Source organism: Microcebus murinus, chromosome X, assembly GCF_040939455.1.
Source record: "Microcebus murinus isolate Inina chromosome X, M.murinus_Inina_mat1.0, whole genome shotgun sequence".
Taxonomy (NCBI): Eukaryota; Metazoa; Chordata; class Mammalia; order Primates; family Cheirogaleidae; genus Microcebus; species Microcebus murinus.
The window spans coordinates 95357553-95645910 of NC_134136.1; the positions used below are offsets into that span (position 1 = coordinate 95357553).

General features: G+C 37.9%; 2 protein-coding genes across 8 annotated transcripts; both read right to left on the minus strand.

Moving 5' to 3' along the window:
* Positions 1-5725: 5725 nt before the first annotated feature.
* On the minus strand, positions 5726-23068 carry EIF1AX (eukaryotic translation initiation factor 1A X-linked). Its single transcript, XM_012784640.3, has 7 exons — positions 22754-23068; positions 16912-16995; positions 15696-15799; positions 14475-14525; positions 12629-12710; positions 11174-11265; positions 5726-8432 (listed from the first exon to the last, which is right to left on the minus strand). Exons 1-7 carry the CDS (start codon positions 22767-22769, stop codon positions 8427-8429), a joined length of 435 nt encoding a protein of 144 aa, XP_012640094.1. The 5' UTR covers positions 22770-23068; the 3' UTR covers positions 5726-8426.
* A 6614-nt stretch (positions 23069-29682) lies between these two features.
* RPS6KA3 (ribosomal protein S6 kinase A3) lies at positions 29683-133593 on the minus strand. 7 transcript variants are annotated; one of them, XM_012784633.3, is made up of 24 exons: positions 133466-133553; positions 109097-109190; positions 108110-108146; positions 102335-102391; positions 81878-81994; positions 76930-77011; positions 67421-67501; positions 66703-66782; positions 66001-66107; positions 62747-62784; positions 62238-62380; positions 61552-61622; positions 53548-53636; positions 53297-53361; positions 53109-53211; positions 52335-52459; positions 50254-50379; positions 47108-47197; positions 45045-45203; positions 42212-42373; positions 40480-40556; positions 39845-39962; positions 35118-35258; positions 29683-34535 (listed from the first exon to the last, which is right to left on the minus strand). In XM_012784633.3, the coding sequence occupies exons 4-24, from the start codon at positions 102374-102376 to the stop codon at positions 34413-34415; spliced, it is 2139 nt and encodes a 712-aa protein (XP_012640087.1). In that variant the 5' UTR covers positions 102377-102391; positions 108110-108146; positions 109097-109190; positions 133466-133553; the 3' UTR covers positions 29683-34412. The 7 variants fall into 7 exon arrangements, with proteins under 7 accessions (XP_012640087.1, XP_012640089.1, XP_012640091.1 ...); XM_012784635.3 differs by having other exon boundaries at positions 108110-108210; XM_012784637.3 differs by lacking the exon at positions 108110-108146.
* Between the last annotated feature and the right edge of the window lie 154765 nt (positions 133594-288358).

A 288358-nucleotide genomic window follows, 5' to 3' on the forward strand; every position in this document is an offset into this window, starting at 1 on the left:
TTGATTTCCAGAGTTTCTTGTATTGTAGGTAATTCAGTGGGGGTTTAAATGTTGCAAATATTTCACCCTAGTAAACTAAGCTTTTCTAAGATTAGCAAATTTTAAAAATTGACAAAATTTATTAATATTTTTACTCCATTTATCATTTGCCATCATCCATTCTCCCCCCTTATATATATATATATATATATATATATATATATATTTTATTTATTTATTTATTTATTTTTTTTTTTGAGGCAGAGTCTTGCTCTGTCACCCTGGCTAGCATGCAGTGGTGACATTATAGCTCACTGCAACTTCTAATTCCTGGGCTCAAGTGATCCTCCTGCTTCAGCCTCCTGAGTATAGGCCTGCAGCACCACTGCCTGGCTAATTTTTTCTATTTTTAGTAGAGATGGGTTCTTGCTCAGGCTGGTCTCGAACTCCTGACCTCAAGTAATCCTCCCACCTCAGTCTCCCAGAGTGCTAAGATTACAGGTGTGAACCAACGCCCCTGGCCCTGTATTTTTCTCTATATTTTTTATCCTCGAATGTTTGAGGATAAGCTGCATACGAATACTTCCACGTGTATGTCCTGAGATTCTGAATATTCTTTTACAAAACAACACTAGAGTTACCAACTTCAGTAAATTTTAAAAGGATACAATAATTTTATCTAATTGGCTGCCAGTTTCTCCACTGCAGAGGTTCTGATTGTCTCCTGCAATAAGAAATCTGTGTGGAGGCACTTTGAGGTCATACAGATAACCTACTCTTCTCATCAAAACTTCTATTTTTTTTTTCCATTGGTTCAGTGATTTTATTAGAAATCACCTGGGGAATACAAAGAAATTCAAATTCCTGGGCTCCAATCCAAACCTAGAGCATCAGAATCTCTTACTTTTTAAATGAGAATTTTATTTATTTATTTATTTTATTTTAGCGTATGATGGGGGTACAAGTGTTGAGGTTACGTATATTGCCCATGCCCCTCCCCCCTCGAGTCAGAGTCTCAAGCGTGACCATCCCCCAAGCATTGCACATCTCACTCATTGTGTTTGTATATACTCATCCCCTCCTTCCCCCTCCCACCTGCCCGACACCTGATAAATGTTATTCCTTTATGTCCACTGAGGTGTGTTGATCCGTTAATACCAATTTGCTGGTGAGTCCATGTGGTGCTTGTTTTTCCATTCTTGAGATACTTCACTTAGTAGTATGGGTTCCAGCTCTATCCATGAAAATACAAGAAGTGCTATATCACCATTGTTTCTTAAAGCTGAATAGTACGCCATGGTATACATATGCCACATTTTATTAATCCACTCATGAATTGATGGGCACTTGGGTTGTTTCCACAGCTTTGCAATTGTGAATTGTGCTGCTATAAACATTCTAGTGCAGGTGTCTTTTTCATAAAGTGACTTTTGATCTTTTAGGTAGATGCCCAGTAGTGGAATTGCTGGATCAAATGGTAGATCCACTTGTATCACTTTGAGGTATCTCCATATTGCTTTCCACAGAGGTTGAACTAGTTTGCAGTCCCACCAGCAGTGTAGGAGTTTTCCTCTCTCTGCATCCATGCCAGCATTTGTTGTTTGGGAACTTTTTGATAAAGGCCATTCTCACTGGAGTTAAGTGATATCTCAAACTTCTCTCTAGATTTAGCATTCATTGATGGTTGTTGCTTGACTCAATCTTTTTCATGATGGTTACAAAATAAGATTTATCGATTTTTCATCTTATAGTTTAAGAGGTCTTATTTACTATATGTTTCCCTAACCACATGCTACTCCACATTTTCCTCTATGCTTACAGACCTACCTTTACTCTTAAGCAATTTTCTTCTGTGTATGTTGTGAGTTAGGGATCCAAATTCACTTTTCTCTGCAAAGTGTAGTTTTCTCAGCACCATCTATTTATCCTTTCCCCAATGACTTTTTTTTTTTTTTTTTTTTTTTGAGACAAGGTCTCACTCTGTTGCCCAGGTTAGAGTGCAGTGGCGTGATAACTCACTATAGCCTCAAACTTCTGGGTTCAAGCCATCCTCCCACCTCAGCCTCCTGAGTAGCTGGAACTACAGGTGCTGCCACCAAGCCTGGATAATTTTTTAAAAGTTTTGGTAGAAATGGGGTTTTGCTGTGTTGCTCAGGCTGGTCTCGACCTCTTGGCCTCAAATGATCCCCTCCTACCTCAGTCTCCCAAAGTGCTGGGATTACAGATGTGAGCCACTGCGCCCAAACCCCAATGAGTTTTGAAGCCACTTTCTAATTCCCACATGTATGTTGGCTTGATTATGAGCTCTCCGTTCTGAACATTTTGTCAGTCACTAGATCTATTATTTATTACTATGACTTATGGTAAAACTTAATATCTGATGAAGTTCTCTTTGTACTTTGTTTTTAGAATTGCTTTAGAAATTCAAAATTTCCATAAATCTATTTTAGAATGTTTTTCTAGTCCCCCACCCCAAAGTCTGCTATTAATATTAATTGAAATTATACTGAAGTCTGATTAATTTGGAGGAGAAATGACATTTTTGCCAGACCATCCATTAATATAATTTTAATTTTACCCCTTTTAAAAAAATGGCATTCAATAGTTTGCTGGGCTTTCTTCCCAGGAAAAATCTATAGTTACAATTGAATACAGAATCTTAAACCCTATTATGCCATTTAGTTGATTGTTAGTCTAGCATATTTCTCAAATTTTCTGGTCTTAGAAACCCATAAAGCAAGGGTCAGCAAACTATAACCCATGGGTCAAATAGAGTCCACTACCTACTTCTGTTAATAAAGTTTTATTGGAACATAGTCACACTCACTTCTGTGTTGCCTACAGCTGCTTTTGCACTACAATGGTAGAAGTGAGTAGTTGTAACAAGATATAAGATCCAAAACTCTTAATTTTTACTTGAAAGTGCAAATGTAGCACTTTCAAGTATGTGCCAACAAATACTGTCAATTTTAATTAAAATGGCAAGCTCATCTGTGAGTTACACCTATCAATATTGGCTTTATTAGAAAATTTAAAATTTTATTAATCCAATAAACCCAATGCATTAACATAACATACTTTTAATGAAAAGTAACCAAGACCCCCCAGCCCCCAAATTTGAGATGGCATTGTTCCACATTTTCGCAAATCTCATTATTGTCTGGCTTAACAGAAGACAGCCTCATATCTGTTTTTGTATTCATTGTGCTGTAATCTGTGGTTTTAGTTAAGTATACAAAGAAAATGTAGCCTCAGAGGTATGTAGCTGGAAAGGGAGCATTTTGAGTCTTTTCAGGTAACTGTGTATGTTCATCCAATCTGGACAAGTGGTAATCTCTTAAAAGTTAGTTGCACTATGGACTCTAATAAAATCAAATCAACAGACTTTTCATACTGTTACATTAAAATCCATTGGTCTGTTTTAAACTTTGAATGAACTTTGTAACTTCATACACTTGGAAAACATGGAAAATGTTGACAGAGCTAGGAAGATCTTCCATATGTTGACATATTTCTTTCTATAATATTAAAAAATTCATTAAAATCACTGATTTCTTCAGGAAAGTCTTTATTGTGAAGCTGTCAAGTTTATGATAGCAGATAGCAGTTTTCTAAAACTCTTTTTTGCTTGAAAGCACAAATTTTACCACTGGCAACAAATACTGTCAGTTATTTTCCTTGAAGTGACAGGCTCATTTCATTCATTTTTGCAAAAATGTTGAACACAGACCCAAGTTTGAAGAACCAGTTTGTCAGTTGTTCTTTAAAGTAAAAATGATGTTCAAAGAAAAACAGTACCCAGTTCATTTGCAACACAAATAATCACAAATGCTTTTCCTTGAGACAACTGTTGTACTTATGCATGCATAAGTGCTTTATGTGGTACTTCCCACTTTGTCACATAAAATATTCTTTTTTTTTAACACACCTTCCATGAGTTCTAATGTTCAATGTCACATAAAATATTAAAAAGATGTGGACTTAAAGGTTGGGATGCCCCCAATATGTGAGATTAATCTCATTAGATTAGTAAATTTTACTGTATCGTCAGGGAATTTTTTTTTTTTTTTTAAGAAGATAGGGTCTCACTGTTGCCCAGGCTGGAATGCAGTAGCTCTGTTGAAGCTCACTATAACCTTTAACTTCTGGGCTCAAGCAATCCTGTCTCAACCATCCAAATAGCTGGGACTACAGGTGCACACCACCATGCCCAGCTAATTAAAAAAGAAAAAAAAATTAAGAGATGGAGTCTTGCTATGCTGTATTTACTTCACTTATAGGTCTTTGCATAGAACAAAGTGAGGTCTGTTGAATGGGATTTTGCCAATTTGAAGTTATTCTGGACAACAGATTCACCATTAGAAAATGTCTTCTTCAGCACAGGTTTGTGAAAAATCTACTCGCTGAGAAAACGCAACCCTATATTTGGAGTATGACTAAATGGATTCATTCAGATCAACCAACCAAAACCAGAAAAATAAACACTGGATAAAGTGTTAGAGTATATCCTTTCCTTACACATCAAAATTAAGTTTAAAAAGAATACAATTTTAAGAATCACCATGAATAAAAGTTTAAATAGTTAAGTGTTATAAACAGTTTGAAAAGAATCAATTGTATACACTGTTGAAAGTTGTTTGATATTTTATTTTCTAATTGAAGTAGTTTGTACCTTTACATCATTCCAAATGATGGTAAAGGAAACCTCCAGATCAGTCAGTACTAATTAACTGTCATGAATCTATAGTAAAAGGACTCACTGAAGACTTAAGAATGAAATATTATCAGAGCTATCAATAATTATAAACTTTCTCTAAAGAAATATAAAGCAGTTGGTATTTTGTAAAACATCTTCAAGCAACCTAGAGACTTCTATCTTATATTCATCCAGTCTTATATTGAATCAAATGAGGTTGCTAACAATTTAAATACTGTGTCAACATGAATATACAAATATATATTCTACATGTTCCTTCTATCCTAAGAATCAAAGACTGTACAAAAAAGAAATGGTAAATGGAGAATATAGAAGACATGCATCTTCTATCTTACACAGTCCTGGACATCAAGTGAAAAGAAGCAGACACTGCTCTAAGTGCATTATATTTATAAACGTCTAAATTATCAATCTTGCCAACAACTCTGCAAGATAGGTACCGTTCTCATCACCCTCATCTTACAAGTGGGGCCCCTGAAGCCTAGGCAAGCTGGAGAAGGTGCCTATGGTTACCTGCAGGTAGAGGGCAGAGTAGGGACTAGGGTACAGGTCATCTGAACCCAGGGCCCATGCTCTTGCCTCTCCAGCACACTGCCTGGTAAGTACCTTGAGCTGGGGGGTGGGGGGAGGGGAGGGAGGACAAAGTCCAATACGCTGTCCAAATTGCTCAGTTCATTCTATACCTGAGAATCTAGTGTCTTTTCACACTTGTAAGACTTAATTCAGATTTTGTTCTTTTCTGAATAGGAGGAAAATAAGCAAGGATTGAAAAAAATGGTGGTTTAAGGTAAACCAAAAACAAAAAGCAGTGTGCAAAGGTACACAAGAGTGCAAATAGTATAAATGAAACTTACCCTTACTAAGCAGGTTAAACACTTCATACCAATACAAATCCTTTTCATCTTTATGACAGTCAGGTAACATAAAGAAACCTCACTTTCAATCTGCTACTTAAACTGTCAAGCCACACACAGTAAACACTGGCTGTTGTTAAATCTGTACACAATACAAATAAAGTACAAATCTAGCTAGGTATTTCAAAGCATGCTTTTACCTATTTTATTACTCAGAGTTACTCTGAAGCAGACACAGTTTGTACTATTTGCACAGTTTGACAGCAGTTTGTACCTACTAAAGATGTTATTGAACATCATAACTTAATATTTACGTAGGGTAGATGAAATTAAGTTAAATTACAATTCACAACTTTTGTAAGTTTTGTAAGCAACTATTTACAGCCACGATTCCATAGATGTGGTAAGTAAACCAATGGCCATTCCTCAATGAAATACAAGAATTTCCATCATGCATAGTTTACAGGCTCCTGAAGACGTAGTCTCTTTAGAGGCTGGGTGTTTAAAAAATAACAGTCAAACAAATCTTGGCAAATTTTTTACACAAATGCTTGGTTTTTTAGACACCTTAATAATACAACATATTTATACTCTAACTGGAAGTGGAACAAACACTGCATGAAAAATGCAACCCCATCAAATTCACTAGTAATAACTATTACACTCTCTTAACAGTAAGAACCATTATTCTTGGATTTCAAACATTTTATTTTGTTTCTGGGCATAGCTCATAGCATCGTATTATAGGAACCAAAGTGTATAACCAAGAAAACAACAAAAAATTTAAAAATCAAAAATACCTTCTTCAAGACCACTTCCATTCCTTATTTGAAATATAATCAATGAAACTACACAGTTTCCACATTAAATACAAATTAGTGAAACAATTCCTCCAAGTAGTGTTGTATATGAGCTACAACTTTACGCTATAATCATTATGATTTGAGATTTTTCCAGAAAGAACAGCACTAGATCAGGCTGTTACTATCTAGGCAAGGAAAAAACCTTGACTACCAGCAAATGCCTGAATTGGGGTCATAGTGGTAATTTTTAAAAACTTTTCAGACTAACCATATTTGTTAGAGGAGGTAAGCAGAAAAATATTTGAGTTGCACTATCCCTATCAGGAACTATATCACATATGGCAAGCTCAAACATTCTCAGTAAAATATCATAGAAGGATCCATCTATACTGTAAATTTATCAAAACACTTTATGTACAGAAGCCTAAATATCTCAGGAGGTTTAGATTACTGATGAAGACAATCATTAAGTCAATTCTTCAAGGCTGGTTTCTTAGGAGTATTAAAAACCGGCCTTTGGTCTCAGATGCATTCCACCAAGATAAGTATTCAGGGATGCCAGAGAGTAAGAAACCACCACCATAATTATGCACTCTTAATTTCTATTCTTCAACTTAATGTTTTATAGTACCTCAGGTTTTCAATCCAGAGTTAGCATACTTAGGGAAGGAACTTATAGTGAGAGCAGATTAGGGAAGATTTGCTTTTTTTCTCTCCTTGGAAGCCATGTGAAGGTTACCCCATGTATTACTTTTCATCACCAAAAAGTTCTCTGGAGACCAACAGAAAAAAAGTGTCACAAGCTATATGATGGCTATCATATTTTCAAGTTGCATGTGATTTCAATGTGGCTAGTGAGGTTAAACTAGTTCAGCCCTAATTTCATTAGAGTGAATAACTAAAAACAAAATAAGGGTAAATTTAGTTCCCAACACAAGGGGAAAAAAAAAACCTCTCCACATAATAAAATACATGCTTAACACAAAGTAAGGGTATAATATACTCTGCAGCATGACATTTTATTATATTTCTCAGCTATAGTTCTTCCATTCAGAAATTGGAGACCATCTTTTCATTAAGCTGTTATTCCCTCCTTTCCCCAGCTTAGGGATATGTTGAAAACAGCTTGATTTGTACAAGTTGTTATGAAATTAAATTTTCATTCATATATATTTTAAGAGTTCAAAATGCACTCAAAATTGTAGCTTACATGTATTTGACGTCTGAAAATAAAATAACACTTTTAACATAATTTTTCTGTTCTGTAAAAATATTCTACATACATGCATATGATCATAACAATCTTTTCATGTTTGGGAAATTTTTTCTGCACAGAAAAAAAGGTCAAGAATTGTATCAGTATTTCCAATGTTATGATAACTGGGTGCCACCTAGTGTTCAATTTCTGTAACTCCCAAGCTTACAAATTCAAAATTGCTATTAAAACCCAGGTTTTAAAAAGTACATTTTAGAAATGCTTTTTTGGATAAGTTTATGGTGGCAAAATGAGATCATGAAAAAAATGTACATGATATCAAAATTAGTATAAAAATAGCCACATGCTACTTAAATATGTAAAACAGACTTATCACTTTTGACTTCAAATGCAGATTTTTGCCTCCTTCGAATTTTATCAAAATCTCAAAGGAACATCTAGGTAACTGGAATATACACATAGATTCTGTACAGTCAACAGGCTAGTCAAAACTAGGGCTTAATCATAATTCATAATGAGTACAAGGCAAATGGTTTATTCAAAACATCCATTTACTTACTGGAAGTGGTCAAAGTAGGAAAGGCAGCAATGCATTTTTTTTTTCTTTTTTAAAATAGGTGCTGTGGTCTTCTACCCATAAGCTCCATTACATCAAAAGAACAAAGTGGGCTTAACATTTCAACATAATTCGGCATTATCAGTTTTTAAAGAACACAAATATCTTAGAAACAAATCAGTCTGCTTTAACAAATTGCATTCATGCTAATGAAATTTTAATCTTCTTTAAGGGTCTTGGCCGAAATCCAAACTGTAGGACGATCTTCGGAAAAATTGGAATGTAAAATGTTGAGTTCGATTTAGATCTGGAAGGTAAAAAGAACATCAGGCCAAAGGAAAAAAGAATTCTTATATTCCAACAGCCTACTACATATAAGGGAGACTTTCACCTCCTTAGGCTATCTGGGAAATAAATCCAATTTGAAGACCAAATTCCACATACCAGGTTTTTCTCAATCCCAGCCTGCTATTAGTAAATCTCTCCTGTAATATTAGTGTATCCTTTCTTCTTTTTGTGCTAGTGACAAGAGATTTCACGTTTTGTGGGTAGGAGCAGACATGGAGGAGCATGATCTCTTTAAGAACAGGATAAGTGTGATAATGACCTACTCCTCCTCTGAGTCAATCTTGTTATAGGAGTGATGGCTAGAACACCTATAAACCATATGGAGAAATGTCTTGGAAAAGTAGAGTTCTCAGGTGATAGAGACCAAACCCTTAAGAAATGTTCAAGGCCGGGCGCGGTGGCTCACGCCTGTAATCCTAACACTCTGGGAGGCCAAGGCGGGCAGACTGCTCAAGGTCAGGAGTTCAAAACCAGCCTGAGCAAGAGCAAGACCCCGTTTCTACTATAAATAGAAAAAAAATTAATTGGCCAACTAATATATATAGAAAAAATTAGCTGGGCATGGTGGTGCATGCCTGTAGTCCCAGCTACTCGGGAGGCTGAGGCAGCAGGAACTCCTTGAGCTCATGAGTTTGAGGTTGCTGTGAGCTAGGCTGACGCCATGGCACTCACTCTAGCCTGGGCAACAAAGTGAGACTCTGTCTCAAAAAAAAAAAAAAAAAAAAAAAAATGTTCAAGAGAGAACTCAAATTCCTTTAATGACCACTGTCTTTACCTTCTCTTTTTTCCAGCTGGCCAGCTGGGTCCAGTTCTGAGGAAGCATTGGCACAGATTCAGAACTTTTTTTCTGAGAAATCTTAACTATAAATCCTCAACCTATCATTTTGGTGTATGTGGCTTCATATTCATGCATGTTCTTTGGTTAAGTTCCTTAATTTTCTAAAGAGGGCTTCTACGCCAGCTCAGCTACCAAAATGTTTGGATGGGCTCTTAATTCCCCAAGTCAGGTGTCAGGTTCTTACCATAGAATAGAATTAATTCTATGGTCAAAGTATTTTAGTAGCAGTTTAGTTACAAGAATTCTCTTGGCTCAGGGTCTCCACAGAGAGGTACATTAAGAAAATAATAAAACTCAAATGCACACACACATTGTATGTATGTACATAAATTTTATTTAATTTATGGTGCATTTTAAATGGTTTGGAGATGCATGAAAATATAAAATGGACTGAAGGATGAGTAGAGGGATGGATGGATATGCGATAAATCAAGTACAGAAAAATGTTAATTGAAGAATCTCTGTGGTAAGCATAGGTTATGATGCCTAAATCAGATTTTTCCAAAACTGGCCCCCATACTTTTGAAAATCTCTAGTGATTCTATTGCACAATCTTGGGTCAGGAACAACTGTTCTTAAGTATTCTGAAATTCCATCTTTGAATGAAGTTAAACATTATTACCTTTTTTTAGAGACAGCATCTTGCTATGTTGGCCAGGCTGAAGTGCAGTGGCTATTCACAGGTGCGATCATCATGCACTACAGCCTTGAATTTCTGCCTCAGCCTCCAGAACAGCTAGGAAGGACTACAGGCACATGATACCATGCCCGGCTTATTATTATTTTGGATTTATATAGAAAGGTGGTCTCTGAACTACATTTTATGTAAAGGGAGTTGAAAAGAACAACCCAAACCAGATTTAAGAGTAACTTATGGGCCAGGCACGGTGGCTCATGCCTGTAATCCTAGCATTCTGGGAGGCCGAGGCGGGTGGATTGCTCAAGGTCAGGAGTTCAAAACCAGCCTGAGCAAGAGCAAGCCCCCGTGTCTCTACTATAAATAGAAAAAAAATTAATTGGCCAACTAAACATACACACACACACATATATATATATATAAATAAAATTAGCTGGGCATGGTGGTGTATGCCTGTAGTCCCAGCTACTTGGAAGGCTGAGGTAGGAGGACTCCTTGAGCCCAGAAGTTTGAGGTTGCTGTGAGCTAACCTGACGCCATGGCACTCTAGCCCAGGAAACAAAAGTGAGACTCTGTCTCAAAAAAAAAAAAAAAAAAAAAAAAAAAAAAGTAACTTATGATACCACCCCTATAAAATTACCTGTAATTCTACTAAACACATTTACATTACCAAAAGATTAAGTTTGAATTTCTTTCAAAAATAGTAACAGAAGTGCACTGAAGCATTTGTATGGGCATTATTGCTTTATTATCAGGAAAAACAATACATTTTCCTCAAAATAAACATATCAACTCCAAACCAAGAGTGCCAATGGCACATACCAAACAGATAAAATAATGTAATTGGCAACAGGCCTCCATCTTAACTAGGCTTTCAGTATATATTGTAATTCTAATGCTGGTTCAAACAAGATTTTTCTTTAAACATACTAATAGCTACCTCTTTAGACACTTTTAAACAAGTTTTAAGATTAGAGTGCCTAGTGTTCATACTGCCAAAGCAAACACTGATCTTTTCAGCAATATTGAAGAATTCTCAAAGTATAAACTGTTAGACTAGTTGTCTTCTAAATAATACTGAGTATAATTTAGTCTCAAAATATACCAAATATACCCTCATTTAAGTGTCCCACATTCTTAAAATTAAAGGAAGTTAGGGGGAAAGAGATTATTTCTCTGTGGACAGTAATGGAATAACCAGAAAATGCAAAGTGCGTCTACTTACGTCATCAATGTCTTCATCATCATCTCCTATGTCATCAAACTGAATTTCATCATCATCTCCAGGACCAAATGTATCGGTTTCATTGATTTTAGCTAAAGACACAATAACAAATATACTCATATAATAAAACCAAAATGTTATTAAAACGAGTAACTACCCACTAAAAGAAGTAGGTCTAATATCAAATGCTGAACTATAAAAGGAGACTTTCACAAGTCAACCTTGTAATTTAAGTTTCATTATAACAAAAGTCTTCCTAACTTCTATATAACAAACTTACTACTACTATACAGAACATTTAATACAACAAAATTCCCAGCAAGGTCACTGCTATGTCAAGAAGGAGAGTATCTGTGTTATAATTTTCTTTTGTTCACAAAGGTATTTTTAGTAAGGCAGGCTCTAATTACACTAATTCTGAAGCTATTTTAACTTCCAGGTATGCTTCCTTTGCACTTGCTTGCTTTTTTCTCGATTCTTTATTCTACTCAGGATTTATTTTTTTAAATACCAGATTTTACAAAGCACGGCAGTAGAATAAAAAACTGGAATTTCTTTTCATACAAACTTATTTGGATTTTTTTATATTTCAAATTATTGGTACATTCAAAGAGTAATTTTAATCTGTATAATTTTTGCTAACCGTGTCAAGTCACACTTGACATCCGAGTGCAAAGGGTTAAGCACATGCTAACAACTTATTTCCTTGAGATAATAATCATGGTTCACCATGAGATAGATTCATCAATCAGAAAGATTTGGTCAAATCATGCTTACCCCAAAGCAATAAAAGTGAACCAGGAAGTGTTAATTCTACTCATCCCTAGATATATTAGCATTTCCTAAATTAGAAATGCTTAAGTAAAATTAGGTTGTTATGCATAATAAAATACAACAGAGAAAAGAGCCAAAAATGAAAAATGTAGGCTTACAAAATAGTATGCAAAGTGTGTTTCCCCTTTGATGACATTATGAGGGACTTATTTTTGTTTTAGGTTTTCTGCATTAAGAATGCATTAGTGTTATATTTGGAGGGGGGAAATAAAGAATGTTTGTTTACTATGATACAAAGATAAGATGGACTGAAAACGAACTTTTTAATAAAAATCAGCGGCACCTAATTATTGTCATTGCTTTGTGTTTAATGCAGGCAAACATTTGCCAGTCTCTTGAGCAAGGCATTTTAAAATAAATATAACAAAATTGCCTCTTTGGCATTATGTAGAAGTCCAGGGCTTATAACTCCTCATCAAAAGTATATTTATTAGGAACAGAACTCCAGCAACTTCTTTCTTACAGTATCTAGTATAACTAAGTATAGTCAGGCATACTGAAAACTAATTGTGTAAGCACAAAGGCAAATGTGCAAAATCCACAAAATTCTGCCAACATCCCTTCACCTCAACACCAACAAATAACCTAAATACCATGTAACAGAAGTTAATAGAACATTACCATGCTCTGGAAGTTCGCCGTAGGCCTTCAGACTTCTAGCTTCGTCTGCGTTGTATTTTAAAATTACATCGGCTTTGTTATCCTTAAATAGAGACAAGTAAGTTTTAAAACTAATTATGCCAAAATATTCAGTTATTTCACAAATTATTTTCAAACTGAATAAAAAAGTCCACCCTCACTGTTTTGCTAGAAACTCTTCTTTTTTTAAATTTTAAAGTTTTCTCCTACCTCCTGAAAAACAACCTTGGGTTTAACCCAGTAAGAAGTATACATGCATGACTGAATAATGATTAACAAGCTTAGGAAACATATTTACAGATCTGCCTTTAATAAGAGAACTATGCAGACCCCATCTTTTAGATAGATTATTTACTATTACCCTTTGAACAGAGAAGTCTTTTGAAATACAAAAGTTCCCTGGGACCATAATTTGCAGGGTGATCAGACATGCGATTCAAAAACTGGGACAGGTATAATGACCTATGGAAATCAATACACCTTTTGATATATGTGTTTCTCAGGGTACGTATCAATCAGAATATCCTGTGCAATTTTTACATCTGCTGAAGATAGATTAGTAGATATGAAGTGAAGCCCAAGAATCTGTATTTTTAGAAGTTCTTTGGGTACTCTGATGCAAATGTCCCACTAGGAAATAATGACTTAGAATGTTTATATTTCCCCATTTGAAAAGAATCTGAGAGAAAATTGATTGCTTCAACTTCAAGGGCAGTGTGATTAAGACCAGTACTTCTTAAAACATAAAGTGTATAGATGCTTATGGGATCTTGTTAAAATGCATGTTCTGATTGAGGAGGCCTGGGGTGGAGTCCAAGAATCTGCCTTTCTGTAATAACATGCTCTCAGAAGACAATGCTGCTGCTGATTCCTGGACTACCCTGTAAGCGACAGGAGCATAGGAGAATCACAAGAGATTCCGAATGGTAAGAGCTGGTCACTTTACAACCAGGAAGTTACTGCTTTCAGACTGGTGTCCTTATCTGTCAAAAAGGAAATTATTCTTCCTTCTTCTGGAGTTACTGTTAAGATCTAAAGAAAATGGACATTAAAATGGTATGAATTTAAAAAAGGCTTTCTCAACCTTGGGCACTATTGATGATTCTGAACTAGATAATTATTTGTTAGATGATATCCTATGCATTGTAGGATGGCCTCTACGTGATACAGGAGAGCAGCACTACACCACTCCCCAAGTTGTGGCAACCAGAAATGTCTCTAGTCATTGCCAATGTCCCCTGGAAGGCAAAACTGCCCACAATTGAGAACCAATGATTTAGATTGAAGATTTTAATTCTTTATTCTGAAATACTTTTGAAAAATCAAAGTATATAATCCAGGCTATAAAAATATTGATAATGTCGCATAGGAATGAGTTCCAATAGGTGGAAAGCAAATGGATTTCACAAATCCACAATGAGCACATAATCAAGGTTAAGACTATGAAGGGTAACTAACATTTTTTTCACAAGTGCTCATTTAAATTTATCACACATACTTTTGTTGTGGCATGCATTTGTAATTACTTGTGTGCCTCTCTTATTTTCTCTACTACCAGGCTATATAAGCTTTTTGTAGGATGGGAGCTTGACTCACTCAGCTGTATCCCCTAGAATAATGGCTCCCAGGTTCTGATTTAAAGACCTATAAAATAAAGAGACCATTTAGCTTCATGAAAAGTTTGTATGTTGACTCCACAAACTGGCATCTGGGAACCATAATCCCTGGGGTATTAGCACAATGGCTAAGACAGACACAACTGGCTCTTAAGGAATGGCTCATCAAAGTAGAGCCGGTAAAGAATAAAATATTTAAATGTAATTTTTACCTGGTAGTCTCGGAGACCAACCAATATTATGTCTGAAGTATTTATCCAAACCTATAAAAGAGAAGTTTCCATATGTTATATTTAAAATAAAAATGAAAAATCAAGAAATTCCAGATTAACAGTTTAGAAATTAAGAGATTTGTGAACCACTCCAAGTGGCTAGTTATCTATTATCATATGAGAAGGCCTGTAATCCCAGAGTTTAGGGAGGCTGAGGCTGGAGGATCGCTGAAGGCCAGGAGTTCAAGACTAGCCCTGGCAACATAGCAAGACCACCCCCCCCATAAAAAAAAATGACCCAGGTGTGGTGGGCATGCACCTGTAGTCCTAGCTACTTGGGAGGCTGAGGCAGGAGGATCACTCAAGCCCAGGAATTCGAGGCTGCTGTGAGCTATGATCATGCCACTGCACTCTAGCCTGGGCAACAGAGTAAGATCCTGTCTCATATACATATATATATATATATATATATATATATTTTTAAAACATGAGAATAGAAAATTATGTTGTTTTATCTCTTTCCCTTTCTTCCCACCTTTCCACTCACGCACATGTTTACAGCTCCCCAAACCTCTTTAGTTTGGGAACCGAAGGATTAATATATCAAAACAAACAAACAAACAAACAAAAACCCACAAATGAGAGTTGAGACTTTAACCACCTTGATTAATAAATTTGCCTGAACACCTACTGTAATAGTGAATTAATCATTATTTTTCAAGGCAGTCCATTCATGATTATATTCAGAAAATGCAAATGAATACAATGCTTATTTAACAGAATTCATATTCAGATTTTCATAATACACCCTTTACAGTTATCCCCCCAACCCCTAAACCAGAATCCAAATAAGGAGTCCTTGAAACTAGAATAGTTTTTTTACTTTCATGACATTAACATCTTATTAAGAACCAGGCCATTTGTTTTGCAGAATGTCTTTCAACCTGGATTTGTTGATTGTTTCCTCAGGATTCAGATTCAGGTTAAGTATTTTGCATAGGAATACAACATAGGTGATACAAACGATTCCTTAAACAATACAATCTGTATAAAATTACCATTAAGAATCTTTGCTATTTGACTTATAGGTAAATCACTGTTTATCCAGGTAAATCTTTTGGGAATTTCTAAAAATGAAGTCCTTGGCCAATAAAAAAATGTAGAGGCATTTTCCCATCTTAATCAAGTTTATATTAAAATAAAATAAATCTCCATACCTACCTTTTTTCTCAATTTCCCTCTGATGTGACATAACCTCTTTACACCATCAAAACACATCGCCTCTAACCTTCCATTTCCTAACATTTTGATAACCTGAGCGTACTCTAGGGAGGAAAAAAGAAAAGGGTATGAAAAGGTTCAACTTTTAATATAAGTAACTTAAAGTCTACACAAAACTGAGAAGCAAAAACATACAGTTGTAGTGGTTTGGAGTAAACATATGCAGTAAAAGTATAAATAAATACAAGGGGGTGATAAGCACCAAACTAGTTAATGGCAGAGCACTCTAATGGCCACTGTACTCTAGCCTGGGCAACAGAGCGAGACCATCTCAAAAACAAAAGTGCTCAAAATTATTGGGACAACTGGGGAAATCTGAATATGAACTATATACCATATAACATTCATATTAAATTACCAGAGTATAGTAATTCTATTATAGTTATGTAAGAAAACATACCTGCTTGCAGGAGATACATGATAAAGTAGTAAGGGGAAAGTAGCATGATGTCTTTAATTAAATTTCAAATGGTCCCCAAGCCCCCCCAACAAATCTGTTTCTCTGTGTGTGTCTATACAGACAAAGGGTTTAATGGAATTCATTGTACTAATATTGCAACTTTTCCATATGTTTGAAATTATTCAAAATAAAACTAGGGGGAGAAAAAGCAAGTGATCCAGTCGTCAGAATTTATTTTTCTAGTATTATCTGGCTCTTAAAATCTTTATCAGTCTAATAACCGATCAATTGTTCAGTTTCATGTTATTCCAGTTTATGAAATCATATGCTAATGGCAATGAGAATGAAGAGGCCTATGTCAGCCTTGGATACATCCTTCAAACATCCGTGGTCTACTGAACACAGTGTGCAGCACCATTTATTATCAAAAATGGTCCACCAAGTCACAGAATTATCAACCATAGCTTCTGAGGCTTAAATCCCTTTGAATTGTACAATAACTCATTCTTAGTTATGAGTGCTCATACAAAACAGGGATATCTGTATGTTTAGAGAAAGGTGTACTGAGTAGACCAGGAAACGATTACCAAATGAAAGGCTCTGGAGAAGTATGGGGGATGAGAAATGGAGAAGAGTAAAAGTGTCATCAGATTTACTGCTCAGGATTATGAATAGGATCCTTTTTGAATTTAAGCCTGAAATCCCATATTTTAAAAAGTTGTTACTAACAAAAGCCTAACTTATGAAAACACTTACCTTGTCCATCTTCTTTGAATACCAGCTCTCTTTTCTCAGATTCATTTTCATTCTTACCTCTTCGTCTATTTTTACCTCCTTTACCTAATGGTTTTAAAAACAGAAAAGAAACGACATTAATCATCTGCCAAACAGTATGAAAAGAAGCTAAATTACTCATATTAAACTTGCAATCTCTGATCACAACTTTAACAGATTATTATTATCCCCCTACCCTTCTTGGAAGTCCCTTTTGGGATTTTTCTGATATATACAACCCCAGTGGCCATGCGATAGTGCCACCCATTTGCTTGTCACAATCACCCCATGAGGTAACAACGGTCATCTACTCACAGTTTACCAATGAGTTCACTGAAGCTCAGAGAAGTAACTCACTTAAAATTAGAGTCATTCAATCAGGGTGACCAGATTCACACCTACTATATGACCCCTTTTTGCTCACAGCCCCCACATTAGAGTACCTCCAAAGCATTTTGTTCACATTCCAGAACCTAAACTACATTGGGTCTTGATAAATTTTATAAAAATGCCCTGTTCCTCTCATAGTTGACACCTCATGAAAGGAGTATGAGTAGGAAATGACTGGAGTAAGAAAGGCAAAGTTGTATCTACTGGAACAGGACACATTGATTTTTGCGGTGGCAGAGGGAGTGGAGCAACCCTGGCAACCCCAAGAATTTGAATTTTATCTTATAAGCTGTAGCATACATTAAGCAAGGCATTCGAAGTTAAAAAGGTGCTAATAATCGCCTGAACTTGGGAGCTTTGAAGATATCCTTCAATAGGCAAATGGATGGATAAACTCTGGTACATCTATACAATGGAATGCTATTCAGTGATAAAAAGAAATGAGCTATTAAACACTGAAAAGACATGGAGGAACCTAAAATGCATATTGATAAGTGAAAGAAGCCAACCTGTGAAGGCTACATATATAGTATGATTCCAACTACATATGACATTCTAGAAAAGGTAAAACTATGGAGACAGGAAAAAAAAAAAATCACTGGTTGCCAGCAACTGGGAAGGAGGCAATGAGTATTTGGAGCACAGGGGATCTTCAGGGCAGTGAAACTATTCTGTATGATACTGTAATGGTGGATACGTATCACTATACATGTGTCAAAACCTATGCAATGTACAACATGAAGAGCTAACCCTAATGCAAACTATAGACTTTGGCTAATAATAATGCATCTATGTTGGCTCATCAATTGTAACAAATAGACCACCCCAATGCAAGTTGTTAATAATGAGGAAAACTGTGGGTAGGAGGAAAGAGAAGAGGGTATATGGGAACTCTCTGCTCATTTTTCTATAAACCAGAAACTGCTCTAAATAGTAAAGTCTATTTAAAAGCAAGGAATCCAATCAGCAAAATCCAATCCTACAATTCTGTAGCAATTCTATAAGACAATCTGGTTTCTTCAATATATTGTGAAGAAAATTTTAAAAACTAGACAGAAGAGGAACCTAAAGATTAAAGAGACTGAAAAGATCTATCAGTCAATTGCAACACACAAACTAACTCTGGATCCTGATTTGGTGAGGACGGTGCAAGATTAACCATAAATTGAGGGCTAGGAGATGGGTACACAGAGGTTCATTACACTAATCTACTTTTGTATATATTAAAAATTCTTCATAATGTAAGTTTTAAAATAAAAAAGCAAGAGAAGAAGAGTATAAAACTACCATTGGTGTAAAAAGGAAGTATGTTCATATTAGTTTATATATACACAAATTATCTCTGGAAGGACATATACAAAAAAGTCAGCAATGACTGCCTATGAGAAGAACTAGGTGACAATGGGACATATTGAGGAAAGAGATTTCACTTTTTATACTCTTTAAAATTTGAATCATGTGCATACATTTACTACTCAAAAATTTTAAATAAAAAATTCCTTTAATAAAAGGCAGAGGTGTAACATGAGCCTCCGAGTGGGAAACTGGTAAGAAGGTCACTGTTCTTATTATAGGTACAATGAAGCAGGCCTAGCCTAGAACTATCGAACACTGAAAAGACATGGAGGAACCTTAAATGCATATTGATAAGTGAAAGAAGCCAACCCGTAATAAAGGCTACATACATGCAAGAAAAGGAAGAAGATTCAATTACCTCTATACTCTTTCTACCATTCAAGAGTCTAGAATTCTAGACTAGAATTCTATCTCACAGATATCCCTAAAAATCCATAATTCTCCCCCTTCCCATCCCTGTTCTTCATACTTTAATTTCCCACCTTCTGTGCATCTACTTACTAATGAGATTTATTTTTTTTCCTCACCTATCACTTCTATGCTAGTAATTTTACATCTCAGTGCCAATAATTCAACTTTTATATCTAATGGCTCAGTACATCTCCAGTGAAGGGGCTACTGCCTGTCACCTCAAGCTAAATTCTATTCAAAACTCAATTTGCTTTCTTTTATTATAGAAAGCTAGTCCTTAATCAACACCCTTGTTTCTATATGACCCCAGTGACCATGGTCTTAACTACTATGTAATAATGCCAAGCATTTATTTACTTGTCACAATAACCCAATGAGGTAATAATAGTCATTTACTCCCAGTTTACCAATGAGTTTGCTGAAGCTTGGAGAAGTAACTCACTATTTCAGAGTCAGTGATCAGTGCAAACAGATTCACACCTAATCCTAGCCACCACATTAGGCTATATCTCCATAACCTCTTGCCCCCATTCCAGAACATAAACCACATTGGCAGCCATTTCTAAAAGGTGAGAGAAAGGCCATCAGTGGTAGTGTTACTCAGGGACTCATGGGAAGAGCTTGGGAGCAGGAAAAAGTTCACAGCCCAAATATAATCAAGAATGTGCACCTGGCCAATGCAAAGACAGACATGAAATTTCTTCAATCAAGTGACTTATTCTCTCCTGGGGCAGTCTCTGACTGCTCTGTGCTATTGTTAGGTGGGTCTCTACAATTTACTGACCCACCTAGAGTCCTTACAGTTCAGTATTTGAGGCATGTCTTAGGGCACACTGAAACTAATTTCCTAGGAAGAGAAAAGTATTTCAAGCTATTAATCATGCCAGATCTGCAAAACAGAGTGCAAGCTCTATTAGGGCAAGGATTATACCTGCTCTGTTTACTGAGTTATAAACCTGAGTTTGGCAAGGCTTCCAATTAATCAGTCAAGAGTAGTTCGTACATTCCTAAAGGAGTGGTGATTTTAAAATCATAGGTAACCTCTTCAAAGTGAGAACACTTAACTCCAAATGCCCTTCATGCATGAGCCACATGATGTCTTTTTTCCTGATTTGGGGATGGGTTTCTAATAACTTCTAGAGGATACAAGCTGTTAACAATCAGTCCAAAGCAAAAGTCAAAATAGTTCACAGAAATTTTTATCCTTACTTGTGTAACCATCACAAGACTACATCCACAGAGCTTCTGGATTTTTCAATGGGGGAGAAAAACCCCAGAAAAATAAACATGAGTTTATTTCTTTGAACCCCACCTCATAAGATTCAGGAGTCTTAAAAAATATTCTTCCTCTAAGTAAAATAACATATAACTAAGAGAATCAATTTGTTTTACACGTACAGGAATGATAAACACCAAACTCAGCACAGTGGTTGGTTACCTTCAGGAACAGAGGAAGAGAGCTAAAGGGGATTGGGAAGGAGAACACAGAGGGCTTTACTTCAATCTGTGTGGTAATTCTTAAATTCAGAGTAATGCATTCCCAGGGGTCCATTATATCATCTGTATTTTTTGTATGCCCCAAATTGCTACTTATTAAAAAAAATGATTCATTACTTGTGAACATACCAGAAGTAGCCATACCATGATCTTTCCCCTCTCTATTTTATTGTGATGTAAGGGAATGCTCTTTAAATTCTTTTTTTTTTTTTGAGCCAGAGTCTTACTCTGTTGCCCAGGCTAGAGTGCCGTGGCATAACTTAGCTCACAGCAACCTCAAACTCCTGGGCTCAAGCAATCCTACTGCCTCAGCCTCCCGAGTAGCTGGGACTACAGGCATGCGCCACCAGGCCCGGCTAATTTTTCTATATATATATTTTAGCTGCCCAATTAATTTCTTTCTATTTTTGGTAGAGACGGGATTTCGCTCTTGCTCAGGCTGGTTTCGAACTCCTGACCTTGAGTGATCCTCCCGCCTGGTCTCTCAGAGTGCTAGGATTACAGGCGTGAGCGCCCAGCCTAAATTCTCTTTTGAATGAATGAGACAAGTTCTGAGTGTACAATTAAAGATAAACATTCTAACTTTTTACCATGCTTTCTTTCAGAAAAGAAAAGGTAGCCTCTAAACTAAATCAAAATTCCTTCTCAAATTCCTTCTTTAAACCAATCAGAATGTTTTGGAGAAATTCCCAGGGGGGGACCTTTCTTAAGGCAAACATGAGGCTAGTGAACTAGATGTGATTTAGTGTAGAAGTCTTGTCCCCTTGAAACCAAAGGGGAACCTATTATTCACCTAAGGGTGGAGTCAACAGAAGTGAGGTGACTTAATACAACAAATATTTATTGAGCATCTACTAAGTGTCAAGTGGTAGCAATCCAATTTGATTAGGACAGATACTATTCCTGTCCTTTAGAGCTTACAGCCTAGTGAGGGAACTGAAAATATCATTACTAGAAATAAAGGTGAGAATAAGATACCTATTGAAGTAATCTAGTTACTAACTCAGAGGGAATAAAGAATTATAAGACTTTTAAAAGCTTTTATAATTCTATCTTTCCCAGTGTAAAAATCCTTGCTACTAAAAGGACCTGCAAGCTTGATTTCTGAGGGTAGCAAGGTGGAGTGCCCTGAGAGGACTGCACCACATTGAGCACATAACTTTGACCAAGTACCTGGAGGGATAAAGGGAGTAGTGACAGCTACAAAGAGGAAATGTGACAGAATCCCTGGAGCCAGCTGTTAAGAAGAGGGAACACAAGTGGGCCAGGGTCAGGGGAGAAGGTCCTCAGGATGAATAATCAAAGGAGGATTCTCGTGCCCTGTGAAATATGCTCCTCTCCTGTAGGAAATACAATGTTCTCCTTATTTCTACTTGCACAATTTCTTCGAGAAATTATAAGGACATCAAAAGTGACAGAAACTGTAAATCTGTCAAAAGGAGAATTTCTTTAGGAGTGTATTGCCTTTTTCATTTTGGAAATTCCACATAAATTTCTCCTCAAGTCTGATAATTTGAATGGAGGTAACTTTATTCCCATCACAATATGGGTATGATCTGAAGTAAAAGTAGAAAACTTGGCTAAATATGGAACAAGTCTTCTAGAAAAACAAATAAGCTAAACCATGAGAAGGGATGGAGAAGGGTCAATTTCTAGAGATGAGCCTTAAAAATGCATCAAGGGTTTGCCCACTGTTTACAAAGGACAGGGTAAGTGTCCATAAAGAAACCCATACAGGAGTACCTGGTGGTCATGAAAGCAGGCATCACCCTTCTAAAGTTCAGCACTGCTTTCAGAGTTTAACTCCTCAAGCCCGGGAAAGGGCAAAGAGGCCTATCTACGGAGCCCGGGCCGCCCCAGGGAAGGTCTCCCCACCTCTCCACCAAGCCGCGGTCAGTCTGGCGCGAATCAGGAGCAAAAGCCCACATTCTCCCGCAGGAGGCCCTACAAAAATGGCGTCGGCTCCACCCCAATGTGACCAAACTGGGAAACAGGAGTTAACTTCCCAGCTCCTCTCCCGGGCTCAGAATCGCGTGTGGGCCGCCAGCCACAAGCAGGCAGAGCGGGAAGGAGAAAAGGTCACTGCGGCGGGGGCGACCCGGAGGCCCCAGGCAGGTCCGGGGAGACTCGGCTGAACAGAGCCGTGGTCCCGGGGTCCGGGCGACATTACCTTTATTCTTGGGCATGGCGGAAACGGCGGCCTCGAGGAGTCTCTGATTTCTTTCTGGGAGGCGGTGGTGGTGGTGGTGGTGGTGGTGGTGGTGGTGGCGGCGGCGGCGGCGACTCCTCCGAGGGGTGACGCGAGGGAGCGCGCGGGACTAAGGTGGTACTGGAGGCCGCGTAGCGTGTTCAGGAGTCCCGCGACCGAGTTCTTCCGAGATGTGCCTGCGTCCACGTTCGGCAGCAGCAAATGGCGTCGCGGCTGCTTGCGTCACTGTTCCACGCCTCCCGCCGCCGGCTGGGCCCGCCCCTCCAAGCTCTAGGGCGCAGGCGTGACCGACAGACACCCCCCCCCCGCCCCCTCCGCCTCTCCACCTCCCGACCCCCTCACCCCCTATTGTTAGAGCCGAGGGTGACGCGTTCTGGGAGGGTTCGCGGCAAGCTGGAGAGCCCACGGGGGGCGGGGGAGGAGGCGGAGTCAGGGAGGGGATGGGCGGGGCCCTGTGTCGTCGTAAAGGGTGGATTGAGGTAGCGCCCGCTGCTGGCTATGCAGTGACCTCTGCTGCTTTGTAACAAACCCGTGTCTCCCGGTTTGACAAGTTACTGACTCATTAACCTCATTGTTGGCTCAGTTTTAACGCGGCCCTTTCACCCGCCCAGCCAGTTTGGGAGCCTTCCTGTCAACCATTTCCAAAGTATAATATTTGCATGCCACTCGTTATTACTTTCTAAATGTCTGTCGTCCCTACCTCACTGTAAACTTTACCAGGCAGAGACGTTTTTTGCTTACCATTTACCTACACTTAGAAGCTTGTCAGGCACATAGTAGGTGCTCAATATACACAAGAAGAAAGGAAGGGGCCGGGCGCGGTGGCTCACGCCAGTAATCCTAGCACTCTGGGAGGCCGAGGCGGGCGGATTGCTCGAGGTCAGGAGTTCGAAACCAGCCTGAGCAAGAGTGAGACCCCGTCTCTACTATAAATAGAAAGAAATTAATTGGCCAACTAATATATATAGAAAAAATTAGCCGGGCATGGTGGCACATGCCTGTAGTCCCAGCTACTCGGGAGGCTGAGGCAGCAGGATCGCTTGAGCCCAGGAGTTTGAGGTTGCTGTGAGCTAGGCTGATGCCATGGCACTCACTGTAGCCTGGGCAACAAAGTGAGACTCTGTCTCAAAAAAAAAAAAAAAGTGTTAATGGGCTGAATTGTATCACCCTAAAATTCACATGTTGAAGTTCTAACTCCAGGTACCTCAGAACGTGACTATTTGGAGATGGGGCCTTTAAAGAGGTGATTAAGTTGAAATGAGGGCATTAGGGTGGGTCCTAATCCAGTATGACTGGTGTCTTTATAAGATTAGGACATAGGCATAGAGGGAGAACGCCATGTGAACAAGAAGGTGGCCATCTATAAGCCAAGGAGAGAAGCCTCAGAAGAAATCAGCCCTGATGACACCTTGATGTCAGACTTCTAGCCTCTAGAACTGTGAGAAAATAAATGTATGTCGTTTAAGCCACTCAGTCTGTGGTACTTTGTTATGCCAGCCTTAATAAACCAATAGAGCTGTCTATGCTGGGCAAATAGGTTTATTTCTAAAGTAAACTTATTTTAATTAAATTCACCTTTCTGCAAACATCAGGGTTTTAACATCATCTCTCTAGGGAAATGGACATACTTCGATGATAGAGAAATAAAATATAGTCATGTAACACAGTGGTTCTCTATTGGGAACATTTGGCAATGTCTGGAGACATTTCGGGTTGTCACAACCTGGGGGGGGGGCAGTGATACTTGCATCTAGTGGGCAGATGCCAGGGATGCTGCTATACATCCTACAGTGCACAGTACAACCCACCTTCGCCCCCTCCCCCAGCAAGCTAAGGATTATGTAAACGTCAACGGAGCTGAGATTGACAAACCCAATGGTAGATGCAACTTTTCAGAGGGAAACTGAAAGATGATAAAGGACTCAGAGTTCAGGGTTTCTCTTTCCATTTGCAATATTTTGCAGTTTACACAACCAAGATGAAAGGAGGTCTTTATGAAATTTATTTAAATTTTGCTTCAAGGCCAAATGATTATGTACTTGGGCTTTGGAGTTAGACCTTGGTTCAAATCCAGACTCTATAGCAATTTATTACTCTATGATCTTGGACAAGTTATTTAATCTCTTAACAAAAAGCCTCATTTTTCTCATCTGTAAATTGGGTCTAGGAATAGTACTTAGATTATTGCAGGAATTAAATTGATATAATGCATTCAATGTTTGGCAATTGTGCCTAGTACATGATAAGCAATCGGTGAGACTCCAAGTGTTTGGAAGTCCAAATGTTTAAAAATGCAAAGTCTCTGTCAATTACCTAGTACAAAACCTCAACAGAGTAAAAAAAATCAGGCTTCATTTCTCTACTATGGGATGGTTCGACATCTGTCTGATCATCAGAATCTCCTGGAAGGAGGTAAGTCATGTGGACATCTGGAGGAAATGTGTATGAGGCAGAGAGAATAGCAAGGGCAAAGGCTGCGAGTGGAGTGTGCTTGCCATTTTCAAGAATAGCAAAGAGGCCAGTTTGGCTAGAATGCTTCAAGCCAGTGGAAGAGTGTGGGGAGATGAGATCAGTGTAGGGAGACCAGATCACTCATAATCTTTAGGTTTTAAACAGATCATTTTGGTTTCTGTGTGAAGAATAGACTGTAGGGTAAAAGGGGTAAAAACAGAGACCATGCAGGAGGCTACTGGAATAGTCCAAACAAAAGACAATGGTGGCTTAGACTAGGGTACAAGGTTTCTATTGGGATGGTGAGAATGTTCTAAGATCAGATTATGATAATAGTTACACAACTCTGTAAATACTACACTAAAAAACATTAAAAAGTTCACTTTAGGGGCCGGGCATGGTGGCCCACGCCTATAATCCTAGCACTCTGGGAGGCTGAGGTGGGCAGATTGTTTGAGCTCAGGAGTTTGAGACCAGACTGAGCAAGAGCGAGACCCCTGTCTCTACCAAAAATAGAAAAAATTAGCCGGGCATGGTGGCGCATGCCTGTAGTCCCAGCTACTCGGGAGGTTGAGGCAGAAGGATCGCTCGAGTCCAGGTGTTTGAGGTTGCTGTGAGCTAGGCTAACGCCACGGCACTGTAGCAGGGGCAACAGAGTGAGACTCTGTCTCTGAAAAAAAAAAAAGGACACTTTAAATGGGTGAACTTTGTGGCATATACATTATTTCTCAATAAAGCTGTTATAAAAAAAAGAAAGAAATAGGAGAATGGACCTGACCAAGGGGAAAAAAAATAAAAGAATTGACAAATGGTACTGAAGGTTTAGCTGAGCTTAGAAAACATAAGCCTGCAGTGGTATCGATTTGCATAACTTTATAGGGTTTCTTTCAACATATTCAGAGCCATACATACAGAATTAACCAAAATGATCCAGGATTGAAGTTTGTGCAGTGGGTGCAGTATAAAGGCAAAAATGTAAGGAAGTTCAGGGTGTTTTTGAGAGAGAAGTTCAGATGATCAACTATGCAGTTTGAGCCTCCTGTCTTGCATCTTTTCTTACATTTTAAGCTCCAGTCATACAAAAGTTTTAATTTTCTTGAATGCCTCTAACTCTAACTCTGTCTGAATCTCTCTGTACATTCTATTCTACCCTTCCCCCTTGCCCTTTTAGGTCTCATCTTAAATCATTCTTTCCTTACAAGGTCTGCCCTGATCCCTAGGAAACCCTGCTATATTTTCCTACAGCATCCTACACTTCCTTTACCTAGCTTTTCTCTCTCCTCTCCTCCCCTCTCCTCCCCTCCCCTCCCCTCCTCTCCCTTCCCCTCCCCTCCTCTCCTCTCCTCTCCCCTCCCCTCCCCTCTCCTCCCTTCTCCTCCCTTCTCCTCTCCTCTCCTCTCCTCTCCTCTCCTCTCCTCTCCTCTCCTCTCCTCTCCTCTCCTCTCCTCTCCTCTCCTCTCCTCTCCTCTCCTCCTCTCCTCCCCTCCTCTCCTTCTCTCCTCCTTTCCTTCCCTCCCCTCCCCTCCCCTCCTCCCTTCCTCCCGTCTCCTCTCCTTCCCTCCTCTCTTCCCCTCCCCTCCCCTCCTCCTTTCCTCCCCTCTCCTCTCCTTCCCTCTTCTCCTCTCCTCCCCTCCCATCCTCCCCTCCCCTCCCCTCTACTCCCCTCCTCCTCTCCTCCCCTCTCCTTCTCTCTCTCTCTCTCTCTTGAATTCTATCAATTCAGGGTACATTAACACAGAGCTGCAGTAGGCGTGACCATGGCAAATATTGCTGCTCTGCGTCAGCCTGAGGAGCAGGTTTTTCTCTAGATAATCATGGTAGGCAGAGTAATGAACCCCAAAGATGTCCAGGTCCGAATCCTTAGAATCTGTGAGTATGTTATCTCATGTAGCAAAAGGGAATTTAGGTTGCAGATGCAGTTAATGTTGCTATCAGTTGACCTTGAGATGGGGGAGATTATCCTACATTACCTGGGTGGGTAAAATCTAATCACACAGTCCTTAAAAGTGGGAGAAGAGGCAAAAGGGAGGGTTCATAGAGATACATTTGAAGAGGACTCAATCTACTTTTGCTGGTTTTGAAGATGGGGGCAGCCTTTAGAAACTGGAAAAGGCAAGGAAACAATTCTCCCCTAGAACCTTCAGAAAGGAATGCAGCCCTGCTAACATCTTGATTTTAGTCATGACCTGTATTGGACTTCTGATCTCCAGAACCGTAAGAAAATACATTTGCATTGTTTTAAGCCACTAAATTGTGGTAATTTGTTACAAAGATGGTAGAAAAATATAGCCAGCATTCCTACATTGCTACAGTAGAATTCAAAGTAGACCTTGAAGCTCACCATCTTATCTTGTATACCTATATTAATACAAGTGGATAGTCCCTAAACTAGCTGGTATGGGCTGAATTGTGTCCTCCCCAAATCCATATGTTGAAATCGCAATCCCTTGTACCCCAGAATTTCACAGTATTTGGAGATAAGGTCTTCAAAGAAATGATTGAATTAAAATGAGGCCATTAGAGTGAGGCTGTGATGCAATGACTGGTGTCCTTATAAAAAGAGGAACACCAGGGGTGCACATGCAAAGGACCAACCACAAGAGGCAGCAAGAGGGCAGCCAACTGTAAGCCAAAGAGAAAGGTCTCAGAAGAACCCAACCCTGTAGTCACCTTGACCTTGGACTTCCAGTCTCCAGAACTGTGAGAAAATATAAATTTCTGTTGTTTAAACCACCCAGTTCATGGTATTTCATAATATAAAACTACTTTAAAATTGTGAACTGGTAAAGAGGGCTAACTTCAGTTCAGGCCTATGGAACTCATCCCCTGTTTACTAGGAACCAGTGACCTCAATCAAATTTCCTCTCAAATGTGCTAATGATACTAGCAGAAAGAAAATGAAAAGTCATTATTTCTAAGATGCTTTTAGCAAGATATATGTGTTCTTTACAAATGGTTTATTGTAAAATGTGGAATTTGTGGATTTATGAGACATGTCTGGCTGGAAATGTCATTTATTTTTTTTTTATTTTATTTATTTTTATTTTTTAACCTGGGTCCTCTAGGCTATGGAAATGTCATTTAAATTGCATAATTAAGTATAAAAAGATGTTGCAAAACCAAATAACTGTTTGAACAGTCTCCATGTACAGTGCTCAGAGGGAAACTTGTCCTTTAATTCTGAATCCAAATGCACCATAATGAGAAAGAAAAAGGACAATTTTTTTGTATGATTTCATTTATATGGAATGTCCAGAATAGACAAATCTGTGAGAACATAAAATAGGCTAGTGGTTGCCTAGGGTTGGGGGGAGGACTGGAAGAATAGAAAATGACTGTTACTAGGTGTGAGGTGAAAAAGGATAATTTTGGAGCTGAGTTTGGTAGTTTTGGACCTCCCTAAGAAAAGAATGTTTCATCTGTGCCTTGTGATCACTTTATATCCTTCAGTTCATTATCAAGTTTGATACTGGATAAGATCTATGATTTATGCGACTTGACAAATCCTTTGGGTGAAACAAGACTATGCACAGAAAAAATATTTTGCACTTCGTAGTTCAGAAACATTTCTGAGCTGTGTGCAGTGGCTCATGCCTGTAATCCTAGCACACTGGGAGGTCAAAGCAAGAGGATCACTTGAGGCCAGGAGTTCAGGACCAGCCTGAGCAACATAGTGAGACCCCATCTGTACAAAAAAATGGAAAACTTAGCCAGGCATGGTGATGCACACCTGTAGTCCCAGCTACTTGGGAGGTTGAAGTGGGAGGATTGCTTGAGGTTGTTGTGAACCATCATGTCACCACTGCACTATAGCACAGATAACAGAGCTAGACCCTGTCTCAAAAAAGAAAATAATTCTGTTTTTTTAAAGTTCTGTTAATCAAATTTCGTAAATATACTTTAGCTAGATTATAAAAGATTAATTCTATAATCAAAATATTCTGATAAAAGGGACATACATGCATTTATTTGAAACTTTATTATATAAATTTTCATTTCTTTTAAAGATTACAAAACCTGTTCTATGACAGGAATACAAGCAATATTGTTCCAGGATTATTCATGGATACATCTGAAAGAGCTTAGATTACACATTAATAGTATGATTCGAAAACTTCCCAGATTAGACTCTTAAGTAAAACAATTTAAAGTATTCAGTGATATTTGATCCTTTACAAGCATTTCATAATTATGGCAGCAGTGCCAAGCATCTGATGCGATTTAACCAACAATAAAAGGTACAATATGTAAGAACTCATGATATGGTACCTTGGGCTTCTGGCATGCCTTACTAGAGAGAAACTAGTATAAAGTAAGATCATATATAACAGTAGAAAAATATTTGTGATTTTTTTCTTTTTTAAAAACTGTTTGTAGATACCCACCCCATTCCCACCCATGGCCAAAATGTAAAATAATTACATCCCTTAGGTATATACTTTCCCTTTTGTTTGGGGCAACAGTTAAGATAAACTAATCCACATATATAATTTTAAGAGTTAAAAACTCATCACCCATAATCATTAAGAATGCTAAGGAATGGCAATACCTTGAAGCTTTTTTTTTTAAATTAAAAAACAAAGCTTTAGATGGTAAACTACACTTACAAAAACATAAACCAAAATCCTTATCCTTATGCCCTTGCTTTGTATTTAAAAGTTCTATTTTAAATACTTGTTTTAAAGACTCAGTATACAGTTCATTCAGTACTATAGTGATAATATGAGTAAAGATGTTCACTTCCATTAGATATTGAACTAATCTACTTAGAGAGGACTATTATAGCGACTCTCTTCTCATATACGTTTACATATACTGTACTCATGATATGTGCTCTACAGAGGTTTTCTTGAGGTCTGCACCTCTGAACTTAAATCTCTAAATTTTCCTTTCCACTAATCTCTATTCAAAATGTCATATACTTTGCTAGTTGCTCTGGGAGAAGTCATGGACAATTAAACAGCTTATCATGCAGTTCAAGGTTATATGGCAAAATAATGAGGAAAGTGCCTTTAAGAGGTAGGAAGTAGGCTCTCATCCCAACCCTTGGTATGCCCTGTTATGAACAGTTAAAAGACTGGAATCAAAGTGGTAAATGTGAGACTGATAGTAATATCAGGCTTAAGAAAATTAAGTTGACTTAGTTACTAGAATTCTTTGAGAACACTCAGTCACATTGGAACCAGTTACAAGTCATTTGATCACACAGAATACAGCAGTGTCAAAAACACATAAAGCACACTGTAGACACAAATTCTTCTTGGCCATCCATATTTGGGTATTATCATTCTGTAGATTCTTCATTAAAAAAAGTGGTTAAGTGTGGCTCTGTAGAATACCACAGTCCCAAGAAAGTGAATTTCATTCCTTCATTAATTGGTCTCCACCAATGGTCACTTGGGGAGACCAGCAATATGTAAGCAACCTGGGGTTGAAAAGAGGACTATTTTCATTAACTGACATAAAAATACTAAGTCAACTTATCTGTGGATTAAATAAGGCTCAAAGTATATATCCAGTTTAAAGTTAGTCACATGGATTTGGGCCTTTCAGAGGGACAGAACTCTAGGACTAGATTGGAACCTCCTGGTTTAAGCACCAAGGTCAGCCATGGAATCCATAGTATTTGTTAATCAGAGAAAATAGACTCTTTCTGAACCTTTACATTCCTGAGCTATCTGTCCTAATGCCCTAAGTCTCAAATGTTCAATACCACATCGTAAGGTAGAATTTTCTCTGTAAAACACAGTAAAGCAAGTTGAAAAATTTTAGGTCATTTATAAAGGCCAGGAAATAGAGATCGTCAAAGCCACATTGAGATGTGTATTACTGGCCTTCATGGTGATTAAGCACATCTGTACCAAGGCCCCCAAATCTTGAATGTTTTTCTGCTAACTCTCATCCCAGGCTGGGCCTACCCCAGTCCTTTTCCTATCAAACACATTCTGCCTTCTCCTGAAGCCTTTGCACGGACCTGCTCTGTTCAAATCTTTCCTGGGCTGAGGGTGCAGGGCACAGCTAACTGGACAGCCCCACCTTCCATGATGTCCCCTGGCCCCAATAGCAGCCACTTCTTAAAACTAGATGGGAAATGATTGACCCAAACCCGCTCTTTGGAGCGCACTGCATGTGAAATATGGAAACTCCACCACACACACACACACACACACACACACACCACTCTCTCTCTCCAGACACTCACAAGTGACTTTTCCCACACACCAGCCTCACAGCATCTTGACTTTGTGCCTTGTTGAAATTATTACATTTTTGAACTTTTGGGGTTCCTTGTGAATAAATGCATCCATGTCAAATCTATTAAAGTCAAGGGTCTACTGTACTTAGAAGACATCTCCATAAACCAGAGGAGCTGAAATGATTTATAAAAAGCAAAAATAAAAAAGGGCAAAAAACTTACCTTAACATTGTCACTCGAAAGGGAAGATAACAAAACACATGGTAGTGTAATTCATACTTTCCAGTATGTGCTTGGCAATGTTAAATTCAATCTATCATTTTGGATATTACTTTGGATTATAAACTAAGAGGAGGCCTGATAGTTTAGTTCCTTCTTTCACAGTGAAGTATCTTTAAGACTGGATTGACACCTCTTACTTAGGAGAAGCCCCAGTAACTGGCAGCACTAACTGGTGAAAGGCAGAAGCCTTCAGAGGCCTCAATACCACAATTGTAGAGGCCTGGAAGAACTGGACTTTGAGAGGTTAATCCAGCACAAGTACTACATTTAGAGCACATTGTTGGTCAAGTTTGTCCACTGTATGTTGAAAGCAATGAGAACACCAGGACTACAGATGAAATTATGCTCATAACTGCTTTTTAGGTAGCATGCCTTCAGTTTTGTGAATATCTATCTTGCTCTTCTCCAACAAAACTGGCAGCTTGACTAGGCAAAGGCAGCAATTATTTTTGAAGGAAAGAAACTTGGCATTATATACAGTAGAGGACTGCCCCAAGAAATATGTAGTTTTTGAACTAAGCCACTAGTCAGGTGATAATATGAAGGAAAGGCAGCATGGTGTTATGAGAAAGAAAAAAAAAAAAACCCTACATGAGAAGTTAAGGATTCTAGACTTTGATTTGGGTCTTGAGTTCTTTACATGCAATATGAGAAAGCTGGACCAGGTAATTTATAAGGATTTATATATTTACTTCTCGTTCCAAAGACTATGATGGACAATATACCTAAGCAATACGGAGTAGCATCAGTGTCAAAAATCTGAAAATAAATATTTTTTTCCTGCTAAGAGTTACGTTACATTTTAAAAGTGACAAGAATTGGGGATGCCCATGCTTTGAAACACTGAACAGAGGAGGAAAAAAAGCTTTCTTTCCTGGCAATGGAAAGCAGTTTTTAATAGTATCCATATACTCAAGAACTTTAAAAAGCTTCCTCTATCTAGATCTTCGGATATCTCTTCTATATATTTTTCATTTAGAAGATAAATTTACATTTGATGTCTATGCAATCAACATTTTCTGTTACTTGGGCAAAAGGAATGTTATAGATTTCCCGTTTCTCTTTAATTGCATAGAGCAGAAATTAAAGAATGACATGTGACTTTCAAGACATTTAGATAAACCACACTCTCTTGGCTTCATACTCATAGGGGAAAATTTTTCTGGCAGGAAAAAAGATTTCTGATATAAATGGCTTAGTATATGACTAACAAAGATCTGTTTGGGCACATTCTTGATGAGGTAAGTTAAACCACTTTTTCCTTACTCATGTCTTTTATATTACATATTGACGTATGCTAGGTAGCTTGGCAAAGATATAGATAATAATGGGTACAGAAGTTTCTTTCATCAAATAAAATTGGGGAAACTACCAAATTAGATGTAGATAATGAATACTGCAATCTAAGCAGACCCAGTGTCCATTATGAAAACTGATCATTTCTGCAGTCAAAGGAAGTACTATATGGCTATAAATCATGAGGGATTCAGAAAACACTCAATGCTGAACGTTCACTTAGCCTACCTTAGCTATGATTTCAGGTTAGAACAGATATTGTTTGAGAAGAATGTTTTATTCCCTAGAACAAGAACTTTTAAATCCAATTTCATATAGAGGCCTGTGGCCTTTATTACATTCAAATTAGTGTTTAATATAGAATATCTATTTAAACATGAAATATCCAATAGGACTTCAACTACCTGTTGCTAAGTTTTCCTTCACCAATCTCTTTACCATGACTCTTAAAGGCCTTTGATGTATATTGGCAAAATCCCAAATGATATGCCAAATACTAAATATGGATGCTATGCAAGATTGAAAATGCAAGGACTACTTCCTTAATTCAGGAAAAAAGAACCCTAAGGAGTTGCAAAGTATATGGAGTAACTTCATAGGTGTATTCTTGATTTCACGCCATACACGTATCACTTTCTTTATCATAACAGCTCTCTAGGTTAGTCTGACAGAGCACCTGACTTTAAGAAACAAATGAACGATCCAGCGAAACAGACATGGGGAAAGATATGTACATTTTGAAAGAATTACATTCAACAGCTGTTCCACAATCTGGCCATTTTTAGGGCTGTCCAACAATACTGTTAATCCAAGTGAACTATTTAACCAGATTTAATAGTCAATTGATTAATAATAATAGATTCCAAGTTAAACAAGGCATGTATACATTAAAGAAAGCAGTACAGAAATGTACTGTATATGAACTGTTTACAAAAACATACAAAATGTTGGATGGCACAAGGGATACAGTGCTAATATAAACGGATTGTTTAAGCTAAGTGCTTAACATAAACTGTCCATCCCTATAACTAACAAAGAATATTTAAGGGACATGAAATATTTCCTATAAAAATAATGCTATATGGTGTAGAGTACTTTATTCAGTGTATTTTTAGGTGGTATTCATATGTTCATTATTTTTCTTGTTGATTCAGTGAATATATCTTCATCATGTTTCCATTTTCATTTCATCCGAAGCTCCAGGAAAATCTAACTTGCTAACAATCATTTAAAGCGAGAAGAGACGAAAGCAGGAGCAGCAGCAGGAGCAGCAGCATTATGGGTACCAGCTGGGACAGTGTGTGCTTGCAGGTGTCTCTCAGATATGTGCTACCTGTCACCAGAACTTGTGCTATCAGCTTACACCATGGTACCAAGTATCTCACTGAGGTCACTTCACAGGGCTGTAGAGGTGATTTTTTTAATACCTCTCCGCTGAGCAAGAGTAGAGCGGCCTACTGGTTCCAAAACTGGTGACTGATTACGGTTTAAAGCAGAATATGTAGCTGCCATGGCACCCTGAAAAAAGGAAAGAAAGGTGGTAACAAAAATGACAATGGATAGTAATCTGCACACAAATATGAAATGAAGGGTTTTTTTCAGATGCAAATGTTATAGATTTTATGAGGTTCACAATGAAAATCACCACCACACTGGTCAAACTCTCTGATTTAACTAAACTGGAGAGCTCAGTGTGGGAAGTTGAAATTATTCATGAGAGAGGTCAGGGATGGGCTCATTAAAAAGCAAGCAGTCCTCACTTTTCTCAGGATTATTCAACTTTTTTTTCCTTACACTTCTTTAACATGAGAGGCAGCAAGGCACACTCTTCAAGTTAGGACATCATAAGCTTATCTGTCCTTACTGATAGTGAATATCTTCTTATGCAGACTGAGAGAAATTTAAAAGTTGCTCTTAAACTAGTTTTATTACTGATATTTTGACATGTCTTGGTTTTTTCCTAACTCACTCACTCTAAGAGAACCCCACACCAGAACTGGATGCAGGCTGAAGGGGAAAGGTGCTGGGGGCACAGAGAGGGTTTCTTGGAGCCTCTCTTGGAGGATGTGCAGAAAATAGTGACTGAATGGGGCCACTCACCTTTACTAGATGCGGTGCATCCTGCCTGTTTAGTTGGTATTGCGGCAGTTGGTCCCAGTGGACAATCCAAGGATGTCTGAGCACAAGAGCAGCAGTCAGTCTCTGATGAGGGTCTACATGAAGCATCTTTGAGACCAGGTCCTGCCATGGGAAGAATAAAACAAGCTTAAACTTTTTTTTTTTTTTGCTTCTTGATAATGGCGAGCATTGGTCCTTAGCTTCCATGACACTTTTTTCCGGTAGCAGCCCTGTGGGCTCAAAGCAATTTGTCTACACGACAGTTTGGACCAAAAAAATACCCCAGTCTGTTTTTTCGCCCTTGAGTAATAGTAATTTCAGTGTATTACAAAGGGTCAATTTACCACATTTTATGTATCTTTAAGTACTGTGGCTCTTTTTTTCCTTTGGTATTCCAAGTTTCCTATACTTCTGTAGGTTTATTTTTAAGTAATGTTCAGGTTTTAAGATTTTTTTTGTGCTGCTGGGAAGATTGAAAAGCAGAACATAAATGTCCAACAATGGGAATTTAATTGGAGGGCTCTAAATGCCCCTGCAAAAGATTATAGAGTTCTTTTTATTTTTTTTTCTACTTCATAAGCAACTTATGGGCATTACTAAAAACTCAGAAAATACAGAGAAGTAATAGCACATGAAGAACACCCATAATTCCACTCTTCTAGAGACAATCACTGTTAATACTGTCTATCCAAACACCCTTCTTATGCATGGAATATAGATGCATACAATCGCTACAGGGTTTTACACTCTTCAAAATGATAACACAATTGTCATTTATTTTATTTTAAATTTTTAATTATTAATAGGGTACATAATAGTTGTATATATTTATGGGGCACAACTATCATTTATAAAAGCCATCAACCATTTGTGTAATTCTTCACTCGAAATTTATCTATGAATATGCATTAAAGGCCAGGCATTCTGCCAGGCATTGGATAGTTAGCAGTGAATACAACAGAAATTGAACTCTGGCCTCATGAAGCTTTCAGTCTAGTGAGGAAGAGAAAAAAAAAAAAGAATCAATCACAAAGCAAGTAAGCAGTTCTTTGACAGGATGAACAAATACTAGGTGCAGCTAGAGGAACATAACGAGACACCTGACCTGAACTGGGTGGGGTGGCTTAAAAGTGACTTCTTAAGAGGCATGTGAGACCTGATGGATAAGCAGGAGCTGGATTAGAGAAGAGAACAGGGAAACAGCATTTTACGTACAGTAGAAAGAAGAGAGTGCATGTGGAGGAAGACCTCAGGTGTGAGAGAAGATGTCACAGTTAAAGAACCGACAGGAATGCAACGTGGCTGCAGCATAAATTTATTGTCAAGGAGAATGCAGCAGCGGATAAAGTGGGAGAGGTGAGAAAGAACCAGACCAGAAAGGCCCTTGTAAGCCATATTAGCAAATGTGGACTTATTCTGAAGGCAATAAAGCATTTAACACATAAACTGCCATGTGAGTTAACTCATGCTAGTTTTGAGCCCAGGGCCTTGTGAAGCATATATAACTCTCATGTCTCTTCACTATGGGAGCTGCATGAACTATTTTTCAAGTTGCATATAACTCATGCACAGAAAACAATAAAAAATAACATTAGAAGGGATCGTTTTGTTTTCAAAGTTTTTATTCTATTTTAGTAATAAAACACCATGGCTCCAAGCGAAAAAAATCTTTTCTAGTGTGGCAGTCAATCTGTTAAAGTAAGGGAGTGATGTCAAGTAGAGAAATCACACCCACTAAGTGTAGAGGAAAAATGGATTTGTTGTCAAGCAGAGAAATCATATCCACTAAGTGTAGAGGAAAATGGATTTGTGGGGACAAGCCTGGAGACTCCAATTTACAGACTGGTGAAAGATGACAGTTTCGGGGAGGGGTATAAAAGAGTGAGAAATGCATGGAATTGAGGTATTCAGGAGAAAGAACTGACAGAATCTGGTGGTTGACTAGATATTGGGAATTGGGGTAATGTTGTTCCAAGCACTCCTCTGCTATTAGACATTTACAGTTTCTTACTTTTAGTTATCATTAACAGCTAAGAACATGAATGAGCTACTAAACAGAACTAGAAGTTAAAAAGCTAAAAAAATTAGGAAGCTCCCCTTTAAAATTCTGAAAATGGGCAAAAGTGCTTAAAATGCATAAAAGGTTGTAAAATTTCACAGGGCTATGACAAAACTCTATTATAATTTTAATAAAATCTGTGTGTTAACCAATGCACTTTTGGCCAAGTCACTTGGAACTACTTCTCCTTTTATAGTTATTCCTTTAATGGTGGTACTTCCCCCAACTCCTTCCCTGGCTCTCTTACCACTCTGCTCAGATAATCTCATTCATACTCATGACTTTAGCTACTATGGATGATAACAAGTCTTAACTTCAAGCTTCACCTCAGACTTCTCACCTAAATCCTATACCCATATAGCCAGTTGCCTAATGGACATACATCTCCTAATTATATCACTTAAGCATTTCAAATTTATAATGTCCAAATCTGTAACCATTGCTCCTTCCCAAACTACTTTTGTATTCTACATCTCTCTGAACGACACCATGCCATGCCCATTTGCCTGAAGTAGAAATAGGGACTGTATGCTTGATACCTGCTTCTCTCTCATTTCTTTTGTGTCTAATAAACCACTATGTTTATTCTGCCTCCTAAATTTATCTTCCACTTGGCTCAAATTCCATTACAACTGCTCTAGTTTAGGTTCTTATCATTCCTGACCTGAAATATTGCAAAACCTTACAAGTAATGTTCCTAATATTAGGTCAGTGAGGACTGAATGAAACAATGTAGGTAAAAGTGTTAGCACAGTCCTTGGCATGTAAATGTTCAGTAAATGGCAGCTACGGTCCTGTTCTTCTCAAAGCTACATTTGACATGTATGGCCCACATGGCCAATAATATTCACATGTGTAACTTGCTCTTTAGGGGACATACCCAGATTGATAGAGCTCTCCTTTCCATTTTGTGGCTAGCCCTGGTATTGCGTCATGCTTGTAATCACAAGTCTTAACTATACATATTAGCAAAAGTTGCTATTAATAACATGGAATTTATAAGACAGGCTGTGAGTTGGATGTAATTTTTTGTGCTCTATTTGCATCTCCATCCTCACTCATCCCTTTCTCACCAAAAAAAGCATATTGGGATGCAAGTGAATGAGAATAAAATTATAGAGATAATCTCAATTTGCGTTATTAAAAAACAAGTATTATATAAGCTGTGATACTTTATTATTAGTAACATTACTTAATATGCCTTATAACTGTTCATTACTAAGTTTATGGCAGACTCTATGGATGAGAATCACTGCTCCATGGAGTACACTTTAAAAAGGAAAGTCTGATCACTGAACTGCTTAATGTTTTAACAGTTCCACAATACCCAGAGTAAGCCCACAATCCTCAGCATGAGCTACAAAGCCTTTCACAATCTGGTTTCATCAGCTACCCTTTCCTGTGCACCCTGCACTAGTCACATGGAAGGACCCGCCTAGAGGCATTCTGCTACTCTCATGCTATCATCACCACCTATATACATGTGCTACTCGCTCAGCTTGGGATAAACTACATCCTTCTGCTCCCTAAATCTGCTTGGCAAACTCCTTCACTGCTTCTGGAAAGCTGTGAGGTTCCTGAGATCAGGAATTCTATGTTTGTCACATCTTTAATCTCTAGGGCCTTCGTGTATTAAGTGCTCAACAAGGGAAGTACAAAGAAAGCAGGTACCCAGAAAAATGAGTTATCTGGTTTAAGAAATTTTATTGTTAGAAAAAGGTAAAGACTAACATTTCATTCGAAATGCAGTTATAAAACCAAATATTATCTACACAGACATTAAACTGGTCAACTTAAGCTTCATGCTCTATGCCAATAGAATCTATATACATTTTTGACGTGTTCTATTTACTTATACAATCACTTCAACTAAGCTTCCACCCCTAAGAAAAATCAGTAAGCATTTTTACTAGTATGTATCTTCTTTCTATCCTTTATGTTTTTCTTATTTTGAAGTGGAAAACTGTACTTTTTTTAAAAAAAGAATTTTCTATGAATAAAGTGAAAGTAGAGCAGAGTTGGAAAGCAAGTCAGTGCTATTCAGGGGATGGCAGATCTTCCAGTGAGAAGGGCTCTTCAAATTGATTTCAAGCAGATGCTATAAAACTATGTCCCTGTTTATTGTGAAAAAGATAAGATCTCTTTCTTTATGACATAAGTCAAAAATAGAACATGGTGTAATTATTCTAGAGAATGAGGCTTTTGAAATCAGATATTTAGTTTGAAGCACCCACATGTATCTGGTATGTTACCATGGACAAGTTCATACTGAAATTCTGGGCCCTGGTTTCTTTCTGTGAAATGTAGATACTACCACCTATTTCATAGGGTATTAGGAGGATACATAAGCTAATTTAGGTAAAGTGCAGTGTGAGGCACACAACAGACAGACAAATCATGAAGACTATCACTATTATTATTCATCATGTTTGCCAGTAAGAAATAGCTTTAGATATAGATAGATAATAAGGCCAAACCAATGGCATCTGGGAAAGAAACAAAATAATTGGTCTATTTTCAAATTCAAGTTATTTGGTAACGTGACTTTGACATACTAATTTTTAAACAAAAGTTTCCGATACTATTTCTTCTCACTATGGATTATGAAAAATTATTTTTTCAAGAGCTAGTAATTGGAAGCCATTCTTACCTTTGCTGTGTCTGAAACAGAATTCCAGTAACCACCACTGAGTGAGAATTTTCCACTACCTATTCGTGCCAATATTTCCTCTGGTGTATCATCAGGACCATTTGCAAATGGAGTGTAACTAATTTATAAGAAAATTAAAATGTTAGTGAACAAAATTTCTTATTTAGTTGTTAATCTTTATATTTATTCACACTGTCCAAAAGTACTCCCAGTAATTTAGTATATGTAATGCTTTATTCAAATTTACCAAAGAAAAAAAAAATCAATAAAATGAAGCTCCATAAAGCACCGGGTCAAGGTTTCGGTTATAAAACATTAGACTTAATATACAATAATATAAATATTTTAAGATATGACACATGATAGAATAAAGTATTAAAAACTACTGTGTTTTTGTTATATGAGTATAAAAAAGGCATGGAAAAAATCAATTTAAGACTTCAAGACATTAATAACTATTACATTATAAAAAATTCAGTAATGATATAGCTATAAATGTGGAATACTGGATTGTATATATTAGACAGATATGAAAACATAGAAAGATATGACAACATATGGATTAAGAAAAATACCTAGATAATTTCAGCAAAATATTGACGAATAAATGCTTACAACATATGGTACATACTCACCCAGTAAGCATTGTATAGAGGAGGACACCAAGACTCCATATATCACAAGCAGCATCATAGCCTTGTCGCTTCAAAACCTAGAAAAAAGTGAAAAATTAGTATTACCACACCATTGTCTTTTATGCTTATTTTGATAGGCTGTGAACTGAACTCTATCTCTCAAATCAAATGCCTATAAGAAATACTTCGATAGAATATGAATAACAAATAAGTCAATATAGCTGAGCATGGAGACTCACTCCTGTAATCTAGCACTCTGGGAGGCTGAGGCGGGCGGATAGTTTGAGCTCAGGGGTTCAAGACCAGCCTGAGCAAGAGCGAGACCCTGTCTCTACTAAAAATATAAAAAATTAACTGGGCATGGTGGTGCATGCCTGTAGTCTCGGCTACTCAGAGGCTGGGACAGAAGGATTGCTTGAGCCCAGGAGTACGAGCTTGCCGTGAGCCAGGCTAATACCACGGCACTCTACCCCAGGCAACAGAGTGAGACTCTGTCTCTAAAAAAAAAATATTAATCTTATCCTAGAACATTCTACTACTAATTCACGTATATAAATATTTAATTTTGGTATTTAAATGAATATTTAGTGAGTATTGTAGGCAAACAGAGGAATATAAAACAAATGAAGTTTATTTTAATGAATTTATATTTTGCACAGGGCTACAGAAATGGTTACAAAAAAATGTTTGTTTGTTTTTTTTGAGACAGAGTCTCTGTTGTCCGGGCTAGAGTGCCGTGGCATCGGCCTACCGTGCCGCGGCATCGTCTTAGCTCACAGCAACCTCAAACTCCTGGGTTCAAGCAATCCTTCTGCCTCAGCCTCCCGAGTAGCTGGGACTACAGGCATGCGCCACTGTGCTCGGCTAATTTTTTCTATATATTTTTAGTTTGCCAATTAATTTATTTCTATTTTTAGTAGAGACAGGGTCTCGCTCTTGCTCAGGCTGGTTTCGAACTCCTGACCTTGAGTGATCCTCCCGCCTCAGCCTCTCAGAGTGCTAGGATTACAGGCGTGAGCCACCACGCCCGGCCTTGGAAAACAATATTTTTAAGAACAAACACAACCTAGCACAAATGATATAGTGCAAAATAGTACTTTTACATATCTAATTTGATTCGCTCAGGCATTTAACAATAACCAAGTAATATCAAATATGAGCTATGATAGATACAAAAAACCCCTAATTTCCTTAAAAAAATCAGAAGCTGGCAGGGGAAATAAACATAGAAATAGTTAACAATTCAACATAAGTATTGTAACAAAATTATGTCTGAAGTGCTATGGGTATAAAAATGAGGAGGCAATTTATTCTTGATATGGGGAGAGATGGAAGGATAGAGACTGGCTCGCTTATATTGGACCTATAAGTAAGAGTTTAGTAGGCAAAGGGAGGAGGTAGGGGAAGGCAGAGGACATTCAAAGGGCAGAGGCAAGAGAGCACAGCAGGCTTAGTGATAGGCAAGAAGTTCAGTGTGGCCAGAACTTAAAGTATGAAATACTAGAGAGATTGAAGGGCTTTTATGATATCTTGTGAAGTAATTTAGATTCTTCTCCTGTAGGCAATCAGATGTCATTGAAGCATTAAACAGGAAAATAAAGGGCAGGCATTTTATCCTAATTATTTGTTCAGTAAGTCTTCAATTAAATCATGTTATAAACTATTTTATATAAAATGTAGCAAATGAATTTTTAATCATACTGAAATGCTGCAAGTAAACTCTCACAATTACCTCTGGTGCAACAAAATTTGCAGTATAACAAGGAGTCATGAGAAGACCGTTTTCTGCTCTCAGCTGTTTTGCAAAGCCAAAATCACAAATTCGAATAGATTCTGGATTACCGGATTCATCCACATAAAGAATGTTGCTAGGTTTCAAGTCTCTGTGAACCACCTAATTGAAATACAAATTAAAGAGTTAACATTAACAATACATTTCCATTACCGAAAGTTCTTTATTCACAAACTGTCAGGCAATGCACTTAACAAGATGATGAGTGCTGACCTTAAGTTATCCCAACATTATAAAATGCTGGTAATGTAAAGTGTAATTCTCTAACATAGACCTGGAGTAAGGAGGAGGAGGAAGAAAGAATAGCATTTACCTTCCCCCTCTTTGTCCAATTGAGTAATAGGCTTAAGGAGAAATGCAAAGAGCAATAATCTCTCCCTCCACATTATCCACTCATCTAACAATATTTACTAAGTGCCTATCATGTGCCAGGGTATTATATAAGAAGGTGAAGATAGTGTGATGATCAAGATCCATTAGATCCTGGCCTTTCCATGCTAGGAGCTTACATAGTAGTTGGGGAGGCAGAGAATGGACAGATTGAGAGATGAGGCAAAACTAGGGAGGTCAATTTAAATAGTGTGGTCAGGGAGGATCTCTAAAGGAGGTAACATGTGATCCAAGAATGAAGAACAGAATGAAGAAGCCATAAGAACAGTGTGGGAAGGTCATTCTCAGTAGAGGGAACAGCATGTACAAGGCATACACACAACAAATATGAGTTGACAGACTCAATGGAAGACATGGCATTAAGGAATAAAAAGGAAAAATTAATTCCGGACTTTGTTTTAGGTGTTGCCTATTTGATATACAAGTGAAGATGTCAAACACACAAAAAGATACCTTTTTAAGAGAGTTTGATATTATTTTCCTCCTTTAATGATCTACTTGAATACAGCAGTCCCCCCTTATCTGTGGAGGATATGTTCCAAGATCCCCAGTGAATGCCTGAAACTGAGGATAGTATCGAATTCTACATACACTATGTTTTTTCCTATACATACCTATGGTTTAATTTATAAATTAGGTACAATAAGAGATTAACGAGGACTAATAGTAAATTAGAATAGTAAAAGATTCTAAGTCTATATTCCAATCAATCAAGTTATAGTTCCTAACATCCAGCACATTACTTTTCCATTATTTCTCCTAAAATAGTTTTCCAGACTATTTTAAGGACTAATTACTGATGAAGTATTGGGAAAAAAACATAGAAGACGACTGACTGCATAAATTCTTCAGTGAATACTGAGTTCTACTAATTTCAAGGTACAATATTAGGCAAATCTTGACAAGGCAGACAGTCAGGAAGCTCTAGAATGACCACATTTCTCTTTCTTCTTACCAAGTTGTGATTTGACAGAATTAATACATTCTATTTGTTGGCTTTTAGGGCAAAGACAAGCTGAGAAGAATGCACTGAAATTGAACTTCTTAAGATTACCTATCTTAAGAAGTAATCAAAACGTCATGTTGTATACCATAAATATATCTAATTTTTATTTGTCCACTAAAAGAAATTTTTAAAAAGAAGCAATGCTTCCTAATACTCTGGGAGGCAGAGGGGGGAGGATCACTCAAGGTCAGGAGTTCAAGACCAGCCTGAGCAAGAGTGAGACCCTGTCTCCATTAAAAATAGAAAGAAATTAGCTGGACAACTAAAACATATATAGAAAAAATTAGCCAAGCATGGTGGCACATGCCTATAGTCCCAGCTGCTCAGGAGGCTGAGGCAGGAGGATTGCTAGAAACCAGGAGGTTTGAGGTTGCTGTGAGCTAGGCTGATGCCATGTCACTCACTCTAGCCCGGGCAACAGAGTGAGACTCTGTCTATTTAAAAAAAAAAAAAAGCAACCTTTTACTTTTTTTCTGGCTTTCCATCCCTCTTTACCCCTCTGCTGTTCAACTTTCTTCCCTCTCACACCCCTCATTTTCTCCTTTCTCTCCTTTCCATCCCAGACTTCCCCTCTTTTAAAAATATTCTTTTGCTGTTTACTAAAAATCTGTTTGCAGGAAGAAATGAAGAAAGCATCTACCAGCCAGAAGCCAGGTGACTACTTGGCCTCATTTGTTTTAAGGATTTCCTTTTATATGTGAATACAGGATTCCCTGGTTCTGCTTCTAACTTGAAGTGGGCCTGGTTTTCAAGGGTACAAGGTGACGTAGCAGAAGTGATATTATGTTTTCCAGGTCAGAAGATCTCACTCACTTTTTTCTTGGAAAGCCTAAGAGTATAATATAAATAAGCTAGAATTTCAAGGTAGCACTTCAAGCTCAATGGGAAAAGTTTATGTAGGGGAGGATGGGTAAGATAATTAACACAATGACTGCCGCACTAGAAAAAAAATTTTTTTTCCTTGGGGCCATGGTGTTTTATTATGAAAATAGAATAAAAATTTCAAAAACAAGACGATCCCTTCTAATTTAATGAAAAATTTGTTATTTTTTATTGTTTTCTGTACATGAGATATATACAATGAAATCTATGTTTTTAGAATTAAATTGTCAATATTAATTGTAACAATAAAAACAAATCAACAATATTTTCATGAATCAACTGCAGGATTTTGCTTCACGAGGCCCTCGGCTCAAACTAGCGTGAGTTAATACAACTCACATAGCAGTGAATGTGTTAAGCTAATAGTAGTTATTCTTCATTACACGCATAAAGTAACTTTTACCTCTACCTTTGTAAGTTTAGCTTAAACATTGAGAAAGAAAAAGGAAAAAAGTATGCACACACACATATATATTAAATGTTAAAAAGACTTACCCCTTGTGCATGAAGATATTCAACAGTTTTGGTTATAGTGAACAGGACAGCACTGGCCTCTCGTTCAGAGAAAAACTTCTGTCTCAGAATTTTATCCAGCAATTCACCCCCTTTCATAAGTTCTGTTACTACATACACATATTTTCCATCATCATATACCTATAAAATTCAACATCAAAATGTAAAAACTTATTTGAAGCTTTATGTGTGTCCAAAACAAAGTTTAGCATATTAAAGAGAAATTAAAATTTATTTTATACTGATGAAAAATTTTACTTGTCACAACCAATGGAGGATATAAAATTTTCAATTTTATACATGGAAGAATATTAAAATAGGAATTGATGGGATTGAATATCAGAAAAATATCCAGTAATTTCCTTCTGTGATATTTAATTCAGAGCAATCGAAGTCATAGTATATGAAGGGGCATTGAACTTTTGCTCTTAGGATTTGTTCCTCTTCTTGATCTTTTTTTTACGTTCCTGTGATTTTCCTGGAATTTCTGCAATGGCAGAACTTCTGTATTTTATATACACAGAATGAATGAATTCTGGTTTTGATTAAATTCAAAGACAAGTTGTAGACAACAATTAAGTAGGAAGATTAAGGAGCAAAGAGAAATCCCATCCAAATACACAGAAGCATACCAGTGAACTCCTAATTTAGAAATAGAAAGCTCACTGATATTTTGGATTTGTACTCCAGGCAATCTCTAACTAAAATAATCTCTTTATTAAACTTCAGTCCTTTTTATTTCCCTCTCACCATAGAGTTACTAAAAACCTTTATTTAGTTCCATAAGAGGTACCAGGTACTGTACAGGTATGTGCCAGGGCCCCAAATATGGAAAGAACAAGGTACCTAGCCTCAAATTTTTTTACTGTAGAAGGGAGAAACAGGCATAAATAAGAGTAAAAAAAGTTTTGCACATGCTGTAATAAAAGTAGGGAAAATTTTAGAGACTTTGCAATTTGAAATGAAGGAAGCAGCAAAGATGTAAAAAAAAAATAGTGACAGCTTAGGGAGTTTCCAAGGCAAGGCTCAGAAAGTATTTTCTACACTTCCTTTGTCATTTTCTTGGTTGTATTCTTGGAGATTATGTTACTTAAAGAGTCACTTAAATTAAACAGCTTCACATTTTAATGTGACTAAGTTAACATTCTCCATCTAACAATTAATCTGAAGAAACTGGAGTTTTGACAACACCCAGATATGGCTTTTGCACCTATATGAGCATCCCTTGTGCATGAAGATATTCAACAGCAAGAGAGGACTTAATACTGCATAGGGAGTTCACATCCTTTGCCAATACTCTGCCATAGTAAAAGCTGGGAGAGACACAGGTAGCAGGGTATCATGAGAGCCCAGGGAAAGAATATCTCACTTATCCTTGGGGTGGTGACTGGCAAGGCAGGGCTGGCTTCCCGGAGGAAGTAGTGCCTTAGCAAAATATTAGATGTGTGGTAGTCAGGCAAAGAATAAGGGAAATGGTGTTTACAACCGAGGGAACCATAATTCAAAGAGCAGCATGAGAAAATGAGGCACACTCAAAAAATTGTACATACTAAAGCATGAAGCATAGGGTGTGTGAGGAAGCATGTGTGAAGAAGTAAGAAAACTACCACAGAGGTAGGCAGGGGCATAAGGGGCTGGGGAGTATGAATTGTAGGCAGGGAGGTTACATGGGTAGATACGGGCATTAGATCTCTCTGGCAGTAATGTGGAAAACAGTTTGAGGACTCTATGTAGTGTGAGACCAGTCAATCCTGAATATTAGTTAACAATAATATTAATACTGAACATTTGGGTAAATGTTCAAATAAATGCAGACACTAAAAGCAATAATGTCAAAAACACTTTTCTTCTTAAAGCAAAAGTAGAAAAATTAACTATTTAAACATTTTTCTTGAGAAATGAAATTATGCTATATACACTGTTCTCAAGTCTAACTTTCAAACTTACTATATTGAATTGTCTACCATATGATCTTTGAAAATACAGTATTCCAAATGTAAGTTAGACAACTGATTCAAATGATCCATGTTAAAGAATCTACTTACATCCTTTAGAGTAATAATGTTTGGATGCTGTCCATAACGAAGAAGAATTTCAATTTCTTCTGTTGGGTCTCTCTTGCTTTTATCAATAATCTAAAAGGCAGACATTTATCGTAAAATTTCATCAACTATACAGTTATAAACCTTAATTATTTACAGCTACAGATCTTAGGTATTACCATATGTATAATATATACTATATATACTGATAAGGTATTTATCAATCAGTTTTTTTTTCAAGTTTTTTTTTTTATTTCGGCATATTATGGGGGTACAGATTTTAAGGTTTCAATAAATGCCCATTTCCCCCCCTATCAATCAGTTTTATTCAACTACTTGGCCAGACTATTTAATTAGAGAGCCAGTCTTTTTTTTTTTTTTTCTGACACAGAGTCTTGCTCTGTTGCTAGGGCTAGAGTGTCATGGCATCAGCCTAGCTCACAGCAACCTCAAACTCCTGTGCTCAAGCGATCCTCATGCCTCAGCTTCCCCGGTAGCTGGGACTACAGACATATGCCACTATATCAGGCTAATTTTTTCTATTTTTAGTAGAGATGGGGGTCTCACTCTTGCTCAGGCTGGTCTTGATCTCCTGAGCTCAAGTGATCCTCCCACCTCGGCCTCCCAGAGTGCTAAGATTACAGATGTGAACCACTGCGCCCAGCCAGAGCCAGTCTTGATATAGATAGCAAGGCTGTAAATTCTAAGCCATGAGTCACATTCCCACCAGGTCTCTCCAATGTAAGTTTGTAGTAAGTTTAGGACTTATTAAAAATTCAAAAGCCTTGAGAAAAGATACCAAGAACACAGTTAACATATTTCCATCTGTGCATGTCTTAAACATTTGGGAACTCAGTCAACTTCTAACCCCTATCAATAGAGAAAATTAAGAGCTAAATGTATCTATAACACCACCACTGGCATCTGACTTCTTTTAATAAAATGCTTCAATGGAATATCCCATTAGTTGCAAGCTACTTACAAAAATTAATTACCAGTTAAGTAGAACGTGTTTATTTTGAAGCTAGGCAGAAAGCTACACAGAAAGCCACACTAAGAATTTTAGTTGGCTGGAATTAAGTTTAATTATTATAATAAAGCCCTTTAAAATACCAATGTAGCTTTCTAACCCTTTTATGTCAGCTGCTTCTTAAAGATAGTTCTCTTAATATTTAATCTGTTAAAGTAATATTATATTTAAAAGACAAATTTTGCTTTCAATTCATTCAAAAGGTGGTCTGAAACAAATTTGCTGGCCTTTGTATATTCAATTTTAAAACAACTTACTAATTAATGTATTGCAATAAATATCCAAACACTCTAGCAACCTAGGAAAGAGGTTAGAACTCTCAGTATGAGCTCAATCTTCTATCTGAAATGGATTTACAGTTGATCCTTTAACAACATGGGTTTGAACTGCACAGGTCCACTTATACATGGACTTTCTTCCACTTCTGCCATCTGTGAGATAGCAAGACCAATCCCTCCTCTCCCTCCTCCTCAGCCTACTCAATGTGAGGATGATGAGGCTGAAGACCTTTATGATGATTCAATTCCACTTAATGAACAGTAAATATATGTTCTCTCCCTTAAGATTTTCTTAATAACATTTTCTTTTCTCTACCTTACTTTATTGTAAGAATACAGTATAAAATACATATAACATACAAAATATGTGTTATGTTACCAGTAAGGTTTCTGGTCAACAGTAGGCTATTAGTAGTTGAGTGTTTGGGGAATCAAAACTTTATATGTGGATTTGACTGCATGGGGTCAAGTGCCCCTTGTTCAACAAGTTGACTGTAGTTGTAAAGCAGTTCTATATTTGGAGAACAGGAAAGACAAATATATAGGTGCTCACTGTAATCAACTGCAAATGATAGTGTGGAATTAGGCAAAAGGATAATTTAGAGGAGACGTATATGGAATAGACATGCCAATTCTAGAGATGATTTGGGACTAGTCTTCTGAAAACCAGAATACACTGGGAGGTGTTATTTTCGACAACATTGATCTGTTAATCTGAGCCCAGCTTATATTATATCTATACTTGTGCTTGTGGACTTGTGCTTGTGTTGAGATTGGTTTTATGATTATAATTTAAGTCACAAGAATCAACAAATAACCTTAGAGATATTCTCAAGGCTTTGGGCATACTGTTTCTGGTTCCTGTAATTCAAAGGGGGCTTCAGGACATTTCTGGGGTTTTTTGATGTGTTTATGGAGGCAAGATACATCCTTAAACTGCCCACCAAATACATTATTCCTTTTTTCTCCTTTTATGTAAGCAATTTGAAAATGTCTATGTATCCCAGATTTTAATAAGAGCAATGAATAGGAGAATAGCAAATTAAATTTATTGCCATGGTTCATCCTTGTATCTAACAGAAAGCCCTACAGACACTGATGACTTTTTAAAGCAATTACATCCAAGTATAGAATAGTGATAATACTTAATGCAATTCTCTCACTAGCTAAACAAGAGCTGCCCATATTTATTACCTAATTCTAAGGCTCAAGATAAGTTGAAACCTTTAGATGTTACTTGAATTGCCTGAGATTAGAGAGCATAGGTTTTTATTCCAAGAAGTGAAAAGGCAGGGACTTCAATATAGTATTTGTTTACTTATAACTGAAGGTTTGAAATTCAAACTTTATCACAGAGTGACGTGCCTTCTTTTTGGCTTAGGAAAGTCTTAGAATATCTGATGAAATTAAAACAGCTAATGGTAAATTTTTATGAGTTTTTGTTCTTTTATTGGTTCCCAGATCCTTTTAGATGTGAAGAAAGGTATGAACATTTTTTGCCAGAAAAAAGGTAAACATACAAATCTTGGCACACAATTTTAAGGAATTTCCTGACGTCCTGATCATAAAATGGGGACTTTCGAGAGTAAAAGGGGTGCTTTAAAAATCATGTGAAGTGCAAACTGGTACTGCCCTAGACAAACTGGATCTTACTTTGAACTCCCAGGGAAATCCATGGTTCTAGATTAAGATCTCTGAAGATAACTAGCCAGATATTTAAATTTACCTTAACTTTTTATAATTAAAGACATTTTTTTTACCAAAGAATGTAATTTTTATCTGGTACTCACATGCATGAATAAGAACTGTTCAAGCTGCATTTTAAATTTAAAAATATTTACCTTCACTGCAAACTCCATGTTTGTGGCTTTATGTATACATCTCTTGCAAACAGAGTAGGAGCCAACTCCAATATCTTCTTTTACTTCATATCCATCAGTAAACTGAATACTGTTCCTGTGCAACTGCTACAAACAAAATTATAAATTGATGAAGAGTTCTGTAATGCCTTTAGTGCATTTCATAATAGGGGAATCTGTTACTCAGCATGCATTGTTGATGTTAACTACAAATATAAATGAATATCAGCAAGAATAAAAATGAGTTTTTATAGCACCTATTCTTCTACAAGTACATATTTTAGAAGTGTTTGCAATAAAATGTGCAGTGAGAAATATGCCTTTCAAAAAAGCTTATGTTAACAATATGAACTGAATATGTATAACAGAAAAAGCAGAGCTATTTGCTAAAGAACCTATAACTTTGTGATTTAGCCCCATTCCACTCCCCAACCAGCTATAGGTTTTTGAAGCACCTTTGCAAATGAGGAGTAATTGGAAACCTCTGGTATAGAAGGAAAAGATTTAGGAGGATTTCAGTATTAGAACATCTGGATTCTTGTCTCAGATGCACTACTTACAGGCCATGTAACTTTGAGCCTGTGTTTTCTCAGCGGGTAATGGTGAAGATTAAATAAAAACAATGTATACATTGCAAGCATTATCTGTTATCATTTTGGACTTTTAGTAGCCATGCCCTCCTTTCTTCACCCTCAAGTCACAGCTTTATACAACTTCTGCTAAAGAAGCTGTTCAAGGGTTAGGGAGTAATAACATATGATAGATGATGAAGAGAAAATTACTGGTTCTATAAACAGGCTGAGGTAAGTTGTGTTGCCCCTGGGTATACTGATATGAGATCGCCATGCCTATGAGCTTGGAAGGGGTTAAAACTTGAATTCTGTTAGTAAGTTTGTAGTTTCTACGTTAAGCACAGAATTTATAGTTTAAAAACTTGCCATACATTCATGTGCTTGCATAGTAAAAGGGACAGTCTTTTTCAACACAAACTTTGTTTGAAAATCAGAGTTTAAATTGGCTTTCTAGAAAGTGGAAAGCAAGATGATTGACTCATGAAAAAAAACTTTAGAGCAAAAGCAACTTAATCATCAAGCAAATTCAAGCATTAATGATACCCTAAAAACAATTCACTGCTTCAAAAGATATATTTAGTTTCCTCTATAATTACAAATATGAATTAAATTTATCTTTCTATGATATTAGTATGAGAAGAAAGAAATCCAATGGTTTTTACTACTTGTGTTCCTCTAACAATATTTAATTTACCAGTCCAATCTCCTGTTACAAACATATACCCACACCCCCATAGAAACCTGCTTCTTCTATGGCTTTTACCTACTTTTTCTCCAACTCTGATGAGCAGACGGGATAAAGAGGTAGGGGGCACCCTAAGGCAGTACCCATAACCATTTCTTCCTAATGACGAAAGGGGCTCCAGAAGAACAAGAACACAAAACATGGAAAACTTAAGATTTGAGTTTATTTTTATTTCTTATATCTTTCTAAGGCAGAGGTTGCCACACTATGGCCTGTAAGCCAAACCTGTTTTTGTAAAAAGTATTACTGGACACAGCCATTTGTTTATGTATTATCTAAGGCTGCTTTTGTGTTGCAACAGCAGAGTTGAGTAATTGTGACAGAGATCATATAGCACATAAAGCCTCAAATATTCATTATCTGACTTTTTACAGAGAGTCTGCTAATTCTTGTTCTAAGGCATCAAGGAACCAGGAGACCTCATTTCATCATAGCTGACCTGAGAGAGGCAGGAGATGAAACAAACTAGGCATGATAAACATTTTGAGGCACAGGAAAGAAGAGAGACAAGACAGTGATGTTTGTCTCAACTCTCCTAGAATTCTACTTTCAAGTCACACAGGTATCCAGGATTTTGGTTCTTATAACCTTTTCAATGACATATGGAAGAAATTTCTAAGAGTAACATTAATGATATAAAATGTATTTTAAGCTGCTTCAAGTCAGTAGAAAAAAATCTAATTATTCCCATAATGAACTGTATCTTAAAACATTTCAAATTTAAAATTATTTAGACATCCACTCACCTGAACAATTGAATGTACACCAACTGTCTGCATAGCTTGGCTTTCATCATCTGAGGTAATAGCAACAAAACTAAACCCCCGAAAAAGCTGATGTGCATTAGCACTAGGTGGAATGCCAGGTGAATCTGAAAAGAATAAGAAATTACTAAGAAGATTCCTTTGAAAGGTAATTAAGGAATAAATGTTGACATTATGATTTTTCTCACTTATTCTGGAATTCTACTTCTCTAGTACTCAGTATATACCTCTTGGCTGTTTAGGCTACTTCAGTGAGTCACTGTATCAGATCTGTCCTGATCACTCACTGCCACCACAACTCTAACATCCTAGTCCCTCAGAGCTAGAAAATGGCTAATTCATTTGAAGAATACAATAAATCCATGAATTACTGGGATAATGGTATTTGAAATTAGCACTGTCCCAAAGAACTTCCCGGAATGATGGAAATTTTCTTTACCTGTGCTGTCTAGTATGATAGCACTAGCTACATACAACTACTGAGTATTTGAAATATGCCTCATGTGACTGAGAAACTAAATCTTTAATTTTAATTAATTAAAATTTCATTAGCCACACATGGGATAGTACAGCCCTAAGTGATAACCTAACAACGTTATGCCTCCTTGTTGGGAGGGAGATACAAGTCGAGCTATAGCAAATTCAGGAGATTAGAGGATAACATAAAGAGTTATCCTGAAAAAGATTTTCTGATTGAACAAGAAAAAGAATACACCCATTGTCTTATATATTTAGAGTTTCACATTTTCTCCTTACCTTTGGGAGTTTTTGCAGTAAACTCAGGATCAAAATAGAATGTATCTTCAGGCCTGCCAGTTGCAGGTTTAAAAGGTGGATGAATTTCTCTTCTATACAGTTTCTGGAGGACAAAAAAAAAAAAAAAAGACTTAGACATGGGTTAATTATAAAAGTATATTTCAAGTAAGTTTCCATTCTTTACTTACATTCCAGTCTATTGTTGAGAAAAATGAATGTCTTTTGATTTCTTCAACTCCATCTGGTCCTGCACCTATCAAAAATTGATTGATAATTTTATTTCAAGTGAAATGTATATATATTGTTTAGTCTTTGCTTTTAATACTTGTCAAAATATTTAATAATGCCACCACAAAAACAAATATCCACCCCCCCCAAAAAAAAACCAAACACCAACAAACACACACAAGAAGACAAATTAATTAAATTTTTTTTTTACCTAATCTGTTTGCAGGATTTCGTTTGAAAAGCATTCGTAAAAGACTCTGGGCTTCAGGACTCAAAAACTGTGGCATCCCAAGTTTGGCTCTAAACAATAAATCACATAATAATATTTTATTTTTTGGAGGCATCTGTACTTTTATTTTTAATTTTTTTTAATTAATTTTTTTTATTTTGGGATACTTGTAGATTCACATTCAGTTGTAAGACATAATAGAGATCCCCTATGCCATTTACCTAGTTTCCTCCCAATGGTAACATCTTGGTAAACTATAATACAATATCACAACAAGGATGTTGACATTGAGACAATCCACTGATCTCATTTAGATGGCTGTGGTTTTACTTGCACTTATTTGTGTGTTTAGTTCTATGCCATCTTATCACATGTATGGGCTCCTGCATGGATGTGCCAAAATTTGCATATCTATTAATCTGTTGAGGACATCTGGATTGTGTCTAGTTTCGGGCTATGGTGACCAAACTACTGTGAACATTCATGTATAGATTTTTGTGTGAATGCATAATTGAATTTTAGTCCATAATCTTCTAATGACCTTTTTTGTTTTTCAGAATTTTTCAAGAACACTAGTGTGAGAGTAAGATCCTCTGAATCTTAGTTCTGGCTCTGTTACTAAGAACTTTGAGACCTTGTGAAAGTCAACCCCTTTGGGACTGTTACCACTTTTTCATAAACAAGGGGATTGGATGCTAGACCAATGGCTCCCAAACTGTAACTTTGGAACCCTTTCTCAAAAGGAATTTAAGAAACTCAACATTTAAAACTGTTAAGAGAACATGTGCTTCACATGCTACTTTTTCCTTCCCATTCCCTTTAACTGCAGGGAAGGGGAATGGGTGGGAAAGAGGTTTGTGGAATATCAAAGACTCCGTGGCACACAGTCTGAAAACCACTGGCCTGGGTGAGCTTGAAGGTCTGTTTCAGCTCTAATATATAATTTTATTCTTTTTCCAAACCTACAAATTAAAGAAACCAGTGATCCTGTAAGTATGACAATAATAATAGAGCTGGGGAAAATGGCTAGCAGAGAAATTTCTATTTCAGAAATAGATCCATTTATTATTCAGTGAGTTGTTACTGAACTCCTATGTGCCAGACACTGCTAAGTGCTGAGGATATTGAGATAAAGATAGCTCCCCATGGTCAGTGGGGAAGATGGACATAGATATCCTAGTACATTAGGAGACAAATTCGGAAGGACATATGCAAAGAGTGCTAAGGGAACAGTAATTTAATCCCATCTAATTTAACATGGGGGATTGTGAAAGGCCTTAAATTCTATCTAAAGGCTAAATTATTTGGCCAGTGCTCCCTCAAATTTTACTGAATAACATTAATCACTCTAGATACTTAACAAGAACAATAAAAAATATTTCATGGCCAAATAAATTTGTAGAATGCTATCTACTTACTTTTTGGACACAGAATAAAATATACTGCATATAAAAGGCAGAGAAATCTAGAGTAAAGAAGTCAGTATTTTCTAAACATTTGTTTCCAGCACCTCTTTTTCAGAGAATATCTATAACATCTTGTACAATTAGGATTCTGTTGAACAAAACTGAAGAAATACTGCTATATTAAGTAACAGGGATGTAGCATAGGTCTTGAAACAGTGGACTAACATGACCAGATTTATTTTCCAGAAGGTAACTCCAAGGGTAGTAGACAATAATGTGGAGTGAAAGAGGTGGTAGGCATTCTATGTAGGAGCATGGCCCCAAAGTGTGCGTAAGACATCACCATGGCCTGAGCACTGTAAACAGTACAATTCAGAGTAAGGGCTGAACAGTGAAATAGTTCTGAGACAAAATTTGGGGAATACTTGGTTATGCAAGAGAGAGTGGAAGAAATCAAGAATGATTTCTAGGTTTCTGGCTTGGAAAGAGGGTACATGGAAATGCTGCTAATTGGAAATATAAGAAGAGGATAAGAACAACAAATAGAGATAAAGTTAGTCTAAAGTCTCATGTATGAGATATGTTTTGGGAGAGCCAGGCAGGTGAGTAAATGGAAATACAGGTCTAATGCCTGGTAAATTCATGTAAGAAAGAGTGATTTGGGAGTAATTAAAATGTTGAGTAGTTATAGGAAAGACTAAGATCAGTCAAGAAATTGAGTGTAGAGAGGAAGAAAAGCCTATCAGAGCTTTAAATGCTCTTCTAGGTAGAAGAGCATTTAAAAGGTTGTCAGAAAAAGAATAATTTGGGCATTAAAAATAATGAATGGAATTAGCTGAATCACACTGATTACCAAATCCCACGAGTTCTTTAAAGTAAAACAAGAAAAAGTAAATTTAAAACTAACATAAAAACTCAAGTCATTGGACACCGCCCCCACTGGAAGTAACTAGGGCTCTGACAATTGGAAACAATTAAGAAAAGAATTAAGTATTTATTCTGTCTTTCTTGGATGAGCCTTATTTCAAGTAATTGGCCCTAGTTGCTGAGGGAAAGTTCACTGTTTCAGAAAATAACAGCTAATAAATGAGGAAGGAATAATAGTAACAGAAAATCACCATTTTTGAATTCCTTATAAAATAATTTTTTCAAGTAATGATTATCAATGGATGAAACCATTAGATCAAAGCCTGACAGGGAATGTACAATGGAGAAATCAGCTGCAACCACTGAAACTTATCACTTAAAGTGGGGGAAACCAAGGCTCCTGGTATAATATAATAGGGAGCACACAGTACAAGCTACAAAATAATCTTGCCAAAAAAGTAGAGCCAAAAATTGAACGGGGAGCAAGTTAATAACACAAAGAAAATAAACAAGTTTCCACACTTCTAGGAAAAGAATAATTGTTATGTAACTATGGTAACAAGAGAAGCACCAGAATTGATCTTAAATCCTTTCAGTTGGTTTTAAATCCATTCAACTGGTCAATGACAACTTGCCTGGTGAATACTTTTGCAAACCAACCATTCAGTAACTGCTATTTGTCTCTGATAATTAGCCAAACAGGAATGGACTCAATCCAATAAACATACCTGAGTACCAAATGATCAACAGTCCCACCCAAATAATCACATTCATAATGATGTCAACCCCACTTATGAACCTGAAAACCTGCCAGTTGTTGAACTCCACCATTCCCCAAAACTCTGTGCAAGATCAGTGGTCTACTCTGATTAGACAGACTCTACTGAATCAGCATCTCTCTCCTTTACCATGGTAAGCAATAAAATCAACTTTATGCTTCCACCTGATCCAGATATTGAGAGGTGATCTCTTCCTTTGACAAGATAAATTCAGAAAGCAGAATTCTAGAAAACTGACCTGTTTTCTACAGGTAAATGGCAGGGGGAAAAACAGGGGTAGACTGGTCTAGATTAATAGAAGCTTAAGAAATACAAGCAAATGGAGTGTGTAGACTTGATTTGGATCCAACTGTAAAGACATAGTTTTAGAGAAAATCTGAAAAATTTGGCTAAGGATTGGTATTAGATGATACCTAAGCATTATTACTGGTTTTATTAGATGTGGTTATGTAAGAAAATATCCATATTTTTAGCAAGGCAAACTGAATTAAGTAGGTGAGAAATGACATGTCTGGAATGCTTAACGTGTTTCAGTAAAAAAGAAAAAGGAAAAAAGTGATAAACAAAGCAAATATGGCAAAATCTTGATGACTCTTAAATCTGGGTGATGGCAGTATGTGTCTTCATTGTATTATTCTATTTCTGAGAATTTAGATTTATAATTAAAAAAAAAAAAAAACAAGCCGGACGCGGTGGCTCACGCCTGTAATCCTAGCACTCTGGGAGGCTGAGGTGGGCGGATTGCTCGAGGTCAGGAGTTCGAAACCAGCCTGAGCAAGAGTGAGACCCCCGTCTCTACTATAAATAGAAAGAAATTAATTGGCCAACTAATATATATAGAAAAAATTAGCCGGGCATGGTGGCGCATGCCTGTAGTCCCAGCTACTCGGGAGGCTGAGGCAGGAGGATTGCTTGAGCCCAGGAGATTGAGGTTGCTGTGAGCTAGGCTGACGCCACGGCACTCACTCTAGCCTGGTCAAGAAGCAAGACTCTGTCTCAAAAAAAAAAAAAAAAAAAAAAAAGAAAAACAGGCAGAAAGAAATGGTCAAGCAAAAGAGACCAAAAGCGGAATGGCTAGAGAGGCAGAGTAGATGAGAGTAGGAAAAACTAAGGAGGGAGAGAATGGCCAACAATGTCAAATATTTCTCAGAGACCTTCCTTAGTTGTTCTACCTAAAACAGCTCCTTTCCCCTGCCCCTTCCCTCACACATTAAGGGGTCACTATTAGAACACAGTACCTTCATTTATTATCTGTATAGGTCCTGTTACTATGTGAATTTATTATATTTGTTTAAATATTAATTCCTTCTCTCTCCCACTAGAATGTAACCACTGTGAGACCACTGAAATTCTTCTAAGTCTTATTCACACTGCATCCCAAGTATGCATAGCAAGAACTTGATCATCCGTTAAATGAATTGTGTAAATGAATGGTAAGGAGTCACTTTTCTGACAACCTGCCACTGGTTTTAGCAACCAGAAGACTACAGATAACTATAATGAGAGCAGTTTCAGTAGAGTGGTGGGGATGAATGACAAACAGGCTGTGCAATAAAAGAAGCCAAAAAAGTAGTAACAGAAAGCATAGACTACTCTTTAAAGAGGCTTTGTGTTGAAAGGATGCAGGAAGATGGTGTAGTGACTTGAAAGGAAGGCCAGGTCAAAGAAAGGGTTTGGTTTTTTCAACACTGGAAGTGTTTGTTAGCTGAAAGGAAGGGACCAAAGTAGTTAAGCGATAAAGGTTCAGTAATGAAAGTTCAGTGAACATTCATTTATGTAGCACATATTTTAAAAACTTTATTGTGTAGAATAACATAAAATGCCAAAAAAAGCCCCAAACAAAAAGAAAACACTCAAAGTACACAGTTCAATGATTTACCACAAAGTGAACAGTCATCTAGCCAAGAAATATAACATTGCCAGAACTCCTCATTCAATGTAACCACTTTCCTTATTTTGCCTCGGGCTTTTACCATCTAAATATGGACCCTAAAAACTATGTTTTAGTTTTGCTTGCTTTGTAAACTTTATAAATAGAATCATACAGTATTTATTCTTTTGTGTCTGAACTTCCTTTTCTCAACATTCTTGTGAGATTTATCCAAGTTGTTGCATGTAACTGTGGTTTGTTCATTTTCTTCGCTGTATGGCATACTACGCCCATGGGCCAAAGGCCTCAGACTGTTTTTGTACAGCTCTTGAGTTAAGAACTGTTTTGTGTTTTTAGAGGATTGGAAAAAAAATACAAACAAAGATGATTATGTGACACAGACTGTGTGTGGCCTGCAAAGCCTAAAATATTTACCGATTAGCAAATCCAACAACTGCTGTATTTGACTGCATGAATATATCATAATTTATTAATCTATTCTACTGCTAACAATCCAGTTTCCACTTTTTGGCTATTACAAATAATACTGCTATGAACACCTTTGTAGTTTCTTGATGTGTGAGTATCTATTAAATAGATTCTTATAAATTGGGTACATGCCTAAAAGTGGGATAAGTAGATGGGTGTATACATATATTTGTCTTTAAAAGATAATGACAAAAACTGCCTTATAAAGTAGTTATACAAGCATTTATATTCCTTCCAGCTATGTATGAAAGTTGCCCCTGTTCCACATCATACCAACATTTTGTATTGTCAGTCTTTTTAATTTTAGCCATTCTGGTGAGCATACAGTGATAGCTCATTGTGGTTTTATTTATTTATTTATTTTGAGACAGAGTCTCGCTTTGTTGGCCAGGCTAGAGTGGGTGCCGTGGCACCAGCCTAGCTCACAGCAACCTCCAACTCCTGGGCTTAAGCAATCCTGCTGCCTCAGCCTCCTGAGTAGCTGGCACTACAGGCATGTGCCACCATGCCCAGCTAATTTTTTCTATATGTATTAGTTGGCCAATTAATGTCTTTCTATTTATAGTAGAGACGGGGTCTCGCTTTTGCTCAGGCTGGTTTCAAACTCCTGATCTGGAGCAATCCGCCCGCCTCTGCCTCCCAGAGTGCCAGAATTACAGGCATGAGCCACTGCCCCTGGCCTCATTGTGTTTTTAATTTGCATTTTCTGATTAATGAGGTTGAGCATCTTTTCATACATTTTTTGGCCATTGAATATCCTCTTGTGTGAGATCCCCAAGTCTCTCACCCATGTTTTTGTTGAGTTGACATTTTCTTATTGATTGATTGAAGTTCTAGACACAATGGAGATGATTTTTATGTACGATGTAAGATAGGGATTGTTTTATTTTTTCTATGCAAATATTCAACTTTTCATGCATGATTTATTAAGAAAAGGCTGTTCTGGCCAGGCACGGTGGCTCACTCTTGTAATGCCAGCACTCTGGTAGGCCAAGGTGGGAGGATTGCTCAAGGTCAGGAGTTCGAAACCAGCCTGAGCAAGAGCGAGACCCCGTCTCTACTATAAGTAGAAAGAAATTAATTGGCCAACTAATATATATAGAAAAAATTAGCCGGGAATGGTGGCGCATGCCTGTAGTCCCAGCTACTCGGGAGGCTGAGGCAGCAGGATCACTTGAGCCCAGGAGTTTGAGGTTGCTGTGAGCTAGGTTGATGCCAGGGCACTCACTCTAGCCTGGGCAACAAAGTGAGACTATCTCAAAAAAAAAAAAAAAAAAAAAAAAGAAAAGAAAAGGCTGTTCTTTCTCTACTGCTCTGCAATTCCCAATGGTTGTAAATTAGGTGTCCATATATGTGTAGGTCTGTTTCTGGGCTCTCTGTTCCATCGCACAGGTTTACTTTCCATACTTATTTCAGTGCTGTATTATCCTAATTACAATAAGACTTGATCCCTGGCAAAGCAAATCTTCCTATCTTGTTCTTCTTCAACAGTGTTTTAACTCTACTTGGTCTTTTGTATCATCATATTAGAATCAGTTTATCAAGTCCCACAAAAAAAAGTTGTTAGAATTTTTATTTGATTTGTATTGAAACTATAGTTTTGTCATCCAGTATGGTAGCCACTAGCTACATATGACTACTGAGCACTTGAAATGTGAGCAGTCCAAATTATAAGTGTAAAATACACAGTGAATTTCAAATGAGTATGAAAAAAATAATTTATAATATCTCATTAATCATGTTTTAACACTGGTTACATGTTGAAATAACATCTTGGATATATTTGGTTAAATATAGCCGGGCATGGTGGCGCATGCCTGTAGTCCCAGCTACTCGGGAGGCTGAGGCAGAAGGATCACTCAAGCCCAGGAGTTTGAGGTTGCTGTGAGCTAGGCTGACGCCACGGCACTCACTCTAGCCTGGACAACAAAGTGAGACTCTGTCTCAAAAAAAAAAATAAAATAAAATAAAAAATAAATTAAATAAAACATTATTACAATTAACTTTAATTGTTTCCCTTTACTTTTTAAATGTAGCTACTAGAAAACAAAATTATGTATGTGACTCACGTTATATTCCTATTGATTTATAGAACCAACATCTTTAAAATGCTGGGTCTGTATTATTGACTTTGTATCTGAACTGCTGTTTATTGACTTTGTACCCAAACTTTGCTAAACTCTAATTAATTCCAAGAATTTATATGATGACTGATTTTTCTATGGACACAGTCATGTGATCTAAATAATGATAATTTTATCTCTTCTTTTTAAATCTTATACTTTATCTTTTTTGCTTGCCTTACCATACTGGCTAGGACCTCCAGGACAATGTGGACAGAAGTAGAATAATGGGCATCCTTGTTAAATTTCAAATCTCAATGGTAAAGCTTTTAGTATTTCACCATTAACATGAAGATAATATGAGTACTCTAAATCCATGTAGCTTGTTCATATTAAAAAATGTAATACTGATGAATTTCTTATACTACAGTCAACACTCTAAAATCTCATTTTTTAGTTTGAAGCATATATTTTAAAATCTCAACAAAACATCTACATCAGGGAGTACTTACTTAAGAATCATAGTCATTGTTTCTTTTCGATCTTTTCCTTGGAAAGGTAGTGTACCAGTGAGCATCTCAAACTACAGAAAGGCAAAATAATCAGCAGTTTTAGCCAATAAGTATAAAATCTTAAGGCCAAAAGATTTAAAGAAGCACCATCTTAATTATAACCAAATCTTCTAAAATTGCTAGATAATAAAACAAGTGATTCATATTTCTACATATTTATTATAGAACTTCTTGATAAGTACTAAGACCACTGAGCTATATACTGCTATTGCAGAAATTAATCATATTTTATATGGCAATTTTAAAGTATAGATATTTGAACAATTTGACAGATATGCCAATTTCATAAGAACTTATTTTATTTTTTAGGGTCACTTACTAATAGATTTCTGAACCAGGTTCTCCCAAAGAATAAACATCATTAATGCTTTAGATTGTTATTATTAGCAGAAAATCAAAGGTAATATATTTTTGCCTTTCAAATTAGGATGAGATGGAAGCAACTAATGGATTCCATAGTTCTTCTACACTGCAAGTAATAGTTTTTCTTGGTTATTTATTACATATACTATAACATACAGAAAATAAATTTACCAGTTTCTCTCTTAGAACATTTATTTCTGATTCTCATTTAACAAACAAAATAATCTCTTTTGCCCCAAAAAAACCCCAAACCCAAACCTTACCATTAACACACCAAAAGACCACCAGTCAGCACTCTGAGTATGACCTCGACGATTAACTACTTCTGGAGCCATATATTCCACAGTTCCACAAAAAGAATATGCCTTCTTTTCATGGTCAATAGACTCTTTACTTAGGCCAAAATCTGCCAAAATAAATATTAAATTCATAAATATCCTACAGTAATTTGCACATGTAAATTTTAAATATCGAGTTCCAACGTTTATGTTAATTATTAAAAAACCTGAATACAAGTTTTTAACACAATTTATTACTTAATATGTGTACCATAATAAACCTTAAATGAAATGATATAGAGAAGAGAATATTTTATTTTATTTTTTATTTTATTTTATTTATTTATTTATTTATTTTTTTTACAGGAGGCACTGATGCTGATATTTTATTTTTTATTTTAGCGTATTATGGGGGTACAAGTGTTAAGGTTACATATATTGCCCATGCCCCCCTCCCCCCTGAGAAGAGAATATTTTAAAATGAGTATTTTTACCTGTTAACTTGATGTGACCTTCTTCGTCAAGAAGTATGCTGAAAGAAAATAAAATCAGAAAATCTTTTTAAACCACACAATAGAGATTTATAGAAGCTAAAACTGAAATTACTTCTTTAAGCATCAGATCACCACATTTATTCTAAAATATTAGATTGTGAATAAGAAGGCAAAGGTAAAGGAGGAAAAATTACGTTTTTGGATATACATTTATAACAACTCCCAAAGGCAATGCCTTAAACTTGTATTAATGAGCCAGGGGTGCTTTAAAACTATTAGGAAAAGAATCAAACAATCTATACTCTTTTAATCTGCTCTAACGCTTTTCCGCATAGGTGGCCTGACTAAACTCCCTGGCACTTGCATAACAGACAGAGGGTCCATATATTCAAGTCAAAAGCATTAAACTTACCATTCTCTTGGTCATTTTTAAAGTATCTGATTTAATCATTCTTTCCTAAATTTTTTCCTGACACGACCCACACAATCCTCTTCTCCTCAACACAGTACCTTCCCCATACTTCCTGTTTTTCACTGACCCATCCCCTCATTGTATACATCCCTCCAGTGTTTTCTCTCTTTCTAAGTAACTCTAAGCCCCTACAAGGTTTGACCTTATTCATCTTTATAGCTCAGTATCTGGCAGAGCACAGTATAGATAAGAAACGTTTGTTGAATGAATGAGGCCAGACTGCAAAGGGCCTACAAGGCATTCCAAGTAGTTAAGGCTTCTTCTCAAGGACAATAGAGACCATAAAAGGTGTACATGCATGGAAGGTAGAGATAATCAGATCTGCAACTTTAGAAAACAATTTAGAGAGAAAATAAAGGGCATTTAGTGAGTTTGCTGGGTCACGATAAAGAACAACTGGAGAATGACACTCAGGTTTCTGGCTTGAGCAGGTACTTGAGTGGAAAATAATGCCATTAAGGAGCTAGAGAAAAGAATGAGTACTAAGCTGTAGGCTAATAATTGTATTTCTGTACAGGTATTTTAGTATACTGACTTGAAAGGTCAAGTAATATACTGTTTCACTTATATTCAAAGCTATCTCATAACATAGGCATTTCCTTACTTTTAATTCTAACTAAAATATGTGCAAGTCAAATTTGTTATAATTAAATTTTACTATGACAAAAAGATCACCAACCTTCCTACTTTATCAATTCAAACATAATTACAACAAAGTTTACCACTGAGGGTAATTCAGTAGGGACATACTTTTCAAGTTTCTTTTATAATAAGGTCCTTGTTATGAAACAAATATTAATCTTGACTATGCTTGATTATGAAGCAGACTAACACATTTAGAGAACATAATGGGCATTGTTAGGTATGGTAGAAATCATTCCCCATTCTGTCTAATAAATAAAAGAAAGACAGTTCTAAAAGAAAAACAAACCTCAAGTCATTATTGGCAATTTTGAAAGCAAAAAAGAAAATCTAGGCAATAGGGCATTACTTATGCCTTCTATTGCAAATGTATTCTTTTAACATAACCATGCCCATACTTTGTCTTTGAAATAAAAAGTTGACTGCATCACTCTCTATAAATAAAGTTCTTTTTAAATTATTAATAATTATTTTAATCATATTTATTATAACAGAGTTCTAGCTTAAAAGAATCAATAAAACCACTAATGGTTGATAAAACATTTGGCCTAAAACTTTAAACTTCTCCCAAGTTCTGTGTGATGGTATTTACTTGGATCACTTACCCATTTATGGTAGTTCAATTTAATAGCATCATTTAGACACCTATGTGATCTCTAAGCAATCTTACCTACATTTGGTCTTATTCAAGCCTTGAGACAGGGCCCACGCTTTATATATACCTGTTTATGCTCATACAATAGTCTATAATAAATATATTCAATTAAATGGAATAAAACCTTAATACATTTTCTCTTATGAATATTTAATCTTATGTTACAGTAATTTTTTTCTTCTAAGGACTATATGCTTGAATATTTATTCTCACCAAGAATTATATTTTGTGTCATGATAGTTAAAAGTTGGGAAAATAAAGAGGAAAATGCAGTATTTGGGAAACAAAAGCAAAACCAAATGAAACATGCAAAAAACAAAATGTATGAAGAATAAACATAAAATGTAAACGTATGACAATTTATAAATGATCACTTAAGAGTTCCAGAGGAGCATTTTCCCTATTTCCTGTCTCAATATATAATTTAGATTTTGCATATAACATTTTAAAGTAATATTCAAAATTCTTGATAGGATGATGATTGCACAACTCTGCAAATCTACCAAAAATCAATGAATTGTATACTTTAAATGGATATTTTATATGGTATGTGAACTGCAACCCAATAAAGTTGTTTAAATATAGTCCTGCTAGAGCAAGGCTCTTGCTTATATCCTTAAAAAAAACCTCTTTCATATTCAGTGGTACAGAAACACTGACAAACTGAAACACAGAAATGGGTATAATTTAAATAATAGCTTCTTGATGACTGCTACTATAAAAGCTGTGGGAAATTTGCTCAACTCACACTTAAAATTTGAAAGTATGTGTAGAAAAATATTTTCAATAAATGATATTTGGGGGAGAGGGTTACTTCCATACCATCCTTCATATAAAAAAATTTCTAGATGGAGTTAAAAGTAAAAAATAGAAACCATAAAATTAAAATATCTGACTATGGGATTGGGAAAAATCTTTCTAAGAATAAACAGAAGAAATCATAAAAGAAAAAAGATTGGCAGATCTAAGGGAAAAAATGTATAGATTAAATAACATAAAGTTAAAAGACAGACTGAAAAATTATATTTGTAACATATGTCAAATGGTTAAAATTCGTAATTTGTAAAGTTCTTATCAATCACTGAGAAAAAATAACATCCTAAAAGAAAAAATGGTCCAGGTGTGGTGGCTCATGCGTATAATCCTAGCACTCTGAGAGGTTGAGGCAGGAGATTATATATATATATCAATAAATAAATAAATGAAAAATGAACAAAAGCCATGAACAGAAAATTCACACAAAAATACAAATTGCCAATAGATTTCAACCTTATTTAAAAAAATCAATGGATGCACATAAAAAGAATATAATTTTTTTTGTTAATTTAGATTTTAAAAGTATGAAAATACATAGTGTAAGCAGAGATGTGCAGCACAGGCCCTCTGATGTAATGCTGTGGGAGTTTTATGAAGTCATCTGATTTTTTTATAACCTACTAAATAATTATATTACAGTGTATTCAACTTAGTAGCATGATTTCTTACTTTTCTGGTTTTAAGTCTCTATAGATTATTCCCAGGCTATGTAGGTGGTCTAATGCAAGTGCAAGTTCAGCCAAGTAGAATTTGACATCTTCTTCTGTGAACATCACCTAAAATAGAACAATAATTTTTTTTCTTTATTTTGTCTGTGTTTTTTTAAAGTCCCACTCTAGAGTTTAAATAGTCAAAAAAATTATAAATATGCTAACTATACATAGCTTTATCCACAATTTGCTCATGAAAGGAATTTGCAAAATTATCTAATCAGTCAACCAAACACTTACTAAATACTAACTATGTACTGTGGGAGAAATAATCTTACATTTTGTTAAGAAACAACTATATTTAGGTTGTGCCACTGTTGTCTCACCACAGTAACATTTTAGAAATGAAAAATGATATTTAAAATGCATGCTGAATTTCCAATACTAATTGTTTAAAGATACCTTGTCAACATATTGCTGCTTCTGAAAAAGCTATAAAAGAAGCAGGGTTTAAGACAAATATAGTTTACTTGTCAATTTAAAGTCCTACTTTCAGAATAAATTCAAAACATTGGAAAAGAACTCTTTTTGGCTCAGATTCTTCACTGTAAGAGTCTTGTGCCACTAGAGAAAACATAATAAGCATAATACTGAACTATAACAAAGCTTTAGTTGAAACAGGATGCATATAAATAGATTAAAATAGAGATTAATTATATACCTCTTTGGATAAGCGTGTAAACAAATCTCCTCCCCTGAGAAAATCCAAAATAAGATACAACTTCCCTTCAGTTTGAAAAGCTGAATGAAGAAATGAAAATTTCCATTTAGTCCACTGTAATTTATTTTTTTAGGCTTACATTAGGTCATTCAGAAATGAATATTTTTAGCAAATTAATAATTATATCATAGATCTAAACTTATTTTAATTCAGAAGAAAACCACTGATTTCTCTTAGTTTTGATGTGAAAATGTTAAATGCATTTCTTATTCTGGAACCACTAGATTTTCTACAGGCAAAAGTCTCTCAGGAATATAATATAGTTCCAAACACACCTTTATCCACTGAGGAATAGTACACAGCTTTGGGAGAAAGAATGGTGATAACAGTTTTAGGACCCTGATTAGGGATCTTTCTTGCCTTTAGGTTGGGCTGATACAGATAGTATAAAATGCTGACACATTATTATTAATTATTATAATAAAAAGCAATAATTATCATTACCTGTTCCTATGGTTACCACTCAGAAACTACCTTTATAATGTTTAAAAAAAACCATAAGCTAAATGCATTAAAGTTTGTCTAAGAAGTAATGGTTTAATTTCTATGACTTGCTAAATACATATAAATATATATTTATATACATTAGTATAGCTGAATGCACTCAGAGAGTGGGGGATGAGTGATGGGATGAGGTGGGAGGTAGTTCACAACTTACCATAATGCAACTTGACAATAAAAGGATGATTAACTTCTACCAAGATATCACGTTCCATTTTTGTCCGAACACGGTCTCGAACTATAAAAGAGGGTACATATGCTACATTGCAATATCTTTCAAAGATAACCTTTAAAACAAATTCTGGTGCCCATGTTAAATAAAATTTTGCTTATGTATATGAAAATGTGAACTTTTAATTTATTGCTTTTGAATTTAAAAAATTAACAAATATATCTTTTACTACATTATATAACCAAAAGAAGTCATGTATATTTATTCAATCCATGTTTTAAAGTTGAAAAAAATTACTGAAAACACACTAGGTGTTGGCTTTAACATGCGTAAGTAGTTTAATGACAGTTTTGGAAAATGGCAAAGAAACAAGCAACTTTTAAAAACAAGGCATTCTAAAATACAAAAAACTGGAATAGGTTTCAACACTCCTATCAGCTCTATCAACTCAATTCAACGAACATTCATTAAGCATCTATAAAAACATAGCAGATGTGGTGAAGAATGGCTATCCCCCAAAAGGTCTATTTCAAGGGAAGGAAGAGAGGAAATATTGTATACAGCTGAAAGAGCAAAGGTTTTTTGGAGTTAGATCTGAATTAAGATCTGTGTAAATCTTGAGAGCAAGATACTTATTTAAGCTCTCTGAGCCTCAGTTACCTCTCAGCTATAAAACGGGGTTAATACCACTATACCTTTGAGAAGTGTGTGATCATTTGAGATAAGGCATATACTCAGAGCCTGGTATGTTAAGAGAAATTTGATTAAATGGTAGCTATCATTATTATATCCAAAAGTAGCACCATGAATATGATTAAAGAATAGAACAATTTATTACCAGCAATGAGTAGTACAGGAATTCAGAGAAGGGCAAGATGGGTTTTACTTGCATAGGAAAGCTAGAGGAAAGAGGTGGGGTTAGGGCACAAGCTTTAAGACTTTTCGAGTGGAATTTAGATGGATGGGAAGGATAGGGCCTAGAAGAGAAGAATCCAGGCATGGAGTATCAGTGCAATCAAAGATATGGAGGCATGAATGATGAACAGGAAGGAACCGAATCGGTGTGGAAACAGAGGTTTACTACTGGCGAGGTGAAGTAGGGAGGATCTAGATTCTTGACAAGTTGGAATGCCAGGATGAATTTATATTTGATCCTTTTGGCAAAGCTCTCTTTCTGCAACCAAACATTTCCTGAGCCAAGTCTATGTGCTGAGCACTAGGGATACAAATACAAATAAAATAATCTGCAAGAAGCTCATAATCTAGCGAGAATGACAGACACGTAAATGATTAGAGTACATTTCTGATAAGTACTCTCATTAAAGATTAAAATAGAAAGACTGTGTCAAGGATTAAAATAGAAAGAATGGGGTGTAATCCTAGCACTCTGGGAGGCCTAGGCAGAAGCATTGCTTGAGGCCAGGAGTTCGAGACCAGCCTGGGTAACAAAGTGAGATACCCCCACCCCCCCACCCCCACCAAAAAAGAGAAAAAAAATGGGAAATAGACTCTTTTTGAGGTGGTGAGAACAAGAAAGTTGAGTTGGTTTTATTTTCAATTTGAAGTGATCACAGATATTTAAAATATGGAAATAAGACTTCTGGGTAAAACAAAGCAGCTAAAAAATATCCTATTTTTCCCATTCTACTGGTTTTCCAACCCCAACTGGGAAATTTTAGTCCCATTCACTGAAAATGGGCAAATCAGGGATAGGAACTGATTGTTCTTGATGTCTATGCAGTTCTGTCTTTTAACTGACTTGTCCAGCTAGTATATCAAATTCAATATCAATTTCTGGTTTCATTATTTTGTCCTATCACTACAACTCTGGTGTCTTCCTCATAATATCAGACAGGGCCTTTCTATTTTTCCTGTGAATGAAGTTCATCACCAAGGCCTGCTGATAATTCTGTTCCTGTCTAGCCTAAATTTGTTCTTTTTCCATTGTTTTTGGATTAGTTCCTATTACCTTAAAGCTGGATTCCAAATTTCTACCTCTTTCAATAAGTATACAAAGCTTATCATTTAAAAATCACTCCTCTGCTCAGTAAGCAGCAAAAAATCCACCAATGTATTTATTATATACCCCTCTTCTATTATTCTACCACACTGAAAAGAACAATTATTTAGGAGTTAAGAACTATAGTTTAGTGGCTATGCTAATAACTAGATGAGTTACCTTGGTCAAATCATTTCATTGCTCAGGGAATTCCTATTTCCTTCTCTATAAAATGAGGGGCTAGAACAAGAATATTTTCATTTGCTTATGATTATCCTGTCAGATAGTTTTCTTTTCAACATTTTCTTACATATAATATTGATGAGACTCTGTTTTAGTATTTTCAACTACTGAGATTTTCCCACTAAAGAATTTCTTCATTTTGTCTGAGGTGGGACCTGTGTAATAATTCTAATTCTGGTTTCTTTTGCTTATGTCAAGACCCAGAAACAAATATAAACCCTCCTACAATCAGGAATTTTGATTAGTATATACTAGTTCAAAAGAAGACATGTTTTATATTGGTCAACTTCTAAACCCTAAAATAGAATTTGTTAATACTGACTCATGCTGGCAAAGCAACTGGATTCCTCTGAAATATTTTTTTAATATAGTAGTTACTAGATTTAAACCCTCCTTAACTTAAACATGAGTGTGAACAAGAAGAAATGCTGTTCATGTTTCTAGGACTATATATTAGGAAACTGTTTTTTTTTTTTTGGTTAGGTAATTTTATTTATTTTTGTTTTTTTTGGAATATAGAACTTTATTATTATTATTTTAATTGACAGATAAGCTCTATCCTTCTAAGTGAAGTATAGAAACGAGAATAGAAAAACAAGCATCACACGTACCGAGTCAAGTCTTGGTACTCACTGAGTACATGTACTCACCATTAAATTGGTACTAATTGATTAAGACTTATGTGCACATATGGAAGAGACTGTTTTAAGCAGTGATTTACAAAACCTTTTAGGCCAACAGACCACTTTAATAGGACAAAAGTTCCCATTAACTTGACCTAATGCCACTGACTTCTTTTTATTTTCATTTTTATTTATTTATTTTTTGAGACAGAGTCTTACTCTGTTGCCTGGGCTAGAGTGCCGTGGTGTCAGCCTAGCTCATAGCAACCTCAAATTCCTGGGCCCAAGTGATCCTCCTGCCTCAGCCTCCCAAGTAGCTGGGACTACAGGCATGCGCTACCATGCCCGGCTAATTTTTTCTATATACTTTTAGTTGGTCAATTAATTTATTTCTATTTTTAGTAGAGATAGGGTCTTGCTCAGGCTGATTTCGAACTCCTGACCTCAAGCGATCCACCTGCCTTGGCCTCCCAGAGTGCTAGGATTATAGGCGTGAGCCACCATGCCCGGCCTACTGACTTCTATCTGACCCTATTTATTGTAGTAATAGGAACTTTAAAATGGAAAGAGACTTCTTAAACATGGATGTTTTACTCTCTACTTTCTTCCAAAATCCCATCAAAATGACAATAATGGAAAAATTATGCATTAACTCACAAAGACAAGAAGCAACAGGAGAGGAAGCAATAGCAGAAGAAGATGGGTAAGTGGTAACTAACAAAGAAGACTAGAGAAAGCTAAATCTAAGCCTACAGAAAGGAAGCCAATGAGAAATAAGCAAATTCTTGCCCAGAATCCTTTCCAATCTGCTTTTTAGTATCTCACTATTAAAAGAGGAATAGATAGCAAAGGATCCCCAGGCATTTGAGAAAAGTAAAAACATAAAATTAAACAGAAAAAAGGAATAAAAAGAAACAAAGACAAGGTAAGAAACAGAACACAACAAAACAAAATTCAACCTTGTAATTTATATCCATTGAGAGACTAAAGATGGTATGTTACCCATGAAACAAGAACAAGAAGCTTTAAAAAGGGGCAGGAGAATGAATACATATCCTCAGCAAATGAACTATAAGGAAAAGACAAGAAATGGAGACAGAGCTCACAGATAAAAAGACTTAAAAAGACAGCAATCAATTGCAAATTATAGACCTGGTATGTTTGAACCCTGATTTAAACAAATTGCATGAAGAAAAATGAACTGTAACAGTAGGCACAAGTAGAAATTTGAACACTGACTGGATATCTATATGTTAATTTTTAGGTATAATAACAGAGATGTATTATTTCTTTTAGGAGTATTTACTTTTTAAAGGTATATACTAAAATATTTATGTAAGAAATTATACAATGTCTGGGATTTGCTTCAAAATATCAAAAGGGAAAGGAGGAGAATATAGATAAAAAAGGTCAACAGAGGCTGGGCACGATAACTCATGCCTGTAGTCCCAACACTTTGGAAAACCAAGGCAGAAGGATCATTTGAGCCCAGGAGTTCAAGACCAGATTGAGTAAAATAGCGAGACCCCATTTTTACAAAATCTTTTTTAAAAAATTGGCTGAGTGTGGTGGTATGCACCTGTAGTCCTAGCTACTCAGGAGGCTTAGGCAGGAGAATCACTTGAGGCCAGGAGTTTGAGGTTGCAGTGAGCTATGATTACGCCATTGTACCCCAGCCTGGGTGACAGAGTGACACCATGTCTCAAAAACAAAACAAAACAAACAAGAAGGTCAGCAGAACTGTTGGAAGATAGTTGATGAAATTTCACAGAAGACAGAACAAACATGGAAAATAGACAAAAATGGAAAATAGAAGGGGGATAAAAAAAGAGGAGGCCCAATATATTCAAAGAGTAGCAGTTACAAAATGAATAAATGACAAAAAGCTTTCCCAATGCTGAAATGCATTTCTGGGTTGAAAGAGACCACTTCATATCTGATATGATGAATTTTTAAAAACCCATACTAAAGAATACCACTGTATAAATTTGAGACTACCAGGGATGAAGAGTAGATTCTAAAGACTTCCAAAGAGGAAAAGCAGCTTACACACAAAGGACCGGGAGTCAGAATGGCAATAAACTTCATCATTGCAACACAGGAAACTAGAAGACAATGGAAGCAATGCCTTCAAATATCTGGGGGAAAATTATGTCTGATCTAGAATTTTACATCCAGCCAAATTATAAATTAAGTGAGGGGACAAAATAAAGGCATTTTCAGACATTCATGGTCACAAAAAAATACACCATCCATTAACCTTTTCGAAGGTAGCTACCAGAAGATATGTTCTACCCAAAACTATAAAGTAAACTGAAAAAAGAGTAGATACCAAATTTTGGAAAAGAGATGGGGTACAGCAAAGATGTGAAGGAAATGTGACTCCAGTAGATCATTTGGTTTAGCTAGGAACAATTTTTATAAAGCTGTAAAAATGAAAACATTACTGGGAAGACGTAAAAAGGGAAATTGTGTGTGGGTGGCAGTGTGAGAGAACTAAATCCTAATCTTCCATGTTAAGAAGCCAGTAGATTATGTCTTCAAATGAAAACAATCAAAGAACTGCAATATAAGAATAGTAAATATGAAGGCAAATGGCAGAACCAGCAGTAAAGAGTTGAAAGTCATTGTCTCTGAGGGTCAAGAATTCGGATAGGCAGGAGGGTGGGTAAAGCACTACTATCTTGCAGGATAATACTCTGTACAGATACTACTTTGATAAAAATAAAAATTACATTCAAAAACACATTTCAGGGGCCAGGCGCGGTGGCTCAAGCCTTTAATCCTAGCACTTTGGGAGGCTGAGGTGGGAGGATCACTTGAGGCCAGGAGTTCAAAACCAGCCCTGGCAAATATTGAGACCCCATCTCTACAAAAAATAAAAGAGTTATCTGGTGGTAGGGGTAGGGGGTGTGCATGCCTCTAGTCCCAGCTACTAGGGAGGCTAAGGCAGCAGGACTGCTTGAGCCCAGGAGTTGGAGGGTGAAGTGAGCTATGATGATGCCACTACACAACAGCCTGGGCAACAGAGTGAGACCCTGTCTCAAAAACAAAAACAACAAAAACAAAAAAGCCACATTCAGAATTATCCAGCAGCCTGCAATTCCAATAAAGTCAAATATTTTCACTTTTCTATGATTCCTCCCATAGCTTATATCTGTAAAATTTTACATAATTGTAGTGGCTCAATTTGTTATAATTTTTCACTTATGCATTTTCATTAAGTTCATTTTTGTAATTATATTTAAAATACTTCAGTTTAATAATATCCTATTAAGTGGTAAACCATAACTTTCTACACATTCCTCTACTTTTCAATGTGTATGTGATTTCCAAATTCTTGCTACTGTAAATGATGTTGCAATGAGAATTTTCAAGCATATGAATTCCTTTCCGAGGTTATTTCCTCAGGCCAATTTAGCAGCAATAATGGCTCTTTGTACTTATTGCAAAATTGCTTTCCAATTTATGCTGCCATCATATGAAATAACTCATTATTTAATATACATTTCTTTTATTTTCAGCAAAACTGCGCACTTCCCCAAAGATTATTTATCTCCTTGTGTAAACTTTATTCTAAAATCCTTTTAGGTGGAGGGTATAATGATATTTTTTATTAACTCTTAACTCCATCCTTCATCTTAAATTAGTTGAAATTCTATTGCAAGGAAAAGCTTTCCCTTCTCTCCCATTAATTAATTTATCAATTAACTCATGGATTCTTGTTTTATTCAATAGGCTGTAATCTATCACTATCATTCATTATTGCCATGTTCAAATTGTCCCAGATTTGGCCAGTAGTAGCCCTTTAATCAATTCCAATAAAGTCAAATATTTTCAACTTTAAATCAACTCCTTATATTAATATTTGAGACAAAAATTTTCCTATTTATACTATTTTTCATTGTATGAAACTTAAAAAAATTTTGTACTGTCAATTTGTTTGTCATTTGCTCAATATCTCTTCATAAGTTTCCTAGATGTGTTAAGTTGCAAAATTCAGTTAGGCTGTAGTTTGTTATGGTGTAGGGTTTAAGAAAAGACTCTAAAGTTTTCTAGGTTTCTCAGGGGTATTTAAAAACAATTTAAGAAATCATTATTTAATTTCCCATTGTTCTGTATACCTGCTTTGTCATACAGTGCAGCAGGTACTCAATATTTTTGTAACAAATATGTTAAAATGTAATATATATTTTATACTATTTTGTTCTACTGATTTCTATGCCTATATTATTCCCCCCAATAACACTCTGAATGATGCTGGTTTAAATAAGTTTTAGCACCGGACAGAGCTTGTTCCCTTCTCATTATTCTTCTTTTCCAAAATACTCTGGGTTCAGAAATGAAATACTGAATCATTTTTTTACATTTTAAGGAAAATGAAACTGGAATCTTAACTGATATTGAGCTAACTGGATGGCCAGAGGAGTACTGAGATTCTTTTCTGTTTTTTGTGTTTTTTTTTTGAGACAGGGTCTCGCTCTATTGTTCAGTCTTGGAGTACAGTGGCTCATCATACCTCACAGCAACCTCAAACTCTTGGGCTCAAGTGATCCTCCTGCCTCAGCCTCCCGAGTAGCTGGAACTACAGGCATGCGCCACCATGCCCGGCTAATTTTTTCTATATATATTAGCTGGCCAATTAATTTCTTTCTATTTATAGTAGAGATGGGGTCTCGCTCTTGCTCAGGCCGGTCTTGAATTCCTGGCCTCAAGCGATCCTCCCATTTTAGCCTCCCAAAGTACTAGGTGTAAGCCACCATGCCTGACCTGAGATTCTTAACACTTAGCCTTCTCTAATAGGACTTGGGTATTTATTTCCTTTCCTGATGACTTTTAGGTTTTTCAGAGTTTTGTAGTTTCCCTTACATATACTACACATAACATAAATCCTATCAAATACATAAAACAAACTACTTTTGTGAATGAAATGAGTTCTATTTATGCCATTTTGTAACATGGAATTCATGAGAATAAAGCTATAAAAGTAGTAATAGGCCAGGCACGGTGGCTCGTGCCTGTAGTCCCAGCACTTTGGGAGGCCAGGGAGGGAGGACTGCTTGAGCCCAGGAGTTTGAGATCAGCCTAGGCAACACTGTGAGACCCTGTCTCTAAAAAAATTTAAAAATTAGCCAGGTATGGTGGTGCAGGCCTATAGTTCCAGCTACTCAGAAGGCTGAGGTAGGAGGATAGCTTGAGCCCAGGAGTTGGAGGCTGCATAGAACTGAGATTGTGCCACTGCACTCCAGCCCAGGCAACAGAGCAAGACCCTGTCTCTAAAACAAAATAAGAAATAAAAAATAAGTCGGGGATAGCAGCTCACGCCTGTGATCCTAGTACTCTGGGAGGCTGAAGCAGGAGAATCACTTGAGCTCAGAAGTTCAAGACCAGCCTAAGCAAAAGTGAGGCCCTGTCTCTACAAAAACGTAGAAAAATTAGCTGGGCGTTGTGGTGCCTGTAGTCCCAGCAACTCAGGAGGCTGAGGCAGGAGGATCCCTTGAGCCTAGCAGTTAAGAGGTTGCAGCGAGCTACAATGATGCCACTGTACTCTACCTGGGGCCACAGAGTGAGACTCTCTCTCAAAGAAAAACAAAACAAACAAACAAACAAAAAACAAAGAGAGAAAGAGAGAGAGAGAGAAAGAGAGAGAGAAAGAGAGAGAGAGAGAGAGAGAGAGAGAAAGAAAGAAAGAAAGAAAGAAAGAAAGAAAGAAAGAAAGAAAGAAAGAAAGAAAGAAAGAAAAAGAAAAAATAAAAGCAGTCATATAAATATAAAGGTAGGGCACTGAGGATATAATTTAATTCTCTGGTCTTAGCAATAATCAGGTAAGTGGTAAAGCCATAGGGTAGAGACTGAATAGGAAAGAAAATACACTCAGGAAGGGAGCAAGAGAATGGAAACGAAGGACAGTGTTTATAAAGAGGTAAAATTGGGACGATGATAATATCTATGGTGGGTATCTAATTGAGAATAACATCAGAAATAATAAGTGATCATTGCAAATATTCCTTCCAGAATATTTAAAAAGCTTTATAAATTATATGTAAACTGAAGAGAAAAAAATTGACATCAGGAATCCATAAATAAAGTATCTAGAAGTTATACAGTAAAATAAGTGATACTGCTAAATTAAAGGAAGACTTAAGTATTTTAAAAATCTATATGTAATTTCTTCTAAATGACTTTTTGCCCATGAGAGCCAAATCCTATATTAGAGTTTTCAAAATCACAGGCTCAGAATAAAAATTTATTTGAGATCAGAAGTCAAGATGATAAAGTCCTTTAGAATAAAAGATATTTTACATCAAGTAAATCAGTTTTTCAAAATATTAAAATTACATTAATTTGAAGATGAATCAAACCTAGTTTTAATCTTATACAACTTCTACTTGCCTAAAGCCCAATATGAATTTATAATACTTCTTTTGTAACGTGGCAACTCCTGTTTTGACTAGTTGTATGATTCCTAGCCCAGTAGGAAAAATTCACAAAAAGTCAGTCTAAATTTAAAGCCAGTAACAGGAACTGATTCAGAATGTAAGTAACCAGCCTCAGCGTCCCATGAGCTCTATTGAGACCTTTCGGTTTGTTTAGACTACATGAACATTACAAACAGCAGCAGGACTTACCTTTCAGTGTGGCCTTCTTTAATACCTTCATGGCATAAAGCTGTCTAGCATCAGAGCCTGAGATTTTTTTAACTAAGAAAACCTGCATTTAAATAAGAGAAAATAAATGTTATAAAGTCTCACAAACTATACTTCTGTTCAAATAAGACTCCTGCTATAATACAGTTTATTATTATTACACAGATTCTCATACATTGCAGATCAAGTATTTCCCCTAAAATGTATCAGTTCTAAATATGAATTGTAAATAGCAGTTATAACTTGTGGTGTCAATATAAGTGGAATACATTTTTTCATTTTGTTGTTTGTCAATTCCCAAAGAGCATATAACATGTTAGGACAGAAAAAAAATCTTTAAACTACCTATGTAGGAATTAGATGGAGAAAAGCCCAGCATGTTTAAAGTATATAAGAAAGGTGGTGATGGCTCTGCTTCTCACAAAACAAAAATTCTTTTGAGCCCATCAAAACTGTTATACAGGGGTTCTTCCTGACCACAATTTCCTGTTGATAGTGATAAAGGATCTTTTCTGTATATGAAAAATGCACATACATCTCACTGCTTGGCAGAACAATTACATTCAAGAGGCCTATTCACAAATATTTAATGTGACCTAAGTCAGAACCCCACCTCCCCACCTTTTTACAATCAAATTATCACATATATCTAAATATGAAGAACACAATTCCCAAGTTTTTTATTGAGCATCTTGACTTTCTAAATATTTTTGGCCGATTTCATAATACAATGTGGGATTTGTGATAAATGAATAAAGTCAGCTCTAAATAACTCATGGTCATGCTATAACATGGCCAATACAAGACTATCAATAAATTTCTTGTACTCATTTTGACCATTAGGTTCATGATCTTTTCCACCAAACCTTTAAATAGACCTGCTAAATGGACCTGAATTTCAACTCTTCTTCCCTACCCATTCTTTCACATTAATAGTAATGTTCTTAAGCTGCCACAGGTGGGAAGAAACGAATCAATTACAATCAAGAATTAACTTTAGGATTAGCTCTCAATTACCTGAATTAGGACGTCATGCTATTAACACAAAATCAAAAACGATTCATTCCACTGATTCTAGGACAAGGCAGTTTCTCACTTTGAGAAATTGTAACAAGGCAATGGGCAATGAACCCAAATCAAGTGAAGAGCACCATGACTTGCAAAGAAACCCTGATGAAGAATGTGTTGCTCTCCTATAATCACTCCCTCCCCTCTTTTAGCATGCCCCACCCTTTAGCTCCTTTCAGCCAGTTATTGGGGAGCTAACCTAGGAAGAGAAAAGCATTCTTAAACAGGGTGGTTCTAAGGTGGAATGATGTTCAAATGTTAAAAGTAATCATAGATTATTAATATTTTTGAACAGGAATAAATTCTAATTAGGTGGAGATAATTAGGATTTATTTGATATTTATTCATTGTTAAGATTTCCTAATAAAACTTCTTTATTTTATTTTTCATTTTATTCAAGAAAAAACTTCCTTGGTGTATTCCAAATTTTCTTCAACTATTCTTTGAATGTACCTTCTTAACACTTTTCAGCATCTCTTAGTACTTTCACAAGCATTGTAATAGATTATCATGACAATTTTGGTAGGCAGGCCTACTAAGCAATGCTTATTTTATAGCTGTCTGAACCAAGGCTTAGAGTAATTAAATAATTTGCCCAGTGTCGCAGTGGAGGTATTGGAACAAGATCTGGGTCAGCCACCCAGTCCTATGCTTCTGCTCAGGGTGCTGCCACTGCTTCTTCTACAAGAGCATTTTTGACCTTTCTCACTCCCCCATGAAGCTATTCTAGGCTCTGACAGGTCATCCCTGTTTCCTTGGCTTACCCTGGCCTTTTAGGATGAGTAAGAAAGGAGATACCCTATTTTTAACGTTTGATATTTATAGTAAGGTATTTAAGTTACTTTTAAAGATGTAAAGGGAGAAGCATGCTAATTCCTAGGAACTTAAATATTGTGTTCCCTGAAAATCTAATGTATAAAAATAAACCCATCTATTTGAGTTTATTAAGTGGTATGATAATACAATTTAATACCAGATATTATACCACTTAATGACCTTATACCATTTAATTCTCACTACTATAGTGTTGGGACTATTACTCATGAATTCTTTCCAGAATTATATGCTAGGCACTGTGCTACTGGTTCAATGGTGAGACTGGCTACAAGGCATGGCCCTCATATTCATGGAACACACAGTCTAGTGGGGGAGATAGCCAATAAATAAATGAAAAACTGTAATTGTGCCAAGTGCCATGAAGATGAGGTATATAACGTTCTGAGAGGGCATAACCAGGGAACATGATCTGTGCTGGATGGCAGGGAAGGCTTCTTTGGGATCAAAGGCACAGAGGAGCTAGCCAGCTGAAGAAAGGGTGGAACAGAGTGTTTCAAGCAGAATGAATAGGATGGGGAAAGGCTTTCTAGTGAGATGAAACTTAAGGACTCTGAGGACCAAAAATAATGTGGCCAGAACACAAAGAGTGAAAAGTATGTAAACTGTTGGAGAGATAGCTAGGGGCCAGACTGAGGAGCTCCTCAGCCATTTTAAGACTCTGTCCTTATCATAAAATCTAAGGGAGGCTACTGAAGGATTAAAGAATTAGAGTAAAATATTAGTTCATGCTGGCTGTCATGTAAATAATGGATTGAGGCAAAAATACATTTGGGAAGACCCAGTTAGGAGACTCTTTCAATAGACCAGGTAGAAAGGTGGTGGCATGTTCTGGAGGGGTGGCAGTAGACAGACAGGCATGCTTTGAGAAATCTTTACTAAATTAACAGGACTTGGTGACAGATCAGATTGGCTGGGGCAGGAGTGGGACAGGGGATGGTAGGAACTAGAAAGATATGTCAAGAATGCCTCCAAGTTTCTGGCTTAACTGGATGCCATTCATAGTGTTAGAAAAAATGAAATAGGACAGATTTGAGGGGTAGGGGAAGATCATGAGTTTGGTCTCAGACATGTTGAGTTTAAAGTTCCTTTGAGACATGCAAATGAAAAAAAGTAAGCAGCTGTGCATAAAGAGTTCAGAGCTTGGAGGAGTAATCTAAGTTGAAGGCAGGTGCAGTGGCGCACACCTGTAATCCCAGCACTCTGGGAGGCCAAGGCAGGAGATCGCTCAAGGTCAGGCATTCAAACCAGCCTGAGTGAGATCCCGTCTCTAATAAAAAAAATTAGAAAGAAACTAGCTGCACAACTAAAAATATATAGAAAAAATTAGCCAGGCATGGTGGCGCATGCCTGTAGTCCCAGCTACTCTGGAGGCTGAGGCAGGAGGATTGCTTGAGCCCAGGAGTTTGAGGTTGCTGTGAGCTAGGCTGACACCACGGCACTCTAGCCCGGGCAACAGAGTGAGACTCTGTCTCAAAAAAAAAAAAAAAAAAAAAAAAAAAAACTAGGTTGGAGATATAAATCTGTTAGGTCAGCTGTATGTCAGTTACAATTAAGGCAGTGGGCATAGACAAAATCATTTAGTAGGGAGTATGTATAGAGGAGAAGGCAGCCTAGAATTGAAACCTGAAGAACTTCAGTATTTAATGACTAGCTAGAAGAGGGAAAATGGGGCTCTAAGAGGTTAAGTCACTTGCTCAAGCACACACAGTGAATAAATAGAAGGAAAAAAATTGCAACTATTATGCTCTGCTGGCTACTTAGGATTAAAAGCATACTTTTGGGTTTGAAAGAGGTTACCAACTATAACAAATTACCTATGTTAGCTAAGAATTTCTACATAGTCTCACTAAAATACACATGAGAGCTAAACTGATACTGTTTTGAAACTTGCAAAGCACGGTATCTTTAAATGTTTCCTTACACAGAGCTGGTAAGGAATCACTCCATTATGAACATCGAGTACAGTACCTGAATTTTCCTCTAGCCAAGAAATGGTCTAGATAGATCATGTAGTAGTAACTGTAATGCTGTATTTCTCAAAATGGAATACAGGAAGTGCCCCTGAGGTGTGCAGCAGGTGGACAAGGACTACTTGAAGAAAAGTGATAAAGATGTTACATCTTCTGGAGCAATTTTACTTGGTGGCTTGGGGAAACACTTTTGATTTTTTTTTTTTTTTTTTTTTGAGATAGGGTCTTGCTCTGTTGTCTAGGCTAGAGTGCAGTGGCATCATCATAGTTCACTGCAACCTCCTACACTTGGGCTCAAGGGATTCTCCTGCCTCAGCCTCCCAAGTTGCTGGGTCTACAGGCACTGGTGCCACCATGCTCAGATAATTTTTTGAAAATTTTTTGTAGACACAGGGTCTTGCTATGTTGTTCAGGCTGGTCTCAAACTCCTGGTCTCAAGCCATCCTCCTGCCTTGGCCTCCCAAAGTGCTAGGATTACAGTCGTAAACCACTGTGCCTGACCAGCCCCACTTTTTAATATTAAAAACAAACACAGATGTTATTGAAGAGAATGCAAACTTTGCATTCATTTTAAAGACAAGTCATGAGTCCAAAATTTTCATATTTGTAGCAGTAATTCCCAACCCTACTTCCTTGAGAGTACTTAACTTTATGTTAGTATTAGGGTACACTGGAAAGGAGGCTGAGATGTACTGTTATATTGTATTATAAGATCACCTTCCAATCCTTTACAAGGACTCAAAAAGAGGCCAGTGTATCAAGGGAATAGCTTGTGATTTTTTAACCATTTAAGAAGCACAACTAGAGAGGTCATGTGGTCTTAAAGATAAAATGATTATGAAGTGAATACTACCAATTTGTTAATACTAAAGTTTCCAATGTACTTTTGAATGACTTTATTCACTTTCCCACATTTACTGATAGAGAGAGGTGTAAAAACACAGAAAACACTGCTGATAGGGAGCATTTCACCAAACATTTCCATTTCCCCATATGTATGAAATACATATGAATTCCAGAAACAACTTTTAAAAAAGCACACATTCACGACTTACCTTTCCAAATGATCCCTGCCCTAATACTTTTAAAAGTTCAAACTGGGAAGGATCTGCCTTTTCATGTCCCTCCTTTACATGATGTGTGATTGCAATTTCTTTGATACTGCCTTCCTCCTGTTGAGGTAAATATAAGGGGAGAAAACAGAGTTAAAGCCATTTTCTCTCACTGAAAATGAAGCAATATTAATTTAGTGTAGGTTAGAAATCTTCAAATTAATATACAAAACCACCCTTTACTGACCCACCAAGTAAAACAAAAACACATGCCACACCAATATACTTTCAAGTTAAATGTCAGAGAGAGTACTATAACAGTCCATTACATAGGCCAATTTAACTTTTACATGACATTAGCACTAAGTATTTCAAAGTCTTCTTTCTCCCTATTGGAGACAATTAGAATAAATAGTTTTATTGTGGGGGGCAGAGGGTGTATAGAAGTCTGAAAATAACAGATCAGAGTAATCTGCTGTGCTCTGGCCTGTGGTTATACTAGGCAGAACCAGTGCTATATTTAAAAAAAAATGTTTATTGGGGAGAGGGGTTGAAAAATATTCCAGGGTAAATATGGAGATTTCTATCCTCAGTATGGTTGTTTAAAGTAAGTACACTGATGTTTTATCTGTTTGAAATATCTAAGAGTTACTTTCTGATTCTAGAATAACCTGGGATCTGAGAGAGGAGAAAGGAATAACTCTAAAACACAAAATCAGAAAAGACTTTTTTATTTTGTTTTGTTTTGTTTTAAGGCAGGGTCTCACTCTGTGGCCCAGGCTGGAGTGCAGTGGTGCCATCATAGCTCACTGTAGCCTCAAACTTCTGGGCTCAAGTGATCCTCCCACCTCAGCCTCTCAAACATCTGGGACCACAGGCATGTGCCACCATGCCTGGCTATTTTTAAACATTTTTTATAGAGCTGGGGTCTTGTTTTGTTGCACAGGCTGGTCTCAAACTCCTGGCCTCCAGTGATCCTCCCACCTCAGTCCCCCAAAGTGCTGGGATTACAGGAGTAAGCCACTATGCCAGGCCAAGAGAAGGATTTTTTTAAAAGATGGTGGACACTTCTGTATACTTGTGGGGAGGTGCTAGAACAAAGAGAAAATGTATGTAAATGTACACAGGATTTCAATTATTTATATTAAGATTGGTAGATTAAGCATACCTTATTTAAACAAGACTCATAATATGATAGCCAAAAACTACAACAATAAAACAAAAGCTAACAAAATCAGAAATATAAGCCTTTCAAATACAGACTACCATTTCTATTATATTTTGTTGACTATGTTATTTTTTTCCTAGGAGCATAATTACTATTAGAAGAATCTCAATGTGTTATATAAACATAAATAATTCATTATTTTTATTACTGCTGTATTTCATACAAATGTTTGAGCTCAATTAACACTTTCTGAGATACCTTTAGAATGCTGGCAACATAAGGAATGACAAAAATTTCTCAGAAAGATATATGAAGATCCCCTAATTTGGTATCTTTTAAAAATGAGTAGTAAAGGGGGGGGGGACCCAAAACTAAAAAATAAAAAACAAAAGCTCCCAGAACAAGATAAAAAAGAATCCAGGCCCATCATTTTACTTTCTAAGACACAGGCTGTAGTTTGTAGGTTATCCTACTACTGAGGCAGATGAATCATTTTGGATACTCTCTGAACTTTGGCAATAATAATAGAACAATCTCCTAATATTGGTTTAGTCCTTTATTTTGTAAAGGACTAAATCTCCTTTATTCTTACAACAATCCTGTGCAGTAGGTATCAGGGTAGAACCAAGCATTAGTTGACTCTAAGATGCTACTTCCTTCCTTCAAATAAAACCAAGGTACAAGGGCTTCAGACACCCTTGTCTCCATATGAGACCAAGGGCTCAGTTGATTAGAGCAGTGGACTTTGAATTTTTGGTAGCACATCCTTAGCAGTATAAAAAATCAGCATATACTCAATATTTGTATACTTACTGATTTATAAATTACATACATGTAAAGAAGTTATCCTCTTTCTTTTCTATACCCCAAAGTGCTGTCACTTTGTACTCTGAAGACTAATGGATTACAGACTTAAACTCATGGGGCCAAGTTCACAGGCTGGATTCCAGCATGTGTCAATTAGCGTCATATGAAGAAAACTATCTGTTCAAGAGCCTAACTGGAATCTAGCAGTCATGTATGCCCTTAAACCATGAAGCCATAAAGAACTATACTCCACAATGTTTTATATAATTTACCACTTTTATTTCTTGGGTAAGTGGGATGTAATTTATCAGGTTACAATATTTTTTTCACCTTATATTTCATAGCAAATACCTACAACAATTGCCTGACACAAGTAAAGATGCAACATGGGCACAGAACAATCACTGAATTATAAACATGTTGCATTTTATAAAATGCAGGCATACAGGATCAAGCCTTACTCTTACACAGTGTGAGCTACAATCAGGCCCTGGATCACAAAATAAATAGCACTTATTATACTCATCTTTTCCCCCCACTTTAAATTATTTATTTATTTATTTCAGGATATTATGGAGGTGCAAACATATAGATTACATGTTTTGACTTTGCCACACCCAAACCATGATTGGAAGCATGCCTTTTCCCCCCCTACAATGCTCTTATATTTTCCTGGATAGAAATTGAGCCCATCCTCTGAAGTGAGGTATCACAAGAATGGAAGAATAGGCTCCACATGTACTCGCCATCAAATTGGCACTAACTGATCAGCACTATAGTGCTCGCACAGTAGTAATATTCTTCAGAGATTGGGAGGTTGGGCGTGGGTAAACTCATAACAATTCTCATCTTTGATGACTACCCTTCCTTTACTCCTATGTCGATAAGTTACTAAAAAATGTAGTCTCTCTTTGATCCCTTGATTTAACAAACATATACTGAAACACCTACTATGTATCAAGCACGGTGCTGGGAATACCTTTCATTCTTTCTTTTTTTTCCAATTTATTTCTTTTCTTTTTTAAATTTCAGAATATTATGGGGGTACTATTTCCAATGGTATCATCTGGGTACATGTCTTCATCGCCTTTCATGTAGAAAACTGAAAACTAGCCTGTGTCCACTCTAATTCATCCTCTTGAAAAATTCATTTTCTGAAAGTATACAACTCCAGTTATATGACCAGGCTGTTCAAAAACTCCTCCGAGTTTCCCCATATTAAAGGCACTGCTTCACCTCAGCATTCAAGGCCCTCTACAAAATGGCCTTAACTTACTTTTCTGGCATCATCTCCCAACATTCCCTTACCCATAGCTTTGTGTCAGCCTGGGTTGTTTTCTGTTCCCTAAACTTTTTGTTTTTAAAATCAAAGTAACACATGCACATTGGTAACAAATAAGCAGTGGCAAAATAGCTTATGATAAAAATAAAGTCTCTTCTTAAGCCATGCCTAGACTGAAAAAAAAAATAGCTTTGCATTTACTTTCATACAATGTGTACTGACTTAAAAATAAGAAAGATGAGGAGCTCACTTACATTATGCCCTTCCCTTCCATCATCTTCTTCCCCACTGTTTGGTAATTATATTACTTTTATATAAACCTCATCTTCTCTCAGTTTTGGACAGAATCCTAAGTTCTCACTTTATAAAAGGAGGCTAATAGTGCCTATACATTCTTTCTCTCAAATTTCTCCCCACCTGCTACTAACTGTATTTTAAAATTTTTATTAAGGCTATTAATTTTAAGAAAATTAACATTCTCTCCTGCAACCACAACCAAATCCTTAATGCTTTCTTCATAGCCTGATCCCCAAATCGAAAGCCTACACAATAACATCCACATTATCATGACAATATATTGTTCAAATGTAGGCTTGGTAGTATATTAAATTTCCTTTTATATGAGTCTATAACAATGACTCCTGGGCTAATCCAAAGGGACTTTAAAAAACAACAACCATATTTCATCCAATGCTTAAATTCATGATAAACTCTACTTATTTTTTTCTTTTTATGAAACAGGGTCCTGCTTTCTTGCACTGGCTACAGTGCAGTGGTGTCATCATAGCTCACTGCAACCTGAAACTCCTGGGCTCAAGCAAACCTCCTGCCTCAGCCTCCCAAGTAGATGGGACTACAAGTGCATGCCAGCCCTGCCCAACTAATTTTTCTATTTTTAGTAAAGATGGGGTCTCACACTTGCTCAGGCTGGTCTCAAATTCCTGACGCAAAGCAATCCTCAGCCTCCCAAAGTGCTAGGATTACAGGCATGAGCCACTGTGCTCAGCTGATAAATTCTAGTTTGATTTCTATTTGGACCATGAATTTCTTACGCAGTTTTTTTATTTGTCCTGTTTCTAACAACCCTGTGCCCCCATTCTTGAGGAAAAGAAGAGTTTGACCATTATTCTTATTCTTTGCTTAGTCCTTAACAGTATTTTCCATTCTTTTGAGAGCTCCTTTTTATCCTAGAAACCTCTCTTACTCTCCCATCAGGATTGGTGGTTCTCTAGGCCTGCTGTACAGCTATCATATTGGAATAGCTCTTAATGCTTTTCTGGTTGAAATCACTATTTTCAGTTTCCTATGTCTCTCTCTTTCTTAGATTACTCTCTTGTAACTTCCTAAGAAAGGCGATGTGAAAGAAAACTTTCTGAACCTTGCATATCTGTAAATGTCTTTATTTTATCTTCCCATTTGTATAGGTTGGCTTGGTATCAAATTCTAGAATAAAAATAATCTTGCCTCAGAACTTTGACGCCGTTGGTCCATTACCTTCTAGCATCTGGTGCTGCCAATGAGATGGGTGATGCTAGCCTGCTCACACTTTTTGGCAGGTGACCTGGTTTGTCTTTCTGGAAGCTTTACCGCTTTTCTCTGTACTTGTATTTCTGAAATTCCACACTAGTAAGATAAATATGGGTCTTCTTTCCTTCAGAATGTAGATGTTTAGTGAACCTTTATAATCTAAAGACCCGAATTCTTTTTTCTATGGGGAATTTTAACATTTGTCTGATAATTTCCTTCCATCAGTTTTTCAGGGCTTCTCTTTTTGCAACTTCTCTACTGGTTGAATATTGTATGTCTGGGATTGAATCCTTTACTTTTTTTTTTCCTATTTTCTATCTCTACCTTCTGAGAGACTTCCTTGACTTTATCTTCCTACTCTCATATTGAATTGTTTTTTTCTGGAAAATCTTATTTTAAAATAAAACTTCAAGTGTTTATTTTCTTAATTTGTTTTTAAACAGCATCTTCCTCCACTCCCCATCCTCTCCCCCAAAATGAATGCAATCATTTCAAATGTCTTTGAGGATACAAACTAGAATTTTAAAAATATTTTTCTAAATTGGGGCTAAGAGAGTATAGAAAATTTTCTTGGGGGTGGAGAGAAAAGATCAATGCCTATGGCAAGTTTGACATTAGGCGAGTTCCCAAAACTTGCCACTGTTTTATCCTGAACATGTTTTTCTGTTCCAAGTTTAAGTTTTATGATAAATGTATAAGAAATACACTTATACTAATCACACCAGCAAACTATTTTCTACCTTCTTTTACATATATGAAAAGTTACAGTAGTATAATAGGCAGAGTATCTTTGGTTGATACCCCAATGTCTAGATTGTGCTTAATGTCACCAAGTCATAGGACCATGATGATTTTAGAAATGCATCTGAGGTTCAACTAGGACATAATACTAATGCTTGGGCTATCTTGGACAACGAATAGGAAAGCAACAATGTACTTTTCTAGCTTGTACCTAGAATCCAATGGATAGATGCAGAGAGGAATATCAAATTTCTGAAGGCACTGATAAGCCAAGAACAGACTGAGATGTGCATGTGACAAATATATCTTATGTCACTAAATCACCTGTTACTGAAATAAATCTGTCACACAAAAACATAAAACCAGTTCGACAGTTTGTAAAATTGTGTTTTTGCCTATAAGTACATGGTGAAACAGCTATAATTTCACTGAAAAACAATTTTATCAATAAAGTAGAGCATAGATATAAATTATATATAATTACTCTGTGAGGCTCACATATTTTTACAGTCTCTGGTATAACCATGCTTTATTTATTTATATTTTTTAAGAGACAGGGGTCTCACTATGTTGCCTAGGTTGGCCTTGAATTTCTAGGGTCAAGTTATTCTCCTACCTCAGCCTCCCAAGTAGCTGGGTTTACAGGCACATGCCACCATGCCCAGTTCCTCAGTTGTATTTCAGACAATACATGGATACCTGTATATTTGTTACCATAAAAACCTATTTTGTGCATTTAAAAAAGTTATAATAAATTTATTCATTCATCCATACATTCAAACATTTTTGAGTATCGAATACATGCTAGTCACTCTTCTAAATGCCTGAAATATACAATAAATCAAACAGACCAGAACCCCTGCCTTTTTGAGGAGACAACAAATAATAATAGGTAAATTAGTGTTCGAACATGATAAATACTATGAAGAAAAGATACTGAGTTGGGCAAGGGGATTGGAAGAGCAGACATGGAAAGGGGGGTTTTTCAATTTTCAAAAAAGGAGTCAGGGCAGGCTTTTTAAAGAAGGTGCTATTTGAGCAAAGACCTGAAGGAGGTGACGGAATCAACCATCTGGGGGAAAAGCATTCTCAGCAGAGGGATAAGCCAGTGCAAACACCAGCATGGGAGCATACCTAGAGACCAGCATTTGGATCAGAGAATGAGAAAGAAAGGTAGGGAAGAATGAGGTCAGAGAGGGAACTAAAACTCAGGTGGCTCTCCTGCTTTTGCTTTTTCCTGATTGCCTGGTCCCAATGAAAATGTTTCTTGATCTATGACATATTCTGTTAGGACCATTCCTTTTTGCTAAAAGGCAATTCAAATTATGGGCCAGGTATTGTGCTAGGTGTTAGAGATACTAAGAAAAGAAAATTTACATGGATTTCAAAGATTTATTATTAGATAAATACTTGTTGAGATATGACTCCCCAATAGACAAAACAAAGTCAGTTCAGTTAAAAATATATAATTTTAGTAATTCTGTAAAGAGTGTCATTTTAGACATTACAGAAGAGTGGCAGAAGAAAATTCATGGGCAGGTGGATCTTCTGGTCTTCCTCCAGTCACACAGAAAGCCACCCAGTTTGTTTCTCAAGATCAACAAAAGATCTTTAGTTTTATTCTTAAATGGTCTTTAAAGCCCACCCTTTAGTGGGAAAAAATTAACCTAATGTTTCCCTTTCAAGTTACAAGGGAAAAACATAATTTTGATCCTAAAATGTGAAAAGGATTAAAGAAAAGAAACTGAAATTAATGCTATTTGAGTTATAGGAAACTTAATATTGTAACATGTTAACATTAAGAAAACAAACTGGGTGATATTAACCGATTTTAAAGAATGATTCAACATTTGGCATTATGCCCTGCCTTGTATACATAATTTCCTTTTTCCTCCCCTCCCTTGAGTCAGGAAGTGTGTTCTTGAGGCATTTGTATTTTCTAAATTGTTTTGAATGCCAGAAAACATTATTGAAACTTGAAGTAAAATATTTAAATGTTCCTTGGTAAAAGTCAATAAATAAGTATCTTCTAACCATGGATGTGTAACTATTTTCGGCACAACATAAAAAAGACCTTACAAATGAAAAAAGGTATACTTCATTTACCCCTTAAATGAAATTCTAATTAATTAAAGTAACTCTTTATAGATACTTATGGTTCTATTTAAAAAGATATGTTAACTTTCTTTTTTTAGATGATCAAGATACATAAAAATTATTTGGCTGTGACAGAAAATTTGGCTGGTTATTCAAGCCATGGTGAGAAACCACATCTTAATTTATTCTAGATTACTATTTGACCATATCTAATTTATTTCATTTGCTAATGGAACGGTAAACATGCTTAGCATTTTTCATTGCACCGAATTCTTAAGTCAGCTTCTTACATCTATGTTTGAGAAAACAGCAATGCTGGTTCTCCAGACTAATATTCTCAATCACAGCCTCAAAGAGTACAGAGTTTTCTCCCAATCGGGAATCCTGATCAGCAAATTTAATTATTTTTAAAGAGCAGCAGGATAGCACAATTCTCATGGCAAGATATCAAGTTGATTTTGGCAGGATTTTAGATTAAATATAATGCAAATTATCATCCACTAAGCCCATTTTAACAGAGTAGTTCTTTGAAAATTGTGCCCACTCTAAGACAAAATTACTTGCTTAAAGTTACTTAAATATGGAGTTGCTTAAAAACTTTTAAGTTTTTACAAGAACCAATGTCAACAAAAATCTGATTTTAGTTCCTGACTGCTTAAAATAACATACTCTCTTACCCACCAAAATATTGCTTACATTATAGTAATCGTCTAAATATTAGTAAGTTTACAATTCTGTTCATGCCTGGTTTGACACTGAGAGTTCAAATCATTCGTTTTGTTATACAAATTTAAAAACACTAGCAAGATAAAAATTACTCAAGCACTAAAAAGCCAACATAAGACAAAATATACAGAGTTTAAATGTGTAATACACATAATTGGTTTACTTTTAGTAAATACAAGTATTATCCTTTAAAAGTTCTTAGCAAAACTGGTTTTGAATTTTGAAATGCTTCTTAAAAGAACATATAAAATGGAATAAGTAATTATTACAATTATAATTAGCTCCATCTAAAACATTTTATTCTTTAAAAGAAGTTGAACAAATCTTACCTGTATAGAGCGAACACGAAAAGACAAAAATTTAAACATGGCTAAGAAACCATGATGGTGATAGTAAAACTTAAGTTAGAAAGGAAAGACCAAGCCCCTGCAAAGTTTTCTCCTACCAGCTTTTCCGGCAATTAGAAAATTTCCTGTCAGGCGGGCCCTGAAAATGCTAGAAAAAGAGGCCGGGACAATTTTCCTGTGGTAAAAGAAAGGAGAAACCTGATGGCAAGGGCGCTAATGTAGCTGATAGGTAGGGAGGCCAGAACAGGAAACCAAAACAGATTTGCTGATAGCCAAATCCTGTTGAAATGTTCTTTTCTCCTAGTTCCCAGCTATCCAGACAATTTTCACAACCAGTGAAATGCGTGGTATTATTTTAGAATCCTGAGAAATGCCAGTATTTCTTAACTATATAATCCTTTAAAAGCGACTGAAATTAGTCACCACTATTAAAATAAGAAAAGTCGATGAACTGATGTACTTGTTTATATACACATTCATGCCATGGTCTCAAGATGATTTCAAGGTTATATATAGACATGTCGTGGATGTTCCCTGTGAATGAGGAAGAGTTTCATAACTATAGGTATAAAATGAAGACCATATGCAAGAAACTTTTTTATTGTGATGTAAGGACAAATTCTTCCCATCTTAAATGAAAGTAAATTATGTTTAAATCTATGTTGGTTGTAACATTAATTATCAACCAGGTTCAAGGCCCATAGCTAAAACTCACATTCCCAGTTGATAAAATCTAAATTAAAAAAAAGTTCAATCCTTGGGTTATTAGTGAGCAAAATGGAACAATTCAGAAGCCAACTTGGAAAAGGAGGGGTCAAGCTACCACGTAATCCCTTATTCCATTTCATCTTCTAGTACCTTATAGAGAAGTTCTTCTAAGATATTTTTGCTTTGAAATATTTTTTAAAGTATGCCAATATTTGGAACATAATCACTGTAATAGTGGGACTTAAATAAATAAAGCAACCAAAGGGCAACAGCTTCAAGAGCTGTAGGAAAATGCTCTACTTAACATACATTTCATCAATGTGGAGCCAACAAAAACCTCAAGTGTTAATCTACATAGCCTTTAAGAATTGAACAAAATTACTGAATTTTCAAAACCAGAAGAGATTCTAGAAAACACCAAGAACAATCAGCTCACTTTCTGGATGAAGAACTCTCATGCCTTCCAAAAAGGAATTACTTAAGTCTCCTTAGAATGCTCCAAAAGGGCAGCAAGGCTAAGAAAACCACCTAACACAGAACTGCAATATGAACATGAGGTGGCTCTTGAGACTATGTCAGGAAGAAGCAAACATCGTGCTTACTGCACAACCAATGAAATAGGAGTACCTCTGTAGAAAGCAGTTATCAGCTTTATTCAAATAATACTTTTGAACAGGAGCGACCAAATACCCTTTTTTAAACTTAAAAGATTAGTCTAAATTGGCTATCATTACTACTAGTGTTCAGGTTAATAATTCACATTTTGCTGTGTTACAATTTTTAATATTAGCACCGAGAAAATGAAGCATTATTTTTGACACCCAAATCGGAAATAAATCTCCCTGAGTTAAAACAGTGCAGTACTGCTGTATAAAAGACAAAGAGAGTGACAGAAAAGAATAAATGTGGCACTTTACATCAGATGGAGATGTTAGGACATATGGCTGTTTGGAGAATATAGACACCATAAAGGAGAGTGTTAATACAAATTTGAGAATAAAATTTAAAAAGTTCTTTACATCAAAAGGCACTACAAAGCTAAAAGCTATGTGATTGGAATTCCTTATAATCGCATTACAGATCTTCATTGAGCAACTGCTTTATTCAGGGGTTATCTATCTCCATACCAGAATGTGAGTTCTTAAAGTCCTTTGGTATACCTTTTATAATATTTATTACCATTTAAGCACATCCCATTGCTCCTACCAGATTTATCTGATACAGGCACGATACTTTGTTTAGTATTCCCATAGCAAATATCACATAGTAAAGAACTCAAATAATGTCTGCCTGAATAAGTATTGTATGCTGAAATCTGAAATGGATGCTACTTCCGTGGTTATGCACATTAAACTTGACACTGTTCGTATTTTTTTTCCACCTCTAACTTTAAAATTTCTTAAAAATTTATCTTACTGGCCGGGCGCTGTGGCTCACGCCTGTAATCCTAGCTCTTGGGAGGCCGAGGCGGGCGGATAGCTCAAGGTCAGGAGTTCAAAACCAGCCTGAGCAAGAGCGAGACCCCGTCTCTACTATAAATACAAAGAAATTAATTGGCCAACTGATATATATATAAAAAATTAGCCGGGCATGGTGGCGCATGCCTGTAGTCCCAGCTACTCGGGAGGCTGAGGCAGGAGGATCGCTTGAGCCCAGGAGTTTGAGGTTGCTGTGAGCTAGGCTGACGCCATGGCACTCACTCTAGCCTGGGCAACAAAGTAAGACTCTGTCTCAAAAAAAAAAAAAAAAAAAATTTATCTTACTAAATTTTCAGCTAATGTTTATTCATTTTTAATCTTATTGGTTTTATCATTCACCTTATTTTAAAAGTAATTTTTATTATAACAAGAATCCATGTCCATTATAGAAAGCTTAGATAATAACAAACAAAAAGGAAAAAAAGGAAAAAGAAAAAAAATTACTATTTTGGTGATTTCCTTTCCAGTCTTTTCCTATACAAACACACGTACACACTTGAACCATACTACACATATTATCACTTTTTCTGTAAAGGGGTAGACAGTAAATATTTTTGGCTTTGCAGGACATGTTGGTTTCTGTCAACTCTGCCAATGCAGTGGGAAAATGAACAGGTGAGGCTGTGTTCCAATAAAACTTCATTTACAAAAACAGGTAGCAGGCCCATGGGTATAGTTTGCTGACCCCTGTTCTCTGTCATTAAATAACCTTCAATGCGTTATTAATGACTGCCAAAAATTCTATTATACAAATTCCCAGGGGTTGCCGGGTATTTGATCTTTTATGCCACTGTGATGTTCCATCCTTTGCACACGTTCACTATTTTTTAGGAATACTTTATAGAAGTAGAATTGCATGGTCAAGAGTATGCAGCATTAAGGTTTTTGATCTTAACTTATTTGCCAAGCTGTCCTCCAGGAAGAACCTGAATAATAAGGAGGGAACCACATCAAGACCTCAGGCAGGGGCAAACTACAGCCAGGCCTGGCCAACCGAGGGCCAAATCCAGTCATGCCCATCTCTGTTTATATATTATCTCTGGCTGTTTTTGTCCTACAATGGCTACTGCTGAGTTGGGCAGTTGTAACAGAGACCATATGGCCCACAAAGCCTAAGATATTTATTTACAATCTGGCCCTTTATAAACAAAGTTTGCTGACCCATGGTCTAGAGCCCTCCAACAGAATGAGCAGCAAATGTAAAACCCCAGAGATAGGAATTAGTTTAACAAACTCAAGACACAAAGAAAAGATCATGGTGGCTAGAATGTGATGAACACCAAGGAAGGAGAAAAGAGATGGAGAGGTAGCATGGGGCCACATTAAGTAGGGCCTTACAGACTCAAGAAGTTTGAGTTTGGATTTTATTTCAAGTGCAGTGGGAAGCCAATCTTCCCCATTTTAGGCTAGGACATCATTACCCATCTCAAAAACCTGTAAGTCCTTTTAGGCTCTTTCCTTTCTCACGTAAATTCTTTCCCCGCATATTTAACTCCTCAACAAATTCTAATGATTTTATCTCCAAAATAAAAAATCTATTTCTATTTCCTCTACCACTCTCCATACAAAGCATCATCATCTACTGCCATCAAACTGGTTTTCCTGCTTCCAAATTTTCCCTGTCCAATCCTTTCTCTTCCCAGCAGCCAGAATAATCTTAAACAAATCAGACCAGGTAATAACCCTACCTCAAATTTTTCAATGGCTTCCTATCACAAAACAAAACCCAAACTTCTCATAGTCAATGGAGCTTAAAGTAAGCACTAATAAATTGTACCTTGATCCTGACTTGTGAATATACTCACTAAATCATTGAGATATGATGTGAATATTTGGTTTAAGACATATCTTTTTATGTTAAGGTCAGACTATTTTCTCTTTACTAAAAGAGGAATGAATGTTCGATTTTACAAAGTGTCTTCATTATCTATTAATACTGTCACTTAGTTTTTCCTCCTTTGACCTACTAGTTTGATAATTCAGATAATAGATGTCTTAATATTGACCAATGTTTTTATATCTGGGAAAAGCCATTGTTTTAATATAATTCTGTATTTAATTTGTAAATATTTTATTTAAGATTTTTGTATTAATATTCATAAACTAAATTGGCACATGGTTTCCTTTTCTGTGCCAACTTTCATTTTCAGGGTTATGTTAACTTTATAAAACAAACTAGAAGGCAATGCAGATTTTTTCTATGTTTCAGGATGACCACAGGAATGATCTATTTCTTGAAAGTTTTAAAGATTTCTCTTTTAATAAATCATTGGGAACAAAAAAGGAAATCACTGGAGCCTGTCACTATAGTGTGTGTGTGTGTGTGTGTGTGTGTGGTATTGCTTGCTTTTTAAGGAGCTAAATTTCTCTCATGGCTATTGGTATACTCAGTTTTTCTCTCCCTTCCCAAATAATTTGGATTTTCCTCAAAACCCACATATTTCAGTAAGACTTTCATATTAGTATATTGTTATATTTAATATTCTATTAATTTTTTGAAATTATACTTAAGGAAAATTTCAAGCATATCCAAAAGTAGACAGAATACTATAACAAACCCTCATGTGCCCATCACTCAGCTTTAATAATTTTCAGCTCACAGCCAATCTTGTTTCATATACACTTCCTCCCACTCCTGTAATTATTTTGAAGCAAGTCCCAGACATTGTATCATTTCATCTGTAAACATTTCAGTTGTTATGATGTTTTAATCTCCTTCCTATCTGTGGTTATATCCTGTTTTGCTTTCCTAATGTTGTACATTTGCTTTTGTTTTTTCCCCTATTTTATAATTCACTGATTTTGGAATTCATATATAATTCCTTCCTCTTGCTTTTTATAAGTTCACCTTGTAGTTCTTTTTTCTAGTTTCTTTCACTTAATTGTTTTATTTGAATACTCTCATTTATTAATAAAGTTTTCTTTCGAGTATAATGATTAGAATAATATTTAAGATACAACTATATTTTAGGCACTGTGCTTTACATAAAACACTCTTAATTAATTCTTACCACAATGAGGTAGGTACTGTTATTCACACTACAGATGAAGAGACTGAGGCTTAAAATTAAATAAGCTGTTGCCCAAGTTCTTATATCTTGGAAGTGGAAATGGTCATGATGTTGGTGGAAGCATAACCAGGCAATGTGGTCTGGGGAAGGAAAGTGCATATGAATGGCTGGTGGCTGACTTAGGTCAAAAATCAGGAGGTACTACACCTTTTGATAAGACCTCAGTATGGGGTCCATAGCAAGAGTTCCGAAAAACTTTCCTACACCACACATTACACTTATCTGGCAGAATCTCGATCAGGTTAAACTCATTTACCAGTCATTTTTATGACCCCACCATGACTGAACCCTCTTGGAAAGAAATCAACTCATATGGTAAAAACTTAAAACTAACATGTTCTTAATTGATTCCTTTGGATAGAATTTTGTGTGTATCATTCAATTTTTCAGACACTAAAGGGTTTACTTTCTAAAGATTTCCATTTAAGTGTAGGAGAATTATTTTTTTTTAGTACACATTCATCAATAGATAGTGTTGTAAAATGCTAAGATTTTAAATCAGAGGTGGAAAAGAAGTTTCATGAAGATGATCAACTTGAACCAAATGGTAGTAGCTTTACAGAATCTCCCATGGGTATACAGAGAAGGCCAGGGATGACAGCACCATTGCCCCAGGTCTGAATCTTGCACTAAGCAGCAATATATCCTAGGTGGTATCGCTCCTTTCCTTGTCCACACGTTTTTTTCCCCCTGCTTATTAGCTTTAAATTCTTTTTACTTAGTCATGCTTATTTAAAATAGTTAAATTAAAATACTCATTTAGGTAAAGAGGTTACAACTTTCCATATGCCAGTATTTTAGGTTGACTCAATCAACAATCATTTATACTTGAACATACCTCAATTAAGTCACTTTACTTTCTTTCCAAATATGAATGAGATCACTCAAACTGAAGAAATGGGTATTGTGATGAATAGATGAGAGCAGAGGAGAAGCAATTTTGGACCAGAGTCACCACATAAGGGAGGCAAGCCATGATAAAAAGGGGAATTGTCTTGTTTTTTTAAAGCTCTCAGGGGTAGAGGAAAGGGACATTAGTAAGTAAAAAAATAGCCCCGAAAGAGAGCCAAAAACGTAGCAAAGGGAAACTTTACATACTTGGAAATTTTGCCTGGTGTATACATACTGTATTTAATGCCACCATGCAGTGCTAATTATAAAGCTATTAATCTCAGAAATATTTTCCTAAGTGATATATACTTAAATCTACTATAGTATTCTTCCCCAATCTCTGAGTACTCAAATACACTCTCAGCCAATGAGAGTTAGAATGGCAGACAACACTCTACACAATTAGTCAATAAGCGCTATTGATGTACCATACCATAAATTTTCCCTTCCAATGAGCACTCAATTGTATTTTCCTGTGTTGAATGAGTAATTCACTGCCTATGGTCTACTCTGCTAGGGCTTCTCTTTCTGTAGTTTATTTTGTATTTGAACCACAGTGACTGCAAGAGGTATGCAAGTATGTGCTGGACTCATGGCTATGAGTATCATTTTGGGTTTCAAATGAAAATTTTTTGTAACCCTAACAATATTTGTACCTCCATAATATGATGAAATAAAAGAAAAAAAAGAAAATTTTAAGGCAGCTTTGTGTGAGAAATACACACACGGAGGAAATAATAGTGTTTTTTTACTTCATGTGAGTAAGGACAGGAATGGGGTAAATCTTTAGAAAGCCAGAAGAAAGGATAACAGCATTAAAATTCCAGAAGATGGAAGAGAAGCAGCTCTATTTATAAGATATGGGAGAGAGGCAGATAGCAGGGCAAAGAACAAAGGGAAGAGAGGAAAAGATGAGGTGTGAAGAAAGGAAAAATCTAGCCAGAACGAAATGGCTCTACCACAAATAGGTACCTAGGGGATTTGTTCCAGAGACATCACAGGACTAACTCAGTACATTAGGAAGGTCTGAATGAAGGCATTTTATGTTCAGGAGAAATTAGGCTCTCCTTTATGACTATCCTTTTAGTCAGACTGATTTAGCTACCTCCAACACACCTCACTTTTTCCCCACTTTGGCTTTTGTTTACACCATTTTCCCATGCGAAAGTGTTCACCCACATATTGACATTTAATTCTCAAAATCCCATACCTATTCTTCAAAAGTCAGGTTAAATTCCGTGCAAATTTTTATCTGATCACACCACTTACAACTATTTTATAATTTTAAATTTTTATCAAAAGTTAGAGGGTCAAAGAGTGCTGCAAAGCTTATAACGAAAAAGCAGCAGTATCCTGCACTCTTATACCCTTTTAGCTTTTTTCATTGTTCCCTTTGGTATATATCTCTATATGCTAAATAATAACCTTATTCTACTTTAATCTTGATTCATTAATATCAGATATTACCTCTAGATGTCTAATTATAGATGACTTGGCATACATGGCACAAATTTTAGTGAAACCAGTGTTTAATTTTTACAATTATTATGATTACGTAAACATTGTTCACTGTCGAGGTAAGGAATATACTCTAGTTACATTTCTTATGTACAACTTTTGTTTTTCCTTAAGATATGGGAGAGAGGCAGATAGCAAGGCAGTTTACAGTTGCTTTGTTTTTTAATTTGCTTTCTTTTCTTTGTATCTATGTCAAATTCTTCCCACTCTGCAACAGCCTCTTAAGTGAATTATCTTTTCTTTTTTTAAGAGTCCAAGCCTCACTTTGTCACCCAGGCTGGAGTGCGGTGCCACAATCATTATCTCACTGCAGCCTTAAACTCCTAGGCTCAAGTGATCCTCCTTCCATCTCAGCCTTCCAAGTAGCTAGGACTAAAGGCACGTGCCACCTGCTTAGCTACCTTTTTTTGGATAGAGACAGACAGAGTCTCACTATTTTGCTCTGTCTAGTCCCGAACTCCTGGCCTCAAGCAGTCCTCCCACCTCAGCCTCCCAAAGTGCTGGTATTATAGGCATAAGCCACCACATGTGGCCATGAATTTCCAATACTCAAACTTATTGAACAATTCATCACTTCTATTCTCCTACCCCCAGCACCTGTTCCTGGAGACAGCATTCCTGGAATTATCTGCCTGTCTACTTCAATCTGGATTGAGTACCCTCTAAGCCTACTAAATGAACTAGTCTTCTAAAGCTTCCTTTTTTTTTTTTTTCACTTTTCTTTTCGGTGGGTCACAGATGTTAGTAAAGCGTCCTTTATTCATCATAATGGGAAGGAACTTTCTTCATCATGCTTGTAGTGTTGGATCCTTTGTTTCCTGAATCTCATGTCTTTTTCTTAGTTAACCACCCTCTAGTGTTGGCAGAGCCCATTTTCCAGCAAATTCCTAAAATAAGTACATGTCTGAAAATATCTTGGTTGAAAATCATTTTCACTAAGCATTTTAGAGGCATTGCTCCCATCTTCAAACTTCCAATGTTGAACAGTTCTATATTACTCCTATGCCCAATCCTTTATATATGATTTTTAAAATCTCCAAAAGCTTTTAGGGCCTTCCCTTTATTGTTGGTATTTCGATATTTCATAAAAATTAGCCTTTTTGAGAGCAGGAGTTTTTTTTTTTCTTTCTCCCATTAAAAGACTTTCGGTGGGATTTTTTAAATCTGGAGACTCATGGTTCTCATTTTGGGAAAAAAATATTTTGAGTATTATAGTATTCTGCCTAATCTTAGATAATGATTATCAATATACTGCTATGAAAGAAAAAATGCTGTCAATTAAAATGTGTCACATCATCAATTATAACAAGCATTGCCATTTCAGAGATATTAAAATGTGAGAAAATATGTTTCTTATGTTCTTCCCTACTTTCTTTCATTTTCCCTATTGTTTCTTTCTGGAATTCCTATTAGTTAGATTGCTCTTCTTTCTTTTTCTCTCCTATTTTCCTTCTTTGTCTTATTGTTGTACTTTTTGAGAGTTTTCCTCAATTTTTGCTTGTAAATATTCTACTGAGATGCAAAACATTCCTATCACAGTTTTAACTTCTAAGAGTTTCTTCTTTATATGATTATTCTTTCTTTAATAACGACTTATTTTTGTTTTAGGGAATTAATTTTGTCTCAATACTCAGAAGACATTACTTTAACTTTCCTTTTTCCTTTTCCCTGAATTGTTTGTTTTTCTAAGATCTCATTCTTTCATGTTGATAGCCTTCCTCAAATGTCTGGTGTTATTTGGCTTTTCACAAATATTTAAGAACAAGGCCTTAAAAAGTGGCCTGGAAGTTCTGGGGCTTGTCAACTGGCAGCCTCTACACTGTAAGATCTCCCAAAGGTTAATATCTGACATTTAGTCAATCAAGGAAGCCCCACTCTACTGCCGGAAGGATACGTTCCTGGTGGGTAGAATGGGGCCATATCTCCATTCAGTAGCAGGTTTTCACTTGATCTCCCTGATTCCAGCCCAGTGCCTCACTCTACTTCCTACTGTGTCCAAGGTGCCCAAATCTAGAGCTTCTCTGGTTTTCTCTATGAAATACCTTCTGTCTCCAGAGGAGAACGGATCTAGAAGGTATTTATATCAACATTCAACAATTTCAGTTTTCAGTGGTAGCCCCATTTTTGAGTTCTTCTGAGGTTCTGGAGGCCATGAATAAGACTTTCTCCCCACAGCGACACTTCTCTAAAATCACTTAGGTTCTATTAATTTCCTCTTGCTACCACTCTTCCATCTGCTTTTCATATTTATATCTTATAGTTCAAATTACAGAAGTCTTCTGATTTCAAAGACCAAGTTTCTGTTTCTTATTCTCCTTGTTTTGGGTGATAATTTCCCAGAGAAGAGGACAAAAACAGCTTTATTTTGCCATTTTAAAACTGCAAGTTTTCCTTATATGCTTTTCTGTATCTAATAATGTAACAGAGTACTTGGCACCTAATAGATATCCATTAACTATTTGGTTAATGAATGACTAGATATGGTAAGAATACAGATTAAGCTGCTGTAAGAAAAAGGTCCCAAAATGCAATGACTCAAACAAAGTAAGTGCCTGTTTTTTTTTTTTTTTCTTATAGAGCAGTCTGTAGGTTAAAGGGGCAGTTTAGGGCAGGTGCAGTGGCTTGCACCTGTAGTCCCAGCACTTTAGGAGGCCAAGGTGGGAGGAATGCGCAAGGCCAGGAGTTTGAGACCAACATGGGTAACATGGTGAGACTCCGTTTCTACAAATAATAATAATAACAACAACAAAAAGACACAATAAAAAAAAAGGGTGAAGTTTAGGGTAAAGAGTTGCCACTAGACCATTAGGTCAGTAAGGGACCCAGGTTTCTTCTCTTGTTATATTCCACTTTCTCTGCTTCCTTGTTCTGATTAAAACTGGCTTATCATCACACTCTGCATTGTAGCTCACAGAAAAGGGGCCAATCAACCTGCAAGAAAGCCTACCAGTTGACAAGCTCCATATATACATCTATTATTTCACAGTTTCTGTGGGCCAGGAATCTGGGCCAACAACCATGTGAGCCTGGAAGCAGATCCTTCCCCAGCCAAGTTTCAGATGAGACTCTATCCCTGGCCAACACCTTGACTGCAGTCTGAGAGTGTTTCTGAATCAAAGGATGCAGCTAAGCTCTGCCCAGACTGCTGGCCCACTGAAACTGGAAGATAATAAATGTATGTAGTTTTAAGTCACTAAATTTGGGGGTAATTTGTAACATATCAAATAGATAACTAATACAACATTTCAACTTTCACTATATAAATTATTACTAGTTGACAAAACGAAAACTTAATTGTATATTAAAGGCAAATACAATTTAAAAGTATAAGGCTAATAAATATTTTGATAATCTTTAATACTTAAAGAAATATTAAATACTAGGCTTTTATCTGATACCTAGACCTAATTCATATAATCTAGAATGATGTACTCAAGCATCTCACCCACATTGATGGTAATATCTTAGTCCTGCACTTTTCCAACCTATCTCTAGAATGCAGTTTTTCTCCCAGATGTAAATGCTACTAATGCTGTGAGTAAGAGTAAGTACAAGCCATGTAACATCATGATGCAAAAATTAAATGCTTTAATTTTAGACTAGAGAGAATTAAAAAATTTGAAGGTTTTCCTTCCAAAGGAATTGTTACACAAATTAAAAAGGTAGCTGGTGGCAGGAAAAACATAATTAACACTGATCATTTTTACATTTGTTTACACGTAAATCTATATATTATAGACTAAAGAAATAAACTGCCTTGAATGGTTTAGGAGAGAGTAGGAATCTAGACCAAATCGGAAGGTAGCCCCAGGCACTAGGCCCCATGCCTGGGTCCTTGTACTAGCTAAAATTTAATTCATGCATTCATTTAATTAGCAAATACTTATTGAACACCAACTGGGTATTAGGCACGAGATATAAAACAAAAAAAACTTTCAACAACACAAAGCAATTTGTTTTGTCAATCTCTTAAAATCGGTCTTTAATGTGAAAGCATCAACCAGTCTAACATTATATAATGAGTACTTTGCTCAGTTTAAAAAAATAATTTCATGGTATCTGATTTATCTATACCCTTGTGATATAATATTCTACTTACAGTTTGTGGATTAATCTCCTCCTCTCCCATAGGTTCATCCATAATTTGCTGTCCATTCTGTGAAAAGCACAGCAAGTAGAAAATTACCAAAACAGACATCATATCAGTTAAATTTAATGAAGGCAGACCAAAAAAAAAAAATCATTGAGGAATATTTTCACCCCTAAAGGGCTCTAATGAAGTAGAACCACTATATAAGTATGCAGCTGCAAATCTGCAACAGGTTGTGCCTCAAAAGTTAATCTATAAGTTTATTATTTGAAACTATAAAAACATTTTTCCATGGAAACAATGTAATAAATGATGATTACCTTTCCAGGTGAGCCCTTGAGTTTAATAGTTAAATACATTACATATGGTCTTATTTAAGCCTTATCGAACATTATTTGCAACACTTTATATAACAAAACACATTCTAAATTCCAACTCCACTGATAATTAATCAGGGTAACTGATTAATTATTTTGGAGAAAATTAAGCTCAATCTCCACATCAAAATAAATTCCAAATGGGTTTAACATTTAAATGTCAAAAAGATACAATTATACAAGTATTAGATTATAGGTGAATAATAATACTCATGGGGTAAGGAGGGTTGAAATCATAAAAAAAGGACATTGGAATCCATAAAAGTTTAAAACCTTTTCTGCCAGACACAAAAAAGATAAAAGACAAACTGATTACAAAAAAAGAGCAACATATGACAAAGGGTTGATATCCTCAATACATAAAGAGCTTTGTTTTACAAACCTGTAAGAAAAAACGATGAACCTCAACAGAAATGAGCAATAAGGGAAAAAAGAGTTCAGCCTTAGTACTCATCAAAGAAATGCATTTAACCCAAAGATACCTTTTGCCTTTCAAATTGATAATGATTTATAAAAAACAAAAACAAACCAAAACAAACAAACAAACAAAAAAACACTCAGTGCTAATTGGGTATGAGGGAAAGAGCACTCTGGATACACTGCTGGAGAAAGTGTAAATCAGCACAACCTTTCAGAGGTAATTTGAGTCAGTGTTTAAGAATAAAAACACCACAATAAAATTTTGAAACGTCCCATCAATTCTACTTTTCTTAAAAAAATGGACAAGTGTACAAAGATGTACAGACAAGAAAGCTCACCGTAATTTTTTTCCCCAAAAAGAACTCCAAATTGGAAACCTATATTCCTAACAATAGAGAACTAGTTAAATATATTATTGTACATCCATATGATGCAATATTATACGGTCATTAAAAATGATGATAAAGATGTAAATTTATTGACATGGAAAGACAGTCACATGTAATAAGTGAAAAAGCAGTTTACAAAACAATATGGATTGTAATGATCCCATTTTAAATAAATATATACATGTTTCAATGTATATATTTGTATGGGAAAAACTCTGGAAGGATATACACCAAAATGTTAACAGTGGCTATCTCTGGGTGGTAGAATTTTAGACAATTTAAATTTTGTTTGTTTTTGCTTATTTGAATATTCTAATGTGTCTACAATGAATATGTATTATTTGTGTAATTTTTAAAAACAAACAAAAAACAGAAGTCAGGAACACATAGTGTCTTCTCTCACTCCTTCAATGGAACGAGGAGTAGCCCCTGACTACTTGTTAATTCAACAAGCGTACAAGGATCTCTAACCATCTTTGGAGCATTATCACCCCATACCCTACATGAGGAAGCTGTTCTGCATATGAACTCCTCTCTCTACTCTTCCTATCCCTATTTGCCATCCATCCATCCATTCATTCATTCATTCATTCATTCCATTCATGCTATGTTCTAGTAGGTACTGACCTGCAGATAAACGTTAATAAAACATGGCCCCCATTCTAGAAGGTCTACTGACGTTATACAAAGGGCACCTTTCAATTTCACCCACTCATAGAAGATGTTCCTAGATTAGGGGAGGCCTCGACAATACTACAAAAAGTATAGAACCAGTGCCAAAATGCAGGAAAAAGGGGGAGGCAGGTTTAAAATCTCTATTTTCCTAAGATATGTTCAGAGGTGATAATACTGCCCACTTCTTTGGTAAGTACACTCTAATTATCTCCATGATCCTTCTTTCTCCTAAAAGCTACAATCATTTATTCAACTGACTACTGGTTGTTTTTATCCAAATATCTCAAAAAAGCCTTAAACTAGTTCTTAAGAACACTGGCTTTGGAGTTAAGACATGGAGATTCAAATTCCTGCTCTTACACTACTAATTATGATGCCTTGGACAGGTTTTTTAACTATCTAAGCCTCAGTTTCATCATATGAAAAATGAGAATTAAGAAGTCTTATCTTCAGAAGGTTGTTGTGAAGACTAAATGAGATAAGTGATATAAAACTCTAAGCATAGTGCCTGGTACTTAGTAAACAATATTAGCTATTTTTATTATGTCCAAAATTCAATCACCTCACCTGTGGCTCACCAAGCTGCTCCCTCTCCTATATTTGCTATCTTAGTGAATGGCACCATTATTCATCTAGTAGCCCAAACTAGATTTTCTCAATCATTGTAAACAGGTATCTATCTATAACACAGATCTGCTCAATGAATCTCCATCAGTTAGTTTTGAGAACCCTTGGTCTAACTTGAGCTACACTTACATTTTCCATGGGAATAAAACTTAAGAACCATCTGCTCCTTGCAATTTCAATATATGCAAAAGAAGCATCACAATTTACAACTTACTTTCAAAGCAAACTGGTACAGTAGAAACAGTACTGAACTTGGAATTCATAGACCAGGGTAGAGCCTAAGTCTGCCGCTTTATGATATTGGATGATTCAGATTTTCTCTTAGCCTATTACTTTATCTGTTCAAAATGGAGATACCTGCCCTGTCTACCCAAAGGGTTATTATTAGGCTCAAAAGTAAGATAACTCATGAGAAAGCATTATATAAACTGTAAAGCGCTGTGCCAATGCAAAGCACTATTATTTAGGTGAGGTAGCTTCATGAGGATAAAATCATACTCCATAAAGTGCTTTTGATCTTGAAATAAAAACAGCTTAGGATTGGTAAGGGATCTTGAAAGTCTTCTGTTCCAACTACATATCATATGTGTCAATCCTTTCTACCTTGACCTCGCTTATACTTGAATACTATCAGGACAAGAATACTACCTCACCTGGCAGTCTACTATACTATCTCAGAAAAAGTACTGCCTCATATAAAATTCTTCATTATATAGTGATTTTCCTCAGCCACAAATTCTCTTGTCTGTACACTATCTGCAAAGTTACAGAAAATAAATCTACATCCCCTGACTATAAACCACCCTCAGTCTTATCTTTTCTAGAGAACTCAAGTTCCTTTAAACATTCCTTTAAGATAGATGAGACTCATCATCACCTTTTCTGAACACACTCCAATTTATCTTAAAGGTTGGTGCGTGGAATCGCATGCAATTAACATTCCAATCCTGATAACAACCAATGCAGAGTAAAGGGCACATGCATTATTTCTGGAATGGCCACAACACAATGCTGACTCATATAAATTTTCTGCTGATTAATCCTTGTCTTCTTTACGTACACTGCAACCAAGCCCTGCATCCTCTATCCTGTACCTGTTGTTACTCTTAGTCCCAAGAATAAGGCCTTATTTAAAATTTTTAATTCATCTTTTTCCAGCTCTGACCCATTGCTACTGTCTCTATACACTGGATTCCAAATCTGTCAATCAGCCGCTTCAGTATTTTCAGTTACATGCCATCTCAAATTTTATAATATACTTTCTTTTCTGAACTACCCACCCAGGTAATTAACAGTACAGTATATAATAACAAAGCAATCTAAGAAAAAAATTAAGTTAAACAATCTAAAAGGCATTTTATGCTGTAATTTTTGTAAAAATATCTACTTTTTTCTGAGTTTAACAAAGATTTAAAATTTAGAACTTAATTTTAAAAGCAAGAAAATATGAAAGCCAATGTTGTCCTACATACCGGTGAAACTTGACAAAGCTTTTTCTACCAAAAAAGCACCTTTATTTCAATGAATCTTTCGTATCATTTCATCAAAACAAGGATTCAAATATTATCTATTAAAAATGAGCATAAAGTTACTTTTATAGTTAAGAAGTTTCCCTTTTGAAACATGATCCTTGGTTTCATTAGAGTTTAGGCTACATGGATCATCAGTCTGACTCAATATTGTACTTTCTACAGTTCCTGAACTTCGAGTAATAGCACCTATTAAACAAGAAAATATATTTCTCTAATTTTAAGAAACAAATAGAAAAAAAAAAAACATGTGTTCTGAGGCTGGCCAGCATGTTTAAATCTCTGCTCTGTCATTTACTGGTATAGTTATTTGAAGTTGGGTAAGTTACTTAATATTTTGAGGCTCAGTTTCTTCATTTGTAAGATGCATATAATATCCACCCACAGGGATGTTATAATTAAAAGGATTCACCAAGAGACAGTAGATGCTCAGTTAATGCTACTTCTCTTGCCCTCTTTTGCCTCAATTGATTGTAATATTTACATTTCTACACATAACATCTAAAGATGTAATGCAATGAGGTAGTATAGGAGAGTGTTCAGATGTCTGTTTCACCACTTATTAACAACCAATTTCCTACCAAGCTGGGCAGAAAAGATCACTCATATGTGTACTATATTTTTATACAATATGGCTAAAGAATGAGTATGGACAAAAAGCAGTTTAAAAGTGAGGCAAATGTATTTATCCTCTCTCATTACACCATAATGCCTTCCAGCCAAAAAATTTTGGAGCTTGGCAGATTGTACACATGCAAATGTGATGTAAAATACTAGAAAAGGTTAGGAAATGCTAATCATGCTTTGTTAGTCTGAAATGTGTAAAAAGTCACAAATTAGAATAACCTACAATATGGGTCTCATCAGAGCAAATTAGATAAAGGAGACTGTTCCCTTGACTTTCAGCAGGAATTGTTTTCAAAACAAATTTCAATGTTGTTGTAAAAAAAAAAATCATCACTTAAGATCATCTTCCAGGCTTAAAGAGGAGGAACCATTCAAATAAGTATTTCTGAACCAAGGTTTCAGGACTACTAGAGTATTTTCCCAAGTATTTTAAGAAAAACTGAAATGTTAAAAATAAAAACATTTTATTAATTAAAAAATTTATTTTAAGCAACTCTATTAGACAGATTGTTTTGTTGTAATGGCATGTTACAACAATGTAAATTTCCAGGCTGTTTGATACCTCTGAAGAAAATATAAAATAAGTTAAAAAATACTTGGGAGTTCAGCAAGAAATCATGTATACACCAGTACACTAGGACTAAAAAATGATCTGTGATTGATAAAGTGCTCCCTTACACTTAGCAGGACATACCATCAATTATACTGACATTCTCCTACCTAGAAATGAAACGTACATATGGACATTAGGAGAAAAGAAGTCCTCATAGAAAATAACAGTCTGAAATAACAGGAAGGGAAGAGGAAAAAAAAGGGTTCAGAGCCCTAGTATATTAATATAGAGACCAAGGTTGTAGGAATAAGCAAGGACCACACTTTTTTTTTAACCACCCTCAAGTTTCCACAAGTATATCTGCCTTCCAAACTCTCTGATATCAGCAGTGGTTTTCCTGCTCAAAGCTTATGCAATAGGAATTCCATCATGAAGGTGCTGAGTATGAGGCATTAGAAACCTCTCTCAAATTTTGGTTAAGGTACCATCAAATTGTTCAGAATCCAAAGAATCTTCTATGCAATCACATTGAAACAATAAGAAACAAGCATTTTATATTCTTAATAAGGAATGTATATAATCCTTACCAATGTGACAGGATTAAGAATCAGCTCCTCATTTATCCTAAGGAAATATCAGAGATGTGCATAAAGACTTATGTACAGTGATATTCATCATACTCATTATACTGAAAAATAGAAAACAATCTAAATGACCAACAGGGGACTGGTTAAATAAATCATAATACATCTATTCATATGTAGGAATACTATGCAATGATTAAAATCAGGGCCTCAAAGAAAAATTAATGATGCAAAAAATATGCTTGCAATATATTAAATTAAAAAGGATACAAACTATATAGTATGACCCCAATTTTGTACCCCCCCAACATGTGTGCATGTAACTGGCAAAACATATATAAAATCTTATCAGTAGTTACCTGGGTCATAGGATTTTCTTCTTTGTACTGTGTTTTCAAAATTATATGCACTTATTATGTATTAGTTTTATAAAGAGAAAAACAATACATGTAATTAGAAAAATCAGTTTATTTCTAGTTAAGGTGTCTGCTTTCTAGCTACTAAAGGCCTGTTAGTACCCAATACTGTTCTATTTTCTAGATGAGGGTAAGAACATCCTCTGGTTATATCTACATTTTTAAGTTTAAGAGGACCCTTTTAGAAGCTTTTTTGCTGGTCCTGTGGTTGTGGCCTCAGGAAATAGCTAAGTCTTAGGCCTAAACCCAACTCATGTTTTTTGAAGTGTACCCCTAAGGGGAATCTTGCTTATGAAACAAGAATATGTTGAGATAAGAATAAAGAAATGAAAACACAGTAGCCAAAATTAAATCTGCATTGTGAATAGCAAGTATTAGAATTGACACTGCAGAAAACGGAATCCATGCCACAGAGGACAAACTTGAATAAATGAAAAAAAAAGGAAAGATTAAAAAACTATGGAAGACAGACATAGAAATAATCTATGAATAACAGATGTTCCTAAAGAAAAAAAACAGAGCAGTTTAATCAATAGAAAGTATAAGAAAAATTTCTAGTTCTGAAAAAAAATACCTGAGACTGGAGACTGAGAAGGTTCAACAGAGATCATCAACACCAAGACATGTCCTGGCAAATGTTTCTAAATTTCAAGGATAAAGATATAATCCTACAAGCATACAAGCAGAAAAAAATAGGTTATTTCAAAGGAACTAAAATCAGATTGACCTCAGATTTCTCCTCTGCAACAATAAAATGCCAGAAGACAATGAAGTAATGACTTACAGAGAGTTGAAAGGGAAAAGTTATAATCTAAGAATTTTATACCTCATTCTAGTTTTTCATGTACAAAGGTCATGCTTATGCTTAGATCTGCAAAGGCTTCTAAAATTTCACCATCCTAGTAGTATCTTTTTTTTTTTTAATAAATTGTTCAAAGGTACATCCTAGACCATCAAAAGAGAATTTAAAAAAAGAGATCAAGAATATTGAGGTAGGAAAGAATTGGTGAAATACACTGACATCAATTTAATATTGAGAAATAACTGAATAAAATAATCCCACTAAAGGAAAAAGGGTTAACAATGAAGAATAAATGATATAAGTATATAAATAATATAAAAGAAAAAATACTTTAGAAAGTTAAGATTTGTAACCCCAGGCTAAATTAATGTGAACTCAAAAGAGGTAATGGGAGAAGCAAAGATTCTAAATTCTGTCTTTCCTAAAAGGATATTTGAAAACCTCTATTTTTAATAATTATCTAATAAATATAAATATAAATTCTGGAATACTTTGAAAAACCATACAATAACCGAGAATAGATTTTTATTACAGTCCAAATGACTAAAGAAGATAATAACAGGCATAGGCTACTGATATTAATAGTACTTTATGCAGGCATCACATTCAACCCTAAGAACATGAAGCAGGTATAATTACCCCTATTTTACAGTTAAGGAAACCAAGGCTCAGTAAAGTTAATTAGTGAATGGCAGAAGCAGGATTCAAACCCAGGTCTTTCCAGCTCCATAATTCCTTCTTCTATATTTCACAACCTCCTCAAACAAAACAATCCATATGTTAGAAGAATAAAAACCCACAAGGAAAGAATAAAAAGTGTAAGATGACAAAAATCATTCCAAAAGTAATAATGTAAGAAATGTAAAGTTTGAACTGTCTCATCAAAAGGAAGTGACTTAGTAGATATTAGATGTTATTATAGAATTATTAAATACTAATGTTTTTATGAGTGATAAGGGTATGGCAGTTATGTGTTTTAAAAAGTCCACCTTTTAAGAAATATAAATGCAAATATTTATATCTGAATTGTCATATCTAGGATTAGCTTCAAAACAATCCACTGCATCTGGGGAGGGGAAGAGTGAATGCGTGTGTCGGAGAGAGGGATGGGAAGAGGAAGTAGAAATGAAACAAGATTGGTCATGAGTTGATGATTTTTGATGCTGGGTTAGAGGAATATGGTGGTTCATTATATTCTTTTTCACTCTGGTATGTGTTTAAAATGTTTGACTATAAAAACTTTTAAGAATCAGGTTATATTTTTAAAAAACTAAACAAACAACTATTTATTGCTTTAAAGAGAAACCCAAACCAAACAGATAAGTATAGAAAAGTATAAAGAAAGCAAGTGTTTGTAACATTGATGCCAAAAATAAAATGTAAGGCAAAAACAGTAAGCTGATTAAAAAGGTCATTTTATTTGGACAAAGATACAATTATTATTGAATACACATAATAATAATAATCACTGTCATTTACTGAATTCTTACTGCACACCAGACAAATGCTAAGCGCTATTAATCAGCTTTGATACTTCTAAATAACTTTGTGAGGTATTATCACCAATTAACAAATGAGAAAATTAAGCCAACATGGGTATGTCAATCTTTTTAAGCACTGTATCTCCAGCCCCTAGCAAAATGCCTGGCACACAGTATGGTTCTCAATACATACTTGTTGAATACATGAAAAAGTCTAATATACTGCCTAAAGCTAATAAGTAGAACCCAAATTCAAACTCAGATATAATTCTAAAACTCCTACTCTTTATCACATAAAAATCTTTTAATAATGGTATTTCATAGTAAAAGTGCAGGTGTTTATTTCCTTCTGTGTATGTTTCTCTATTTTTCATATTTTCTACAATTTGCATATGTTATTTTTTAAAACAAAAATATCATTAAAAATAGTAAATGTATAATAGTACTGAACATTTAATCACAGACTAAAATAACCACAAAACGCAAAAACAGATGCTTTGGAGACTATAATGTAAAATAAATCGAAACATAATGGATGGGGAAATTTTAGCACACTAATATCAACTAGTATAAGGAACAAAATTAGGACAAAGCATTTGAAATAATTTATATCAGAATGGGTAGATATTGAATTTTATAATGTAAAAAGAATATGAGTTTTTTTCAAGTATCTAAGAAAAATTATAAAAACCGACCATGTTCTAGGCCATAAAATAAATTTAAAAATTTTGAAAGCAGGAATCATACAGATCATGTTGTCTTATTACAATAAAAAATTGAATAAGGAAATAAACTAAGGCACTCAGAAATTAATAGTCTTCTAAATAACTACTGGGTCGAGGAAATAACAACTATCATTTATTCATTGTCTATTTTGTTCAAGCTGCAGTGTTAACTAGCTCTGTTACACATAATCTCCCATTTAGTCCCTTTTATCATTAAAACCATGAGGTATGTTATTATGTAGAGAAAAAGTTAGGCTGAGAGTTAATAACTTGTCCAAGATTGCAGAATTATGAAGTTTGCAGATGAGACAATTGAACCCAAGTCCGAATCTAAAGCTCCTATTACTTACACAGAAATATTAGAAGTCATGTATAGACATCTAGGTATGCTCATTTTTCTCTACCAATAAAATAAAATTTTGCAATAAAAGTGGAGAAAACTAGAGTTCCTTAGCATAACATGTTGTGAAAGTAGCCATTTGTTAAATAATACTAATCTAAGAAGGCTTATTTTTCTAACCTATCATAGATCTGATATAATATTTTGAATTATATAATTTCCTAAAATGGATTCCTTTAAATATATTCATTCTCAATAGGGCAATGAAAAATGGAAGAAAACATAAAATTAGACAAAGTAGAGAATATAAGGTAAACATGATTTGTCATTAAATTTATTTCTAAAAATCGGAATGACCTTGGAAAAGTGACCTTTTTTCTGGTATTTATCTGCAATCCATAAGAGTGTACAGAACTTTGGCCTGCAAGCCCCTAAGACTGTCTGAGTTGTGGTTTCTTCATCCATAACTCTCCCAGTTATGAGAGCTCTCCCAGCTTGAAAATTTTATAATCCGTTATAAAACTTTAAGGATTGAAGTTTTAGGTTAAGGTTATTTAAAATTTTGTGGGGTTTTACACCTCAGGAAATTACTGATTCTATATTTAAAGCTGTTTTTATGTTATTTCTAAGTATAATTTCTTCTCTCTCTTCTGCATTCAGAAGTTTTTTTCTATACCTAGCAGTGGTACATTTGTTTCCTAGTGTAAACAAAGACAATGTCAAAGAACTGATTGTACAAATGTTGTCACCTAAAAGAAAAATAATTAAAACAGAACAAATTATTGTTTTATGCAGATTAGGGAACTTCAAGCAATTTTATAATTTCCACAATCTAATCTTAATATTTTTATTTTACTAGAGAAAAAACTAACAGTGTTAAATTAACTTTTTTTTTTTTTTTTTTAAGAGACAGAGCTTGCTCTGTCACTCAGGCTACAGTACAGTGGTGTGATCATAGTTCACTGCAGTCTCCCACTCCTGGGCTCAAGTGATCCTCCCACTTCAGGCTCCCAAGTAGCTGAGACTACAGGTGTGCCATCATACCCAGCTAATTATTTAAATTTTTTGTAAAGATGGGGTCTTGCTATGTTGCCCAGGCTGGTCTTGAATTCCTGGCCTCAAGCTATCCAGCCTCAGCCTCCCAAAGTGCTGGGATTACAGGCGTGAGGCACTGCTCTTGGCTGTTAACTTTTAAATAAAAACTTCTGTATCTACTCCTAATCCTATTCCTGCCTCCCCAATACTTTTCAAACCTTACCTCTTAGTACACGATAAGAGTTTGTACTATTTCCAAACCTGCCTGATGATCAGAATCACCTAAGATTCCTATTAAAGATACATTACCTGGCCCTACCCCAGACTGAAACTGAATCACAATTTCCAGAAATCCCATGGTTCAGTATTTTATTTTTTAAATGAGTACCTTAGAGGTCTCCTGTGATGAGGCAAGTCTGGGAAATCACAGTGTAGTAAAAAGATCATGAGCTTTCAAGTCTGACATATCAAGTTTCAAAACCTGGCTTTGCCCTTTATTATAGGTGTGACTTCAGGCAAGTGACCTAACATGAACCTCAGTTTTCTAATCCATAAGATTTAAATACTAGTTATACTGAAGGTTGTGGTACAGTGTAGTATGCCCAGCCACACTGGGTGCTCCGTAAGTGTCAGCTTCTCTTTCCTCTTGCTCATTTTGTTAGGGGAAATGGCAAATACTAATATTTGAGGGGATTTTGAGGAGTTCCTAGAACTAATGAATCCATTTCTATTTCTAGGGCTAAAAATCTGAGTTCTTCATAATCCTTTAGTACATTATTTGGGCTAAGTCAGGAGTCTCAGGAACAAGTCTAGTGATTTATTCTGGTTTCCAGAGGCTTAATGAAGCCATCCTATCCAAAACATATACACCATTATGCTGGGCTTCAAAGTCCAAGCTTTTATATGTTGTGACTATGGCAAAATCACCTGAACCTGCTTTCTCATTTGTAAAAAAAAAAAAAGTGATGTTTAAATGTCTACTGAACTGAACCTAATATATATTATTGATAACGTAACTGTTAATTAACAATCACTTAAAATAATTAAACTTATACAAACATCCTTATGTACAAAAAGACAGAATTAATAGCTTTTAAGTAAGTGAAACAAGACAGACTTCCTCAAATACACAATAAATCAGAACCTGTTTAACAGACTTCCTGTTTGTGTAGTATCAACTAAATCTCAAAACAAAGTGTTTTAGACACATTTTAAGGTGAATTTAATTAGGAAGAAACAATCCAAACTACTCACTCTAATATATACATATATATTTAAAAGTCACCCTAGGTATAAACATAATCTAGAAGTAGAGCCAACAAGACTTATTTCTGAAAAGATAACCACAAATGTACTTTCTAATCAGAGCTCCATGATTAATTCCAGTTGTGTATTTATTTATTAAGTATAAATAGTATTAATAAGAACATTTTACTAAAAATAGTTTTAACTGTTCACATAAGCTAGAAAATAATTTAGAGAAACCTAAAGAAATTTAAGAAAACTAAAAATCTAGGAACATCAAAAGGAAAAGTTACCCTCAATTCTTAAAAAATAATAGGAAAAAAAAGCCCTCAAATCCTACTAAAAGTAATTCAAATTACATTAAAGAACCAAAGCTTTTCTCTCCTATTCTTTCAAATTATTCTTTAATAGAATTCAGTAATTTTCTTCATTTAGGTCCTGTCCTTTGCTTTTTATGTTTATTCCCAGACATTTAATATTTTTATTGCTATTTTGAATGAGATTTTTTTCCATTATAACTTCTAATTGGTTATGGCTGATGAATAAGAAAGCTATTTATTGATGTCTGAGTATATTTTGTTTACCACTTTACTAGACTATCATTAGGTCTAACAAACCTCTTTAGTCTATTTCCTTAGATTATCTAAGTAGATAATTATATCATATGATTAGTAATCTTTTATCTTTCCTTTGAATATTCTTTGATTTTCTTATCTAATTGCATTAGCAAGTTCTTTTAGAATTTAAAATAGAAGTGAAAATACCAGTCATAGTTTTAATGAGAATGCCTATAATATGTTCCCATCAAGCATGATGCTGGCTATTGGTGTGAGATGAGTTTTTAATATTAAGGACACACCCTTCTATTCCTATTAGTAAAATCATTAGGAATAAATTTTTAATAGAGAACAGACATTTAATTTTATACAATATTTTTTATTTAGAAATGACATACAGTCACAGGAAGTTGCAAAAATAATAGATAGATCCCAAACACCCTTAATCCAGTTTACTTCAGTGGTAACATCTTATATAACTTCCTGTCAAAGCCAGGAAATTGATACTGGTACAATGTACAGATTTTACTTAGATTTCATTGCTTTTATAGGCATTCATTTGTGTGTTCTATGTCATTTTATCACATGTGTATGTCCCTACATCCACCACCACAGAGAAGATACTAAACAGTTTATTTATCACGGCCAGGATACCTCATGTTGCCCCTTTAGAACACACCTCCCTTTTCCTAATTCCTCCCCTCTTCCTAATCCCTGGCAACCACTAATTTCTTCTCCATTTCTATAATTCTATCATTTTGAGAATGTTATATAAATTCAATCATACAGCATGTAACCTTTTTTCACTCAGCATAATTCTCCTGATATTCATCCAGGTTGCGTATATTGACAATTCATTCCTTTTTAGTTACTGAGAAGTATTCCATGATGTGGATGCGTCACAGATTGTTTAAACATTTACCCATTGAAGGACATTGGGTTTCTAAGTTTGGGATATTGCTTTTATGTGGACAGGAGTTTTCATTTCTCTGGGTTAAATGCCCAGGAGTACAACTGCTGGATCATATAATATGTGTAATATATTAAGAAATGGCCAAACTATTTTCCTGAGGGGCTGTATCATTTTATCACTTCGCCAGCAACGTATGAGAGATCATTTGTCTGCATCCTCACCAACATTTGGTCTTGCCACTATTTTTTATTTTGGCTGTTCTAATAGGTGTGTAGTGACAACTCATCATGGTTTTAATTTTCACTTCCCTGATAACTAACCATGTGGAGCATCTTTTCATATCTGTATTTGATATGCATATATTCTCTATAGTGAAGTGTCCATTTCTTTTGTCCATTTTCTAATCAGATTATCTGTCTTTGTTACTGTTAAGTTTTGAGAGTTATATATTATAGATACAAGTCCTGTCTCAGATAAACGTTTGCAAATATTCTCACTCAGGCTGTAGCCTGTCTTTTCATCCCCTTCATAGGGTCTTTTTCACAGAGAAAAAATTTTGAATTTTGATGAAGTTCAATTTATTTTTTTCCCCTTTCATGGAGTGTCTTTGGTATCAGGTCTACTCTTCACTTAGCCCACAGTCCCAAAGATTTTCTCCTATGTCTAAATTGTAAAAGTTTTCTAGTTGCCGATTTTACATTTAAATCCGTGACCCATTTTAAATTAATTTTTGTATAAAGTGTGAGGTTTGGGTTGAGGTTCATTGTCTGACCCATAGATGTGCAACTGCTCCGTGCACCATTGTTGAAAAAGCTATCTATCCATCCTCTATCACATTGCTTTTAACTTCGACAAAAATTAGTTGGCTGTACTTGTGTGGGTCTATTTCTGGGTTCTCTATTTTGTTCCATTGATCTATGTGTTTACCCCTTTGCCAATACTACAGTATTTTGATTACTGAAGCAATATAGTATCTTAAAATTGGGTGGAATAATTCCTCACATTTTATTTATTTTTTTTGTTTTAGATACTTTGCCTTTCCATATAACTTTTAGAATAAGCTTGTGTTAAACCTATAGATAAATTTGCGGAGAACTTACATCTTTATTATGTTGAGTCTTCCAACATGATACATCTCTCCATTTAGATCTTTATTTCTTTTGTTTGCATTTTTTAGCATACAAATTCTATACATGTTTTGTTAGATTTATACCCAAGTGTTTTTGAGCAATTATATAATAAATGAGACTGTTTGTTTCCACAAATTTATTGCTAGTATACAATTTATTTCTGTATTCTGATCTTGTATCTTACAACCTTGCTGAACTCATTAGTTCCAATTATTTGTAGATTCCATGGGATTTTCATTGGAGACCACATGTCGCCTGGAGAGGGACAGTTTTATTTCTTCCTTTTAAACGTGTATGCCTTTATTTCCCTTTCTCGCCTAGTACAGTTGTAAGAACTTTCAGGACTATGTTGAATAGCAGTGGTGAGAGTGGACATCTTTGCCTTGTTCCTGATCTTAAGAGGAAGGCATAGTCTTTCACCATTAAGTATGGATGTTAGCTGCGGGTTCTCTGTAACTGTTCTTTGTCAAGTTGAGAAAGTTCCCCTCTAGTCTTACTTTGCTGAGTTTTTATGAGGAATGTTTAATTTAGAAAAATACAATTTCTACATTAATGTGATTTTTCTTTTTTATCCTTTTAATATGTTGGACTACCTTGAATGATTTTTAAATAATGAAACAGTTTTACATGGAATAAACTCAACTTGGTCAGGGTATATAATTCTTCTTATCTGCTGCTAGATTTGTTTTGCTAATATTTTGTTGAGGATTCTCTGGCTATGTTCTTGAGGGATATTGGCCTGTAGCTTTCTGTACTATGTTTGGGTTTTGGTATCAGGGTGATACCAGCCTCATAAAATGAGCTGTGAAGTGTTCCCTCTCTCTTTATTTTCTGGAGAGATGATGCAGAATTCATATTATTTCTTTATTTCTGATGTTCCAAGTTTCCTTCTTTTATCATTTCCTTTCTGCTTGAAGAACTACCTTTAGCCATTTTTTTCAGGGTCTGCTATTGACAACTTCTCTTAGTTTTCCTGCATCTGAGACTGCTTTGATTCCACCTTCATTCTTGAAGGATAATTTCACTGGGCATGGAGTTCTGGGTTGACAGTTCTTTAGCACTTGTAAAATGGCATGCCATATCCTTTTGGCTTCCACAGATTCTGATGGGAAATCTGCTGTCATGTGAATTGTTCCCAATAGGTAATAGTTCATTTCTCTCCAGCTACTTTAAAGATTCTTTGTCTTTAATTTTCAAAAAAATTTAAACAATTTTTAATTGTCACAAAATATACATAAAATTCACTGAACTATTAAGCATACCGTTCAGTAGTGTTAAGTATATTCACATTTTTTGCAACCAACCTTCAAAACTTTTAGTCTTGTAAAATTAAAACTCTATGCCTATTAAACAATAACTCCCTACTTCCAAAACTTTTATTTTGATTTGTTTGGGAGTGGATTACTTTGGGTTTATCCTATTTGGGATTAAGTCAGCTTCTTGAACCTGCAGGATCATGTCTTTTGCAAAATTTCAGGAAATTTTAGCCATTATTTCTTCAGATCCACTTTCTCCTCCTTCTGGGACTCTGATAAGATAAATGTTACCTCTTGTTAATGTTTCTCAAGCCCTGTTCATTTTTTCCCCAGTCTATTTTTTCTCTGTTGTTCATATTGGGTCATTTCTTTTCCACCTTCAATGATTACTCTTTCCTGTCATTTCCATTTTTCTTTAGCCTATGTAGTAGGTATTTCAGATATTATGTCTTCTAGTTCTAAAATTTCTATTTGGTTCTTCTTTATACTTTGCTTTCCTAAGATTAATTTTTCATTTGTTTCAAGTGTGTTTGTGATTGCTCACCGAAGCATTTTTACAATGGCTATTTTAAAATTCTAGTCAGATAATTCCAATATCTGAATTATCACAGCTTTGGTGTTGTGTTAGTTGTCTTTTCTCATTTATGTTGTGAGTTTTCTGGTTCTTGGTATAAGTAATTTTTTTACTAATAGACATTTTGGAGATTATAAGACTCTAGATACTATTAAATCTTTTTTAGTAGTCCTCCTGTTGAGATGTAGTGTGAGGGCAAGCTGTGTGTGTATGTTCAGCTTCCTTCTGGGCCCCACCAATACCACCCAGGCAAAAGTAGAGCAATGACTCACACTGTTTTGTTGCAGATAGGTAGGATGGAAATTCAGCCACACTCTCAGTCCCAGCAAAAGTAGGGCACCAACCAGCATCCCGTCATTGCTTCTGAGTAGGGGTGTAAGCTCAAGCTGCCTGCTGGGCCCACTGATGACAGGGAGGGGGAAAGCAGAGGGTTGACTCATACTTCTTTGTTGCTGCACCAGACACCCAAAAGCTCAGCTCTCCAAAAGGACCCAGCTAGCAACAGGGGAGTAGAAAGGGGGAAGCAGAGTGCCAACTAGCCCTGACACCCATCACTTTCCAGATGAGGGTGAAGGCTCAGTTCTCCAATGGGCCCCACTGACATCATTAGAGATAAGCAGTGTTGAGAATCCCACCTCCAAAATCTTGCTCTGCCTTGTTGATGTCAGGTGAAGGTAGAGGTTTAGTGTGGATTAGTTCTGCCTCACACACCTTGTTGAGTCTCATTGCTTCTGGGTCGGGGTGGACGCTCAACTTGCTGCTAGATCTCACTGACACCACCCTGGTGAGAGCACAACCTCCTTCTGCACAGAGTGCAATGAGGGAAGATCAGCTCCCTGCATGGTCTGCCAAAACCACCCAGCAGGGGGAACCAAAGTGCTGCCTGCTTTTGCTAGGCAGGGAATGGGCAATTAGGTCCCTAGTCTCTCCAGCCAACACTACTGGGTTGGGGAGTCAGAGCACTGCTATTGGGTTCTTTGGGATGGGGTGGGGTTTTTCTGTTGGTGTTTGGCCAGAGTAGGAGGGGGGTACTGCCAAAAAGGTTTAGTCTTGTTTGGCTACTCATTTGCCAGTTATCTGGTTAAAGAGAACAAGTTTTTCTTGGAGCTCTTTTTGTCTGTGCCTGTTGGTGGTTTCAATTTGGAGGCTTTTATAGCACCCTGTCTAGGACATAGGGGAGGCAATAGGAAAACCCAGGGAACTCACTACTTGTGTTATTCTTTGAGTCCCAAAGTCTGCAGGCAGTCTGTCTTATTTTTCCACCTTTAGAGTGTTCTTGTGCTTGTTTGTTCTGTATGCGTAAGGTGTTTCAGTAGTAAGGGAGGACCTGTGAGGAATACGGTTCCCTCATCTTGGTAGAACCAGAAATATCCACCAAGTGATTAATTTTATGTTGAAAATAACATCTGGCTTTCTACATTATGGTTAAAAATGCACTATGGAAAACTGCTGTAACATTATAGATCATAATTTCCCCCTAAAATACAATTATATCTATTTCTATTATTCCTTACTAATTAAGCTTGTTTCATGCTATAAAACTGCCTGTTCACCCCAGTACTCTTAGACTGTAATATTTCAAAAGGAAAGAATTCCATTTAATTCATTTTCACCTAGTACTATACTATACTATACATACTCAAAAGAGCTGGGAGGAAAATATTACTTTAAAACTCATTTATGAGTTCTTCTATTAATCCAAGGAAAATCTCATTTTTTAACTTGCCTATGACATTTCCCTGAGTAACCCCCTTACTGATATCAGCATCCATTGTGATAATTATTCCTCTTAAATTATACTAATAGCCAGCAGGAACTTGGTGGAAAGGAGACAAATAGGGTTTTGCTTTGACTTCTTCAAATAAAACACCTTTATATTCCACTTTATTTGAGATGGAGTCTTGAAAAGAATTCATTTATCTGTTGACATTTAATTTCAGAGATTCTAGACCTTCTGTTTTGATTAACCTTCAATTAATTTCTGTACTTTTGTTTTAAATAAGAAACTATGGAATAGCATAACAAGGCTGAGGAGATTCTAAGGAAAAATGTCACTGCCTCAATCTTTGCTTTCTTTCTGTAACCTTCTATAACGAATATTTAACTTCGTATTGTGTTCCTCTAGGAATTCTGCTCTGAGAGAGGGGGTGCCCCAGGTGATGAGGTATCCAAAGGCACTTTCATAGAACCTAGGACTTTATTAACCCAGTAGGAAAACCGCTGTTCTAGGAAAAGCTTTATATTTATCACATCTAAAAATAAAGAAAATCTTTTAGAAGCACATATTAAAACTAAGTCTTCTGAGAAGTACATATATAAAATAAATAAGGAACTTCTATATCAATATTAGAACAAAACTCCATTTAAGTCCTCAAATCAGAAATAAAACAAACACAAGGCCGGGCGCGGTGGCTCACGCCTGTAATCCTAGCTCTTGGGAGGCCGAGGCGGGCGGATTGCTCAAGGTCAGGAGTTCGAAACCAGCCTGAGCAAAAGCGAGACCCCGTCTCTACTATAAATAGAAAGAAATTAATTGGCCAACTGATATATATATAAAAAATTAGCCGGGCATGGTGGCGCATGCCTGTAGTCCCAGCTACTTGGGAGGCTGAGGCAGGAGGATTGCTTGAGCCTAGGAGTTTGAGGTTGCTGTGAGCTAGGCTGACGCCACGGCACTCACTCTAGCCTGGACAACAAAGCGAGACTCTGTCTCAAAAAAATAAAAAAATAAAATAAAATAAAACAAACACAAGAATTATGTATATAAACAATAAGCACACGAAAAGATCCTTAAGATCTTTAGGGAAATGCAAATCAAAACCACAAAGAGATACCACGTCACACCCACTAGGATGGCTATAGTAAAAAAGACAATACATGTTGACAGAGATGTAGAGAAACTGGAACGCTCATACACTGCTGGTGGGAATGTAAAATAGTGCAGGCCAGTTGGAAAACAGTTTGGCAGTTCCTCAAAATGTTAAGTGTAGACTTACCATGACTCAGCAATTCCACTCATAGGTATATATTCAAGAGTATTGAAAACATATGTTCCTATAAAGACTTACTATATAATAAATGTTCATAGCAGCATTATTCATAATAGCCAAAAAGTAGAAACAACCCAAATGTCCATCAACTGATAAATGGATAAACAAAATGTGGTATATCAATACACTGGAATATTATTCAGCCATAAAAAATGAAGTACTGATATATGCTATAGCATGGATGAATCATGAAAACATTAGGTGAAAAATGCCAGACACAAAGGCCACATGCTGTAGAATTTCATTAACATGAAATGTCCAGAATAGGCAAATCTAGAGACAGAAAGCAGATTAGTGGTTGCCAGGGGAAGGAGGGAATTGGGAGTGACTGCTAATGAGTATGGAATTTCTTTCTGGGGTGATGAAAATGTTCTAGAATTAGATAGTGGTCATAGTTGCACAACTTTGTGAATATCTTTAAAAGTGAATTGTATGTTTTACAAGGGTGAATTTTATGTTATGTAAATACATGAATTTTAAAAAAGAATTAGGGCTGTTTAACCTAATAGTTTAAAAGTCTAGCGAAAAAACCTAATGATTGTATAACTTTTCTTTTAAATTTCCTTTTCTTATACTATGGCAAGATAATTAACTTTTTTGGGTAGAGAAAGATCCTGTTTTCTGGCATTTCGAGGAAGTCAAATATGTTTTTTTAAAAAGAGGATGCAAATATAAAGAGGTAATGATTAATAAACTGTAGTCAAAGAACAGAGCACATTCAACCTAGGGGTTTCTGTAAGGACAGCTGTTAAGTAATTTTCAGGCAGCCCTCCTTTTCCAAATACTGTAATTTTTGTTTCAAATATAAAACATTTTGTTTCATTTGCAAGACAGCTGTCTAAAAATCTCAAATTATTTTTCTATACAATGTTATAAATGCTGTTTCTCAGGCCAGCCTACAAAAGCCTATTTAACCCACTCTGTATCTGGAAAGTACTAACAATTTTACTAATTTTTGTAACTGTGCCTATTAACTTAACATTCCCACTATTATGAACAGCATTCCTAGTTCATGCCAGGATCATCTTCTCTGTAGTTCCCTTTGGTGAGAGGAGAGCTTCATTTAACGTAAGTGTGGGGTGGATACACACATATATACACACCCCTACATACATACATATATATGTGTGAAAGCACCTCTCCAGGTCATTATCCTCTACATTCCAACAAAAATAGCTACTCATGAAAACCACCTGGATTCTTTCTGTAGCAGATTTCGTCTAGACTGAGTCACTCACCTAAATGTTGTTCTGAATTCAAGCTGGGCAGTCTAATGGAAAGTCAAAGGAATTGCAATCTGGGAGACTTGGGTTTGAATCCTGACTCCTTCAGTTACTAGCTGTGCAACCATGAGTATGTTACTTAACCTCGCTAGGCTTCAGTTTCCTCAAGTGTAAGCTGAGGATAATTATGTCTACCTTATCCAAGCAGATATACACAGTGTCTAGTCAAAGGGGGCATTCAGTAAATGTAAGTTTCCATCGTCACTTGGGAAAGAAAGAACAGAGATCTTGACATACCACACCCCCACCCCCAACCATTTGTTTGTAGGCAGGACTGTTCTAAAGTTGTTTTTGTAAACTAAGGACTGTATTTTCCAAACTTATAAATTAAGGCTAAGGCAAGGCTGTACATTAGTTTACTTTGGATTTGAGTACTCTGACACAGTAAATAAGGAGCTGAAATTAGCAGAGGGTAGAGACAAAGTAATATTTGAAATTTTACGCATTGTGGCTCTTTCAGGATTTGTTCTTAAGATAGTTTTGATAAAATTAAAAAGTTATATTAACATGTTGTGGACAGCAAAATAAATTTTCCTGAAATGAAATGTGCTGTATACCCTAGCTCTGACTTTGTCAACATATAACCTGGGGCAGGCCTGCCTGAGTAAGTCTCAGTTTTCTTTTCTTTTCTAAATTTTTTTTTGTAGAGATAGGGTCTATGTTGCCCAGGCTGGTCTTGAACTCCTGGCCTCAAGTGATCCTTGTGCCTTGGCCTCACAAAACACTAGGATTACAGAAGTGAGCCACCATGCCCAGACTTTTTTTTTTTTTTTTTGAGACAGGGTCCCACTGTGTCACCCAGGGTGGATTATGATGGGGCAATCATAGCTCACTGCAGCCTCAAACTCCTGGACTCAATCTATCTTCCACCCTTGGCCTCCCAAAGTGCTGGGATGACAGGTGTGAACCACCTTGCCTGGCCTCAATTTCCTTACATAGATACAGTAGGGCTAAATTGTTCTCAGCTCTAAAATTCTATGCTAAAAATTTTTAAAAAGGCTTTCATGTTCTAAGATGTATTAGTCCACTTTTCCAGGTTTAATTAGCACAACATACTGAACATAATGCAACATTTAAAAAACATTACCATGCAATTTATTCATCCAATAGTATAAAAGATAATTATATATTTTTCTACCCTGAGACATTATTCTTATTGCTTATATCTCTATCCATAGCTCAGCCCACAAGAGGAAGCTTATAATTACATTTTTTGATATTTAAATTTCCCCCAGTGCTTCAGTGTTATCACCTGAAGGAGAAATGTCACTGTAAAACTAGTAAAGTCATAAAAGGAGTGGAATAGTGATTGGAGGGGTATGCATCACCTAGTAGGGTTTATCAAAATCTTCAGGGCAGGAGAGGGACAAAACAAACCTGATTAATAATAACAATTTGAAAAATAATATTAAATACATGTTCTTAGAAAAAGCTTTAGCCTACTAATTTCAAAATACAAATAATAGAAGGTAGAGTTGAAAAAACACTGGTGTAGAAAAAGCATTCAATTTGTACTAATCCTATAATCTAGAACTATATTGTTCAATATGGTAGCCGATAGCCATTGGTGACTATTAAATTAAAATTAAATAAAAAATTCAGTTCCTCAGTCACACTAGCCACATTTCAATAGGCACATGTGGTTAGTGGCTACTATACTGAATAGTGCTGATCTAGAAATTTTGTTTTTAGAGTAAATCTCTATTATTATTAATATATTATTTTCAGATAGATGCCTCTGTTAAATGTGAAGAACTGAATTAACATTCTATGTAGCTGAGGTTTTTACTATAGGTTTTACAGGATTTCTGAAGTGAAGATTTCTCTTGAACCATTGCACTTGAGATGCACTTCAATCTATTAATGTCAAAATGGTCTTTTGCTTTAGGCTATCATTTGACATCTGCTTCTAAAACATATCAAATGACTGAACCAAGTTTCCTATAACAAGCTTCGTGGGCCAAAGAATTAGAGCCGAGCTCACAGAAATCTAGATGACCAGGTCAGATTTAAAGATGAGATCGTCATCATAGGTAAGATTATAAAAATCAATTTATAGGGTAGACAAAACATAATTACCTTTTGAGGTATGTAAAAGACTATGGATACATTAGTTAAGATGGGGAAATTCAATTTAACTTATGCTATGGTTGTAATTCTACTTATACTGATAGGGGAGAAGAATGACAAGAAATCTAAAAATTCTTTTAAATTTATACCTAAGTGTAGGATATCTAATATTTAGAAAACCAGCACTATTTCATGAGAACAAAAAAGGACTCACAATGTGGAAACCTAACTCTGGGTGGGGCAGTAGGCTAGCTTTCCATATTATAGCTGCCCGTTCTTTAGTTCATTTCCATTCTACTTTCTTGCTGACATCTTCAAGAAAGGAAGGTAAATATGCAGAGCAGGTTATGCTAGTAATGGAGCCATTCTGTTATGGTATATAAAAACATAAAATCACCATTTATTATTAGGTAATATGCCCAGCAAATACCTCTGACTGTAGAGGTATTTGTGCATGATGGGCAGAGACAATAAAAAGGGTGAGGATGCTACTTTACATTATTCGATAAGCTATAATTTCATCAAAAAAGATGAAATAAAAGTACTCCCGAGTTAAAAATGGCTGCATCAAAATATTATTAAGCTAGCTATCTGCAAATTCTTATTATTAACCTAGTAACTGCAAATTAGAAGCAATTAATTAAAAAAGGAGAATGAGAGAGGTGGCCAGATTAACAGTAGCATGAAGTGGCACATAAGAGAATTTTTAAAATTATAAATATTAGGCATAAGTTACAGAGCAAGTCAATGTAGAGGCCATTTAGTAGGGGCAATTAGCTTCATATTAAGGTAGAATATGATCAACTTTCAGAACAATGAATCAAAGTAAGTTTAATTTTTAACTTTTATTTAAATTATATTTAAATTTTAGTTCACTATTAAGATGGAAAATTTTTGTACAATTTTGAAAGATTTCAATTCAAAATGAAACAAAAACTCAAGTTTAAATAAAAGGCTTTGATAGAATCAATTAAATATAACAGCTCATTTCCAGGCAATATTGAATCATGCTACTGTAGTTATGAGACTATCCAAAACTGTGTTCTGCAAAGCACCTTGTGTCCTTTGAGACTTCAATAGGTGGTTCATGAAAAAGGGGTTTTGATATCAAGTCTCAAAAGCTGTGGGCTATATCTGTTTTGCAGATTCATCATATACAACATCTTAAAAGTTCTAAGTTATTCAGTAAAGACACTGCTTAAATCTAGTTTAACTCCACATTTCCCAAACTTATTATGCCGTGCTCCCTTTTCTTTTCTTCTTCTTCTTCTTTTTTTTTTTTTTTGTTGTTGTTGTTGGATGGGGGATGATTGTTGGGGCACAGATACACCTTTTTTTAACATCACATCTCCAGAGACTTCTTGGTTTGAAAAATATCATATGTCCTATTTAGAGTTCCTTAAGTACTAACACCACGTAACAGACAAAATCCAAAGGATTACATTTCTAGATAGAAAACTCCGTTATTTATAGCATATTCAAATAACCAAAGCAAATGTATTTTACAGTAATGGGGAAGGAAGTGTGACATATTAATTTCTTTCCCTAAAATGAAATTAGAACTGATTGATCCTAAAATATAAAAAGGTGTGCACATTTTATTTTGTATGTTTTAGAAAAAAGGTAAAATTTTATCTATTGATGCTACATACTGACTTTAACCATTTCTTCAGAGAAACAGTACCTTTAAGAGGTTGACATACAGGAGACACTGTATTTCATCAATTATAAGATACAATCAAGTGTAAGATGCAGTATTATTTTATATATCATTAAAGAAAAAACTCACTGCTAATTAAACTATGACATGCCATGGATTGTGAGATGCCTTCCAATTTGAGCAATGTTAAATGAGAACAAAATTTCCTTTCTTCCATTTTCCACACATATTCTTCACAATGTTCTTTATTTATATTTCCCCTTTGGGGACAATATTGAGGAAGGAATAATACAAAAAGGACAAGATTCAAGAGATTTCTGTTCACCTTATCCTTACAATTATATTCAGATATTACAATGACTCTGTTTAAACAGATCAATCAGATAACTCATTTTTAATTGTTCTGCTGAATTCTAAAAAAATTATCACAGAGGAAAAACAAAGAACTTTCTTGGGCAGTTCTTTTTGAGAGATGATTCATTATAATCATTATTTATTAAACATTTAAACCATGTACTGAACCAAGTACTTTATATATATTACCATATCATTTAATCCTTACCACAATCCTATGAGGTAGATAATTTTTTCATCTCTAATTTACAGATTAGGATGTTGAAGCATAGAGACATTAAATAACTTGTATAAGCTTACAAAGTTATTAAGTGGCAGAGCCAGGATTCAAATACAGGTCTTTATGGTTCCAAAGCTTATGTTAACGATTTGCCATTAATCTAATTTATCCTACAAAGTTCCTTCTAAATATTAAGGAAAAGCAAAATTCAAATGCTTATTTACTAGTAACTAATGTATTTGCTTAAAATAGGCCAAATGATAGACAAATATCACATGTTCTTACTCATATGTGGGAAAGCTAAGAAAGTTGATCTCATGGAGGTAGAAAGTAAAATGATAGATACCAGAGGATAGGAAAGGCGGAGATGAAGAGCGGTTGGTTAATGGGTGTAAACATAGATAGAAGGAATAAGTTATAATGTTCAATAGCAGAGTAGGGTGACCACACTTAGTAACAAATTTCAAAATAGCTAGAATAGAGAACTTGAAATGTTCCCAACACATAGAAATGATAAATACTCTAGGTGATGGACACCCTCAAATACCCTGACTTGACCACTACACATTTTATGCATGTAACAAAACATCACATGTACTCCATTAATACGTACAAAGATTATGTATCAATAAAAAACTTAAAATTTTTTTTATGTGTTGAAGTTTATCCTTTACAGTTTGCTTAACCTAAGAGATGACCTCTTCCTAGGGGTCTGAACATTAGGGATTAATAAATACTGGCTTTCTAATTGTGCGGCTTGATAAAATTATCAAAAAATAAACAGACCAAATGTATTAAATGATTGTTCTGTGCCTCACGGATACATTTTATCCTGAATTTGTTTTATAAAATGTATATAGTATATTTGTGTTTGTTTTGTTAAATTTTGACACGTTTACTTAATGATTATGATTTACAATTGTTTTTTGTTTTAATGCTTTTTGGTACTGAATTTATAAACCAGAATATCTGAGATCTGATATTTGTTCCAGATTCATGATACAGGTCACTGTATTAACTCCAAAAGGACACACCCATGGGATAGAGTTACTTGCTTTTTTCTATTGTATCAATTGGGGATTAGGGTGTATAACATGTATTTGCATAATTGCATTCCAATGCTTCAAATTTGTTATCCACCAAGACACATAAACTGAGCACTATCACACTCATGTATTACCAGGGAGACCACCAACATGTCAGTCATTCATTATAATCTGAGCCACAAGCATCCATTCTGCACTGGGTGAACCAGGCCACTCTGACCTCACCCATCATTCACGGCCTGGCAGATCACATGTCCCTGAGCATGGAATTGTAGAGCAAATCTTGTTAATTATCACAATGGTATGATTTTTTTAGTGGATGATAATTTATTTATTTATTTTATTTTATTTTTTATTTTTTTTTTTTTTGAGACAGAGTCTCACTTTGTTGCCCAGGCTAGAGTGAGTGCCGTGGCGTCAGCCTGGCTCACAGCAACCTCAATCTCCGGGGCTCAGCGATCCTACTGCCTCAGCCTCCCGAGTAGCTGGGACTACAGGCATGCGCCACCATGCCTGGCTAATTTTTTGTATATATATATTTTTTAGTTGGTCAATTAATTTATTTCTATTTTTGGTAGAGACAGGGTCTCGCTCAGGCTGGTTTCGAACTCCTGACCTCGAGCAATCCGCCCGCCTCGGCCTTCCAAAGTGCTAGGATTACAGGCGTGAGCCACCGCGCCCGGCCTGGATGATAATTTAAAAAAAAAAAAAAACTTTAGGGCAATTCTTCTGCAATTCAGAATTCTAGATAAATGATCTGCTACATTTTTGATCATTCTATAACTTACTGAACATTGAGTCCTTGGTCAGAAGTGCACAGCCCAATTATGCCACCCTTCTTATATAAAAATAGGATATACACATTGTGATTTCCAGAAAAGTACTTAAAGAAAAGGCAAAGTCTGCCTATATTTGTTTCTTTAATTAGATAAAAGTTTATCTCTTTATTTTAAAATTTAAATGCACCCAGGAAGTTTCATATTTTGAATCTACCTGATCGGTACAGGATCAAGCTGCCAAAATAAAGCAAACTTTCCTAGATTTTAAAAAACTGACATCCTATATTATAATCACTGAAAACAATGAAGTGTTCAGTAATGTGTCACAGTTACTTGACAGTTGACATGTAACAATACCTGTCCTCTCCTCAGATCTTCACTTGAGGGAAAGAAAAAAACCTGAAAGGTGGTAAAAATGAAACAGGAAAAGGAAACTTAATAAAACATTTTTTTTTCAAAATCAATGATCATACTTTAATAGAACATTTTCCCTATAGATAAAATATAAGAAACCTATGTAATATAGATGTAGTAGAAATACTACAGAATTTATGTACTATAACATATATTATACTATAGAATATCATACAAACTTTGAGGTTAAAAATGGCTGCACATTCACTAAATTTGATCTCCAACACCAGGGTCTCTTATTCTATAATAAAATATTTATATAGTTAATATTTTTCAATGCATTATGGGTACTTGTTTAAAAGAAGTCAGGGTGGCTATTTTCATACAACACATTGTATAAAACACTGTATACATTATTGTACACAATACATTGTGACCATTTTTATATAACACATTTGTATAAAGCAAAAATAACCTCGACTTTATTATTTTAAAAGTCTACACTGTTCATATTTAAATTTACTACCAGTTATATCTACTCAACTGCAACTGAGAAAAAAGTGTCACTCTAGGTCAGGGTTATGATCCAGTAAATGCTGTCCCTGACAGCAATGGCAAGTAATTTGTAGAACAGAAGAGCCACAATTCCTTGCTATCCATCTCCTAAACAGTGAAATATTCAAAAGCATACTATCATCTTTAAATAACTCTTAAAAGGTTCTGAATTCACCCAGACCACTTAGGAAGTTATTTGTTTTTTATCTTGTACCAACCCTTACTTTGCTTACATAGTACTTCCTTTATAATCCTAAATTTGCTTCTTTAAACATTCAACCTAGTTCTAGCCTATCATGTTCTGACCCACGTTTGAGTTCAACCACAAGGGTTTTTTGTTTTGAGCACCATGAAAGTCGTGTGAGGTCTTAAAGCAGGAAGGTCTGTGTAAAAGAATAATTGAAAAAACTGCCTGTGTTTTTAGTGAGGCACTCAGGTCTTTTAAAATTGTTCCCTTTCCAGTGTAAGATTAAAATGTTAAAAAAGAGATAAGATTCATAATCATCCTATTCCTGACCCTCATGGTTCATTCAACAGACATTTATTGAGTTCATAATATGTAAGTGCCAGGCACTGTACTGAATGCTGAGGGGGGGGGGGAAGAGAGAGAGAGAGAGAGAGAGAGAGGAGAGAGAGGAGAGAGAGAGAGAGAGAGAGAGAGAGAGAGAGAGAGAGAGAGAGAGAGAGAGAGAGAGAGAGAGAGAGAGAGAGAGAGAGAGAGAGAGAGAGAGAGAGAGAGAGAGAGAGAGAGAGAGAGAAGTATCTGCTTTCAAGAGTTCATAGTCTACTAGGGATGAGACCATAAATGTAAATTCCTATAGGGACCAACCCTGAAATCCTTCAGCCTAGAGAAAAAAATTTTGATATATTAACTCAAGTAAATGACTTTTTAAAATAAAAGGATGTTACTCTGGTAAAATATAATTATTATCTGATAGGGGCCTACTGAGCAAGAAATAGCACAATAGTGAGTATAAATATTAGACCTCTGAGCGGAACTTCTCAACCTTCTCCTCATTGGCTTCAATATTGCCAAATTGTATCATAAGTAATTTACTTGAAACAGCTGAACAACCAAAGGAAAGGAACTATCTAAAGGCAATTTGTTAAAATCTAGTTTTAATAAATTTAGGCAACACTGGCTCTGTTCGACATACCTTATGCCAGAATAGCAAGAAAATTCTTTGAAAATGGCAAATTGTGGAATCCTATCTGCCAAGTTCTAGACAACATGATAGCAACTGAAATAACACAGCTTTACCAAATGAGACCTCTTATAATACTCTATTTGTTTCTGAAAAATACATGACCTCTAACTACTGGCTTATTTATTCATACTCTGAATTTTTCCACAAAAGATTTGAAGCAGCTACCGTAATACAAAGCAAAGCACATAAATTGTATCCACCTGGTTTTGAATTATAGCTCTGCCATTTACTATTTACAATCTTTGTGCCCTTAACTTCTGAGATTTGGTTTCCTAATCTGTAACAATGGGGACCATAACCCTACCCTGCTGGGTCATAGGAAGGGTAAAATGAAACAGCATGTAGCACAGAACCTGACACATAGTAGGTGCTAAATAAATACCAGTTTTCTGCCTTCCTTATCCAAATGTATTCTATATAGAAAAAGGATAAGGTGGAATTTTAAATGATATTTTTTCCTACATATTGATTATATGCCACGCAGAAAAGTGGACTGATCCTTAGTTGCAATTGTTAATGTTTGTATCTAAAAATCAGGCTCAAAGCAAATTCAATTTCTTTCCACAAGTTCAGCGCTTTGGGAACATTTTATTAACCTTTTAACTATATTATTTAATGTAAAAAAATCTCTTAAGGAAAAATATGAAAAGAGCCTCGTTGCATACTGCTTTTGACACTATCCAACCAAAGGATGATTAAACATTCTAAATCTGACTTCCTTATGAACGATTGATAGTATTAGACTGGATAACAATTTAAAATAAAATTCTTGTGATTCTGCCAGTCTCAAAAACATGATTTTCTTTCTTTTCCTTTCTCTCTTTCAACATATATCAATGTCTTTTCTATTGAAGAGCAGCATTTAGTTTAGGTTTTACAAGTATGATCCAAGTCACAAAATACTAAGCACCGATCGTAAGCACTATTACAACCCTGCTTGCGTTAAGAACAAGTAAACATTTTTATACAGCAGTGGAGGTGACTGGGAAAAAAATTGAAAAGCGATTTGAACTGATCCCCCTCCCCCTCCATTATACCCGAGAATGCAAGTGTCCCGCATCTCAGATCAAACCGAGCCTCGGCTTTACTGACGTAACCAGTAACCCTATCCACCTCGCACACTGCGGAGGCCGGCAGGGCAGCGGCTGCCGCCAAGTACACCACTCATCAGAGCCTGCCCCATTCCACCCCCGCGTTTCAGTCATGCTTTCCAGAAATGGGGTCACTCACTCAGTAACTATTACACACACGCAGCCCATCATCCTGTAACCCCCCAAAGTCCGCTGCGGGCATAGAAGACAGCAAAAAGTCAAGAAGGAAGAATCACAGACGCGCCACCATCAGGAATTGATTTTCTACTCCGGAGAGGAGCGCTGATACCCTGGAATAGGTCTTGTCTGGATTATTTTCGCAGACCCCGAGTTGGTTCTGGGACAGGGGCGGCTGCGAAAAGCTCGGTGCAGTGATGTGTCCGGGGAAATTCTGTTTGCCCTGTTTGGGTGTATTGTTTGGGTTTTGGGCACTCGGGTGGGTGTCTCAGGGACGGTCACCAGATCCTGGGCGAGAAAAACCAGAAAGCCCTTTACGGCAGCCGCTGATCTCCTTGAATATCACCCTCTCACCTCCATGGACAGGAAACTCAAGTTAAACTCGCAGGGACGGGGTCCTCGAGCTCAGCGACCTCAGGAACGAGAGGGTAGGGGGTGGAGGACCTCAGGCTTCCACTTTCTCCTTTGCAGCAGCAGAAACCGCTGCGGCAGGCAGATGGGGGGAGGCAACCCCGTCCTGCACCCCTTAACCAAAACCCCCACAGGTCGCCACCCCTGCCTCCGCGCGCCCATCTCCCCGCAGCACCCCCATCCCTCAGCCCGACTCGAGCGTCCCTGCTCCCGGGTGAAGCCAATCCATACCCCTCATTTAGCCTCCAAAGTCGCCAAGGTCCGGGGAAGCCCCCGACCCGGCAGGGCCAAACTTCCCAACTCCCCGCCGGCCCCCGCTCCGCCTCCCACTTTCCCCACGCAAAGTTGATTAAAATTGGCTTTTTGCAAAGCCCCAGCACCCACTCCAAACCCCACGCGCCACCACACCGGCAGCCCCCAAAGCGAGGGAGGGAGGTGAGGGTGCGGGTGGGAGGAACAGCCAGACGGGCAAACAGATCAACCCGAACACCCCAGACCGAAATCCTGAACCCGGGGGAGACGCGAGCGGGAGAAAAAGGGGCCCAGTGGTCAGCTCCGGGGAGGAGTGCGAGCCGGCGGGGGCGCGGGGAGGAGGCGCGCCCGCCCCGGCCGTCCTGCTACACTCACCTCAGCGCTGTCGGACGGGCTCTCCACAGCCATCTTCTGCCACGGGTCCGCCAGCTGCGCCAGCGGCATCTTCCCCCCCGGCCCGCCGCCTTCACCGCCTCCTCCCTCCCCGCCCGCCCCGCGGCCGGCCCCGCTCCGTCGCCGCCCGAGCCCCACGGCAGCTGCAGCAGCAGCAGCAGTGGCGACCGCCCGGGAGAAGGCTCGACGCCGACACCGACCGCCTGAACACCGCGCGCCTAGCCAGAGACACCCGCGCGCTCAGCGAGAGCCTCGCGCCGCTGCCGGGCACCGGGTCTCGCCCCTTTCTTCCTCTCCTCCTTCCGCCGCCCGGACCACGGCTCCGCCCCCACCCCCCCCCCGCCGGTTCCCGCGCCCGCTCCCAGCAGAACAGCGACCGCCGCGCGCTCCCCCACTTCCGCTCACAACATGGCGCCTAAGCGATACCTGTCTCTCAGAGCGAGGCACGGCCGCCGCCGCCACCGCCGCGCGCACCCAGGGGCCGGGCTAGCGGAAGGCACGCCCCCGGGCCGCCGCGCGCCGCTCCTCCCTCTTCCCACCCGTCTCCTTCTGCGCCCCGGCCTCGGCTGCTGGGCCTCGCCTACTTTCAGGAAGGGCGAGCCCAAGAGATCTGGGGGCGTCGGCGGGAGGCGGGGGGGGGGGGGGGGAGAAATGGGCAAGGCGGGAGGGGCGAAAGTCTGGGAATCTTTAACTGCCAAGGGTCCAAGCAGGTCGGAGGAGGCTCCTTGGGAATGGGAGAACAGTGGTCCCCGCCCAGCTGGGGAGGAAGATGTGCAAGGCGCTGGGGGCACAGTCCCGTGCCAAAGACCGAGGGAGGGGGCATGGAGTGTCTTTTTTGGCCTGTCTCCTCCAGGGATGAGTGTGGGCGCGCCTACTCTACGGGCACGTCCCCTAATGGCCCAAGAGTCTCCCTCTCCTGGGTCACACGCTGGGCATTCACCTGCCCCCCTCCTCCCCGACGAGGACATGGGAGGCTTAATGTCCGGGAGCCCCCTGGGGGATCGGCTACCGGTTTGATTCAGGGCTCTCCCAGTTGACGCTCTTGTGTTAAATTGTTGATATTTGGGATTCATCCGTCTTGCATGAGTTGCCCCTTCAATTCCCCTCCCCAAGTGCGCAGAGACCTCGGCCTTCAGACCTGACCCTCGAAACCCCCCAATCCTGCCACCTAACTCTTCAAGAAGGGGAAAACAGGGAGATTTCTTAAGGCTGCCCCTCTCAGCAGAGGTTGGGGAGTTATTAAAATATATCTTGTAGGCAGGAGCGCGGGATTCCTGCTCCTCTGTTGACTTTAAATAAGAGATTAGATTAAAAAATCAGGCTGGCCGTGGGCGGAGGAGGAGGAGGGAGGGAGGGGAGAGGTTCTGACTCCTCCTCTTGCCCAATATGGGGAAGCCCTGGGTTAAGGAAATCCAATACCCTGACGGAGATAGAGCCCTAGAGGACCAGGAGACCTTAGGGGGAAAAGGCCTGGGCGTCGGGAATGAGTCCCAGTAGGACTCTATCCCGCGTACACCGCGCCAGGTGCCGCTGCGCGCTCAGTGCGCCATGGCAAAAATGTGTAAAAAAGTCGCAGGGCTGAGTGGAAAGCTACTGCAGCCCCTGGCTAACCGCCCTGCAAGGGGAAGGAAAAAAGCAAAGGGAAATCTCCGTGCTGGCCTGTCCCTTCAGTCACTCAGGCCACGGCCCAGGCATCCCGGTCCTCCCACGCCCGGCGACCACAGCGCGTCCCCCGCTGCGCTCCCAATGCAAGCCTATTAACAACTTCCTTTCATTGTCTTGGGACTTAGACACCTGGAGAGCCCTCACCTGCCTCCCTAACGCAGGTGCGAGGATGAGATTAGAGCCCCACACCCAGCCGGCCAGGTCTGCCCGGGTGGCGCGAGGTTTCTCTCTGGGCCTGCGAGAGGCAGGTGTTGGGCTCTTTCTGCTGCCTTCGTCAGTGCTTCCTTTGGCACCGGCTTGAGGCCTGGAAACCTCGTGGCCATCTGGGGAAGCTCCAACTGTTTAGGGAGCCTGAGAAGTCGGCCGGAAATCCTTGCTGCGCGCCCTCTCCCGCAGCCTTGGACTCAGGGGGACAGCTCAGGTTGGGCAACATCTGGGCAGGCTCAGCGTGGTCTGGGGGAGGGGGCAGATGAGGCCACTTGGCTATTGCTTTTGTCACTTCCCTCAACACGCTTGATTCAGGTGCTGCAAATCCAACCTGGGCCCAAGCTCAGCTAATCTGGCAGTACCTTCTGTGTAATTCCTGATGCTAAAACGTGCTTGCAGAAGTTTGAAGATAAAGAGTTGTGTATTATTTTGCATTTACATACAAAACGTTTATCTTTCATTTACATTACAGAGTCACAATATCACTCCTTATAGCAAAAAGAAGTTCATCAATTTGGTTGGTTTAAGGTAATTTAGCCCTCCATGATCAATTATTCTTGTTAATTTTCTTGCTTTAGTAAAAGTATACATAGTTGAAGAGACAGTTATTATGTGTCTAACACTGTCCAGCGCTAATTACTCCACGCAAAGGATGAACCAACCTTTTAAAAATGAAACATTGTATGCCATTGTCAGTATCAACTTTTATTAATTTCTGTTTACCCTGAGAACCAGAGGAATAACTTTGAAAACAAAGTTAACTGATCTGTAAAAGTAATGTGAGCAGTGATCACATTTCGGGAATTAAGCATTAAATGAACTGTTAATAATGGGTTAAAGTACCATGGATGTCTTGCACATAGGATCGACTTGAGAAGTATTTGTGAATTGATTTAGAAAAAGACTATATACTTCCTTTTGCCACCAAACGAAAATGATTTTTGTGGGGTTAACAATAGCTTTTTCCTTTTATTTCTTTTGTTAAACCCAAGAGCAATGCAACCACTCTCTTTGGTTGGGTCAATTGGGGAAGATCAAATGAGTCTGGAGGATTTTTCTTGCAGGTGGCAGCAAAAAGAATTATTTAAACATCGAAGCCGCTATTTCCTAGAGTAGGATTACTTTTTCCCTCTTGTTTAACAAAGGAGAACTCTAAGTGTAGCTATTCAAAGAGTAGCTACCTCATATCTCCAGCTCTGTGCAGGTTAATATGGTAGCCACATGGCTACTGAGTGCTTAAAGTGAGGTTGGCTGGTCCAAATTGAGATGTACTGTCAGTGTAAAGTTCATACCAGATTTCAAACAGTTAAAAAAAAAAGAATGTAAAATATCTCATTGATAACTTTTATATTGACTACATGTTGAAATAATATTTTGAATATATTGGGTTAAATAAAATATTACAATTAATTTCACCTTTTTAAAACTTTTTATGTGGCTACCATAAATGTATATTTAGATATGTGGCTTACTTTTCAAAACTCATACTATAATTCTACAGGATAGCACTGCTCTAGAACTTTTTTTTTTTTAACACTGAGCCTTTTATGTATTCCAACAAGTTTTATAATATTAAGTGACATCTTCAGATCCTACTATCTTTTTGACCTCCTCAGTGCAAAATCAGCAGAAAGGGCTGATTCAGTTACCTACTGATTCCTCCCTGCCTCCCCCCAAAATCTCTGTCAGAACCAAAATATTGGAACGTTATTACTTGCAACTACAGTAGAGGGAAACAGCAAACCTCAGTAGAAAATCTGATCTAGGTTTCCAAGAAATCATTCCTAATGTATGACAGGACAACTAGATTTAACCTCGTCTGCCCCCGACAATTTCCTGCTATAATTATAACCTTTGTATACGAGTTTAAATAGGCATTTATTTAACTCAACATTTGTTCAAAAATGGAGTTACATCACTCTGGAAAAGTTGCAAGATGACTAACGATGGCTCATGGTGCAACCTCTACCTCACATACATCCAAAATTCACAGCGCTATACATATAGATCTATCACTACTATAGAAAACCCATAAAGGGTAATTATCATCACCTCTATGAAAAAAGTTTTTCCTTTTACATGATCTAAAGCATATTTATTTTTTATAAAAAAGAAAAAGTGGTCACTAGAGACTATTTAACTATTTCTTTCCAGAGAGAAAGGTAAGATTTAGGCTCAAATTTTATCTCATGTAAGACAAAGTTTAGCAAAATACATGATGACATGTCTTTCGTGTGTGAATTTTGTTTTTTCTTTGAAATTTTTCAAAAGTATTAAGAATATTTGCCTGATTGACATATATCTTAAGAAAGAACAGGCATTTTGACATCAATTTGAATATTTTATTTAAGAAAATTCAATTTTTAGAAAATGTAAGGGTCTTCTCTAGGTTTCTTTCCAGATATAAAGTTTAATGATTTTAGAGTTGCATATGATGAACGACATTAATAAAATCTATAGGGAACTAAGGTGAAGACATTCTATGACACAAATATAGAAAATGTTTTCTTTAAACATTCTTTCCAGTAAGGCAGGACGGGGTCATGATAAGAAGAGAGACAAGCCTGTGTCCAAACTCCAGGTTTCTTCATCTCTCTAAGCTTTAACTTTACATAGAATAGGAACTGGCACATACTAGTTATTCAACAAATATTTGCAGAATAAGCTTTGCTTTCCCCATCTGAAAATAGGGATAATAATATCCACCTTGTAGGATTGGTGGGAAGATTAAATGGAGATAACGTCTGTAAAGCATTAAGCACTGTGCCTGCCACATGAAGCATTCAATAAATGGAACTAGTTATTGTTATCATCTTCAGAAAGGGAGTATGCCTGCATACATAATGTAATTCAAATACCTCACTCTTGAAAGTTATCTCTTTCCATTTTTTTTTAAATCAAAGCCATTCACTGCCAGGATTATCTTTTTCCATTTGTTGTGTGAGCATTTTATTATAGTATGATCTATTTCTTTAGGGCACTCATATTATGTATATAAAAAAGGATATGATGAGTAACTTCCTGTGGAGTTCAAATAAAAGAGCATGTAGAGTAACTTACTGTTTTGTGTTTTGAGCTACATATGTTGAAATGCAAATGATTACAGGTCAGTTGCCTCATAGGCTATGATCAAAACCTTGTTTATATAATGCTGGAAAGAAACTAACAAATGTATGATTCAAAGTTAACATTACCTGACTCATACTTATGCGGGGAGGATGGGAGAAACAGGGAAGTATGGAGGAGAGGCCTACGTCAGACATGTTTTCTTCTTTTATAGGTTTCCAAAATGTTTAATCCTTAAAGGTGTCATTTTGTTTCAGAGTCCTTTGAAGGGAAAGAATTATGGGGCTTTGATACTTGACAAGGATCTGAGAAGCCATTCTCGGAGCTTTAATAAGCTACTGTTTTTCCTTCAGATTTCATTTTACTAGAACAGAAAAGAACTTCTAAATATTCTTGTTTATAAATACTAACTCATAAGAGGGAGATAATACATTAGAATTTCATTTTCAAACTGATATTAAAAACGGCTGCTTTAACATTAAGCAAAAATCGCAGTATAAAGTATTCCTTCAGAGGATAAACATTCCTGTTTTATAACTATCAATTTACTTTGGTTGGTTAGAACAGTGGTTCTCAAATTTTTTTCAGTCCACAGACCATTTTGAAGCCAAACCCCAAGGACCACCAGTTCCTACTCATCACCATGAAAAAAAAAAAAAACAAAAACACAAAATTTTTATAGAGCTATTGCTTTAGAATGTGGCTGTTATTGTGGTTATGTTTTTTGAAACTTTATATTTGTGCTTTCGAATGTAGATTTGCATCTGCAGCTAGAAAAGATTCTTTTTAAAAACATTCTGACTTGTTTTAGTGACTTGTATTTAAGAGTAGCCCATAGTGAGACCTCAGCTGGAAGTGACTTTGGGGAACACTATTGAATTAAATGAAACTCTAGTCTTTGGCTACCAAATCTCTATGCTTGGGAAATCTACAGCTTTAATCACAAAAATCATGTGAGTGAGGCAGTGTCAAATCAGGGCTGTTGCTGGGGAAATTGGTTGTGGATTAATAATGCCATATTTGTAAATAAAGTACATTTTCCTCAAACAACAGATCAATTATGATTTCAGTATCTTATTTTCAAGTCATGTTTTTGGTAATTAGGAAAATAAAAATAAATACCTGGGAGGTTAAGTATTAAGGAATTCTTTTTTAATAAAAGAAATCTGAATTTAAATAACTTATAATACCTACTAGATAAGGGATGAATCCTATAGATTAAATAGCCTTATTTAAACTTTTAAGTAACCTCTCTTAATAAAACTATATGCAAATAGTAAGTTCATGTTTAAGCAAAAATAAGCCAATTAGAAGTAGCCTTGGCAGTTTTGGACACTTTACCATCTTAATATAATCACGGTTACAATGATAGTAATAGCCAGACATTTGTTACGTATTTAACTATGTGTCAGATACTAGTATAAGTGTTTCACATGTAATTTAATCATTACAATCCTAAGAATACTAAATATATATTAATGGCAGCTAACTGCTGTTAAGTACTTACGAAGTGTTAAATGGTTTACATGCATTCTCTTGTTTCATTTTAAACAATGTATATTATTAGCAAAAGTTAGTGTTTAATTCTGATAAAGGATGGATATTTTCACTGTAATTAATTCTCTCAAAAAATTTCAGGAAAATTTTTTTGAAAATATATTATAAAATACAATTAAATAAGTATTTAAAAGAATATATTTATTAAATATATCCACATGCCATATTGCTCTCTTATTCTTTATTCCACTTTGGTAGAAACAGATTCTGTGAAATTTCATTTTGAAAAAAAATGAAAATGAATTTCAGCTTCTCCAAAGAGCAATATAAGGCTTTTGAAAGGATGTTGAAGTAGGTAATTTTCAAATGAAAACTTTCTTTCCTATAGTTTATCATGGGTCTTTAGACTATTGTTATGGGTTGAATTATGTCCTGCCAAAAAAGATATGTTGAAGTCCTAATACCCAGTGCTTTAGAAAGTGGCCTTATTTGGAAATGGGTCTTTGTAGATGTAATTGGTTAAAGTGAGGTCATACTTGAGTAGAGTGGGCCCTAATCCATTTAACTGTCCTTATAAGAAGACAGTCATGTGAAGACAGAGACACAGAGAGAATGCCGCATGAAGACTGAAGATTGGAATGATGCTTATAGATATAAGCCCATGAATTCCAAAGATTTCTGATAAACCACCAGAAGCTAGGAAGTGGCAAGGAGCTTAGAAGTGGCAAGGAAGGACTCTACACAGAGTCTCAGAGGAAGCATGGCCCTGCTAACACCTTGATTTTGGACTTAGAGCCTCTAGAACTCTGAGACAATAAATACCTGTTGTTTTAAGCCACTTGGTTTTTGGTACTTTGTTATGGCAGCCCTAGGAAACTAACACAACCACTGGGAAGACTTTTGCTTATACACTTGCAAAGTATTTTTCACTTCTGAAAGCACTACTATCAAGGATTTCCTAAAAGTTGTAAGTATATCTCTGTAAGTAATAAGGAAAAAATAACAATAGAGAGGAATGTGGAGTATGTTTAAAAATGGATTAGGAATACAGCCTAGAATTTAATTTCTTCAGGTTAAACACTTAATGCTAACAAAATCATCCCTGATTCTTCTTTATAAATTTCAGGAATACAGATGACTCTATATGAGCAGTTTTCCCCTAGTAAGGTGTAGTATGCACTCACTTGGTTATTTATTAGACTGAAGTGGAAAAAAAAAAATGTACTGTAGTTTCTTAAATCTTTCCTTCTGTCTGGGAGGTCTATGTCTGGGCAAATTTAGTTTTTCATTTAGAAACTAACTCCTCTCTACTTCTCTTCCTATATTTCTCAAGGTATTTTGTGGCATCGGCATCTATTTAGTTTAACAAATTTAGTTCATCATATCATCCTACCCTAATCCATGTCTCCTTTTTCTCCCACGCCCCACATTATTTGACAGCTAGATTTTGTTGATTCTACTTTCTAATCTGGATTCTGTCAAACTCTCTCCCATTCCACCATTCCTGCCCAAATTTAGGCCATCATCATCTCTGGCCTCAATTATAACAGCTCTCTTCAGAGCCTTCCACCCAGACTTTCACCCTTTCTCCACACTATAGCCAACAGGTGCAGCCTAAAATGAAAATCTCATTTTATTTCTCACTTAAAACACACAATGGGTTTCCATAGCTCAGGATAAAATTCCAGCACCTTTGCCTAGATGCAAGATGCCTGCCTTTTTTGTCAGCCATTAATGGCAATTCAAAAGAAACAATTAAGGATTTATCTTGCCTTTTCTTGTATAAACTGAATTTCAGGCCAACTATATAGCATTAGTTGATGAAAGAATAGTCTTTTTTTTTGAGTCAGAGTCTCATTCTGTTGCCCTGGCTACAGTGCCATGGTGTCAACCTAGCTCACAGCAACCTCAAACTCCTGGGCTCAAGTGATCCTACTGCCTCAGCCTCCTGGCCTCGTGAATAGCTGGGACTACAGGCACCTGCCGCATGCCCAGCTAATATTTTTTCTGTGTAATTTTAGTTGGCCAATTGATTTCTTTCATTTTTAGTAGAGATGGGAGTCTCACCCTTGCTCAGGCTGGTTTTGAACTCCTGACCTTGAACGATCCACCTGCCTTGGCCTCCCAGAGTGCTGGGATTACAGGCGTGAGCCACTGTGCCCAGCCTGAAAGAATGGTCTTTACAGAAGAATTCTGGCTTGTAAATGTAGAAGGAATGATAGACTTAGAAAAGCACCACCTTGAAATCTATAGTGATTCAAGCAACAATCATAAATGAATAAAGCCATTATACGAAAGGTGGATGGGGAACTTGAAATTGGAAAGATCAGGCTATCACTAGCTGACCCACTGATCAATCTTAGCAACAATAAAAGTGAGACAACCAGACACTATAAGCCTCTTATGTCATGCAATAAGAAGTGCATAGAACTACTTCTGAAGTATTATTTCCGAAAACCTGAAGCTGAATTCAATTAAGTCTCTAGAGCTGCACTGTCCAATATGATAGACATTCATCGCATGTGGCTATTTACATTCAAATTAATCAGATAAAATAAAATTTAAAAATCCAGTTCCTCAGTCACACTAGCCACATTTAAAATGTCAGTTTTCCCCTGTGGCTAGTGGCTATGGTATCATAGCCACATAATGTGTTGTATAATGTCAGCACACATTATAGAACATTTCCACCATGGCAGACTTCTATTGAACAGTATTGCTCTAGAGCTAACTTCCATCTTTTTGGGAAAAAGAGAGCTAGAGAAAGAAGTTAAATGACACAGAAGGAAGTAAATAGACAAATACAGTATATGATATATTCTATAGGTTTAGTTGACTCAGTTTCTGCAACAAGTCAATGCAATGAATGAAAAGGAGGAGAGGGTAATTCTTAAAATTGAAAGAGACAACCAGACGTAATGTGTGGACCTTGTTTGGATGCCGATTTGAACAAACCAATTGTAAATACATTTTTGAGACAATCATGAAAATCTGATCATGGACAGAATATTGGTTGTTTTTAAATGTCACTGCAATTTGGTATCCCATGCAGCTCTTGACATCTGCCCAATTCCCCAACTTTAACATCTGTGGCAGCTTCAAGTGAGAAGGAGATTTCTAGGTCTGACCACAAGACATTCTGAGTTAATGAGTGAGCAAGCAGACAGCAAGACAGAACCAGGCAAATGTGGGCATCTGGGATGTCAGAAGGATTGTCCCTTCCCTAGCAGCAAAAGGAAAGCCCACAGCAAACAAATCCCTGAGTGCGACAGAACTTTAGAACCACTCTGGGGACTTAACATGCTCCCAGGGACACCTGCTCTCTGGGAGCAAGGTGGGGCTGTGGTTCTGTGAAGGCTTGGAGGCAGACCATATCATTAATAAGGGATAATCAACTTGATGTGAAGTGAGACCAGAATTGAGGTCCAGAATCAGGAGACGGGACTGGCAAAAATGAGAAAAGAAGGTGGGTCTGGGTTTGGAATTTCCACCAGGATATTGTCAGCATGGAAAATAGGAAAAATCATGTGAACTCTTGAATCCCGAGGAGATGAGAAGATGGCTCTCCTTTTTCCTCCACTGAAGAATGGTGAACTTCTGGAACCCACTATCCGACAGTAGTAGAGAAGAAGACAGAAGAGTACAGAACCATTTTCAAACCCCTCTTGCTAGATTGGTTTCCATTAATCCAGACAGAGAAAATCTTGTTTTCTTTTGTTCTCTTTTTCCTATTCTCCCCAAAATATGGGTTATGTCTAAAGTTCTACCTTTTAAAATATTTTATTTTTAATTGTCATAACAAATACATAAGAAAAATTGCCATCTTATCCATTTAGAAGTGTAAAGTTCAGTAGTATTTTCACATTGTGGCATAATCAATCTCCAGAACTTTTTCATCTTGCAGAACTGAAACTCTGTACCCATTAAACAACTGCACATTTCCCCCTCCCCTCAGCCCTGGCGACCACCATTCTACTTTCTGTCTCTATGAGTTTGACTATTCTAGATACTTCATATAAGTAGAATCATATGGTATTTGTCTTTTTGTGACTGGCTTATCTCATTTAGCATAATGTCCTCAAGGTTCATCCATGTTATTGTTGCATGTGACAGGATTTCCTTCCTTTTTAAAGCTGAATAATATTCCATTACATGTTGTGATATAATCAACTATATATCTGGTCTCTTCCCCCAATTCCTGAGAGAGCTTCTAAAACCCCTGTAATTTCCTGAGTGATAAGGAGTGTCTTTTGTTCTAATGAGGTGATTCTTGGTGGACTCCTGGATGGGGACTAGTCACCAAAAAGACCAAGCCTTGATTAGCCAGGAAAATGGTATACCGCAACTCCACAGGAACAGAAGCTCCTATGCTCTGGACCCTTCCGGACCTCACCCTATGTGCCTCTTTATCTGACTGTTCATCTGTAGCATTTGTAATATTATTTTAATAAACGGGATGTACATATCACATTTTGTTTATCCATTCATCTGTCGATGGATACTTGGGCTGCTTCCACCTTTTGGATATTGCAAATAATTCTGCTGTGAACATGGATGTGCAAATCCAAAGTTCCCTCCTTGACTATATGGTAGATTGCAAAATAGCCACAATTTATTCCCCTTCATGTGTCCATGCCTCTTTGCAATGTGACTTTGCAGTTTCTCCCATCAAACTATAGAGTTTATTTTCCTACTACATGAATCTGGGACAGCCTGATGACTAGCTTTGGCAAACAGAATGTGATGGAAGCAATGTGGTACTGGTTCTAAGCCTGAGCCTTCAGAGGTCTCACACACTTCTGTTTACTCTCTTGGAATCCATGTGAACAAGCACTGGTTAGACTATTAAAGAATGAGAAGGTATATAGAACAGAGATGAGCCATCTTAGATGAGGCTTGAAAGATGTGAGAGTGCCCAGCCAAGATCAGCAAAGCTGACCTGACAGCTGACTGCAGATGCATGAGTGAGCCCACAAGAGACCAGGACAAATGTTCAGCTGAACCCAATCCAAATTGCCAACGTGTGGAATTATGAGACAAAGAAGCGGTTGTTGCCTTTAGCATTTGTGATTGCTGCATGGCAATAGATTACTAATATATGTTATTTCTCTTTTAGCTATACACATTCTTCTTTGGGAATCTAATCTAATTTCACAGGGACTTCAGTGATCACTTCTATATTGAATGACTCCAAATTATTCTCCTCAGCCTTGACTCTGGCCTTTCACACAGCTCCATCTTGAATTTGGAATTCCATGTTGGGCACTGCATCTGGATATCATGTTAATATTTCAAACTCAATATTTCCAAAACTGTATTTGTTATACTATACCCAAGCCTTATGTCCACCATTTGTGTTTCTACTTCTGTTGGTGGTACTACCATTTTTTTCAGTCAACCATACTCAAAACCTCAGTGTCATCTCTGTTTCCTCTCTCTTTTTTGCATAGTTAGATGATATCTTTCAAAATATCTTTTTTGCCAACTTTCCTCTCTTTGTAGCTGTAGAACTACTGACTTATCAATAGATTCCTTACTGTTTTCTCACCTCTGGCCTCTGCATCCTCAAATTAATCTTGTCTACTAGTTAAAGATTCATTCTTCTAAGATACAGAATGATGAGTTTACTCCTCAGCTTTATTTACTACAAGCATATTTTCTTTATGTCTGCTTATTACAACATCCGGGTCATCTCCATTGATTCTCTTCATTGATTACCTTTTCTTTTGAGCATCGGTCATGTTTTTCTATTTCTTCATATGTTTAATAATTTTAGCTTATATCCTGGATATTGTAAATGACATGTTTTAGGGATTCTGGATTCTGTTCTGTTCCTTCAAAGGAATATTGGTCTTTTTGTTTGCTTTTTACAGGCAGTGAACTTGACTGAGCTCGAATTCCAAATTCTGTCTCCCCTGTGGTAGGCAGCCACTAAAAGCTTAGTCCAAATTTTTTAGCGTTAGCTAGGCTGCTTGGAGTCTACCTTTTACATGTGTACTTCCAGGATCAGCCAGAGATTTAGGCAAAGTTTAAACACAGAACTTAAAGACCCTCCCCCTTTGGGCTCTCTTCTTTCAGAAATTTCTACCTCCACCCCCAAATCTGTCCTTTGGTTCTTTAAGCCAATATAACTGCCAGTTTTATCCTGCTTGGTGAAGACTGGGACTTGCCTTCAGGCAAAAAGTTGTAAAATAAATATGGGAAACTCACAAAGACCTGGCATTTTCCTTCAAGTATTGACCTCCTCCAGTATCTGCCTGCTTTTGTTTGTTCTCCAGTGCTTTTGGGTAAGGTGTTTTTTTTCTTTCTAATTTTGTCCAAAGGTTATAGTTGTTATCTGGAAAAGGGTGGTCACATATAGAAGCTACTCATACATTATCAGAAGCAGAATCACTCCATAAATTAAAAACCTTCCATGATTGTCCATTGAAATCTGTGGACCAAATCTAGGACTTGATATCTATCATGCACCCTTCCTAAATGGACTGCCCTTGCTTCCCCACTTATGCTAAGCACTTTCCTGTCTCTAAACTTTTGCTCACTCTGTTACTTTCTATTAAATGCCCTTTCCATCTCTGCCTATCAAAATATTATCTGTCTTTCAAGTGCACCAGGGCTTGGTCCTAGGTCTTTGTCTTACTCTATCAGTACTTTCTCCCTATTGATCTTATCCAGGTCCATGGCTTTAAATGTTATCTGCCAATGATTCACACATTTATATCCTCAGCCCTTATGCCTCCATTGAGCTCCAGTTTTGCATATGTAATTGCCACTTGAATGTCCAACAGGCATCTCAAACCTAACATGGTCAAATTAGAATTCTTGTTTATCTCTTCTCTCAAATCCACTCTCTCTGCAGGCTTTCTCAATTCCACTAAATGTCACACCATTTATAGGCCAAAAGCGTAGGAGTCATCTAAATTCCTGAACTTCCCCACAGGCAGTCCATCAGGAAGTCCTTTTGCCTCTAGCTTCACAATGGGTCTTGAATCTATCTACCCCCTCAGCTACCATTCGAATTTAAGTCACTATGATCTTTCACCTGGACTCTTTCAGTAGCTTCCTACCTCCCACTCCTACCTCCCTACAATCAACATATCTAAATGTTATAAAAACATGCCAATGAGTCATGACTAATTCAGCCAGCAGAATTACATGGGTAGATTCTATATAATGGATAGATAGCAATTATGGGATCATACTCATAAAGTTTGAATGGTGAGTTTTATCAAAATCCATTTAAACATATTTCCAGTCCCTTAAAAGGAAAACTTTTCACTTTAATTACACAAATCTCAGACCTGCACCTTAAATAGACTGCTTTTTATGATCTCATCTTCCTTCTCAGATTTGTTTTGCTTATTCTTTCTAGTTTTCCAGCCCTTGCTGCTGAACTATGCTTTTTTTCTGGGACTATTTCAAGCTTCTACTCAGCATCCAAACTTGTTCACCAAACCCATTAATGTCATAACAGCTTCACCTCAGAGAGACATACTTTTTAATATATTTTCATCTAGTAGAATTATTCACAAGTTTTATTGGCATAGTTTCCTGGTCATTTGTAGTTTTTTTTACTTGCTTTATTAACTCTTTGTATAACAAGATCAATGTTTTAGATTGTGAATGATTTATTTGAGATGATTGTCTACTTATTTTCATTTTCTCTGCTTTTGTATTTTACGTGTATTCTGCTGTAATTTGCACAGGTTCAACCCAGAAGATTTCAATAAATTGAAAATAGATTGAAGCATAGCCAACATGGAAAAACAATGATTAAAAACTATGTGACCAAGGTAAATCAAATGCAAAGTTAAGATGTTTCTAATCTTGAACTGCAAAAGACATTGTTCATAAGTGACAGTGTGAAACAAAGTATTAAATAATTCAAGACCATTGATGTCATTGCTATCTGTACAAATACATTTGCCTGAAGATGAATAATTTTTTCTCTTCAAGTTATTTGGTAGAAAAGATTTTACCCTTCTCATACAAGATTTCAATTATATTCATCTTTTTATCTTGGCGACTGCTTTTAGAGTAGTGTGTGAAAGGTAATGTGAAATGAAGCTAAAGTATTGTCCTTTTGTATATATATTAGGGGAGCCTTCTCAGTTAGGATGTGTTTGACTGCAAAGAGCTGAATACCCCACTTAAAGTAACTTAAGGAATAAATGCATTTGTTTTCTTATATAATAAGAGGACTAAGTATAGGGTGCTTACAAGGTTAGTTAATTTAGTGGCTTGACAATGTGATCAAGAGCCTGAGCTTTTTCCATATGTTTGTCCTGCCATTCCCAGAGAATTGGTTTGGTCCTCTGGCTTGTTCCATCATGGTTGCAAGTTGTGCACAACAATTCTAGCTATCATATGTAGACAAAATAGTAGCCTGAGGAAGAGTAGGGGTATTTCTCCTCTTCAGGAGAAAATCCCTCTTATAAGTCCTGCAACCTATATATTTCTCCTTATGCCCCATTGGCCAGGTTTGTGTTACATGTTAATGCACTAGCTGCAAGGGAGGCTGGGAAAGCAAGTATTTGTCATTTGTAGCCTTCAATGCCTAGAGCACCGTCAAGGCTCTATATAGTGCTCCTTTTCTGTAGCTTCATCTCCGACCACTCTTTCCCTTGTTCTCTCTGCTTCAGCCACACTTTCAGCTGTGCTGTTCTTTCAGCAGGTCCTGCATACTTCAGGGCCTTTGCACACACTATTCACAGTGTTTGGGCAGTTCTTTCTCCAGATATCTGCATGAATTACTCCCACATTTCCTTCAGGTGACATGGGAGCAGAGACCACTCTATCTAAAATAGTAGTCCTCACATCCATCCTACATTGTTCTCTATTACCCTTTCCTGATTTAATTTTCTATAGCACTTAACACCAGCCTCTATCTATCTATCTATCTATCTATCTATCTATCTATCTATCTATCTATCTATCTTTCAAGATTGAGAGGGAATATCTTTCTCACTAGATTGTCAGTTCCACTAGAACAAAGTGGCATGTCTCTTTTGTTCATTGCTGTACCTCCAGTATATACAACAGTGCCAGTTACATGGCAGGTACTCAAAAGATATTTGTTGATGAATGAATTAATGAAGTTGTATTCTGTGGGCAAAGAAGATGGGGACAGGCAATTCCTTGTTAGGTGGACAATCAGTAGTGTTGACCACAGGAGCAGATGCCAATAAGGGCACCTATGCTGAACGCAGGCCAGCTAGTGAGAGAAGGAATATAAAGTATTTGTGGGGTGAGTAGGGGAGAGAGAGGGCTATAGGGCCATGACCCAGCTCTACCAGATGGCTACTTCCCACAGTGTCTAGCACAATCTTAGGCACTAAGTAAATTATTGATGCATAGAATCAGTTGATTGTATTTGGTTTTGTGACTGGTCCCTCAGAAACTCTAGAAAATGATCACATCAGAATGCACTGACCTATCATGGAGACTACTCTATCCTACAGATATATAGACTCAGCAATTCCTGAGATCCTTTGCACCTGCATGGTGGTTGTATTAGTTTCCTAGGGTTGGCATAACAAAGTGCCACAAGCTGAGTGACTTAAAACAACAAAAATTGATTCTATCATAGTTCTGTTAACTAGAAGTCCAAAATCAAGTGTCAGCAGGGTTGGTTCCTTCTGAAGGTTCTAAGGGAGAATCTGTCCATGCCTCTCTCCTAACTTCTGGTGGTTTTGTTGACCATTTGTGGCATGGCTTGGCTTGTAGATGCATACCTCCAATTTATGCTTCTGTTTTCACTGGTATTCTCTCCAGGTGTGTCTCTGTGTCTTTGCATGGCTATCTTAACTAATTACATCTGCAAAGACCCTGTTTCCATATAAGATCACATTCTGAGGTCTGGGTAGACACAAATTTTGAGAGGATACTCTCCAACCCAATACAGTGATTAAATGTTTTATAGATCTGTTAGACCATGGCAACTTGGTGGGAAAGAAAGAACTATTTTAAAGGAAAGTCAATCACCTGTCTGAAGGCAAGTGATATGAAGAACATTGTAATGAACTTCTTTTGTTATTAAAAAATTATACTCCCATACATAAGTGTTTAACACATTTCTATACATACCATTCTGTTAAACCTACTTTATTTTTGGAGGCCAACTTTTCTATTTTCTGAATGTATTATAAGTATTGAACAAATCTCTGTATAATTTCATGCTCATGTATATATACATGTATGAAGCTCTACATGAATACTGTAGGTAGAAGACAGCTTGCTTCAGAGTGAATGATTAATGGCAAATATACATTTGATGAGGTTTCAAGAAAATTATATTAAAAGAAAGCACAAACAAAAACAGAAAATCCTGATTGGATAGCATTTAACAAAAAAGTATTCTCAATACAATATAATCTCCCCAAACATGTCCAATCAGTTATAAAGTTCTTGATTCCATCTCTCCCAAGGTTTCTTCCTCCCATAAATATAAACTCAAGAAAACCCATTCATAAATTTCTCTGGTGATATTCTCTCACTACTTCTTAGATGTTCAGATGAACACAAATTTTAATATGCTGGACTTTCAGGGTAAAAACTGTTCAGTAATTTATCAGAGTTCCATAGAAAATTGGTGAACTCAGACCACGTCCCAGCGTTGTTAGAAAGAAAGGAGATAGGGGAGCTAGGAACTAGTTAATTTCCTAGAAAATGTCTTGTTGATCGCCTTGTGACAAAATATGGCTAATTGATATCATGTTCTTCCCGTATCCAGAGAATCTGGAGGAATTGGCAGGTAAATTGTCACAAATATAAAAGCATCCTGTTCTTTCTCATTTGTACAATCATCATACTTATAATTACTTATTTATGATCTTCCCCATTCTAATGTGAGTACCATGAGAAATGGGACTAAATCTGTCTTATTTATTTTTGTATCCTCAAAGCCTGGCTCACTGAGTAGCAAAGAGAAACAACCAAATGTTTGTTGAAGGGTATTGAAAGAGCAAAGGTCTTAACTCCTTATGGATGTGGATAACTCCACTGATAAATATTGAGTGAGATTTCTGGGAACCCTATTAGAAGCATTAATTCTTTTAGATCTTGTATGTGTCTCTCCCTTCAAGGTTTTCCTAGTAGCCATTCTCCCCACCTTTAATTGAGAACATGGCCACCCAAAATGAATACTACACTTCCCAGTTTTCCTTTCGATTTGGTATAGCCAGTGGGATATTGGCAGATGATGCTTAGCAGGTTCCAGGAATCTTCCTTAAAAGACAGGTAGTGTATGCCCTTTGCCTGCCTTATTTTCCTTTTCTCCATCATGATGTCTAAAGCATGGATGTGATGGTGAACTCTAGCTGCCATATTAGACCATGAGGGCCACCCCCTAGGGCTGTAAGAAGCTTGGGTTCTTGGGGACTTTGTGAAGCAGGGTTGCTATACCAGCCCTGGATTATTTAATTCTCAATTTTTATGTGAGAAAAACAAATTTTTATCTCATTTAAGCCACAGTTATTTTGAGTTTTTGTTATTTTTCTACCAAATCTAATCCTACTGACAGAAATAAGATTTTAGGGTGTTACAGCTGAAAGATGGCTTAACTGGAGCTTGTGTAGTTCACTATTCTCATTTGACAGCTGATGACCAGCAAAGTTAAATCATATATCAAGATCACAAAAGTAGAATGGGGGTAAAGCCAGTTCTAAAATGCAGTTCACTTCATATATCTCTTTCCTATTCCATGTTGTCTATTTAATGGCATACATCTATCAGAACAGTTTGTAATCTGATTCCTAGTTTTCCATTGACTTTAGTTATAATATTACAGGTATCACCATCACAAGTAAATAATCTTATAGTAAGTTCACTTGAATATTTGGTGAAAAAGGAGATGTTTCTTCCATATTTGTTGATCTCTTAACTGCATGCTTGAAAAATCCCAGAGTTTTGTCTCCGTTTATGAAGACATTAAATTGGGCTAATGCAGTTGGCTTATAAGATAACATTTTGCTAATTGATGTAGCCATATACAATATGACCTACTCCAACTTAAATATTCTTTAGGCACAAGTTTAGATTGATGCAAAATAAATAGCTCTTTATTTTATTAAGTCTGTATGCCAAATTTATTAATAACATATACTTTTTAAAATTTCAAAGTATTATGGGAGTACAAATGTTTTTGATTATAAGGATCCCTTTTGTAATGCTTTAGTCAGGGTTATAAGTGTGCCACCATTATCCTAAATAACACATACTTTTTTGTGGACTGCATAATGAAGGCTGGATAAGAAAGTCATGAGAGTTGATGTAGTTTCCAAGAGTTATTACCTTACAAACAAGCTCAGGAGAAGGTACTGGGAGAAATCTTAACTATCAAATATAATAATAGTAATCAAGGACAGACAGAGGCAGAGACCTCTGTAGTGAGTTCTGGTGTTCAGTCTGAAATAGTTTATGCTCCATTTCTTACTACTATAAATCTTGGAACTATCATTGCTAGACATTAATCAAAGATCACACACACAATGATGGTTGACATGATTGGTGCCTCCCATTACAGTAACTGAATAGTAATGTATAATTAGAAAAACACTTAAATGCTTCCACAAGATTGACTATAGAATCTGTGTGTTTTGAATGGTAAAGTTGTTAATTTAAATTTTAATAATTTAGAATTTGTGGTAATTTTATGTATATTTACCCTGTGTACAATCCTTAAGAAAATTTAGGTAATAATGTACTATAGAAATATTGAGAGGAGTTTATGTTTATCTAATCTAGGGTGGGAGAATGTTTAAGGCCATAAGCTGCACTAAGGCAGTAGTTCATAAATATTTTCAGGTCAGAACCCCATGAGAATTTGATGGAATTTGTGGATCTATCCCAAGAAAATACCTACATATGAGGTAGCAGACACATACTGGGATTATCTGCTTAGTACCTTTTTTCTGGGAACTGCCTTTCCATGCACTTGGTTATCTATCATAGAAGCCCCAATTCTGGTACAATGTGAGCTCATCCATGGCTGCAACTGATTGGTCAGCAGATGACTACCTGACCCAAGTAAAGCCAATCAGAGTCTGAGCCTAAGACTTTAGAACTGGAAAGGAAAAAGAGAGCCAGTCTCTTTTCAGATGCTGGAAAAAGTAAGACATAAAGCTCAGAAGCAGTTGTTAGTGTAGAGGATGAAAAATATCTTTTCTTTATCCTTTGCTAGATTCATGGCTGAAGCCCCTATAATAAAATACAGATTAACAAGAGAAAAGTATAGAAATTTATTTAATATAAGTTTAGATTTAAAAAAGTATGATCTAATGGTAGTAAATTGGAGGGTAACTTAGCAAGACCTGTTTGTTCAGATTTGCTGTGGTTTGAATGTGTCCCCCAAAGTTCATGTGTTGAAAACTTAATCCCCAATGCAATAATGTTGAGAGGTTGGGCCTTTAAGAGGTGACTATTGGGTCATGAGGGCTCTGTCACCATAAATGGATTGATGTTGCTATCATGGGAATGGGTTTGTTATCATGAGAGTAGGTTTGTTATAAAAGCAAGTCTCTTGTTCTCTCTCTCATGGTCTCTTACTTTTCCACCTTCTGCCATGGGATGAGTCAGTAAGAAGGCCCTTACTAGATGCCAGCACCATGCTCTTGGACTTCCCAGCCACCAGAACTGTGAGAAACAAAGTTCTTTTCTTTATAAATTACCCAGTCTGTGACATTCTGTTACAACACCACAAAACAGACTAAGACAATGTTCCTTTAGATATATGGTGGGTACCTCTTGAATGAGGGTCTTATGACTTTCTTCATGGGAAGGTCAGAGAATCCTTCATAGGTTGTATGATCTGCTTCAGGGGAGAATAATGAGGGGGCAGTCAGAAAGTAATTTTCCTGCTTCTATGGTTTTCTCAAATGGCAATATGCCATATTTTGTGGTAGTATGTGCTGAACCTCATCATTTGCTATGTTTTCCATCACATGGAGGAAGTCAGTTTGCAGCAAGGAAGAAGAATAAAGCCAATGAGCAGAGAGAACTATGCGAAGATTCCCCAAACATGTCTCTTATTTTAGTAGTTTTTAAGGCTCAGCCAATCACATATATGATATTGGATTTTGTGAGAAATAGTTGTCCTAACTTCCATTTTCTGCTCAAATAAGTTTGATTTGGGTATTTCTCACTTGCAACAAAAAAGTAATACCTAATACACACAGATGTACATGAAACTGTCCCTGAAATATCAGGGGATTCACCAAGGGCTAAGAACTCCTCCGTGTATTAGTGTAATTACTCACGATCAAATGGATTTTGCTAATTAGAAATGAATCTCCTTGTAAATGAAATAAGTTCAACATGTCTCCTATTTACAAAGTCTATTAGCAGGTTGGCTTATTGTGTATGTATATGAAACAAACTCTGTTTTGTTAGCAGAGTCTTACAATTCAGACTTTCCCCTATTTTAAACTTCTCCATTGGTATTTATCAAGATTTTTTAAAAAAGTTTTAAGTGCTTTTAACATTAGTATATTGATTTTCCTTTTGAATATAAAATGAGAAAGAAAAGAAATAATAGCGCACCAGTTTATTTCCTCCTGCTCTGGGAAGCAATCAGGTCTTAGCAAACAATAAAATAAAATGTATAGGTGTCCAATTTGAGAACCAGAATAAAACTTTTATTAATTTACAGAAGAGTGAAGACTCTTACAGTGACTTGAACCACAGTCTTCTCTCCAAGGCACTTCCTTCCTGATATACCTAGAAGCCATTTTATTTATTAGAAGGTCATGCTGATAAGGATGGAATTACAGAGAGAGGAAATCCAATGAAGGTAAGCAATATAGGATCCAGGCTTTGCTAGATCCTAATAAACTACTCTTCTCAAAAACAAAATTGTAGTCATCGGGAAAGTTCTAGCTATCCTTTGCATTACATTGACAATTTTTTTCTTGTCAGTTGTTCTGCTGGATGGGTCCTGGATGTCTTCTTGAATTTTATTAATTTTCCTCAGAGACATTGTGTTCTCCCTGACTTTTGCCTGATTCACTATTCACCTAGTTTCTGGCTTCTACCTTTACCTGCTATAGGCCCAGAAGGTAATTATTACTCCTCAAGTCCAGCAAGTTTGAGTAGGAGAAGGTCCAAAAAAGCTGACTACAGAGGGCAACTCTACTTCTCATAATAAGAATAAATTTAATAAAACAAAAAAAAAGATGGAACAATAACCTATGCAAATCATGGGGTTACAGCCTGAGAATAAGTTTGTAACCTAACTCTGAAAGGAGAGACCGAGCTCCTGGAGGATGGTGTCATTCTCTCTAACCATCTGCTCCCATTTCATTTACAAGAGGCTTCCTCTTTTATAAATTGGGGGATGTAATAGAGTCTTCATGCTGAGAGATATTACCTTTTATTATGTTTGCAATAGAATAGGAGCTACACACAGTATTTCATCAAAGAAATTCTCTTAAAATCAGGAGGCTCCCCATATTTCCTGCTCTAAAATATTCATGCTTCCTTCCTTACAGTCCTCTTGATCTCATAAATGCTATTGTGTTTTCCAAAGCGATCACTTATCGGCTTTAGAAATGTACATAGGTTGTGACATTTGTAGCCAGGGTTTGACATTTAGATGGATTCATATTCAAAGCATGTCTTTCAAAATTAGCATAGAAGCCAAGGAAATATAGTCAAAAATAAGTGGCTGTGCATATGCTTCAGGGTTTTACTTCTGGTATTAAGTAGGAATTGGCTTTGGATGTGTAAAATCACAAATATCTATGGTAGAGTTCTTATGAGTAAGCTGACTTATAAGTGGATCCCCCAGCCCCTGTCAAGACTTCAGATGGTTGCAGCTCTGGCTGACATCTTGACAGCAACCTCAAGAGAGACCAAGAGCCAGAACCTCCCAACTAAACCACTGAAAAATTCCTAATCTACAGAGACTGTGAGATAATACATGTTTATTGTTGTTTTAAGTCACCAACTTTGAGGTAATTTGTTATATGCAGCAATAAATAACTAATGAAGCCTATAAGGCACTATGTAATCTTGCCCAAGGCTACTTCTCTGATTGCATCTTCTACCATAGTTCCCATTGCCTACTACCTCCAGCCATGGTGATAGCCTTAATATTGAAAAAAAATTACCATGAGATACATAACAGAAAGATGACAAGAAAGATTCAGAACTGCCATGAAAAGGCTATGCACTTTTTGGTTTTTTTTAAAATTATTTTTAATTATTATGAGTACATAATAGTTGTATATATTTATAGAGAACAGGTGATGTTTTGATACAGGCATACAATGTGTATTAATCAATTCAGGGTAATTGGGATATCCATTACCTTAAGCATTTATCATTTATTTGTGTTAAGAACATTCCAATTTCACTGTTTTAGTTATTTTAAAGTATATGATAACTTATTCTTGACTATAGTCACTCTGTTGTGCTACCAAATACTGTTCATTCTATCTAACTATTTAACTATATTTTGTGCCCATTAACCATCTCCATTTTAATACGCTCATTTACTACTCTCATCCCCACTTTACTACTACTCATTCTACTCTCTGTCTCCATGAGATCAATTGTTTTAATATTTAGATCCCACACGTGAGTGAGAACATGTGAGATTTATCTTCCTGTGCTTGGATTATTTCACTTAACAAAATGTTCTCCAGTTCCATCCATGTTGTTGCAAATGATAGGATTTCATTCTTTTTTATGGCTGTATGATATTAGTAGTTATATTATACAGCCATTAAAAAGGCTATAAGTTTGAATTGAAGATCACAAAACAAGATCTGACCAAATGGAAATACACTTAAAATCTTGGGGAAGGAGACAATATAAAAACTTGATTCTCTCCAAATTAATATAGTATCTAGTTACAAACCCAATAGATGCTTTTTTTTATGTCTTTTTAAAAAACTGGAAAAAATATTCTTTTCTCCTGGATAGAAGAATGCCTGAGAGAGTCAAAGTTTTTTAAAAAATCAGAATAGAAGGGACAACATGTTTTTCTAAATTAAGAAACATATTATAAGGCCCAGTCAATATGCTAAATAAACAAGAATAGACAAATAGTTCGATAGAAAAAAATAGTCCAGAAAAAGATTCCAACATATATAAAAAATTAATACATGACAAGTTAATTGTGGGAAAGACAGAGAGTTGTGGGAAAGAATGGAGAATTGTAGGACAGGACAGGGTATTGGAGGAGAAACAAGGAATGATTTGAGAGGCAGGGAATTTTGAGAAAGCAGAATTGTGAGACAGTAATTGTGGGAGAAAATGGAGGATTGTGTCAGAGAATAGGGAATTGTAAGAAAGATAGAGATTGGTGGGAGAAATAAGGAATTGGAGGAGAAAATGGAGAATTGTGGGAGAGATAGGGAATTATGAGAGAGAATGGAGGAATTATAAAACAGAAGGGAGAAGTGTGGAAGAAAGATGGGCTATTAAATACATGGGGCAGGCACAAGTGGTCTGCACATTTGGAAGACAATAAAATCAGACCTTATACATTGTAGACAAAAATGGATAAATTTAAGATGGATAAAAGGGTTAAATGTGGAACAAATAATGAATATCCTATTAGAAAATCTAGAAAACCACATGTAGAAGCTGAGTTGGGTTAGATCTTCTTAACAAGAACTGGGATGATGTATATTTGACGTTATAAAAATGTCCACAAAGTTAATGGACAAACAATAAATTTGGGAAAGCATTAGCAACAGCAGACAAACATAATATCTTTAATAAAAAGAACTTTTTTTTTTTTTTAGATAGAAGCTCGAGTGTGAAGAACTTTTTAACAATATAAAAATGGGCAAAAGATTTAAAGAGGCAGTTATTTAAAAACTCATTCTTCATGATAATTTATTAACCTAATTTTTTGAAGGGACACTTGTTTTTACTGGACAATTGAAAACATTCAAAATCTAGATTAGCTTATCCTTTATATGTTTCAACAATGTTCTTTATAGAACAGGCAGTTTGAAGATAAATATAAAAAACATTGCAGTTATATGTCCTAAGCTTGTAACGTTTCTATTTCGTACATATAATGTCTCTGCAAATAGAAAAATGAGCCAAAGAACAAATTTAGAAGGTCAACAACACATGAAAAGATGTTCTTAGTAAAGGGAAATGCAAATTAAAGTAACAATAAGATATTGCCCATGAAACAGGTATAAAATTTAAAAGGATTTATAACACTTATTGCTGGTTGGATTCAGGGAAAAGGGCACTCTCATTCATTGCTGGAGGAAATTTGACCTGCTACAGCTTTTTGCAAGACAATCTGGCAGCATCTATCACACTAAAAATATCCATGCCACCTGACCCAGTCATCCCTTTTCAGAATATCCAAGTCTTAGAAATTAAGAACAACAATTGTGAACACACACGTTGCTTGTAGTAGTAGAAGATGGTTACCAAAGTTGATGCCTGTTGATAGGTAATGGTTGAATAAATTATGGTATATCCACTCAATGAAATATGGTTTAGTCAGCTGAAACATGAATGGAGGTACACCAGTGTACTTATTAAAAACTTCAAAATGGCATTTTGGAGTGAGAAAGTCAAGATGCAGAAAACATGTGTAATATAATCCCATCTTTCTAAAACAATGACCAAAATAACCCCTCATTTATGTATGGACAGATAGGTATGTGTGTATTATGTATAAAATATACAAGCTTGGAGAATATATGTATGGATAGAGACTAAATTGCTCTCATGGATTATTTGGAAGAGGGATATGTGTAGGAGAGAGGGGCAAAAGAAGCCAAGTTGTACAGGAAAAGAAGAAAGACTGTACCAAAATTCAAATGTGTATAATATGATCACATTTATGCATTTTTGTAAAATTGTATTTGTGTATAGAAATGTAAAAAGGAAAAAATTTTAAATGCGAATACCATATTTTTTAAAAAAAGAAAACTAAGTGCTCTGAGCTCAAGGCATAATTTGAAAACATTTTTATATGGTGAGTTCCTGCCATGAAAATTCTTTTCATTTTTCTCCTTGCCTTTTCCTTTTTTACTACAAGCCAAAGACCAGAAAAAGTAGTAATGCAGACGTTTTGATTGAGTTTTGGTTATCATAAATTTTCCCTAAGAAAAGAAGATTACATTTGCCAATGTGCCCTGAAATTTTCCACAGAGATGTCCTTTAGCAGAGAACAATAGATTCTTTTTTTTCCTAATTTAAAAATTGTTTTAGAGACAGGGTCTCACTCTGTCACCCAGGTTGGAGTGTACTGGTGTGCTCATAGCTTACTGCAGCCTTGAATTCCTGGGCTCAAGGAATCCTCCTGCTTCAACCTCTCAAATAGCTGAGACCACAGGTGTGTGCCACCACATCCAGTTAATTTAAAAAATTTTTGTTGAGACAGGGTCTCCCTATGTTGCCCAGGCTGTTCTGGAACTCTTGGCCTCAAGTGATCCTTCTGCCTTGGTCTCTCAAAGTGCTAGGATTACAGGCATGAGCCATGGCATCTGGTGAGAACAATAAATTCATATTTTGCATTCTGCTCTTTAATATATCCATGTTTGTGATGATATAAAAATATTTAAATTGCTTAGTCAAATTATTTAATGTCCTGTTTGACTCTATATCAGTTAGGGCCTTGCCTGGAAACAGATGGCTGATTCAAACTGGGTAACCGAGGAGCGTTTGCTAGAGGGACTATTTACAAAAGCATCATGAGGGGCTAGGGAAAGTGCACTGCCCTGGGAAAACTAATATTGAGAAGCTGTTACCACCTCTAGGCCTAGAGGAGCAAAGGGAGAGAGTGGGTATTGCGACTCAGCTGTCTGGAGAGGGCTATCTGGCCATACCTGTGGCCTTCCACAGAGAAATACAGCCAACCTGTCAGATCCTGTGGAGAAAAAGCTGGAGGAATCAATATCTCAACCTCATGTTCCTCCCACCCTATAATCTTCTGATGATGTCCCCCTGCTCTTCAAATCCAATCAGAAGCAGAGGACAAGAGAGCCCGTTGATGCATTCCATACAGGTCAGCCAACAGGAGCACAGAAGCAAGTAGACAGGGGTAGGCAGTGGATCTGGAGGGCAAAGATGTTCATCACTCTTTTCCACAACTAATTTCTTCAGAAAATTTGGCGGTTGATGAAGACGAATCATAATATTAATCCATGGCTTAAATTAACCCACAGAACCTGGGCTTATCTGATAGGAGCCCATATTTAAAAAACTTAGCATGATGCCACATGACACTCACTATCATGTGACTTAATTGATTAATTAGTTAGATGCCACTCAAAACACAGAAGAAAAGGTCCTGAGTTTAGGACAAGTAAACTCTGATAAGGGTTGGGAAAGAAAATAAGGAAAGAAGAGCTTAAGTTTTCTCAAGGAGGAAGAAAAAGCTCAAGGCATAGGGGATAAAGTTCAGAATATAAATCTAATACAACAATTTTGCCTGAAGTTGGTATGTTTAGATGTGTGGACCATACATGTAGACCAAAGATCACTTATCCAGTTAGAATACCTGGCTGCTGGATCCCTGATATTGCTTAGTTCCTGTGACTTTGGTAAATAATTCTTCTCTCTGGGTTTGTTTCATCCTCTTTATTAGAAGAGGGTAGGACTAATGACCTTTAAGTTTCCATTCAGTTCCAGATTGTATGATGTTATTATTTTACCCAATCAGAAATCTTAAGAATGACTTAATGAAAACCTTAAAGCTGAGTTAGAAAAACAGTTCAGAACATTCAGAATAAGAGTCTAATTAAAACTATGATTTTCAAACAACTTCTAATTTTCCCCTTAGGGTACCTTACCATAACATTCAGCAGGCCACTAAGAGACAATAAACTTCCCTGTTCAATGAACACCAAGTTGAAAATATAATATCCTTAAGGAACACTATCACTGGGTAATGACAATGGAGTACTTTAGGAAGAGGCAGTAAAAAGCAGAGGGTAATCTGGTTTCAGTATATAGTATTAGAGCTGAAAACCATTGAATAATCTAAATCCTACTTGTTGTAGTATCACAGAGAAATCTCAGAACAAAACTGGTAATGATGTAAGAGGAATGGAACAGATTCCTTCTCTTTCCTTCTCTCTCACTCTCATTCATTCTCTGTCACTCTCATGACTGGAGAAAAATACATTGATATCTACAGAGATATTTTGGTGACAGTAGTTGCCACCCATAGTGTCTCTTATTTTTAGAGCAACATTGATTTAGGTCTACTTGATTAACTTACATCAACAATAAGAAATAGGAGAGGGTTCCCCAAACAGGGAAGAGATGGAAGCAATTTATAATTTGTCAAGATATGAGTATCTTTATTTTAGATATGTGAAGCCTGTAATAGAAAATAATATCTAGAATCCCAGAAAGTCAATATTCCATGATAGTTAGCCCATGTCATATGGAGGAAGATGGTCTATGATAGAATATGGCTTATTACTCAATGTTTTTTCTTCCGTAACTGGTCTCTCCTCTGCAAGGTTTCATTCATTACCTTCAATAATTCAGATGAACTCTGAGAAAGCACTTTGGGTTATTTTCCTTTTAGCATCCCCCAACACAGAAACCTTAAAAGTATCATGAACCCCAAAGCAACCCATTACTTTGCACTGAACTCCAGTGCCTCTAGGATTATACACTGATGCATGAGTGATCACTGTCATTATTCTCCCAGGACTAGCTTCCCTCCCTCGAGTGCGATTTACCTTTCATTTAAAAGTTATGTATATAAAAAAGTGCTAGTGGATTCCTGTGTTGTTAGAAATGATTCTTTCTCTTTGGATCTTATTTAAAAATGAGAATTACAAAAGAATCTCCCAGGGCTCTTTATCATTGCTTAATAAAACACATTTAGTGGTATAGCTGTCCCTTGACTTGAGTTCAAACAGCACAAAGTGGAAAGCATGAATTATTACACCATCCTTCCCCCTGCTTGTGCTTTATGACTTAATAATGCTGCTTTACACAGAGTGTAAGCGGGCCACCTAAGAAATGACTGCAGCCTCACGCTAAAGAGGTGGTACATTCACTTGCTGCTGCTTTTACAAAAGTTGTTTTGTGATCATTGCACTTAATTTTTATTTCAATCCTCTTTCATTATTTCTGTAAACAAGTTTTGGTAGCAAATAAAAGAATACATACATAGATGACATAATAACTTGTTCTTGGTGAAAATTGAGTGCTAGCAGAGATGCGTTACTTTTGAAAATTCAACTAAAGTGTTTATAATTTATCATCATTCCTTATTAGAAAGCACAGTGATATTTAACTTTACCAGTTTAGTCTTCCTGCCCCACAAAGGATTTCTTCAGATAAACAAGCATGTATGTTTGAAAAATACATATTTTAAAATAACAGCAGTAGATTTAGTAAGAAAGATACATCTAAAGTCAATCTACTGGGATACTGGAATTTTCCCTATTTAATTTTGTTTATTTTCTACTCATATTTCCATGCAAGAATGTAGAGTAATAATTAAGGCATTTCTAAGGAAATGAACATAATTATTGATTTGCAAGGTTATTTATGGAGAAGCCACTAGCAAGATGCATTTATGTCTAGGGTTTATTTTTGTCTTGATTAGGAAATAACCATATGAAATTAGTGCTATCACAAATGGATTATTTACCCCATTTATTTACTGAAACTCTGGGTTCTTTGTGGACCTGGACCTGAAGGCAATGGTAAGACCCTTCTCTCATATTTTTTCTACATTCAGAGATTTAGTACCAGTTTTAAAAAGAATTTTTTTCCCCTGTAAGAATGGAGCCTCTGGACTCTATGCTTCCATTTCTACCCTTGAAAAAGCAATATGTATGTATTATGAGGTAATTTTAGTAATACATTTATTATTTATAATCTTTAAAATATTGTCATGTTTTCATAAACCTTTATAGTGGTTTTTCTCTTGCAACTTGATCCAGACTTTGGGATTCATGCAAAATGGCTCAAATTCTCTATATTTTGAGACAAACAAAAACAGACTGGTAGGACATTTGGAACAAGTAGGGTGCACGTGATATTAAAACTACAGAATTATAATTGTCCTACTGTGACCACTTTGACTTATTTAGGACACTTATTAAAGGTCACAGAGATGCTGCTTCCAGGTGTCAATGGAACTGATGTACATTTAAAATTCAAAAGGATAGCACATCTTCTCTGCAGTAAATCTAGGTTTCTTTCCCTCTTCCTTCCCTTGTAATATTGTAAAAACAATATTATTACATCTGAGAATGTTCAGAGAAAAGAAACAAAATTCCTAATATCACTACTATCATTTCTATTTGTTGCCTTCTATTCTTTGCCCATACACATTTATATTTTTAAACATAGTAACTATCATAGTATATATGCCATATTGTATTTTTTAAAATGTTTATTGTATTTTTTAAATTGACAAAATTGTATATATTTATTATGTACAACATGATGCTTTGAAATCTGTATATGTTGTGGAATGGCTAAGTTGAGCTAATTGACATGTGCATTACCTCACATAGTTATTCTTTTTGTGGTGAGAATACTTAAAATCTATTCTCTTAGTATTTTTCAAGAATACAATATATCATTTTATAATAGATCTCTTGAACTTATTCCTCCTATTTAACTGAAATTTGTATTCTGCTTGTTATTCTCAACTCTCTGTTGAAAAGAGATCTGGAATTTTCTATAAGGAGACTATAAAATAGGACTAAGGAAGCTATGTCACTCTAGTTGGAAAAATAAAAAGAGAGAGAAAAAACATGTGTTGATTGTATGAGTTTCAGGCTTTTCAAAAGTGATGTAACATTTACCTTAGATTTTCTTAACCAGAAATTTGAACCCAACCATCTTGGCTTGGAAAAGGGTACGGAATGTAATTAAACTAAAATTTGTGAATGAAAGTAGAGCAGCATTTTCTTTCTGCCAGATTGCTAATTAAATGCCACGGAAGACTTGTATATTTAATTTTAGTCATGTAAAGAATGTGCAATAGTTGGTAGGGAAGAGTTTGGCTAGGAAAGAAATGATTATATTTTTAGATCATTTCGTTACCCCTGTTAATTTATTATCCTGTGATGTAGCTCAAGTGTAGAAATTGAAAAGTTCCTTGATTTGATCCAGAGTTAGGGTTTTGCCAGGCAAACGGCAAGGTATTTGAGGGTATGGGCAAAAGAATGGTGGAAGTGATGGGCCTTGAGTTCTAGGCAGAAGAGGAAGGGAAATGGAGGCAGGTGGAGGTTGATAGATGAAGACAAAGTAGAGGATGTCAAGGGGCCGGAGTTCTCTGTAATAAGAACAGATGGTAGTGGTAAAAATAGAGCAAGAGAACAGGAAGAATGGAGGGTTGTGTTCAGCAGGTTTATTAAAACTGAAATAAAATCTGAAATGCAAGTGAGTTGGCCTATTTAAAGAGTCTTTTTTTTTTTTTTGGTTTGTTTTTGTTTTTGTTTTTATGTTGTGAAACATTGTGACCAGAACAGAGAACAAGGCATGGGAATTGAAATGCATTTATTAAGTCATTCATACATTACTTCAATAAATACCTTGCTTAGCCCCTCCTATGTGCCAGATACAATTTTGGATGCTGGGAATACAGTAGTGAACAAGGCAGAAAAATTTCTGATGGTTTGGAATTTATACTCTAATGGAGGAGTCAGACACTTAACAAATAAATGAAATATTAAGTTGTAATAAGAAAAAGAAATCTACTAAGGTGGTAGCCACAGGAGGGCTAGGGAGCTATTTTAAACATGATGGTCAGAGACGTGAAGCAGGGAGAGGGGAGGGGGAACATGAAGAAAATGAAGAAGAAAGCCAAGCAGAGACCTGTGGAGAGGGCTTCTAGGCAAAAGAACAGCAAGGATAAAGGCCCTGAGAGAAGAATATGGTAGGTAGGCCTATCCCCACCATCTGGCAAGCCCAGGGCAAGAGTACAAATGGAAATCCATATACTCTATATCTAAATATTAAAATTTATAAAATGTTTTCTGTCATCCTACCTTGACTTATATACCTTAATATTGACCTAGAAGGCCCAGTTCAGATTTAGAATTCTTGGCCTTCTCAGAGTTTTGCCCCAGAACCTGGTGGTACAAGGTGAGCCAGCCCCTGACTCCTGGGCCCAATCAGAGGTCAATCTCCCTTTCTCTTCCCACCCAAGAAGAGAGGTCTTGCACCATGTGGGTGGACACCCTGCCTACCCAAGCTCTGTCCATACAGCCACAAACAGTTGCCCTTTGATGGCTTCTTGGGACTAGGGATGTGCTCATTCGTGACATAGTTTGCTCTTGGGAAGCTAGACCAGGGAAGTGGCCCCTGCTGGTTCTGAAAGCCAGCTCTCAGTCATTTGGGAAGTGTATTCTGGGGTCCTTGTACCCAGAATGTAGTCTAGATGGGGCACAGGCTCTGGGTGGTTATAGCCTCTTGACCCACTGACTCCTGCCCTGTGGCGAAGGGTGTGGCTTGGGGGACATCAGAGTAGGACCTTTAAAATCAGGGAATCAGTGAAGCAGCCCCTTTTGCAGGACCTGAGGATGGCACTTTTGCTTGTCACCTTTTAGGAAGAACAAGGAGGCTATTCCTATATCCTAAGGATTTGAACTGTGATAATGGAGGAGATATGAAGCTTTCGTTCTGTGGAGGGTCTATAAAAAGTAAAGGAAGGAAGAAAAGGAAACCAGAATGTATGGAGCATCTGCGCTGAGCCTGGCTGTGTGAAATATGCTTTTGCTTGTGTGATCTAATTTAATCTTCCAAATAACCCCGGGAAGTAGGCTTTGTACTCTCCTGTGTAAGGTTAAGAAAATAAACTCAACAAGGTCACTTCCTTGCCCAGAGTCACACAGCCAATGAGCTGTGGGGCAGAGGCTCAAACCCAGGGCTCTGGCTATTTCTAAAGCCCATGTTCTTTCCACTACATCACACCACCTTTGAAAGATATTCTCACAGAAACACTTCATTTGTAATGAGTGTAACGAGTGATTATAGCAAGTCAAATCTTATACTGTTCAGAGGTGAAAATGACTGCAGGGATCCTCAATCCAAGACTGGGTCCTCTCCTGAGGTCCTTAGATCTCCTGGGAGTCCATGCAGATAGTATGTGAGTTTATGGGCTTTAGGTATTTCTAAAAATCAAGGTAAAAATTATATACAATGTAATGCACAGATCTTAAATGTATAATCTGAAGAGTTTTTTCAAATGCAAACACTCGAGTAATCACCACTCCAATCAAGATATTTCCTCAAGATCTTTTCCTTACTCAAGAAATTTTCCCTGTGCCTCTTTCCAGGCAATCTTTCCACGTAGTCCATAACCACTGCTCTGATATCTATTACTATGGATTTGTTTGGCCTGGTTTAGAACTTCATGTAAATAGAATCACACAATATGTATTTTTTTTTGTATCAGCCTTCTTTGGCTCAGCTTGTTTCTTGTGATTATCCATATTATTGGATAAAAGGGGACATCTTATTTTTATGGCCAAGTAGTATCTCATTGTATGAATATATTACAATTTAATTATCTCTTCACCTATTGATGGGCATTTGGGCTTTTTCCTATTTTTGGCTATCAGGGATATGGCTGGTGTAAACATTCTTGTACATGCCCTTTTGTGTATGTATGTATTCATTTACCTTGGGCCTATACCTAGGAAGGGAATTGCTGGATCATATGGTAGGTATAGGTTTAACTTTTTTTTTTTTAGGTTTAACTTTTTAAGAAACTCAAACTTTTCCAAAGTGGTTATATCATTTTATATTCCCACCAGCAATGTATAAGCATTTCAGTGGATAAGCTTATTTTAAAATTAAAATACTTAATTTTGAAATATTTCAAACATAAAAAGAAAGGATAATATTAATAACGGACAGCTATGTCTCTACCACTCGAATTTAACATGTTAACAATTTCCTGTATTTGTGTCAAGTCTTCATAAGTGAAATATTACAGATATACTCAAAGACCATCTCCCCCATCTCCTTCCTTTTCCTCCTCCCTGGAAGTTAGCATCATCCTGAAGTCAGTGTATATCCTTCTGCATCTATTTTTAAATATGTGACATAGTATATGAACCATTTTCAATATTTTATGAAGTGTAACAAAGATGGCATATTTTCCTGTGATAAGTCTGGGTACAGTATTTGAAACAGCAGCCGTCTTAATAGATAAGTCAATTTTGTCCTTTAAACATTTTTATTTCCTGCTTACTGTTGTTATTTATTGATTCTAATATATATTAATTAGGTTGTTTACACCTGCAATTAAAAGAAAATGGAGAACGTTAATTTTTATTTTAAAAAGCAGTTTATGTGGCAGATGAAAAAATATCCTCCAGAGCTTAGAATCCTCTCAGGGAAAGTAATGAGGAAGTCCTTGCACTGGTGGGAACTGTGGAGCTAATACAACCCTCCCAGAGGATGGGTAAGGAAACTGAGTCACATACCATTTGTGACTTGCTAGGTTTTTACAGCTAAAGAATGCTAGGCCTTCTGATGTCCATTCTTGAATTCTCTTGATCACACCATGAAGCTTCCATGCCATTGAAGGCGATCAAAAATGGAGAAGGAAGAAAGGAGAGAAGAAAATGTGATGTGGAGGCGAGAGGAAGGAAAAACTTCATAAAAACAAGACAGCAGAAATGTGGTATTTTAAGGAAGACGTTTGCCCTTCATATGAATGATTCTTGAATTTTGGTGTATATTTTTGGTAGCAGTATGCGGTGAGTCACTAACAAAGAGCTTAAGACAGATGAGTTAACATAAATGGACCAAAATAAGCTGTGGTCTCTAGGCTGAGCAGCTGTTGGACAAACCTGCCAATATTTTATTTCCCAGAGACACTTGCAGTGGATTAAAGTGAGCAGGCGGCAAATGCCTCATTAGAAAATTCCATACCTTTCGGCATTTCCTGTGCCTGAGATGTGGCTATGCAGGGGAAAGGGGAAAACCCCCAGTTATGTGTTGAAGTTCCACTTTGAGGAAGAGGGTGGGCAGCAGTGCGTGCTGATGGAGGGATAATGCAGAGCGACGTGGGTGTTTTCAGCCTGAGTGTGTGACTGAGGGGGACTCTTCCAGCCTTCTCTGTGGCTCTGCTTTGCATCTTCTGAATGAGGGGCTTGGATTGGATGACCTCCTAGGTCCCTTCCAGTTCAAAAATTTATAGTTTGCATTAACTGAGTGCTTACTTTGTGCCAGGCACCTGGTGCGGTGCTTTTCATACAGATTTTCCCCTCTGCATTAAACCTTTGAGGCTGTTTCCACAGTAGTCCCATTTTTCAGATAAAGAAACTGAGGCTGATGGGCTGTTTTGTGGCAACTAAAAAAACCAAAAAAGAAAAAGAAAAGAAACCGAGGCTTAAAGGGGATAAAAGACCTGCCTGAGGTCACAGAGCGAGCAGTCGCAGAGCCTTGACTCAAACCTGAGACTGTCTCAGAAACCTGGCTTCTTGATCACCATTCTGTGTTGCCCTTTCTCCCTAAGCAGGACGTTAGGAACCAGCTGCCTTCACATCTCTTTTCCTTTCCTCTCTGCAGCTTTATATCTGTTTTAAATCGTTACGCTTTAATTGCACTGTAGTGGATTCACAGGTCCTAATTGGAGCTCCTCGCTGCATCTGCACAGTACACTGTGCATGAATGGCATTAAAGATAGTAAATCAAATTCAGGACACACACCTCATGCAAGACAGAAATAGTGTTGAGCGGGGCACAGCAAGGCCATTTGATTCACAGGATCTTCACCGGCTTGAATATTTTGTACACTCTCTCCAGCGGACACTTTGTACCCAATGTTCCCACTGATGTCATTGGCAGAGATGTCTTATGAGGAGACACTCTGTTGGAAAAGCCATTTCAGTAACCTCCTCTCTCCTGATTTAATATGATATGGCCATGGCAACGGCGGTAATAGTGGCAGCTCCTTTGTTCCCTTTCATAAATGATGAATAATTTAAGCACTTTCTCACACTGCCCCTCTTCCAATGAAGACATCAGATGTAGGGAGAATATCCTCTCTGATATAAGAGAAATAAACTCTAAGATCGTGTGTGAGGTTATCTAACTTCTGTTCAAGATGGGTCTTTAGTTGGTGACTGACAATCCTGTTTTAAAAGTCTACTGGAGATATTTATGAGTGAAATCATACTTTCCATAGTTCTTTCTTTGCTGTCTCATATATAGAAATGGATAACTAAGGCAATATCTAATAATTCAATCCACAAAAGCTGTGTTACCTATAAGAATTTGGATTAAATTTTTTTTATTTCAGCATATTATGGGGGTACAAATGTTTAGGTTATGTATAATGCCCTTACCCCACTTGAGTCAGAGCTTCAAGCATGTCCATCCCCCAGATGGTGCCCACCACACCCAGTAGGTGTGAATATGCCCATCCCCTCCTCCCTGCTCCCATCTGCCTGACACCTGATGAGTGTTATTACCGTGTTTCCTCGAAAATAAGACCTACCCATAAAATAGGCCCTAGAAGGATTTCTAAGCATTTGCACAATATAAGCCCCTACCCCAAAAATAAGACCTACCCATAAAATGGGCCCTAGAAGGATTTCTAAGCATTTGCACAATATAAGCCCCTACCCCAAAAATAAGACCTAGCGATGGGCGTTGCTACGCAGTGCATCTGCACAACCCATGCATTTTGTCGCGGAGCAGTAAAGATGACGAGCAGCCCTTCTCATCTGCCCCATGGTGACAGCTGCTATCCCAGAGGTGACTGGTCTGGGAAAGGTGCAGACAGCCCCACCAACAAGGTTATCTCCCCCTGTCAGGTCCCGGCCATCCTGTGTGTGCTGCAAGATGAGGCTTTGAGGGAAAAAGCTGGGGATGTTTTGAACACATCCCCTGAAAATAAGCCCTAGGTGTCTTCTTGAGGAAAAATAAATATAAGACACTGTCTTATTTTGGGGAAAACATGGTACTATATATGCACTTAAGTGGTGATCAGTTAATACTAATTTGATAGTGAGTACATGTGGTGCTTGTTGGATTTTTTGTTTTTGTTTTAGAGACAGGGTCTTGCTCTGTCACCCAGGCTGTTGTGCAGTGGCATGATCATAGCTCACTGCAGCCTTGAATGCCTGGGCTCAAAAGATCCTCCAGCTTCAGCCTCCTGAGTAGCTGGGACTACAGGTGTGAGCCACCACAGCCAGCTAATTAAAAATTTTTTTTTCTAGAGACGGGGTCTCACTATGTTGCCTAGGCTTGTACTGAACTCCTAGCCTGAGGTGATCCTACTGCCTTGGCCTCCCAAGTGCTGGGATTACAAGGCAGCCTGGATGTTTTAAGGTACAATTAATTACAATCCCAAAGTGCTGAGATTACAAGGCAGCCTGGATGTTTTAAAGTACAGAAACTTTGAACTGAAAAGGGAAGGGAATATATACTCAACCTTCTTCTTTTTTTTTTAAAAAAAATACACTTTATTGAAGTATGATTGATATACAAAATACATTCAACCTGCTAAGTTAAAAAGCAACTGTTAAAGCATGATAGATTGTATTAATGACCTTAGTTCTTCACCTCTTCCTGTAGCCATATCCTTTACCATGTGACCTTGGGATTTCATCTGCTAAAGAGGCAGAGTCTATTTTACCTCTCCTTGATTCTGGGCTGGCCTTGTGACTTGTTTTGGGCAATAGAATGTGGTGGAAGTAATGGTGGGCCAGTTTCAGGTCTAGGCCTCAAAAGGCCTTGAGTGTTTTCACTTACTTGCTCTTCTTCTTTGCTATGAGAATATGCCCAGATTATCCTTCTGGATGATGGGAAATGAGGAGCAGAGTTGTCACCCTGGTCATTTGCAGCTGAGTTTATCCTAGATCAGCTGAGCTGCAGCTGACTGTAAAACCCAAGAGTGAGTCCAGTTGAAATTAGAAGCACTGCCCATCTGAGCCCAGCCTAAATTGCCAACCTGCAGACTTGTAAACAAAATAAATGTTTATTGTTTAAAAACACTGAGTCTTGGGGTATTTAATTACAAAGAATTATGTGGCCACTGGTAACTGATATAGAAAGTGAGACTTCAGTTGTCCAGAAAATATCCAGGAAGTACCTAAGGATTGGAAGGATTGCAGGAAGTACCAAGCATCAAACTTTAATTTAACAGCAATTTATAAAGTCTTTCCAAATCAGCACAGTTATGGATCCCCTACCAATAGTTATGCTGCATGTATGTACTGAGTATATTATTGACAAGACACTATGCTATGTAGAATGCCTAGTGAATGGGAGCCTAGGAAAAGCAAAAGTAAGTGATGGACCTGATTTAGAGAGGCCGGCCCTGGGAATGAAGGTGGTCAAATGGCTGATGACATTTAGGGTGGTGGAGAAGGGTAAATTCAAGGAGCTGGCTGTGAGGCCAAGGGTCAAGGAGAAGACTGGTGAAAACAGGATGAATTTAAAAGCCTAGAGCTAGAGGAAGATATTGAATCCCAGTCATGGAAGAAAATACCTATATCAGATACAGATGTGCTAGGAAATGAACATTTCCACTCCCAGTCTGCCAGCAGCAATCCTCAACCAATGACCTCTGCTCTCTTGGCTCTTGGGTGGGATAATTTTGGAGCAGGTATTTTATACTTTCACCATCATTTCCCTGCAGAATTAAGCTCCAGTCACCTATTGTGGCAGCTGGCTTAGTAACACACCCTTTGTCTACTGTCTTCATTTTCCCACTCACTCCAAGTCCACTAGACTCTTCTCTGTTCCTTAAACAAGCGTAGTTACTTTCTGCCCTAGGGCCTTTGTGGTTTTACCTCTGCCTGAAATGCTTTTCCTCCTGACATGTGCCTGGCTGGCTTCTTGTCATTCAGGTCTCAGTTTAAATTTCACCTTGTTAGAGAAGACCTACCTGGTCACCAAATCTAAAGTAGCTTCATCATCTGATCTTAATTCTTCACATTGCTTTTTTCACTATCAGATGTTTTTCTTATTTATTTGTTTTCATATGTTGTTGGTGAGAGTGTAAGTTGGCACAACCCCTCTGGCAAGGTTGTTGGGCAATATCTACTAAAGCCACCTATGACCCAGAAATTTCATTCCTAAGTATATATCCAAGAGGAATGAGAGCTTATGTCCATCAAAATCCAGGTATAAGAATGTTTACTGCAGCTTTATTCACAATAGCCAGAACTGGGACCAAAGCAAATGTCGATTAATAGGAGAATGGATAAATAAAGTGTAAAATATTCAATGGAATATTCTGCAATGGAACACTATACAGCAATAAAAATAATGAACTCCTACTACACACAACCACATGAATGAATTTCACAAAAATTGTTATGAACAAAAGAATCCAGGCACAAAAAATAATATATTATTCCATTTATGTGATATTCAAGAACAGGCAAAACTAATGTATGGTGCTGCAGTTGGAATAGGCGTTACCTATGGGGAGGGGGATATTGACTGGGAAGAGAGGGTAGGGTGCTGGAGATATTCTCCCATCCAAGTACTAACCAGGTCCGACCCTGCTTAGCTTCCGAGATCAGATGAGATCAGGTGTGTTCAGGGTCGTATGGGCATAGACTGTGCGGGAGATATTCTATGTCTTGATGTGGGTGGTGGTTACATGGGTATATACATATGTAAAAAGCCATTGAGCCAAAGAAACTATCACAAGAGCAAACAGACAACCTACAGAATAGGATAAAATATTTGCATGCTACACATCCGATAAAGGGCTGATAACTAGAATCTATTTAGAACTCAGGAAAATCAGCAAGAAAAAAAATCAAACGACCCTATCAAAAAGTGGACAAAGGACATGAACAGAAACTATTCAAAAGAAGACAGAATAATGCCCAACAAAGATATGAAAAATGCTCAACATCTCTAACCATCAGTGAAATGCAAATCAAAACCACAACGAGATACCACTTATCCCCAGTGAGAATGGCCTTTATCAAAAAGTCCCAAAACAATAAATGTTGGTGTGGATATGGAGAGATAGGAACACTCATACACTGCTGGTGGGACTGCAAACTAGTGCAACCTCTGTGGAAAGCAATATGGAGATACCTTAAAGAGATGCAAGTAGATCTACCATTTGATCCAGCAATTCCACTACTTGGCATCTACCCAAAAGAACAAAAGACATTCTATAAAAAAGACATCTGCACTTGAATGTTTATAGCAGCACAATTCACAGTTGCAAAGCTGTGGAAACAACCCAAGTGCCCATCAATACATGAGTGGATTAATAAAATGTGGTATATATATACCATGGAGTACTATTCAGCTATAAGAAACAATGATGATCTAGCACCTCTTGTATTTTCCTGGATAGAGCTGGAACCCATTCTACTAAGTGAAGTATCCCAAGAATGGAAAAATAAGCACCACATGTACTCATCATTAAATTGGTTTTAACTGATCAACACCTAAGTGCACATATAGGAATAACATTCATTGGGCGTTGGGCTGATGGGAGGGGGGAGGGGAGATTGGTATATACATACATAATGAGTGCAATGTATACTGTCTAGGGGATGGATAAGCTTGAAGCTCTGACTTGGGGGGGGCAAGGGCAATATACATAACCTAAACATTTGTACCCCCATAATATGCTGGGAAAAAAAAGCCATTGAGGCATACACTTAGGATTTGTGCATACTCTATGTATGTCATATATAAATAAAAAGTAAAAAAAAAATAGGTCCCTTGAGAACAGGGTCATATTCTGACATGGGCACTACTGCCTGACACACAGTATGACATCACTAAGGACTTGTTGACTGACCAAATGCATAAATGTGAATTTGCATTTTTTTTAAAAAAATATTCTCCATGTGCTATATATTGTAGAGGAATCAAAGGTGAATCAGCCTAACAAGAAATACACAACCAATTATATAAAATGGTAGCATGTAATAAATGCTATAAAAACAGATGCTAAACAAAGTGTTAGTGAGACAGAGTCTCACTCTATTTCTGTTGCCCTGGCTAGAGTGCAGTTACGTCAGTCTAGCTCACAACAACCCCAAACTCCTGGGCTCAAGCGATCCTCCTGCCTCAGCCTCCCAGGTAGCTGGGACTATAGGGACGCGCCACCGTGCCTGGCTAATTTTTTCTATTTTTAGTTGTTTGGCTAATGTCTTTCTATTTATAGTAGAGATGGGGGTCTCACTCTTGCTCAGGCTGGTCTCAAACTCCTGAGCTCAAGCAGTCCTCCTGCCTCGGCCTCCCAGAGTGCTAGGATTACAGGCGTGAGCCACGGCATCCAGCGGAGGGAGATATTTCAACTACAGTTTTGGGGAAATGAGATTTGATCTGACCCTGGACATATTACTGCAGGTAGGGCTAGGTTGTAGAGGAGACAAAGAAAGGGGTAGCTTTGAGTGGCAGAGAACAAAACGTTTGAGACAGGAAGCCAGGGCACAATGGGGAAAGGGAGAAATCCAAAGTGGCTAAAGTCAGGGAAGGAGCGTCATAGGGGAGTGAAAGATAATCGTCTGTCAAAGCAGGTTGGGGCCTGCCCTGAAAGGGCCTAGGCAACTTTGCAAGGAGTTTGCCCTTCACGCCATGCGTAGGGATGAGGCTTTAATACAACAAGTGATTTTGAAGGGTGAGTTTTTATCCTTCCTAAATTAATATTTTAAAAAAGTTCATTTGCAGAAAATTCTGAAAAGGCAGTATACACAAAGGATGCAAACCTAATACAATCACTGCTATCACTTTCATATGTCAACTCTGAGATAACTTTCTTTTTTTAAAAAAATGAGACATAATTCACATGCCATCAGATTTACCATTTTAAAGTGTACAATTCAGTGGGTTTTAGTATATTCACAAGATAGTGCAACTATCACCATTAATTCCAGAATATTTTCATCACTTCAAAAAGAAACTCCCTCCCCATTGCTCTGCTCCCCGACCCCTGGCAACCACTAATGCAATTTATGTCCTATGGGTTTTTCCAGAGATACTTTTCTATGCGTGTATGTATAAACACACACGTGCACACTCATATATGTTTCTCCCCTCCCTCCCACAAACACATGGATTTGCAAATACTGCTTAGTAAGCTGCGTTGACTCCTGAACAGCATTATCAGATTGGTTTGTGAAAAATTAGTCTGGGTGGCAGGACCAAGGATAGATTAAAACAAAAGAGACTGGGGACAGTGAGACTGCTCGGCAATGCCTGCGGCAGGGGATGTCATGCGGGCTTGAGCCAGAACACTGGCCATGTAGTGGATGCTGTGGTGTGCTTCCAAGAGCCACACTTCAGGACCAAGGCACTTATTACCCCGGCTGCAGGAAATGTTGGTGGCTGATGGCTCTCAGTGGAGTGTCCTCTGGGACTTGCCCTCAGCTGAAGAGATCTCACTAGTCTCAAATCACACTCTTTCTGTGGGGCTGTCCACATCTAATAATTGGTCAATGGGGGCAGGGAGTGTTACAAAGGCCCAGGCACTGTCCTCAATTTGGAAAATCCTAGAGCCATCCTAGTTCCAGAGCTTCCCTTAGGGCCAACTGAGACTCTCACCCGACTGCCCAGTCTCACCCGACTCCTCCCTCTGCCCAGTCCTGCTGCCTTCACTTCTCCACACAGGTGTTGTTCCTGAGAGCATCCCTAATCAAATTCCTGCTTTCAAATCTCTGTCTCAGACTCTGATAGGGACTTAACCTATGACAAGCAAGGGTGGAAAAGAAGCTGGCATATGTAGATGTGTTTGTGGACCAGTTGAGTAGACAGAGCTTGGCGACTGATTTAAGAGGTGGGGTGGGAAGAGTGGATGAGTTAAAGAGGAGGAACAAAACACATACACATATATAATTCATACATTAAATTATGTATATAATATATGCACACATATACATCACATACATGTAAATACGTCCTTAGGCACTTAATGTCTACTTTGTGCCAGAAACAGTTCTGGCAGCTGAAAATGCAATATAAATTAGATCTGATTCATTTATTCAAAGAATCCACAGTGTTTTAGGGCAGACAGAGGGTAAACAGCTAATTCTAATACAATTTTTTGAGCACTATAGCAAACAATAGGGAAAAGTAATGAGTAAATATCAGGGGAGTGAAGATACTGCCAGGGTTTTAAGCTGGGTGTCTTGAAAAATGGTAAAGCCATCATGTGACACGGAGAAGTCAGGTGAAAGAGATAGTAATTAGAAAATAAAAATTGAGGTTAATATGTCCCCTGAAGAGTTAGAAATATGGGCTTGGAATTCCCAAGAGAGGTCGTGAATAGAAATATATATTTAGGTGGTGTCTTTATAGAAATGATAGTTAATGCCTCAGGAGTGGATGAGATTGTTAAGGAAGATCATGGAAAATGGAAACTTGAGAAACATCTATAGCAGGGCTGACTAATATCTGTAATCAGCGCACCCCATGCCAACACCATAGCAGACATAGCTAATTGACCATACAGCCTCAGAATCCTTCTCAACACATGGCTTTAGGCAGCTATTACCAATAAATCCACTTACCATTTCTGATTTCTTCTCAAAGTCTAGGTGTGGTGACCAGGAGCAATTGTGGGCCTCCAAGGGCTGCCTGGATATTAGGTGAAGCGAGAGCACCCAGGAAGGCAAGAGAAGTGCTAGGAGAGTAGGAAATCCCAGAAGGAGGAAGAGTGTTTTAAGAAGAAGGAAATAATATTTGTCAAATGACTAAGTTGAGGACTTAAGGAGACAATGAGATTTGAAGCAGGGAGCCAGTGGTGACCTACAGAGAGTGCTTTCACTGGAATGGTTTTGAGAGAAGTGAAATGATAGAGGTTTGAGTAGAGAATGACAGATATTTCCCAATGCTCATCTATATATGGACTGCTTGAACCCATCTAGGGGAGCTTGTTGGAATGCATTGGCAGGACTCATGCCACAGGCATGCCCTCGGGCTATACTTTGGCCTCCAGGGAGCAGTCAATCTGGGGTATCTGCGTGGTAGGTGCTCACTATAGCAAGATGCTCTTAGTGTTCCTTTCACATGTGTCCAGGACTCACCATTCGGTACATACCGCTTGCTTCACACATAAGCACTTTGTGACTCTCTACCTGAGGACTTTCTCTTGCTCCTAGAGCATGATTGTCCTGCTTGCCAGAAATGCCAGAGAGTTAATTTCTGAGGGATCAGCCCTCAACTAATGAAGGACAAGAGTTGGTGGATGAGTATCTCAGCTTCTTCACTTCTTAGGTGGGATAATTTTTTTTTTTTTTTTTTTTTTTTTTTGAGACAGCATCTCACTGTGTTGCCCAGGCTAGAGTGCTATGGTGTCAGCCTAACTCACAGCAACCTCCAACTCCTGGGCTCAAGCCATCCTTCTGCCTCAGCCTCCCGAGTAGCTGGGACTACAGGCATGAGCCACCATGCCTATTTTTTTTCCATATATTTTTAGTTGGCCAATTAATTTCTTTCTATTTTTTTTAGTAGAGATGGGGTATCAGTCTTGCTCAGGCTGGTCTTGAACTCCTTAGCTCAAACGATCCGCCTGCCTCAGACTCCCAGAGTTGCTAGCATTACAGGCGTGAGCCACCATGCCCGGCCCGACAATTTGTTTTATACAGAAGTTTATCCGAGAAATCTCCAGTAGGATTGAACCTGAGGGGCCCAGAGTATTAACACGCTGTTAGCTTTCTTCCCTTCCCTATCTCACTTCCCTACTCTCCTCTTCGTGTTCCCTGAGATCACCTCTCACCTAAACTATTAGTACCCATATTCTTGTCTCAGAGTCGGCTCTTGGGGAAACCCAAAACTGTGATACTTGCTATCTCATCTCTTCTTCCTCGGCATGTAGGACAACTACACATTCCAGTCTCTCTTGCCATCTGGTTGAGCCCATGTGACTCAGTTCTAACATATGGGCAGAAGTGATGTACATCACCTCCAGTCCTGGCCACAAAACTCCTGGTGTGATTGTCCTCCTCAATCTTTCCTTTTAATGATGATTTCAGAGGCCATGTGTTTAAGATGGCAGTCTCACAAGATAAAGCTGGCTGGATTCCTGAGTCACTAATTGGAAGAGATGTCCTAAGGAGAGCTGCCCCACATGTACAAGATTGTGACATGAGTGAATGAGAAACAGACCTTTATTATGTTAAATCACTGAGGGTTGTTTTTTTTTTTGTTACAGCAGCTAACATTAATTACCATGATTAATACGCCTATACGCCTGCCTTCTCAGTTTACCTCACCCAATTCTCCAAAATTACCACTCTCCATCCTCCTTTAAAAATGTCCATTCTCTCAGTGTAGCCGACGACGTAGCTAAAAACTGCTATGTGTTTAACTGATTAAAGTGCACTTAATTGTGAACAATAAGCACCAAATCAGCTTCTGAAAGATAGTCCTGTTTTCAAATAGATTCCTGATTGGTAGGATCTATGAAGAAGATGTTTCGAAACATTGAAGCCTTCCTGGCATCCTTCCATCATCATTGGTACAGCCCACTTCCAGCTTTATCTGTGTTGTCTAGAAGCAGAAGAAAGAGAGGTCAACACTTACAAGTGATTGCTGACCTCTGACTTCTGGAATAAAGTCCAAACTCCTTAACCTGGCATTTCCAGGTGTCCCCAGTTGGCCCCAACCTACATTCCTGCCCTGATGATGCCCCCCCACACCACACCCCTCACCTCTTTCCTCTCCTTCTGCTCCCTTCCAGACCCAGCCCCTGATCAAAGCCCTCACTCAAATTCTGTCTCCTCTCAAAAGCTTTCAAGTTCCATTCCATCTTCCCTTTTGCTACAACCACTCATTTGGCCTTCAGCATTTGCTGTTAATTGTGATTTCTGTCTTTTTATGTGTTTGCATCCTCTCTTCTGAATTAGAAATGAACTATTTTTTTAAAAAAACCCTGCCAATTTCTCCCTTTAATCCCTACAGCTTTTAGCATATTGCTGGGGACATTACTACTGAAGATAGGTAGATATAGATATGACAATTGAACTTGATAAATATCACAAATGCAAAGTGTTATTCAGACATGATTAAATAACTTTATCTGGAAATGATTTGAAACTTACAGACAAGTTGTGAGAATAAAAATAGTATAAATAACATCTGTATACATTTTAACTAGATTCACTTACTGTAAACATTTTACCTCATTTCCTTTATATCTATCTATATATCTTCTCTCCTCTCTCTCTCTCTCTCATACACACACACACACACACACACACACATGTTTTTCTGAACCATTTGAGGGTAGTTTACATACATTATGGGCCTTTACACTTAAATACTTCAGTGTGTATTTCCTAAGAATAGGGACAGTCTCTTACCTAATCACAATAGAGTTATCAGCTTCCATCAGTTTAATATATTCTTATTTCAAAATATTAAGGGGACACAAATGTTTTAGGTTACATGGATTGTTTTTATAATGCTTGAGTCCTGCTGTAGGTGTGCCCATCACCCAAATAATGTTCATAGTACCCATTAGGTTGGTTTATTCTCCTTCCCTCCTCTCTCTTCCCCCTGGTTGCTTTCCACTGAGTTTTACTTCCCTCTGTGCACTTGTGTGCTCATTGGTTAGTTCCAATTTAATAGTGAGTACATATGGTGTTTGTTTTTCCATTCTTGTGATGCTTCACTTAGGAGAATGGTCTCCAGTTCATCCAAGTTGCTGCAAAAGGTATCATTTCATCATTTTAATGGCTGAGTAGTACTCCATGGTGTACATATACCACATTTTATTAATCCACTCATGGATTCATGGGCACTTGGGTTGATTCCACCTCTCTGCCATTGTCAATTGTGCTATGGCAAACAGGATGAAGATTCCTCAAAGAACTCAAAGTAGACCTACCATTCGATCCAGCAATCCCACTACTGGATATTTACCCAAAGGAAAAGAAGTCATTTTATCAGTTTATTATTGATACAACACATTTCTTTAACCTTTTGGTCTCATTCCAATTTTGTCAATTGAGCCAATAATGTCCTTTATGGTCTCTTTTCCCTCCAATATAGGATCCAGTATAGGATCAGGTGTTACATTTGGTTGTCATGTCTCTTTAGCCTCCTTTAATCTGGAACATTTCCACAGCCCTTCTTTGTCTTTCATGACATTGTTATATTTCAAGTTAAGCCTCATCCCCCTGGATTTTGAAAGAAAGTCAGAATTTTTAAAATCTCCTAGGTTTGGCAGCCTATTTTATGTACGTACACATGGATGGCTGTGGAGTTTCTGAGTAGTGCCATAACCATTCCCACAGCAAGACTCCAAGCTTGAACCACCTTTAATTCTCATTCTGAACTTGTAATCAATGGCAATATTTTTAAAGCTGCTGTACAGGAACCTTTGTTTCATTTTATTTACAATACCTTTCTCCTTAGTTAAGTGGAGTTGGAGTGGAAGAGGAAATTGCAAATCTCTCCTCCAGCTTCTGCTGGGTTTCAGGCTGCATGGGAGGAAAAGTCAATAGAGGAAGTGAGAGAGTAAACTGAGAAGTTGAAATCAAAGTGGTGGGCTGCTGAGTCTCGGCTGTGGTGTATCTCTCCCTGAAGTCAAAGCATTTTTACAGACAGCATTCAACCATAGTTAAATAAAATCCCTATGCTGTAGAAAGGGAAGGCATTAGTAATTTCCGTTGTCTATGAGTGGAAACAGAGACACTGACAGGCTCAATGGCTTTTTTACTTTGAGTCAGAGAGGCAATGAGGAATAATGGAAAGAGAACCGATAAAGGACTGAATCCATTCAGGAAATTTGAATCTATTTATTACCATTTCTGCCAAGTCGTTAGGTAGCTCAGCAAGCCACATCATCCCTGAGCTTTGGTATCATTATCTACAAAATTAGGGTTTGGAGTGGACTAGAATCACTCTAAATTTTCTTCAGATTCTCAAATGCAGTGGGGATGAATTCCAACATACATTCCATGCACATATATGGAGTGCCCACTAAATGTTGGACACTGGGCCAGGTGCTGCCCATAGAAAGATGGACAGGGCCTAGCCTTTGTTCTCAAGGAGCTCCCAGCATGGTGGGGAGGAGGAACAGGCATGCAAGCAAAGAATTGTGATTCAAGGCGATAAGGGGCAATTTCAAGGTACAATGGTATTACAAAGGAAACAGTAAGAAACTTTCCCTGGGGAATGGAATGCTTCATAGAGGGAAGTAGTTGTTGAGCTGAGTCCTGAGGTGGGGACAGGGCATCTCAGGCAGGAGGTACATAGTTGTTTGTGGACTATATGTACTTTGGGTGTACTAGAACGTAATGTGCCAGTGGTAAAGTGAGGGTCATGAGGTTGGAACGGTAGTGAGGCAGGGGCCAAATCTGGGAGGGCCACTTTGTCTGGCAGAGAGGAATTTGAGGCTGGGAGGGAGGGGGGGGATTCAGATTCGTGGCAAGAAGATCAGAGGGGACCCTATTGCAAAAGATAAGGGATTGAGAGACATTGGAGAGAGGAAACAGCAGAATGATTAGAGAAATATTGAGAAGAAAGACTTGAGAAGCCTCACCAATTGGTCGTGGGGGTGGGAGGAAATGTCACAGGACTTCCATGTTTCTGATTTGCTCAATGGACTGAATTGTGGTGCTATTAAGTGTAATTGGAAGTCCCCGTGGAGGAGCAGGTTTGGGAGATGTATAGTGAATTCAGTCTAGGATATATTGGCCTTGAGATGTGTTTGGGACACCCAAGTGGAGTCCAGTAGGCAGTTGTACAAATGGATCTGGAACTCAGGAAAGAAGACTGAGCTGGAGACAGATTTAATGCTTAACATGTTAGAGGTGTGAACAATGTCACCCAGGGAGAGTGTAACTTTAGGAGAGGACCGTGACAGAGGGAGGAACATGAGTTCTGTTGTCCTATTAGATCTGGATTCTTATTTGCTGAGCTCTCATTAGCTGTATGACATTGGACAAGTAACTTTGAATTTGTTTATTTTTAACAACGACCCCAATTTGCAGACTTGTGAGCGTTTGAGATTTAAAATATATCCAGTTGATGGAAATTGTCACAGGGGCAGAAAGGGCACCCTGGGAGATACCATTAAGCAAGAGTTTTATTCCTCTGCTTTCTAAAGATGTCAAGAGGAGCTGTTTGGTGACTTAGTTCCTTGTCCCCTTACTGCCTTTCTTGCCATATTCATTTGCTAGCAGTTGCTTCATCTCTCTGAGCCTTGGCTTCCTCCTCTGTAAAACACAGACAATAACGACTCTTCTGGTTATCCCAGAGAGTTCTTTTGTAAATCAGTGAGTTAAGTTTTGTGTGAACACGGCAAACTGCAAAATGCTTTATAAATGCTAGTTATTATCAATATGAATGGAACAAAACAGACGTGCCCAATTCATCAGCATTTTCTGTGCTGTTACCACTCTGGAGTGTCTGTCAGCATGAACATGAAAGAATGTTCTAACTCGTCAGTGGCAGAACTGAAATAAAACTGAGGGTCTCTGACTCTTGGCCATAGTTATGCTAATCACTGTTTGGAGCTTTTACTGATCCAGGATTTACCTTCTCACAGATTATTAATTGTGGGCCAGGGGTAAGGGTAGGTGGGCAGAGGAAGTAGAACTGTGGATTGGAGAACTTGTGAGACTACCAGGGGCCTGGGGGCTCCTGTGATCACTACTTGCCTACTCTGCTAGCCCTACAATGAGGCAGTGTAAAGACAACTGAGCCCTTAATGGTGTGATCTCAGGGGGGCATGGGCAATATACGTAACCTTAACATTTGTACCCCTATAATATGCTGAAATAAAAAAATAAATAAAAACATGCAAAAATTTTTCCTTAAATAAAATGTCAGTTTCCTTAAAAAAAAAAAAAAAAACAAGGTGTCATCTCAACTTCTAAAACTTCAAATTCTCATCTCCAGGTAGGAAAGATAACCCCTACTTCATAAACTGCATAAACCCCTACTGCATTAACACATAAAGCATGCTAGCACCCAGAAGGCCCTAAATAGATGTTAGCTCACTGGGCAGGCCAGATGCTCTGGAAGAAGACAGCAATATTCACTGGGTGAGGCAACCCCAGGGCAAAGCTAGTCCATGATTGCAGAGGGACTACAGATTCTGGTCTGGGAGCAAGGTTGGGCCAGCTTGACATCTTGAGCTCACATTGAGGTTGCGTTTACTTCTGTTTTCTCTGGAAGCAGCTAATGAGGCATGCAAATTATATAGATAAGAACACAGGAATATGGATGCTAGCTCCCTATCACTTGTCTCACTTTTCTTAGTGATGCTGGCAGCCTGAAAACAATGAGATGTCCCCATATGCCAGAGGAGCCCAGAGTCGTGGGCCTGTTACCTTTCAAACTCCAGCCTGTCGGCATCCAGAAACAACTTGTACAACCAAATAAAGCAGGGGGTCTGGCACACAAAGAGCCCCCTCACTCAGGTCCAAAGCCCAGATCTGGTCCCTGCAATTCTTGCTGGGACACCACAGGGCAATTGCCTCTTATCTGTGGTCCTAGGAGTTTTCCATTTATGTTTACTTACAAGTTTTCCATAGTAGGCTTGGCCTTGACCTACAGCACAGAGTTAAACCCTATCTCTCCTTCTTTCCCCCACCCATTCCTTCCTCCTTTCCTTCTCTCTTTTTATTTTTTTTATTTTTATTTTTATTTTTTTTATTTTTTATTTTTTTTGAGACAGAGTCTCGCTTTGTTGCCCGGGCTAGAGTGAGTGCCGTGGCGTCAGCCTAGCTCACAGCAACCTCAAACTCCTGGGCTCAAGCGATCCTCCTGCCTCAGCCTCCCAAGTAGCTGGGACTACAGGCATGCGCCACCATGCCCGGTTATTTTTTTCTATATGTATTAGTTGGCCAATTAATTTCTTTCTATTTATAGTAGAGACGGGGTCTCGCTCTTGCTCAGGTTGGTTTCGAACTCCTGACCTCGAGCAATCCGCCCGCCTCAGCCTCCCAGAGAGCTAGGATTACAGGCGTGAGCCACCGCGCCCGGCTCCTTCTCTCTTTTTAAATAGACTTTCAGTTTTAGAATGGTTTTATATTTCCAGAAAAATTGAGCTGATAGTACAGATAGTTTCTATTTACCTCACCCCCACCCCAACCCAGCGCATACTTTGCCCTAGTATTAACATTTTATATTAGTATGTATATTACATTTATCACAATTAATGAACCAATTTTGGTATATTATTATTAACTCAAGCCCATGGTTTATTCAGATTTTCTTAGTTTTTCTAAAGACCTTTTTCTGTTTTGGGATCCCATCCAGGATACATTACATTTAGTTGTCACACATCTCCTTAGGCTCCTCTTGGCTGTGACAGTTTCTCAGACTTTTCTTGGTTTTGATGAACTTGACAGGTTTGAGGAGTACCAGTCAAGTATTTTGTAGGATGCACCTCTATTGGAATTTGTCTGATGTTTTTCTCATGATTAGACTGAGGTTATGGGCTTTTGGAAGGAAGATTGCAGAGGTAAAGTGTCATTTTTATCACATCCTATCAAGGGTATATACGACCAAGATGATTTATGACTTTTGATGTTAACCTTGATCACTTGTCTGAAATAGTGTTTGTCAGTTTTCTCCACTGTAAAGTGACTCTTTTATTCCTCCTTTCCATCTGTACTCTTTGGAGGGAAGTCATTATGTGCAGCCCATGTTTAAGGAATGGGAAATCCCATAACTCTACTTTTTTTTAGAGTAGAGTATCTACAAAATTTATTTGGAATTCTTCTGCATGGGAGATTTGTTTCTACTTCCCCATTTATTAATTTGTTCAATCATTTACTTATATCAGTATGGACTCATGGATATTTGTTTTATATTTTGGGTTATAATTCAATACTACTTTATTGTTCAAACTGTTCCAGCTTTGGCCATTGGGAGCTCTATCAGTTGGCTCCCATGTCAGTTTGACATAGTCCTATCAGTGTGTGTGTGTGTGTTGAGCACATCCTTACTTTCTGGCACTACAAGTCTGTTTTTAAAAATAATTATTCCTCATTTATTCACGTAACTAAAATTCAGTGGGAGTTTACTGTATACCAGGCAGAGAGGATTCAAGAATGAACAGATCCTGGCTCCTGCCTTCAAGGAACTCTCAATGGGGGTGGCACAAGAAAGGAGAGACAGGAAAGAAAAGAGATCACGACAAGACAGCATGGTGAGAACTTTGGCAGAGAGCAGAAGCCCAGGATGCCTGACTCAGCTCCAGGTACTCTCCTGCCCTACCTCTCCCAAGCATATCTGGCTGGTTCTCTTAGGAGAAGCTTCAGCTCCACAGCCTGGGCTAGTTTCTCTTCTTTCCTTCAATCTCTGTTTAATCACTGCACTTTTTAGGCAGGGCAATATTGTAGAAAGAGCATGGCACCCACCACAGATAAACATTAATTATAATCTATATTGATATTTAACATATGCAATGTAGCTTCTAACTGTAGCAAAGAAGGCTGATGGGAGCCCTTTATTAGCCCTTTGCAGCTTCAGTGGGTATAGGGTAGGTGATGGTTATGGAAAACAGAAAGGGAAAGTGAGTGAGAACTGCAATGGCAGGAATTTGTTTTATTTCCTCCCAACTTGCAGCCTTATTGAAGCTCAGGGTCCCAGGAACCTGCTGTCTCAGCCCCCCACTTCACATCTCAAAAGCCCAGCTCATGGCCAACCTTTGGTTAATCGACATCTGAGCAGTAATTATTTTTAGATTGCCCACTATATGTTCTGCTACTCAGTGTTATGCGATCATGTAATGAAATCCATGCCCTAGTGCATTAACTAACCTTTTGAAAAAAACCTTTCAATAGCATCTTTCCCTGCCTCCTCCTTCACATAGAGCTGGCAAAAAGCTCCTGGACTTGAGTGCTAAATGTCGAATCATTAAGGACGCTGGTGAAAGCTATGAAGTCATCAAGTATTGACCTGAGAGAACATTTAGCACCATCTGATTTCTCCATCCTGACATCAACATGAAACGGACCTTACATGCCAATGAATCACTTTCCCTATTTAAGTTCACAGAGTTTGTCTAAAATAGCTCCCCTGGTACAAAATGGAAATTCAGCCCAGGGGTTATAATGGTGAGTGGTAGACTCAAGTTTTATGCTTTCATCACAAGAAAAAGAAGGTTTACTAAAATTAGATTTTTTTTGATGGGGGAGGGATAATAGGGTGGAGGTGCTTTCTTATTCACAGAAGCCATTAGGAAGTTATAAATTCAATCCTATGTGTACCACATATTCTTAATACCCTATGTTCTCCAGCTGTAGTGCAAAGAGCTTGTTCAAAATGCAGATTTCAGCCCCATGCTCAGACATGTTGATTTAGTTGGTGTAGCAGATGTTGTTGGGGCCCCACCCACATTTCTTTGGCCCTTACCAGTTTAGTGCACACCAGCCTGACCCCCAACTCCCAGCACCTGCATCTTTTTGCCAGAGGGTTGTGGTTTTGCAGGTCAGAAATGTCTAGGAATTAATGCCACTAAAGTGCAGCTTCAACCAATGACTGAGGGGGTTGGTATCCAACCACCTCAACTCCCTTTCTTCTTCAGTGGCATAATTCTGAGATATGTATACTATATTGTTTCCACAGTTCCCAGCGGGGTTAAGCTCCAGTTGCCCACAGTAATAACCGACTTGAAAGTGCACTTTTTATTGGGTGGCTTCTCTTTCCTGTCTCATTTCCCTATTCTCCTACTAGTGTTTTTTGGATTCACCTACCAAATCAACTGTCTGCAATGAAATCCTTGTCTGCTCCTGGGAGAACTCAAACTAAGACAGTTGGTCTGGGATTGAGTCCAGTAATCTGCATTTTTTACAAGCACCCTATGATGATTCAATGCACATGGCATAACATACAATATTTTGAGAATGTCTGCCCTGAGACTTTTATGATAATCACTTGTAAGATTATTAGCATTCTTTTTTGCATTTCCCTCAAGTCTTATGACTATTTCTTCCAGGGTCCATGCTGGGGTGGGGCAGAAAGCCCAATTGTGCCCAGATAGGTCTCCCTAGAAAGAGCTTATGAAGGGGATTTGGAGATGAATTGAAAGGGGCCATCCGTGAAAGAGGTGTTCCAAGAAAGCACCGTGGGTGGAGAAAGAAGAGCACAGGAATAAAATAGGACTGCCAAGTGTCAGAGCAGTAGGGTGCTTGGGTCACTAACTGGAAGTGCTGAACAGAAATAAAGTCAAAGAAGTGAAGGAAAAGGCTGAGAGTGTAACGAGAGGGGGTAACGAGATTGAAGGCCTGTTCAGGATTAATCACATGAATGCCAGTGGTTTACTCTGTTTGTCCTTGACATTCTTTACTGGGCTGAGGGCAGACCAGTATAGATGATCCCTAAAATAGACTAAACACGAGATTGTAGTACACACACTATAGAGGACACACATGCACATGTGCGTGCACACACACACACACACACACAAATACCCCGTTGAAAGAGTTGGATATTAAGAGACAACTTTGAAGAAAACATTATGGGAAAAAGTAGAACTATGTTGGACTTCCTTATATTTGTTTTATGGTTCAGGGTTGTTTTTATCCTGTATTACATGTCTTTTCAGGCTTTAGAGCCTTCAATGATCTTAAACTGGCCCTGGAACACACCCTCCAAATGCTCAGCAGGCAATAGCCACACACTCATCAAACAGCCCTTTGTCCTCAATCCAATCTGTAGTGTCTATTCTGGCCTGTGAGCTGATTTTTGTTTCTGCTACTAAAGTTCCCAAGTGGACACCAACTCATTTGACTAAGAACCTACCCCTGCCAAGCCTTCACCAGGCCTCCTTCCTGGATGGAGACAGACTCTATTCCTTGTGCTTCCAATTACTGGCTGAGATTGGATATCTTCTAGATTTCGCTGAAATCAAGATGATGCCATTCTTATTGATCTTGTCCAAAGCAAGCTTGGGTTCCCACCTTCTAGATTACCAGATAACCTTGACTACTGGAACCAGCTGGACAGGCCCTGGAACACTGTGATATAGATTGCTGGGCATGTTCGTTGGGACCAGCCTTTTGGGCCACTTATAATATTTAGCTAAGACTCATTGAACCCTGCTCCAAGATCCCAGCATGGTTTGCAGCTGAGGCTGCATGGTTAATTGAAAAAATAAAAAAAACTTTAGAAAGTAGCAATTACAAATATAAGCTCCACCAACAGATCTCTACCTGTTTTTTTTTTTTTTTTTTTTTTTAATTTTTATTTTTTTTCTTAGGGCTTCCTCTTCTTGGTATCTACCTGTTTTTTCATTCGTGTTTCCCAAGCCCTTTGAAGAATACCCGGCACAGTAGGCATTCGATCAAACTTTTTTGAGTAGATGAATGATATGATGTTGACAAGGAAGAAGAGGAATATGGCATGTCACATAGGGAGCTTTTTAATGAGCTCAGATATGTATGTATTGTAAATGGAAGGGGGACCAGACATAACTGTTTAATGAAGAGTTTCAACTCAGTGGGGATAGAAACATGAAAGTGTTTTATTTAGCTTTAGTCCCTGCTTCCAACTGTGCTCTTTCTTATTGCCCGTCTCGTTTTCTTAATAACATCTTGGGCACATTCCATAACTTTCTGGTCACTTTTGATTAGTAGAAATCCAATCCAATTTAAAAATCTCAATCTCAATTTTGATCTCAATTTCATTTCCTCTCCTTGCCCAGGCCCAAGTTGAGCTGAGTTGGAGTGGCCTGTTCTGGCTCTAAAATATATCCTACCCCCCTTCCAAGGCCTAGCTCACCAAGCATATTGGCTGTGAGGAAGTGAGAGAAGAAAAGGGACAAATGTCTTTCTAATTGATGGGCTGCTGCTGTCACTCTCTGTTTGTTGTTGTGGCTTCTTTGGTGCACATTTCCCGGCCTCTGTGCCTTCTGGTGGCAGCCTTTCAAATGCTGATTTTCTTGGGGGGCACATGGTGAGTTCCTTAGGGCACTGGTTCTCTGGGACCCTTTCTTTGTCTACGAGATCAAAACTATTTTCATGTTGATACTAAGATGTCTTTTGCCTTTTTAACTGTGTTGGCATCTGCAATAATGGTGTGAAAGCAATGATGAGTAAAACTACTGGTGGCTTAGCACGAATCAAGGCAGTAGCACCATGATGTCCTCATAATCATGGTATTCTTCATTGTCGTGCACTTCTGGTAACAAACCAAACCAAATCAAACCAGACTCCAATTTCAATTAAGAATGTCTTCTATGAAACAGTAAAAATTACTAATTGTAATAAATCATGCCTTTTTACTGTGCTGCGTGAGAAATGGGAAGTATACATAAAGCACTTCTGCTGGATACCGAGGTATGGCTGTCGTCTCGAGAAAGATTATGTGTATGATTGTTTGAGTTGTGTGAACTGAACTGGCCACTTATTTTCATGGAACATCATTTTCACTTGAAAACATGCCTGACTGATAAACTGTGGTTATTAGACTTGAGTATTTGGCAGCCATTTTCTTGCCAGTGTTTGAAGTGAGGCCTGTCACTGCAAGAAAAACAACCGACAGTATTTGTTGTTAATGATAAAATTCAAGCTTTCAGGCAAAATTATAAAATTTTGGAATACTTGTCTCCACCACTGTGAGCTTGAATGGTCCCAGTACTTAAAAAACTTTACTGGTGAGCTGACAGGTGAGATCAGTGGTGATATTAACAAATGTGAGTTTTTGAAATTGTATAATGAAATGTGTCAACATTTGGAACAATTGCATAACTCAGTGAACCAGTATTTTCAAATTACCAATGCATGATGTTAACAAAATCATGTAAAGGATCCATTAAAAGTATAAGACAGACCTATGGATTTTAATGTATTAATAACACAGTATGAAAAGTTCAATGTTGTGGTTTCAGATTCCATGTTGCAATTAACCTTTAAGAAACTATCTCTTATCAAATTTTTGGTGTAATATCAAAGAAAAGTATTTATAATTACTTGAAAAGGCTATTAAAACATTCCTCCCTTTCCCAGCTACATATTTGCATGAAGCTAGATAGTCTTTATAGTCTTCAACAAAGCCTATATATTGCAACAGATTGAATTCAGAAGATGTGAGAATCCAGCTGTATTCTATTAAATCAGAGATTTGCAAAAATTTAAAACAATGCCACTCACTAATTGGTTTGTTTTTGGAAAAAAAAAGTTATTTTTTCATGAAAATATGCTATTTGTGTTAACATATAAAGGGCTTTGCTATTTTTAAATGAATCAATTAATATAAAATTATCAGTTTCGATTTCAGACACAGTAGATATCAATAGCTATAACCCACATAAACAAAAGGTCTTTAGGATTCTCAAAAACTTTTAAGTGCAAAAGGATCCTGAAAACAAAGAGTTTTAGAACTACTGATTTAGAGAGCTGCTGTTCCAAGTTGGTTGAGACCAGTGGAATATGAATCACTTGAGATCTTGTTAAGAATGCAGAGCCCCATCCCAGACCCACTGGATCAGACCTGCACTTTCATAAGACCCCCAGGTGAGCCACAGGGGTAGTAAAGGTTGAGAAGTACTGCTTCAGACGGATCTGGGGGTCTCCCACTCACTAGGTCCCCAGGGGAGAGATCTGGCTCAGCCTCTTTTTCCTCCCTCTCCTTCAGCTACCACCATTGGGTGTGTGCCCCAAGCCTCTTGCTGCAGGGGTGGGGAGCCCTCTATCTACTGGGTAGCCCTCTTGAGCGGGATGCCAGCATGATTGCTCAAGCCCAGATACCTTCTTCCTCAATGTCTCCTTGGCCAGTAGGAAATGAACTCCTTCCTGCACTGCCAAACTGTGGCACACAAGCATATCCACTGCCACTCCTCTTCACTGTCATTTTGGTGTGGGCTGTTCCAGCATTCACATTTCCCTAGCTTGTTCTATACCTCCAAGCAAGAAATGCCACCAGTTTCCACGTTCCCATAAGCCTCCAAACTGCCTACCACTCTGTCACCATGCTCTGGTGTTTGCACCAGGATGGGTCTGCAGACTCTGCCCCTCAGCAAGCATCTAGCTGGAGAAGGCAGGCCAGTCCATGCTGCTGCTTCTTTTCCTCCCCCTCCTCCTCACTTCCTTCCCTTCCCCTTTCCCTCCTCCCTCTTCTTCTTCCCCTTCTCCACCTTCTCCCTCTTTTCTTCTTCTTATTCTTTTGCAACAGTTTTATTGAGATATATTTAACATACTATACAGTTCACTCATTTGAAGTGTAGAATTCAATGGCTTTTAATATATTCGTGGATTTTTGCAACCACCACCACAATTTTAGAATATTTTCATCACCCAAAAAAGAAACCCTGTACTGCTTAGCCATCATCCCTCACCTTCCCCTCCACCCAGCCCTAGGCAACCACTCATCTACTTTCTGTCTCTATGGGCTTCCCTATTTGGAACATTTCATATAAATGGAATCATATTCTATGTGATATTTTGTGTCTGGCTTCTTTCACTTAGTATAATGCTTCCAAGGTTTATCCATGTTGCAGCATGTGTCAATCTTTTGTTCCTTTTTATGGCTGAATACTATTCCATTGCATGACTAGATCACATTTTATTTGTGCATTTGTCTAGTGATAGATCATTGAGTTGTTTCCACAAGTTGGCTATTATGAATAGTGCTGCTGTGAACATTCGTGTATAAGTTTTTGTGTGAACATATGTTTTCAATTCTCTTCGGTATACCTAGGATCGAAATTGCTGTGTCACATGGTAACTCTTTGTTTAACTTTTTGAAGAACTGCCAGACTGTTTTCCATAGTGGCTGTCCCATTTTACTTCCCACCGGCAGTGTATGAGGGCTCCAATTTCTCTACATCCTTACCAACACTTATTATTGTGTCTGTCTTTTTTTATTACAGCCAGACCGTGTAAAGTGATATCTCATTGTAGTTTTGCAGTCCATGCTTTATGTAGGCACCACTTGATCTTGCCTGAGGATATGGGAGAGAAGGCACCCTCATCCCTTTTCAATGGGGAGGAAATGATGTACTCCACTTATCACACTGTGTTCCCACACAACTATTGATCACCCCAGGACTCTTGCAACTCCTTCCCCAGTATTCAATTGAGAGAGATTGGAGGGACTCGTATACCATCCTTCCGCCCTTCCCCCCCCTCCCCCGCCCCCAGCAAAATGTGATGACTGACAGGAAGGGATCCATTCTATGGAGCGTCTGGTCCCAATAGTTCATGGCTCTCTTTAGAATGTGCAGCTACTTACTACTTCTCTGTCCTCAGCTTTAGGCCCAAAGTCCCATTCAACATTCTTTTATAAAAGAACAAATACAAATCTGTAAAACTATTATCAGAACTACATTAACCCCCTAACAAATTGAGGTTTGACCAAAAAAGCCAACATTTTGGGGTAGGTTTTTCAATTCATCCTTTGCTCCCCCCAAATATGGATGAGATTGGCTGACTGCTTGGATCTGATAGTGTTATGTCCGTGGGCAGTGGAGAGAATGTGGAAAGGTCAGAACGCATTTGGCTAAGAGGAATTGAAGCCAGAGATAAGTGAGGTGATCATAAGAGAGCCACAAGCCGCTATAAATGGATTTTCATCTTCTGACACAGAAAAATGACAATCGGACAAAATTTAGACAAATGCAGATGAAAATTGCTGAGCCACTGCTGGTAATTCTGAGGAACTATGGGAAAGAGGAGAGCTCAAAGACTGGAAAAGGAAAGTGTCCCAATTTCCCAAAAATCTAACCTCAAACTGGAAATTGAATTCACTCAAAATTCTAGAATGAATTATTAAATTGAGTGGTTTATGGGTACTTAGAAAGGGAAGAGGGGTTGGCTAGCAAACAGCTTGGAGTCACTAAGTCATGCTGGGTGAGTCCTATTTCCACATGAATAGAGTTAGTGCCCTGGCAGATTAGGGGCGTGTTCTGGCATCCAGACTTTACAACTGGATTTTAGTTGGGTTTGTCATAGTGTTTTTACAAAAATCCATTTCCTGCTAAGATGGAGAATTATAAACTGGATGGAAACCAGTGGGGGGTAGTGTGCATCTGGAACTGGTTTAACAACCCTGCCCAGAAAGTGCTAATTTAATGTTAACACAGACGATCTCTTGTGGTAATAGTAATAATGGTGATAATGGCAATGATAATGATGATGATAGTAATAGTAGCTGGTACTTGTTGAGTTCTCACTGTGTGCCAGGCATTGCCAGCAATGTTTTACAAGTATTAAGCTATTTAATCCTCATAATTATGTACTGCATGAGGTAGGAACTGTCGTTATGGCTGGGTCTAAAGAAGTGGAAAGTGAGCAGTGAAGTGATTTGTCTAAGGTCACACGGTAAGTGACGGAGCTGGAACTTGAACCCAGAGCCTGTCTTCTTAACAACCATGCTCAGTCCTGTGGAGGCCACGTGCATATATTGTAGCATAGATTCAAGATCTGCCTACCGAAACCCCAGCTCCAGGAAGTAATTTGTTATTTCTTCCATAGTAGGTCACCTCTTTTGTGATTCAATAAGGATTGGGGTGTGAGTGGGCAGGTAGACAATTCAGCCACTTCAGGCTCAGGCACCGCAGTTTTTTCCTACTCGTCCATCATAGGTCATGCTTGCCTTCCGTGGGAGGCCAAGCCAAAGTGGTGGAAAAAACTCTAGCTGTGGAGTCAGAGCAAGCAGCTTCGTGTATGAATTTAGTCAGTGCCCTTCCTCTCGCAGGAGCCTTCTTTTCTTAAAACTTATCTCTGATTGAGGAGTGAAATGCTATGACCTTTATTTAAGGGAAGTGAGGTATTTGCCTGCAAATGGGAGTATTTTGGGGGCTCTTTCTCAGAGCCCACGAATTCCTTCCAGAAAGGCCCCATTGCACTGGTGCATGCGTGGGGACTATTTTTATTCAGTCTTTCATATTAGAGCTTCCCAGACTTTAATGTGCATTGGAATCTTCTGGGGATCATGTTAAAATGCAGATTCTGATCCAGCAGATTTGGGCAGGGGCCTGAGAGTCTATTTCTAGCAAGCTTCTAGGAAATGCTGATACCTCTGGCCCATGGACTCAATTTCAAGCAATGGGATTCCACATTGCTCTTCAGAGTACTGAACCTATTAGTAGCTCAAAACTGCTTAGTAACTGATATGTCTCTTCTTTAAGAACATTAGTCATTAGTTGCCAGGCTCTAGAAATCACCGTAAAATATAAGGCTGACACAGGTGAGTTTGGGGGAAAGGATACTTTATTTACAACTCAAACCAAGGTTTGATTGACCTTCTGACTTTAGGCATTTGAGGGATTGAAGATGACTTGGCCCATTTGAAGAATCAAAACACCACTATTACAATGGATGGTCAGCTTAGGGTTTAATTCGCATGATAAAGATGGGAAGATAAGCATGGCAGAAATTCACTACTGACATGATGAGTCAGTGGTGAGGAAAACCCACATAGATAACGTCATCGGCTATCTCAGTCTGTACTACAAAAACCCATAGTTTCTTTCTCCCTAATACCATATTAATCAGCTGCAGCTTGGTAAAGGTTTCAAAAAAAGGAAAAAAAGAGAAAGAAACTTCTATCGAGATAGTCCTTTCTTCATTGCCACTCTGGACAAAAGATGCTGCCATTCTTTCTTTTCAGCTACAAATCCTTATAATATGAGGTCTAAGTATGGGTTTTCAGATTTTTTTTCTTCAGAAGAGTTGTAAATATTCTCATTTTCTACACTTTGCCCGACAGTCTTCTTAACCTGTCTCAAATAAGCCAGTATACCTCTCTACCTGCCAAGAGCAAGAAAAATTGAATGGGCCCTGTAAACATTCTACAGCTGACGGGAACACACCGGAAATGAAGGCCTGCAAAAATTGATGGAGGAGAAAAGTACACAGACAGCAGGAAGCACAAGTCCATTCTCCCTTTCTAGATTGTTTTTTTAAGTAAATCCATTTTAGGGTGAGGGTAGGAGGGAAATCCAGAGTATATAGTCAAAGATTCAGTTTGAAGCTCTTTCTTGTTGAGTTTTACTTTTTTAATTTATGAGCTAACTATTGACATATGTCTAGGTTTTCATCGACCACACTGACTTGCGTTTCCTATCAATGGCCTTAATGAGATCACATTTGAACATTAGCTATAACTGTAGGAAGTTAGCAACATAGAAAAACAGCAAAATGCTAGACCTAGATGCAATAGTACACCCCTGACAAGCTCTGTTATTTAATATCCCCTTTGCCTTATGAGACCAGTTTCTTCTCTGGTGTCTCTACACCAGACCTTTCTGTAAAAGGTCAGTTCTGATACTGGAAGGGAACATTTAATCAAAAATAGTATATAAAAAGATAATGCAGAGATTACATCAAGTAATAACCTTATTCTCTCTGACAGAATCCAACCATTGCCAAGAATATTGAAATGCAAAGCTATTGTGTGTTGAGTCATATTTAAAGAATTAATGTTAGCTATAAAGTAGTTATTATGCAGAATATTACAGTGCAAAAACATTGTTATATTTAGAGAATTAGTATCATCCATGGGAAAACTTATATATATATATATATATATACATATATATATATATACATATATATATACATATATATATATCATTAAAGTTAGCAAGCACTCTTATTTCATTCAAGGCAATGCATCATTTAGTTATTATTCATACCGTTGGTAAAACTATCACTAAATTTTAAAACATATCCCATTTAAAAACATATTTTAGAAGAAGAAACACAAATACAGTGAAAATTTTGTTTCTAATGATTAGAAATCTCTGGTAATGTTAATGTAAAACCATGCAAAAACTATTTGTGTATGTCTACTTTTCAACAATTTATTAGGAAATATAGGATTAATAATCTAGAATGTACACCAAAATTAAAGTAATAATGATTTTAGTAAGCACTAATAGGTACCAGTGTTGTGTGTCTTAGGAATTTTGATATTTTTCAGGATGACAGTTAAATAATGCATACTTGAGTATGTTGTCCTCTTCATGCAAAAGGTAGTCTATGACAATACATCGTCCCACACTTCCTGGAGCTGACTGCCCCAAGACCCCTTTTGCTTCAGCTTTTCCAATCAGCCATTCTTCCTTTGCACATTCACATATGGGCCTTCCCCACTTAAGTCCAGAGGTCTGCTTGAATCTCTCATTAGCTGTAGTGGTTACCAGCATGTACTTTGGTAGTGGACCATTCTGGGTTCAAATTTCAGCTCTGCCACCTCCCAGATGTGTGCTTCACACCTGGGATAATAATACTTCATTGTGAGGGTGATTGTGTGGACCAAATGGCACAAGGTATGTCAAGTGCTTGTGGGTGTATGATATGCCCACATTCAGCCATACTATTTGATCTATTTTTCTTTTCTCCATTGCTTTCACTTGTCAGGGTCAAGTATATTGACTCCCTGTCTGGTACTGGCCTTATCTTCCATCCCTTCTTGTTCTTATACCAGAGTTTCCATCAGTGGGTGCAATGTAATCAAAGCCTTGAAATGGCTACTGTAAAATCCCATAATTAGGTGTGTGGTGGGAAATGTGGGTAGGGGCAGGGGCTGTGTATTCCACAAACTGGATAGTGAGTTCCACCAGGGAAGGAACCGTGTATTATTCATCCCAACCCAATCCCTGTGCCTGGAGCATAGTGGGTACTGAGTAAGTGTCAATGGAATAAATCCACTGCTGCCTCCTGTCATCAGGGGCCCAGACTGGGCTGGAATAGGAAAAGGGCAATTAAATTGTGTAAATAAAGACTTATAGGGTAATTTACCTTTGAACTCAAAACATTTCACATATTTCACTTGTGAATCATCTTTACAGTTTACGTTGTGCTTTTACATTCATTATTTGCTTTGGTATAAGATTTTACTCCAGTCTACCCTCTGCAGAGTCTTCAGAGTAATTTTTCTTAATATGAATCTAATCTTGCCATTTTTCTGCTTGAAATCTTTTAGGGCTGGCTGGTTGACTTCAGGTTCAAATTTAAACTTCTTCACAGGGCATTCGTGGCTCTTTGAGATACAATTCCTGTGCCCCTTCTTTGTCTTCACCTGCCCTTTCTTCTCCTTAGGTCTACAGAACTCTCTAGAAATAAAGAACCCCCTGCTACTCTCACATTCACAGATGCATCTCTGCCTTCTGTTCATGCTGTTCCCTCTGCCTGGATACATCCTCATCTATCTGCTTTATGGTTCTCATCCATCCTTAGCAATTAGCTCAAGGGTTACTTTCTCATGAAGCCATTCGCTGGCTCTCTTAGGCTGGATTCCCTCAGAAGCCAGCTCTCTGTGGGGACATTGTCAATAGTGGCCTCTGATGAATCACATCTCCGTGTCCACACCCCTTTGCAATGACTTTCCCACTTTTCACACCAAGAAGTAGAGTCTATTTCCCCATCCTTTGAATCTGGGCTGGCCTTGGGACTGCTTTGACCAATGGAATGTGGTGGAAATGACACTGTGATCCTCCCAAACCTAAGTATTAAGAGGCTTTGGAGCTTCTGCTCTTGCTCTCACAATCCAAATGCCATGTAAAGAAGTCCAAGTTACCTTGCTGGATGGAGAGGCCATGTAGAAAAAGAGGATGTAGGAGAGAATAGAGATGTCCCAGTCAGCAGCTAGTGCCAAGGCCTCAGACACATAAGTGGATGCTCTAGCCCCAGTTAGGACAACCTAGCTGACACCACTTGGAACCATGATGATCATCTGTTATGGACTAAATATTTGTGTCTTCCTAAAATCCATATGTTAAAGTCCTAACCCCTACTGTGATAGTATTTGTAGGTGGGGCCTTTGGGTGGTAATTAGGTCATGAGGGCAGAGCCCTCATAAATGGGATTAGCGCCCTTATAAGAAGAGACCAGAGGCCGGGCGCGGTGGCTCACGCCTGTAATCCCAGCACTTTGGGAGGCCGAGGCGGGCGGATCGCTCGAGGTCAGGAGTTCGAAACCACCCTGAGCAAGAGTGAGACCCTGTCTCTACTATAAATAGAAAGAAATTAATTGGCCATCTGATATATATAGAAAAAATTAGCCGGGCATGGTGGCGCATGCCTGTAGTCCCAGCTACTGGGGAGGCTGAGGCAGGAGGATTGCTTGAGCCCAGGAGTTTGAGGTTGCTGTGAACAAGGCTGACGCCACGGCACTCACTCTAGCCTGGGCAATTAAGCGAGACTCTGTCTCAAAAAAAAAAAAAAAAAAAAAAAAAGAAGAGACCAGAGACCTAGCTAGCTCTCTTTCCACCATATGAGGACACAGTGAGAAGAAAGCTGTCTGTAAACCAGAAAAAGGACCCTTACCAAGAACCTGGCCCTGTTGGCACTGTGATCTCAGACTTCCAACTTCCAGATCTGTAAGATGTAAATATTCATTGTTTAAGCCACCTAGTTTATGGAAATTTGTTATAGCAGTCTGAACTCACTAAGACACCATCCCTGCTGAACTCTCTCCAAATTCCTTCGTCCCCCAATCGTGAACAATAAAATGACTGCTTTTTTGATTAAAAATGTTTTTAATTCTGAAGAATTTCAAATATATTCAAAATAGAATAGAATGAACCCCTATGCACCCCTCATCCAGCTTAACACTTATTAACTCATGGCCATCTTATTTCAAATATACCTCCACCCATTCTGCCTCTCCCATAATATTTTGAATGGCTATTGTTTTGAGCTACTAGATTTGGGGTGATTTGTTACTCAACAATAGAGACCCACATACCCTAAGACAAAGATTTGAGTGTGAGTAGTTTATTTGAGAGGGGATTCCAAAAAGTATTGGCTGGGGAATGGGAAAATGAAATAATACAGGGTGTGTTTAATGAGCAGGTTACTCCTGTGGGCAACTGGGGCTCAGTCCTGCTGGGAACCTGTGGGGGACTATGTAGACCTGGACTCAGAATTGTCCTTCCTGTGGGATGAGGAAGCTGGGTTATAAATCCACCAATTCCCACTTGTGTTGTTACTGGGGATATTATTAGCTCCCTGGACTTTCTGGCCCATGCGCAGGCTCACATAGAGAATCAGAGATACTAGCAGTAAGAAGCCACCATTGCATAGGAAGGTGGAGATCTGAGGGGATATGGACAATAATTAAATTATGAGGGGATAGTGTCTACACTGGTTAACACCCAGTGAGGTGCCCTTCTTCTGGGACCCTCATTTGTTTGTTAATATAACACCCCATGCTCGTCACTATTCTAGTATTTGTCATACCAACTATATTTGCTAATTTTCCCTACTGTGTTCTCCAGACTGTGAGCTCCTCTGCAATAGGAGCTGTGTTTTATTAATCTCTGATCCACTGGAGTTCAGCATTATACGTAGCACAAATCACATGGCAGCAAATACTACTGAATGTATATATTTGTTTCCTCGTAGCAACCTTATAATATAGGAAGGTGAAGGCAGCTATAGGCCCATGATGCCTTATCCATATTTCCAACAATGAAAATATTCTGTTTCAGAATTTCAACAATGAAATCATTCTGAAGAATGATTTTTTTTCCCCTGAAAATTGTGCCAAAAATCATTTCATGACAAAACCTATCCTGGACTGGTAGGCTCATTTTAGGCTCACATAATGTGAATATTCATGTTTGTGACATAAACATTGGGGTGTTTGATTATTGGGTGCTGCCCAGACCCCACTGGGGGTGGGTGGAGAAGATAGTATATGTATCATATTACCATACCAAAATCTAAAGAAACATAGAATTCTGAAACAGGCCTTGCTGCAAGGAAGCCTGCATTGCTATTTCCACTTTACAAGGGCAGGAACTTGTTTAAGACAATGTTTGGAAGGAGAACTGTTTTGAGAACCCAGGTTTTTTGACTCCTGGGACAATGCTCATTTCATTCTACCATCTTGGAAGCGGTGGGAAAGCGGATGGGTGAAATAAAGTTTTCTCTCTATTAGCCACAGAACTAATATCAAAGGCTTAATTTTGAATAGTTTGAAATGATTCTCCAACATGGTAGCCAGCGGAAGCCCGGCCCTGTCTCTGAGAACTTCCCATCATTTCCAACCTCAATCCCTGCTGGGGGCGGGGGGGGGGTGGTCCTAGCCTTCATGATAGTACCATGTGACTGCCTCCTTGGCCATATGACCAGGAACAGGCCAATCCAACTGTCTCTTGGGGATCTGAATTGAGACATAGTGACCTTAGCTGGTCAGTATTGTATACTGAAGCTGGGAGGTCATGTAAGCTGCACCTGGAGTGGCCATTCTCGTCACCTCTTCCCTAGGGCAGAGATGCCCAATTTCTAGAGAGTGATTGGCAGCAGTGTTTGCACAAAAAAAAGCAAAGTAAGAGCTTATGTAGTCTCAGGGAGCAGGAAAGAGCAGCCCTGGAGAGAGCAGACTTCAGGCTTCTCAATTTCTTGTTCCAGGTCTCCTTGAGGCCTGTCTGTGCTTGTTGCTATTGAGTTCTGAGAGATACCCTTGGTATCTCTTTTTTCCTTGAGCTAATTTGAGTGTATTTCTGTTTCTTACAACAATGTTTCCCTACCAAGAAAAATGCTAGAGCATTCTGGGTAGGCTGGAGGAGATTTGTTGGTAGCATTTCTTTTCCACTAGAGGCTGATTCCCCTACTGTACTCTGGGCTCCCAATGGGTTGGACCTAGACTCAGGGGGATAGAAAAGAAATTTGAACTCTAGTATGCTTCAGAGAGGGGGAGGTTTGTGCAGTTGGAGTGCCATGTGCTTCCCTCTAAATTGGCTTTAGGATAGGGAGTGAGGAGAGAGCTACCTTCGTAAAAGATGCCTGGACAGTAACTAACAGTCTAGTATGTGAACAAACAATAAGAAATTTGTTTTAGAGGCATTCTTAAACTCTAAGATCATTCACTGGCATTGTTCTAATGAAAATGGTCACACCCACATGTAAATAATGTAACAGGAAGAAAGAGGCTTCTCTAAAATGTGGTTGTTTCTATAAAATCAACAGCTTAAGTTATTCAATTTTTCAAAATGAGATTAAAAAGTTTACAAACTATGAAATGACCTAGAAAGGTATTGAATATATATTTTGTGATTTTTTTCTCTGGGAAGATCCTGTGTTCTGATTCAAATGTAGAAGTTTATTCATTATTGTAAATGATAGATAAGAAATTAATTTTAAAAATTTGCCTACAGTATTAATATGTATAGTCAAATTCCAAGTAATTTATGGGGCTATGGAATTGTTGATGGAGGTGTGGAGGCTGAGGATGCAGAGAAGAGATGTGTTTCCAGTGTCTGTATATAGGGTATGAGGAAGGCATGGGAATGGCTATATTTAAGTTCAATCTAGAAGTTAGTGGTCAATGTGGAAGAAGTTGTTTGAGGCCATGGGAATTTTTTTGAGTAGAACTGTTTCTTCATACCAAAGGTTATCCCAACCAGGAAGTCAAGTGGGCATGAGGGTACATTCACGCATGTTGTCTTAGTTTGGGTTTCTTTGGAAGCAGACCCAGAGACAAGAATTTGAGTACAAGTAGCTTATGTGGGAGGTGATCAGGAAGCATTGGTAGGGAAGTAGGAAGTGAGACAGGGAAGGAGAAGAAGCCAGTATAGGAGGGATTATTGAGCAGTATACTGCTGTGGACAATTGGGGCTCAATTCATCTGGGGAACAATGGGAGACAATGTAGAATATGCTTCATATTCTACCAGAGAGGTAAGGGGGCTGGGGAATTTGTCTACTAACTCCCATCAGTCATTGTTTGAGGGCTGTTTCTGGGTGTGTTGGGGGAACGGGTGTTAGCTACCTACACACAGGTTGAAAGGGCTCACAGAGAAAACCCCAGGCAGACAGCCACAGGTGCTTGTAGTTGAGAGTCATTGGGTTAGCATATATAGGAATGACATATTCCAAGGGGATATAGACAAGGAATTTGCTGTACACTTACACATGGTGGTCAGAGATGAGACAGGTTGAACTAAGGGAACACCAATCTCAAAGACATCAGAGCCAAGAAAATTCAAGCAAATAATCAGGAACCACAAGGGTTGTTCCTTATGGAAGATGGTGGCCAAGCAAGCAGAGGAATAATTGTCAGAGTTACTGAGTTAGGAGACAGGAGTTCTGGGTCTGAGTCCCTTTTCTATCACTTATCTTCAAGCCACTGGCCAAATTACTGGACCCCTCTCTATCTCAGTTTCCTCATGAGTAAAATGGAAATAACATCTGCCTTACTTGCTTACAGATTGTAGAGAGGAACAAATGAAATAATTTATGGGACGCTCGAATTGTCAAAAAGGGGGAGATAGTGAGGAACAAATTAGGAAGAAGTTTAATTCTAAAATAATTTTTCTGTGTTCAGCTAATGGGTTTTTGATGACTTTTATGAAGGCAAATACCAATTTCAGGTGACCAACCAAGCTTGAACATTGAACATCTGGCTGGGGCAGAGAGTGTGTAGACAGGATCTAGAAGCTGCTTCTGGCAGCAAGGTACTGATTGCTAGCACTTTTACTGAGACAAACAAAGCTCATTGCATATGACACTGTTTGACAGATGACACTAGTCACCTGGAGGAAGGGTGCTGGGGTGAAGTGGAATATAAGTATTTCAGATTTTAAAAAAATGAGAACTTGAACCTTAAATGTAGTGAATGTAATCCAAACACTAATATGTTTCACTTAAATTCTCCAAATTAATTACCCCAATTCTATTTCTTAAGCCATCAACTAGATATGAGCTTTTCCATGAAGTATAGGTTAGACTTTTTGTTGCCAGAGGAAGTCTGAGGGTAGAGCTAATCAGTCACATTTCCATGTAAAATAATTCTCAAAATGGCTCTTGCTGAGTGTAATTGCTGGTGGTGCAAGTGTGAGCTGTCGCAAAGGGAAAATAATAGGGTTGTCTCAGCATCTTGGGGATGGCTGCCATTTTCACCAGAATGTCTAATGTTCTTTGCCTCATGGGATCTTTATAATGGTATAATTTCCAGTAAACACTGTTTAGTGGAAGGCCTTTTGTGAGGGTTTCACAAAATATAAAGGCTTGCCTTGCTGGTTCACCTCATACACTGAAATTTTCCAAACGTGGTGCAATAATGCTATTAAGAAAACCAGTGAATGAACTAATAATAAGGGAGGACGTTGCCTGTGATAAGAGAGAGAATGCAATAACACAGTTTTATTAGCGTCAAGTAAGGTAAAAATATCACATTGGTCCAGCTGGGAAGCCCCTAATTCTGGGAACAGGAAGGCTATAGCTAATATTTTTACAAATAATCTCTTTAAATAGAATTTTCCCCACTTTAGCAGATTCTTCCTTCACCTTATGTAAAAGTCTTTTATATGTCACTTTCGATTTGCTCATTATTTTTTCCATCATTTATTAATTTCCCCCCATTTCTTTCCCAGTTGTTAAGTAATTATTGACATTTGTCTTGTTTTCAAATAGACAAGAAGAAGGTAGGTACTGGAGTTTGCCAAATGATGATGCAGTAACTCATTGTAATCAAAAGCTGGAACTTCAGTCATCTATGCTGAGTTTATGAGAGATAAGAGGTTCCAAATGACACACTTTTATTTGCCCAAAAACCACCTTTTTCTGTTCTTCAGCACTGCCTATACTCCCCCTGGAGCACAGAGAAATACATCTTTGTCAGTTTACACATATTTCCCAAGTTTCTGCCAACCAATTCTAGCTTATTTTAATACCTTTCCTCCTCTAGTTTCACAGTTAGGTACCTACAGGAATGCCTGTGTTTAGCAAACTCACTTGGAACCTCTCCTCCTGGCCCTTCTATAAATATGTGGAAGGACCCCTGTGACACCCTTTCATATCTGGTAGCTTAGTCATTGCCTCATATCACTAGAGTAGTTTTCTTGGAGGTTTCTTTTTCTTCACATGAAATAACTTATCCTTTCTCCAAAGATCTTAGTAACTACTAAGATCTACTCCTTTTCTACTTCTGTGGCTTCTCTTTGAAGATACATCAACTTCTCCAAGACCCCCTTATTTTATTTGACTAAGAAATAGAATCAGTAGCTTAGGAGAAAACAGTTACTGTGGATACAATGAGAATATTATGTGCCTCTCTGACTGCACTCTCTGGACGTTTGACATTGTTGGAGTTTGCAGTTACTAAAACAAACTCCATGAGGCTTTGTCCCTTCATCTGGCCTCCACATCTGTATCCAGTCTGATCCATTGCTACAGTCCCCCTTGCTCTCTATTCTCTGGCTTACTGAACTATCTTCAGTGTCCTGAATTCACCATAGCTTCTGTTTCGGTTCTGTTGTAAATAGTAGAACCCACTTGTACTAGTTAGGGTAATGCTGCTGTAACATAATTTCCAATGTCTCCATGGCTTTAACACAATAGAAACCCATATATCATTCCTGTGGAGACTGTCTTAGTCCATTCGTGCTGCTATAATATAATGCCCGAGTCTGGGAAATTTATAAAGAACAGAAAGTTATTTTCTCACAGTTCTGGAACTTGGGAAGTCCAAGATCAAGGTATCAGCATCTGGCGAGGACCTTCTTGCTGTGTCTTCACATGGCAGAAGGTGGAAGGGCAAAAGGGGATTAATGTGTTCTCACATAGCAGAAGAGCTGAATAGAGTGAACCCACTGCCTTTTTATAATAGCATTAATCCATCCTTGAGGGCAGAGCTCTCGTGATTTAAACACCTCCCATTAGGCCCCACTTCCCAACACTATTGCATTGGGAATTAAGTTTCCAACACATGCATTTTGGGGGACATATTCAGACCATAGCAAAGCCCAAAATGGGCATTCTTGATTCATGGGTGGCCTTCCAAGTGGTCATTCAGGACCCAGGTTCCTTCCTGCTTGTGGCTTTGTGTCTCAGCATTCTCTTCATTCAGCTAGACGAGTGAAGGAGGATGCAGGATAATGGCTGAGAGGCATTTATGGGCTGGACCTGGAAGCTGTGCATCACTTTCACTCATGTTCATTGCTTGAACTCAGATACAAGGAAACATTCAACCGAAATGGAGGCTGGTAAATGTAGTCCTGCTCTCTGCCAGGAAGAAGAGATTTGGTGAGTAACTAACCAGGCTCTTACTCTGCCACTCTAGCTAATTTATTATAAAGCATTTGGTGGCTCAGATAACATTGAGGGAGTCAGAGAATCTGTCTCGGAGGCTAGACAGCTAGGAACAACACCCAAGTTATACCACTGGACTTGCTCCAGTGGAAGTCTTGTGATCTTACTGCTACCATCACTGGGCATAGTTACCGTAGCCTCACATGGTGGCCAGGCTGCATGGGATACTATTGCCAGCACTGGTCAATGCCTTCCTGTCGTGCTCTGCCATCTTTGCCTGAACAAAAATTCTATGTGATGCCTGATTTCTTACCTAGCTCTCTTCTGAATCAAAGTGTCACGTGAGTGCATCTGATTGGCTGAGCTTAGGACAAACACCTGTGCCTGAGCTGCAGGGAGGCTGGGAAAACAATGCAGGTTTCAATGTCTGGGACATGGAAACCTAAGGTGAGAATTCCCTTAATATAAGAGAGTTGTTGAAAAGATGCTGGGCAGGGCAAATGCCTACAACTGTCTTATTCCAGGTTTTCTTGGAAGCCTGGACTTAATAGCTTATTTGGGAGATGATCCCAGGAAGCAAGGAAGAGGAAGTTGTGTAAGATAGGGAAGCAGAATAAACCAATTAAATGTGCCTATTGAGCTGGTTATCCCTGTGGTCAACTGGGGCTCAATGCCTCTGGGACCCTTTAGGGAACTGTGTAGAATACACCTTAGAAATGTCTTCCCAGTGTTGGAGGCCACAGAAACATTAATCTACTCCATTTGTTGAGGGTTTTCTCTGGGACAGTAAGTGCATCCTCCACTCCAGCTGTGCTTCTGGACTGCCCTGCACAAGGAGACAACCTTGGTGAAAATTTTGGAAAAAGTCTTAAGGCAAAATAAATAAATAAATAAATAAAAACAAAAACAAAACAAAAGCAAACAAACAAATTAGAAAAAAACCCCAAAACAACAACACACACACACACAAAAAAACCCAGAGAGACATGGAAGGGTATGAGGTGGGACACTAGGACACTTGTAGTATGCATGGTAACTGTCCACAAAGCTGAAACGGGAATCAGAGGTGGCCTTAAAGGACTCACCTTCTTTCAGTTAATTCTATATATCATTGGATGATAAAAACACAGTTGTAGTCATATTATCCTTCTGCTCAAAAACTTGCCTGACACTCAAAGTCCTCTTAGGCCTGGCCCCACAGACCTTTCTAGCCTTCTCTCCTGTGGTCAGTGTATGAAGGCACAGCATGGTGGTCCTAGAATTTGGTGATATTTCTTAAGCAAACCAGAAAGGCAGAAGTGTTGCTGAAATCTGATCAAAAAGCTCCTGTCAAAAAAGGGTATTTTCTATGGATACATCAGTCTAGTACACTTCAATGAGATCATTCATAAGACTATCTCACAGACTCCCTTTTCTAAAAGAATAAATTGAACTCTGGATGACTTAATGGGAAGAGGTTTAATGAAAAGATTCTGAGTAGCTCACAAAGTGTTGCCAGGATGCCTGGTACCTAGTTCAGACATTGGCTGATGCAGCCAAAACTCTGCAAAAGAATCACACCTCAATGTGACACTCCTGCTCCTAGTCAACACTGGATGCCACAGCTTATGTTACTGCACCAGTGGAATTAGACAGTGGATGTCACCCCTACTGCCATGGAATCCTACTGTGGGTGGCATTGCTGCCGTGGCTGCTGTCACCACCATCACCAAGATGGATTCTCCACTGACTCTGCTTTTGTGTTTTGTTAGCTCCCAGCTCCAGTCTAGGAAGCATGCATGCAATTTTTGGAGTAGTCAGCAAGGGATATGAAATATGAAGTGTAGTAGGATGTTATCCACTTTGAGGCATCTTTTTCCCATTGGCAAACTTCTTGCTTTCAAAAAATAAATTTCACAACTTGGTCTAGATAATACCAGATGATCTCTAAGGTCCTTTTTGCCTTGGAGAGTCTGTGATTTGCTTATTTTCTATAGCTAACTACTTTTTCAGTGGGGGATTTATTCTCCGGGGCAAAGCTATTACAAAAAAATATGGACATCTTTCTCGGTTCATTTATTTCTAATTTTTATGCTACCAATTTTTGTTTCAAACTAGAATGGAAGGGCAGAATCCACATTTCTTCAGAGAGCAGACTGCATTAACTTAATGTCTTAGGATTTTGAGACAGCCAAAGGGCTGTGTCAAAGATATTTAGTTGGTTTTACTCCCATAATTATACTGGTTTTAGCAAGGTGGGTGTGATTTCTTAGGCACTCTATTACAGTTGGGAATATGAAATTGCCTTTCAAAATTGCTAAAAGCACCTCAGTGTATCTGCAGTATGATAATACCAATCCTAGCCTGACATAAATGCTAGTTTTATGGCTGCACACTCTGTAAAAAGTATATTTTAGCCTGAAAAAAAATGCCATTGCTCAGATAGTTTTGACTTTATTTTGTCTCTCTTGGTCTGTAATAATCATGTTTAATTTTGACACATTTAGTTAGACATCTTGAAATCCTAAATGTTCTGTTATAGTAAAAGAACTTGGAGGTGAACTGAAATTTCAGTAATTTGTGAAGAATTTTGTAATCTACCAGGGAAAACTGAGTTCTATACATATTGTAACTTAATTATATCAAAATGTAAAAATCACTGGTCATATTTCTATTAGGTCTTCAGTGGAGGATAAAGTAATAGAATTGTGAAATCTCTGATTTGGTAAAGATTGTTAATATTCATTTTGTGTGTTTTGCTGAATTATTATTAGGTATTCTTTGGGAAAAAGGTTTGTTCTGAGGCCAAAGAAGTATGGGGAATGCTGCATTCTACATCTCCCTTATGGAGATTCATAATATATATATGGAGATTCAATATATGGAGATTCATAATGCTTTAAAGGCACTGACAAGTTGTGAAGTAAAGAAACCTGTTTTCTTTGTAGCATGCTTCTTAAATTTGGCCATGAAACGTGTCTTTTTTTTATTTTTTTTAAATAAAAACATGTTGATATATGAGATTCCATGGAGTCAAAGATTCTGTGCATTTTGAGATAGATATCTATGATAGCCACTTATCCCATTCATAACATACTTGCCGGACATATGGTCATTCAGGATTTGTTTGATGGTTACCTTGGCAAATTCAAAGATAACATTTTAAAAAATAGACCTTGGTACTGGGGTGAGCAACACAGTGACTCTCATTTTTCCACTGGGACTTTGGAAGAGTGAACTCACCTAAACTATTAAGTTCCAAAGTTATAATTTGATGAGTTGAAACCTAAAGTTAGCAGTTTATCAATGTAACTTTCATCAAACCATCTTACAGTCAAACATTATTCTTAGAAAGACTGTCTAGAGAAATTCTTAATTATTGAGCACTGTCCTCAAAATGTCATCTCGTATTCTTTGGTTTTAACTTTATTTTCTTTTGGTATGACTACTGCACTGCACTTAGTTACAGTTGCTACATATCAGTAATGTGCAATTTTGTGGTCCTAATGCCGAAATAGAAACTTTCCATATGAATTCAGAGGCATTTTCACAGATTTGTAGCCACAGAGTGATGTTTGCCATCTCTTGTCACATTCAGGAATGGAAGGCATGGTATCAATGTATTGTTTTTGCCTTGGGGCCAAGCCCCCTCCCAGTTCTGGGATATGGCTCAGGCCTGGCTAGTCAATGCAGTCCTCCCCTTTGACCACAATGGTGGATTTAGGGATGAGCCTATGACCCAAGGTAAACCAATGAAACTCAGTTCTGGAATTCTGCATTAGGAGACAATTCTCCATGAGTCTGTAGCATTCCTGCACGTCTTACAGTTGAGGTGCAGAATGCTCTCTGTTCTAGACTATCCTTTCAAGGAGGTTTATGTAACCAACAACCTGAGATGACTGTGATACCATCTCTCTCTAGGGCAAAAGACCGGCATGTTTGAAAGATAATATCTCTCACTGGACCAACGGACAGGCATGCTTTCTGCCCATTATATTAATAAAAGATTCAGGTTTATTAAGCTCAAGATTTCCCTCTTGATAGGCAATCCACTTCATGTACAGGTGTCACCTGGCTCTCTTCATATTGCCCTGTGGGAACTACATCTTGGGAAACCACAACAATACTATTTAGCTGATACTCTAGGTACTGCTATTGTTCTGAGTAAGAAACTATCCTTCACCTCTGACCTATGAGTCTCTTGTCTTCTAACAGCAGTCATGAAACAATGACAAGTGTAAAATCTCAGATCCTTCACAGTTCTTGAAACTTTGGTTTGAAACTCTTAATTGCCTTTCTGCTGAAGTTTCTGAGGAGATGGGATGTAAACTTGAATTTGCTGGTAGCCATCTTGCCACTATAAGAGGAGAGCTTGTCTACCTTGGCATGGAACCAACACAGGAAAGTAAAGGAACAGGAAAGTAAAGCATGGACACAGAGGTGGGCATGGGAGAACCACTGTTACAACTGCCACTTACTAATCTCCTATTATGTGCCAGGTAGCATTAGGCACCTTTTGTCCTTTTGTCATTGAATCCTTCCGCAACCTTAGGAACATATTTTATGCCCATTTTACAGGAGAGGCAACTGAGTATAAGCAGTTAGGCTCTTCTTAAATGTGGGCAGTCAAGAGAAAGACAAATATCATTCTCTTTCCTTTTTATTTAGGCCTATTAAAATATTAAATAGTATAAATATGAAATAATTTTCCAATAATTATTTTTAAATACACTAAAGAGTAACTTTAAAAGAAAAACAAAATCTTAGGTTCAAATAGTACATTTTTTCTTATAGTAAACTGCAGACATTACACATCCCAACTGAACCTATGCTTTTATTCCCCCTTAGAACTCTTAGGCTCAGAAGTGCAAAGATCTTGGACAATTACTTCGCTTTTGTGTGCCTCAGTTGCCTCATCTATAAAATGAGGATAAGAGGGCCCACCTCATAGGCTTGTGGTGATTAAATGAGTTGCTGCATCTAAAGTCTTTAGAACAATACCCCTTTAGAACAGTCACAACTCCTTGGGCTTGGTATTTTTTTCCCCCTCAGCTTTGAACTTTTTTCAGTTACTCTCTTAGGTACAGAAGGTAGGGGCAGGTTGGGGATGAGCAGGGCTGGGGGTGGGAGGGACATTTCTGCTGTTCACTCTCATTGCCTGCTACTCTGCGTCCTGAAAAGATGCTCATTTTGCTCACTTACAAGTGGGACAGCAGAGTTCTTATTCATGCCAGTTTCATTCTACAAGGGATTTGAGATGACTGCCTCCTTAATGCTGCTGCACACAAGCTGGGAACAATGGAAGAATCTGGGCTGGCACTAGTCTTTCTTGTCTAGTGATGAGTGTATGTCAGAAACAAGAATAAAAACAAAGATGATCAATGCTATCATTAATACTAATAACATAGTTCAGCAGTGCTGATAGTTATTGATCTCAGAACCCTTTATACTCTTAAAAATAATTGAGGATCCCAAAGAGCTACTGTTTTATGGGTTATATAACTATGAAAATAGTTTTGACCTCATAGACCCCCGAAAGTGTTTTGGGGACCCTCGTGGGTCTCTGAATTCCATGTTGAGAACCACAGACATAGATGAGCTTATTTTTAAAGTGAATTTAGGCAATTAAAAGTCATAGAGGGACTAAAGGATGATAAAGACAAGGACAGATTCTGTATAATTAAAGAGAGAATGATTTTTTTTTCTTTCTAGGTGACTCTGGGAAATAAGATTTTGAGTAAATGAAGTGTAGGGAAAGCTAGACCACCCGTGTCCAACATAACTTTCTGTTTTGATGGAAATGTTTATATCTGCACTATCCAATATTGTAGCCACTAGCCACATGTGGCTACTGAACACTTGGAATGTGGCTAGTGAGAATGAAGGATGGACTTTTAAATTTTATTATTTAACTGATTTAAATTTAAACTGAAATAAATACATGTGGCTAGTGGCTACCATATTGGATGACACAGTTCTAGATGTTGGAACTGCCTGAAGAAAGCCACTCTATCAAAGGAGCAAAAAATTTTCCCACCAGAAAGAGTTACCCTATGTAGAAAGATGCCTCTATCCCCAAATGATCTCAAGGACAGGGTCTAGGAGATGAAAATGAGGCTACAGATGGCTTTTCTGAGTGGCTGCCACCATTCTCTATTTTACAAAGAAGTTGCTGATTGTTAGAATGAAAGAGTAATTTCTCATTGACTATTATTGCACAACATTGTCCCTTCTCAAGGTGCATAGTTCTGCCATAACTGCATGCACAATGTCACTTGTGATGATTTGACTTTATCAGGGACACCAGGATCAGGGCGTCCCCAGAAGGTGGTTGTTTCCATCCTCAGGGTCATGGTCTTGGTCCAGGTTGCAATGAGGCACCTCTTGCTTTGCCCTACTCCGAATGGTCTTGGTGAGATATGTAAGGGAGATAAAGAGGTAGTATATATGCTAGGCCTAGTATATTGTCTTAAACACACCAGGGGCTCAATAAATGTTAGTTTTATTGTTTCTTGGAAACAAGGAGCCTAGAAAGCAGGAACTGGACTTATTGAACTGGCTGCTGCTGAAGTTACTCTGAAAGGCTCAAACCTGAGGTCCTCATTCTGGATCCCAGGTCGGGATGCTCCCAGGACCAGGCAGTATGCATTACTCTCTGGCATTTGCCTGTGAATGGGGCCTCAGTTTCCTCATCTTTTTTTTTTTTTTTTTTTTTTTTTGAGACAGAGTCTCATTCTGTTGCCCAGGCTAGAGTGAGTGCCGTGGCATCAGCCTAGCTCACAGCAACCTCAAACTCCTGGGCTCAAGCAATCCTCCTACCTCAGCCTCCTGAGTAGCTGGGACTACAGGCACGCAACGCAGCGCCCGGATAATTTTTTCTATTTTTAGTTGTTTGGCTAATTTCTTTCTATTTATAGTAGAAACAGGGTCTCGGTCTTGCTCAGGCTGGTCTCGAACTCCTGAGCTGAAGCAATCCTCCTGTCTCGGTCTCCCAGAGTGCTAGGATTACACGCATGAGCCACCGCGCCTGGCCAGTTTCCTCATCTTTAAAATGGAAGGCTTGGAGGAGATCAGTGACCCACCCTCACCCAGTTCTGAGAGCTCTTCCTCTGTACCACAGTGCTATCACCCCATAAGAACTGTTGAACTAGGTGATCTCTATAAATTCTTCTAGAAAATAAATTTAGCATGTGGATTATTGGCTAAGCACTGCAGTAGTTCTTTCCCTTTTTAAACCTATGCCATGGACTCCATGTGGCACTTGCAGACAATTAAAATGAATTGAATCATTACCCTGTGGTTTTAATGAGTATAGACAGCCAATAAAGGTAATTCACAAAAGGTCCTGCTGTTTTTTGTCTATGTAATAATTTCCTCTAATCTATGTCTGATGGAATTAGGACCTGCATTAGAGTGTTGGCAATGGGAATGGAGAGGAAGCAGTACACCAAGGAGAGCATTCGAAGGAAATTTAAAACGTGAGATTGGCTACAGAGAAAAAAGAGGAGCAAGAAGCAAAGATGATGTAGGGTAGTGATTCTCAAAGTGTGGTCGGTCCCAGGACCAGCAGGATGGCATCCCCCTGGGAACTTGTTAGGAATGCAAATTATTAATCCCCTTCCCTCCCTCTCCCCTCACCTCACTTACTAAACCAGAAACACTGGGGCTGGGGCCAGCAAACTGTCTTAGAAGCTCTCCCTGTGATTCTAATATACACTAAAGGTTGAGAACCCCTGATGCAGTGGCTGGGCTGCTGACCTCCCCATATAGCCCTTCCCAGGCTGTGCTTCCATTCCCCAGCTGCTGTGAATACTGGAGAGTTCTCCAGAGAAACAGAAATTTATTATAAGGAATTGGCTTATACAATTATGGAGGCTGAGAAGTCCCATGATCTGACTTCTGCAAACGGGGGAACCAGGAAAGCCAGTGTAGTTCAAAGGCCCGAGAGCTGGAGAGCTGATGGTGTAGATCCCAGTATGTGTGTAAAGGCCTGAGAGCCAAGAGTACCGAGGGCAGGAGGAGATGATGTCCCAGCTCAAGCAGTCAGGCAGAGAGTGAAATCAACCTTCTTCCACATTTTTATTCTATTCAGACCCTCAGTGGATTGGATGGTGTCCACCCACACTGGCAGGATGGGGGAGGCACCTGCTTTACTTAGTCTACCAATTCAAATGCTAATCTCTTCTGGAAACACCCTCACAGGCCCACCCAGAAATAATGTTGAACCAGATATCTGGGCATCCCTGGCCCAGTCAAGTTGACACATAAAATTAACTCTCACAGTTGCTAAGTGCTTACAGCTGCCCCCATCTCTGGAGACTTGCCCTTGGTTGAACAGGAACCACGTGGCCTGAAAGGCTGCAACCTCATACCCCCCAGTCTGGGGCTCAGAGTCTGCTATTGGGGTACCAAAATCTGGCCTGTTAGTCTCGGGAAGGGACAATTGGTGGTGCAATTTATGCTCCCGAGCCCCTGTGTGGTTTGGCTCAAGGCTGGACTTTGCCTGAGACCATATCGTTACCTGACCTTTCCCCTGCCTGCTCCTGCTCCTGCTTCCCCGCCACCGCCCCATAACAGCAGAACAGGTTTCTCTTAAAGGCAATCCTTTAGTCAGTCACCAGCCTCCAAATCCCTGTCTCAGGCTCTGCTTGTGGGCAAAGCAAATGGCTCTAATGTTAGGAAGCTAAGAAAAGGCTCCCATGGATGGAACGAATATGTAGAAAATATGTGACTTATGATCACTTGATCTGACCAGGAGGCTTAAAAAAATTTTTTTTTTCAAACAGTAATACACTTATATGGGGCAGGCGTGGTGGCTTACGCCTGTAAGCCTAGCACTATGGGAGGCTGAAGTGGGAGGATCACTTGAGATCAGGAGTTCAAGATCAGCCTCAGCAAGAGTGAGACCCTGTCTCCACTAAAAGTAGAAAAAATTAGTCGGGCGTGGTGGCATGCACCTGTAGTCCCAGATACTTGGGAGGCTGAGGCAAGAGGCTCACTTGAGCCCAGGAGTTTGAGGTTGCTGTGAGCTAGGATGATGCCACGGCACTCTGGCTGGGCAACAGAGTGAGACTCCATCTCAAAAAACAAACAAACAGAAAAAACCACTTATATGGTTCAAAAATCAAAAAGTATAAAATAGTATGTGATGAAGAGTCTCTCTCCTAACCCATTCCTCTATCTGCCCATTTGCCTCCCTTTATAGGTCATTGCAGTTGTTAATTTCTTATATATCATTCCAGGGATTTCAAAAATACATATACAAGCAGATACAGATTTATATTCTTCTTCCCATCCTCTTCATATAAATGCTGGATTTCTATACCAAGTGTTCTTGCACCTTGCTTTTCCCCTACCCCTTATACTATATTTTGGAGGGCTTTCCACATATGTACATAAAGAGCACACTCACTTATTTTTACAACTGCACAGGATTCCATTGTAGGGAGATACCATAGAATACCCCCTATTCATGGCCATTTAGGTTATTGTCAATATTTTGTTTCAATCCGACTTTTTAAAACTATTGGACCACATAAAGTTGCCTATCTGAGTATGATTCTCCATAATGTGGATGTTTTATATTATTAGTAGTCAGGCGTTCCACGGGGACATTAACTCATAGGGGGCCATGTTATGGAGGAATATCCCCTTTAGGAAAACATGACTCTGAAATGATATGGATAAAACATATATAAATTAGGAGGTGATGATTTTTTTTAAAACTTAATTTAATAAGCTTACCAGTGTTCCTTTAGATGGAGAACTGCTCAGTCTTAAAAATATGATTTAATTTTGCAAAAATCTTTGCAGAAACACATGATTGTATTTAAGCTTCTGTATTGTTTTATATTTATCACATACTGTATATGGATTTTGTGAGGTCCATTTAAGCATTAATATTATGCTAACATTTTGTTATAGTGAATAAGCATTGGTCAGGGTTTGGCAATCCCATTGTTGAATAAACATTTTTGTCAAAATGGTACTTATTTTTGTGAAATTCAATCTGGAACGATCCTTTAGGGTCTTGAAAGATGTAATTCACTTCTTAGAACCTGGCTTTGGAAAATATTTTGGTTTGACGTTGTAGATATTTTGTTTTTAATCTGACAAATCTTTTCAATTCTCTTTACCACTTTTCTCTTTAATTTATCAGAATCTTTTGACCAGAAGAGTAATTAATATTTTCTCCAAGAAGAAAGGAGGCCTTCTGAATACATAAAAAATTGATTTCCTGGAAATGAAATTTTTTGTTGTTGCTGAAGATAGTCTAATTAAATTAGGGCTGCTGGTGTCATTTTGAGTAGTTTTCTGAATGTTTCTTTCCCTTACTGATATATCAGAACTATACAGCATAAATTACAATTTCAGGTACAAAAATTGTTGTTTTAGTTCAGTTGATGTAACACTTTGCAGTTAATTTCTACCAATGTTACACCTAAACAGATTGTAAATTCAGAGAAGTGTTACCAATACTGTTTCCACTGAGCAGGGAAGTTGTAAAATGTTAATTGAATGGAAGAATTTAGTTTTTGCAGATTAGTGGTCTTCGGTTGTCTCAGAAATTGGGATTTAAAGATCTTTGGCCCTGCATATTATCCCCTGAAAATGCAAAATAAAAACAGTAGTTGTTGCTTTAGTATAGGCAGGTAAACATTGTTCAGGTAAGAAAGGAATGTGTTACCTAAGGCAAGGGAGAGAATGCTTTCATTTCACAGGGAGAAATTTTAATTGAAAAGGGCACTTTGTAAATTTCCAGATGAGCCCACAGACAGACATTGAAGAGTTACAGACTTTTGTGAACAGAATTTTGTGGCAAAACATGGAAAACAAGGAAAGCATGTCATGTTTTATCCATGTGCTCGGTTGTGCCAATATTGGCTGAATGTTGCACAACAGCACGGTAGCTGTACTTACTGCAGCTGTCGTTTAAGGAATGTGGCAGATTTGCTCGACTTAAAAATTGTTCCAGCAAAAATTCCATTTTTACTTCAGGAATATTTACTTAGGAATTGGGGAGAAGGCTCAGAAAAATGCAGAGTTGGATGCTCACTGCTATTTACTTGTGGTGTCCTGGTCCTGTCTGTCTCCCCTGATATTTGGGCTAGGGGTGGGCACAGCTGGGGTAGGAGCACAAAGGGCTGGACAGCTTTGGAGACAGGGGGAAAGTATATTTTCCTCTGGGCAATGTGTGAAGCTGCTGAGCAAATAACAAGAATCGACTCAGTTGGAGCTAGGGAGGAGGCTGCTCACCTGAAAACAAGGCAAAGTCCAGAAATGAGTGCCTCGTAGGGACTTCTGAAGCCAGTGGTGAGCAGTGAGCCCGCAGCGATTTTTAAATGCAGTTTCTTTGGAGGCTCTTGTGGCTGCCCGTGTATCTACATCTCCTTTCTCTGTCATTATCCTCAGCTCCCTTCACCAGTTGACCTGGTGTGGAACTCAGAAAATCTAAGAGCTCACCCATCTGGAATGTTAAGAGGCAGCATCTAGATAAAAGGGGTTTGGGTTACACGAGAGAAACGGGACTGCTTTTTCCTCATCGTTTTTTTTTTTTTTTTCTTCTATCTACTCAGGTGTTTTTTTTTTTTTAAGTTATAAAATATGCATAACATAAAATTTACCAATTTAACCCTTCTGGAATGTTCAGTTCAATGACATTAAATACATTCACATTAGCGTGCACCCACCCACCACCATGCAGCTCCAGAACTTTTTCATCTTCCCCAAACAGAAAGTCTGTGACCATCCAACACTAACTCCCCATTTCCCCCTTCCCCCAGGCCCTGGAAACGACCCTTCGACTTTCTGTCTTTATGAATTTGACTCTTCTAGGTGCCTCATATATGTGGCCTCATCATTTTTCTTGAGCATACAAATGCTTTCTGGCTCTATCTGTTATGCACTTGCTGGCTAAGGGCTTGCATTTGAATGTAGACACCACAGATGGGGGCAGATATGAGGGAGTCTGTCCAGTTGGCCAAACACTGGGCGTGGACCGCAGCACGCTAGCAGTATGTGCACCCACAGGCGCGCTGCCGGGGAACGAGTGAAGAGGAAGCTGCCATGTTAGAATGGAGTTTGGGACTGAGTGGTCTCTGTGTTTCAGTTACTCACGGGTAGACAGAGGAAGCTGAATTCTAAAAGCTGTTTAATGAGGCAATGGTGAGGGCTGGGCAAACATGATTAGTCACAGAGCTCCAGGCCTAGGTTATTTATTCTTGGAGAAGCCCAGGGCTTGTGAGTGGGATGAATTGCTGACTGGGAAGCTGAGTAAATTTGACCAAGAGGCCAGAACTGAGGGGGAAGCTGGGCTCTTTATGAGCTCTATTGACACTGAATAGAAATGTGGGCTCAGTTCCAATTTGTTTCCTAGCAGAATAAATACATAAATATCAAGGGAACTTCCTTGTTTTCAGAAAGAGGAAAGAGTTGAAGTTATTATAAGTATAAAAGGCAAATGAAAAGGAGATGAGTGGTTTTGAGGATACGATAAAAATATCTTGGTAGGCAGTTACACGTAAGTGTAAAAGGATACTCTGAAATCTTTCCTGGCTGCAAGGGCAAGAGGGGTGGATTGCAGTACCCAGCAAGGTTGTGGGTGTGATTATATTCACGGGTATGCTGGGCTTGGACACTAGACCAAGTAACAGCAGAGACCTTAGAAATAGCATGTTTGTTTTTGCCAAAATAACAACAAATTCAAATCTCTCTAAAAATGCCAACATTATGTTAAAGCCTAGATCCAAATATGCATGCAAGTGTTTATTGAGTGAATGAATGAACAATATATATAATGAAGAACTATAAAGAGTTGCTACTTTAAATAAATTCTATGCATTTTAAGATACCTAGATAAATTCTCTATTCCCGACACAGTTTAGTTCTCAGCTCTTACCATTGCATTTGCTTTAATCAGCAATCTGAAGACTAGGATGTGGGCTACTTGTTAGGAGCTAAACCAACACTTTGCATTTTTAAGCAGAGGATAGTCTGTCCACAGGCAGTGTCTGTCCATTATTACATGTAATAAACCAAACATTTAAAAGTGAACTGAGAATTCAAGATGGGTCCTTTTACACTTTTGGTTTCTTATAGCAGTGCTGATCCTTTATTATTAATATTTATTTAACATTTTCGTGTCCTAATAATATATGCTTATTATGGAAAATTTAGGAAATACAACTATAATGAAAAAATAAAAATCACTGGTGATCCACTATCCAGAGATAAATATGATTATATTCGAATGTATTTTCTCTAATCTAATATATAAAATGGAAATGTGCAATTTTGCATCTTTTTTTTCTTTTATTTGCATCTTTTTCGTTTAACATTTCTTCATGCACATTTTTCTCAACCATTAAAGAATTTTCAGGCATAGTTATGATGATGGCTGCATCATTTCATCATATGGCTATTCCATACTTTAACTGTTCTGGTGTCAGGCATTTATAAATAGATTCTTTCAAGTTTTTGTTATCAGAAATGGCTCTTCAATGAACATTCATTTACAACAATCTTTGACTTTTTGCTCAGGCTAGAATCTCTAGGATTGGGCATGAACAGAAAATTTTACTACATTCCTTTTTCTCAAAGTTGTACCAATCACACTTTCACCAACAGTATATAAGATATCTGCTAGTATTACCCTTACAATAAAGTAAGCACAAGGATTTTAAAACAAAACTATCTACTTCAATAGGTGTAAAATGATCATCTCAGGGTTGTTTGCATTGCTTTGAGTGCAAATTAAACTAAAAAGTTCAATGTGTTAATTGGTTATTTGTGTTTCTCCTGAAAATTGTCTGCTCATGCCTTTTGCTTGGTTTTTTTCTATTCGTTTGTTTGCCTTTTTCATACTTGATAAGATTTTTTCCACACTAAAAATATAGTCTCCTGTCATTAGTAGTAACCAATATAAAACTCAGTAGGAAAAAAGATGTTTGTAATAGCACTATAAAGTTTCCGAAAGGATTATATGGAGAAATTTTTCAAACTTTATTGAAGAATCTGACAACTGGAAAGACGGCTCCTTCTACACTTGGGCAGACTTAATACACTAGAGGTGTAAATTCTCCCTAGGTTAAGTTATAAATTAAGTGTAGTTAAAAACAAAATACATCTACAGGATTTTTTGAGAACTCAACAGCAAATTGATTCTAAGGTTAATGTGAAAAATTTTGAAAAAGAAGAACAAAAGATGGTATAGGGTAGGGGGAAGACCCATCCTACCAGATATGAAGACATATTATAAAATTACAGCAATTTGAAACAAATAGTATCGACACAGAAATAGACAAATATCCATGAAACAGAATAGAAAGCCCTCCCTAAAAAAGAGCTGTTGATATATGACATGGCTTGCTTCACAAACCAATTGGGAAAAGAGCAACTATATTCAATAAGTAGTGTCGGGACAATTGGCTGTCTATATGGAAACAAGTTATAATTAGATCCCTACATCATATCTCAAATAAATTCTGCTAGATTAAAGTCCTAAAGGTTAAAACAACAACAGCAGCAATAACAAAACAAGTAATCCTCTAAAAGTGAAGAAAATATGGAAGATCTTGGTGACCTAGTGCATGTAGCTATTATCTCTTGCTTGGACACAGCAGTCCCCTTCCAACCAATTTTTCTGTTTTCTCTCATGCTTTCCTCCATGCTTTTCTCTGCCCTGCAGAATACAATGACCTTTCTAAATTGTAAGTAATGTAAGGTCTCTTTTCTGCCTCTCTACAGTGGCCTGAGGAAGTCCCTGCCCTGCATACCTCTCACTTCATTTCCACCATTTGCCCCTGCTCAGTGACTTCCAGCCCCACTAGCCTCTTTGTTGATTGCTTCTCAAACACTAGACATCTTTGCCATCTCAGGGCCTCTTCCTTGCCTTTCCCCCTGCCTGGAATGCTCTTGCCTCTGACACGTGCATGGCTTATTCCCTTGCTCCATCCAGGTCTCTGCTTGGAGTGGCACCCCCTGATCACCCTAGCTCTCTTGTCCTTCTCTATCCACTCACCTTGCTTTACTTTTCTTCATGGCACCTTCACTCCCTGACAATAAATTATATATGTATGCAAGCTCCACAAGGGTAGGGGCTTTATCTGTCTTATTTATTTCTATAAGTAATAGTAGAACAAAGAACAAAACACTCAATAAACATTTTTTTCAAAGAATGAATGAATGAATGAATGATCATGGACTTCCTTCCTTCTTTCTTTCTTTCCTTTGCTCCCTTTCTCCCTTCATGTCTCTCTCTTTCTCTCTCTCTCTCTGCTCCCTTCTCTCTTTCTTTCAACAAGACATGGAAAGTTCAAACAATAAAGGAAAAAAATCAATAAATGTGTATATCAAAATATAAAGTGCCTGGCACATAATATCACAAAAATGCTAAAAGCCATGTGATAAGCAGAAGACATTTAAAATGTATATAACTGACAAAGATTAGTATCTAGAATATACAAAGAACTCTTACAAATCAATAAAAAAGACACAATGCAATAGTAATGAATGAAATATATGACTAGATGATTCACAGAGGAGGAATCTGAATGGCAAATAGCCATGTGAAAAGATGTTTAACCTCATGATTTACCAGTAAAGTACAAATTAAAACAACAATGTGATACCATTTTTCCTCCATGTGAATGGCAAAAAATAAGTCAGAAAATAACAAGCATTTGCAAAGATGGGGAGGAGGGAATGAAACTTTCATACATTGCTGCTGGGAGTGTAAATATGGTATATTAGTTATATGGAGGCCAGTAACAGAAGACTCATTCAAACTAGCTCACACAATAAGAACATTTATTGTCTTACATTAGTTCTGAGGCAAGACAGAGTCCAGGACTGGTTCATTTGGTGACTTGATAATGTATAAAATGACCCAAGTTCTTTTCATCTTTCCTTTTTGCCATCCTTAATTTTGGTTTCCCTCTCAGGTGATGTATCCATTTTCTGGAGCTGCTATAACAAAATACCATAGACTGGGTGGCTGAAACAACAGAAATCTATTTTCTCACAGTTTAGGAGGCTGGAAGTCTGAGATCAAGGTGTCTGAGATCAAGGGTTGGTGTCCTCTGAGGCCTCTCCTCTCTGCTTGCAGATGGCTGCCCTTTTACTGCCTCTCCATATGGTTTCCCCTCTGGGCACATGCACTCCTGGTGTCTCTCTTTGTGTACTATTCTCCTCTTCTTATAAAGACACCAGTCAGACTGGAGTAGGGGCCACCCAAACAGCCTCATTTTAACTTAATTACCCCTTTAAAAGTCCTATCTCCAAAATCCAGTCACAGTCTGAGGTATTAGGATTGGGGCTTCAACATATGAATTTTGAGGGTACACAATTCAGTCCATAACAGGTGAGTAACAGGGCTGCTGTAGTTCTAGATGTGACATCTGGGCAGTTCAGCACTCAGAGGAATTTGCAATTTGCTTTCAGGGGTTTTTATGTCTCTCCCTTAGAATCTAGGAAATGTTCCCCCAAATCCAATTGGGTCAGATACTCATTCCTGAAATAAGCACTGGCGAGGAGGATGGAATTTCCATGATGGGTTCAGACTAATAGTATGGGGAAGCACAGATGCTGGGTAGTCAGACAAAATGTCCACTTTTAAGAGAAATTTACAGCATGAACAATGTATAAAATGCACAAGTCTTAAGAATTTCTGATTAAATATCCTCTAGCTATTTTTTCACGTGTATGGGGGGGGGAAACATGCATGCTAATATTCATCACAGAATTTTTTGAAGGATCTTTTGAGATATAATTTATAAACAATAAAATGCACCTAATTTAACTGTACATTTTGATGAGTTTTGACAAGTTTATATACCATGTACCTACCTCTACAATCAAGATATGGAATATTTCTGTTACCTCAAAAAATTCTCTTCTGCCCCATCCCAGTCAATCACCTGCTCCCCCAGCCCCCAAGTCTACCCCCAGGGAACCATTGGTCTGCTCTGTCACTATCGATTGGGTTTGTCTTTTTTAGAATTTCACAAAAATGGAATTATGCATTATGTGTTTGACTTCTTTTGCTCAGCATAATGCTATTGAAATTGTCCATGTTTTTGCATGTGTCAGTACTTGGTTCCTTTTTATTGATGGGTAGTGTTCTATTGTATGAATGCACTACAACTTATTTATCCATTCACTTGTTGATGAGCATTTAAGTTGTTTGCAAATTTTGGTGTTATGAATAAAGTTGCTATGAACATTGGTGTATAAGTTTTTGTATAGATATTTGTTTTTAATTTTCTTTGGGAAATCCCCAGGAGTGAAATTGCTGGGCTATGTGATAAGTAGATTTCAACTTTTAAAAAACTACAAAACTGTTATCAAAAGTGATTGTACCATTTTTTATTCCTACCAGTGATGTGTAAAAGTTCCAGTTGCTCCACATCATTGTCAACACTTAGCATTGTTAGTCTTTTTAATTTTAGCTGCTCTGATGGATGTGTAATGGTATATCCTTGTGGTTTTGATTTATATCTCCCTAGTGACTAATGATGTTGAACATCTTTTTGTGTACTTATTGACCACTTGCATATATTCTTTTATAAAGTGTTCTTTTGTCCATTTTTAAATTAGATTGCCTTATTTTTATTGAGATATAAGAGTTCTCTATGTATTCTGGATACAAGAACTTTGATATATCTAAAATTCTCTCCTAATCATGGCTTGGTTTTTCATTTTCTTAATTGTCTCTTTGGAAGAGCAGAAGTTTAAAATTCTTTTAGAAGTTTTAAATTTTGATGAAGTTCAATTTATTAATTTTTTTCTTTTATGGTTCATGCTTTTGTGCCCTAAGAAATTTTTGCCTACCTCAATGTCTTGTTTTCTCTCAGAAATTTTATAATTTTAGTTTTTACATTTAGGTCTATGATACATTTTGAGTTAAGTTTTGTGAATGATGTGAGGTAAGATTTGAGGTTAATAATTTTTTTTAATGGATATCTAGTTGTTCCAGCACTATTGTTGAAAAAATTCTCTTCCCATATGATTACTTTGGCATCTTTATTGAAAATCAATTGTTCATATATGAGTGGGTCTATTTCTAGACTCTCTGTTCCATTGACCTATAAGTCTATACTTTCACGAATATTATTCTGTCTTGATTACTGTAGCTTTATAATAAGTCTTGAGATCAGGTAGTATATGTCCTCTAACTTTGTTCTTCTTCTTAAAATTGTTTTAGCTGGACTAAGTCCTTTGCATTTCCATGTAAATTTTAGAATCAACTTGTCAATTTCTATGTAAAAATCTTGCTGGGATTTTGATTGTGATGCATAGATCAATGTGGAGAAAATTACGTCTTAACAAGATTGAGTTTTCCAATCCATGAGTATGATATATTTTTCCACTTATTTAGGTCATCTTTAATTTTAGTCATCAATGTTTTGTAGTTTTCAGTGTGCATCCATTGCACAAATTTGTTGAATTTGTGCTTAAGTATTTCATATTTTTGATGCTATTGTAAATGGCAATGATTTTTAATTTAAATTGTTAATTGCTATGATATAGAAATACAATTAATTTTTGTATATTGACCTTGTATCCTATGATCCTACTAAACTTATTTATTAGTTCTAATAGTCTTTTCTGTAGATTCCTTAGGATTTTCTGTACACACAGTCATGTCATCTGCAAATAAATATTGTTTTACTTTTTCCTTGCCATTATGTTTGCCTTTTATTTCTTTTCTTGCTTTATTTTACTGGCTGGGACTAGTACAATGTTGAATAGAAGTGGTGAGAGCAGGTGTTCTTACCTTGGCCTGGACCTTACAGGGAAAGCATTCATTCTTTTCCCATGAAGTGCGATGTAAAATGTAGGCTTTTCATAGATTTCCTTTATCAGGTTAAGGAAGTTCCCTTCTATTCCTAGATTGCGAAGATAGTTTATCATAAATTGCTGTTGGACTTTGTTAAATGCATTTTCTGCAGCCATTGAGATATACACACAGGTTTTCACCTTTACTCTTAAATGCAGCATTGTTTTTTTTTGTTTTTTTTCAAGACAGAGTCTCACTCTGTTGCCTGGGCTAGAGTGCCATGGTGTAAGTCTAGCTCCCAGCTACCTCAAACTCCTGGGCTCGAGCAATCCTTCTGCCTCAGCCTCCCAAGTAGCTGGGACTATAGGCATGCGCCACCATGCCCGGCTAATTTTTATATATATATATTTTTAGTTGGCCAATTAATTTCTTTGTATTTTTAGTAGAGACAGGGTCTCGCTCTTGCTCAGGCTGGTTTCGAACTCCTGACCTTGAGCAATCCAACCGCCTTAGCCTCCCACAATGCTAGGATTACAGGCATGAGCTGCCGCGCCCGGCCCAGCATTGTTTTTAATGGTGAAAAATTAGAAAACAACATAAATGTGCCTCAATAAGCAAATCATGTTCATGCAATGAATTGTATATAGCAGTTAAAAATGATAAACATTTCTTTATTAACATGGATAAATGTTAAATACTAAATGTATAATGAAGAAACAAGATAATACCTGTAGCAGACATTTGTAGTTTTTTTTTGTCAGGGGTACACAGCCTCCAAACACACTTCCTATTTTAGGGGAATCTGTTTTATCAACCAGAGAACAGAATGTACACTAGAAATTTTAACAGAATTTAACTAGGTATTGGACAACTGAAAGCAAAAAGCAGACACTAAGCAGACACCACTCCTGGGCATGGAAGCACCAAAGGAAAAGGTTGGAATTTTTAAAACTTAGAGGCTTGGAGAAGGGGCCCCAATGGGGCTTGAACTTAGACCTCCAAGGAGGGTGAGGCTGATTGGCTGGTACTGGTCTCTTTGAGCTCAGAGGGGACATGATGAGCTGTTTCTGGGAGTTTGGGAAAGACTGCAATCTACTTCTAGTACTGGCATGAATCACCACTGCTGGGGTGAAGAAGCATTACTAGAGTAATGCTGACAGGCATAGGAAGTAAATAGGAAGAAGCATTGACCTTTCTTTCTTCCCCAGGGTTCCAGTTTTTTTTTTTTTTTTTTTTTTTTTTTTTTAGAGTCCTCTATTGGTGGAGTCAATATAGGGAGCAGTTGGCGAAAGAGACATAAATGTGGTTTACAGAGAGAGAGTCTCAGTCTCAGCCCCACAAAGGGGTACATAGAAGACTGGGCTTACAGCTGAGGAAATAGCTTTGTAACTGGCACTCCCCTATTTTGTGAGTCTTTTTGGGAGACAGTGTCTTGCTTTTGCAAGGGGGTCAGACATAGCCTCTCCCCAGCTTTTGCAGCTAGAGGGTGGCCTGAGCCATCTGAACGGACTTTGAATCTTGAGAGAGTGATGCCAAGATTCAGGAAGAGTTGAAAAATGACTCATGGCTGAAACAGCCACATTATAAGCCCAGAAGCAGGGGTATCTGATGTGCAGGGGTGGGGTAGGACCAGTGGTGGGACCTAATAAGACTGTTCTTGTGCCATAGCTTGGCTGTGCTTCTTATTGTCTAGCTGTGTTTGCACTTGCTTGTCTTATGAGACCATCTCCAGACCTTCCTTCTATGTGCTAATGACCCAATAACCAGTAAATTCTCTTTCTGCTTATTGCATCCAAACACTCAAACTGAGAAAATATCATGCATGTGAATTTTAACAAATGACTGGAAGCAAATACTATAAAATACTAATTTTGTTAAGAAAGTTGTGAATTCCGGGTGATGGGGCTAGAGGAGTTTATGTTTTTCTTTGTATTTTTATAACATTTAAGTTTCTCAAACATATTAAAATTTAACACTTGTGTGAAAATTACTTTAAAAATCTCACGAAAGGCAGAAATCAGCTAAATACCCATATTTTCTTCTACTTGTCCTATATTTTAAAAAGATGCCCTTAACTCTCAAATATATCTGAAAATTAATTGGTATATATAGGAAGTGAAACCTGTATCTGGAATTTATTTTGCAAAGAATCAATTTTCCCAGTATCGAATTTCCTAGTCCCATTCACCGAGTGGCACCAACTTGAGTTGATTTTTGAAAGTTATTCTGCATTTCTGGTGCTTTGTAAGTCTTGAAATAATAGGTTTGGACTAGTTGCAGTAGTATCAGTGAGAGCTACACACCATTTTAAACCTTAAATTCCAACTCTTTATTTATATCTCCTATTGCAGGTTGGGATCTCTGGGAAGCAGACTCTGAGACAGAGTTTAAAGAGCAGGGTGTTTATTAAGTGTGCCCTGGGGGTCAACACCTGTGGAGCAGAGAGGAGCAAGCAGGAGGGAGAAGTCACCTGTGAAGTGGGCCCCAGATAGCTTAAGCACAGAGTTGGGGAGGGGGGGCTGTGTGACTAAAATGGCCCATCAAAATTATCCTGTGGCTCAGGCCTGTAATCCTAGCACTCTGGGAGGCCAAGGTGGGCAGATCTCTCAAGGTCAGGAGTTCAAAACCAGCCTGAGCAAGAGCGAGACATCATCTCTACTAAAAATAGAAAGAAATTAATTGGCCAACTAAAAATACATAGAAAAAAGTAGCTGGACATGGTGGTGCATGCCTGTAGTCTCAGCTACTCAGGAGGCTGAGGCAGAAGGATCGCTTGAGCCCAGGAGTTTGAGGTTGCTGTGAGCTAGGCTGATGCCATGGCACCCGGGCAACAGAGTGAGACTCTATCTCAAAAAAAAAAAAAAAAAGAAAGAAAAGAAAAAAAATTGTCCTGTGATGAGCCTAAATGATCAGGCTTTTTATACTCCTGCCTTTCCAGGGATCTGGGCTGCCCCAGAAAGAGTGTGCCTCTGGGCCCAGGAGTCTTCCTGCAGCTGAGGTGTCCCCAAAGGGGCTCAACAGCTGGAGGCTGCTTGCTGACAGCACTCCCAGCAGCTGGGGCAACAAGCCTTCTGTCTCAGACTGAAGGGGGCTTGGGTGACAAGACTCCTGTATCCATCACATGCCCTAACTTTCCAGAATCACGTTCTATGTGTCAGGTTTATGCTGGGACATGTTCACACTTGTTATATCACACAATTCTCACAACACTCTGAGGTACGTATTGTGTTTTGCATTTTACACATGAGGAAACTTGGCTTGTGTTTGTTTTTCCTGACGAAAACCCAGCATGGGGCAATATTTCACAGGTGGCCAACTACTTGGAGCAGTCTGCCTGCTTACGTAGGGGAAGAGAGCCAACTCTGTATTGGGGAGTGTCAAAAATCTGGACTCAATGTTCTGCTTTTAACTTCCTCTTGTACTTTTGGGGTTATCATTCTTCTCTCCATGCTCACATTCCCTCTTTCATTTTAGCTTATAATTTTTAAAAGATGTCTGTTGGAATAATACTAGTGAGAGCTATAAGGAATTCTCATTTCTCTTTTCCTGTTAAGATGTTTGCAATGGGGTGAATTGTCTTATACTGAGAAGTATAAGTGGGATTGTGCCAAAAGAATCAATATATTCTCCTCTGATTTGATGCCCCAGAATTGCTTCCCTGCCTTTCATTGAATTTCTCATTAGTCAGCAACTGGATGTCCCAGCCACACGGCACACAGAGGTGACTCAATTTGTTATCTGATGATCCGGAAAGTTAACACCAGCAGGACAGTGCTTAAGTACCATTAAGAGAAGCAAATGGACACCTATTAGAACTTTGGAAGACATTTCTGCTAGGGAAGGGGTGAACACAGCTTTCTCCCATCCAAGTACTAACCAGGCCCATAAACATAGCTTTCTCTTTGAGCAGTTTGAAAGGGAGTCTGAAGAAAGCCAGAGAGCAAGAAAAAGCAAGTGGGAATGAGCTAGCCCAAGGCCGCACAGAGCAGGAGGATGAGGATAAGAGTGAATTTCAGGAGAGGGTTGCACATCAACTTGTGAGGCTAAGGCCAGCTCTTTGGGCCTCAGTTTCTTTCTCTGTAAAAGTTCCTCAAAGCTCCATGTTTCTATAGAAAGTCACTTGGGAAGAGAGGCAGAGCAAAAAAATTTTAAAACTAAAGAAAAGCATAAAAGGACGAAATGAAGGAATTGATTAAATGTACTTCGGTTCTTTAAATCACGTGAAGCTACTAAGACAGCCAAATTTGTTTCATAGGAAGATTTCATGATCATTCTAACTGATGAGGGGAGGTGTTTCAGAACATGAAGACCTCAAGTCAATTTTCTTTGGTGAGTCTTATAAAGTTTAGTCTTGTAGTGGCCATCATTATACTTGGAAAGGGTAAAACTGACATTTTCACGATGAAAGGAAGATCCTGAAGAACTTGGCCCATTATAGAGAGAATTCTAAATTCCTGGATATAGCAGATTATGGCTCGTGTTTACTAAAAATGTTTTGTTGGTCCAAATAAAGTGATGAGAGAATAGTAATTCAGGTGAGCAGAGGCACAAGAGATGGAATTAATTTTCAAAATGTACAAAGATAAAGATTTTGTAGAGACTGTTATAATAATTGAAAGGAAATGGAAGCCTCTACTTTTCATTTAGTAAGAGTAATGTCAATGAGCTCAAGGACATTAGTGTGGCACCCTAGCTTCAGATTTACTAGCTCCCAGTTTACTAGCTTTATATCTGGGAAGTCTACTGAAAACCTCTTTGAGCCTTAGTTTCTGCAGCTTCAAAATGGAGATAATGTTAGCACATATCCTTTTGAGGATTAAAAGGGCCTACACAGTGCCTGACACAAAAAAGAAGCTCAAAAATAGAAGAATATAAATCTGAAATGAATGCCTTCATTTTTACAAAGCCATTCTGAAAATGATAGCAATTACAGGGCAGATAGAGATGCAAAATGAGTATGTCTGACGAATGTAACTAATGTCATCTACAAATTGAACTGTGCACATTTTAGCACAGAGAAGAGAAGCCGACGCTTGGAATTTCATATTCTAGTCATGATGCCATTTTATACCAGAACTCCAAAGCTTCATTACTATTTCCTGTCACTTTAAGTATTGCTGTAATTACCATGGCCTCTGAGAATGAATTAACAAAATTTCATCTAGACCTGTGAGTGTAGAAATTGCCTTATTTTTTATAAAGACTTTAAATGGTTACATCGTGGGCAGATGCACATATAGCAGGATATTCATGTAATTGACTCTCTTATCTTAGAAAAAAGGTTAATCAAATGCCCTGTTTGAGGAAGAGATAGAAAACAGCCTTTACTGTTTGTGTTTCTTTAAAAATGCTTTCCTGGCATTATCAGTTGGTTGACTCAAATGCAACCTTATCCTGTGGGCAATGAACCATATTCTTTCTGTGTAACTGAAGACAGAAATATATATATATATATATATATATATATATATATATATTCCCCCTTAGGGTCATTTTGCTATTAAACTATAGCATTCTATGTTGTACCTATTCTGAATTATCCAGAATGGAAAATTTCTTTTGGCTCCTTCCTTTCTCTTTGTTGCTGAAGCAGTTTTTGGGGGAGTGTGTAAATATGTATGTGTGACTGTATGTATGAATAAAATATTATAATAACACTTCACCTCGAATGAATGCAGTGATGTAGCAACCTGACCTTTCAGGAACTTAGTTGAGAATTAATAAATAAGTAAAACAGACCTCTGAGTAGCTAATCTAGATATCACTAAATCCTTGCTTGAAAGTTGATGCACACAGGAAAGCTTCCTGGACTCTTATTCGGAGCTCATTTATTTGTACTGAACACACAATTCTTTATCAACACAATTATCTGCCCTCACTCCTACCCTCAACAGTTCTCAACAGATTAGAAAGAGCAGATTAGAAGTGTTTTGGGAAAGTACATGCACAGGGGAGCAATTGCTGAGAGTTTACAGGAAGGGGGGGAGAAAGAAAAATTGTAGGGTGGTAACAAAGGCTCAGAAAGCACAATGATCTGGTACCATTTGGTGTAGGAACAATTAGACTCTGAGGGCATCAGTTTTATACAGAAGAGAATGATCATTAGAATTCATAACTCTTTTTGAATCCCAAATCAATAAAGGTAAGATTATGTTTAGATGCAGAAAATTCAAGATAATGTGTAATAAAATTTCAAAAGATTTCAATCTGAACTGATAAAAAAAATTAAAGCCAGGTTTATTGAGGCATAATTTACAGAGTGAAATTCATCCTTTTTAGGTGCAGAGCTCAATGACTTTCACACAGTTTTTCTTGTGTAATCACAGTATGTAGCCCTTTAAGGATAGCTTCCTTTACCAAGCATAATGCTTGAGATTCATCCACGTGAACTGATTAAAATTAAGAAAAAAGTTTTGTGTCTAAAACTGGAAGAACTTGCTCATCACCTAAGTTTCCTGATAACTAAGATCAGCTCTACAGATAATATAAAAATAGTGAGTTCTCTTAAAATAAATCCACACTGGAGGAAAACAGGTAGCAGCATTCAACTTTCTTATTCTTTTCTAAGTTTTTCCTTCTTTCTTCTTGTCAACTGAACACACCAGAAAACCTATGGCGAGTGCCTACCATACTGTCTGGCATTCAGTAGATGTTCAATAAATATTTTTTCCTTTATTTTCCCTTTTCTGTTCTTCTCTGTTTATATCTTGCCTGCCCTCCTCTGCCCCCGCACCATTCAATACTCTCCCTTCAGGCTGCTTTATAGGTCAGCCAACGTGAGTAATTATGATAAGTGTTGCTCATTACTGCCCCAATTTCCTTGGCTTCTAAGGGGTGCCGTGCAAATGTTAGGTTTTTTTTTTTTTTCTTTTCTTTTGCCAAGCCTCAGGGACGTAGTCACCTGTTGAAGAGTTATCCGAAGAGAAATAGAGCCCACAGTCATGGCCTTTCAGACTACATTTATTTACACATATGTATCAGACTCATTTGGGGATGCCAACTGAACTCAATCTTCTTTGAAATTGTGCTTGCTGAAGGGGAGGGCCCAGGCAGCCATGTTTGTACTGTGTAACCCTTGGCCTCAGCTGATGGAGCTGGGCATGGACACCTGATTGAGGGTGACAAATCATAAGCTGGATTGGCTTAATCTCTCTTGATCATCTCTCTTGAGAACTGGAACATAAGAACCCAGACGAAGCCTTCCTGGTGGACTCTTAAATTGAAAACTCATCTAGAGCTGGCTCTTGAAAGTGGTAGCTGAGAGAAATGGGAGTTTGACCCAGACTTGCTAAGATACCTTTGGGGCCCATGAGAACCCCTACATTTAGTCTCTCTTTCCGACATGCCAGTTGCTGCCTCCTTGGATGTCTGGCAAGACTATGCTTCCTCTTTGGATGTCTGCCTGTGGAATTGCCTATTGGCCCTCGCTATCATCATTTCTCCTTTGCTCATGCATATGTGAATGGGTTCCGGTTTATTGCAACCAGAAATGTGTATTAGGACAATTTCCTTGCAGTTCAGATTTTTTTTATCTTCTAAATGTATTTATATATAAAAGTGTCTTCATGGAATGCCTAGGTACTTCAAAATTGCAATTTAATAAGTGCATCAGTTTCTTATTGTTGCTATAACAAATTACCATAAATTTTGTGGCTTAAAGCAACATAAATTCATTGTCCCACAGTTCTAGAGTTCAGAAATCCAGAATCAGTGTCACTGGGCTAAAGTCAAGTTTTTGGTAGGGTTGCATTTTCTTGGAGGCTTCAGGGGAGAATCTGTTTTCTTGCTTCTAGATGACTGAGGTCATCTACATTCATTGGCTTATGGTCCCTTCCTCACATCACGCTAATCTCTTTCCTTCATTCCAACCTCTTGTTTCTATTATCCAGTATCACAGATCCTATTGTCTTCTTTAACCTTCTTACCTTCATTTAATAAGGCCCCTTGTGATTACATTTAGGGCCCACTCAGATAAGACAAGATACTCTCACCATTTCAAGATCTTTAATGACATCTGCATCACAGGTTTCATGGATTAATATGTGGATGTTTTTAGGGGTCATTAGTCAGTTTACCCAAGTAAGTTTTTTCCCCCTTTTTTTGGTTTTACGAGGTTGGAGTATATCAAGATGAAAGATGTATTACTGGGGTGTGTGAAGCTGAGTGAAAAATGGAGGAGGAATTAAGGGATAAGCAGCCAGAGGGCAGGTGTGGAGTCTTATAGATTCTGAGCTCCAAAGGCTAGGAGGGGGGAAATGGAAATATATTGTTATTAAGTTCTTACTTTATATGTAAAGTGGTATATTACTTGAAGATAGACTGGTAAGTTAAAGGGGTATACTGTAAACCCTAAAGCAAACACTAGAATAACAAAACAAAGTTTTAGCTAATAATCAAACAAAAGAGATAGAATGGAATCATTAAAAAAAAAAAAAACCCAATCCAAAAGAAGGCAGAAAAAGAGGGAAAGGGGAACAAAGAACAGATGAGACAAATAGAAAACAACCATGTCAATAACATGATCAAATATAAATGGTCTAAATATCTTAATTGAAAGGCAGAAATTGTCAGATTGGATTAAAAAAAGAAAGATTCAACTGTATCAGAAATATGAAGATACCATGTTAATTGCATTTATTTGATTTTTCGATTATTATTTCATTGTTTTCTTTCAAATATGGTTAGCATTCTAGAAATAACTTGAAGTGAACATCTTATGTGTGTTTTGTATTGAAATTTTACTCATCAGTTGTAGTATAGATGTATATTTATTATTACAAGATTGTAAAATCTGTTAATTTAAAATACAATAATTATTAAGAACTCTAAAACAGTTAGATGAAGAAATAAGTGTACAGATGACAAGAATATTTAAAAAATGTATTAGCTCAATAATTATAAGGAGAAACTCAAAACTCATATATAACAGCATTTATGATATATCAGCCTCAATCCCTACATAATGAAAAATACAAAGAGCATGAAAATAAGAGGAAATTATATTAGAAAAAAATGAGTTACATGAAAATATCTTGCTCTTCTACCAGCCTCAAGCTGAACGTGAGCATTTATTGAATATCCCAAATTATTATTCTTATACTATAATGATGACTTAAAAATTTTGACTACTAAAATCTTTATAATAAGATTGCGATTATAGCTAAATTTTGACTAAAAGTCCTGATTTATTCTTGTATCTCAGAAATTCATTGTATGATGATGAGATTCAGTTTCAGCCAAATATCAATTTTAACACTCAGCCATTTAACATTCATCCAAAACATGTATTCGGTGTGATTATTATGTATGTCTATGTCCCTATCCTGCTTTTAAAAACTAAATACTATAATTATGAATATGAGGTGCTCTAAGTCCCTACTATTCTTTTATAATGTGATTTTAAATAACTGCATAAAATTGAATCATTAGACTACATCATGGTTTAAATTTTTTTATTGTTGGCCATTCAGTTGTTTTCCAGATTTTTTAATGATTATGAGTGTGCTGAATGCCTTGCATAATATATCTTTGACTTTATCTCTAAATTTTTTCCTCTCCAGAATTCTTGTGCTAATTTCCACTCCTACATCTAATGTATAAGAATGCCATTTTTCTAAACCCTTGGCAACGCTGACTATTATTAGTTTTATAATTTCTGACTATTTGATAGGCAAAATTGGCATCTTATTTAGTTTGCAGTCTCTTTGGTTACTTGGTCCAATTTCTTCTTTTGTGAAGTTTCTATTTATGTCTGTTCCCTGTTGTCCAATTCGTGTTAGCATTTTCATGTTTATTTATGAGTTCTCTGTTTATATAGTAAGGATATTAACATTTACTCGTTAAAAATGAAAAATGTTAGAAATGCCTTCCATATTCTCATGCACTAGCTACTTTGATAGGCTCAGATGGAGTGGGTGGAGAGAAAATGTGAGGGTGTTTACTGGGAACATTATTAGTGGGGAGTGTGTTAGAGTGAGCGGAAATTCAGTTCATCCTCTGTACACCTCCAGACTGATTTTCCTAAAATAATACTGTCAACATGCCTTCTTCTGCTCAAAATCCCATTTGTCTTAATCAGCCATCTACCAAAGCATAATTTCATCAGCCAGGCATTAACATTTCTCCATATTTGGGCTCTAAGTATTTATTTTCAAATTGCGTGCATCCCAACCCAAACTAACCCAACTCGATCTAGACTAGTCTAATGTGTTGCATGTTGAAGATACAGAGATGACAAGGTTTCTATCTTCAAAGTGCTTGCAGATGGTAGGGGGACAAATAAACAGATCACAATCCGTGATGTAAACCTCATGTTAGGAACATGCAAAAGACATTATTGGGGAAGAGGGGACAGACACAGCCTGGCTGGAAGAGAGGGGTCAGGGAATCTTACCAGAAAAGACAATGGCTAAAATGCATCTTGCTGAATGGACAGTTGTCAATCAGCCAAACACAGCTTATAGGGGAGGAGGGATATTCTAAGAAGAGGGAAGACCAGGTGAGGCCCAGTTCAGGTCAAGTGGAGGGATGTGTGAGAAGTGGTCAAAGATGAGGTGGTGGGTAGGATCCAGACAGCCTATTGCATCAAGGGGGTTGCATTTTAAGCTTAGAATAGTGGACAGCAGTTGAAGAGTTGTAAACAAAGGACTGATCTGATCAGGATTATGCTTTAGAAAAATCACTTTGGCTGCATTCTGGAGACTGAATCGGAGAGAGCCTACTTGGGCTTCAGACAGTTTTGATTTATACATCTTGTCCTGGGGTTCTGCCCAGTTCAGCATTTATTCTAGGTTTTTCCATTTAAAATCAAGTATTATTATTAATAAGCATTAAAATAAGTTGGGATGAGTTTGATAGGCCTCTGTGTGGTACCTCCTGCTTCTGTCATGGTCTTATCTAGTAGTGAGATGAGTATTCACTGAGCAGAGGTCTGACTTTATCACGCAGTTAAATCTGAAATGAAACCAACGAGCCTGCCTCTCGGTTTCCTGATCCTTTCCAGATGCAAGGTAGCTAATACCTGCCTTTCAACGAAGGGGAACATGTAGGCTGCTTCCGGATAAAACCAAGTGGTCTGGGGACATTAGAAGCTGGGGGGATTAAAGTCCTTCGTGTCTCAGGTGGTGTGGGGAGAAATATTTGAAGCTACTGTCCCTGCCAGCCTCTTTGTCTACCAGCCAGTTACTGTGACTCATGCCACAGCCTGAGACATATGTGAAGCTGCATAGGCTCCTTCTTGGCAGCATCACTGGGAGATGGGGGACATCCTAGGTTAGATGTACACGAAGTATGTGCAGGGAATAAAGGCCAAGCAATGCTGCCGTGGAAGGTAGAGAGAGTCATCTCAATGCTTTTGCCAAAGGGGTTTTGCCATTTATTATGCAGCACAAACCTCCATCTATTTACTTATTTATTGTATTCTTAATACAACAATGCTTATTTTTTGTTTTGTTTTGTTTTGTTCTTGCAATAAACCCTTTTGGCAGCAATGAGCTCCAGGGAATGTTAAACAAAAAAATGAAGTACTGAATTTCCACCTCTCAAGAATGTTGATGATGAGCGTATAATCTGTACAAAGTGTTTGTGGACATTCGTCACCTGTCATGGAGGCCATAGAGATGTCACTGACCACGTGGAAGACAGAAGACACAAAGCTGCTGAAGAAGCATTATAATCTGCTTCAAAAGGTAGTTGTCACTGTCACCATCACTGTGAGAAGATTGCATGGAGATGATGATTTACCACGTGCAGCTGCAGACCGTGTGTTCGACTGCCCCTGGCATTTGTGGGCCCAGGGCAAGAGGACAAATGAAAGCTCACATTCCATTAGGTTTAAATATTTACAAGTTATAAATCAAATGAACAAGCTGTTAAATAAAATATGTTCTATGCTCCTACCTTAACAAAAATACCTTCATTATGATTAAATTAAAAAAATGTAAAGCTATGGTTTTTATGTGGAGTTGGCAAAAACTCAAAGATGACTGAACTTAAATATTGAACATGTCTGAATGCTGTCTTGGTGGGTTGGCAAAAATTAGATGAGTAATACAAATAAAGTAATATGTAATTAATAAATTATTATGTATTTATTCTATAAAATGTAGTGTTCTTTCCTTCATTTCAGCAAAATCACTAATATTTTTATAGTCAAGATTTTCACATAATTTGCATTCTATTAACAGTAAAGATATGGAGCATTAAAAAATAAAACCTAATTATATCCCAAATGTATAAAATTTAATATATGTCCATCCAAATTTTGCACTAAAGTGAATTTAAAATATTTTTTAAAAGTGGCTTTTCATGTTTTCAAAATGATATGTTTTCTAAAATATTCAAAATTATCAATTAAAAATAAAAGGCAAAATACAGGTTATAGTTAATGACTATAATAACACTTTAAAATTGAAATTGGTAAAAATTTTAATTCAAGTGTTTGAAATCAAAATTAAAATCCAACTGTATTAAGGGATTTGATATAAATAGAACTATTCACAATTCTAGGGTTCAGTGTTGATCTAGTTGCCAGTTTAAAAAACCTGAAGCATGCTTCATCCATGTTATGGCTAGATTTAGATATACTTATACATAAATATATAAAACTAAATAAATATATGTATATGTATGGATATGTGGACACACATGAATTTAAGAGTAATAGGAACTATTTAATATTGGAAAATATTACAAATATACACTATATCATTAATACCTCTGGAACCAAGAAATGGAACAAAAAGGAAAACGAGATATTCAGCACTAATGTGAAATGATACTTGGTTATGCATAAATCTATTGCAGTCTCACTATCTTCGGGGAAACGTTTGACAACTTAATTAATTTTCCTTTTCTCTTATGTAAGGCTCTTCACTGCTCAACTCCTCCCTGCACTCTGAAACTGTTTCTGTCTCTGATTTCCACAATAGCATTTGGATGCAGTTACTCTTTCCTTCTAGAACACTAGGAAAGAGTTGTGGAAAAGAGGTTCCTGAGTTTTGAAAGGTATTGCTCTTGAGTGTGGACATTTAGGGCATTGGTCCATAGTCTACCAGCACCGAATTTTGGATCTCGAGTGACAGAACTGCCCATGAGTTTTCAAATGGACTTACTGGTGTGTGTGTGTGTGTGTGTGTGTGTGTGTGCGTGTGTGTGTGTGTATGTGCATGTTTGAGATATGCAGGGTCTCCTACAGTTGAGGACTCCAGGGCAGGGGTCCTCCTTGTCCATCCATGTCTAAGGGTATTTACATGCCATTTTGTGCAGCATATATTTTCATTAAGATCTAATAGCTAAACTTCATTCCAAGTTTTTCTTGTGCACATATAAGAAGTGAAGCAATAGCTGTTTAATGTGTTAGCACCATTAGAAGATGAAGTTCACAAAGAGTTAAGTGACACCAGTTTTATATTAGAGTCTTCTGATGGTTTGAAGAAAAAATCAGTTCATTCCAATTATAGTTTGATATTTTCATCCAATTCATGGATCTAAATGAAGCTTATAAAGCTTTTGGAGGTTCATTCTGTCAAAGGTGAAATGTCTGCCATTATTGTGAACGCTATAGTAAATTCATTTAGAAAGCTTAACACTTAAAGATAAAATCATTTGTTTCAGGGGTAATGGTTAAAACACAAATTTTGGTGCAGCACATAACGGTGGGTGAAAACAATGTTCTTATTAAAATTCAGAAATCTATGGAACTATACTTGGAATTAGTCAAGGTGCATACATAATTCATAATTAGTTGTGTACAAACAAGCTGCAATATTATACCAATCAAAATAGAAGCTGCATAGTTGTCAAGATTTACAAATGTTTCTATTTATACAATGTTAGAGTAACTTAAATACAAAATTTTTATGACAAAACTGATGTTGAATTAAAAATACTTTGCATGACAGTCAGTATATGTTTCATCAAGTGGATTTTAGAAATGTTTGAGCCTTTGAAGAGCTACTTTGTAAATCAACATATGTCCTATATTGTCACTGAACATTTTTGTAAATCCTCTAAATCTTATTTCATTGTTTTCTCAAAACCATTTGTACATCTTTAATTAAAGTATTTAAAGAAGGTTTACATTTGAAGATTTTAGAAAAGTGAAATCATTGAAAACAAAACTTCTGAATAGAAAGACATTGAGATTTATCTCTTCAAAACAAGAGGGGAACTAAACAAATTAAATTATGAGACTTCAAATATTTATAAGATTTAATTTTGCAATTCTGTTATATAATTGAATGTCAGGATGTCTTGACTCTAAAGTATCTTTTGAAGAAGCTCCTATTTTTAATTGGATAAATTTATAGTTTGTACCAAAATAAATTGAAATTGAGAAGCTGCAATTTTGCAGCCTCAGAGTTGGGCAAAGCATTAAAAAAGATCATAAATAGAGAAAATTTATTTGATCAGTTTCATCACATAAAAATTATTTGTCAAAGAAAGCTACTCCAAATGGAGGCAAAAACATACTACCTGAGAAAATATTAATATTTGGGCTTATATATTTATATATTTCAATAAAAATATAACTTGAGAATATCTTCCCGGTATAAAATTTTTACCTCAACAGTTGAAGAAATATTTTTCTCAATTAAAATATTATGCCAGACCCATACATATATGGTCAATTGTTTTTTGACAAGAGTGACAAGATCATTTAATGGGAGAAAGAATAGTCTTTTCAAAAAATAGTGCTGTGAAAAATGGATATCCTCATGAAAAAAATAAATGTAGCCTCATACCTCACACCATATGTAAAAATTAACTCAAATGAATCAAAGACCTAAATGTAAGAGCTAAAACAATACAACTTTTAGAAGAAAACATAGGCATAAACATTCATGACCTTGGATTAGGCATCAGTGTCTTAGATATGATACCAAAAGCACAAGCAACCAAACAACAACATAGATAAAAAGGACTTTATCAAATTTAGAAACTTTTGCACATCAAAGGAGCTCATCAAAAAGTGAAAAGACAACCTACAGAATGGGAAAATTATTTGCAAATCATATATATAATTAGGGTCTAATATCCATAATATAAAAATAACTATTAAAACTCCACAGTAAAAAGACAAATTATTTAAAAAACAGGCAAAGACTTCGAATAAATATTTTCCAAAGAAGGCATACAAATGGCCATTAAGCACATGAAAAGATGCTCAACATTATTAATCATTAGGGAAATGAAAATCAAAATCACAGGGAGATACCACTCCACATCTACTAGGATGGCTATAATAAAAAACAAACAAACAAATAAACAAATAAAAAAACAGAAAATAAGTGTTGGCAAGGATGTGTAGAAATTGGAACCCTCATACATTACTGGTGGGGATGTAAAATAGGGCACCCCCTTTGAGAAATATTTTGGCATCTCCTCACAATATTAAACATAGAATTACCATTTGACCTAGCAATTCTACTCTTGGATCTATACCAAAAAGAATTGAATATATATATTCACACAAAAACTTGTACATGAATGTTCATAGCAGCATTATTCATAATAACCAAAAAATGGAAACAACCTGAATGTCCATCAATTGATGAATGGATAAATGAAATGTGGTCTATCCATACAATGGAATATTATTCAGCCATAAGAAGAAATGAAGTACTGATTCATGCTACAACATAGATGAACTTTGAAAGCATTATACTGAGTGAAAGGAGCAAAAGGCCACATAATATGTGATTCCATTTATATAAACTATCTGGAATAAACAAATATATATAATTGGAAGCAGATTAGTAGTTGCCAGGGACTGGGAGGAGCAGGAAATGGGATTGACTGTTGATAGGCAAGGGGTTTCTTTTTGGAGTGATGAAAATATTCTGGACCTAGATAGTGGTGATGGTTGCGCACCATTGTGAATATACTGAAAACCACTGAATTGTACTTTAAAATGGTGAATTTTATATTATGAGAATTTCACCTTAATATAAAAATATTATGGCCTGCAGAGAAGAGTCAATGGACTGTATCAATAATCTTAAATTTATTACCATAAGATTATAGAAAATTTTATGAAACATTTTAAAATTAATCAGACCATGTTGAAAGAAATGCATTCTTTAGAAAAATATCAATGACATGATATTACAGATGGATATGATGAAGAAACCAATTAATGTATGTTAATTTGTGTATATGAACATATACCAAGAATAATTTCTGTTGTGTGTTTTTAACAGTCACTTAAAGAGTTGAGTTTTTGCTTTAATATGTAGATATACAATTTTTATTATTAGAAAAATTTTATTTTAAAAACGAATCCTCACAACAACTCTCTGAGGAAGGTAAAAATAGGGTTAAAACAAAAGCACATGGTACGTGAGTAACTTGTCTGAATTTCTCAGCTTTTGGTTTGGAGAATTTGCCATTGAATCCAGGTGACTGGAATCCAGACTCCAGCTTTCTAATTACTTGTAACCACCAGTTTCTGTATCAATCAGCTATTTTGCAAACAACCACAAAATCTCAGTGGCAAATCATAATAAGCATTAAATTTCCATATGTCTGCAGGTTGGTTAGGGTGGCTTTACTGATTTCAGTTGGGCTTAGCTGGGCAGCTCCAACTGTGGGTTGAGTTGAGGTCTATTTCGCATTATCTCTCATCCTCCTTGAATTATGAACAGGCTTAGTCATGGCCTGTTCTTCTAATAGTGATAAAAGAAGCAAGAAAGAGGGCCTCTCTTTAGAACTAAGGCCCACATCAATCTTTCTACTATTTTGATCTTTAATTGCCCAAGTAAAGGGGGAAAATGTAGAAAACTGAAGGTTTTTTTTTTTTCGTTTTGCAGGGCAAGGAAGCCCTGCCCTAGTGTGCTCCTAACTTGGAAGAGACAGCGAGGCCTAGGAGCTCCTCCCATAGGGAGGCTTCTCAAGAAAATTGAGTGCAAGAGAAGGGGCCATTTCTGCTCAGTGACATCTATACCCCTGAGGAAAGGTGAAAAGATATCAGACTTCTGTCTGTATTCATTGAGCATCTCATGGGGAGGGGAGTAAAGGGTGAAAGCTTTTGTATACCACTTCTGTGAGGATGTAAAAGTGTTAGAACTTTCTATGTAAGGGCCCAGGAGGAACATAAAAGAGCTTTTTCTCTTATAGAAACAAGGACTGGTATTTCTACTTGGCATCCCTCTTCTGGTACCTAACACAGAACTATTGATGTAGAAGGTTCTTGAGAAATATTGATTGTTGAATAATAAGTGAAAGTTGCATTTTTTTCACTTTTGAAGAAGAACCTCCAAAATTTCCCTATCTCAAACCTTACTTCCTGAGGGTTCTGCTTGGCTTGGCAACAGAAACACGTGTTTGCATTCTGAGAAGTATTTTGGCCATTTGTTTTGGTTGCCCTGAGTTACCCTAATATAGCCCAGAAGAAGATTGTTCTGCTGGAGTTTATCACTGATTGCAAAACTAACCCTGACTAGTGAAACCGACAAATTCTGCTTAGTGGGTGCATTTTTGTTGTGCTTGTGACATGTGTATGTGCATGCACATGCGTGATTTAAGCAGTTTCTATAGGAAAAAGAATGGCAAGATGATGCCTGGCTGTATTGTTCTGGCAGGACTTCTTCACATGATTCCTCTGAAAGTTTCTGCAATGTTCATCTCCCTTTCTGTCTCCCTGTTTCTATAGAACTGTGAAGATTTACTGAGTCTCTCCAGCTGTAGCCTAAAGTCATCACTGAGACAGTTTCAGACTGCCTGTTTTGAGGTGAGAGGGTAGAGGATGGGAGGTAGGGAGGCCTGCGCTCTTATTATATAAACCAATCATTATTGAAAGGAAAAAAGCTGCCCTCATCAGAAATGTTAAGATGGATGCTTTGACCATGCCCTCAGAAGCTGGCACTGTTGCTCTGGGTCAGGGGCAATAGCATTTATTGTAAGTCAGTTTTTAACCTCTTTTGAACTCTCAGCAGCACGGGATTTCAGGGCTTGACTACAGTGGAATCTATCTGAAATGGCCTTTAAGAATTGTTCCAGAGAAGTACATGGACAGAAATAGGTGTTGTTTCTCAGATTCAGGGTGGGAAATTTTCATTCTCTTGTGACTCTTACAAAGTATAGTCCAAAAAGACGTAAAATGATTCAAATTGTGCCCACATAGTTCCAATTCTACTACTCTGTGAGCCCCTTAAGGTTAAGAAATGTGCCTTGTCGAAATCCAGCACATAACAGATGCTTGGCAGAGACAATAAATGTGAGCTTGAAATAATGAAATATCACTTCCTCAAGAAAGCTTCCCCCCCCCCTTAAATCACTACCATTTCTCGGAATTTTGTCATTTTTTAAAAAAACTCCACTTGAATTGCCAACTACCGTATCGTTTATAAAATTATTACCACACATTTTATCTATGTCTGTGTAGCAAACCTCCCCCAAAACTTAGCAGCTTGAAATAGTTACCAATTAATCTATTATCTCTCGTGATTTTCTGGGTTGACTAGGCTCAGCTGGGCAATTCTTCTCCATGTGATATTGACTGGGCTGGACATCAGGGTGGCTCACTCACATGGCTGGCAGTTGATGCTGGCTGTTGGCTGGGAGCTCAGGGCTGTCAAGTGGAACACCTACCCATGGCTTCTCCATTTGACTGGGGCTTCTCACAGCACGAAAGATGGCTTCCAAATTGGAGTATCTTAAGTGAGTGTTTGAAGAGAGAGGAAATGGAAATGGAAGCTTCCAGAGCAGGCCAAAAATCAGCTCAGTGCTATTGCTGCTGCACTCTATTAGTTAAGCAGCCACGGAGCCATTCCTGATTCAAGGGGAGGAGAAATACACTCCACCTTTTGATGGGAGAGTGACAAAGAATTTATCACCATCTTTAATCCACCATATTGCCTATGTAATAATTGACATGGAGGACAAAACAATGGTAGGAGGCAACAGTAAACTAGAATGGGTGAAAAGATTGCATCAGGGAAGATAACTAATTAGATTGGCTTTTGGAAAACAATAATCTTAATTAATTCAAAATTGAGCCTGAGATGAATATTGTAAAAGAAAGTGCTGAACAATCAGTACAAATCTTTGAGGAATTATGGAAAGCAGGGATGTCCTAGAAATCTAGAGGCAGGTGTCATTGTCATTTTCAAAAATGAAAAGAAAGTGGAATCACTGCAAAATTTGATTTTGCTCCCAAGCAAGATACTAAAAGATATTATTATAATGATTAGGTTCAGTGGCCTGTGTTATAAAATCAAAATAACAAAAGTATGAAAATATCGAAGATTATTTTTTCTATATGTAAATAAAATCTAGAGTATGAGGCTGATATAGTGGCTTCACAAATTCACTGGGGACTCATGTACTTTTTAGCTCATTACTCCACCATCCCTAGTCCTCATGGTCCAAAATGATGGCTAGAATTACAACGATCACATCTACATTCCAGAATGAAAAAAAATTGGAGAAGGGGATATAAACCATCTCATCTTTTAATGAGGTTTCCTGGATGCTTATATCTCATTGGCTATAATCATAGAGTCACGCCCACACTGGAAAATGTAGTCATAATTTTGGGTGGCCATGTGCTCACCCAAGAATTACAAGGAAGGGAAGAATGGATTTTGGAGTAGGCAACTAATAGTGTCTGCTCCAGATGCATTGTCACTGGCAGCATGAATTTTCTAAGAAATCATGGCAGAAACACTAAGGTTTGTTTTTTTTTTCATACTTAAATACATCTGTTTATATATTTGTAAACATCCAATACATAAATGAAAATAATATACTTTATGTACATTCACTTTTTAAAAAATATCATCTGGAATTAACTTTTTTTAAAATTTCAGCATATTATGGGGGTACAAACGTTAAGGTTACATACATTGCCCTTGCCTCCCCTCCCCCCTCGAGTCAGAGCTTCAAGCCTGTCCATACCCCAGACGGTAAGCATCACACTCACTAAGGTTTTAAGAATGGAGATGTAGTTCCTCCTCTTCGCTGGGTTTTAGCCCACAGTGTATACAAGTTCATTGTGTATCAGACCATCTTATCCTCCTCTTAAGATGCTCTCAGCCTTATTCATCTCCTGGACCCTCTGCTATGTGTGTTGCCATGGCAATCATCTTTGTGTAAGCTCAAGTGGTCCTTTTCTTGAGGCTGAGGCCCAGACTCTTGGCTCCTCTCACTGTTTTCCAATTCAAAAACAACCTCAGGGTGTGGGATCTGGTTTTGCCAGTCACTGTCAGAGAACTCAGGTGACGCAACAGGAAAGTGCAGGTGAGTTAACAGCCACATGGGTGAACTTTGACCTATGGGAAACAGAGGTTAACCAGAAGATAAATTCCCTCCGTATTCCTCCCATCCACGGACTATTCTGAGATATCACAGTTTTTGCATGTAGCCTGTCCAGAGACATCTTGCATGGCTAAGTGACTGGCTGTGTCTCATTGAGAAGCAGTGTCAGCTCAGGGATGCATCATCTTTGCATTTGCTTCTCATCCTTCCCTGCCTTACTCCCCTGTTCCCTCACTCTCCCTATCTTAGGAGTGCATTTGCTAATAAAGTCTTAGCACTTAAGCCTTGACTCAGGCTCTATTTTGTAGGGAATATAGGCTGAGATATCATGGTCCAAAGTTTCTGCAATCTCTTAAAAGCAAGGCTTCTGATGAATTGTGTAACTAATGTGGCACAGATCTGAGGCTTCTTACCTCCTAGAAGAAATACATACTTTGAGGTACACATTCAGATATGCCCATGGGGATCTGACTGAGTTTGCAGAGAGGGCTCCATAATCTGCCAGCTATAAAGACCAGAGGCCTGCCTCTTACCTAGTCACAGGTTGGATAGAGAGAAAATGTAGGAAAAACTCTTGTAGACATTGGCTTATGACTAAGATCCCAAAGGCAATTATAGCAACAACAAAAATAAATAAATGGGACTTGATTAAATTAAAAAGCTTCTGCACAGCAAAGGAAATAATCAACAAAGCAAATAGACAACCTACAGAGTGGGAGCAAATACTCGCAAACTATACATCTGATAAAGGGCTAATATCCAGAATCTACAAAGAACCCAGACAGATCAGCAAGAAAAAAATAACCCCATTAAAAAATGAGCAAAAGACATGAACAGAAGCTTTCCAAAGGAAGATAGACTAATTGCCAATAAACATGAAAAAATTCTGAACATTAGGGAGATGCAAATTAAAACCACAATGAGATATCACCTTACCTCTGTCACAATGGCTATTAATAAAGGTAAAAAAACAATAGATGCTGGCATGGATACAGAGAGAAAGGAATGCTTATACACTGTTGGTAGGACTGCAAATTAGTACAATACTAATAGTATGGAAAATAGTATGGAGATTTGTCAAAGAACTCAAAGTAGACCTACCATTCGATCCATCAATCCCACTACTGGGTATCTACTCAAAGGAAAAGAAGTCATTTTATCAAAAAGACACCTGCACTTGAAGGTTTACTGCAGCACAATTCACAATTACAAAGATGTGGAATCAACCTAAGTGCCCATCAATTCATGAATGGATAAAGAAAATATGGTGTATACACACACACACACACACACACACACCATGGAGTACTACTCAGCCATATAAAAGAATTTATGCCTTTTGCAGCAATTTGGATGGAACTGGAAGCCATTATCCTAAGCAAAGTATTTCAGGAATGGAAAAACACACACCACATATACTATATAATAATTTGGAAATAATCAATGGGCACCCGTGGGCACAGAGAGAAGTAAAAGTCATTGGAAATCAAGAAGGGGAAGGGGGAGGAGGGGAGAGGTAAAAACCTGCCTAACAGGTGCACTGAACACTATTTGGGTGATGGGCACACTAATAGCCCTGACTTAAGCATTACAAAAGCTATCCATGTAACAAAAAAAAAGTGCCCTCTTAATATTTTGAAATAAAAAAAAGAGTAATAGACAATGCCAGTGTTCCACCATGTGGATACTTTGCTTGGCATTTTCTCTGCATGGAAACAAGGAGTGAAATGGTGGGTAAGAGCTAGAGGAGCCCATGCCCCTAAGTCTTAATAAGTCAGAGGGAGAGAGTAGTGGGAAAGCCCTGTTGGGTGGGCTTACTGCTTAGGAGCTGGAAGCAGAAGCAAACCCTGGTTCCTTTATCCAATCCATTGGGTAGGCTGTCAAAGAGGCAGTATGGAGCTATGTTCTTGTATCAGAGGCAGGAGCCCCTCCCCAATGGTAAACATGGTGAGATTAGGCTACCACCACTTACATTAGCTTCTCCTCTTCCCTTGGATAGGAACAAGAGATTAGAATTGAAAGGGGATTAGGAAGTCCATTCTCTGGGGATATCTGAAGAGGGAAGGATGAGGAATATTCCTCTAGGAAGAGATAATCTCATTTATTTCTTTGAAATGGTAACTAGAATTTTTTAAAAGAAAATCAGATATATACATTAGAAATAGGGAATCTAGATTTCAACAAGACATGTGACAAGGACTTTCATGATATCCTTAGACCAGGGTTTGTCATCCTTGGCACTATTGATACTTTGGGCAGGATTATTCTCTATTGTGGGGGCTTTCCTACACACTGTAGGATGTTTAGCAGCATCCCTGGCCTCTACCCACTAGTTACTAGTAACACTCCTCCCTCAGTTGTGACAACCAGAAATGTCTTCAGACATTGCCTAATGTCCCCTGGCAGACAAAATCACTTCTGGTTAAGAACCTATGCTTTAGTTGTTAATCACCATAGTCTCATCTTTGATCATCCTATTGTCTCTCTATGTATACTCTTGGTGATTGAGACACACTTTTGGCTTCAAAAATTGTCTGTTCTTGATAGTTCTATCCTTCTAGCCCAGACTTTTCTTCTGAGCTTCAGACTCTTAAATACAACTACCTTATTGTATGTTGATACTTGGATATAAAGCCAATACCTCAAACTGTGTGCCCAAATGAAATGTTTTGTCTTCCCCTCATATCTATTCTTCCCATATTCCTTCTTGGTGAATGGCATCACATGTTACCAAATTGCGCAAATGAGGAAACAAGTCATGTTGACCATTTCTCTTTATCACCACAACACTGAATGAGTCACCACACTTTTCAATCCTGCCTCTTTAGTAGCTCTTTAAGTATCCATCATTCCCTAGCTGCAAGACTACTACCTTAGATTGATGATTTGTCTGAATTAATATCCCTGCCTCGAGTCTTATCTACTTCCAATCAATTCTCTACACAGTGGCAAAAATTATCTTTCAAAAATCTTTTGCTTAGGCTCCTTCAAGTTTCCTCATGTGCATCAGGAAGTAATCCAAACTCCTTACTTTGAAAACGAGGACCCTAGTGCAGGACTAAATGGAGTGAGGCAAGAAAGTCATCTTGAGTGCAAAACTTAAGGAGGCATTCACTCTCAGGGTCATGCAAATGAAAGATTGGCACTTGAGAGTGAGTGCCCTTTTAAATGTTACTCCCTAGGTGGCTTGCTTGCCTCACCCGAGTAGCTTTGCTTTTGCATTAGTCCCTGGTACTCTCTGTTCTCATCTCTCATCACATCTCCACTCAAGTCCTCATTTCCAACACAGTGGGCTGCTTGCAAACCCCTGAATTGCCAACACAGTGGGCTGCTTGCAAACCCCTGAATTGCCACTATAACACTTGCCTTAGCAGCAGACTCCTCCTGGAGCTTCAGGGTAATGACAGAAGGACAAAAACCCAGATAACATTGACCTCGTGATGAATCACAAGCATCAAGAGAGCAGCAGATAGGATTTTTTTTTCAATTTGTAAAATTATGGTAAAATACACATAACATCAAATTTACTATCTTAACCATTTTTAAGTGTATAGTTAAGTGATATTATATAGTTCAGTGATATTAAGTACATTCACATTCTTGTGCAACCATCATCACTATCCATCTCTAAAGCTCTTCTCATCTTGCAAAACTGAAACTCCATACCCATTAAACAATGACTCCCCATTCTCCCTTGCTTAAGTCTCTGGCCACTACCATTCTACTTTCTGTCTCTCTGAATTTCACTACTCTAGATACCTCATATATGTATAACTATACAGTAATTGTTCTTTTGTGACTGACATTTCACTTGGGGTAATATCCTCAAGGTTCATCCATGTTGTAGCATATGTCAGAATTCCTTCTTTATCAAGATTGAATAATATTTTATGGTATGTACATACCACATGTTCCTTATCCATTCATCTGCTGATGGACACTTGGGTTGCTTCCAAGCTTTAGCTATTCTGAATAATGCTGCTATGAACATAGCTGTGCAAATATCTCTTTGAGACCCTGCTTTCGATTTTTTGAGTATATACCCAGAAGTGGAATAGCTGGATCATATGGTAATTCTAGCAAATATCATGTTCTAAGGCTAGCTCAAAGGCATTCATTTTGACAAAAGCTTATACATGTAAAATAAACAAAAATCTTAAAATCTATCTTCTATTATAGTCATTGCCATAACAACATCATATCTCATAGCATATGGTTGCTGTGGTGTAGTTTACTTTAAAATGCTTCAGCAAAGATAGTATGATATATATTTGTGAATTTAGTTTTAATCTATACCCAAGGGTGGTTAATTAACATTTGAAGTTCTCTAATTGAGGATATTTATTCCAGAGACTATTAGCTCATGAAAGAATCTAATCAGAAACCAACATTCCCAAAGCAACTACTATGAGCCTTCAAATATCTTAATCTCAGATCAATATCAGATGCTTTGTTAATTAGCCTAATGGATGTTAGAAATGATTCTTCATTGGTGAAATGAATAGTATTCAAGAAGTATGTATTAGCTAGAAATATTTTCTAGGAAGTCCTGCCCTTGTATATAAGGGGGTATAAGAATCTGGTGAGGCCAATATTCCACAGTATGGCACTCTAGGCTTAGGATTCCAGACTGGTCCCTTGTTTAGGCATTTATTGAAGGAATTGGTTGCCAGATTTTGACTAGAAATTTTGGTAAATTGAACAATTCCAATATTGCATATGTATCTCATGTGAACCTTTATTGCAAGATGTAGGAACAGCTAAAGTGTCACCAAGATAGAACTTCCAAGACTGATTGGATGGCTGTCTAAGTGTATCCTTGCATGGCTGTTTATATGAGTGTCAGAATTTTGTGATACTTGCTTTTATTAAAACATACTACCTGATAGTGAGATTGTTGGAGAGGAGACCTATTGCCTTCACCTATTTCTAACTATTGAAGGCTACCCCTACATATCCAAAAAATCCTCAAATGTGTGAATTACCAATTTGTATAGGTCATTTTGAAGAAGTGCATTATTGGAAGCAAATGGAAGAGTAAACTTGTTCATAGCAACCTTTGTTCCAATTTGGAGCTATTAGCCTGTTTGTTGAGTTCTCACCCAGTAATCCTATCATCCTTTCGCCCTTATCATCTTTTAACATATAGCCGCTGCCCAACAGAACAAGAAAAAAACCATCCCTATGGACCTGGGTACTCCAATACCTTGATAACTGGGATTTGACTTGCTCCCATATATTGTTTTTGCAACGTCCAGTGATAAAACTCAGGTGAATTTTAAAATTTACATATAGATGAAAGATGAAGGTGGAATGTTTTGCCACATTTTCCTTTCATGGCCTTGGTCCTAGGAAATACAAGATGTTGGATGTACCTAAGCATAACTGAAGAGAAACACTGTATATTAAAAGTGCATATGATAGAAAAACCAGATATATCATCATGCCACAGCCAAGGATCATTGACTTGTTTAATAGAAAATCATAAAATTTTTGATAAACAACTAAATGGAGAAAAAGCAATATTGTGGTTTGAGTAATAGTTAACATTTTCTTTAATTGTTTAAGCAGTGACTACAGTATATTTAATGAGCAGCAAATTACAGGCTGAAAATTCATGATATAATTATAAAGTGAAAAGATTGATTTTCACATATTGCTCATAGAGTAAGTCTGTCTCATGGATTATTGTCATAATCAACTATAACTTGAAACTTTATCAACAGGACACATTTTAATGATATGTACATAATTGCTATTATGCTGTGGGGTTATTTAGCTTAAATGGTAAATAGATCACTTAAACGATGCAATTAGTATTACACTTACAGAGGTAAATTATTTTTTGTGCTTTTCTCTTCTCACAGATTATAGGCTTTGAGAATTAAGACTGGTGTTTTCCCCTGATCTTTAAATTAGCTCAACTGCATGCATAAAATGGCACCTACTGAAAGCTGAGGCTTGGCTCAAACATTCCAACATATGGGTTTCCATTGTCCCTCATTCATCACCTCTCCAGGGCCTAAGGTGGAGGTTTGTAGTGTTCTTCGAAAGCCTTCTTATATTGCTGCTCCACACCTTGAAGTTCTTGTATAGCTTTCAGCCTGGGTTATGGTATCAAGGAGGTTTTAAGGCTGTAGGAACTCTGGGTCATAGACTGTGGGCTTGAATGTGGTGGCATCATAAGAAGGCCATACCCTCGGGGTACACGGGATATTACCAAGAGAAGGGAGAGCCTGAAATGTGAGGAACAGTGTGTCCAAGCGTGACTCAAGTGGGCCCTCTCTTCTCGCTCTCACTCTTTGTTCTGTCTCTTTCCAAACCATCTCATTGCCCAGGTCAGGGAAAACAAGAAATGAAAGTGAACATTCAGTGTACTGGCTTGCATAAGCCTCCTATGAATAGCAGTTAAAGTCAAATTTTATGTCAATATGTCTTCACGGTTATTTGTGAATAGACTAAGTCTGTGGATAAGTTTTTGGGGATATCAATTAATTTAAAAAAACACCCTTCCTCTGGGGACTCCTACGCATAGGTCCCTGACTCTGTACCCCAAGGTGCCTTCTCCTTCTGAGACTGCCAGTCTAGGCTTATCACCTTCACCTCAATGGCCCAGAGTCCACATCCTCAAGACCTTCTTGATGCTACAACCTCCACTGAAAGCTGATTCAAGGACATAAAGGTGGGGAGTGGCAGCCTAGTAGCCCCTTTGAGAAATATTGAGAGCCCTTACCTTGGGCCATGGAGGGTTGGAGAATCAGGGACAAAGAAAGCCCAGGTGTCAGGTGTGTTTGAGCCCAGCCTTAGCTGTTAAGTGGGTGCCATTTTGTGTGTGAAAGCAAGTGCCATTAATTTAGTGCCTAGAGAAAACCATATGGGATTACCTTCGAAATCTGAATAGCTGGAGATCCTGGAGTAGAAGATGCTAATATTGGGGTGGAGGCTCAAAAGGTGAGAAGGGAAGATGAAAGGGTGTCTTTGTTTTGCTTTTCTACCAGGGAACACCCAATGGAAACACCCAATGAATACTTTCCCAGGAACTAAACTTAATTGCATATTCTGAAGCTAGTATGACATCCTGTGGTTAGTGGATTGAACACTAACTTTGGATTCAAATCTAACTGGAAGACTTTGGAATAGTTTTTTAACCTCTGTAAGCCTCACTTTAATCATTTATAAAATGTGAATCCATCTGGATGTACTTAGTGCTCTAAAGCACCTAGGACTAGAGTATGAGGGGAGTTGTGGTAGTCTATTACATCCATAGCTCCTAGGAACCACGTTTTCCTATATTCTCGCCCTTCTGTAGTTGCTGTCCCTTGAATCTGTGTTGGCTTTGTGACTCACTTTAATTAATAGAATGTGTTCAGGGCCTAAGCCTTAAGAAGACCTGGTAGTTCCTGCCTTTGTTCTCTTGAGAGCTCTGAGCCACCGTTTAAGAAGTCTGACTAACCTATTGAAGAGAACATGTGGAGAGGCTATGTGGAAAGAGAGGGAGACTAGGCATCCTAGTAACTCAGCTGAGCCCAGATCCTAACCAATCTGCCAGCTGGATGCAGGCACCTGGGTGATTGCTTGAAAGATCAGCAGAACTGCCTAGAATGTGGAATTGTGATCAAATAAAATATCTGTTGCTTTAAGACACTAAGTTTTGGGGAACTTAGGGATAACTGCAACAGGGATCATGAATGTTATATAGATATTATTTATGTGGTAGACCCATGCCATTCATGAGGTGTGTGGTCTAGGTCCTTCCTAAACATATTATGACATTTAAACTCATTCATAATATGCAGTCAGGGGAGACTGAAAAATTTGAGTACCCCTTCAGACTTACGATGATTTTTTAATACAGTGTATTTGTACTCTACTTATAAAAAGACCTTGTCGGTTTTTCATCTCAAGCACCAAAATTAATAGTTGCTGTCATCAGAGGGAAGCTTTCACTGAGGAATAGTTTGCCTTTTGTTATTAGCATTTTGTGTAGATGCAGGACAGAACAAAGCCACTCTGAGATGTGGTTGACAGGTGGCCAGGCAGATTCATTCATTAGCAAAGTACATTTTCACTGTTTTGCAGCATGGGCAATGCAATTTTGTGCCTTAGCAAAATTACAGATTATGAATGTCATGGGTATTCAGGGTGACTCAGGAATAGGTGGACTCATGAGTGTGAAATCCACAAATGAAAGTGTAGTAAACTGGGGTAGCTGTAGTTATTGTCTACCTGATATCCTGTCCTTCCCTCCCCAACCTTCTTCTTGGAGTAGAACTTATTTTGCTTATGGAAAGCCCATTCCAGATGGAATATATGAAGATGACCCCTGCTCCTTGCCACAGGGTTGCACGCATGATCCAACATGACCATTCAGCAACTGTTGGGAGCTCTGATGGTTAGCAGCTGATGGAAGTCATGTGTCTTTCCCCATAACCCCATTCCCAGATAGCATCTTACAATGATAGAAAGTCTTAGATGAAATACTACCGAATGTACAAGTATTTATTAGCAAGCAGACTCCAAACACACCATTCAGTCTGTTCTACAGTTCGGTAAAATTCCATTCTTACCTGGACACTTGAAAGAACATCTTGCACGAGAGTCTCCTGAGATGCCACAATATTCTGACAGTGGGACGGCCAGCCCTGTTAATGGAGCAGGGGACATGGTTCTCCTTGAAGTGGAGAGACTCAGGGCAGTGGGGCTCCAGCCCTGACGTGCTACCTGTGCCATTAGACTGCTTACCTGGTCCTCATGCAAAGGTAGAGGGGCTTTTACATTTTTCCTAACCATTTACTATGTTGAATACTATTCATTTCACCTATAACATTTTTCTAACATTCCTTATGCTAATTAGGAAACACTCCATGTGTAGATTTTGATAGTATATTTTAAGTGCTACATCCTCACATCTGCTGCTGAGTATTTTCTGTCTGCCTGTCTAGATGCTGCTGCCTGACTTTCTCGTCTTGCAATCTGGCCCGGGAGGCCCAGGTGGATGGAGTGGCTCCCTTACCCTGGGGCCTCCCTTACCCTCTGGCTTCCACTTGGGTTTAGCTAATGGTGAGCTCAGCAGGTGAATGGGAAGAGGGAGGACAGTAGGGTTAGGGTATATATTCCCTCAACCTCATCCCTGCAAGGATACCTCACTGGCTATGACCATCGTGAAGGTCACAGCTCCTGTCAAGGTGGCACTGTTTACATGACTTTCTCCTGCCAGGTTTTGGTAACTGCTCCTTTCCCTCATCCCTTTGGGCCTACAGGTGCTAACAGCCCTGCTGTTACTACACTATCCTTTGAGATTTCTGTATACCCCATCCACACTCCTTTTTGAATTATCTTAATTTGAGTATGCTACCTTTTTCCTAGTGGGACCTTGGGAAGGTGCTCATTCCTGATTAGAGCACTTCTATGCTAATTACCACCCCTGTGGTGTTGATTTCTGATTAGAGGATTTTAAATGCTAACTGGTGCTAGGGTGGAGATCAGACTTGATTTATGTACATATATTATATTGTTCATACTGAAACATTTTAAAAGTAAAGTGCCATATAGGCATTTTAACACAAAGCTTCCTGGTAACAGTGATTGGCTCAAAGATGGAGCTATAACCCTAGGTGGACCAATTGGTGCTTCACCAGGAATTTTTGTTGGAACAAATACTAAAGAGGCAACCTCTTTTTGCTGTGATTGACAGATGTAAGGGTAAGTAACTATAAAACTTCCAGTGGTTATTTCTGCTACCCAGAGAAGAAGGCTTACTAGAGACTAAAGGTCAATCAGAGGAAGACAGAATTGAGAGATGGATAGAAAGGGGAAAACTCCTGGTTGAATTACTGGACTCCTGCATCTAGCTATGCCTGAAGCTGAAGTTTTTTCTTTGAACCTACCAGTTATGAAAGGAAATACATTTCTTTTTCGTTTTCATACCTAAGCTAATTTGATTTGGGGTTTATTTCACTTAAAACTGAGTGAATCTTGACAAATACACCATGCGTCTGTTTTCACAATGTTCTTATATGTTTTTTGTGAAAAAGCTGCATCTATACAGTGCCTGAAATGCATTCAACCAATGCAGGCAACTACTATATTTTGACAGGATCTGGGGATTTTTTTCAAGGAAGGATGGCTGGCTGGCCAGGCTGGGGTTCAGTAGGCTGGGGAGATCACTGTGAATCTGCACTTGTTGAGTAGGGTGCAATGTCCATTTTGGCCATGCAGAGCCTCTTCACCCCTGGGTGATTGTACAGATACTGGCTGATTCTTGCTTTCTGACTGAGCCTTCTTTCTCTAGCGCCCAATATTAGTATCATTTTGCTGCTATAAAAATCTTTTTTAAAAAACGTGGTACAATGCAATCAGCTTTTTTTTAGTTCCAGTCATATTCCAAAGGTGTCTCCTTGAGACCATTCTCAAAATCTTTTTGGTAGGATGTGGGTGTCCTCAAATATTTTTGGCCACAGTTTACAGGGACTTACAGGTTATTTTGGTGAATGCTTATCACATCTGTTACTTAAACTTATTCCTTCCTGGATGTGCCTAAAAGCTGTTTCCCTCCTCCCCACATATTGACTGCAACAGACACTCTGGAATATTCACATGCTAGAATCTCTTTGTGTCCATTCTGACCTCCCCTGCCTCCCTACCCCAACACACATGCACACGTGCACAGAAACACACACACACACACACACACACACACACACACACACACAGTCTCTTAAATTTCTGGAAGCTTCTGGATAACTGTCCTACTTCTGTAATTCTTTTGGCTTGCTTAGATTTGGGCAGAATTGAATCTTTACCTCTTATTAAATGTCAATAGAAATAAGATTTAACGTGCTTAATGCTCTCAGCCAGATTTGAATTAGTTAAGACTACAAGTACATAAAACAGGCACACTTGTTATGTTCTGATCTTCTCCTACTTGGCACAGAACATTTAGAATACCTATGATGCTGGGCAGCTTTCACAAAAAAACAAACCATCCCCTCAACTTTGGCAGGTATGATAGCCGTGAGGAAACTGTCAGCATCTGCTTGAAGATGAAAAAGGTAGAGAATGGAACTCATAAATTTGACAAGTTCTGAATGTTCCATTCATAAGGGTTGGTGATAAACAAGCTTTATTAAATACTTACTTGTGCTGTTACAGGCTTTAAAAAGAAGAAAGTATTTAATTTCACTCTGATTGTAGATTACACTTCTTGGGACTCAAGCCTCTCTTTATCATCACAGAGCAGATTTGATTCAATATTTAACATGTAAACACATGGCTCAGTCTCATGAGTGACCATTTCTGGTCACCAGGCCATGGCTGAGTGCAGCATCCCCACTCCACAGAGATCTTTGTGTTACTTTGAGGCAGTTGAGGGACTTGCACAATTTTTCTTAAAATCTTTTTTGCTATATTCCATTTCCTCTATCAAGTAAATGATTTAAATTATATTCAGGTTACCTTGGAGTACATACTATAATGGTGTTTTGCCTGTTGACAAAAACAATTTGCAGACAAAAAGTTATCTACTGCTACCCTTTTGCTTAGAATATTAATCTGTGGCTCCATACAGATTATAGTGTGAACTTATTTTCTTAAATTCCAGTTTCTCCACCACCTGCCCTAAGGAAACCTCTCCAATCCCGTCATCATCAACCATTTGCTATTATGAAATGATCCCTGGGTATGCTTAATTAATTTCTACCTCCTGAGTTGGAATGTTCCTAACACAAAGAAATGATCAATGCGTGAAGTGATGGATACCCCAATTACCCTGATTGATTAATTCACATTGTGTGCCTGTATCAAAACATCACACGTTCCCTATAAAGATATGCAACTATTACATACCCATAATAATTGAAAATAAAATTTTAAAAAAATTCTACCTCCTTCCCTTCCTTCTTCTCTTTCCTACTTCTTTCTCTCCCTTTCTCCTCTCTCCCTCCCTCTCTCCCAGCCTCTTTTCCAGCGCATAGTCATTAAGCACCTACAGTTTGGTAGACTCTGAGCTTGGTGCGGTAGGAAAGATGAAATCAATAATGCAGCTCCCAGCACTGTAGGGGATGTGGACAGAAGTGGTAATACTTACAGTATTTATAATGGTGGGTGAATCACCCAACTTTGCTTGAGGAGGTCAGAGAAGTCTTCAGGGACTTGAAGACTTGTAAACTGAGCTTTGAAGCTTAGCTGGGGCTCACCAGGTAGACAAAGCTGAAGTTTTATTGTCAGCACAGGCAACAGCGCAAACCCAAGAGCAGAGGGCAAGAAACACCACATCCGTCCTCCTTCCCTGCCCCCTTCCCTCCCTGCCTTTCTTGCACACATATTTACTGAATGCTCATGATGTGGCCAGCACTGCCTCAGGTCCTGAGACACAGCACTGGACAACAAAGACAATATCCCTGTCCCCAGGCAACTTACCTGCTAGCAGTGAAATGGTATATGATTTGCTGAGACCGACATGTCCCATGATGTGTTCAGGGACATCCTAGTCCCATGAGACACTTCAGAAAATGTTTGGGAAATGTTGCATTCTGAATAGTCCCTCCTGGAGATTCACAATGAACAATTTTCACAGCCAAGGCCCTGGGAAGCCCTCCATCAAGAAACCAGTTATCTTCCTTTACTCAGGGTTTTTTGAATGTGTTTGGTTTCACCAGGGGAGCCTTCTTCTAAGTAGTTGTTATTATTATCACACAAAGCCGGTTTTCTAAAGGAGTCTCTGCGGGAAATGTTTGGGTATTCCATTCTTCCAACCTCTTGGCCTGTTGTGTCAGTTACTATTTTCATAATAATGCTGCATCAAAACAGTGACAGAACCCTGGTGGCACACAACAATAAGTGCTTAGTGCTCGCACACCTGGAGAGGCTGGCTAGGTGGCTCTGTTGATCTTGGCAGAGCTCGCTGCTGTGTCTGGGGTCTGGCTGGCTATTGGCTGGGACAGCTGGGGTGAACTGGCTGTGCCCTGCTTGCCTGGGCGTTTGCCTGGGCATATTTTCCTGGTGGTGGCTGAGGTATAAAAGGCAAGTGAAACCATCTGAGCAATTGTTCAGACCCCTGCTTTGTCAAGTCTTCTAACATCCCAGTGTCCAAAGAGTCCAGAATTAAAATGGTGACGAGCAGGGGGGCACCACAAAGTTCCGCAGTGAAGGGCGAGGACCCAGGGAGGGGTAAGAATTGGGGCCACTTCAGTACTCAGCTGCACCTATCTGAGGCCCTCACTCAGGCGTCACCTCTTCTAGGAAGCCTTTTGCGACTTCCTCATGGGTCCTTTTGGACCCATTTCTCCTGAGATTCTCCACTGTACATTCAGTCCTTACTGCCCAGTTCGGGAACTCTCCTGAATGCTCAGTTTGCTCCACATTGGCTTCCCCAATTAGATGATAAATTCCTTGAGGGTAGAGACCATATTTTGTACTTTATTTGCATCTCCCAGAATACCTAGCCCACTGCTAGGCACACAGTGGGCATTTACTAACGACTAATTAATGAGATCAGAAGCCTCCTAGATGTGTGAGGACCAGGGCCCCAGGTCAGGCTGTCTGGGGGGGGGTTGTTGCCCCTGAGGCTTGGTCCCTGTATTCCCTGTGCCACCCAGGTTCGTGCCTACCTTCAGGGCCTGGATCAGCTCTAGGGGAACTGGATCTTGCGATAGAGGAAGACCAGAAAAGCCCTGCAGCAGAGCTGGAAGTCTGTGGGTACACACTTTTTTGCTTTTGTTGTGTTCTCAGCTCTCGAAGGGACTCTAACCACTTCCCCCTGAACTTCAGGCTGTATAGGAACCTCACCTCTCTTGTGGTAATGGTCCTCCCAGATTCGGGCCACTGGGCTCATTCCTTCCTGTCTCATTGTGGTCTTCCTGTCTCTTCTGAACGGGGGCTGCATTTCTGTCCCCGAGGTTGCACGGTTGGAGAGGAGAATGGTGGAGTGAGAAAAGCCCTCTGGACCTGTGTTCCTCAAAGTGGGGCCCTGGACCAGCAGCGTGGGCTTTAGCTGAGAGCTGGTTAGAAATGCAGACACTCAGGTGCCACCCCAGGCCTCCTGGATCAGCCTCTGTATTTTAACCAGACCCCCGAGCGCACAGTCAAGCGGAGAAACACAAGCATCTTGTCACAGCTCCTCAGCCCCCCAGCTCTGCCACCTCACTTTGCTTCTCTGTTTCCTCACTTTTGAAGTGAGGCAGTTGGACACACCAATCTCCCTAGTGTCAAATTAGATGCATTTAATGATGTTCGCAGTGACTCAGATCACTTTGTTGCTTCATCAGAGAAATATTAATACAAAGATGTGAGAAGTGGCAGAAAATTATATTCTGCACAGAATCAAGAACTTTTAAAGCAGGAAGGAACTTTATTGACCATCTCCTCTGGCTCCCTCTTGTTTTCCAACCATTTAAGTTCAAGCCTTGGTAAGGAGAATGTCTCCTGCTCTCTGGATCCTCCATATGAAAAGTGTGGTCCCTGGACCAGCAGCACCATGGTCACCTGCGGACAGGGGGTCAGGGGAGCAGAGGAGGGAGGCATGTGATAAATGCAGATTCTCAGGCCCAGGCCTACTGAGTCAGATTTGCTATTTACCAAGACCCCCAGGTGATCCATAAGCACACCAAACTGGGGGAGCGTTGGGCTAAATGACACAGTCGCTGGCAATGTCTGAAGACAAATAAGGCCCAGAATAGAAGCATCATTTTCCAAGTAGTCAGAGCACTGGTCCTAGAAGCAAAGAAATCAAGATTTGTGTCTCAACTTGCCATTTCTAGAACTGTGGTTTTGAGAAAGCTACTTAACCCTTTCTTGAGCTTCAGTTTCTTCATCTGTAAAATGTGTGAAGCACTTGGCACGATGTTTGGCATCAGGAAGTGATTAGTAACTATTAGTGCAACAGAGCTTAATGGTTAAAAGCACAGATTTTGCAGCCAGACTGCCTGGGTTTATAATCCTGATTCACTTTCTTGCTGTGTGACCTCAACAAGTCACTTAACCTCTCTGTGCCCAGCTTCCTCTTCTACAGATTGGAAATAACAATAAGATTGTCATGACAATTTCATGGGTTACTACTTGTAAAGCATTTAGACACTGGCACATAGTAAGAGCTAAGTGTCTATTAAAAATTATAATGTTATAGACTTGATGAAAGGACGAGAACCAGGCATATGTATTTATTTAAGCGCCAATGAGAAAGGATTGTATTTCTCCCTCTTATAAAGAAAGTCAGGAAGTGTGCAGCCCTGTGTTGGCTTTCTGGTAGCCCCAGGACGCAGAGGCCTCTCGGTTTTGCTCTGCTGTGCCCATCACGTGGGTTCTGGCCTCATGGTGGTGGATGCCCCTGCAGCTCTCCTTCCCACACCCGGGTAGCAGGCCGGCAGAATGAAGAGGGTGAGAAGGGCCAAGGCCCTCTGGGTTAGTTAACATATCACTGTGTCATTAAGTTACCTGCAAACTTGGGAGCTGGAAATAAATATTTGTTGCCTCACAGTTTCTGTGGGTTATAATTTGGGAGCCGCTTAGCTGTGTGGTTGTGGCTCAGGCTGTCACAGGCTGCACTCAAGGTGTCTGCAGGGGCTGCAGTCACCTCCAATCCACTTCTGAGCTCACTTCTGCAGTTGCTGGAAGGCCTCAGAAGGTCCCCTTCCAAGCTCACTTATGTGGGCCTCTCCACAGGGCTGCCCCGTGACATGGCGGCTGGCCTCTCAAGGAGAGAGGACTATACAGGGGGCTTGAATCTCAGGAGGTGGGCATCACAGAGGCTGCCTAACAGAGGCTCCTTCTCAGTGACTCAGCTTCCTTCAAGCAGCCTTCCTGGAATTCCCACAGCACACTTTCATTTATAGCTCACTGGCCGGAACTTGGTCACGTGACCACACCAGGTTGCAAGAGAGCTTGAAAAATAGAATCTTTCAGCAAGGTGCATTTCCGCCCTGAATTCAATCAAGGTTTTATTACTGCAGAAAAGGGGGAGGGGGATGGCTAGTTCATTTTCTACAGCCTTCCTCTAGAGCTGTGGGTCTCAAAGTCTCAAAGCTGTGGGTCCAGATCTGCAGCATTGGCATCAGCTGGTTACAAATGCAAACGCTGGCGCGCTCCACCCTGGACCTGCTGCCCCAGAAACTCTGGGGGTGGGGCCCGGCAATCTGTTTTCACAAGCCCTGCTGGGCATTCTGATGCAAGCTGGAGGGGAGGGTAGGAACCACTGCTACAGAGGACAAGTTAATTGACATTCATACAGACGTCATAATAAAACATGTGGTTTGTTTATAAGAACTGACAACGTGGTGGTGTCTTTAGTCAGCATCGTCATGAACAGCGAGGCTTTTAAACATGAGGTGTGCACTACCTAATGATTTAGCTACAATTTACTTTGCTGCTTTCATCCTGAGGTTGCACAGGATTTTATCAGGGGATAAACTCCATGGTACAGATAAAGCTTGAGGATATACTCAGCAAAGGAGAAGATAAATGAAACTTCCTTTCTGATGAGCAAAGAACTATTGATTCTCGATGGCTGAAAATGCCATACTTAAACACTAGAACCATAGTAGGGTTATGTGATGAGCCACTTAATCTAGCAAAGCTGAGCCATAATCAAATCTAGCAAAGCTGAATATCTTTCCTCCCTGAATATAAAATGTTAGTTAATATGAATTTTAAAAGTAAAGATATATTGAAAGTATGATCAAGAAACAGAGGGCTATTAAACTGGGTACTTTTGCATAATTCTATGCAGCTAAATTTCAAATTCTACTGGAAATTGGTCATCCTTTCGCAGGAAGAAAATTAGTAAAATTGGGCTCAATCAACACAAAAAGTCCAAATAGACCATTTCTCATAAAAGAATTTAGAGAAAATTATAAAATAACTCTCAGGCTAAAAAGTACCAGGGTTATAGAGGCAGAGCTTAATGTTTTAATCAAAACTCAGGAAATGATAAATGAGGGCAGGCTGTAAAAAATGGGGGACTTCAATAATCCACAAATAAATTGTTGGGAGGCAGCTGCATGGTTTGGAAGACAGATTATGGAGTCTGTAGCTCAATCCCATTTGTCTATGTGCCCAAATTTCAGTAAGCCTCAGGACCTCTGACTGTCATTTTCCTCCTAAAATTGCGATGGTAATAGTTACAGGTTTATTTGGCACATGAGAGAAAATTCTCTGATTTTAAAATTGAGCACTGCAACCCAAATCCCTGGCACATAGTAGGGGTCAACAATGTGATGTGGTCGCTCTCCTTTCCTTTTATCTAAATAATGTATATAGAGATGATTCATAGCAATAATACTTTAAAGTACCTTCAGAACTTACGAGGAAATATTCTAAATTTGGTTCTGATTTGGTTCCTTGAAAATCTGTATTTTCTTTTGTTTCATTCCATTTCTCCTCATTATGCCAGTTTACATCAAGTTACATAATTCTTGCTCCATTTGGCATTTATTGTCAATCTTTTTTTTTTTCCTTTATTGTTGTTACGCCCTTTTTTGCAAATGGGTTTTGCAATTTAAAACACTCGGGTTCTTTCTTGTTTTGTTTTGTTTTGGTTTTTTGGCTTTCCTTTTAATTAAATATTCCTGACAATTTCTTGCTTCTGAGGAGCTGAAGAGAGCAGTCAGAATCCCTCATTTCCTGTGTGCCTCTACCACAGGAGGAAGCTACGACCTCATGCTGAGATGGCATCACTGTTATGAACAACCCTATGTCTTTCTACTCCTGCAGGTCTGTGTGTGTGTGTGCGGCGGGAGTGGGGGAGGATTCTCTGTGCTTAAATTCCGGCCCCCACCCTTCTCGCCACCCACTTCTGCTCTAGCAAAATGTGCAGCCTACCTCTTCAGCTCCTTGTTTGAACTGCCTGCGCTGTGGGGGGGGAGCTCTGTGGCACCCCTACTCCAAGCCAAGAAGGGAGCTATTCCTTTTGCCAAATACCGGCCCCTTCTCTCAGAATGGGACTAGATAGTAGCTCAGAGGAGCTGGGGAAAGTTCAACAGTGAAAAGTTAACAGGCCTTCTGAGGGCTCTGAGCCACGTGTGGGCCAGCAACCCAGAAGCCTCTTTCTTTGGCCCTCTTTCTGGCCCCCACTTCCTGTTTGGCTTTAGCTTCGGCCCTGAAGTGGAGTTGGCACATCCTCTGGGGAAGAAAGGGCCTTTCCTTTGGGGGCCGTGGGGTGTGTGGTTCTTTTCAGGCTTTCTCTGTGGCAAGGAGGGTGCAATAGAAAGTTGTCTGGTTGCTCTGAGGAAGCCCTGGACTAGTTCTGGGATATTGCCTTGGGGTCCAGTCAGGGGACAGGAGCCACACCAGTTATTTGAACAAGGAGGTGTTCATTTAAAGACATTGTTAACAAGGTATAAAGTTGTTGGCTAGGTAACTGAAAGGGCAAAAAGAACTCTAAGGTATCATGGGGGTATTATAGTAACTGCAGGAAGCAGCTCCCACTCCTGAGGCTGAGGGAACGAAGGAAGAAGCTGGAAATATCAAAACCTAGAGACTTGGAGGAGGGGCCCTATATTGCTGAAATTCAGACCTCTGAGGGTGGGTACCGCTCAGCTGGTGGTGATGTGTCTAAGCTTGAAGGAGAGGCTGATGGGGCCGGACACAGACCCCGGGGAAGGGGTGTCTGGCTGGAAGAGCTGAAAAAGGTGCAGCTAGCAAAGCAGGAATGTGCTTCGTGGAGTCCCAGCAGCACAGAGCAGAGCATCGAAGGGCAGGTTTGGAGCTGAGAGAGAATAAATTAGTAGCTGGACAACAACTTAACAACTGGCACAAGTCCTTTTTTACTATTGGGCACGCCCTAGGACAATGCTTCTCAACTTTAACTCCTGTATGAATCACCTGGGGATCTCGTTAAAGCACAGTCCATTTCTGGCAGGGCCTAAGAGTCTTTAACAAGCTCCCAGGTGATGCTCATGCCTTGAGCAGCAAGATCTAGAAGGCCTTGAAGAACCCAGTGCTTGCATCTTCCTGCGAGGTGTGGAGAGCTGCCCTCTGCAGGACTCTTCGCTGGCTTAGCTGTGTCCTTGTGACACCCTTAAGGCAGGTATGTGGCGTGCCCTCCTCTCTCATGTTTCTTATTCTGGGACTTTCTTATTTCTTTCCTCCCCATCGAATTTGCCAGGACTTTGCTAGCTGATGGGAATTTGGAGCCTGGCCTTTTCTAATTGACATTAACATTTTATCCTGAGCCTTTTCATGCCTTCAGTTGAATAGGGATATAGGAAGGGGCCCATTTGAGCTACTGTGTTTCCCCGAAAATAAGACAGGGTCTTATATTTATTTTTCCTCAAGAAGACACCTAGGGCTTATGTTCGGGGGATGTGTTATTTTCCCCTCAAAGCCTCAGCTTGCAGCACGCATAGGATGGCCAGGACCTGGCAGGGGGAGCCGACCTTGTTGGTGGGGCTGCCCTGCACCTTTCCGGTCACCTCTGGGATAGCAGCTGTCACCATGGGGCAGATGAGAAGGGCTGCTCGTCTTCTTTACCGCTCTGCAAGGAAATGCATGGGTTGTGCAGATGCGCTGCGTAGCCACGCCCATCACTAGGTCTTGGTTTCAGGGTAGGGCTTCTATTGCGCAAATGCTTAGAAATCCTGCTAGGGCTTATTTTATGCGTAGGTCTTATTTTCGGGGAAACACGGTAGTGTCAGGTTGTTCCTCCTATGGAGCTGAAGATGATGCTATATTGATGACTGCCATTTTGTGATGACTCTATACCTAAAGGGTGTTTATCCTCCAATTTTCTGTTTAAGAGGTGAGGGTGAATCCCAAACACACACAGGATCTCCACACAGGCTCTCAGTACCACATCCGTGTTTTCCCGAGTGGATTTTCATGCCAAATCAATTTGAGGAGAAACTATCTTGTCCTCAAACAGCTTGAATGACAAGACCATGCTTTATAAATTGAAGGTATCACAAGCAGGGTGGCAGCCACAGCCAAAAAGTAGAAATCTGGGAACATCTTGAGAAAATAGCAGCCAAAGAATAAACTTAAAGCAGTCGCGGCCAACATCAGCTTTTGGCAGCTTGCTATGGGATCTCATGTTGGTGCTGAGCCCAGACGCTCCATAGGTGGGCTCAGCCACTGAATTCCCTCAGCAGCGGGTGTTCGAGGCTGGCCTTAATGCTTCTTTATCATAATTGAGCTCTCACATCCAGAAAGACGGGGTGAAAAGGGGAGTGGGCAGTTAAAAATAAATACTGAAGTTCAGATACCTCAAGTTGCAAAATGGAAGATATATTTGCTGCCTACGTCATTTATGCTTTTCAAGGATGGTGCCCACCTCTTGGCATCTGAAGTCACAGTGTTTCAATACCTTTTCCCATTCACATATTGAGAATATTATTTTATGCATGATCACCATGACCTTCTGAAATAGGGGCAAGATGACTTTTGGGGGGACTGATTTTACAAATGAGAAAACTGGAGCAGAGAGATGGTAAGTAACTTTCCAGGGTCACAAAGTGGTGAAACTGCGATCAAGGTCCCTGGCCTGGAGAGATAAGTGTCCAAGGACTCTGGAAGTCTGGTTGCTACATTCTGAGGTCCATACTTTGGTCAGTAAACTTTTTCTGTAAAGGGCCAGATAGTAAATATTTCAGGTTTTATAGGCCATATGTGCTCATTAGCTATTATTCAAGTCTGCTGTTGTACCATGAAAGCGGACATAGAAAATATGTAAATGAGTAAGTTTGGCTGTGTTACAATAAAACTTTATTTATAACAACAGGCAGAGGGCTGGATTTGGCCAGCAGGCTGTGGCTTGCTGACTGCTGCTTTATACCAATGGAAAAAGTTGAAAACATGATACATGTACCTAATTTAATTCTTCTAGAAATTGAGAAGGATAAAGAATACAAGATAGAAAGGAAAGTGGCAGGTGAGAATAGGAGAGTTGGGTGAGAAGGAGTAGGAGATAAGATGGATAAGGCACGAGGAAAGAGACAATAGATGAAAAGAAAAAGAAAAAAAAGGGATAGGTATTAAAACAAATTCATTTTTTTTGAGACCAATACGATAAAAGAAAAGTGAGTTTTGAGCCTTACTCAAGGCTGTGTGAAGGACAATAAAATTTTATCATAGTTTTTCTGTGCAAGATGAATTCACTTTTCTCAAACCGTTTTCAAATTACTAACTTAGAGCGGGCACAATGAAGTTTTTGATATTAAATCATTGTCAAGTTATGTCTCTGTACAAATAATCGTCCAACTGACTCTGTCAGCTGAGTAACAACAACTTAGAAATGCATAATTGATGACCAGGAATGATGAAATCTAGAAAATATTTCCCAGGAAAGAAATACACTTTAGCTGCCTGATAACAAAACAAGTCCTTTGTTATTAATACACTGATGCCTGTGACGTCTTCACTATCTCAGAGATTAAAGGGTTTCTTGGAGATATCAAGTGCCTGGTATTGCTGAAGCTTTTAGAAAGTTTTGGAGACAGTTCTTATTGTTTTGCAAACATTTCCCCCTTCTACATACTTTGAAAGATGATTTCAGATCTCTTTAAAGAAGCTTTCTTTTTCATAGTTTCCTCATTGGCTTTATTGTTTTCCTGTGCCAGTGAGAAAGCCATCTGAGCTAGCAGCACAAAGACTTAAAAACATTTGAAGAAGCAATTAATGCTGCCACTTTAGGGAATGAATGTGTTTTTCCAAAATCACAGGAACCCAGGGGCTGGACAATTGTGTGACTATGGACGTTGCGCCTAATCAAATGGGACTACTTTAGCATTTTGGAGTATGCCCTGTGTCTAGAAATCCTTGTGGGCATCGATGCCTCCTTTGGTGGGGACAGTGTGGTATAGTGATTATGGGCACTGGCTTTGGACATAGACCACTTTGGCTTGACTCACAGCTCTGCTGCTGATTGAGCGGCCACTCTTAGACAAGTTATTCAGTCTGTCTGTGGCTCACCCTCTTCATCTGTAAAATGGACATGATAAACCAGTATCTAAAAGAATTTTTTCAAAGATCAAATAATGAAAATATATGTGAGCACACAGAATAATGTCTGGCATATAGAAAATATCCAATAAATGTTACTATTATAATTAATGAAAGATAGACAAACCCCATAATGAATCAGATTTTCTTTTGAAAGTTTTGTGTAGAGGCAATATTGCAGCTAATGAGCACAATTATTGCTGATTGAAAGTTGTCATGACTATTAACTATTGTTAGGTAAGATTAATCATATTTTAAGGATTTGGGATTACAATCTAAGATAAACAGAGAGGAAGGAATTAAAATATATCAAGTTCAGGGCATGCTATGATCACATGTAATCCATACAGGTAATTAAGCAGTTGCTTGGACAAGCTCCATAAAATAAAAATCATTAAAAATGATACATGCAGACCTTTACCATTTTATTCGAAATGTGCATTCATTCACCCATCTTTCCATAAAGAACAAAGACTTTGTCTTAAAGTGTGGGTTAGATGAATGTCTTTCCTTGGCCTCTTTAATGCTAAACCTTAATTAAGCCCAGTTATCACCTCTGAACTCTAGACTCCTTTTGGATATAAAGGTACCTCAAATTTAACATATCCCAAACTCATTTCAAACTTGGTCCCATTCTGGTATAACTTAACTCAGTAAATACATCATTATCTATCCAGTTTTGCAAACCAGAAACTTGGAGTCATCTTTGACTCTACCCTGTCTCTTACCAGATCCAATCCACCTTCTTGCCAAATTTACCTTCTCCTATGGTCTGAATGTTTGTGTCCCCTCTCCCAATTCACATGTCAAAACTGAATATCTAATATGATAGTATAATATTAAAAGGTGGGGCCTTTGGGAAGTGATTAGGTCATGAGGGTGGAGCCCTCATGAATGGGATTAGTGTTTTTGTAAAAGAGGCCCCAGAGAGCTCACTTGCCTCTTGCACCATGTGAGGATGCAGTGAGAAGGCACTATCTTTGAGAAGGCAGGCCCTCACCAGACACTGAATCTGCCAGTGCCTTGGTCTGGGCCTTCCCAGCCTCTAGCATGGTGAGAAATAAATGTCTGTTGTTTATAAGCCACCCAGTCTATGACAACTTGTTGCAGCAGCCTGAATGGACTAAGACACCTCCTAAATATCTCTCAAATTTGGGTGTATCTTTCCATTAACATATCTATAACCATTGTGGTCCAACCTACCAATATCACATAAATCACTAGGTTAGCCTCCTAATTGGCCTACAACCATACATTCCTTTCTATCTCATATCCATTCTCCTTAAAACTCAGATTTCCCTTTTTATTTTCTTAATGGAAATCTACTTAACCTACTAGATTTACTAGTACCTTCTGCTTATTCACTATGTAAAATACACAATCGGTGCCCACTGCATGCTAATTGTTCATTGCAAGTAGATTATTCTTCAGGATGCTCATATATTTCTGCTCCTACCTGTGAAGTTGTATGTTTACTAAGAGTCCCTAACCTGTTTTTGTCAGGTTTTGAAATAATTACATAATTTAATGAAGTGTTATGTAAGTTGATGAAACATGAACACATTCATATTTCAGAGAGGTTTTTTTCCTAGGAAAATTAGGTTGAATGTTTTGGGAAGGCTCAATAAAGACAGGTTGCTATAAAAATTGCTGTTCCATTAGGTATGAGTGATAAATCTACAAAAGAGCTCAGAAAATAAGCTCTAGAAGGATTCTGCACTCAGATGCTTGCAAGTGTATTTTAGTCCTTTCTTAAAAAACTTGCAATGGAAAATTATAGATAATACCTTATGGATAAGAAAGAGGCCAAGGAAAGACATTCATCTAACCCACACTTTAAGACAAAGTCTTTGTTCTGCATGGAACGATGGGTGAATGAATGCACATTTTGAATAAAATGGTAAAGGTCTGCATGTATCATTTTTAATGAATCTTATTTTATGGAGCTTGTCCAGGCAACTGCTTAATTACCTGTATGGATTACATATGATCATAGCATGCCCTGAACTTGACATATTTGAATTCCTTCCTGTTTATCTTAGATTATAATCTAAAATCCTTAAAATGGCTGACAACATCTGGCCTAGGTGAGTTGGTCCAACCCCCAAACTCAACTTGAAACCTCAAGGTCATCTTGAAAGTTGCCTCCCCCAACGCCTGACCTTCTTTCAGTCCCTGGTACTGGCTGTACAGTTTCCTTTCACAGGGACTTTCAGTGTGCTGTTCCCTCCACCCAAAACACTCATCCCTTCCCTCTTCAGCCCTCAGAGAATGCCCTGATCTTCCTGAGGAGGTCAGATCCCTGTGGTGTCTACTTTTGTCACATCACTTAACTCTCTATCATAGCTTTTTAGCACAGTTGCAATTTTACACTTATTTTGTGGTTGTTTGACTAGTATATGCTATATTAATTTCCTAGAGCTGCCATAACAAATTATCACATGCTGAGTGGCTTAAAACAACAATCTCTGCCTCCGTCTCCACGTGGCCTCTTCCCCTGTGTCTCTGAGTCTTTCTCCTCTGTCTTCTGTGAGGGCACTCATTGTATTTAGGGCCCAGGGTAATTCAAGATGATCTCATCTCAAGAACCTCAACTTAATTATATTTGCAAAGACCCTTTTTCCAAATAAAGTTATATTTACAAGTTATGGGAATACATATCTTTTGGGGGCCACTATTCAACTCACTAGACCAGACATCCTCAAACTATGGCCCGCGGGCCACATGCGAGTATTTTTGCCTGTTTGTTTTTTTACGTCAAAATAAGATATGTGCAGTGTGCATAGGAATTTGTTCATAGTTTTGTTTTTAAACTATAGTCCAGCCCTCTAATGGTCTGAGGGACAGTGAACTGACCCCCTGTTTAAAAAGTTTGAGGACCCCTGCACTAGACCTACCTATTTCACTAGACTCTAAGTTCCACAATGGCAAGAATTATGTCATTTTTTGCCTATTATACTGTTTGACACATAGTAGGTGCTCAATAAATATTTATTCCTTGGATGAGTAAGTGGATCTTCTTGTGTAATCTCTAAACTGATTAAAATTATTAATCAGTTAAATGGAATTCTTAGGCTACTGAAATGCTCATGTAGATATGCTGATCACATTTTAAAGTAAGCAGAATTCATTCATTTCTATAAAAAATTCTATTGTTCTGTGTAAAGTAAGTACCTGCTATTTTTTTAAGTGTGCCAAGGCCGCCTTTCCTTCCTCTAATTGACCACTTATTTCACAATCTTTTAGAATAAATCTTTAAGATTTAAGATATAATTTCTTCTGGTTTGTTATTTATTTAAAATTTAAAATAGGGCCTACTGACTCTAGCCCACTGAGCAGTTAGTGATGAAGCTATAAGTATGGGGATAATAGAAGAAAAAGAATGACAGGAGGCGATGCAGTTAGGAACCACACTCCCTGTCTCACAAATGTAACTACTCCAAAGCAAATGTCCTTTAAATATAGTCACTTGGAGCCATGCATTTCTTGACAGCACTATTGCTTATTATGACTATTACAGCTTCTAATAATAATGAAGATTTCACCTAGAGATAAAGGAAAAAAAATCTCAACAACTCCAAAGTACACTTCCCTCCCAAATGTTTGAAGCTCAGGCTGCCCATTTTATTAAAATTTTTTCCTTGAGTCAAAAGTGGCACAGCCAGAGTGGTTTCAGTATTGGATCTACACATCCTACAATTTTAGAAAAGTATATTTATACTGTGAGCTACAAGGCAGAAATTGTGCCTAGATTTCCAGACATTATTTGGCACTCTGGAATTTTTAAGAAAATGAAGACAGATGCAGCACAAATAATAATGGTTATAGAGGTGTCACTATTGACCCTCTTCATAAAACAGGTCCCTGTCAGGTGAGATTAAGGCTGATTAAAAAAAAAAAGTCAGTCACTGGGTCAAGGGGTTCTATCCTCTTCCTGAAGAGGAAAGACTGTCAGTTTCTATGAAGTCTTCTTTTAGCTGATGGATATGGGAGTGGGCTGTTAGCTTTATTTTCAAGAATACAGCTTCTCCTATAGAGAGGAGGATCTTGGAAGCCAACCAGGAAAGGCTGTAATGTCCATTAGCAGATAACTGCAATAGCAATTTATCATTTATTAAGCATCTAGAAGGTCCTAAGCACTTTATCTATATTATGGCAAATCCTCTCAGCCACCTGGTATGGTAGAGATTCTCAGCCTTAGTTATAGATAGGGAAACCAAGGCTCAGAGAAGTTAAGAAATTGACCCTAAGTCACACAGCTATTAAATGTCTCTTAGGATTGGAATCCAGCCTATCTGGCTCCAAAGCCCACATATTTTCCCACTTTGCCAAGGTACCTCCTGGAATTTGCATTCTAAAGAAAAAAAAAAGGTAGTCCTTTGGTGACTTTTTGCTAAGATAGTTTCAGATGGCACTTGAATTTCTTGCTTTTCAAACTGAGATATTGGCACTGCTAGGTGTATGTGATAACATGGCAGGGTAAGCAAAACCACAGAATAAACTTGATACATCTTTCATATCAAGTCATTTATGAGGTATATATAATATGAAAATAAAAATTTCAAGATGAAACAAAAGATTGAAACTATATTTCCTGCTTTTGGAAACTGCTTTGGGCTAAATAATTAGAAGCCAGGTGTGGGGAAAATAGAAATCACATTCATGCTTCTCTAGCTTTCGAAGGGCTTCTATAGGAAAGTTTGAGAAATATTGGAATAGTTTGGGAAAAATGAGTTGTGTGAGTGTATCAGTCAGCGATCGGTTAGGAAAACAGAATCCACTTTAGGTATTTCAGAGAGAATTTAATATAGGGAAAAAAAAGCAAAAGTATTTTACAAAAGTGTTGGCAAAGCACAAGGAGCAAAATGGGGAAAGTCAGGTAACCCAGAGAGAAGTCACTGCAGCTGCCCTAGGGACTGGAGGAGCAAAAGGGAAGAGGTGATGTTATCAGAGCCCAGGAGCTGAAACTGTTCATTACTGCAGCTTTTGGAATCTTGTCACTCCTGAAAACACCAAAGGCAACTGGAGCCTGTAGCTGCCCAGCATGTCAGATCTGCTAATATCACTGTAGCACTCAGTGCTGGCAGCCACCAGAATTCCCCATCACCACAGCTGCTGGAAAGATAGAAGGCCACCTGCTGAGTCAGAGATATGACCAGAAGCAGGAGAAAAATGTCTTCTCTCTTTCTTCTACCTCCCAATCTCCTGCCATTCTCTTCCATTAGCGGAGGCCAACAGACAAGGGAGTCTGGAAAATGTAGTTTGCAGGTTTCCAGTCCTTTCCAATAAAGACATGGATAAAGGGTAGGAATGGTGCAATCAGGTAATTGACCAGCTTTGGCCTATCATGCGATTAGTAGTATAACATATTTCCATAAAGGCTTACCTTATATTTCTTCCCCAAGGAAGTTAACGAATGTGTATTTCATTTGAGAGAAGTATATACAAATATTCAATTTATTAATCCATTTGGTTTCTGAGTTCAGATAGTGAGAGTTTGTATAACAAGTTGAGATAGTGAGGGATACCTGTTTTTGTGTGTGTGTGTGTGTGTGTTTAATTTTTTAGTGACCAGCCTTTATTATATGCTCCAGTGTCAGGCCTGACATATAGAATCATGGATGTGCTGAAGGCATCCAATGGATTCACTTCTGGTCCAGCAAGCAATTATATGATGACCCTATTGAGAATAGCTTCCTTACGGTTTCACACACTGTACCCCACGGTTAATATGTATTCTGGAAAAAGCAAAGATTCCACATGCCAACACTTCCTTTTTATAAATGATGTATTCTATAGCCCCACTTTTTTATAGCTTTGCAATGCTTACATACATTAGAGGCCTTGACCAGTTCTGCAAGTGGCAATCCAATTTTACCTAATCTTATTTGATCTTGGAAGCCTCTTTTTACTGACAGCTGGCAGAGCCCTACGACCTGCTGCCACAGGGAACCACCATCAGGGCTGTCTCAGACAAACTGAAACGTGTCCAAATTTTTCTTTTAGGAAAGTATAATGTAAGCTCTGAACTTTATTCCTTGGCTCTAACTTTCCTCGCTTTATAACTTTGGCAAATTATTTTTCACCCTCCAAGCTTTCATTTCTTCATTTACAAAATAGGGCAGGAACATTCTAAAGATGAAATGAGATTATACAAAAGCTCTATGGCAAACTTTACAGTACCATACTGGCCTAAGGATTCCAGGCTACTCTGAGGTCTACATGAGGTCCTCAACTCATAAGGGTGTTCATGATGCCTCTCTACAGTGGGTCCTCCTGGGCAGAGTCTCAATTCTGCAGCCCTTTCTCCATCTTCCTGTAATTTAGTACTTACCTGGGGCTTATCACACCCTTCTGGCTCCAGCTCTCAGGTGAATCCTGGCAGCCGTAACTAATGTATCTGGCCTCCATCCCCTTCTAAACTATCTTAGACTCTGTTTCCAGAGGTATCACTCTAAAACAGATCTCTGATCTTTTCACCCTCATATTTAAAATAAAACAAAATTTTCATTAAATCCCCTTTGCTTACCATACCAAGTCTAACTTTTCCTAGATAGTCAAGACCCTTTTCTAACCTTATCTGCCCCTCACTTCAAGGACCAAAGTCCTAGTCATACAGTTACCCCTAGCTCTCTAATAAAACACTAAGAGATTTGGGTTCAAATTCTGACAGAGCCACTTAGCTATATGACCTTGGACTTGTTACTTAAACTCTGTGTGCCTCAGTTTCCCTCCTCTGTAAAAGGGGATAATAATACTTATTTTACAGGATTTGCTTTTAGGATTACATGAGATAATGTATATTAAGTTCTTAGTACACTGCCTGGCATCATTAAATGGTCAAGAAATATCAGTTATTTACTATTCATATTCTCGTTATAATCAGAACCTTATAATTTCCTTTCTCTTCTCCTGCTGTTTCTTTGTCCAAGGATGCCTATCTTAGCTCCACCATTTAAAATCTTATTAATTTTAATGTAACCTTGACAAATTATTTTAGCTCTCTTAGTCTTTGTTTCTTTATCTACAAAATGGAGGAAGTCATATCTACCACACAGGTCTTTCCTGTAGGGTAAATGAGATTATATGAAAGCTCTATGGCAAACTGTAAAGTATCTTGCAAACCTTCTCTATAAGCTTTCTTTGACAATCCTCTAGCTACTCATCTCCATTTTGATACTCCCTGAATATGGTCTCCTCATAGGACTTTGTACTTCATTTTTGGTATTTGTCATATCCCAGCCTTATTATAATTTGTCTTGTTATTGATATACATGTATGGATTGCATACTTCTTAAAGGTGGGATTCATGTCTTAAGCTGATGCAGTACAAGGCAGCAAAATTAGTTTGCAGAGTTGAATTGAAACCCAAATTCATAACACAGTTTTACTTGATAACATGGGTTAGTGTGTTTTATTTGCACATTCCTTACCCCAGGAAAGGAATCTCCAAAGGTGGGATTTCAGCCTTCACTGAATAGGCTACTGTGGTTTCCAGACCAGTAGCAACTAGGGGCTTCTTAGAGCTGTATTACCTAGGGCTCCATCTTAAACCTACTGAATCATATTCTCGGTGGCTGAGGAGGAATCTGAGTTTTAATAGGCTGCAAAAGTTTTATGCGTGATAAAGTCTGAGAAGCACTGATGTAGACCATTTGAATGAGGAAAATCTTAATTATTTCATTTGACCCTTTATAGAGGCATGCCTATTTGCAATTGCCTGTTTTAATCAAGGCAATTTATTTCTAATAAGCTGTATCATGCTTTCAAATAAGTGAAATTTCTTTAGAATCCAAAAGAGTTTTCTCTAGTTCCTCAAAGTGTGAGGAACAGTAATTTTTATTGATTTATTATATTCATGGCAATTTTTAATTTAAAAAAAAGGGAGTGAAAAAGACTAAAAAGGCAAAGGATGGTACTTTCTTAAGTCTATAAAACTGTGACTTGTTTTTGCAAGAATGTGAGGCTGTTGACTGTATTCTCCTTAAAAGGGTTATCCCAAACTGTTAAATGGAAGAAAACATCCTAAATTCTCTCTTTTTACACTTCGAAGGCTTTATCCTTCCATATTGCAAATGGGGATTGTATATTGTAAAGAACAATGGGCCGCGGCTGGAACCTGTTATAAATGTCCTCTTCTCTGCTGCTGGAATAAACACTTCAGAGCTTAGATACTAATTACTGTCACATGAAAAGCAGGGAGACATATTATGACTTCTCGGCTGTCAGAAAGCCCTTCTTGCAAATGGCAGCACTTCACAGGGACTTTTACACTGTACAGTTTATAATTTTCATGGCTGACCTGTTATTTTAAAATACCAGCAGGAAGATTAAGAATGTCGACACAAAAGCAGCACCAACCAATGCCCTTTGGCCCTCCTAAACTGGAACCAGAAAGCTCCCTTGCCTTTTAAGGAAGATTATAATCTGCCAATATAGTAAAAAGGGGTTACAAAAGGATTGTGTTCTATAATAAGGTATAGGACAATCCAAATTTTTCCTCAAGCAATTGCAGACTGCAGTATGATTTGTTTACATATGTTTGCTCTGACTAGGCAATTTGGGCATAGATTGTTTCTGATAAAAGAGTAGGACAAAGGATGGCTAGCTCTGGAATAGATTTTTGCTTGAAAGTTTGATCAGTTTCTGAATTCTGGATGGCTTTGGGGTCTCATCCTTTGGTGGAGTGCCAATGGAATAAATCATAACAAGGCTTTTGTGACTCGTGTATGACCTCAGGACATTGGGACTTTTCTAAGCAGATAGAACTAAATGGGATTAAGTAAATTATTACTTGTAAGGCATATTGCATAATGCCTGACACTCAGCAAGTGCTATATAAATGTTTACTAAATAAATGAGTTCTACTTTGAACTCAGGAAAGTTTTAACTGTGCTTCTAGGAAGATTTTGGATTACAAAATGGGTGGATCTTGAAAGAATGGTTATCCTGGGGCTCAGACTTTATAGCACCTCACAATGCACTTGGCACCAGTTACCCTTTTTGCTTGTGACTGCCGTATATGCTAAATTTCTACTTAGGATTCTTTGTGGCAATGCAGAGTAGCAGAAAGCACATTGCATTTGGGGTCTCATTCTAGACATAGCACTATCACTTATTAGCTAGAACTTTGGGCAAGTCCCTTTATCTCTCCCTGCCTTTTTCTTAGGTGTAGAGGCTCACATTAGATATATTTAAGAGCTTTGTACACTTCACATGGACGACTTTATCCTTAGATGTTTACTTCCAGTATAACTGTGGGGTGGGGGCAGCCCACATATTTGGTGAGTCACTGGGAATGAATAGCTGAGTTGACATAGTCCCCAGAGGGGTGGGGAGATGCTACAGCAGGAATGTTAGGAAACTCCCTTTGGATGAAATGGCATGGCAGGGGTGGGTAGGGAAGAGAATCCCTCAGTTGCTACCACTGAAACTTGTCAGAAGGGTTATCTAAGATACTTCAGAAGTATCTTCCTCACTCAAAATAAATTAATGGAAGACATTTATTGTAATTGTTACTGCTTCTTGCTTACCCAACATCCATTCTGCCTTCTTTTCTAACAGAACCATTCAATCTTTTTTTCAGCCATGTGTCCTGGAGGAAGCTGATCCCATCCACATCTTCAGGGATGCCAGGTTGGCTTAAGGTTATTCCCATCTTCCTTAAGTGGGCACGTGACACAACTCTGGCTAATGAGACTGAGGAAAGCCTGCCGGGGGCCTTCTGGGAAAAGTTTCCTCACTTCCAGGAGAAAGCCACAAAAAGAGATAGTCTCTCTTTCACTTGGGGCTGCTGTGCTTGGAAGAGACACCTACAACCACTGCAGCCATCTTGCTGCTTGCCTGAGGCTGAAGTCAACACTGAGCATGTCAGAACAGGAAGACACTAAGGAGAAGAGATAGGGTTAAATACATTGTGAGCTGAAACCATCCCAACTGACACAGAACTTCCCATATGTTATCGGTCATCGCAGCAATCTTTGAGGTAGGTAGTGTTATCTCCACTGTATGGGATGACGAAACCAAGAGGTTACATTGTTCAGGGTCACCCAACACGTAGGTGGAAGATTAAAAACTCAAACAGAGGTCTGTTCAACTTCAAAGGCTGTGCTCAAGTTGTTGTTGTGGGCTCTTAAACCTTGCCTCAGATGAAAAATGGTCAATAGGTTGTGTATTTACTGTGGCCATGAAGCTAAATTTTTTTTTTTTTGATGTTGGCTTTGCTGCCCAGCATTTGACCTTTCTGGACCTCCATTTCATCATGTGTAAGACAGTTAGACCAAATGTTTATTGAGGTTCTTTTTGGCTCAAAGATCTTTCGAAATGCTTGGTAAACCAAAGGGAGGGATAAGAGAAAATAAAAGACACACATTTGGTATATTGAGAAAGGGTGCTGGGCAGGATTTCCCCTGTCAGCCTGAATGAAGTTCAGATTGACAGTGCCTCAGTGATGTTGCTCAAGCACAGCAAAAGGTTCCATGTGGCATTCAACAGGACAAGCCAAGACCAGCTAAGACCCTTGCTATGGCAAGAGAAACAGAGCCAAAAAGAAGCCAGGTGAGGGATATTTTCTGCAGGGTGCCTATTGACCCAGCCAGCTTGGTTGCTGAGTTCCTGATGAGGGAGTTAGTTAGAAAAGGGCATTTGTGTTCTTTCACTTCCTTCCATTCCCACACTGCTTAAAACAGGGCGAGGCGTGGCTATCTGAGGCACTTTCCAATACTTGACTTCTGTTCCCTTTTTACTGCTAGAAAAGTTGTTTCTGTGATATTATCACCAGAGATAGCAATTGTGCTTACAGAATCGTCAGCCCTGAATCACGAGGGAGGGACCCTTGCAGGAGACACTGTAGCTCTCATTTGGGGTTCAGAAAGGAGCCGAGACTTGCAGACAGCATGAGTCTATTAAGTCCCTTCCCCATCTATATTAGTTTTCGAGGGCTGCTATAACAAAGTATCACAAACTAGGTGGATTTAAAACAACAGAATTTTATTGTCTCACAGTTCTGGAGGCTAGAAGTTCAAAATCAAGGTGCCACCAAGGCCATGCTCCCTTTGAAACCTGTAGAGGAGAATTCTTCCTTGCTGCTTCTAGCTCCTGGTGGTTTGCTGGCAATCCTCGTCAAGCCTTGGCTAGTAGATGCATCACTCCAGCCTCCACTATCACATGACTGTCTTCTCCCTGTGTATCTTTTCTCCTCTTCTTATAAGGACACCAGCCATATTGGATTAAGTGTCCACCCTATTCCAGAATGACTTCATCTTAAGTAATTATATCATCAATGACCCTATTCCCACATAAGGTTACATTCTGAGATACTGAGGGTGAGGAATTCAACCTGTCTTTTGGGGTAATACAGTTCAGCCCATAATAGCACCCATCTAGGTAAAGTTCTACTCAGACCTAGTTGAGCTTTTGCCATGCGAGGCAGCAAGTTTGTTCATTTGGGGCTGCTTTTCTTCTTCAAGGTCACTCTTCATGTTTGTTGGAAACTGATTGTCTTCAAAAAATTTTGGGGGGTGAAAGAGGAGCTGGATGTTCCTGGAACAACAGCGAAAGGATGTGGTCCCCCAGAGCAGCACTTCTCAAACATTAGCGTGCACACAAATCCCCTGAGGATCTTGTTAAAAAGCAGATTCTCAATGCAGTAGGTCTAGGATGTGGCCTGTGATTTTGCTTTTTAAACAAGCTCCCAAGTGATGCTGATGATACCGGCCCACAGAATAGCAAGGCTCTAGATCTAGAATGGATGGTGGTCATATCTGTTTTATGCAGAACAACTAAAAGTTATCATTCTTGGGAGATTTCAATACTTCAGCCATATATTAGCCAGAAAAAGTCCCAGCAAACTAAGTCAAAGTATCCCCAAATCAGAAAGAACAATTCAATTATGTTTCTCACACTAGAGAGTGAAGTCAGAAACATTTGTACACATTCATCTGGATGGATATAGTGTTTTCTCATTCCTGGACCATGGTGAATAGTTGAGACCTGCATATCAGAAGCTGTGATTCTTATGAACAGACTGACTTCAAGGTTTAGGGCAACCAAGCAACTTTCCCCATGTCAGCGTGCCAGAAAAACTTCATCTGGAGAAGCTTTGGGCCAGTTTTGATACGGACTGTGCACCTCCTGCTGTGAGAAGTCAAACAGCCAGATTTCGTTGGGTTCAGATCCTGCTGGAGGCTCAGTCCCAGGACCCACCCAGGTGATCTCTGATGACTACAGCTGTGGCTTTGCTTCCACCCACACATGGAACGCTCCTCACTTGCCACTTTCCTTAGACCCTCAATGACTCCCAGACACTCCCGTCCATGCTAGTCAGGGGCTGGACCAGCATGCAGAAGGACCAGGTGGAGGAGCCAGGGTGTATCCCTTGGAGGGTCCAGCCTGTGGATGAACTTCTGCAGAGCAGGTTCCAGAGAAGAGCAATCCTTTTGTGATGTCAGGGGCTGGCAATTTAGTTTTCCAAACTCAATAATGACCTGATTATTTCCAGCTCAAAAACACCCATGCTCTATTGGCTCCCTTACAATACTTAGTTGGAAGTTTCTAGGAAGATAGCTATCTGAGTGCTTGGCACAGTACATCTTTTGGGTCAGAATGTTAGTTTGTTTTCATGGTCAGCATTGGGACTATAGGATTTGTAATGAAGTCCAACTGTGTCAGACTACAAATCCCCGTGATGTCCATTCATTGAGAGAATGGGGAGAAAAAGAACAGCACAGAGGGTTTTGGTTACCTATTCTTGCAGAACAAACTACCCCCAAACTTAGTGGTTTAAAGCAATAAGCATTTTATACTACTTGCTCATGATTTTGTAGGTCAAGGATTTGGAGAAGCACTGTGGGGGTGGCTTGTCTCTGCTCCACAATGTCTAGGTCCTTGGCTTTGGTGGCTTGAATGGTTGGGAATTGGTTGGGATGGCTCAGTTGAGACCATGTGCTTGGGCCTCAGTTCTTTGCTATATTGCTTCTCCATAGGGCTAGCTGGGCCTTCTCAGGGTGGTCTCAGGATAGTCAGGCTTCTTATAATTAGATAGTGGAAGCTTCCAGGTTTCTCAAAGGCTTGGTGCTCAAAGGCTTGGCTCAGAATAAGCACATTGTCATTTCTGCCATGTTCTATGGGTCAAAGCAAGTCACAGGGCATGCCTATATTCAAGGGGAGGGGAAACAGATTCTGTCTCTTGATAGGAGGAATGGCAAAGAATTTGTAGACATCTTTAAACTACCACAGAGAAAGAGGTGGAAAGAAACATGTTTATTCATGTTCTGTCCAGGTTCTGATCAGATTAAGTCAAGCCCAAGCAGTCAACAGAATTCCCTTTGATTCTTGACCTTGTTCTTCTAGTGGCCAATTTTTAACTTTAGGGTGGAGAGTCAGCAACTGGTCTTTGACCCTTCAGCTACACACATTCTCTCAGTCTTTTCATTTTTATTTTTCAAAACTTCCCTTTGCTTTTTTGCCTTCCAATAGCAAGTCCTTTCTAGATGAAGGCTTTGTTCAAAAAAAACTTTTTTGTCATGTATTTTTTGTTGTTTTATAAAAATCATTTAAGTAATACATAAATACCTTTTCACTTGCAAAATTATTACAATGTGACAGTACACATAGTAAAATGTAAAAGTGCCTTTTCACTTTAACTCTCTACCTACTCACCTTCCCAGAAACAACAGCTACAGTTTATTGTGTCTCCCTTTATACCTTTCTCTATACATATACATATATTCCTGTATATGTGCATATGCTCATAATTTTTTAAAATGAGACCCTACGCTATGTATTATTCTGAAAGTTACTTTTTGCATTTAATAATATGTCATGGTGATTGATCTATATTAATATATCTATGTATTGCTTTCTCTTAAATAGCTGCATATTATTCCATTGAATTAATGGGGCATAATTTATATAATGACTCCCCTGATAATGAACCTTTAGTTATTTGTCATTTTTTCCAGTAACAATAAATGGCAATTGAAATAAGTATTCTTGCATCTATGCATTTTTTATATATATGCAAATATTTCTATATGATAGATGCCTGGAAGTGTATTAGCTGGGTCAGAGGGTGTGGGCTTTGCAATTTCAATAGATACACACTATTGATCATCAAAATATGAAGTACCAAATTACACTCCTCCAATGCATTTCTCCATCCCCTTGACATCAGTGGATATTAATAATGTTTTTAATTCTTCCAGGTCATTTGATGGGTAAAAATATCACACCATTGCCCTTCTTTCCTCTAGTTATTGGTTGTATTTCTTTCTCTGAAACATCTTATCATTTGCCAAGTGAAAAAGCATGTTCTTTCTTTCTTTCTTTTTTTTGAGACAGAGTCTCACTCTGTTGTCCCAGGTAGAGTGCAGTGGTGTTATATTGCTCACTGTAACCTCAAACTCCTGACCTCAAGTGATCCTCCTGCCTCGGCCTCCCAGAGTGCTAGGATTACAGGCATGAACCACCTCGCCCTGCCTGTCCTTTGTATCTTTGCTAAATATTTGTAGGAGCTCTTCATATATTAATCCTTTGCTAATTCCTAAAGTGAAATCCCCAGATTGCTGGATCATAGGGTTGACCTGTTAAGGGAAGGCTTTTTACATTTCTTAGTTGAGTTTCAGGGAAACTTCTCAAGTCTTCCCTCAGATCATGCTCTTGGAAAGGAGCCATCTCACCCCATTGATGAGCTGAGTCTCATTTCTTGCCAGTATACAAGGCCCCTGTATAAAAGAAAGAAAGCTGTGAACTGTACACTAATATATTCCAAGGCTGTTGAGGCCCAGCTGTGCTTAGCTACTTTGCAAATAATTAGCAAACTTCCTTCTGAATGTAGCCAAGCTCATTAGGCACGAAAGAGCCAAGAAAGATCTTTCATTCAATGATTGTACAGTTTTTCTTGTTCCAGAAGATTTATGAGGGGAATCTAGACTCTGGTAAGTTACTGAGCTATCTGCTGAGTACCTACTATGAACCAGGCACTGTTGTAGGCACTGCTGCTTATTCTTATGATCTGAAATATCCAAGGATGAGGTCAGATTTTGAATATGGCAGTACAGTGGACAAGGCCATTTGCAGTTCCTGATTTTTCTTTTTTTTTTGGTAATTTGAATTTTATGCTTTATGAGGCTAAGTTACAGAACTGTATCATTTAACCACTGAGTTTAGCCGACCACTTAGCCTCTGAACCTCAATGTGGGTCTTGTGTTCTCTACTAACATCAGGTACAAAGCAGTTAAAAATGTTTCTTTGTTAGACATAGCCAAAGTGAAAGAGAAAACATTGGCAAAAGTTAAAAAGGCAGATAACTTGTGGTGTGTGGACATGCACAGGAAATAAGTTACTCTTAAAGGAAATATGATTTAGGAGATAGCCAAGCGTTTGTACAAACATTTGTGTCATTTGAGAATTTCAAAATTTGCAAAGATCGCAGGATATACCTCAGCAGTCTTCTGCATACAATACATTTTTAGACACATTTCATTAAAAACTGGTGCTACAGAAACAATTGTGGTTAAATAATTTGTGTTGCAGTTTATCTGACATCTTTACAATTCTGAACACCAAATTTTGTATCATGAGTCACAGAAGAGTTGTTACTATTAGAAGTGGTTTTCATTGTTGTTTGTTTGTTTGTTGAGTAGACTTGTGACTTCAGTTGAAACCTTTGAAGCAAAGATGGATACACTGCACATGCATGGCGTGGGTGTGTTTGCTATCAATATTCATTAATTGGAAGCTAATCATAGTGTGATGCAGGCACATGGAATTTGAAGTATGAAGATTTTATTTGGGTCCGCGCTCTCTTCCTAATTGACTCTGTCATCTTTGAGAAGTCACCTAATCTCAGTGCTTCATTTTCTTGTCTGTAAAACTAGATACTAGCTACAGAATTTTGTAAAAACAACCTTTAGATGGGAACCAAACAACCTTTGGATGAGAAAGTACTTTACAAACAAAAATGCTGTTCCAATGAGAGTTTATTATTTTGCCAAAACAATAAAAAGAGCGGAATTTCATGCATTCATTCATTCATTTATCCATTAACAGTTTCTGATTACCTGCCATGAGCCGGGCAGTGTGCTAAGTGCTGGAATAACGAAATAAACAAGACCTGGTTTCTGCCTGGTAGGAGTTTACAGGTCAATGGAGATGGTTGTCAAGATAATATCTAGTCCCTTCAGTGCTGTGCTGGAGCTGGTTCATTCAGGCTTACAAGAGCTGACTGTTAATATTTTAGAAATTCTATGAGTAGGTTGTTAAATGCAGCCATTATTAAAAATTCAGTTATATATTAGTTGACTCCTATTGTTTGCAGGTTCCATATTTGTGAATTTGCTTACTCACTAAAATGTATTTGTAACCCCAAGTATTGACATATTTGTGGTCATTTGTGGACATGTGCATGTGTAGAGTTGCGAAAAATTTCAGTTGCCCGATGTGCATGTTCTCAGCTGAGGTTGAACAAGGCCTTCTTGTTTCAGCTCTCATACTATAAACCAGTGTCTTTTTCGTGGTATATTTAGTGCCAGGCTTTTCACATTTTTGTGCTTTCTGCGGGTGATTCACTGTTTAAAATGGCCCCCAATTATAGTGCTGAAGCACAAGAAGGTTGTGATGTGCTTTATGGGGAAAATACATGTGTTTGAGGAGCTTAGTTCAGGCATGAGTTATAGTGCTGTTGGCCATGATTTTGATGTTAATGAATCAGCAATATATATTAAGTAAGGTGTTTTAAAATACAAACACATATAAAACAAGGTTGTATATTAATCTGTTGATGAAAATGCTTTAACCAAAGGCTCACAGGAACCCAACTCTGCACATCCCCTGGAAGCATTGATTCAATATTTGCTAATTCAGCATTTGAAGCAACTTTATTGACCATAAATACCATGAATAATGAGAATTGACTATATAAACTTAAATTATATTACACAAAGGCAATAAATACTAAAAGCTCCTCATTTCCTAATTATTTTGCTACATAGTACTATCATCTATGCTCTTGAGGTTATTTATGTCTGTTGTATCTGTATAGTAGAAATACTATATATAATGGGAGATGCTACTGTGCATTTCTTCCCAACCACTCATGTTCACATTGATAGTTTGACATTGGCCAAAGTGGAGGTACCGATGCCATGGAAATGGGTAAATGCTACAAATCAAGGCTTTTTCACCCTACCACCACCCAGTTGTTAAACATTTACCAGTACGTAACTGCCTTTAATTTTCTTCAGAGGCCTGTCCTTGGACTACTGGAACCAACTTTCAGGCACTGGGAAAGAGCCTTAAGTTATAGGGAATTTATCTCCTCCTACCTCCATCCAGGCCCATTAGCCAATGACTAACTGTTATTCTCATGTCTCAAAGGGGCATTGACACTTCAGAGCTTCCCATAGGGATCCAGATGAGCTGAGAGCCCCAAATGCCTGAGATCACACCCTTGTTTGGCTTCTTCCTCTTCCCTGTCCTGTTTCTTTCTTATCCTCACTGGTTTCTCCTGGGAGCACTTCCTTGATAAATCACTTCCACACAAATCCAAGTCTCAGGGTCTGCTTGCTCTTGGAGCACCCCATCTAAGACAGTACTCCAGCAAACCCAGGAAGAAAGCCATGGGGTCAGCAACTGATGTGCATGTGTATCTCCAGGTTGGCCCTGAAGAACTACTGGTAGATCTTGATTTTCTGGTTCTAACTCTTCCTTAAGAAGCCATTGATTTCCAATTTTATTCTTCAGCTTAAATATTCTAATGACCTGTAAACAGGTGTGAGTTCAAAGTTCTTCAGCTTTTGGAGTTGTAACTTATGTGTTTAATGCATTCACATTTTGATAAAATATGAAAGATCACTGGAATGTCCTTTACGCTGCCTAGCTTCTTGGTGGGTTTGCCTCTGCTGAGCTCAGCTAGTGGCCTTGAACTCTGACATGCAATAATAAATCAAGCTTTCATCAAGTTCTCCTTAGCCTGTTGAGAAACAAAAACCCATAAGCAATGCTGCAATAACTTCCTTTGAAATTCTAATTTGTTTCACTGTGATAAAAAATGTGATAAGCAGTCAAGAAGCCCACTGTGCTGTTGTATACAACTGGAATATGATTCTTTCAGTAGTTTCTTCATTTTCAAATTATTCTTGCTATAGAGTTAGCAAGTGCCAGTTCAGATGCACGGTCTGGGTAATTGTGCAGTAATTAAATGCTTGCTTGGGAAAACAATTTTAGATCACTGAATTGCTTTATTGCATTTTGAAAGGCTGAAAGAGGCATTCAATCAGGTAGAGACTACGCGTTTATCTTCTAAACAAGACTCATCATAAATTATTCACATGGGCAAAGACTGAATTTGAAAAGGAAGAAACTTGGGGCATAGGGCAATTATTACTCCAACAGTCATTGTAGAGTTCAGTAGGCCTTATAAAAGGAGGCCTGTCTCAAAGATTCCTGGCAAGGTTTTAAGGATAAGGAAGACGTGTCTGCTAAGCTAATCTGATTTTTAAAACTGAGATTACTCACCACTGGGAATTTCACTTAGTCTCCTGGATGCCACTTGACTCAAACAGCCCTGTAGAAGAAAGGATTCCCACCAACTTCTGTTCAATTACATAATTAAGAAGAAGGAATAAAAATATAATTTCACAAAGTGTGCCATAGGTGAGAGAGATATTAGTATAAACATCAGGCATCATATGTACTACTGCACACAGGACAAATGCTTCACTGAGGCTTCTAACTATAATTTTGTATTTGCCCTGGAATTCTTTTTATTGAGAAATAATTCACCTACAGTAAAATGCACAAAACTTAAGTGTATATCTTGATGAATTTTTATCTATACACTCATGTAGCTACCACACAAATAAAGATACTGAACAATTTTATCACCCTGGAAAGTTCTCTCACTCTCCTTCCTAATACCCTATCCCAGAGGTAATGGCCATTATTCTGATTTCTAAGATGCAGATTAGTTTCACCTGTCCTTGAAATTCATATAAATAGATGCTCTTTCTTTTGGTCTGGCTTTTTTTCACTTATGATAATATATTTAAGATTCATCCATATTGTAGTATGCATCAATAGTTCATTCCTTTTTATTGCTAGGTAGTATCCAGTTGTATGGATATACCACAGTTTGTTTATCCAATCTCCTGTTGATGGATTTTTCCTTAGTTTTTGCTTATTATGAGTAGAGCTGCTATGAACATTCTTGAATAGGTATCTTTGTAGACAATGTACAAAACAAGGCTGTTTGGGTTCTTATTCCTTTTAGATATATACCCAAGAATGACATTGCTGGGTGTGCTTTTGAAGTTTACCAAAAAGAAAAAAAAAATCAATACCAATTGGAAGGGTGCACAAAAAGTGATTATCTCTCCAACATCTGTTCTTGGCAAGGTTAGGGTGAAACCTTGTATTGTCTGATAGCATTGCTTTAGCATTAAGACTTGGAATATTTCAAGTTATTGCTTAGCCATGGGGAATTAGAGAAATGGAATTCAGATTCTTTTTTGATGAGATGAATACAGGCATCATGTGTCTAATGGATGGAAGCATTCAGTACCTTGGAAAATTGGATTAATTTGAGACAGAACAGTCTGGTTCACCTTGGGATCACCCATGGCCGACAATATCAAAATGTGTTGGGGAAAGTGTGGATTATGAAACCTCACTGCAGCCAACGTGCCATGGGGCCACCAGAGGTGACCTGGTTGGTCCCCAGGTGATCACATTTGAGATTTATTTTTTTGCCAACAACCTTGTGATAATGGAAAGGGACTGCAGACCAGCCTAACCACACGCAGAACAAAGGGCTGATAGACTTGTGAAGGGGTTAGGGCGCCCCCTGGGGGATGCTGAAATATTCCTCCAGTAGACATAACTGCTGTCTGAGGTCAAGTTAAAGTTGTACGAAGACATCACTACTTCAGTAACCCTCTTCAAAGGTTTCAAAATAAATTTAAAGTATTTTGGAGTTTTATTGGGAACAAATCAATTCAAGAGAACCTTAAGGAAAATATATGTGATGTTGAAGCTCTCACAAGAGTGTAGGGAAGAATTCTTTCTGGTTTATTTCTTATTGTTTCTGATAGAAAGGTTTCATGTGATTGGATAATTTCTAATATTTGCTTTGTTAATGACGGTGGTAGGATAAGATGACAACTTCATCTGCAAAGTTCGTCAGGCAGAATGCCTTTACAAGATGGCTGTGAGCCTTTTGTGTCTTGCTTGCTTAGGGTGTAAAATGAGCGATTCTCAACCCACGTCGGTACCACTCTTCCAGTGAGCATTTGGAAGTGTGTGGGAGCATTTTTGATTGTCAGAATGACTGCAGGGTGCACTACTTCCATTTGCTGAGATGGGGGAGGGAGAGAAAATGTCTGGCATGAAGGAGAATTGTCCCATCCAAAATGCCAATAGGGCCCTTGTTGAGAAATACTTCCCCCACCCCAGGCGGTATGGAGATATTTATATGCAATTCATATTCAAAAGGTTTAACTACACAAACAAAATGTGTTAAACAAGTGAAAGTTGGCAGACTTCAGGAGCTTATTGAGATAGGAGTGGAGTTAAGCCTGTTTTGGACATTTGGAATGTATGATCACTTTACCCTAAGCAGAAATGGAGCACTGGCCTTAAGTGGAATATGGAGGTGGAGAAATTTGTTTTCCAGGCTCCTCAGCATTTCTTTCTTCATACTCTTCCAAACATCCACTGATCCTGCCCTCCTTCTTCCATGCTTCTTGGGATAAGGAAGCAGCTGATAAATCCATTAAGTCATGAGAATTTTCTCTTATTCCTCCCAGCAGGATATCAAGAAAGGAAGACTCTTGAATGTTGGAATTTCAGATGTGGGCGAGGAAGGTAGGTGTTTCTGGCTGTGAGATCTTTCTAGGACTTCTTAAATTATTCCTGGGCAAATAATAACTTATTTTCTTGTGAAGCTGGCTTCAGATGTGGAAACCAAAGTGTTAGCATTTGCTGTAACCATGGCAAAGAGAGGGAAGGAGGACTGGATACCTTTGTAAATTTATTGGCAAATGAATGAGTTGAACAAGACTCTTTTGAAGTATAGAGTTTGGAATGTGCCATGTGTGACATTGCTTTGTAAACTTGGAAGTACTATGCAATTTTGATGTATTTTCATTATTTCAAAACTTTTTATATTTTTCAAAGCACTTAACTCAGAATTTTACACAAAATCTTCAATCCGTAAATGTGTCCCAAATGAAACAAATGATTAGGCATAAGGAATCACTGTGGAGGTCATGGAACAAAGTCTCATGTTGCCATATTTATTGATGGGCTAACATGCCTCAACTTGGATGGGGTTATTTGGTGAGAAGGAAGTCTTGCTGCAGTTTCCTTTTTGCTTCCATTAATCGTTTCCTGGGAAGGAATTCTCACTTCTCCTTTGTGAACAGGATTCATGATAGATCTCCTTCAGGCTTCTGAATGACATGGAATTATTCTGTATCTAATCTATGAAGGGAGGATTGGGGGACTATCACTTGTGCCATCATTATCCTGTGCCGAAGCCAACTAGTGACCATGAGAATCTAGTTACAGGAGACCTAGGGATTGTTGGACTCAAGATTCTAGCATCAGAATATTAGGGACATCCTGATCACTTCATTGTTTGGTTGGGAGAGAATTAGAAATGACAGGATCTTAAATCTCTTCTCACTTTCATTGAGCAACTATTGTGCCAGTCACTACACTATGCAGCAAGAAAGCCATTATACTATGCACCAAAGACATGAGAGTGACTATGACACAGTCACTGCCTTCATGGTGCTCACAGTTTGGGGAGGGTGTTGACCAAGGGTCTCAACCTTGGTTGCAGATTATAGTCACTTAAAAAATCCCCATGCCTAAGTATTCCCACTCCCAGTTCAATAAAATCAGAACCTCTGGGGGTAGAGCCAAGACTTCAATATTTTTTAAAGTTCCCCAGGTAATGCCAAAGTGCCACCAAGGTTGAGAAACACTGGGGAAAGGGGAAAGATACAAATTTGTAAAGGGAAATTTTAGATTAAAACATGACAAGTGCTTGATGGAGGTAGAAGCAAAGTGCAGCTGGAGGAGCACAGAGGAGAAGAAAGTAACTCTTACACTGAAGAGAAACTCTCTGTGTCATCAAGAGACTTAGAAGAGTGCTGGAAAATGATGAATTCTGGAAATAAGAATAATGGTACAAATTCCCCTTTGCATATTAATTGCTACTGATCATGAGGGGGTTGAAAACAAGAGTTGATAATTCATGGACTGCACTTCCCACTCCTTTCTTCTTCTCACCTCCCTGCCTTTTCTTTATTATAACTTCTGGCACACATATGGTACACTGAATGCTAGGTGGAGGTTAGTGGTTGCTAATATATTAAAATAAAAAGGAAAATGAAATCTTTCTGTTTCTGTCTGCTTGTGAGAAAAACACATGAATACACTATGTGGTATGGTCATGTGGCTAAGCCTAGATCTGAAAATAATAATTAAATTCCTTATTTAACATATCAAATTGCTAGCTCTAAATATATTAATTGTGGTCCTTGCAACACCCCTCTAAGAGAAGTATTATTATCTCTGGTTCATGGAGGAAGAAACTGAGGCCCAGAGAGCTTGAATAAGCAAAGCCTATGTCGATTTGGTGGCACACGTGGGTTTCAAATCCATGTCAGTCTGACTTGAATGGGCTGCTT

Coding starts and splice junctions, on each gene's coding strand:
- EIF1AX (XM_012784640.3), bottom strand. Junction 15,800..16,911: donor ATTCAAAGAAGATGGACAAG/GTAAGTGTTTTC, acceptor TTTCCTCCCTAG/AGTACGCTCAGGTTATCAAA. Junction 11,266..12,628: donor CGGCGAACTTCCAGAGCATG/GTAATGTTCTAT, acceptor TTGTGTCTTTAG/CTAAAATCAATGAAACCGAT.
- RPS6KA3 (XM_012784631.3), bottom strand. CDS start 133,534: ATGCCGCTGGCGCAGCTGGCGGACCCGTGGCAGAAGATGGCTGTGGAG. Junction 53,212..53,296: donor TCTCAACAATAGACTGGAAT/GTAAGTAAAGAA, acceptor TTTGTCCTCCAG/AAACTGTATAGAAGAGAAAT. Junction 35,259..39,844: donor CTGTTTCAGACACAGCAAAG/GTAAGAATGGCT, acceptor TTCCCATGGCAG/GACCTGGTCTCAAAGATGCT.